Genomic DNA, 288,358 nt, shown 5'->3' with positions numbered 1-288,358 from the left:
TATAGGGGGTTATTACAACTTTGGAGGAGGTGTTAATCTGTCCCAAAAGTGACGGTAAAGTGACGGATATACCACCAGCCGTATTACGAGTCCATTATATCCTATGAAACTCGTAATACGGCTGGTGGTATATCCGTCACATTTGGGACGGATTAACACCTCCTCCAAAGTTGTAATAACCCCCATGTGCTTTCCTGCTCTCTCCCTATCACGCAATGCAGCGCACAAAAGGTGCGCTGACTCGTGACAGGTTTGTAAATATGTGTCTGTGAGTGCGCCCCAAATCTTGGTGCATAACCTCTCTAAGGTGCAAGTTTCATGCTTAGCTGTACAGCCTGTCTTATTGGGGGCAAGTCTCATCACATTCACAATCACTGGGTATTAGGCCCACTTCAAAGCACAACTTGTGGAGTCAAAGGAGTCAAGCAGCAGAAGGGCCAGGGGCTGTATTTTAAACAGACTCATCTATTTGGAGCTGCTGAGGAAATATGCATAGTAACAGCTTCTGGCAGTTCTGGTTTTGGATTCCTGATTATAGATGGAGATGGGCAGATCTCGCGGAGTTTAACTCTATGGAATTCCGTGAAGTCACATAAAAACTCCGCGAGATTCCACGGTGTTCCACAAATGGGTGGAAAATATGCAGTTCGAGCCGCTCACACTACAGTTTAGTGCCAGCAGCACAAGCAGCACTGAAAATTCATCTCGAACGGCACCATGCATTGCAGAAGAGATCCTGACCATTCAAGTTGATTTTGCTGTCACTCAATTAGAAAATCTACTCGAGTGGCAACAAATCTACTTGAGCTGAGCACTCCGACCGCGACTGTTCGAGACCACCTGCATTAGAAAATCATGTTAGGGGCTGTCGAATCTCACGTGTGCTCGACAGCTCGCCTTTCTGGAGCCTCGTAGGAGGCAAATTCCGCCATGCGGCTATTGGCTCAATTTGGCCAGAACTCCACGTTAAAGAGTAACTCAGAGTGGCCAAACTTCTACCAGTTTTGCCCACCCCTAATTACAGAGAGACAAGTGGAGAAACATGGAAAGAGACAGCCAGGGAACACCGGGGTGACAAACCGAGATATAAGGAGGTGAAAAGAGACAGTGGTGGAACACAGATGGGCAAAACTGAAATGTGAATGGGGAAATGAGGGAACAGAGGGGCGGATGAAAAAAAAAGACTGTGGGAGAACACAGGAGCAAGAATGAAATGAGACAGTTGGGAAAACTAAGGAGTACAAAGTGAAAGGAGATGAAATAGGAGCACAGAGTGGGCAAGAATCATCATTGTGTTACCTCATCCAGAGGGACACAGAAATGTAAAGCTACACAGAAGGCCACGCCCAGATGTCACTAGCCTGGGTCACAGTCCTGCGAGGCAACCATGGAACAATCTAGTGAAAGTGCACTACAGCATTGCAGCTGAGGGGAGCAAGAAGGGCATGGACAGCCCACATGGATGGTGCGTGCAGCTTGAGGACAGAAGATAAGAGAGGGGTAGACAGAGTTCAGGACAAAAGTAACCCCTGGCTTCTGCTACACTGCCATGGTGTGCAGTGAGGGCACGGACAGCCTATCCAAGTGTGCAGATTGGCAAGAGACAGTCAAATACGACAACAAATGTTATTGCTCTTTCATAGCATGAACAACTGAACACCCCTAATGCTACCACTGGGCACGAGGACACAGTATCCTGTCAAATAAACAGGAAGTGGTAAGAACCGATGGACCAGCTTTAGAAAGCACAAGTCTGGGCCTCCTCACAACAATATTCCCGTGCTCTATTGATCTCTCAGTTTTCACTCTTGTAACACTCATATATACACACACACACATACATTGTCTTATTGGACTTTGAGTGTGATGAGTGCATTAGGCACACCCTGTTGTATATTTATTAATGTGCATAAGATGGGGAGCTCTGCAAAATGTATGTGAAGACCTGGGAACTATAGACCCCGCCATACATTCATGTACATAATATGTACACGTTGTAAGGATGGGTACGACCTATTTCAATCCTAAATAATTGCAAACGAAAGACAAGCCTGTTTGGGGGGTACTTAAACCGATATAATTAATGCAATTGTGTTTACAAACAAACGGTTGTCATGGATACTTGTGCCCAGTTCCAGAGAGCACTCACAGCTGGAAACCAAGATTACTGACAAGACTTGAGTTTGCTTTGGGTTGGGCTGACAGCATGGACGGACTCGTGCTGCCCCCATGAGGGAGTGTAGCCTCAACAGTATGTAAGTATGTTGAGTGGACAGTAGTTTGACAGTAGGGTACCCACCTGAAGATGGGTGAGCAAATACACATTTAGATGGTTCTTCCTGCCCTGGATGGGTGTGCATGACCAAAACCGGTAGAAGGATGAGCAGATAGACTTGTGAAGGGTGCTCCCTCTCTGTGCTGAGATGTGCAGGGTCCTGTAGAGGGGTGATCAGAAAGACTTTTAGGGAGTGATTCCTGCCTGGGCTGGGGTGTGCAGGGTCCAGACCATTAGAAGTGTGAGCAGATAGACTTTTAAGGGGTGGTACCTCTCCATGCTGAGGTGTGCAGGGTCCCCAGCTGCAGAGGGGTGGCGTATAGGCTTTTAGGTGGTGCTTCATGCCTGTGCTAGAGAGTGCAGGGTCCCCACCTCTAGAGAAGTGAGCATATAGATGTTTAAGAGGCACTTCCTGTCCATGCTGGGGTGTGCAGGGTCCCTACCTGTAGAGGAACAGATAGACTTTTAGGTGGTGCTTTCTGCCCATGCAAAAGTGTGCAGGGTACCCACCTGTGGAGGTTTGACCAGATAGACATTTAGGTGGTGCGTTCTGAGAATGCTGGGGGCTTCAGGACTCCACCTTTTCAGGGGTGAGCAGTTAGACCCTTAAGGAGTGTTTCCTGCCCATGCTGAGGTGTGCCAGGAAGACATCATCTGTTCGAAGGAAGACAGGTGATCTGGAGTCTGACTGTTACATTTCCCAACCAAGGTGAGGCATTAGGGATTGGCTGCATTGTGTTTACGTCATAATTTTTACTCATGCAAGGGTGTGCAGGCAGGGGCATAAAAAGGGCCCCAGCAGCACCCGCTTCCGGGGGGACCCAGGCTTAACCATACTGAAGGCGTCCCCATCAGCCCCTACTGATGTCAGTGTGGAGGGCTCCTTCAGCATACCCTGTAATTGGGCCCCCCACTTTTTGTTACACCACTGAGTGCAGGTGAAGGAGAGGGTGGGTCTGTCAGAGTTCTTGTACTTGCTGATGAATAGGAGCTGAACAGCCGGATAGCTGTGGTTGGCAGGCGTTGGTAGGTGAACTGAATAAAAAGATCATGGTTAAGGTGTGAGTGTGACACATGTTTCAAGGGGCAGACGTCGGCTTGGTTGTCGCCTACCCCTGGCGTTCCATCAGGATAGAAGGGCTAATTCAATAGTAGAGACTAGTACACTTGAGCAGGAAATAGCCTGGAACTTTGGACTTTTGTTTTGCATAAGTGAATGATAGCATGTTCACTGAAGAAGCATAATTCAGTGATGCAGACATTAGTGTAGGCTTTTGAAGCACTCAAGTGGGTACTGGACAAAATTACAGATATGATGAATTTATTTTTCTAATTTAGTATTCTAGGAATTCTATTGAACACAACACAGTGCTGCCAGAGATTGCAGGGGACGCGCTGCGAGCATAGCTGCGAGCAGAGACAGGGGGCTGATTAATGTGTGAATCATTATTGTTCGGTTACCCTGCCTGTGAACTAAAGGAACTGTGGCCCCTGTCGGAGGGCCTGAGACCCTTAGGCCCTGTGAGGGGACCGGAAGTGGAGGCATGCATGCAATGCTCCCCCGACAATGCTTGGCAGTGCTGTGTGGGAACTCTGCCAGGTAGGGGGCTGGCCTTCAGCTGACTAAGAGACCACGAGGGCCCAGCTGCCTGGCCTGCTGGAGACCTGAGGTGTGCGACCTGTGAGGGGCCTGTTGAGGATGTGGTGAGCCCCAGTTGGGAGGCCTGAGGGCGTGGCGGCATGCCGGTGATGAAAGTGCCAGGTCTGGGTCCCCAGTGATGCTGTCCCTGCATTGCCATTAGCCGAGAAGGAACAGCGGACCCTAACTTTGGGGATTACCCGTGCACATCTGAAGAGACTGACTGATCCAGCCCATATAGATTGCGGGGACCCGCTTTGGTGATCTCAGTGGAGTGGGGCCTGACTACCTGGTGTGCCTGTGGCGTTTTGGAACCCTGAGTTTGAAAGATTGTACCAGTGGCGTGCCTGGTTCCCAGCTTTGAGATTGTGCTTGGACCTGTCACAGTATGCGAAAGGAATGGTCAGCTGAACAAAATTGTTAATTATACCCACACCATTCACCCCACCCCCGATAGCATGGCCAGGGAAGAGACAGCCAAGACCCAAGGGGACCAAGGTGGGGAACCGGTGGACGCTGTCCCAGTGTTAGCGGACCTGATAACAGTGATAAAGGGCACTCAGGAGGAACTAGCTACCAACAATAACATGGTTGATATCAAGGTCAACCTACTGCTTGGGCACCTGGTGAAGGTGGTGGACTGGGTCACTACTGTGGAGGAGAATGTGGGGGTCTTGCAACAGGAGATCCGTGCCCTACCAAACACAGTGTCAGACCTGTATGCATTGATGGTTCTGCTAGCTGAAACGATGGCAGAGTCTGAGGGGCAATCTCAAAGGAATAATCTGACATTCATAGGGTTCCCAGAAAAGGTGGAGGGGCAGTCAACAGAAAGATTGATCTTACTTATACAACCCCCAAGTGTACTGCCTATCCTGAACAGGGAAGGTAGAAAAATAATCTTCATGCTAGTATGGAAAGGCTTTTTTTTTCAAATGATTTTTAATTTCCATGGTGTCCTTGTCTGCTTTCTTCCTTAATTCAATGCTGTTATATTCCTCTATTGTCTTGCTCGAATTATCCAGTAACTGTTTAGCTTCTGTTAAAGCAGCTCCTCCCAAAAGTTCCTTTACTAGGGCTCCTATCTCTTCAAGTTCTTCCTTTAAGTGTTCTAAAGCTGTTTATACCCCCAGTACCATCCAGTGGCAGGAACATGTAACTGAAATATTACTGAAACCGTTCTTAAATGTTTTGTCATCCCTACAAATACCAAAGACATTCCCGATGATCAGTCCTTGTGGAATAATTCCTGCTTTTAAGTATTCAGTCAGCATACGAGCATATAATTGAATCCTAACACGTTTCTTTTTGTTTTTTTCAAGTTTCTCAATTAATATTTGTTTGGGGCTGGCCTGTCTACTTGATTGTGTGGTAAATAATGAAAGACCACAGGTATTTTTTTCCGATATATTCATCTGTATATAGCGGAGCCTCGCCATCTGCCAACCTGCTGCTGGCCGTAAGTAAGCCCAGTATGAATATAGGGAAGGACGAAAATACCTAAAGAAATGCATCGCCTTTGCGGCATAGCCGCCTCTCTAAAGCTTACACAATTGGACAAAGGCAGAACTGCCACGTAAGAACCTGGGCTACATCAACATATTTAAAAGGACGTCACAGCAACAGTCAGCGCTTTCAGCCTCGCTGGGACTGTGCGCCACTGTTGGTTCCTTTTTTTCACATCCAGATTGATGGTGGTCAATGTTTTCAGAATGGTGAGACTCATTCCTGCAGTGCACCTTATCCCGCGACCGAACGTCCCCCTGCCTTAGCGTAATTAGCGAAGCCACGCTGCACAGGTCATGCGTTTGTGCCTTATAAGCTACGCCTTACATATGTTGGCGTGCCAGTCCTTAATAAGTAAACTTACAAGGTGGCGCCCATAGGTCGATGAACCTTTTGATTCACATGGAGTATCCTAGTCATAAAGTGATCGATGTATCTTAATAATCAATACACAAATTCAACAACCATTATGCTAGTCATTAATCAGTAGTTAGTAAACACCACACCATGACCTTTCAGTCATGAATAACCACAACTCAGTAATACGTTTTAGCAATTTTATTTCCCTATTAGTTACAATACTGAGTCATGAGATTAGTTCAACTTTATTTAATGTAATCAATTTCCGCATTAGTTCATGAGAAGACGCCAAAAGCATAACCTAATCCAAACTTGCATCAGAATACATTCTAAAGCCATAGCCTAAGTCATCACTTGAACCAATATCAAATAAGTCAACATAAGAAACAGAGTTCAGCAATTCAGTCCGTCAATCATTTGTCTCTGTAATTCTGTCAGTGTCACAGAGTAGTGAACCTCACCTAACCCAGATTAGCATCAGCATGTGGGCGTTCATGCGAAAACAGTTTAGAACATAAATTTGGAAAACATGTAGCTAAGAGAAAAACTATTAAGGCAGCGCAGTTGGTACCAAGAAAGAAAAGGCACAAAAGATAATTCAGTCACATTGTCATATCTACCTATCCTCGGTATGGATCAGCAACAAAGTCAGTCTTCGTCTTCAGGTCATCAGTCGATCAGCATCACATCAAGCTCTCCTCATACAGAGTATGAGCCCAATGACACAATCTTGTCTCTTCGTCTTCAATTTCGCAATAAGGTCTGCTCTCCCAACATTTGTCTCCATCTATCTGTCTGTCTGTCTCTCTCTTTGTCACAACGTTATATCAAAGTCACCCAGACTATCCTCCAAATCCTAATTGGTCAATTAATCACACGATTTTTCCCTAACCAATAATTTTGTAAATCAAATCTATGAATTCTAATATTACACAGTTCACACATCGTTGATTGGTTCACTTTACGATGTCCTCATCATCCAGCTTGTCAGGTATGGAAAATGTTGTATCTTCTTCTCCAGTCAGTGTCTTCATTGTTCGAGTCCTGGGAAAGTACACTCAGCGCCTTACCAACTAGATGTTACAATTCTAACTCCCTCATCTCCTGTCCGTCGGTTCATGCAAAGGTTTCAGCTAAGCAATTTTTATTAAACAATAAGCAGTTCACAGTTAGTTCAACTTGTCAGCATTTTCCATTAACGCTAAGGAACACAGCTTCTGCATGAGGCCTGGGAAGACTAGGCTACAACTTTGGCTAAATTAGGCCCTATAATACAATGCAAAACATAGGTTATATCTCTCAATATGGCATATTGCTACATTAATCTAATACATTTTCAATATTTCACACACGTTAGTTGCTCTTTTAATAGAATTCATAAAATCTGGTGGACACTGCTCGAGGTCACAATTCGTAAACATGCACATTATTTTTCTACGTTAATCATTTTCTACATTTTTCATTATTCAGAATTCATACACATTTATCAATAATTTCTAATTAATATATTTGCGTTAACACATTCCCGCGTATTCTGGAGGGCACAATAGATTCCGATAACTCCGCCATACAGGTTCCTGCAATTTTTTGCTTTGACGGCTTAAACCTTTTTGTTAACATCACTTTCCTATTACATAGGCTTTCAGTTCATTGGGGTAATTACAGGCCGTCTGCCCCTGCTTTATATGCCACTGGTTCTGTTTCTGAACAGATTTATCCTACAAGGGGGCAAGCCGTGATTCTCTATTATGGCATGTTAGTTGTGTATTATGGGCTGGACTCTGCTTTACTACTTTTGGGTTCTCAAATATTTTACATTTCTCCTGGTCGCATACAATGCAGCGTTTCTCCTTGTAAGTAGAGATGATTTATATACACATTGCTGTGTGCACTGGGGGATGTTTTTCGGTTTTAATCAGAAGGTGATGGTTTTCGTTTTAATCTGGAGGTGGGTGCACCTTTTTGTAGGGATTCAGCTCCTATTTTTTCATTCTGAAAGATATTTATTCCGATTTTTAAAGGCTTTGTTCCCTTCCTAGGTGTCCCTTTACATACCTTACCCTGGTGAGACCCCATATTGACTACAGGGTCGAAACATCGTCGACTAGGCCTTTACAAACTCAAGGATATTGCCGGTGTGACGTAGGACATATATGAAATTTAAACTGACTTGAGTCGTGGATGGCTCTTGGTTGGAAAACTGTCTTGAAGTATATATTATATGTGTTCCTCTACATGTGGCAGGTTCCATCTGTTTGGAACATTATATAAATTGCGATGGATACCTTACACTAGTTGTGTTTTTGGGGCTCTGTATAATATGTTTCATATGCATTCAGCACAAATAGATTTATTTGAGAAATATTTCTATCAGTGTGGCTCCATTATTCTTTATATAAGTGTGGAAGCTGTCCTCCTGTTTGTTATATTTTGCTGCTGTGCTAATTGTTACCATTGTGTTATATTATATTACATATCCAAGTATATTATAGATAATAAAAGCTGTCCTTTTGAATATGCCTGACTGACAAGACGAACAGGGGGCCCCAGTGCTAGCAGTCCGAGATGGCAGGGGTATCCTGGTTGGCACGCAAACAGCTAATAATGGGGTGTTCCAGTCCCATCTTTGTCGGACACATGCAGCACAGCCCATCAGGTTCCACACCCGGAGTGCAGAAGAGCTTGCCGGGATTAAGGTCCTACACCTACATCTCACGGTGGGGGACAGAGCCTCTATGGACATGCTCATCATTGTGAAGAGGTCCTCCTGGCAATAAGGAGGTTGAGGACAGTGAAAGCCCGGGGAAGCGATGGGCTCCCCGCTGAGTTGAATCATAGATATGCGGACACAATGGTGGACAGATTACTCAAGGTTTATCTCGAGGCCCTCCAGAAGGAAAAGCTCACAGACACCATGTGTGAAGCGATGGTTGTGATAGTACAGAAGCCGGGGCAGTACCTGGCGGAAGCCTCCTCGTACAGACCCCTCTAGCTGTTACAGGGATGTTAAAATCCTTGGTGGTATATTAGCTGTGCATCTGCTACCCCATTTGAAGGCATTAATTCACGTTGATCAATGTGGACTGATTCCACAGAGGAGCGCCCTCTATAATCTACGACAAATGTTTATAATTCGCCACAGCTACGGGGAGACGCTTATACTCTAGGACTGGACCTACGTCTGGCCAGTACTGGAGATGGTGGGTCTGAGTGCTGAGTATATAAAGTGAGTCAAACTGCTTTACACTGACCGGACAGGTAGGGTGATCTCGAGCAGGGTGGTCTCGAGAAGATTTCTGCTGCACAGGGGCACACGACAGGGAGGCTTGCTGTTGCTGCTGTTGTTTGCGCTGGCTATGGAGCCAATGGTGGAGTTACTGCTGAGAGCGCTGGTCCCCAGGGGATTATGGTGTGGGACACCACACATGTGGTCTCCTTATATGCTGATGAGGTCCTAGCTCATCTGAGATTAGCCCAGTAGTCTATACCCATATCCTGAATGCTCTAGGTGAGTTTCAGGAGATATCAGGACTCAGCGTTAATCGAGAAAAATCTAAATAGTTTCCACTGGATGAACTAGCTGAGATTCCTACTGAGACCCTCCCACAGGTGGGACTTCCCTGGGGGCCAGACGGTGTACGGGATCTGGGGATCAGGATCACCCACTCAGAGCAGTCGTTCTTGGATCTCAATATCGGCAAGGTGGTGGATGGGTTGCGAGCCTTGGTTCAGTTCTGGAGAGGGCTTCCTTTGTCCCTAATGGGTAAAGTGGTTATAGTTAATATGGTTGTGCTCCCCGAATGTCTGTATGCACTACAGGGCACTCTTTAAGAGATTCCTCGATTAAATTTTGCGGAACTAGATAGCTTTATCGTGGATTTCCTGTGGGGCAGGTAAACAGACACGCACGGGGCTGACCATACTCTAACAGACTTGGGGAAAGGGAGACCTAGAGTTCCCCAACTTAGAGCTCTACTACATGGCAGCGCATCTGCAGCACACTATCCACTGGTTGGACCCCACTGACAACTTGGAAAAAGGGCTCTTACGTGGCTCCCATGGTGGATCGTCACTGCCAGGTTTGCTAGTGCGAGGAGCAAGGGTTACTACAGGCACACCCAATGTTATACACCAGGTGTGGAGGATATAGGAGATAGCTGTCAGAAGAGTGATACATCGGGCTGCATAGGCACCGGATATTACTTTGTGATGTCTGCAGCCATTCTACAAGAAAGCTGACACCATGTCTGTGGATAAATGGAAAGATTTGGGTTTGAAAATGCTCAATGACCTGTATCCCGGTGAACAGTTTGTCACACGTGAGGATGCTGTCACCTCTTTCACGTTGGGAATGGGTCAATATTTACAATACGCAAATATCTCTGACTGTGAGAGCTGTGACTGAGCTTTCAAGAGGAGGCGCTGCACTCCCATACACTAACTATGCACCTGGCCACGGCAGGAGGGTGCAGATTGATGTCCCATATGTACAGAGCATTGTGGGGGGACCTCCTGGGAACACCACTTTGCATGCATGCAAAATGGGAGGGATCCCTTGAGGAGCCCTTGGCTGCCAAGAGTGGGAGCAGGTACATGAGGGAGTGAAGACAGATAGCTCCAACACCAGTTTTAAACTGAAACAGTATAATTATGTACATCAAACATATCTCTCTCCCAAAACTGCATACTATATACAATACTCCACCAGATTGCTGCGTGTGTTGTGGGAGACCTGCTGCAAATTTCTTACACAGGGTTTGGTATTGCACGTCTCCGACAGACTTCTGGCAGACGGTAATGGAGAATCTTATTAGGGCCACTGGTTGGGCCCTACAACTCACAATATGACATGCTTTGTTGGGCTAATCCCTTCCCCTGATAACAAGAAATGTTGCAAGAAATTAATGTTGTTGGGTCTATTACTGGCAAAGGGCCACATAGCCATAAGGTGGCTGGGGATGGAACCCCCGAGGCATGAGGACTGGCTCAGGGACATGCCCGAGTAGGCGGTGGCCGAGGAGGTGCGCATGAATTATGTCAGACGAGATGAAAAATTTGAAGATGACCTGAAAGCATGGGGGGCCATGTTGACTGATCTAAGGAAACCTCCGGATGTAAGCCTAAGTGGAGAGAATGGAGCAGAAGTATCAGTAGCTTCTTAGTGTGGGAGGGATGACTGACTGTTGTGAGTAAAGGAAGGCCTGGCTGCTAGGTTACACCACACCCCTACAGTAAAAGACTGGCTGAGGGTTGCGGGGGGAGCTGTCACACCTATGGGTTCCCACTGTCATGCAGTGGTGTGCACTGGGGAGGGAACTAGCCAGGCCGAGGTGAAGATCTGGAGAGTAGTTGTTATGTCCTTTATGACTGCATATTTTAAATGATGGCAAACAAGAGCGGGGGGATGGGAAATTGTTATTGTTTGAAATGTTGAAAAGACATGATGGGGAGCTATATATCTGATGGTAAATGCCTTTGTATTTTGTACCTTGCAAACCTTAATAAAAAATATGGAAAAAAGCAACTGTAGCAAGGAAGGGCAAAAGCACAGTATATGAATGATGATTTCATTGCTTAGGCTGCGGAGACCACACTTTGCTCCTTGAGTTGAGGGGTTTTGCCATGCCTGGAGGTGACCATGCAGTCCCACTCCCCCATTCTCAGTGTCATGACTTTGACCCTCAGGAATCTGGGATCCAGTTTGATGCCAAGCAGAACCCCAACAGTGGAGACAGTGTTATGGGCCTAAATGATGGGTCTGCTGTGAAGAGAGTTGACAGGAGCCAGTTTGGAACTGGTGTCCTGTCTTTCCTCATTTTCACCAGTGTGAGTCCGGAGCATTCCTCTATTAGATCTATTGAAGGGGGTTATGAAGCTTCCTTTGCTGCAGGGGGTCCCTGGGCCAAGAATGAGGTGATAGTGATGCATCAGATTTGGAAGGAACCTGGAGATTAGTAATTGAGAAATTAGATTACAGAAATGAGATCCAGGCTGATTCAGAAATGTTTGCGTTGATGTCTGGTGAGTTTTTGGTTAATCAAGGAAGTGCGCCCAAAAGCTGTCATTCTATTTTGCAGTTCACATTGCTTTTCAGAACCTTCTGATTCCAGGTTAGTTAGAGTTTAGCAGTGGCTCAAATGTTTTTGTATGGCCATAATGCATGGAATTAAATTTCTTCAATATTTGTTCTGTGAGAAGGTCCCATTGCTCATTGGATGAGCTGGAAGGTAAAGCAATTATACTGTGTTGTGGTTGGATCCAGGTAGCTGCCTCAAAACTTAATCTTTTGTACCACTTTAGTCTTTTAAGATTTTCAGTGTGTATACTAATGCTGGTGGTGGATGCAGACTCTGGTTTCGATGTGCTTATTGACAAAAAGATTTGCTGTGGTCTATGGTCACTTTTAAGATGATCCCCAAGAGAGAAATTAATGATGTTCCTAAGTAGGGCAGCTGGAATAGTAAGGTCAATATATAGGTTGCTCGTGTCCAACCAGGGAACATGTCCCTGCTAAGTCGGCCATTTATGACCCTGAGGCCCAGGGCTTTGCAGACCGACAGGAAGGACTCAGCCAGTTTGCTCCAGTGGGTTTTCACTGGCACCCTTTGCATTGGGATATCACAGATTGTATCATATCATTGGTGTCCCAACCCCTAGAGGCACCAAACAAGTTTGTATTGAAGTCACCAGATAAAAGGGTGTTAACCAGCGGGTATTCTATTTTTAGCTCAGTTAAGATTTTTTCCAATCTTTTCATTTTGGCCTGCTTCTCAGTTCTGCTAAGATTTATATAAACATTTATGAGCAAGAGGGAGTGCTTCTCAGTACTATGGTGTGTGTTGAGTTCCAGTGCTTGCACCCATAGTTCTTTCTCCTCCGTCGAGCCTTGCAAGGATGATGAAATATAAATCGTTAGATTGCCCATTAGGCATCTATAGCTGCTAACTTTGTTAGATGGCTTCTGACATCCTATGTAGCCTGTCAGCAGGACAGTTGTTTGAGCTATGGTTATCTGAAAAAAAGGATCTCAAAGTTACTACAGAAAGACTTAGGGCCTCATTACGAGTGTTTCCGACTGCCACATAACAACCCTGGCAGTCCGACCGCCAGGGAACTGCCAGCTCCGCCAGGATCTTGGATCCTGGCGGTCTGGCAGTGGCGGAGATCCTAATCCATGAGGGCAGTGCTGCATGCGGCGCTGACCTGCGGATTACAGTGTTGTTCTTCGCCATCCTTTTCATGCCGGTGTTATCGACATGAAAAGGCTGGCGGGAAACAGTTGCAAGGGGGGCCCCTGCACTGCCCATGCACTAGGCATGGGCCTCGTGTTCAGCACCCTCAAAATGTTCACTCTCTGCTTTGCAGACAGTGAACATTGTGAGGGTGCTGGTGCAGCCTGCTGGCTACCGCATTGCCGCCATCTCCATTATGAGCCTAAGAAAAATCTGTAGCCTGTTTCTCGCTAGGCTGGCGGGAGATAACCTAGTTTTCCACCCGCCAGCCAATTGGGAAATTCTTAATGGGCCTGGCAGGGAGGTAGCCAGTGTGGTGGCAACCTCCCCGTCGGAAGTTCGGTAGATGGTGAAAACCGTCCGCCGAACTCCACATCAGGCCCATAATGTCCTGATCTTCAAGTTTCTGTGCAAGGCCATGAGTGTTCTATGAGCATATTTTTAGTTTTGCTCTGTGGGTAAGATGGCTATTGGGGCTCTCATCAGATGGTTAGGAACATTTTTCAACCAAAAAGGCAGTTGGGTTTGCTCTCCAAATCATTGAGACCTTGTGTTCCTTTAGCACTTTTTAAAACTGAATGCGTAAAGGTTTTGAACTGGCGATTAAGCACATCTCAGTCAACCAATCAATCAATCAGGATTTATAAAGCATGGCTAATCACCTGATATGGTATCCAGGTGCTTGCAGTTCCCGGAGGTTATTCAAACAGCCAGGTCTTGAGGCACATTCTGAACTCTGGAAGTGAGCAGTTGGTCCGGAGGTGGGTGGAGAGGCTGCTCCAGGTATTTGCTGTGATGTGGGAGAAGGAGAGTCCTCCACTTCTGCTTCGGTAGATACGCAGAGTACTGGCAAATGAAAGAGAGACAGAGCATAGTCTTCTTGATGGTTGGTGGAAGTTCAGACGGTGATTAATGTACTCGTGTCCTTGGTTGTGTAGAGCCTTGTGTGCATGGGTCAGGAGTTTGAATTGGCATCTCTTCTGCACGGGGAGCCAGTGGAGTTGCCTGAGGTGGGGTGTGATGTGAGTTCGTCAGGGAAGGCCTAGGATGAGTCTGGCTGCATCATTCTTTATGGTCTGAAGTCTTTGTAGGAGGTGTGTGGCGATTCCTACGTAAACGTTGTTGTCGTAGTCCAGTCAGCTGGTAATGTGTCACAGTGCCTTTGGCGTGTAGGGGTAGCCACTTGAAGAACTTATGTAGCATGCACAAAGTGAGGAAGCAGGAGGAGGAGATGGCGTTGATTTGTGATTTTACAGTCAGCTTGTTGTCAATGATGATTCAGAGGTTTCTGGTGTGGTCAGAAGGATTGGGTGTGGTTCCTAGGTCTGATGTCTACGAGGAGTCATTCCATGTGTCGCTGCTATTGCCAAAGATCAGTACTTCCGTCTTGTCTGTGTTCAGCTGTAGACTGTTGTTTGTTCTTCACTCAGTCAGAGACGCTTGTCATGCACCTATGGAAGTTGGTTCTGGTGGTGGAGGGGTCATCGGTGAGTGAGAGGATGAGTTGGGTTTCATCTGCATAGGAAATTATGTTGAGACCGTGGGATTTGACAATGTTGGCCAACAGGGTCAGACATGAGTTGAAGAGCATGGGGCTGAGGGATGAGCTCTGGTGGACATCGCATGTGCTCTCCTTGGGTTCAAAGTTGAAACGTGGGAGGTGGATCCTCAGGGTTCTTCCAGTGAGGAAAAAGGTGATCTATCTTAGTGCGTCCCCTTCGATGCCGATGTGGTGGAGTCTTTTGATCAGCATGTGGTGGAATATGGTGTAAAAGGCTGCTTAGAGGTGGAGGAGGATCAAAGCTGCTGTTTCTCCTTGGTCAAGGACAGTTCAGATGTAATCGGTGGCTGCGATCAGGGCAGTTTTAGTGCTGTGATTGCTGTGGAAGGTAGATTGAGAGGTGTTGAGCACCTTGTTTTGCTCCAGGTATGTCATGAGTTGCTTGTTGATGATCTTTTCCAGTACCTTTGCTGGGAATGGGAGCAAGAAGATGATATGGTAGTTCTTGAGGGGGAGGGTTTTTTGAGTAGTGGTATTTCAGCGTGTTTCCAGGCATCAGGAAATGTTGCAGTGGTAATACAGGTATTGAGCAGGTTGTTGAGTTTCTGGACGATCTTTGATTTTCAAGGTTGAGGATGTGTTGTGGGCATGGGTCTGTAGGAGCTCTCGGATGTCATGGTGGAGGTGATGTCCTGGGTGGAGAGGATGTTCCAGGTGGTCAGTGTGTGGTTCATATCAGTTACGGTGGTGGCGTATCTGTCAAGGAAGACTGTAGGTATGGGTTGAGGTTCTAAGTTTCTGTATATGGTTGCGATCTTGTCGTGGAAGAAGTTGGCGAGGTTGTCGCATAGCTCCTGTGAGCCTGTGATGTTGTTTTCGCTGGCAGCCGGGTTGAGAATTCCTTAACGATGTTGAAAAGTTACTTGGTGTTTTTGGTGCTGGTTTTGATGCGTGTGGCAAGGGCTGTCTTCTTTTTTTCCCTCAGCAGTCAGTGGTAGAGATTGAGGGAGTTGATGAAGGCTGCTCTGTCAGCAGCGTCCTTGCTGGTGCACCATCGCATCTTCAGCTGTTTGCTGTCTCGTTTCCCTTTCTGAGTTCTTGGTTTTACCAGTTGCTCTTGATGGGGATAATGCTGTCGGTGCAATTGGTGATCCAGACGTGGAAGTTTTTCACTCCCTGTTCGAGGTTGGTGTATGTAGCGGGGTTGGAGATGTTGAGGTCATCCGCCCAGCTGGTCTCTGAGATTTTGTTCCACCCCCGGTGGGGGGTGCTGGTCGTCTTTGGGGTGGAAGAGGAGAGGCTGGGGATGCTTAAGTGGACGATAGAGTAATCAGTCCACGTGAGTTCTGTGGCATGTCTGACGAGGTTGCTGGAGGTAAACATGAGGTCCAGCGTGGGTTCCACAGTGTGTGTGTAGGGTAAAGGACAATCTGGGTCAATCTGAGGCTGCTCATACTGTTGAGGAAATGTGCAGTGTTGTTGTCGGGGTAGTCGATGTGGAAATTTTAGGTCGCAGAGGCAGACGTAGTTCTTGGAGTCTAAGGCTAGGGGCAAAATGAAGTCGGTGTTGCAGAAGCTGGAGTGTGGCATGGGGGTTGGTATGCAAAGGTGCCTCTGATGGTTGTTTTGTCATCCGTGTGGAGCTTGAAGTTGAGATGTTCCATGGGGTGGTGGTGTTGTTGGTGGTACACTGTATGGTCTCTTTGTGGATGATGGCTGTTCCTCCTCCCAGCTTGTTGGTGTGGTCCTGGTGGGTGATTTTATATCTGTCGGGGATTGCTGTTGCAATGTCTGGGGCAGATATGGAGTTGAGTCAGGTCTCAGTGAGGAAGAAGATGTAGGGTGCTAGTGTGGCGATGAGGTCCCATAATTTGCTGGAATGCTTGCATAGTGAGCAAATGTTGAGAAGGGCGCATGCAAGTTGGTATTTTTGTTCAGGTGGTGTCTGTGGTGTGTTTGGGGTGGGGCTGGTCTGTGGACTGGTGTGTATGCTGGCAGGTGAACTGGCAGTGGGTGCAGGGGAAAGGAGCATGGGTCAATGGGGTGGAATTGTTTGTTGTGGCTTCCAGGGTCAAAAGGTTCGAAAGTGTAGAGCTTAGGGATGGTGTTTCTTTGGGGGAAAGGAGGCCCAACGGTCATGGTGCTGGGCGAGTCCCAGACAAGCATGGGCAAATAAAAGCTTGCCTTTGGAGCATCTTCAACACACCAGTGGTGCGGTCGCACTGCGGCCTGCATTAAGTAGGTCCTGGGGTGGGCGGGGCTTCTGTTGGCAGGAAGAACGACGAGAGTGAAGACCCAGTTGGGAAAACCCTGGCAGGAAAACCCAGGCAACTGCAGTGTCACTGGATTAGTCTGGAACAAGTAGGAACTGGAAGCCACAGGCAACTGGCAGGCTAGGTATTCAGGATATCCTTTCACCTTGATTTCTTTAACTATGATTCCCCAAACCTAGTGTAGATTTTGCCAGAATTGCTTCCACCAGTGAGTGGGAGGTGAAGGTGACCTGAGTGGGTTCCGTTCCCTGGTCCCCACAAGGTTGGAAGAATTTGATTGATAGAATGGCAGAGGAGTTGATGTACTTCAGGTCGGGGACTGATTGAAATAACAGGACAATATTCCCCCTGTTTAGTATACCATGAGGCTCCCTTTTTTGATAATCTGGTATCAGTATCAGCTTGATGAGCTCAGGAATTGAGATAGGCGAACTTCATAAATACTAGCGTCTGAGGTTGCAAATAAGGAATGATGCTGTGAGTATAATTTGGGGTTGTTTGGATCCTGAGGCCCTCTTGCAGATGACTTGACCAATCCTGGATGAGAGATGCAGGAATGCTTGTCATTAGCTGGTTCCCTGACAGATTTGACATGGATAGTACACTTGATTTCCAGGGGCCCTGGTTACATCGGCAAGACCTGACACCTATCAATAGACAATAGTGTGTCCTGTAGCAAGGCTTCCATCTTCTGTGGTAGAGTGGACAGTTTGTTTAAGACTGGGGAGCATGGGCAAGACCCCTGATGTCTTTGAGGGGCTTTGGCCAGGTCAGCTGTAGATTGAGCATGCTAAACCAAATTGTTTAGCGCTTCAGACTTCATGTTATTGTTAGTGATAAGGACGGCAAGAGAACTCAGAATGTCCACTTGAGCATCAAGTGTGACTGAGTGGTAGGTCATTGTATCTACCATTGATTGTATGGTGCCAAGCAGAGAGGACCACATGCCGGTATTTGGTGGAGTTAGGGGAGTGAGAGTTTTAATGGGTTGTGGGCAGGTTGCCGTTATCTCAGGGCAGTGAGTGATCCAAAGTTGGGCCTGTAATTTGAACCAGCATCTCTTGCTAAGATTCCTTGAGGTGTCTTGAGGAGGATAAAGGTACCTAGGCTGTGTGGTAGCATAAACAGCCAAGCCCTAGAGGTATCCATACTGTTGTTCTGGATTTAGTCCATCTGGTTCTTTCTATGTTAGGCTATACTGATCTGAATGGCGCTATTTCTGTGGGATGCCGTGCAGATATAAGGCTATGACTGAGCCCAGCGCCTAACAGCACTATGTCAGAGTCAGGGGAGCCAGAGAGTTCCATGTGTATCTCCAGGTTGGCCTGCATAATAGGGGAAGCCGAGTTTTGGCTGTATTGCAAGAGAGTTGACCTTTTTATTTTTTTATTTTGAGGGGTAGCAGAAGTTGAATTCACCCGGGCCTGAGTTGTGCAAGTAAATGCATGAGCCCTCAAAGATGTTGCTCTCACTTGAGATGGGCCCTCGATAGAGACAATGGGCTGAGTCTCCTTACTTACTAAAGTCAATTTCTTTCAGAAAAAAAGTTAATGATTTGGTTTGTAGATTCTGTCGGGGGACAGACCTTTGTGTTGGTCAGAGGGGCAGAGAGATTAGCGTCTGAGATTAATTCCAGATCAGAGTCACTTTGGATCTTTCACTGTTTGGGGTCAGTGGTTACCTCCCTGTGCCTTCCATATCTCATCCTTCCACCTCCTGCCATTTTGTTTCTTGGATCTGCACTTTAACAAAGGTTATTGCTTGGCTAGCTGTTTGCCAATTACTCTGCCAGTAGATTTATTTTCTTGTTACTTTGCTGCTTGGTAGGTGACAGCAGCCCAATGCTGGTGCAGAAGCAGGAGCTCCCAGATGAGGGCTGTGGGCAAAGGTGGTTTGTGTGCCAGGCTGTGAAGGCTGATCGCAAGGGTCGCTGGGAGCCAAAGCATGCATGGAGAGAATATAAAGGGTAGTCCACCACCCACGGCCATGTTACCTTGTCTGTGTATATCCTGGGGGTCCGCCTGCTGTGATGTTACTGCGATTTCAGACCGCGACCTCACTGGTGGCAAGTAGTAGTAGTGGTAAGTGACTCCTGTGGGTGTGAGGCTTTTTAGGTGGAGCAGCTCCAGGGAGGCATGGGGGACACAAGCTGTGGTGAGACCTAATTTGGCTGCCTCCACTGCACTCCCCACCCTAGTGTGGACCACCTGCAGGAGTCTGGTGCCACTAGAAGCCACACCACCAGAAATCACCAGGAAACCTTGTCTTACAATACTTCATTACTTTGTTTCCCTTTCATCCATCATGGAACTCCTTAGGTTGCTTTCTCTCAAATGTCTCTACGACAACTTAACCTTACCCTGATGATGGCCCTGGTCAAGTTTACTCTTGAGATGAAACATCGAATTTATTTAATATAATAGGGACTGTCTAAATTGTTTCATGTTGCGACTGCACATCTCCAATTGAAAATCTGTTGTTTCTAATTAATTACTGGACATAATTTGGTTTCAGTCTGCCCTTGCAGCCTATTACTTTGTACTGTACACTATTGTGTTTTTGTGTTTGCACCAGAATTCTTTGGTCTTTGGGATGTTGACTTGTTTAGTTTCACCCTGTTTCCTTGGTATATGATTTTGCACTATTATCTCCATGGCTACTTAAACATATATCTCTCATTTGAAATTCGCCTATGTGTGTAGTTTCCGCATATGAGAATTGTATTCTGTACATTTGTTTATACACTGTTGGGATTACTGTGGGTTGTTTTCTAGTTCTTTTCATTACTCCTTCCCGAGTGAACCTAAACTTTTGATATAGTGTTACAGATAGTGGACACCATAATTACACCGGCCAGTTATTCCTGTGGTTTACTGTAGCACCTTCAAACCTATGAGTGCATTTCACGGCACATGATTTTTGCCCACGGAACTGAATGGTATTAGTATTTAGGGATTTGTAAAATATGTGTTTCAATTTGTAGAATATAACTCAGAGAAATCGAGCTTTCACTCATTGAGGCCAAATTTCTTTTGCCATCCATCTTAGATGAAGCACCGTAATATACCACTTGATCATTGCTGTTATTTTGCTGTAATAAAATATTTTAGACTTTGCTATGAAGAGACTAATACTTATCCAGCTGCACTGAACAAAAATGTGCTTTCCCAAGGCCAACCTAGGTGGCTCAGACTGAACAACATACTATGTAACAAGTCATGTCACATGTACAGAGTTTAGGAGCACCTGAGCCTATTGTAGAATGGTAAGAAAATATCTGAATGTATTCTCTAGTAAATGTTTCTTTATGTTCGCTTCTTATTGGCGGAGAATCTGTGAACCATGTACTCATGTAGTGAATGTATGAAATCCTTTGCTTAAGGACCTATTAAAGTATGTGATTCCTCCATGCTCCGCCGTTCTTAGAAGACCAGTCTATGCGGAGTATTTAAAAGAACTTTACTGAGTTCTTTGCTGTGCTTTTAAGATTTTTAGGCTCGTTGGATTAATTGATAGCCCAGCTTATACATTACTGCAACTGATATTCTTTAAGCAAATCCTTAAAATGTTAGTCCTTGTTGTTAGAAATGGGGTCTTTGGTTGACAGCAAGGTTACCCCCTGTTCAAGCAAGGACCCTCCCTCTAGTCAGGGTAAAAGAGAATCACCCTCCGCTAACCCCTGCTTACCCCCTTGGTAGCTTGGCAGAGCAGTAGGCTTAACTTCAGAGTGCTAGGTGTAAAGTATTTGTACCAACACACAAAGTAATTTAATGAAAATACTACAAAATGACACTATACCAGTTTATAAAAATAGGAAATATTTATCTAAACAAAACAAGACCAAAACGACAAAAATCTGACATACACAAGTCAAGTTATGAATTTTCAAAGATTAAATTAAAAAATAGCGCTTAGAAACACTAAGGTGGTCATTACAGCCCTGGCGGACGGTGTTAAAGCGGGGGTAAGACCGCCAACAGGCCGACGGTAAAAAACTTGGAATTACGACCGTGGCAGAAACCACCAACAAAGACAGCCACTTTAACACTACGACCGCCACAGCGGTACAAACAAACAGGACAAGCGGTCACTGCCAACAGACAGGCGGAGGACAAAGTACCGCCCACAGTATCACAACCTACCAAATCGCCACCTTTTATGTGGCGGATTCACCGCGGACAAAAACACGGCGGAAACAGGACTTCGAAGGGAAAACGCTCACCTCTACACACCCCACGAGGAACCAGGACGCCATGGAACCAGAGCTGCAGATCCTGCCAGCCCTTATCTTCTTGCTCCTCTACCAGGAGCACGAACGCCGGCGGCGAAGACCACGGTGAGTACTGCACCTACAACACAGGGGAGGGAAAAAACAGGGACACACACACGCAATACGCAACACCCCACCCCCACCCTCACCCCCGAAAACACACACACTAATACATCATGATACATTATAGTTACACCCCGAACCCTCACCCCCCGGAAGAATACAAAGACCAAAGAAAATTAGTGTAACCATTGTAATATATGAAAATGCAGTACGATAAAATATACATATATACACTATAAACAAAATATACACCAAGAATAGTAGTCCAGGTAGTGCTCCATTGAAGTTCGTGGAACACTGGGCCCACACGGTATGGGCGAGGCCCACACAAGATCCCCGACCATGACGGAGAGAACACTGCAGGGGCATCAGATAGCAATAAAACAGGCACCTCAGGGGGAGGGAGAGGGAGAAGGGGGGGTGCACCGGTTGAGTGCACGACGCCAAATCCACGAGGGGGCCACATGCCCACTGTTCAGTCCTGGGGAGTGCAAAACCACAGTCTCTCAAGTCTCTACAGTGGGTGGTTTGCCCACTGTTCATTCCTGGGGAATGCAAAGCCACAGTCTCTCAAGTCTCTACAGTGGGTGGGTTGCCCACTGTTCAATCCTGGGGAGTGCAAAGCCACAGTCTCTCAAGTCTCTTCAGTGGGTGGTTTGCCCACTGCTTTATCCTGGGGAGTGCAAAGCCACAGTCTCTCAAGTCTCTACAGTGGGTGGTTTGCCCACTGCTTTATCCTGGGGAGTGCAAAGCCACAGTCTCTCAAGTGGATGACAGTCTCCACTGGTTCTGGAGGGGGCTTGGTGCCCAGAGTGCTTCACCCTGCCAAGGACTGAGGTAGTGGATGCATCTGTCCACTGGTTCTGGAGGGGGCTTGGTGCCCAGAGTGCTTCATCCTGCCAAGGACTGAGGTAGTGGATGGATCTCTCCACTGGTTCTGGAGGGGGCTTGGTGCCCAGAGTGCTTCATCCTGCCAAGGACTGAGGTAGTGGATGTATCTCTCCACTGGTTCTGGAGGGGGCTTGGTGCCCAGAGTGCTTCATCCTGCTCGTGACAGACTCAGTAGCGTCAGTGCCCTTGGCGCTCATGGGCCAGATGTGCATGTGGTGGCGGTGCCCTGTTCATCGGTGCTTGTTCCGGCAGTGCCCTGTTCAGCGGTGATTGTGGCGGCGGTGCCCTGTTCAGCTGCGCTTGTTGCAGCGGTGCCCTGTTCAGTGGTGCTTGTTGCGGTGGTGCCCTGTTCAGCGGTGCTTGTGGCGGCGGTGCCCTGTTCAGCAGGGCTTGTTGCGGCGGTGCCCTGTTCAGCGGTGCTTGTTGCGGCGGTGCCCTGTTCAGCGGTGCTTGTGGCGGCGGTGCCCTGTTCAGCGGTGCTTGTTGCCGGGGTGCCCTGTTCAGCAGTGCTTGTTGCGGCGGGGTCCTTTGCAGTGACTCAGCTGCTGGTGGTCCTTCATGGCCCAGCGGGGCTGGTGCTGGTGGTCGTGTCTGGCCCAGCGGGGCTGGTGCTGGCGGTCCTGTCTGGCCCAGCGGGGCTGGTGCTGGCGGTCCTCTCTGGCCCAGCGGGGCTGGTGCTGGCAGTTCTCTCTGGCCCAGCGGGGCTGGTGCTGGCGGTCCTCTCTGGTCCAGCGGGGCTGGTGCTGGCGGTCCTGTCTGGCCCAGCGGGGCTGGTGCTGGCGGTCCTCTCTGGCCCAGCGGGGCTGGTGCTGGCGGTCCTCTCTGGCCCAGCGGGGCTGGTGCTGGTGGTCCTGCCTGGCCCAGCGGGGCTGGTGCTGGCGGTCCTGCCTGGCCCAGCGGGGTTGGTGCTGGCGGTCCTGGCTGGCCCAGCGGGGCTGGTGCTGGCGGTCCTGTCTGGCCCAGCGGGGCTGGTGGCGGTGGCCTCTTGGGCAGCAGAGCAGGTGCTGGCGGTGGCCTCCTGGGCAGCGGGGATGATGGCAGTGGGCTCCTGGGCAGCAGGGCATGTGCTGGCAGTGGCCTCCTGGGCAGCGGGGATGAGGGCGATGGCCTCCTGGGCAGCAGGGCAGGTGCTGGCGGTGGCCTCCTGGGCAGCGAGGATGATGGCGGTGGCCTCCTGGGCAGCGGGGATGATGGCGGTGGCTTCCTTGGCAGCTGGGATGATGGCGGTGGCCTCCTGGGCAGCGGTCTTCTCCGCCGTGCTGCTCTTCCCAGACCTGCTGACTTTCTTGTGGCCCTTCCCCACCTTGGAAGGTGTCGCAGCTGACTCCACACTCCCACCTGTACCCCTGGGAGCGGCTTTGGTGGCTGGAGTCTTTCCCCTCTCCCGCTGGGCACTGGCCAACTTTTGATGCTTCACAGGTGGGGGACTGTCCGTGCTGTGGCTCCGTGCCACACTGGCTGCCCTGGTGGCCGGTGCACTCCAGATTCCGGTGACTACAGGCACCACTGGTCCCGGAGATGTTGTGGCTGAGGTGCTAGGTTGGGACCTGGAGAGTCGGGCCCAAGGAGACGGACGGGGTGGGGGAGATGTGGGAAAGAGGTGAAGGTTGGACAGGAAAAGTTTTTGGGAAACACTGGGACGGGTAGCTGGAGGGGGTTTGGGAGTGGAGGAAAAGGTTGTGGTTGTAGGAGGTGTTTGTTTGGTGACTTTGGGTGTAGGTGCATGCGCTGGAGGCTGTCGTGAGGTGGATGGCTGTTGGGTGGGTGTGTGCCTGCGTTTGTGTATCTTGGGAGGTGGCGTCACAGACACACTGGGAGAGGACACAGGGGACATGTGAATGGCAGTGGGGTGGTGACTGCACGTGAGCGGGGTGTGGTGGTGTGTGTGCTGGTGATGGCAGTAGTGGCTGTAGATGTAGTGCATGCAGGTGTGAGTGTAGACGAGACTGGGAGGGAGGAGGGAGACGAGGAGGAGGGGGACACAGTGATGGCAGTGGATGTTGGTGTGTCTGCATGTGTGTGATGCTTGCGTGAGTGCCTGTGGGATATGTGGTGCTTATGTTTGCCTGAGCTTCCCTTTTGTGTTGACGTGTGTGCATGCTGGTCTGAAGGTGTGCTTGGGACAGGCTGAGGTAGAGGGGATTGGGTCCGGGTGGAGGAAGTTGGAGGGGGGAGGCTAGACACAGGGACAATGGCTGCCATCAGTGCTGAGGCCAGAGTCTGAAAAGCAACTGCCTTTATACACCTTGGATAGCATTCAAAATGGTAGAATGCCCAACAGTGAGGGACCTGAGGAGGTCAATGGCCTCCTCACTGAGGGCAGCAGGGGTAACTGGGGCAGGGACTGAGGTGGCTGGGGCGAAGGTGATGCCCACCCTCCTGGGTGAGCGATCATGGGGGAAAGGCTGAGGGGCTGCTGGGAGGGCAGTGCTGGTAGGGTGGGTGGTGGCTGTACCTGTAGATGCGGGGCGCACAGATGTTGGCGCCACCACAAGGAAGCTCCCATCAGAGGACGAGTCTGTGTCACTGGTGTCAGCTCCTGTCCCCGCCGTGGAGCTCCCCTCGCCCTCCGTCCCACTGGTGAACTCCGAGTCCATTGTCTCGCCCTCCAGGGCCATGTGGGATGCAGCTCCCTCCTGCTCCGGTGCCACTGCTCTCCTGCCTGATGATGCTAATGCACACAAGAACAGGGAGACCACAAAAAGGGGGGGGCGACAGAAGAAAGACATGTTGAGTACATGCATTACCACTACCGTTGGCGGACACGACAGACACAGAAGCCCCCTGCACTACGCCACTCACTTGGCCTTCACTTTTCAATCCCTGGGACATAGCCTACAAGGCTATGGATGACATCTGCACACATGGATGACACAGGAGCCTGACTAGGTGTACTTGGCACTGTACACAGGTGGGGTGGGGTGCCACAGGGTCTGCCAGAACAAGGTACCTTGCCTACTAAACTCGCCCTGGCCTAGGGAAACCCACAGCCCACCTCACCCACCGAGACACCTCCGCTGCGCGCAAAATCAGCACAATGAGAGTGTACTCGCCCCATTGTGGCTGCTGTGATGCCCCCAAGAGCCCATCCAACTCCGGGTACGCCACAGCCAGGATCCTGAACATCAGGGGGGTCATGGTGCGACGGACACCCCTCCCACGTTGGGAGGCCATTCCCAGCTGGGCCTCCGCCGTCTTCTTGCTCCAGCGACGAATGTCCTCCCATCTCTTACCGCAGTGGGTGCTCCATCTGTGGTAGACCCTCAGGGTCCAGACGTCCTTGGCGATGGCACGCCAAATATCTTTTTTCTGGTGGGCGCTGACCTACATGAATTGTACAGGGGGAACAGAAAAGTTATTAACAAATACACCGTCACAGTCATTGGACCCCATCCCTACCCTTGCCATGATGCACATGCACTCACCGTCGTTTCATGCACGCCTCAATCTCCCCCCCCATCTTTCATCCACCCCACTCCACACAGGCATAGCCCATACAGCATGCTCCCAGTGTATTTACCTGTTTGTCTGGAGGACGGTAGAGTAGCGTGTACTGGGGGAGGACCCCATCCACGAGTTTCTCCAACTCCTCCGATGTGAAGGCAGGGGCCCTTTCCCCAGACGCACGAGCCATTGTCTCTTCCAGACCGAGGTCACAGCAGCACTTGCAGTGTAGGTCCTCTCCTGTCGAAGATCAAGTATCGAGTGATTGAACAGATAGAAAATGGCTGTCACGTCCGCGGCGGTGCGTACCGTCACCGCCGGCGTACATCTTCATTGGCTCCTGGGACCCATAGGGTCCAATGTTAACCAATGCAGCATTGCGCAGCGGTCTTCGACCGCCTACGGCGACGGTGTACAACGCCAGCGCAGTTACCTCACATCCCATTGTCCCACTTTACAGGTCAGGCAGCCGCCATTTCAGGGGCCCACATGGCTTAATTTTTAACTGTGTCACACATACCTAGGCCTAGCCTCAACACACATACAGGCCAATTTTCGGATTATGATTCGTATTCTGTGTAAGCTGTGGGTACGTTCCCGCTGAGTTGTTTGACTCTGTGCTCGCTGTTGTCCTTCATAGGCACCGTCCGCTGGGACATGTGAGGAGATGGCGGCATCCTCCAGTGTACAGACCGCTGCTGGACCTGTCGACAATGGAGGAAAGACATGTGATCATCACCTACAGGCTTGACCGTGCCCCAATCCAGGAACTGTGTGCCCAGCTGGAGCCAGACCTGATGTCAGCTATCCGCCATCCCACAGGAATCCCCCCTCAAGTGCAGGTGCTGCCAGTACTCCATTTCCTTGAAAGTGGGTCATTTCAAACAACAGTGGCCATAGCATCAGGGATGTCCCAGCCTATGTTTTCCAACGTGTTGTCCAGAGTGTTGTCTGCCCACACATGCGGAGCTACATCGTTTTCCCTCAGGTGGAGGATTTACCTACAGTGAAAGGAGACTTCTATGCCCTGGGACATATCCCCAACATCATAGGTGCCATTGATGGGACCCATGTGGCTTCGGTACCCCCCCGCAGGAGTGAACAGGTGTACAGAAACCGGAAGAGTTATCATTCCATAAATGTGCAGATGGTGTGTTTGGCAGACCAGTACATCTCCCATGTTAATGCCAAGTTCCCTGGCTCAGTGCATGACGCCTACATCCTGCGAAATAGCAGCATCCCTTATGTGATGGGTCAACTCCAGAGGCACCGTGTGTGGCTAATAGGTGAGCACCTGGAAGCAGGTCAGTGGGAATGATTGTCTGGGTCTGGAGATATCCCTATAGGTTAGTGTGTGTCTAACAGTTGTCCCTTGCCATTTGCAGGTGACTCTGGTTACCCCAACCTGTCATGGCTACTGACCCCAGTGAGGAATCCCAGGACAAGGGCAGAGGAACGCTACAATGAGGCACATGTGTGAACTCGGCGGATAATAGAGTGGACCTTCGACCTCCTGAAGGCCAGGTTCAGGTGCCTCCATATGACAGGTGGATCCCTATTCTACTCACCAAAGAAGGTGTGCCAGATCATCGTGGCCTGCTGTATGCTTCACAACTCAGCTTTGCAATGACAGGTGCCTTTTCTGCAGGAGGATGGTCCAGATAGCGGTGTTGTTGCAGCTGTGGAGCCTGTGGACAGTGAAGACGAGGAGGCAGAAGAAGAGAACATGGACAACAGGAACTCGGTGATCCTGCAATATTTCCAGTGAGAATACAAACCTGCCTACTACATGTACTTTAACACTACTACCTCTCTACTGTCTGTCGTTTTAACCCAGTGTATGGTCACTGAGTTGTCACTTTCCCTTACGATTTCACAGATGTGTGTCCCACAGTGTGACATCTGCTTTGTTTCCTCATGGACTAGAGCTGTGTGACATAGGTATGTTCACATTACAATTAAAAGAGCATTTCCCCACTGTAATTGCTAATACACTATTTCGAAATCACAGACGGACTCCAGATTGTTTTGTGCTTCAAGGGTGTTTATTTAAGTGCTCAATATTGGAGGGGGTTGTAAAATGGTGAGGGGTGATGGCGGAGGAATGTCCATGGCAGAGTCTCACAGGTGCATTGCCCAAATGGGCATAGGAAGTGGAGCTGGGCCAGATTGAGGATGGACAGGGTGACAAAGTGGGACAGTAAGCTGACATTCAGGGTGGTCTCATTTCTTGGCGGGGTCTTGGCATCGTTCTCTGTCTTTGTCCTGGATCTCAGGGACTGTTTGTGGGGTGGTTCTCCCTCTGCAGGGGGTGGGGTGCTGGTGTGGTGGTCCTGTGGCGGTGCCTCCTGTCCACTAGCGCCGGCAGAGGTGGTGGGCAGTTCATCGTCCATGCTAGTGTCAGGGGCCCCTTGTTGTGCCACAGTGTCCCTCCTGGTGTTGAGTACTTCCTTCAGCAACCCTACGATGGTGCCCAGGGTGGAATTGATGGCTCAGAGTTCCTCCCTGAAGCCCAATTACTATTCCTCCTGCAGGAGCTGGGTCTCCTGAAACTTGGCCAGTACCGTTGCCATTGTCTCCTGGGAGTGGTGGTAGGCTCCCATGATGGAGGAGAGGGCCTCATGGAGAGTGGGTTCCCTTGGCCTGTCCTCCCCCTGTCGCACAACAGCCCTCCCAGTTCCCCTGTTTTCCTGGGCCTCCGTCCCCTAGACCGTGTGCCCACTACCACTGCCCCCAGGTCCCTGTTGTTGTTGGGGTGGTGGGTTAGCCTGGGTTCCCTGTAGTGGTGGACACACTGCTGCTTGACGTGTCCTGGGGACAGAGGTATGGGCCCGCTGGGTGGGTGCTGTGCTGGTGTTTCCAGAGGGGGGAAGGTCTGTAGTGGCCTTTGACTGTGTGAGGGCAACTGACTGTCCCGAGGTCCCCGATGGGCCGGGCTGGTCATCTAGATCCAGTTGGACAAGCTGCTGTCATCACTGTGGGCCTCTTCTGTTGGTGGTGTGGACATGTGTGGACCCTCCTGTCCGGTGACGTTGGGTAGGGGTCCTGCAGGGGTATAAAAGGATGTTTATTACATCTGTGTGTGCCATGGTGTGCGATAGGTGGGTGACCGTGTACCCCAGTGCTTGCATTCCTGTGTGGGACCTTGTGTGATGGTGGTTTAGGGGGGTGTATTGGTATGTGCAGTGGCCATGCTTTGGTGATGGGTGTCCATGCTCTGGTGTTGCATGCAGGGCTTGGTGTTGGAATGGGTGGGTTGTGATAGTGGGACATTTGTGAGGAGTAGGAGTGATGGGGGTAAGGGTGAGGGTGGGGGTATGTGATGGCATGCAGGTAGGGTGGGGGATGTAATAGTAAAGCTTTGACTTACCATAGTCCATTCCTCCATCTACTCTTGCGAGGCCCTCAGGTTGCAGAATCGCCAAGACCTGCTCCTCCCATGTAGTGAGTTGTGGGGGAGGAGGTGGGGGTCCACCGCCAGTCCGCTGAACCGCAAGGTGGTGTCTTGAGACCACGGAACGCACCTTCCCCTGTAGGTCGTTCCATCTCTTCCTGATGTCATCCCTATTTCTTGGGTGCTGTCCCACTGCGTTAACCCTGTCCACTATTCTGCGCCATAGCTCCATCTTCCTAGCTATGGAGGTGTGCTGCACCTGTGATCCGAATAGCTGTGGCTCTACCCGGACAATATCCTCCACCATGACCCTGTGCTCCTCCTCAGAGAACCTGGGGTGTCTTTGCCGTGCCATGGGTTGGTGTGGGTGATGTGTGGGGTGGTGTGTATAGTGATAAGTGGGGTGATATTTAGTGGTGTGTTGTGTGAGGTGCGTGGAGCTTCTGTGGGTGATGGTATTGTGTGCCTGTGGATGCGTGGTAGTTGTTTGTGGTGTCTCTGTCTGGCCTTCTCTTGGTAATTGTGGTCGTAGGGGTTTGTGGGTGATGTGGGTGTGTGTTTTATATTGTAATGGGTGTGTGGGAGTGGCGAGTATATGTGTATCAGGTGTGTGTATTTGGAATTGTCCAATGTGGTAGTGTTTTGTAAGAGTGTGTGTACTTTGAGCGCAGCGGTGTGTACCGCCAATGGAATACCGTGGTTGAAAGACCGCCGCGTGGATTCGTGTGTCGTGATAGTGTGGGCATATTTCTGTTGGTGTGACGGTGGAGGATTTGTTTTCGCCAGTTTATCACTGACCTTTGGTGTGGCGGACTTGTGTGGGTGTCTGAGTTTTGGCGGAGCTGTGGGTCATAATAGCTGTGGCGGAATTCCACGGCCGCGGCGGTGTGTTGGTAGTCTTCTGCACGGCGGTAAGCGGCTTTTACCGCCAATGTTATAATGAGGGCCAAAATGCTTAAATGAGGTGTTAACACAGCGTCGTGACGAAGTCGTTCCCAACAATCCGACACCAGCGGCGCAAGCCACGGAGTCACGTAGCCCCCCAGGTACAGTACCTTGGTGAAGAATGAAAACAAGCTGATGCGCGAAGTCGGGGATCACGGCGTCTGTGCGAAACATTGAATCCGCGCACTTCGAGCGGTGGCAGTTACGACGTGGTGGGATGACTTCCACGGAGTCGCAGACTTTGGCGGGGCTGCAGCAATGTCGGGCCTGCGAAGGTCATCGCGTTCCAGTGAAGATCACTTAGTTGGGTGCAGGCGGCATTACCGGATTCAGCAGCGACGTCGGTCCAAAGTCATCCAAAGTCAATTTCCTTGGATTGTCACCAGCTTTCCTTTCAAGGGCCTGGGGACTGGATAGGGCACCACTTGTCAGAACAGGAGTCTCTTCAGAGACTCCAGGTGCCGGTAGAGAGAAGCCTTTGCTGTCCCTGAGACTTCAAACAACAGGAGGCAAGCTCTAAATCAAGCCCTTGGAGATTTCTTCACAAGTTGGAAGGCACACAAAGTCCAGTCTTTGCCCTCTTACTCTGGCAGAAGCAGCAACTGCAGGATAGCTCCACAAAGCACAGTCACAGGCAGGGCAGCTCTTCTTCCTCAGCTCTTCAGCTCTTCTCCAGGCAGAGGTTCCTCTTGTTTCCAGAAGTGTTCTAAAGTAAGTGGTTTTGGGTCCCCTTCTTATACCCAATTTCTCCTTTGAAGTAGGCCTACTTCAAAATAAAGTCTCTTTTGAATGTGGAATCCTGTCTTGCCCAGGAAATGCGGACTACACCCCAGCTCCCTTTGTGTCACTGTCTAGTGTGAGGTGCAACCAGCCCAACTGTCAAACTGAGCCTGACAGGGTAATCCACAAACAGGCAGAGTCACAGAAATGGTATAAACAAGAAAATGCTCACTTTCTAAAAGTGGCATTTTCAAACACACAATCTTAAAATCAACTTTACTAAAATATGTATTTTTAAATTATCAGCTCAGAGACCCCAAAGTCCACATGTCCATCTGCTCCCAAAGGGCGTCTACACTTTAATCAGATTTAAAGGTAGGCCCCATTTTAACCTATGAGAGGGACAGGCCTTGCAACAGTGAAAAACGAATTTAGCAATATTTCACTGTCAGGACATATAAAACACATTACTATGGGGGTCATTCTGACTTTGGCGGGCGGCGGACGCCACCCGCCAAAGTTACCCCGTCGAAAGACCGCTCCGCGGTCAAAAGACCGCGGGGGTCATTTCGACTTTCCCGCTGGGCCGGCGGGCGACCGCCAAAAGATCGCCCGCTGGCCCAGCGGGAAAGGCCCTGCAACAATGAAGCCGGCTCCGAATGGAGCCGGCGGAGTTGCAGGGGTGCGACGGGTGCAGTTGCACCCGTCGCGATTTTCACTGTCTGCAATACAGACAGTGAAAATCCTTGTGGGGCCCTGTTAGGGGGCCCCTGCACTGCCCATGCCAGTGGCATGGGCAGTGCAGGGGCCCCACGACACCCGTTCCCGGCATCCTGTTTCTGGCGGGAAGGGGGTCGGAATCCCCATGGCGGCGCTGCAAGCAGCGCCGCCATGGAGGATTCCCCCAGCCGGGGGAAATCCGGCGGAAAAACGCCGGACCCGGCTGGGCGACCGCGGCTTCACAGCCGCGGTCGGAATAGGAAATGAAGCACCGCCAGCCTGTTGGCGGTGCTTCAGCCGGCCGACCGCCAGGGTCAGAATGAGGCCCTATATGTCCTACCTTAACCATACACTGCACCCTGCCCTTGGGGCTACCTAGGGCCTACCTTAGGGGTGTCTTACATGTAAGAAAAGGGAAGATTTAGGCCTGGCAAGTGGGTACACTTACCAAGTCGAATTTACAGCTAAAACTGCACACACAGACACTGCAGTGGCAGGTCTGAGACATGATTACAGAGCTACTTATGTGGGTGGCACAACCAGTGCTGCAGGCCCACCAGTAGCATTTGATTTACAGACCGTGGCACCTCTAGTGCACTTTACTAGGGACTTACTAGTAAATCAAATATGGCAATCATGGATAACCAATTCCATACACATTTTGTAAAGGAGCACTTGCACTTTAGCACTAGTTAGCAGTAGTAAAGTGCCCCTAGTAACAAAAGCAGCAAAATCAAAATCAGCACACATCAACAACCAGGGGAACAGAGGCAAAAAGTTAAGGGAGACCACGCCAAGGATGAAAAGTCTAACACTTGTATTTGTTTTTGAAGCTGAAATGCTTTGTACTCAATATAACATGTCAAATATGATAAATAGACAGATGCAGCAGGGAGAAACAAAGTCTGATACGACTACTCCGCTCCCAGTCAAGTTGTTGGAGCTTAACAAGGAGCAACAAATCTGACAAATCTGGTAGCAAAGCTGATGGTTCCGAATGGACTGATTTGGCACTGATTGGACCTATCTGGATGAGGGTAATTGATCAAAGAACCGGCCTCTGTACCTTCTTGGTTCAGGTAGGTTTGCTCCACAATTGCATTGGCCCAGCCCCAGACTGATCCTGATTTCCAAAGATCGTGGGGAGCTGAGGCGGCTGACCTGTTAACCCAAAGAGAACAACATGAGCATCACTAGGGATCATAGTGCATATGTAAGGAAGTGGGTGAAGAGCGACCAAGGCATCGTATCTTAGGAGTCGTAGTCCGAAATGGTGTGGTGAGATGAAGTGGACAGATGCTGAATTTGACTACTACGTGGTATTTATTCTTAGGCTTGTGGGGACTGCAATTATTGTGTTCCTGACAATGCTTTTTGGCTTTTGAGGACATCAGTATATAAATTGTATTGGCTTAACATGCGCTTGTGGTATATATCTGCAGAGAGGTACCTCAGTCAGTTTCCTGAATTATCTAAATTGTCTGCGAAGGTGAGGTGTACTGTGAGGTGCTATCAGTTACATCTGGATACAAAAGTGACGTTTCTGTTGCGTACAAAATGAGGTCAGCAGTCATTCATCCCTTAGTGCACAGGAGTGAGAGCACCGATTAAAGCAAGCTTCCACAGATCGAGAGTCTGCTACTGCCCGAAAGTGAATAGTCATCTCTGTATTGTAGAAATGTTCAGATTTGAGGAAACAGGCAACATTAACAGTGAGTGGAGATTAGTGAACAAACTGTGAGCTCAGGAAAATAGAAGAAGGAGCATGTGAGTTCTGAACCAATAATAATTGTAGGCTTTTGGAGAAATGGGGAATCCCTTTTTTAAAACATGGAAATATTCAAATAATGAAGAGACATTTCCGCCTGAAGGCACACCAACTAGAAAATGGCCTGCAAAGAAAGGGTTACACAAGTGCAAAGGCACGAATACAATGCGAAAGATGGGGAACTATGTTTTCCATTGAGTGGCACATTCCACACCCTAGAATTGAAAACCTAAGGAGGAGGATGTATGACTGAAAGCCCCACCCTAGAGCCAGGCCTTAAATCTTTGGGAACAGGTTGCAAACAAAAAGAAAATAAATACATTTGTGCTGAAAGACTGAATTGTGGCTTACTCTTGGATAAGTCCACAGGACGATGAGAGACAGAGGAGATAACAGGAGGATATTATTGAGACAGTCAGAGTTTACCCATTGATATACAGTGAGGATGTGGAGAGGGAAAATACCATTACCAAAAATAATTCCAAGGATGGGACAGAGGCAGAGAGTGAGAAGTAGGACACCTTCATAGTTGTGCTGCTAAGAATAAGACCACCCCAATATCTTGCAACACCTGCATTCGGTGCCACAGTCTAGACACCAGTGGAGATGAAAGCTACTCCTGAGCCCTCTCCTAAGGCCAGTGCACTCGCACGTTACACTGAGATCACTGTCACAACCTTCTCCCTGACACATGCTACTTCAATTAAGCCCTTCTGACTAGCATAAGCACCCCTTCACTCCCAGTGATTACTAGCACACTCCACATTTATCACCCCTCAAGCATTCCCCTAAATATGGTAGATGCATTCAGTATATTAGATCCCAGAATCCACAGGTAGAGATCCCAGGAACTCCCGATACAAGAGGGACCACCACATCCATAACTCCCAGACCCATCACACAGCCCAATGGACAAACCCTACAGCAACTAAACATAGCTCAATTAACAATTCAGAGTGAGGAGATAATAAAGGGAAATGTAGGATTAGATTTCTTAGGACACTACAATGGGATTAAATTGGTTTACCTGAGCAAAGAGGATACAAGAGTGGCACAAGAAGCTAATGCGAAGATGGAAAAGGTGACTGATGAATGTGGTTTTGACTTGACACAAAGGAAGAAACTCTGGAAAAATGTCAGGATGATGATAAACGATAAGGATTTGATGTTGAGAATGCATGAAGAGAATTAATTGAGAGCATCAGGGAATGGAGTGCTGTGGAGAAATTCAGGGAACTGTGGTCCAAGACAGAAAGGTTGAAGGTGAAATAGAAAAAGCAATCCCCGGGGGATGGAGAGGGAGAAGTAGTAAAAGAGTACCCTTTGAGGGCAGTCCATGCAGGAGCATATGTACATGGCCCTTGGTCCTGAACAGATCTCTTTCATTTCACAAGTACTCTACCAAAGTTGAGATAAAACCCTGACGAATGGCACACTCAAATAAATCAGATAGTGACAGTCTCAAAGGTCTTGTGGGCAGGACAAAAGACTTGCTTGTCAAGGTATCAGTTCCATAGGATCTGTAGGTGGAATACAAGAGAGCTGTAGACTGGCAAACACAAGAACTACATAGAGTAGCAAACATAAATCCCCATCACCATTAGTGAAGAACAAGCATGATGCATTCAATGCAGTTTGTTGTCCCCAGATTTTCAGCCAGAAATAAGTATGAAGATAATACAGGTGTCCTTTGCTTGCAAAGCATGCCCATAGACAAGATACTGCAGTATGCAACGTATTGCAGCAACACATTAGATGCTATGTGGATAGAAATGAAGCAAAAATTCATGGTCACCCAAACTAAGTTCTAAGAAGTAACTAAGAAGGGAGGCATGAGAGGAATAAATATGCCAGGTCCAGGGCTAGACCTTAACATAAGTGTGGGATTGAAGACACAAGGAGTCTGTATGTCCATTGGAGGAAATTACCAAAGATAGGAAGAGGATGGGTGTGTGTATGTCTGGAACAAATATAAGCACTGTGGAGAAAGTTACCCCCTCTCACATTTGCATCAAGGTTGGATACTGTAATCAGGGGTGGTGATAAAACCCTGACCGACCCTGATTGACTTTCAAGTACTAATTGCAAGGAGAACTACCCCCTGTACTGAGACCTCTGATGATGAAGTCAAAAACCCTAAGACAAGAACTACCACAAAATCCTTGGTGCCCATACAGATGAAATCCTCCCTTCCAACCTAGAGTTAGAGATTAGCTGAATCCATTTGTGACCCAGGCTTTCCCAATACTCATTATCTTTGGAGTTCAGTGGAATCTGAACAGGCCAAAGATGGTGCCTAAGGGGAAGAAGGAGTGCATGTTTGGCACAGTCCTGAAAACGGATCAGAGTGCCCTTACGTAGAAGGAGAGGTCAATGGACATCCTGTATGTTTCCTGATAAATACTTGAGCCACTAGTTTGACCACTAGGACGGTTGAGACCCAAACCTACCCCTCTCTGGAAAGAAAGTCCAAGTGTTTGGCATCACAAATCATCAACATACTAATAAGGTTTCAGCCCCAGTAAAAATAGGGACCATCAAAGAGCGTCATCATTTTATAATATATGATTCAGGCCACGTGAACTTGCTGGGGAGAGAACTACTCTGTAATCTGAACTGCGTGTTACACTGCACACCAGACAGAGTAGAGTTTGAGACTCAGGCACCAGATGCCGAATTCAAATTGCAGGCATAAGAATCCGTAGTAAGATTGTAACCTGTTTTTCCAAAGAAAGATTTATTCCTGGATTCACCATCCAAGTGCATTTTGAAGGAGGTCATTGGGAATCCATGCAATTTCTGATTATGGCCTTGCGAAAAGGGAATAAAAATGGTGGATAGTACAGGCTCTCCGAACAATTAACCAACTAGTCGTCCTATACCAGCCCATGCTACCAAACCCTGCCATTATTCCTATCCATATTTCCCAGGAAACAGAATGATTCACTGTCATCACATTCCAAGAGAAAAACCTTGTGTGGTGTCATGCATCTAAGGGGTATAAGGGAAGCTGCTAATATTTCAATTAGATGCTAAAGAAGAACTTAGAGACCCTACACCTCAAAATAGGCACAAGGTTTCTCCCAAAATAACTGCAGTGCTGTCAGAGAGAAAGTAAGTATTTGAGACACCAAATTGAGAAAGGAGTCAGAATAGTGTGCCATGGGTGCATTGAGACAGTCCTCAAAATGAAATCCATCACCTTGCAGAGAGATGTGCAAATGTCATTGGCCATCGTTGGCTACTGAAGACAATGGATCCCAAATTTTTCACTTGTGGTGAAGCCTTTACTGAGCTCACACATATAGATGCCAGTGACCCTTTTCAGCAAGGGATGACAAGAGCATGAACACCTTTCAGGAGCTCAAAAATGTACTTTGTAGTACACCCAATCCTGGAATGCCAGACTACACTGAAGAGTTCATACTTTCCTGCCATGAGCATGATGGGTGTGCTTTGTCATTGGTGACAGAGACCGATGGGAAAGCCATATGCTTCAGCCTATTTTTCAGTCACTCTTGATTCAGTAGCCATAGCATTGCCTGGTCTCAAAGCGGTTGCAGCAGTTTGATCATGCAGCAGATGGAAGCAATCATGATGGGATACCAGCTCATTGTTATAGTGCCCCATTCAATTGAAATTCTCAGACTCACACCCACACACAGCATTTGGATCACAGCCACCTAATCCACTATGAGAGAACCATTTTCGAATATCTCTTTAAAGAGGTGTAATGCCCTTAACCCTGCCTCTCTACTGCCTACTCCATGAAAAGGAGAAGAAGATGAATTTTATCATAACTGAATTGACGCCACTGAGCTTTGCACAAAGGTGAGACCAAATATATTTAACGTACCACTTTTTGAGTGCGATCATATCATGTTTGACGATGGCTCTTGCCTGAAAGACAGACGTGGCATTTTAAGAGCTGTGGATGCTGTCTGTACCCTAGTTGTAGATGCATTCAGCCTTTGCCTTGTAACCTCTGCACAAGTAGCTGAATTGTTTGGCTTACTAGAGCTTGTTCTACTTCTGACGGCTCTCGAGTCACCATTTATACTGACAGCCAGTAAGGATTCTGCGCTGTGCATGACTTTAGGCATTTGTGGTCTAAGAGAGGGTGTTTGACTTCAGGTGATTCACCTATGAAGAATAGATTTTATGTTCTGAACCTATTGAATGCCCTTCAGCTGCCTAACGAGATAGCAGTCGTGAATGTGCCGCAAACAAGAGTGGTGAGAACTTTGTCACAAGAGGTAATCGTTATGCGGATGATATTGCTTGATACTGAGTGCAGCACATTCCACATTAACAAGTCCATGCACTGCTGAGAGACACTTTCCAACATGCTCTTGAACACTGTATGAACATTTAACGAGTTGAGGGAACCACAAAATGAAGGTCCAGAGAGTGAAACGGCAAAGTGGGAAAGGGCAGGATGTGTAAAGGATGCTAATGACATCTAGGTCTCTAGTGATGGAAAACCTGTTTTACCCAGCACCATGTTACCAACCATGTTAAGAACACATGCATGGTCCACCACATGTGATCCAACACATGTGGGATGTGTGATTACCTTTAGGCAGTATCGGTATAATCCTCACATCTGCGCAATAGCCGAAAACATATGCCAGAATTGCATGACATGCCAAAGGCAGAATGTAGGAAAGAAGATTGTGGTGGCTATGACTCACATAGGGGAATCAGATGGCTCCTTCAACTGTCTCCAGATTGATTTTGTGGAGATGGCCCGATGTAACCTATTGGAGTACATATTGGTCACTGTATGTTTATTTTTCAGTTGGGTTTAGGCAGACCCCACCAAGAAATGGGACTATATGCCAGTTGCCAAATTACTACAGCTGGAATTCATACCATGATTTGAAATGCCAGTTCAGCTCAAAATAGATCAAGGGAGTGATTTCAAAAGTAAAGTGGCACAGTAGTTGCATGACACTAGGGCTTGACCAAAGATTTCACTGCAGTTACAGACCAGAAGCATCAGGTGTAGGAGGGAGAGTAAATAGATAGATCACAATGTAATTGGCCTGTGCCTCGACATCCCTCAAATGATGCAATGCACTTTCCTTGGTACTGATGAGCATTCAAAGCACTCTGTGCAAGACAACAGGATTGTCTCCTAATGAGGTGCTGATGGGGAGAGCCATGAGAATATCCTGGCTGCTGCTCTTGTGAATCACAGATTACCTGGTTCTTGAGTACTGCAAAGGATTGGTTAATGTGGTATATTCTAAATCTCACCAGGTTGATGCTGCAGCTACATCTGTGTGAGAAGATCCATGCCATGGTTTGAGCCCTGGTGATTGGGTTCATGTGAAGAAACACATCCACAAGTCATACCTGGAGAAACGCTGAAGGAGCCCAAATCAAATAATCCTGCCATAAAGTGTAAGGATACATGTCTCCCATACCAAGAGGGTGAGACAAGCAGAGGAAGAAGCAGAGCCAATATCCATTAACTCCTTGAGTCCACCCAGGTTGGAGGTTTTCAAGGCATCCCAAAGGCAAAGAGGAGGTGCAGTCTGAGACTTCCCAGCTTTTCAAAGCAGCAACACCTGCAGCAGATTCCTCTGTTGTTGCTTACACTCAAGTATTTAGACTGAGGCAAGGCATCTGCAGAGAGAGCAAGAGCCTGTGGAAAGCAGAAACTAATCTGCCTGGAACCAGTGTCCCTGGATCAGAGATCGATATTGACAGAAACATTTGGGTCAGTATCGACTCAGCCAGAAATTACAAGTACCTCACGGGAACAAGTGCAACCGAATGAAGAATGGACAAAGACTAGAACTAGATGAAAGAAACTGTTGGCAAGAGTTAAAAGATGAGCGACAATTAGAGAAGTATGTGAGTTAGAGGAACAAAAACGACAAGAACAACAAGAACTTCAAGACTCCAGCGATGAGGACTTAAGCCTGATTTAGATTTCGGCGGACAGGTTACTCCATCACAATGGATAGCCCATTCACCGAAATATACCTCTCATTATGTCCAATGGGATTCTTATTTTGGTGGGCGGGCTATCCGTCACCGTTCTCATTGAGTAACCTTTTCTCCAAATTCTAATTAGGTCCTTAGACTTGACTACCACTAAAAGACCCAAAAGTGAGAGAAAGTAAAATTGCGAGTATTCAAGTTCCGACCAGGCATATTTTGGGAACATTGACATTGAATCAGATGATTGTCTGACGGACGTTGATGAACCTCCATCAGCCAAACACAGGCAAGAAGGTTTAACTTATGCAGACACTTGACAAAAGCTGAAAGGGCTGAAAGATATTTAGGGCAAGGTCAGAGGACTACACGGTCCCTAGGCTTCCAGTCAATGTAGAAAAAAAGTATCATAGATTTTAAGATAGGGTAGTGACTGCAGGGTATAATCTCTTCATTTGATTTGATGCAAGCTAACATGGCACAGCAACACTACAAAATTGTCCTACTTTTATTGGTAGTTTCCTTAGATTGGATGTTAGATGTCTATCTCCTGGATGGAAATGGTTCACACTTCAAATTAAGCAAACTGTGGAACTTCTAACAAATAAATGCATGTGGGAAGACTTGTGCACACCACTTCTTCTGATAGTGTTTACAGCTATGACAAAGGATATGACATGCTCACTGAATATGTTAAAATAATGCAGATTGAAAATTGTTTTGTCTATTCTGATCTTCCAGCTTCTGCAGCCGAAACAGTGGTAAAATAATTATCTCATATGCTTTCTCGTGCAGCGTTTTCCTTGATCTATTTATCAGCAGCATTCAATTAAACTGTTTTATTTGAATTATGCATGCTCATTAAAAAATGTACTAGTTCTAAAGGAATCAAACGTATCTATGGGCAACTAAGCAAGCCAATGATTTTCTAAAGCTTTCAAGCGAATAGATCAGCATGTGTATATGATGAAATTCTTTGCTTCCTTAGCTAACGCAAATTCCACTAACCAAGGCACGCATGACCTAACCTGCAAGATTAGTAAAGATGAGAGATTCTTTGTAGATTAATTCAATTAAAGAAAAAGACAAGGTGAAGAGGAGGGAAGTGAAGTGGTGAAATAAAAGGGAACCAGGGGAAACGAACGGGGGAATATAGCATATCCACCCACAAGTTTGAGTTTTGACCTTGCAAAGAAGGGAACCTTATGAATGATAAGGGAATGAGACCATAGAAGATGTAGGACGGAGTAAATGTAAACATACCTATTTAATGAAGGATAGTGTTTGTGCTGAATTTTAGGTAAGTATTAAAGTAGGGGTGGGTGAAAAATTCTGCTCCACTGGCGGGCTTTGAAGAAGCAGAATTCTTGCTAAATTCCACCATCAAGTGTGTGACTGAATATTTTTTCCATTCATGCGCTAGAGTTGTTTTGGCACGTGCTGGTGAGCGCAATGAGATTTGCCATCCACTAGCAACTGCACGCAAGATTTGCTGCCAGCTCGCGTGGCTTCTGGTCGTCACTAAGCTTTCTGCCGCCATTACCATGACACTGGCAAGCGTGATCGGCCACAGATGCTTTTCAGGCAGATTTTCTACTCAAGAAGCAGCTAAGTCTACTCAAAAAGGTGTTTTTGAGTGAATATTCTACTCCAACAGACAGTTCAGGTTGTTTTTTACAGAAAAAAACATTTTTTTATTTTACTTTTTTTTTCAACAGGAACGAAGTGGCCCAGAGACTCCAACTTCCTCTTTCTGTCCAGCAAGATTTTAAGGTGGAAAGATCACACTCTCTGTCTGCAATTCATGCTGCATAAATACTATTGTATTTTAAGGACTTTGGGCCTGATTTATATATTGGCGGACGGGCTACTCCATCACAACGGTGACGGATATTCCGTCCGTCCGTCGAAATGTAAATCCCAAAGAGGAAATAATGGGATTTAGGATTCGTTGGACTAGATATCCGTCACCTAGGTCCTCCAATATCTTACTCAGGCCCTTTTTTGTGATATCACAAGTAATTTGAAAAAAGTTTGTTTAAGGGTATCGTTTGTTTGATAGACAGCATGCACCAGTATTTATATGCACTTTTATTTGATTTTTAAATGTGATTGTGATTGGTGGCCTGGAGTTTCAGTAGGGGCCAAATTATGAATTACATTTTTTATTTTAAATCTTTATAAAAGCAAAAGGTTGCACAGTTCAGTACGCTTTCTCCATGTTTGCTAAATCTGCACTATTAATTTATTTTACTATGTGGATTGTGGACTAGTGTGGCCAGTGAATCATTCAGCCTGACTAGTCATGTGTGCTTGAAACAACTGTTTCTGTGGTATATGTTGTTTTAAAACATCACTTAGGCCAGGGATGGCATTGGAGTGAATTAAAATGTATGTTAGTTTTGTATTTCACATATTTGTCTGCAAAAAGTGTATTTTGGGAGAGCAATATTTGATGCTTTGGAAAGATGTGCATTGTTGTAAACGTGTTATAGCTCACTTAATTTTTGTTTTTTTGGGGATTGCTGAATTAATACTTGTCTTCTACATTGTTACCATGTCTCCTTTGTCTCACTAGTGTGTTAGTGTGTCTTGGTGCCTTAGGCCACCATTCGCATTGGTTTGCTCTCCAAGCCATGTGGCTGGGTGCTATTTTGTGTAGTCAGTGTCCATAGAGTTCTTTGTTATCCATGCCTCCTTGATTGCTGTTGTTTGACCATGTGGCTGGCAGCCATTTTGTATAGGCAGTCAGTGTGCTTTTGCCATAAACCTGCATGTATTCTTTGTTCTCCAGTGCCTCCTTGCCTGTTGTTTTTTTGTTGTTTGAACATATGGCCGGAGGCCATTTTGTGCAGACAATGTGCTTTTGCCATAGGTCTGCATGTGTTCTTTGTTCTCCAGTGCCTCCTTGCTTGCTGTTTATTGTTGTTGTTTGACCATGTGGGCAGTGGCCATTTTGTATAAGCAGTCAGTGTGTTTTTGCCATAAGCCTGCAGCTTCTTGCTTGCTATTGTTGGTGTTTGATATGTGGCTGGCGGCATTTTGTGCAGTCAGCAAGTTGGCTTTTGCTGTAGGCCTGCATGTGTTTTTTTACCCCACTGCCTTCTTGCTTGCTTTTGTTGAGGGTGTTTGACCATGTAGCTGGTGACCATTTTGTGCAGCCAGCCAGTGTGCTTTTGCCTTAGGCCTGCATGTTCTTGTTTGTTGTCCATGCCTCATAGCTTGTTGCTTCACCATGACCATTTTGTGCAGCTAGCCATTGTGTTTTTTGCCTTAGGCCTGCATGTGTTCTTTGTTGTCCATGTCTGAGTCCTTGCTTGTTGTTTGACCATGTGGATGGCGGGCACTTTTTTTAAGCAGTCAGTGTGCTTTTGCCATAGGACTGCATGTATTATTCTTTGTCATCCATGCTTCCTTACATGCTGTTTGAGCACGTGACTGGCGGACATTTTGTTTTGGCCAGCTAGTGTGCCTTTCCCATAGGCCTGCATGTCTTCTTTGCTGTCCATTCCTCTTAGCTTGTCAGTGTTTGACCATGTGGCTGGCGGCCATTTTGTGTAGGCAGTCATTGTGCTTTTGCCATAGGCCTGTCTGCATCTCTTCTGTTATATCAGTTTAATCAATAGGCTTGAGGATCATTGTAATATATGTATGAACAATGTTTAATATTATATGCATTTTTCCATTTTCACCTGCACCTCCTTGTCAAATCCCAATATGTTCCTCATAGTCCTCTAGCACACCAGCAATTATTTTATTTATTTATTTATTTATAGTTTTTTAATCTTTTTAATGATTTACTTTTATGGATTTTTTTAAATATTTCTATATTATATATATTTTTTTTTAATGTACACACCATCAACCACATGCACTGACACCAGCATTCATTTTTTAAGGATTATTCTAGTTTTCCCTGGACCTCCTACCTGCCATAGGCGCAAACCAGCTTTCATTTTTTAAAGATTAATCAATTTTCCCCTGGACCCTCCGGCCTGCCACAGGTGTCTCCCCTTAGATGGACATAAAGAAAAATGTAACATCTGTATGTTGTTATCCTGATTGAAAATGAAATATAATGGTATGGTGATGGGGTTTGACTTTGGAATATTGTCTGTACTATGAATAATTTAAAAAAAAACTTTAAAATTGCCACATTTTACTAAATCTTTTTCTTGCTTGTTTGCTTTTAGGTACATGAGAGACATCACCCACAGAGTACTGCCAAACAGAAGGCCGGCACAAAGTGATGTCATCACAACATGTGAGACCTCCAGTCTCTTCTGCTTGTGCAGCTAAGTGTCACTGCCAACTGACAGAGCTTGAAGATGGCCTCCAAGAAAGGTGCTGCCAATAAAGAGGACAGTGAGGAGGAGGAGGAGAAGAAGCAGATTTCTACCACTGGCATGCCGCCACAAATCTTTTTCAAGAGACTTGTGCCTTTCACACCGTCTTCCTGCCAGCAAGCTGGGAGCAGCAGTGCTGCATCAATGGCACCACCCCACCCTGAGCCCACAGCCATGGCTCTCAGTGAGACAGCCACTTCAATCATGGCGACAAGCAGTGAATCTGAATTGGAGTTGTCTCAGCTGAAAGTTAACACCAGATTGTCACAGAAAACTGAGCAAAGTGGACAAAAGGAGCTGCAGCCAGCAATAGAAGGTTTTCCTGAAGCCGGAGCAAAACAGGAGATTGTGCTTCCTGATCAGCAAGATGTCCCTCTTCTTAAACCATTGGCTTCCCGGTCTCTAGCAAGGAAAAGGAAAGGTACTCCAGCATCTTCTCCAAGCCCCCTGTCTGAGGCTCTGAACATGGATTTGACCCTGGCTCAGTCTAAGCCCTACCACGAGAGACCATAGAAAAGAAACATTTCTGAAAGCCTTACAATTATGCAAGGGGATGAAGAGGATGAGATAGACATTGGAAGATGGCTCAGAGGATACTGACGTTACCCCTCCTACTCAACCTTTTCTAATGGATGTGGCACTGGCACCATCACAAGCCTCGATATTTGTAATGCTCTGCTGAGGCCTGCATCCACCACTACCTCAGTTGAAGTACGCACTGCAATCGTCAACACACCCACCTACCTCCAGTTCTGTGGGCAGTGACAGTGGCACTGGTGGCCCTCTAAAAAATTTCTTCTCCCCAGTTTGGGACTTGTCTACGATTGACAAGCGTGAGGATAACATTGCAATATGTTATGTTATAGCATGGGAATTTAGAGAGCGCAGGGCTGCCCGATGGCCTCCCAGCACTGGATACAGACCTCTACAGATTAACTTAAGGGTTATGCTCTGAATAACCAAGTTTTAAGTAGTTGATGAAAGGGAAGCAGGTGGCTGGTCAGGTGAAGGCTGAGAGGCAGTGAGTTCCATAATTTGGCCCCTAGATAGGCTGTAGAACTGCCACCCCATCTGGCTTTTTTTTACTATAGGAAGTCTGGCTAATGCAGCCGACAAAGATCTAAGCTGCCTGGAGGGCGTATAAAAGGAAGCTAGTGACCTTAACAGAGAGGGGCCTCTGTTGTGTAAGGACCTGTGGACACAGCATAGTACTTTGAACTCTATACGCTGTTCCACAGGGAGCCTATGAAGAGAATAGATAGCCGCTTTGGCAGATAAGTGTCTACGTATGTTCAGGAGAAGCTGGGCAGATGAATTCTGAATCACCTGCAGTTTTCTAATCACGTACTTCGGGGAGCTAAGATACAGTGCATTACCATAGTCAAGCCGAGAGATAATAAGGGCCTGGACAATGAGTCTTTTGGCTGCAAATGGAAGAATTTTTAAGACTTTCCACAGGAGCCAAACAACTTGCAGAGATCTTTTTAACTTGGTAATCCATAGTGAGCCAAGTGTCCAGCCAGACTCCTAGGCTCTTAATATTTTCTTTAGGGGTAGGCAGATTCCTTAAGGAGTCCTGGATAGAAGGTTGTAGCCCCATACAGGGTGATATCCCAATATCATTTCTTCGGTTTTGTCTTCTTTTAGCCTGAGTTTGCATTCAGACATCCATCTAGTCACTGCCTGCAGGCAAGGGGTAAGTAACGAGCAATCAGTGCTGGAATTGGTGGAAAATGAGACTACCATCTGAGTGTCATCTGCGTATGACACCAGAGAGAGACCGTAAGGTTTTATGATCTCTGCCAGTGGGGACTTGTAAATATTGAACAACGTGTGGCTGATGGAGGAGCCCTGAGGTACCCCATCGACACACAGTTAGAAAGAAAAGACCAGTCCAAAACCTAAAAGGTTCTCCCTTCTACAAAGGAAGAGAGCCATTTTAGGGCACTGCCTGTAATTCCGACCCCCTCCATTCTCTGAAGCAGCATGCCATGGTCAACTTTGTCAAAGCTGCACTAAGGTCAAGAAGAATAATGGCCGTCACACCACCCGATCAAGGCGTCTTCTGGTCTCTTCCGTGACCGCAAGCAGTGCAGATTCTGTGCTGTGTAGCGGCCTGAAGCCCTTTTGAGTTGGGTGGAGGATATCATTCTCTTCAAGAAAGCCTGAAAGTTGGATATTGACATGCTTTTCAATTATTTTAGACACTGCTGGCAGCAAGGAGATAGGCCTATAATTATTTAGGAGGGCTGTATCGACATGTGGCTTTTTCAGCAAAGACTTAATTGTGGCATGCTTCCACTGATCTGGGACAAAAATCCCATTGAGAGAGGAGTTAAGAAGGTTGGTAAGAACCAGTACTATAGCGGAGGCGCCCAAGGCCAGAACATGGGGGGGGGGAGGCTGGGTCGAGTGCGGAGCCCAACTTCAGCGCGGCAAGTAAATTAGAAACCAGGTCCTCATTAAGAGGAACAAAATGTGGGATAGAGTTGCATTGTGAAGTGTGCTGACCTTTAGGATCAGGAGACTGATGAGATTTTCCAGAAAATGCCAACTATATGTCTGATATCTTTTGTTGGAAGAAAAGTGCTAAGCCGTTACTATGTGCTTGAGAAGCGTCCAAGAGCTCGCTATGTGAGTTAGACTGTGCAATCTCTTTCAGCATTTGAAAGATCTCCTTTGGTGAGTTTGAGGCCTGCTCGATTCTAGAGGCATAGTAAGAAGCCTGGGCTGATTTGATTTCCGAATGGAAATGTCTTATTGTTTTCCTATATCCCCACTTTAATGAGGCATCATATGATTTTCTTCATCTCCTTTCCAGGCGCTTGCATTCTATTTTTAGGATGTGGGGGGGAAACCAAGGGGCACCTTTATTACATGGCCCCCTGCTTTGATGGAGTAAGGAAGCACTGTATCTAGGGCTTTGGTGATCCACCCATTAAATGTCTCTGAGAAGAAAGCTGTATGATCTGTGGGGGTTGGTTTCAGACTTTCAAGGGTGTTGGTTCAATCGCTTGCCCTAAGCTTGTGCCAACAAAGGGGAGGTTGCCTTATAATGTGGGAGGATCTACAGGTAATAGAGGTAGGGAGGTCTAGCATAATTAGGAAATGGTTAGACCAGACCAGAGGAGGGGGAGGTATGGAAGTTAGACCAGCTGCATTACTAAAGACCAGATCAATAGTATGGCCCTTGGCATGTGTAAGACAGCTAACTAGTTAGGCCAGATCCAGAGTAGCCAGATCAAGGAGGAGGGATTTAGCAGCTAGATTGTCTGTGTCCAACGCATGAATATTAAAATCGCCAAGTAACGTGAGGTTTTGTTTATTACATATTAGATCTGTGATATGGTTAGGAAGAGATTGTATAAAAACGTCTTAAGGACCTGACAGGCGGTAAACCAGTGCCCCTGAAAATGAATACTAGGGATTCAGTGTGAAGGAAAAGGACATGCTTTCACATCCAGGCAGCAATAGGGGCTGAGAGGTGAATTTTACCAAATCCCTGTAGATAATAGCAATTCCTCCACCTCTTGCGGTGCCGCTATCCAGCCTACTTATCAAGTAGCCTTGGGGGAGCGCCAAGACCACGTCTGTAGACGAACCCTCGTGAAGCCATGTCTCTGTCAGGAACAGGGCTATCAGAGAGAGTTTGCTCAGGAGAAGACAGATGTCGAGTTTATGGGCTGCCAGGGACCGGTAGTTAGCCAGGAGAAATGCACTATTCGGCCCGTCCTGAACCAGTGCCACTGTCCCGGGGCCAGTCTGAAGAGACCAGCAACAGTTCCTACATGACCGTACTGGGTTCTTACGATCAGAATATTGTTGGCAGGCTTCCAAAGGATCGGGTCTAAGGGAACGCGGAGCAGGTTTAAGGAAATTATGCTCCATTTGTGATGCAAATGCTTGTCGAGGTAAGCTAGGTTCACACTTTCTACTGGAGGTCATATGATCCACATAAATAAAAAGCATGCAATCTGGTGGTAGGGCATCTTAAAGAAAATTGCTCAAGGTGGTGATGGCGATAAGAGATGGGAATCAGCTCCGATTTTAGTGGGAGTTGAAGACGATGATCAAGAAGAGGGTGACAGTATTACGCAAAGCAGCCCTGTCCGGAGCAGTGCAGCATTATCGCCCAACTCAACAACCTCAAACTGCCACGAGTCAAATGGAGACACCATATCATACAGTGACGGACCGACGACACACATTGAGTCTCCCACCTCCTAGTTCTCGGAAGTTGCCTGGGTCAGTGGTACCAGAAAAGAAAAAAAATCCAGGCTACAATTACAGGCATGTTTAGGCAGTAGGGGCCCTGCAACGTAACCACCCAACAGCACATTTGTACAATGGGAAGCTGGCTAAAATGTTACCGCCCAACCTCCTTCCTTTTTTTTTGTGGAAGGAGTGGGATTATTAGAATTTGTAGCAGCCATTTGCCTGAAAGGGAAGGTTCCCAGTCAGACCCATTTGGCCAGAGTTGCTATTCCAGTGCTCCATCATAATGTGCTGCAGTTGGTTAGACAATCTTTGCAGCAGAGTGCTGTTCAAACTATCCACCTGAAGGCAGAAATGTGGACCAATTGTCGAGCAACTGATTACATGTCTATCACCGCACATTGGCTCACTTTTGGAGAAGTGGGGAAGTGTGGCACAATGATTAGCGCAGCAGACCCCACTGCAGAGATCTGACCCGGGACCAGGGTTCAATTCCTGACTTGACACGTCTTGGATTCAATTTCCTTGGACCAGATCATTCTCACCTTGGTGCCAATCTAATTAATGGGTCCCACTCTGTAACTCTGGGCAATATCTTGCTTAATCTCCACCATAACCCTGATAGTGCTTGGATGCCTGACTTCACCATGGGGGTTGCCCAGGAGTGGGTGCCTCACAGGGAAAAGCCAGGAGGGGTTCCACAGTGGTATGTGTACAGCGCCTTGAGACATTTTTACTTTTGCAGGGGTTAGGCAGCAGCTATTTACAGACTCAGCACTGAAGAAACTTCTAAGGGCGCTCAGCGGCATGCACCAGTAGCTATGTTCGCCATGGAGAAATACTATACAGCTGCAAACATCTTGGAGGACTTTAACAGTAAGGTGTTTGAATGGCTGCAACACAGAGGTGTGACAGTTGGATTTGTTGCCATGGACAATGGCAGTGATGTAGTTAAAGACATTGTAGATGGTGGCTATTTCAGGGACCTTTTTTGGAGCATTTCATCAACCTGTTTGTGCAGGACTTTCTAAAAAAAGAGGACATAGGCCCTCATTACAACTTCGGCGGTCTTTTACAAAGACTGCCGAAGCTGCGGGTGCCAGCATACCGCCAGTGCTGGTGGTATATCTGGCTCCCTATTATGACTTTTTCCGCTGGGCCAGCGGATGGTAACAGTGTTTCCGTCCACTGGGCCAGCGGAAATGTCACATCAACATTGCAGCCGTCTCGTAATAGAGCCGGCAGCAATGTTGATGTTGATGTGCAGTAGCACCCATCGCGCATTTCACTGCCCGAAATCCGGGCAGTGAAATGCGAGGTGAGGCTGTGCCTGGGGGCCCCTGCACTGCCCATGCCAAGTGCATGGGCAGTGCAGGGGCCCTCAGGGGGCACCCTGAGTCCACCTTTCCGCTAGCCTTTCCATGGCGGTGTTTATCGCCGTGGACAGGCTGGCGCTTGGGGACTCATAATTCCCAGGGCAGTGGTGCTTGCACTGCTGACCTGGGGATTATGACTGCCAGGCGGAAGCCTGGCAGTATGTTGGCGGGGCCGGCAGTATGGCCGTGGCTAATGCACCACAGTCATAATAGCTGGCGGAACACCGCCAGCCTGTTGGCGGTGTTACCGCCAGCTTACCGCCGGACGCCAGGGTCGTAATGAGGCCCATAGTCAGCAACATACTGACCATCCGCAGAAGAATCGGCACTCATTTCAGCCATTATTTTAAAGCCAGAAAGCAGTTGAGGATTATTCAGCATGCGAATAGAGTACCAGTTAAAGGCCTCATACAGGAAATTCCGACACGTTAGAACTTGACCTATTACCAAGTTCGAACTTGGTCTGTTTGAGCAGCACAGACCAATTATGACTATGTATTAAAAAAAAGTGGGGATGCAATTGGGAAAAGCATAACCGAGGATGGATATATGGGGCCTAAGCAGCTCTACTTCAGCACACTAGAGACTGCCATTTTGGAAGATTAGCAGGAGTGTTGCTTTGATGAAGTAAGTGCTCTTACCTCTTTTTACAGTGCGCAACAGAAGCGCCCATCTGGTGAGTCTAACATCCAGCATATTATTTTCGGTGTGTGACTACAAGCACACACCCCTCCCGGAGGATCCATGATACAAAAGCGTAGACACTAAAATGTATGTCACGCATGCACCACATGTGCTTTTCAGAGGTGCCTCACGCATTGATGAGTTTACATATTTTTCTAAGTGTTGTATGTCCTCTATTAGTCTATTTTTTGTGATTCACAAGTGCCTTTTTCACACGAGTAGGGTGGAGGTTGAAGAGGCACCACACCCATATGTAATACGAATCGCATTCTTTATTCTTTCATTTTCCACAGGTATTCCAGAAGGATATCAGTACCATTGGGTACTATTTTACTTTAGTTAGGTATACCGCACCATACCACAGAGCATTTAATGTCCACCTTGGTCCTGACGAGGAGTCTGGGGTAGACTCCGAAACATGTAGACCGACCAGGAGTTAAGGAACATAATATACCCCACTTCCAATGCCCCTTTTTTAACCATACCGCCCCTGTGAGACATATTAAATTAGTAATACCACCCAGAGGCAGGTATTTTTACCTAAGACCCCACCACTGCTATCCCTCTCAAAATTCACATTGATGAAACTACAACAGTGATCCCACGTATTCCATTGGTCGTAGCACCCCCCGTTCTGCAGCAGACAGGGCGGAAACCTAATGATGAAGCATGCCACCAAGGGGTTTAACCCTGGTGAGTGAGGGTCTTTCACACTAAAAAATCCCTTTTTTTCCACCCTGTGGAAGCTCCTTTGGGCTGGGACTTTTTGTAATGTTTTATAGGCTATTAGGAAGACAGACTCAACCTCCTTCTCCCTCTTTGTTAGTTTATTTAGGCAGCGCAGAACTGCAGGAGTTTTCTATAAGCCTCCACAACACTCACACGTGAAGGACTATTAGCACATAAGGTGAAAATCACAGGATTCGCTTTCTTTACTGAGGAAATAGAAAGAATTTTGGCCTCAACATCCCCATTTGGTGAGACACCAACATAAGAGAATGTGGGAGGCAGTAATGATTGGGATGAACTCAACACGCTAAAAAGGAATCTCGTAAAAACCATGATCCATGGGATCATGATGATGGAGTACCTGAGAGTGAATGCAGCCCCACAGGGCCTAATAGTAAGAAATTAACCCTTCATTTTTCAGCATAAGATTTTCAAAAAATATTGGTCACTTATATGTGGCATTGCACCTGTGATTGGCTAAATTTGATTATAAAGACAGCTACATGACTTTCAGAGTAAATTAAGGGAGAGAGACTTAATCTAGAGGTCCATCTCAAAGCATACATGTCCACAGGGGCTCTCAAAAAGTGCTTAAAGGAATTAAACCAATCCGTCAATGAATATGAGAGTGATCGGGCCTCTGTTATGACTAACCTCGAGTGCCCGCACTGAACAGACGAGGATTCACCTACAATGTACCCCAGGGGCACTACGGGGGAGGGACTTTCTCAGAGAGGAGGAGTGGTTCCAGGGTCATACCCTGGAGGCGTGGAGAAAGAAGACGTGGGACCCGACCGGGAGGAGCCGCGCAACAGAGCGAGGGAGGAGATAGGAAGAGAAACGAAGATGGCCATTTGCACTGAGCTTTGTGGAGAGTGTACAACCACGGGACAGCCACGCCACGTTCCTGGAGGAATGTGGCTAGACAAGGTACAACTGTATTTTGTCAAGAAACTACCACTAGTCACCAAGAGCGGGGGGGAGAATAAAATGGGGCATCCGAAGAAGAGTGAGTATAAACTGTTGGGATTCATGGTGGCGGGAAATTATTATTGAGCACCTATGCATGATAATCACCCCTGATAGACAATTCACCACAAATGTATGTTACCCCTACCTACCTCAACAAACATCCCCCCGGTGGCCCATCCCACATCCTAAATATTAGAAACACTTACCTGAGACCAGCACATTGTTCTTTATTCCGAGGGGGACTAGTCGGAGTCTTGGCCAAGAGAAACCTATCTCACGCCATGGGAAATGAAGAGGAGATTGTAAGGACCCAGGAGAATACCTAAAGAAAAAAAAAGAGAAACACCACTTGTGAAGCATACCTGTTCCCATTTCAGACGAGTGAAATAAGCATACTTCCCTAGTAGACCTTTGTTATTATACTGTAACCCACAATGAGGTGTATCTAAAACAGACCAAGTATCAGAAAATTAAAAAAGATGTCAGCAAATTTTCACCTGAAAAGGTCTACCCCTACATTAGAGAAGACTATGGCCCTCATTATGACATTGGCAGTAAGTCTCACTTACCGCCATGCCGACTGCCGCCAATATACCGTGACTGCGGCGGTATACCCCTACCCATATTATGACACACACATAGCAATCCGTCACTTTACGGACATGAACACAAGTCCGCCATCCCAAAGGTCAGTGCTAAACTGGCGGTATCAAAACCCACACCGTTACGCCAACAGAACTACACCCAGAGCATTATGATCCACGAATCACTGCGGCGGACATTCAACCGCGCTAAACCATTGGTGGTACATACCGCCGTGCTCAAAATACACACAACCTAACAAAACAACACCACATTGGACTATTCAAACTACACACACCTGACACTCATACACACACCACACCCACACCAGTATAAAACACACACCCACACCACCCACATCCCTTTACGGCTCAAAGAAATTGACAACTGAGAGAGAGACACAACAAGAGTACCCACAGAACCAGAGCCACAGAACACCATCACTCATACACCATCCATGCACCTCACAGGTCACACCCCAACACATCACCAACACACCCTCACACACACCACTCACACTACACCCATGGCACCACAAAGACACCTCAGGTTCTCCGAGGAGGAGCTAAGAGTCATGGTGGAGGAAATCATCCGGGTAGAGCCACAGCTATTTGGCTGACAGGTGCAGCAGACATCCATTGCTAGGAAGATGGAGCTATGGCGGAGGATCGTGGACAGGGTCAACGCCGTGGGACAGCACCCCAGAACAAGGGATAAAATCAGGAGAGGTGGAACGACCTACAGTGGAAGGTGCGTTCCGTGGTTGCAAGACACCAGATAGCTGTACAGAGGACTGGGGGTGGAGCCCCCACCTCCTCCCCCCAACTAACAACATGGGAGGAGCAAGTCTTGGCAATACTGCATCCTGAGGGCCTGGCAGGAGTAGCAGGAGGACTGGACTCTGGTAAGTCAAATCTTTACTACTTTCACCCCCTCCCTGCATGACATCACATACCCCCACCCTCACCCTCACTCCCATCACGCCACCACCGCCCACACACCCCACCATCACAACCCACCCATCCCAGTACCCAGCACTACATGCACCACCAATGCATGGACACCACTCACAGACCTGCATGGACACCCATCACCACAGCATGCACACTAGAGAGAGTCACCTAGCCCACAAAATAACTACTCACACAAGGCAAAGCTCACAGGGCACTCACAACCATACAGGGCAACACACCCATGCACAAGATGCCACACGCAGAAACAATAACACTGCATTTACATCCTCACAGGTCCCACACCCAACGTCACTGGACAGGAGGTGCCAGCAACATCCAGTTCCCCCACAGAAGAGGTCCACAGTGATGACAGCAGCTCTGGACGCCTGGATCTGGATGACCAACCTGGCCCATCAGGGACCTCCGGATAGTCAGTTACCCAGTCACAGACCCATACCACCACAGATTCTCCCTCCTCAGGAAACACCAGCACAGCACCCACCCAGCGGGCCCATCCCTCTGTCGCCAGGACACATCAATCAGCAGTGTGTCCACCACTACAGGGACTAGAGGCAACCCCACAAACACAGGATGATCAGGAACCTGAGGTCAGTGTGCACACGGATCAGGGGACAGAGGCACAGGACAACAGTTAAGCTGGGAGGACTGCTGTGTGACAGGGGGAGGACAGGCCCAGGGAACCGACTCTCCACAAGGCACTCACCAACATCCTGGCAGCATACCACCATTCCCAGGAGACAATGGGCCTGATACTAGCCAAACTGCAGGAGACCAAGCAGCTGCAGGAGGGACAGTACCTGGGATCAGGGAGGACCTGAGGGACATCCACACCACCCTGGTCACCATTGCAGGGGTGCTGGCAGACATGGCCAACAACATGAGGGAGGCAGTGGCACACCAACGGGTGCCTGATACTAGCCACACCGATGAACAGTCCTCCACCTCCGCTGACGCTAGTGGACAGGAGGCCCTGCCACAGGAACAACAGGCCACCAGTGCCTCTCCCCTTGCAGAAGGAGAACCCCCCCCACAAACGGTCCCTGCAATCCAGGCAGAAGCCAGAGAACATTGCCAAGACCCTCTACAAAAAATAAAACTCTCCTGAATGTCACCCTTGTGTCCCACTCTGTCACCCTGTCCACCTTGAACTGCCATTGGTCCACTTCCTATGCCCCCTTGGACAATGCACCTGTGATCCACATATAATGGACTCTATCCTGGACATTCCTCCACCATCACCCCAGCCCATAGCACATCCCTATTATATTTTCAGCAAGTAAATAAACACCACTTTAAAAAATACAAGTATGTAGTATGTCAAATGATTTAAGTATGTATTGCTTTTACAATCTGTAGACATTGCAAGTAGACTGTACAGTAATGTATACATAGGTATGACCTATATTGTGCTGCAGTCAATACACCAGGAGCCAGAGTAGGGCACACATATCTGTGAATAGACTGTAGGAGGCTGGCCTGGCTTATAGTGGGTACCTTGTGGTACTTACACCTTGTGCCAGGTCTAGTTATCCCATATTAGTAGAATAGAGGTGTTTCTAGCAGCTTAGGCTGTTAGAGGTAGCTATGGCAAAGCAGCTTAGGCTGAACTAGGAGACATGCAAAGCTCCTACTACACCACTTATATCATATAGCACAATATCATAAGAAAACACAATACTCAGAGTTACTAAAAATAAAGGTACTTTATTTTAGTGACAATATGCCAAAAGTATCTCAGAAGATACCCTCACTTAGGAGGTAAGTAATATACACAAATTATATGTACACAAACCCAAAACAGGTAAGTAACAGTAAGAAAAGTAGTGCAAACAATGTAGAATCACAATAGGATGCAACAGGTAGACATAGGCCTAGGGGCAAAACAAACCATATACTCCAAAAGTGGAATGCGAATCACAAATCAACCCCAGGCCTATGGGAGGTTGTAAAGGGTCGCTGGGACTGTGAGAAAACAGTAAGGGTGTCCAAAATACCCTACCCCAAGACCCTGAAAAGTAGGAGTAAAGTTACCCTACTACCCCAGAAAGACACAATAGTCGTGATAGGGGATTCTGCAAGAACCACATGCACCAGCAAAACACTGAAGACAGATTCCTGGACCTGACGAAAGTGTCCAGGGGGGGGCAGGAGCCCACTAAACCCTGGATGAAGGTGCAAAAGGGCTGCCTCTGGATGGAAGAAGCCAAAGATTCTGCAACAACAAAAAGGGCTAGGAACTTCTCCTTTGGATGGAAGATGCCCCACAGCGTGCTGGAGGTTACAGAAATGTTTCCAGGCAGAAATACTGCAAACAAGCCATGCTAGCTGCAAGAGTTGCGGTTGAGGATTTTGGGTGCTGCTGGGGACCAGCAAGGACCAGGATGTCGCCCCTTGGAGGAGGAGACAGAGGGGGCACTCAGCAACTCAGAGAGCCCCACAGAAGCAGGCATCACCCGCAGAAGTACCGGAGCAGGCACTTAGAAGATCTCAGGACAGCGGTCGACTCAGAGTCACAAAGGAGGGCCCCAGACATCGGAGTCCACTCAGCAAGTTGGGCAATGCAGGACGGAGTGCTGGGGACCCAGGCTAGGCTGTGCACAAAAGAGGTCCTGGAAAAGTGCACAGAAGCCAGAGCAGCTGTAAATCACGCAGTACACAGGTTTGCTGTCTGGCGTGGAGAGGCACGGACTTACCTCCACCAAATTCGGACAGAAGGGCCACTGGACTGTGGGAGGCACTTGGACCCAGCTCGTGTGTTCCAGGGACCACGCTCGTCAGGATAAGAGGGGACCCAGAGGACCAGTGATGCAGAAGTTTGGTGCCTGCGTTGGCAGGGGGAAGATTCCGTCGACCCACGGGAGATTTCTTCTTGGCTTCCAGTGCAGGGTGAAGGCAGACAGCCCTCAGAGCATGCACCACCAGGAAACAGTCGGGAAAGCCGTCAGGATGAGGTGCTACAATGTTGCTGGTAGTCGTCTTGCTACTTTGTTGCGGTTTTGCAGGCGTCCTGGAGCAGTCAGCGGTCGATCCTTGGCAGAAGTCGAAGAGGGAAGTGCAAAAGAAGTCTGGTGAGCTCTTGCATTCGTTATCTGAGGAATAGCCCAGAGGAGAGACCCTAAATAGCCAGAAAAGGAGGTTTGGCTACTAAGAAAGGAGGCTTGGCTACTGAAAGAGGTAAGCACCTATCAGGAGGGGTCTCTGACTTCACCTGCTGGCACTGGCAACTCACAGCAGTCCATTGTGCCCCAACACCTCTGAATCCAAGATGGCAGAGGTCTGGGACACACTGGAGGAGCTCTGGGCACCTCCCCTGGGAGGTACTGGTCGGGGGAGTGGTCACTCCCCTTTCCTTTGTCCAGTTTCGCGCCAGAGCAGGGCTGGGGGATCCCTGAACCAGTGTAGACTGGCTTATGCAGAGATGGGCACCATCTGTGCCCATCAAAGCATTTCCGGAGGCTGGGGGAGGCTTCTCCTCTCCCGCCCTTCACACCTATTTCTAAAGGGAGAGGACGTAACACCCTCTCTCAGAGGAAATCCTTTGTTCTGCCTTCCTGGGACTGGGCTGCCCAGACCCCAGGGGGGCAGAAACCTGTCTGAGGGGTTGGCAGCAGCAACCCAGAAAGGCAGTTTGGCAGTACCCGGGTTCTATGCTAGAGACCCGGGGATGCATGGAATACCGGAGTGGTATTGGGGTGACAATTCCGAGATCCTAGACATGTTACATGGCCATGTTCGGAGTTACCATTGTGATGCTACACATAGGTAGTGACCTATGTGTTGTGCACGTGTGTAATGGTGTCCCCGCACTCACAAAGTCCGGGGAAGTTGCCCTCAACAATGTGGGGGCACCTTGGCTAGTGCCAGGGTGCCCACATACTAAGTAACTTGGCACCTAACCTTCCCCAAGTGAGGGTTAGACATATAGGTGACTTATAAGTTACTTATGTGCAGTAAAAATGGCTGTGAAATAACGTGGACGTTATTTCACTCAGGCTGCAGTGGCAGTCCTGTGTAAGAATTGTCTGAGCTCCCTATGGGTGGCAAAAGAAATGCTGCAACCCATAGGGATCTCCTGGAACCCCAATACCCTGGGTACCTAGGTACCATATACAAGGGAATTATAAGGGTGTTCCAGTGTGCCAATGAGAATTGGTGAAGATAGTCACTAGCCTGCAGTGACAATTGTGAAAAGCAGAGAGAGCATAAACACTGAGGTTCTGATTAGCAGAGCCTCAGTGATACAGTTAAGGCACCACACAGGGAACACATACAGGGCATACATTATGAGCACTGGAGTCCTGCCTGGCAGGATCCCAGTGACGCATGGGCAAAAACAAACATACATACAGTGAAAATGGGGGTAACATGCCAGGCAAGATGGTACTTTCCTACACAACCCCCCCCCCCCCAAACGAAGGACAATAAGGCTAACCTTGCCCAGACGAGTCTTCATTGTCTAAGTGGAAATATCTGGAGAGTCCATCTGCATTGGAGTCGGAACTCCCAGGTCTATGTTCCACTGTATAGTCCATTCCCTGTAGAGATATGGACCACCTCAACAATTTAGGGTTTTCACCTTTCATTTGTTTTAGCCAATGTAGAGGTTTGTGGTCTGTCTGAACAATAAAGTGAGTACCAAACAGGTATGGTCTCAACTTTTTCAGTGCCCAGACCATAGCAAAGGCCTCCCTCTCTATGGCAGACCAATGCTTTTCTCTAGGGGTCAACCCTCTGCTGATAAAAGCAACTGGTTGATCCTGGCCCTCAGAATTCAGTTGTGATAGTACTGCCCCAACCCCGAATTCAGATGCATCAGTTTGAACAATTAATTTCTTGGAGTAACAAGGGCTTTTTAGGAAAGGTGCAGAGCACATGGCCTGTTTTAGCTCCTCAAAAGCTTTTTGACAGCTAGCTGTCCACAATACCTTCTTAGGCATCTTCTTGCTAGTGAGATCATTAAAAGGGGCTGCAATGGAGCCATAATTCTTTATGAATCTCCTATAGTACCCTGTGAGGCCTAAAAAGGCTCTCACCTGGGTTTGAGTTGTAGGGGGAACCCAATCCATGATAGTTTGGATTTTCCCATGTAGTGGTGCAATCTGTTCTCCACCTACCAGGTGACCCAGATAAACCACTTTCCCCTGCCCTATCTGGCACTTTGAGGCCTTGATAGTGAGGCCTGCATTTTGCAGGGCTTCCAAAACTTTCCATAGGTGGACCAGGCGATCATCCCAGGTTGAGCTAAAGAAAGCAATATCTTCTAGATATGCTGCACTGAAAGCTTCCAACCCTTGCAGGACTGTGTTCACCAACCTCTGAAAAGTGTCAGGTGCATTTTTCAAACCAAAGGGCATTACTGTGAATTGGTAGTGCCCTCCAATGGTAGAAAATGCAGTCTTGGGTTTAGCATCTTGTGATAACCTTATCTGCCAATACCCTACAGTAAGATCAAAAGTGCTTAGATACTTGGCAGAAGCCAGTGTATCTACAAGCTCATCTGCCCTGAGTATATGGTGAGCATCTGTCTTGGTTACTTGATTGAGCCCTCTATAATCTACACAAAACCTAATCTCTCTCTTTCCATCTTTGGTGTGAGGTTTTGGTACAAGCACGACTGGGCTAGCCCAGGGGCTTTCAAAAGGTTCAATCACCCCTAACTCCAACATTTTCTGCACCTCTTGTTTAATGCAGTCCCTGACATGGTCAGGCTGCCTATAAATCTTACTATTGACAGGCAGGCTGTCTCCAGTATCAATTGTATGTTCACACCAGGAAGTTGTACCTGGTACAAGTGAAAAGAGGTCTGAAAACTGCCTTAAGAGATTGATACAGTTGTCTTTCTGTTCTGCAGTAAGACAATCTGCTAAGACTACTCCCTCCACTAAGCCATCAGCTTCAGTGGTGGAGAGGAGATCAGGGAGAGGGTCACTCTCTTCTTCCTGTCCCTCATTTGTTGCCATGAGCAGGGTGAGATCAGCCCTGTCATAGTAGGGTTTTAGGCGGTTGACATAAATCACCCTAAGGGGACTCCTGGCAGTGCCTAGGTCTACCAAATAGGTAACCTCACCCTTCTTTTCAACAATGAGATGGGGTCCATTCCATTTGTCCTGGAGTTCTCTTGGGGCCACAGGCTCCAATACCCATACCTTGTGTCCTGGGTAGTACTGAGTCAGGACAGCCTTCTGGTCATGCCATTGCTTTTGCAGCTCCTGGCTGGCCTGAAGGTTTTTACTGGCCTTTTTCATATACTCAGCCTTTCTGGATCTTATGCCAAGTACATAGTCCACTATGTCCTGTTTAGGAGCTTTTAAAGGTTGTCCCCAACCCTTCTTCACCAGAGCAAGTGGACCTCTTACAGGTTGCCCAAAGAGGAGTTCAAAGGGGCTGAAGCCCACTCCTTTTTGGGGTACCTCCCTGTAAGCAAAAAGGAGGCAAGGTAACAGGACATCCCATCTCCTTCTGAGTTTTTCAGGGAGTCCCGTTATCATACCTTTGAGAGTTTTATTAAACCTCTCAACCAGACCATTTGTTTGTGGATGGTAAGGGGTGGTGAACTTGTAGGTTACACCACACTCCTTTCACATTGCTTTTAGGTATGCAGACATGAAGTTGCAACCTCTGTCTGACACCACTTCCTTAGGAAAACTCACCCTGGAAAAGATTCCCAGGAGTGCCTTTGCCACTGCAGGAGCTGTAGTGGTCCTTAAGGGGATGGCTTCAGGGTATCTTGTGGCATGGTCTACTACCACCAAGATAACTCTATTGCTTGAAGCTGTTGGAGGGTCAAGGGGCCAACTATGTCAACCCCTACCCTTTCAAAGGGCACCCCAACCACTGGAAGTGGAATTAGAAGGGCCTTTGGAGTGACACCAGTCTTGCTACTGGCTTGGCAGGTCACACAAGAGCGACAAAACTCTTTAGTGTCCTCTGACTTATGAGGCCAGTGAAACAAGGGGACAAGTCTTTACCAAGTTTTCTTCTGGCCCAAATGCCCAGCCAAAGGAATGTCATGTGCCAGGGTGAGAAGTAACTCTCTGTACTGCAAGGGAATGACCAATCTCCTGGCAGCTCCAGGTTTAGGGTCCCTTGTCTCTGTGTACAAGAGGTTGTCTTCCCAGTACACCCTATGGCTATCACTGACATCCCCATTCTGCTGTTTGACAGCTTGCTGTCTTAAACCCTCTAATGTGGGACAGGTTTGCTGTGCCACACTCAGCTCTTCCCTGGCATCCAAAAGCTCAGCAGTGTCTGTTGCCAGCTCCTCTGGTGTAGGTTCTGCACAGGGAGAGGATTCCTCTTCCTCAAAAGGGGGATCATCTGTAGAGGGAGGGATAGTGGGCAGGGATTTACCCTTTCTACCCCTAGTTTTTGGGAGCACTTGGTCCATTGTTCCAGGATCCAAGTTTCCCTGTCCTTTTTGCTTCTTGGCCTGAGCCCTTGTCAAAGCAAAAATATGCCCATGAATGCCCAGCATTGCTGCATGAGCCTCCAACTCCACTTCTGCCCAAGCTGATGTTTTCAAATCATTGCCCAGTAAGCAATCTACAGGTAATTCAGTGTCTACCACAACTTTCTTTGGACCAGTAACCCCTCCCCCCCAAGTTGAGAATCACAACAGCCATGGGGTGGCTAAGAGTGTTGTTATGAGCTTCTGTCACTTGGTACTGCTGACCAAGTAGGTGTTCATCAGGGAGGACCAGTTTTTCTATCACCATAGTTACACTGGCTCCTGTGAGCCTCAACCTCAACACCATTGATTAGGGGTAATTGCTTGTACTTACCCATATTAAGGGGACAAGCAACCAAGGTGGCAAAGTCAATGCCACCATCAGACACTAAAACAGCCTCTGTGGTCTCCCTAACAAGACCAACCCCAACTACATAGCCAATAGTGAGCCCAGCTACACCCTTGGATTGGCTATTAGTAGTAGACTTCCCACCACCACTGCTATTACTAGGGGCACTAGAGATTGCAGTTGGGGTTGTGGTGGTGGGAGGTTTTGTGTTTTTCTTTGGACAAGTGGAATCACTTGCCCAATGGCCTTTTACTTTACATAAATAACACCAAGGCTTTTTCTGATTGTTTGAAGAGGATTTGGATCCACCGCCCCCAGAGGATTTTTGTGGGCCTGATGAAGACTCTGAATGTTTACTTTTGTCCCAACCCTTGTCAGAAGACTTACCATCCTTCTTCTTGCCATCCTTGTCACCCCCTGTATGAACTTTTCTGTTCAGCCTTGTTCTGACCCATTTGTCTGCCTTCTTTCCCAATTCTTGGGGAGAGGTCAGATCAGAGTCTACCAGATACTGGTGTAACAAATCAGACACACAATTGTTAAGAATATTATCTCTCAGGATCAGAGTATACAGGCTTTCATAGTCAGAAACTTTACTGCCATGTAACCAACCCTCCAAGGCCTTCACTGAACAGTCAACAAAATCTGTCCAGTCTTGAGAGGACTCTTTTCTGGTGTCTCTGAACTTAATCCTGTATTGTTCAGTGGTTAAGCCAAATCCATCAAAGAGTGCATCCTTCAAAACTTTGCAATTATTGGCATCACTTTCTCTGACAGCAAGGAGCCTATCCCTACCCTTCCCAGTGAAAGATAGCCACAAGATAGCAGCCCACTGCCTTTTAGCGACCAACTGTACCATACAGGCCCTCTCAAGTGCAACAAACCACTTGTTAATGTCATCCCCCTCCTTGTAAGGGGGGACTATCTTATGCAGGTTTCTGGAATCTTGCTCTCTAACAAGATTACTATCTGAAACAATGCTGCTGCCACCATGGGGAACTAACCCCATTCTCTGTCTTTCTCTATATATATCTGGGGATTCCCTGTCTAAGGCCAGCTGCTGCTGTTTAAGCTTCAGTCTGGTCTCTTCCAACCTCAGCTTTCTGAGTTCCCTTTCCATTAAGTTATCCCCAGGGTGGGAGGGTTGGGAATGTTTGGACACAGAGGAGATTTGGGAATTGGCAGAGAGAGACCTGTCCCTAACTGGCTGGACCCTAGTAACCTGGCCTCCAGGAGTGAAAGATGTCCTACTGATGTGTGACCCTCTAACACTACCAGTGTCACTAGGTGGCCTGCTGGGGGCAGGACTCTGTAAGAACCCTCCCAGCATCTTCAGGGAACTCCTCTGAGTCTGACTGGGAAGCCTCCCCTTTTTGTACCCTCTCCTGAGATGGGCCAGACTGGTTCTGGTCATCCTGTAAGAGCAGATTAAAGAGAAACTCTTTTGTTGGATTCTTACCTATGCTTAAACCTCTATCCAGGCAGAGACCCCTCAAACTCTTGTAGTTTAAACTTTCATAAGTTGCCTGAACAACTTTGGAAGTAGCCTGTACTGTAGACATGATAGAAAAAGGTTTAAGACAGAGAGAGAAAACGTTTCAGAGCTTTTGGAAGTACAGAGAAATTTTTTTTTCAAACTTTTAGAAAACTTTTAAAAGTTTTCAGAACTTTTCAGAAACTTAGTAGTATGTTTTAGAATACAAAAGTAAACTGTTTTGGTTAAATGTACATATACTGAACTATTTGGTATATGATTTTCTTATGAAAAGCACCAAATGACAAAGTGGTAAAGCAGTTACAAGTACTTATCTCACCGCTGCACCACCAATGTAGGAGGCTGGCCTGGCTTATAGTGGGTACCTTGTGGTACTTACACCTTGTGCCAGGTCCAGTGATCCCTTATTAGTAGAATAGTGGTGTTTCTAACAGCTTAGGCTGTTAGAGGTAGCTATGGCAAAGCAGCTTAGGCTGAACTAGGAGACATGCAAAGCTCCTACTACACCACTTATATCATATAGCACATTATCATAAGAAAACACAATACTCAGAGTTACTAAAAGTAAAGGTACTTTATTTTAGTGACAACATGCCAAAAGTATCTCAGAGGATACCCTCACTTAGGAGGTAAGTAACATACACAAATTATATGTACACAAACCCAAAACAGGTAAGTAACAGTAAGCAAAGTAGTGCAAACAATGTAGAATCACAATAGGATGCAATAGGTAGACTTAGGCCTAGAGGCAATACAAACCATATACTCCAAAAGTGGAATGCGAATCACGAATGGACCCCAGGCCTATGGGAGGTTGTAGAGGGTCGCTGGGACTGTGAGAAAACAGTAAGGGTCTCCAAAATACCCCACCCCAAGAGCCTGAAAAGTAGGAGTAAAGTTACCCTACTACCCCAGAAAGACACAATAGTCGTGATAGGGGATTCTGCAAGAACCACAAGCACCAGCAAAACACTGAAGATGGATTGCTGGACCTGAGGACCTGTAAAGGAAGGGGACCAAGTCCAAGAGTCACAAAAGTGTCCGGGGGCAGAAGCCCACTAAACCCCAGATGAAGGTGCAAAAGGGCTGCCTCTGGGTGGAAGAAGTCAAAGATTCTGCAACAACGAAAAGGGCTAGGAACTTCCTCTTTGGAGGGAAGATGTACCACAGCATGCTGGAGGTTGCAGAAGTATTTCCAGGCAGAATTACTGCAAACAAGCTGTGCTAGCTGCAAGAGTTGCGGTTGAGGATTATGGGTGCTGCTAGGTACCAGGAAGGACCAGGATGTCGCCCCTTGGAGGAGGAGACAGAGGGGGCGCTCAGCAACTCAGAGAGCCCCCACAGAAGCAGGCAGCACCCACAGGAGTGCCAAAGCAGGCACCTAGAAGATCTGAGGACAGCAGTCGACTCAGAGTCACAAAGGAGGGTTCCTCGACGTCGGAGTCCAGCTCAGCGAGTTGGGCAATGCAGGACGGAGTGCTGGGGATCCAGGCTAGGCTGTGCACAAAGGAAGTCCTGGAAAAGTGCACAGAAACCAGAGCAGCTGCAAATCATGCAGTACACAGGTTTGCTGTCTGGCATGGGGAGGCAAGGACTTACTTCCACCAAATTTGGACAGAAGGGCCACTGGACTGTGGGAAACATTTGCACCTAGCTCCTGGGTTCCAGGGACCAAACTTGTCAGGATGAGAGGGGACCCAGAGGACCAGTGATGCAGAAGTTTGGTGCCTGTGTTGGCAGGGGGAAGATTCCGTCGACCCACTGGACAGCCCTCAGAGCATGCACCACCAACAGTCGAGAAAGCCAGCAGGATGAGGCGCTACAATGTTGCTGGGAGTTGTCTTGCTACTTTGTTGCGGTTTTGCAGGCGTCCTGGAGCAGTCAGCAGTCGATCCTTGGCAGAAGTCGAAGAGGGAAGTGCAGAGGAACTCTGGTGAGCTCTTGCATTCATTATCTGAGGAATAGCCCAAAGGAGAGACCCTAAATAGCCAGAAAAGGATTTTTGGCTACTAAGAAAGGAGGCTTGGCTACTGAAAGAGGTAAGCACCTATCAGGAGGGGTCTCTGACTTCACCTGCTGGCACTGGCCACTCAGAGCAGTCCATTGTGCCCCAACACCTCTGAATCCAAGATGGCAGAGTTCTGGGACACACTGGAGGAGCTCTGGGCACCTCCCCTGGGAGGTACTGTTCAGGGGAGTGGTCACTCCCCTTTCCTTTGTCCAGTTTCACACCAGAGGAGGGCTGGGGGATCCCTGAACCGGTGTAGACTGGCTTATGCAGAGATGGGCACCATCTGTGCCCATCAAAGCATTTCCGGAGGCTGGGGGAGGCTACTCATCCCCCAGCCCTTCACCCCTATTTCCAAAGGGAGAGGGTGTAACACCCTCTCTCAGAGGAAATCCTTTGTTCTGCCTTCCTGGGACTGGGCTGCCCAGACCCCAGGGGGGCAGAAACCTGTCTGAGGGGTTGGCAGCAGCAGCAGCTGCAATGGAGACCCCGGAAAGGCAGTTTGGCAGTACCCGGGTTCTGTGTTCTTGAGACCCGGGATGCATGGAATTGTCCCCCCAATACCAGAATGGTGTTGGGGGGACAATTCCATGATCCTAGACATGTAACATGGCCATGTTCGGAGTTACCATTGTGACGCTACACATAGGTAGAGACCTATGTGTAGTGCACGCGTGTAATGGTGTCCCCGCACTTACAAAGTCTGGGGAATTTGCCCTGAACAATGTGGGGGCACCTTGGCTAGTGTCAGGGTGCCCACACACTAAGTAACTTGGCACCTAACCTTCACCAAGTGAGGGTTAGACATATAGGTGACTTATAAGTTACTTATGTGCAGTGAAAATGGCTGTGAAATAACGTGGACGTTATTTCACTCAGGCTGCAGTGGCAGTCCTGTGTAAGAAATGTCTGAGCTCCCTATGGGTGGCAAAAAAAATGCTGCAGCCCATAGGGATCTCCTGGAACCCCAATACCCTGGGCACCTAGGTACCATATACAAGGGAATTATAAGGGTGTTCCAGTGTGCCATTGAGAATTGGTGAAGATAGTCACTAGCCTGCAGTGACAATTGTGAAAAGCAGAGAGAGCATAAACACTGAGGTTCTGATTAGCAGAGCCTCAGTGATACAGTTAGGCACCACGCAGGGAACACATACAAGACATACATTATGAGCACTGGGGTCCTGCCTGGCAGGATCCCAGTGACACATGGGCAAAAACAAACATACATACAGTGAAAATGGGGGTAACATGCCAGGCAAGATGGCACTTTCCTACATAGACATGTCAAAGGGCACAGTAAGTGGCCATAGTAGTGTGAACAGCAGCCTGCCAGTGACAATTCATAACACATAACTGCAATGGAAGATGAAGTTACAGTGTGTCACTGGTAGTACTGTCGAATGATAGATGTTCTGTAGTCCACATCCTCATCCTCTGCCTCCTCTTCGTCACTGTCAACAGGCTCCACCGCTGCCAAACACCCATCTCCAGCCTCATCCTCCTGCAGAAAAGGCACCTGGCGTCTCGAGGAAAAGTTAAGCAACATGCAAAATGCAACGATGATCTGGCACACCTTCTTGAGTAGCACAGGGATCCCCCTGTTAGATGGAGGCACTGAAACCTGGCCTTCAGTAGGCCAAAGATTCGCTCTATAATTCGTCTTGTTCACCCCTGTGCCTCATTGCAATGTTCCTCTTCTCTTGTTCTGGGATTCTTCACTGGGGTTAGTAGCCATGAGATGTTTTGGTAACCAGGTTGTGATCGGGTAGACCCGAACACATCCTCGGCAATGGCAGACACTGACGTGTCGGGTAGTCCCGACACGTCACTTCCGCGTTCCCACGTTTCCGTGGGAACGCTTCCAGAACGAGGTCAGCGTTTCCCGGTTGCCGGGGTAACGCCAGAGGGCTTCCGGGCCGCGCTGCTAAAAGAGGAGGGTGGACGCGGAGAGAGGGAGAGAAAAGGAGCGAGTGGATAGACAACGAGAAAACCCAACCCGTGCAGAGGAGCTTGCCGCGGTAGAGGAGACCCTGACCAGAGACGAGTCTGAGGAGAAGGAGAGTGTTGACGGAGGAGCGCAGGAGACAGAACGCCCAGGAGCCAGCCACGGCCCAGGAGGGTCGTGGCTTGCAAAGGTACAGTCCTTGTGGGGCACCAAAGAAAGTACACAGCTTAAAAGGGCACTGGGGAAGGGATCTGGGGAGGAGTAAGGGCGGGCTGGGAAAGGCCATTGTAAAGGGCGTATCTAGGCACAGGGGGTCACATAACACGTGCACTTTAAGGATACTATTTACGCTGCCCCAACACGGTACCAGCACAACCCTACCCTTTCTCCCCTTCCCCTTTAGTTGTGAAAAACCCAAACCCAGATGTAATTCACCACTTACCTTAGCGTTCTCCTTCTTTTTTCCTGGTAAAATCTGCTGGAGCCATACGGGAGACATAGGAGCCACCCACCTAAGAGACAAAGAAGAAAGAAGAATAAGACCCTAATTAGAAGAGTAGAAGAAGCCATCCAGAGACCCTAAGAACCCTCTAACCAGAAGAAAAGACAAACCTCATAAATAAATCACTTACTTGATCACCATAACCACTCTCCGTTGCCTTTATACCGTTCCGCCTGCCACAGTGGTGTCAGAAGTGGGATCAGGCAAAAGGGCCCTAAGGCCACCGAACGGTATAGACAATGAGTGAAAGTCCCTCATTAGAGGACATGATTAAACAACTGGCGGAAGGCCAGCGCCACTTGCAGTTGGTATGGGAAGCCCACCAACGAGAGGCGAAAGAGGACAGGGAGGCCTTACAGTCCGCCTTGAAAGGTCAAGCCACTATACTAGCGAACAACCAACTAGTACATGAAACGGCGATGAAAAAGTTAACAGAGACAATAGCCGCCAGGAGAGTCCACCCCAATGTCCCCAGTTCAGTACTACAAAAATATCAGGAGGGAGAAGATCCGGACTCCTTCTTTACTAACTTTGAAAGAGTGGCTTCCTCCGCACAATGGCCTGAGGAAAGATGGGGACAATACATAGCGCCATTACTCACAGGACTCCTGCAAGCCGCATACCAAGCAGCGAATCCCGGGGGAACAACACCCTACAAAGACATAAAGAACAGTATTTCAGAAAGGGTGGGGCACGATACAGAGTACTATAGAGTAAAATTCCGTAAAGTAAAATGGGGACAGAATGAGGACCCCCGAACCTTTTATTTCCGTGTTAAAGATTTAGCCCTGAAATGGTTGGGACCTAAAGGGAACAGCCGGGAGGAGGTCATACAGACTATTGTCCTCGAGCAATACTTGGACTCGTTACCTACTCCTACAAAAAACTGGATAAGACAACATCCAAAGGTAGACACAGACATGGCCATTGACTTAGCCTGTGCATACCACCGATCCACCGATGTGAGAGGTATACAGCCCAGACCTAACATAAAAGCCGGTATACCACCCCCCCAAACCCTCACCGAGGTTCCCTCTAGAAGACCTGGTTCCCCGGAAACTCGGAGAAGGTCCTCCCCTACAGGGACCACAATGTTTCAACTGCGGAGAGTGGGGTCATATAGCCCGCATGTGCCCACGGAAAGTAGAAGGAGGAGAACCTATGGAGATAGGGGTGACCCGACGGAGAGTACTATGTACAGGAGGGGGAGACATTAAATTTAAACAAACCCTAAAAGTTAATGGACGATCCCTATGTGCTCTCATAGATTCGGGTTGCAGCCAATCCGTTGTTCGCGAAGACTTAATAGGCCCTATAGATAGGGAAACCAGTCAGTGGGTCAACATCTGCTGTATTCACGGCGATAAGGAGCAATACCCCGTGAAAGTAGTCGAATTAGAGTGGGGCAAATACAGGGACTTTCTTCCTATGGGAGTTATGACCCAACTCATTGAGGAATGTATCGTTGGTACCGACTATGAACATTTCCACGAACTCTTGGATCATATCCGATATCCAAAAGAGAACCTGGAGTGGTGGGTTGAGGCTCCTTTTGCTGGAAGTCCCATTGATTGTCCTCTAATCCGCAGAAAACTTTCCCGCCGAGAGAAATGGGATGAGAGGGTACACTTCCGGGCTCATAAAGAGCAGGAGCAACCCCTAAGACTTATAGCTGAGACACATGAAGCACCCATAAGTTTCCGTCACCAACAGAGAGAAGACCCTACCCTCACTCAGGCCTGGAGAACCGCAAAAATCGAAGAAACCGATGAGGTGGGTCCCTACTTCCTGGTTAAAAGAAACCTCCTCTACAGGGTTACCACTACCCAAGCAGGGGATCAAAAACATCAGTTAATAGTCCCAGAACCCTATAGGAACCAAGCCCTTAACCTAGCACACAACCAACCAGGGGGGGGACATTTTGGGAGAGAAAAAACTGAGGAGTATCTCCTCAGACGGTTCTATTGGCCGGGGGTTTTTGCACACATTAGGAGATATTGCTCTCAATGTCCCAGGTGTCAGCTTACAGAACCAGGTAGGCCCAAGAAAGCCCCTCTCCTACCACTTCCCATCATTGACATTCCATTTAGCAGGGTGGGGATGGATTTAATTGGACCCTTAGTACCCTCCTCTAAAGGCCATACATATATATTGGTGATAGTAGACTATGCTACCCGATACCCCGAAGCCGTCCCGCTGGCAAATATGACAACAAAAACAGTCGCACAGGCGATGATAACCGTGTTTGCCCGAATAGGGTTTCCCCGAGAGATACTCACTGACCAAGGGACCCCATTCATGTCGAATCTCATGAAACAAGTATGTAGGGTGTTAGGAATTTCCCAAATAAAAACCTAATTTTATCATCCACAGACGGATAGATTGGTGGAACGCTACAATCGGACCATCAAAACGCTATTAAAGAAAATAGTCGAGGACTCAGGGAGAGATTGGGATCAAAAATTACCCTTAGTTCTATACGCTATTAGAACCCATGAACAGGCCTCAACAGGCCATAGCCCATTCGAACTAGTGTTCGGACGGCAACCCCGTTCCCTTTTGGATATGGCTGTAGAAACCTGGGAGGAGGAAGCGGAGGAAGAAGGAAGGCCGTTAATGGAATATGTCCAAAACTTGAAATCCCATTTACAAGGACTGTGGGAAGAGGTACGGCAACATATGGAACAGGCCCAAGAGATACAAAAACATTATTATGACAAAGGAAGTAAACTGCGTACCTTTCACCCAGATGACCAAGTATTAATAATGCGTCCCACGTCTGAGCAAAAGCTTCTCGCGAGATGGCAGGGACCCTACCGGGTTATTAGAGCAATCTCCCCCGTCACTTATCTCATAGAACTAAGTGCCAATCCTAAAAAAAAACTAATTTATCATGTGAATCTTTTAAAGAAATGGGAAGTTGCAGATGAATTAGACAACTCAGTAGAGATGGGTCGGCTTCTATATCCCAGTAAGGAATTAGACATAGAGTTCTTCCCCAAGGACAAGCAAAATACTGCGAATATGCCCTCTGTCAATGCTTCTCTGACAAGGTCGGAAAAAGAGCAGTTATATTTCCTATTGAGTCAGTTTCAACATGTCTTTGCAGAGACGCCCGGAAGAACCTCTTTAATCAGTCATAAAATACGAACAACCCCAGGTAAAACAGTCAGACTGCGTCCCTATCGTATTACTGAGGCAAGGAAACATATCATAGAAGATGAGATACAGAAAATGTTAGCCTTGGGAGTGGTCGAGCCCTCTAATAGCCCCTGGTGTTCTCCAGTAGTCCTGGTTCCGAAACCTGACGGGTCCGTCAGATTTTGTATAGACTTCCGTAAACTTAATGAGATATCTATGTTTGACACGTATCCAATTCCCCGAGTAGACGATGTCCTTGAAAAACTAGGAAAAGCTAAATATATGTCCACATTGGACCTCACTAAGGGGTATTGGCAGATTCCTCTTTCTCCAGACGATAAAGAAAAAACAGCCTTCTCTACATAATCCGGCCTCTATCACTTTACAGTGTTACCCTTTGGTCTGCATGGAGCCCCGGCTACGTTTCAGAGACTAATGGATAGGTTATTAAAACCCTTTCACACATTCTCGGCAGCCTATTTGGATGACGTTGTCATTTTTAGTGAGACATGGGGGGATCATCTTTACCACCTTCGGCAAATATTCCATACCCTGGCGAAGGCTGGGTTAACAGCCAACCCCAAGAAATGCATATTAGGGAAAACAGACATATCTTATCTCGGATACAATATTAGCCATGGTACGCTACAACCCCAAACCACGAAGGTGGAAGCCATAAAACATGCCCCTACCCCTAAAACAAAGAAAGATTTGCGCTCTTTCCTTGGTTTGGTGGGCTATTACCGTAGGTTTATACTGTGATATTCCACCATTGCGGCCCCCCTTACAGACCTCCTCTCAAAATCCCACCCTAACCGGTTGCTCCCCTTTACAGACTGTCAAACAGAAAGTTTTGAGAGATTAAAATCCTCTCTTACGAGGGAACCTGTATTGAAATGTCCCGATTTCTCAAAACCGTTTCATCTGTATACAGATGCCTCTAATGTAGGGCTGGGGGCGGTTCTGGCTCAACCTGACGGGGACGGCAGGGATCACCCTATCGTGTTTATCAGCAGGAAACTTCTTCCCCGGGAATGTCATTATCCCATCATCGAGAGAGAGTGTTTGGCTATTAAATGGGCGGTGGACAACTTGCAGTATTATTTTTTGGGCAGACCTTTTATTCTATATACTGATCACGCTCCCCTTACCTGGCTGGCCGCTCATAAAGATTCCAACTCCAGGATTTTACGATGGTTCCTTGAACTACAGCCTTTTTCCTTCCAGGTCCGCCACATCCCTGGGTCGCAACAGGGTCCTGCGGATTATTTGTCCCGTTTCCCCTGCTCTTCTTCGGTCCTAGAACAGGACCGTTCTTGGGATGGGGTGTGTGATCGGGTAGACCCGAACACATCCTCGGCAATGGCAGACACCGACGTGTCGGGTAGTCCCGACACGTCACTTCCGCGTTCCCACGTTTCTGTGGGAACGCTTCCAGAACGAGGTCAGCGTTTCCCGGTTGCCGGGGTAACGCCAGAGGGCTTCCGGGCCGCGCTGCCAAAAGAGGAGGGTGGACGCGGAGAGAGGGAGAGAAAAGGAGCGAGTGGAGAGACGCCGGAAAACCCAACCCGTGCAGAGGAGCTTGCCGCGGTAGAGGAGACCCTGACCAGAGATGAGTCTGAGGAGAAGGAGAGTGTCGACGGAGAAGCGCAGGAGACAGAACGCCCAGGAGCCAGCCACGGCCCAGGAGGGTCGTGGCTTGCAAAGGTACAGTCCTTGTGGGGCACCAAAGAAAGTACACAGCTTAAAAGGGCACTGGGGAAGGGATCTGGGGAGGAGTAAGGGCGGGCTGGGAAAGGCCATTGTAAAGGGCGTATCTAGGCACAGGGGGTCACATAACACGTGCACTTTAAGGATACTATTTATGCTGCCCCAACACGCTACCAGCACAACCCTACCCTTTCTCCCCTTCCCCTTTAGTTGTGAAAAACCCAAACCCAGATGTAATTCACCACTTACCTTAGCGTTCTCCTTCTTTTTTCCCGGTAAAATCTGCTGGAGCCATACGGGAGACATAGGAGCCACCCACCTAAGAGACAAAGAAGAAAGAAGAATAAGACCCTAATTAGAAGAGTAGAAGAAGCCATCCAGAGACCCTAAGAACCCTCTAACCAGAAGAAAAGACAAACCTCATAAATAAATCACTTACTTGATCACCATAACCACTCTCCGTTGCCTTTATACCGTTCCGCCTGCCACACAGGGTTACCTGCAAATTTCGAGGGATATCTGTTAGTCAGACACTAACCCTTAGGGCCAACCCCATACACCAACACATACAGGGTGCGGACCATGGCTCACCTATTAGCCACACCCCGTGTCTCTGGAGTTGAGCCATCATATATGGGATGCTGCTATTCCTCAGGATATAGGCATCATGCACAGACCCAGGATACTTTGCATTCACATGGGAGATGTACTAGTCCGCCAGGCACACTATCTGCACATTCATAGAGCGAAAGCTCTTTCGATTTCGGAACACCTGTTCATTTCCCTGGGGGGGCAAAGGCAATATGTGTACCATCAATTGCCCCAATAATGTTGGGGATATGTCCCATTGCATAGAAATCAGCTTTCACTGTGGCCAAATCCTCCTCCTGTGAGAAAACAGTGTAGCTGTGCATGTGTTTCATCAGGGCAGACAACACCCTGGTCAGCAAGTTTGAGAACATTGGCTGGGACATTCCTGCTACCATGGCCACTGTCACTTGGAATGGAGCACAGATGGGACTTGCACAAGAGGGGGGATCCCAGTGGGCTGATGTATAGCTGAGATAAGGTCTGGCCCCAATTGGGCACACAGCTCTTGGATTGTGGCCCTATCAAGTCTGTAGGTGAGGATAATGTGCCTGTCTTCCATTGTTGCCAAGTCCACTAGGGGCCTGTACAAGGGGGGATTTCTCCATCTCCTATTCATCCTCAGTGGTTGTATTCTAGGGGGCAAAACGAGGAGCATCTGGTCAGTTCTAAACCTTTCCTCAATGTACAATGCATTGCATGTTGTGACAGAATCAGTATCTTTATGTTTATTCCCAAATGTGCTTATGTTGGCTGTAAAGCAGTTAGGTGCCATGGTTTGCCCACCCTGAAATGGCGGGCGCCTGTCCTGTGTGGAGGGACAGGTGGAAATGAGGTAATGCCACTGACGTTGTGCGCCGTTGCATGAGGCGTTGAGTACTGCCGTGCAACTCCTCATTGGTTAACATTCGGCCCTATGGGTTACAGTGGGCAATGGTGATGTATGCCGGCAGTGACGGTACGCACCGCCACGGACGTGACCGCCATTTTCTATCTGTTCACTCACTTGTTACCTGACCTTCAACACGAGAGGACCTACACTGCAAGTGCTGCTGTAATCTGTGTCTGGAACTGACCATGGCTCGTGTCACTGGGGAAATGGCCCCTACCTTCACTGCTGTGGAATTGGAGAAACTGGTGGATGGGGACATACCCCAGTACCGAGTGCTTTATGGGCCTCCAGACCAACAGGTGAGTACACTGTAGGCATGATGCATGGGGCATGAATGCATGGTCTGATGTGTGTGAAGGCCTTGTGTAAGGGGGGGTGAGGGAGGGGTTCAGGGCAGCGTGCAGCATGTATGGTGGTCAATGTAAGTGCGTAAGAGGATGGGAGGAATATGGTGGGCCATGGGTGTAACAGGCTGACGGTATGACTGATCCCTTTTCCCATTTTCATTTTTCTGCAGGTCAGCGCCCATCAAAAGAAAGGTATATGGCGTGCCATCACCAAGGACTTGCAGACCCTGGGGGTCTACAGCAGGTGGAGCATCCACTGTCGCAAACGGTGGGAGGACCTGAGACTCTGGGCAAGGAAGACAGCGGAGGCCCAGCTGGGGATGGCCTCCCAACGAGGAAGAGGTGCCCATCGAACCCTGAACCCCCTAATGTTCTGCATACTGGCGGTGGCCTATCCAGAGCTGGATGGGCGCTTGAGGGCATCACAGCAGCCACAAGGGGGTGAGTACAGTTTCAAAGTCTGTAAATTGCACGTGGTGGGGTGGGCTCTGGGTTAGGGATGTGGGCCTGTGGGTGCCCCTAGGCCAGGCCAGACATTGCAGGGTAGGTTCCATGTTGGGCAGGGGCTGATGCACTCCACCCCCAAACATGCTAGTGGGCATCTACTACTGGGTAGGGATCTGTGGGTCTCAGGTATGCTGCTATTGGCGTTAGGTATTACTGTCCATGGCCTGGTGACTAGCATTGTGAGTGTAGTGCATTGCCTAGTGCTTAGGCTGTCCCCTGTGTGTTGGGTACGCCAACAGTGTTGTTGTTGCTGGCATTGACCAAGTGTATCCTCTGTCTCTTCCCCCCCTTTTTGTTTTGTCACCCTGTCCTTCTGTGCACTAGCATCATCTGGCAGAGGAGCAGAGGCACTGGCGACGGAGGGAGCTGCAACCCACATGGCCCTGGAGGCCGAATCCACTGACCGTGAGGGCACCAGTGGGATGGAGAGCGAGGGGAGCACCACGGTGGACACAGGAGGGGACAGTTCTGACAGTCATACCTCCTCCAATAGAAGCTCCCAGCTGGTGGCGGACAGCTCTGTGGCCAGCCAAAGTACAGGTACAGCTGCCACCCCCCTTACCAGCACCGCCCTCCCAGCAGCCCCTCAGCGAGTTCTCGGACCCGCTCACCCAGGAGGGTGGGCATCTCCTTTGCCCCAGGCACCTCATGCCCTGCCCCAGTTAGCCCTGCTGCCTTGAGTGAGGAGGCTATTGACCTCCTGCGATCCATGTCTGCTAGGGCAGTCAACCATAGTGAATGCCATCCAGGGCCTGGCAGGGCATTTGCATTCCTGGAGGGCATTCACTCTGGTGTGGCGGCCCAGCATGGATCATTCCAGGCTCTGGCCTCCTCCCTGATGGCAGCCATTGTCCCTGTTTCTAGCCTGCCCCCTCCAACTTCCTCTACCCAGTCCCATTCCCATTCCCCTAAACCCCAACCTATCTCAAGCACACAATCAGACCAGCATGCACCCAAGACAACACACAGGAGTGGCTCAGGCAAACACAAGCACCACACATCATCCCAAAGGCACTCACACAAACACCATCCAGAAGCAGACACACCAACATCTACTGCCTCCACTGTGTTCCCTCCTCCTCCTCGTCCACCTCCCTCCCAGTAGCGTCTCCACTCACACCTCCATGAACCACATCCTTATCCACTACCCCCATCACGCCTATCACTACACACCCCTCACTGGCAGTCACCACCCCCTCATGCATGCACACATCCCCTGTGTCCTCTCCACTGTGTCTGTGGATCTCCTCCCAAAGTACACAAACGCAAGCACTCAGACACCCGACAGCCATCCACCTCACAACAGCAGCCAGCCCATGCACCTACACCCAAACACAGCAGACAGACACCTCCTACAACCACTTCCTCTTCCTCCACTCCCAAACCTTCACCCTCTTCCCACCCCAGTGTCCCTACGAAGCTTTTCCTCTCCACCTTTGACGTTTCCCTACCCCTCTCCCTGCATCCTTCACTTCGGGCCAGGGTGGTCAGAACCCAGGCCAGCACCTCAGCCACCCAGTCCACAGCCACTGTAGTTTCAGCAGCTACTGCAGGGGTGAGCAGCTCCAAGGAGACACCCATCAGCACTGGCAGTGTGCCTGCACCAGCTGTCATGGGCAAGGCCAAGGAACAACCACCGGCTGCCAAGGGCAAGAAGGGACCACCAGCTGCCAAGGATGCACCACCAGCTGCCAAGGGCAAGAAGGGACCACCAGCTGCCAAGGATGCACCACCAGCTGCCAAGGGCAAAGGCAAAGGGCCTGCCTCTGCAGGCAGGAGGGACAGGAGGCCTGGTGCTGTGACAGGGTCGGAGCGACCACCACCAACCATGCCTCTCCAGCCGTCCATGGCTGCAGGGAAAGTGCTGAAGCCTCCCTCCACCACTGGCAGCACCGACACCAGCACCGACACCAGCACCGCCACCGGCACTAGAAGGAGTCACGTGGGGCCTTGGCCTATGTGATATGGCCCTGTGGCCCACGGACATTATGGGCTGGGCAGTGTCCCTCCATTTGTATATATGTAAATACTGTTTTGATTTTGAAGCACTATTTTCTAGTATTTTACCTTATTACAATCACTTTAATCAATTCCTCTTGTCCTTGCATTATTCCTGTGGGGTACGGGGTAAATATATAATGTTGCATCTGGTTGTGTGTATGGTGTTGGGGGTGGGGGTGTTGCGTGTGTGTGTCACTCTCTTTTTCCTCCCCCCTCCCCTGTGTGCTAGGCGGCAGTACTCACCGTGGTTGTCGTCGATGGCGTTGGTATTCCTGGCGTAGGAGGAGGTAGACCAGCATGAGGAACATCTACAGTTTGGGCTCCATGGCGTCGTAGATCTTCCTTGAGTCTCCAGAGGTGAGTTGTTTCCCTTCTGTGTACTGTTTCTGCCGTGCTTTTGATGCCGTTGGTACCGCCCTGGAAAAGGTGGCGGATTGGTGTGTCATAATACAGTGGGTGGAACCTTGTCTTCCGTCTGGCTGTTGGCGGTTACCGTTGTGGGGCTTGTTGCTACCGCCGTGGCGGTCAGTGTGTTAAAGTGGCTGTCTGTGTTGGCGGTTTCCGCCATGGTCATAATTAAATTTTCTTGATCGCCGGCCTGTTGGCGGTATTACCGCTGCTTTATCACCGACCGCCAGGGTTGTAATGAGGGCCTATGCTTCTTAAGGGAGAAACCCAGGGTACAACACTGACTCCGACTCATCCGATTCAGGCTCTAGTAATTCTGACTCTAACATGAGAGCACAATATTCGGGCAGATGGAACAATAAAAGAAACAGGAGAGCGGACTCCCGATCAGGGAGAGGGTGGACTATGTATCCCATGTACCTATCCCTCTTTACACAAGGCCCCTTTACACGAGGCCCTCTACCACCCCAGATATATCCTCTGCCCTTTGATCATTGGGAATCCCAGGGGGATCAGTTTTCACAATACAGTCCTTTTTTAGGACCAGGCTAAGGATGACAAAGGGGCAAAACAAAGAGACAATCTCAGGTCCGATGGGCACCCGACCCAGAACAGGGGAGAATGTTGACACAAAGCATGACAATGGAGAGCACACAGGTTCAGGACAATCAAGCAGGCCCAAGCAGCTGCCCAGTCTAGTGGTGAATTAGAGCGAGTTAACACTTACTCATGCAAGGACATGTATCCTGGAGAAGGATCTGGGTTTTGTCCCAACTGCCCCTTAGACAAATTCAGACTATGGGCCTCATTATGACATTGACGGCAAATGCCCCCTACTGCCACGGCGATGGCCGCCAACACACCATCGCTGTGGCTACCTACCGTCCACCTAATTATGACCGTAGGCAGAATTCCGTCAGAAGGCTGGTGGAATTCCGTCTACGGTCATGCCGGCAGACGGCAGTAAGGTGACACTGCTGCCAGCAGCAGCACCACGCCAGAAAAACACTGCCTACCGTATAATGTTCCGTGATACAGCCTGGTGGTGTTTTGCTGGCGGACGCTGCTGCTGGCAGCAGCGCCGCTTACTGTCTTCTGCCGGAGGACCCCCCGCAAGCAGGTAAGTCGGGTTCTCTGACAAGAGAAGGGGGTGGGGGGGCTATGTGCATGTGTGGGGGGTGTGTGACTGTGTTTGAATGTGTGCATGTGTGTGTAATACGTGTGTGCATGAGTGGGTGTGTGTGCACATGCATGTTGTGTCGTGTGATTGCCTGTGTGTGGATGTATGTTTGTGAGTGTTGCTGTGAGTGTGTATGAATGTAGGCATGCGTGGGTGAATGTGTGTATGCATGTGTGTATGGGTGTGTATGTGTTTGCATGTATGTGTGTATATGTGGAGGGATCGGCAGTGAGAGGGGGAGGGTGGGGGAGGACTCTGGGGAGGGAGAGGGGGGACAGGGAAGATCCCTATCAGTGCCAGGGAAGGAATTCCCTGGCACTGATAGTGCCTACCTCCATGGTTTCTCTGGCAGTACAGAAACCACAGGAACCATGGCGGTGGGGGTCAAAATGCCATGGGCGGCCTAGTGACGGCACCCGGGCTGGAGACTGTAGCCTCCAGTCTGGCGGTCGTTACCGCCGTGGTGGTCGGTGTGTTGACTTGGCGGTTTGGCTTTGGCCAAACGGCCAATGTCATAATAGTGGATGTATGTACCTCCAGCCTGTTGGCGGTAATACCTCCACTATTGCACCAACTGCCGAGGTTGTAATGACCCCCTATGTATATAAGTTAATTAGTGAGTCAGAAAGATCTCGCTAAGATCCTATTTTGAGGGTCAGCCACCTACAGTTGGTCATACAATGGGTGACACCAGCCTACGTAACAAATCATATTTTACACTCCCGGTGCATCCATTACAGTAGAAATTCTTGCCTTTGAACAAGCAGTCCTGAAGGACATCAATGAGATTGATTGTGGCACTTTAAAGGTATTCCATAACACAAGAAGTGATGAAAGAAAGTGCTACAAGAACTAGCTAATAACACCAATATGGTCAGAAAACCAGCAGACAAGGCTGGGCGCCTTCGTCATCCAGACCACAGAAAACTATTGGAAAGAGTGTCTGAGACTATGGAGCAATACACAAAAATATGAGAAACTCCAGGAAGACCCCACTAAGTTCCTGAAGACTAGGATCACCAGTGTGGTGGAGCAAGCGCTAGCGCAAAACTGGAATTCCCAGAAAGCCGGTGATTTTCTAATCAACAAAAAGTGACTCCTTATTTCTATACCATTCCTAAAATTCATACAAACCTGGAAACACCTCCTAGTAGACCTATTGTATCTGGAATAAATTCATTCTTGGAACCTTTGTCCCGTTTTGCTGATGCCTTCCTTAGACCCGTAGTCCAAAATACAGACACATCCCTTAAAGACAAAAAGGATGTACTATGTCTTTTAAAAGATAGACTTTTCGATCCTGCAAATGAAACACTGCTAAGTCTTGATGTGGCAAGCCTGTACTCCAGTCTCCCTCACTCTGGCACTTTACATATAATCGAGGAGGTCATTTTTGATATAGATTGGGACTACCATACACCATGTAACATGGTTATGGAATGTTGTTTCTGGGCTTTTTGAGTTTGAAGGCAGTCTGTTCCTTCAAAAACACGGGACAAGCATGTAAAGCACCTTTGCCCCAAGTCTAGCCGGTCTCTACGTCTACCATCTTGAGAACCAGACAATTCTAAAATCCACTAACCCATATAGAGATAAAATTGTACTACGGAAGAGATACATTAATTACATATTGGTCATCTGGAAAGGGGAAGAGACAAAAGTGGGGCCTTCGTTAGAGTGGATCAATAGACAGGATTAGTTCCTGAGATTCACTCTTATGAAAAGCTAGGAACAATTGGTTTTTCTAGACCTCAACATCATAGCAACCAATGGGGCCCTAAACACAACCACCGATGAAAAACCGTTAGCTAAAAACTGTCTGTTACTTTTCGATATTGCCCACCCTGCCATTTGAGGGAGAACCTTCCATTCAGACAGTTCCTCAGACTAAGGAGAATTGTTCTGAGGTGTCTGACTACAAACAACAAGCCCAGAATCTAGCATCCAAATTGGAGGCGAGGAAATACCCCACCCCCCCAAAATCATTAATCAAGCAATGAAACGAGCAAGCAATCACAACAGAGAGACTCTCCTGGACACTCCTTCTCAAAAGGGGAAAGAAGGAAGACCTACATGTATCCCAACATTCAATGTAGCCTCTGATCAAGTGAGCAAGATTATAAACAAACATTGGCGCATTCTGAATAGCGGCCGTTTGAATTTTCCCAAACCCATCTTTTCCCACAAAGGTGGCAAAAGTATAAGAGACATGCTAGTACATACCCACCCACACCTGTCCAAGATAAACTGGACCGCACCAACCTTCTACCACCACCCAAAGGACATTACCCATGTACCAACCTCAGCGTGTGCCATCTAACAAATGCTGCCAAAAGGGTCTTTTCCAATGACAATACAACATGGAAAATCAAGGATTTCACCAACTGCAACACCCAGCAAGTAGCCTATATGATTACGTGGCCATGCAATTTGCATTAAATTGGAATGACCACCCACAAAGTAAAAACTCACATCTGTGAACATCGGAGCAATTTGAGATGTGGCCGACCAGCACAAAAATGTTCACTCATTACCTTGACAATGCACACACAGTGGAGGAGCACCAATGAGTTATCCTTGAACATCACAAAGAGATAAAGGGCGAATCCTTCCTGCTCAAAAGAGAACAACGTTGGGTTTTTAAGTTATGCACACACCAACGAGGTCTCAATGACAATATCCCCTGTACCCAGTTAATGCAGCACTAAGACCTCGTTACCCCGACTAGCATAACGCTATATAACCAGCAGGCCACCTTCCCTTGACAAGGCCATCAATATACACGACAATGACTTGTTATACCAATGACTACCCTTAAACCTGTAGTCATATAAACCCCACTCCCCTGAGAAAATAGAGTCCTTTTTCACCCTTTCTTTCCCGTTATTTTTTGATTTCCGCACCGAAGCAGGCACACTTGAGGGACACCTAAGCAAAGAGCTCTCGCAGCCCTACTTCGCACACTAGAGACGGTCATTTTGGAAGATTAGTGGTCTAGCGCGACACGCATCAACAAGTTGAGACGCATCCGCTGCCGTAAGCTTAAAAACCGGAGGATCTATGATACGAAAGCATAGACACTAAAAAGTAGGTCACACATGCACCACGTGTACTTTTTAGAGGTGCCTCATGCGTTGATGTGTGTTTACATGTTTTTCTAAGTGTAGTACGTCCTGTATTTGTTTATTTTATGTGATCCACAAGTGCCTTTTCCTACGAGTGGGGTGGAGGGTTCAGAGGCACCACACCCATAAGTAATATGAATAGCAATCTTTATTCCTTCGATTTCCATAGGTATACCAGAAGGACATTGATACCATTGGGTACTATTTTACTTTAGCTAGGTGTACCACACCATACCACAGAGCATTTAATGTTAGTGCTTTTACTAGTGGTAGTCAATCAAGGAGTGACACTGAGGTGTCCACCTTGGTCCTGAAGAGGAGTCTAGAGGTAGATTCCAAAACATGTGGACCGACCAGGAGCTAAGGTACATATTATACCCCACATCCAATGCCCCTTTTTTAACCATACCGCCCCTGTGAGACATTTTAAATTAGTGATACCACCAAGAGGCAGGTATTTTTAACTCACCTACGAACCCACCACTCCTATCCCTCTCAAAATTCACAATGATGAAACCATAACAGTGCTCACACGTATTCCGTTGGTCGTAGCACACCCCGTTCCGCAGCAGAACGGGAGGAAACCCAAGATGAAGCATGCCACCAAGAGGGTAACCCTGTTGGGTGAGAGTTTTTCACACAAAAAAAATCCCTTTTTTTCTCCACCCTGTGGAAACTCCTTTAGGCTGGGCCTTCTTGTAATGTCATATGGGGCCTAGTCAATTGCCTGCCACAGATGCTACTTCGTTTTGAGTTTTTCACACAGACAGTAAGCAAGGAGGACAGTACAAAGAGCCAAGCAATCCGGTTGTTGCATCTGCTATGGGAGCTGTTACAAAAGGTGTTGCAAAGGTTCTTCGGTGTGAACGAAAAAAAGAGAAGCGCATGAGTTAGTTGAGAGCTTAATTCTTTGTTTGGCTGGTAATCCAAGGCTGCAAAGAGATATTGTGTCATCCAGAGAATATAGCATTGCCACAATACTTAATCCACGGGTCAAAAAAATACTAGCCACTTTCATTCCTTATTGTTTCACTGTACAAGACGTGGATTGTTGAGCAAGTGAGAGACCTGGAAGAGGAACAGCAGGAAGTTAGAGGACCAGGCAGAAGTTCTGAGGTGCAGCCTTCAACCTACAGGGAGGGCAGTGCTGTTATCTCACAGTAGCCAACACCAGTAACAACAATACCGAAAATAACAACAACAGAAGAATCAGACCCATAGCTTGCTTTCAAGTGGTAGGACTTAAGTCGAGTGCAGCGGTGAAGGTAAAAGAAAGCAAGCAAGTGGCAGCACTAACGACCATTCAGAGGATGTTCAATGACTATATAAATGACCCAAAAGAGGTCCATGTGGATCAGAACCCATTGGTCTATTGGTATGGGAAGATGCACCAATGGCCAGAGCTCAGCAGGCTGGCAATAAAGTATCTGGCTTGTCCAGTAGCCAGTGTGTCTGCTGAGTGTGTTTTAAGTGCAGCTGGGGAAGTTGTCACTCTTAGAAGGACCAGCTTCTCGACTCAAAACGTGGAGAGATCAACCATGATCAAAATGAACCAACACTTCATATTACACAATTAAACTGTTCCTGAAACACCAAGGAGGAGGATGAAGACGAGGGCAATTGGTCAGACTCAAGTGCATTAGCTGATCAACGTCTGGGTGAACTACCTGGGTTTAGGACAAACCCTACTTCCCTGACTGAGTAGGCCACCATAGAACTTTTTAATTGTTTATCATCAAGCGGCTTTGTGCTTTGCGCTTTGACAGAAAAGGGATATAGCTAGAGGAATATTACATATTTTGTTTGTGTGACTTAAGGAGCTCCGCCATTTTTAGGGCATATGTATGGCCGAATTGGAGTTAGACCAGTGTGCAGTGAAGATTCCTTCCTTTTCCTTTCAAGGACATTGGTGATAATGCCTATCCTTCTTTTTTTTCATCCCCTAGCAGGCCTGCCCCCAGGAGAGATCTGATTTGATTTACAAGACTGCCAAATTCCAATGTGTTGTTCGCTTGCATCAAGGAGGAGATGCCACCGTGCTTGGATTGGAACAAGTTACTATTGTAAAAATGAGTGATATATTATTATTGAGTAATTGTGAATGATGATTGATACTTCATGTGGTAGCAAACAGTGAGAAAGGGTGTTCAACTAATTTGTAAACTTGATTTGGATGATTTGTAATGCTTGGAGCCTGATGGGTGATCATTTTTTCCTGAAGATGATTTGCCCTTTCACATGTAGTGAGATTTACATGCAGGGTCCACTCCTTTTTCCTGGTTCTTCAGAAACCAGACCAGTCAATTTAGTTTACAAATGTGAATCTACACAACATGCTCAGATTCTGTTTCTCTTCCTGTTCTTCAACAGCAGTGCACTACAGGTTGATCTCGTTCAGGTCGGGACTGCGTTTGGACTGATTCATTACTCAGAGGCAGGAGGAGCATGGAAGGACTCAGGTTGGGACTACCTCAAGAGCTAGAAGAAGTAAGTTATCAACTTCAAAGGGAAACCATTATGAGGCCTACTCAGCTCTCTGGACTGGAGAGTCCATGTGAGTCATAAAATGAATGATTGTGGCAGCCTATGCTCTTGCATTTGCTCTGTCTCTGAGTCTTGGTATACTCCCCATGAAGCTTACCTTCTGTCCTTCTCTTTGACTCTACAATATTGTTTCTGTATTACAATCTGCATGCCTATGCTCTTGCGTTTGCTCTGTCTCTGAGTCTTGGTATACTCCCCATGAAGCTTACCTTCTGTCCTTCTCTTTGACTCTACAATATTGTTTCTGTATTACAATCTGCATGCCTTCTCTTCTCCTGCTTACCTTACCGGACCAGTTCAGCCAGGCACTCAAGACGGACATTCCAAGAAGGATACAGATCTACCACCCAATTTGGCATTACCACTAACATTTTAATTTTAACAATCATAATCTTTAGAATTGTGTTTGATCACTCCTCCATAATTTGTATTTTTCAAACCTAGATGAAAGAACATTTAGATATAACTTGTGTCTCTGGGGCTGAAGGACTGTTTGCAATGCATTTAACTGAACTGTGTTAATTCTTCATTTCCTTCCACAACAGATTGATGATGATGATGTGCTGTTCATCACCCTGATGAATATTGTTGTTGTGTAGAGTTTATCTTTGTCACACCTTTCCCCAATTTCCCTTCCCCATCTGTTCATCAAACTCCCCTTCCCCTGGTCTGTGTGATTTATTGAGGTGTGACTTAATTTACACCATAAATGGATCACCCAATTGGTGGGCTGGATGTGGTGAAAGTGATACCAAGTTACTACAGGATCTTCTATTACTTGCGCAACAGTCCACACCGGGCCCACTCACCCACCCACGCATAAAAGTGACTCAAGGATTTTGTAAGTTTAGTTTTAATTAAATAGTAGATCCACATTACTCCGAAGACGTTATTATTGTTGCTAGTTTTTGATTTTAGAATATCAAGTCTTCTTTGGTGTGTCTTGATGATAGTCTGGTCTCAGTCTTTGTAAAGTTATGATATATATATATATATATATATATATATATATATATATATATATATATGCATATATATATATATATATATATATATAGCCCACTGACTGTTTTCTTTCCATCTTGATGCCTGTGATGGATATTCCTTTTGATTAATCTTACAGTTGGAGTTCACCATGGTGGGACTGCGTTTGGGACCTCTCTTGTGATGCTTTCCCTGTTAGCCCGTTAGCCTGCCACTTCTACCACCACTATTAAGAAAGCACATTGGGAAACCCTTCTGTTAGGTTTTGGAAGATTGAGAGGTAGCAGCCATTCCTTTATCTATTCAGGTAAGAGAACTATGGAGTGAAGTGAACTTGGTTTGTTAGAAAGTAACTAACTTCTACAGGTAGGTACATTCTTTTTTATCTAGTTTGCTGTAGGCGATATAGGCAATAGCAGCATACCCCCCAATGGTCAATATAGTTGCAGAGGGTAGTAGGACAAGTGTTTAACTAGCTATAACTAACTGGTGTACACTTTCATAAGTGAATTAAAAAACATGGTATGCAAAAAGGTAGCAGTGGAAAGTTAAAGTAAAACACAAAAAGCTATTCCAGGCATAAAGTATAGGACTAATGTTTCCCTTTACTTTTTAATTTCAAGTTCAACAGTATTAGGCCTGAGCGGAACTTGCAGAGTTTTGCACCGCAGAAGTCTGCGGAGTTCCAAATAAACTCAGTGAGATTCTGTAGGAGGCTGGACTGGCTTGTAGTGAGTACCTAGGGGTACTTGCACCTTGCACCAGGCCCCCAAAGTTCCCCAAAGAACATAGAAGTCGTGATAGGGGAATTCTGCAGGAAAGACACAAACCAGCAATGCAACAACAATGGATTTCCAGTCGAGGGTACCTGTGGAACAAGGGGACCAAGTCCAAAAGTCACAAGCAAGTCGGAGATGGGCAGATGCCCAGGAAATGCCAGCTGTGGGTGCAAAGAAGCTGCTACTGGACAGTAGAAGCTGAGGTTTCTGTAGGAACGACAAGGGCTAGGAACTTCCCCTTTGGAGGACGGATCCCTCACGCCATGGAGAGTCGTGCAGAAGTGTTTTCCTGAAGAAAGACCGCCAACAAGCCTTGCTAGCTGCAAGTCATGCGGTTCGCGTTTTTGGATGCTGCTGTGGCCCAGGAGGAACCAGGATGTCACCAATTGCGTCTGGGGACAGAGGGGGCATCGAGCAAGACAAGGAGCCCTCTCAGCAGCAGGCAGCACCCGCAGAAGGACAGAACAGAGATGGGTGTTCAAATTGGGCACCCACATACGAGGTCTTAATGATGACATCCCCTGGACCTCGTTATCCTGATCACGTCTCTCTAGACTGAACTCCCCAATAATGAAGTTATTGAACTTTAAACTTCAGTGGGTTTGAGTATCTATTGAAACCCCCCCTCACCCCCCCTCCGGGATACCTGTCATGAGGCTTTAAATTGGGATAGGTAATACTTTCCTAGGTTGTGATTTCATGCCGACTTTCACCATGACTATACTTTCCTGAGCGTTATTTCCTCTGCTCACAGTTGTGAGCAATTACCGATCTTTATTAACTTTTAATGAGAATTGTATTTCATTTTCTGAACGAACACTTCGGTTCTTAAAATAATAAATTTCTTTGTCCACTCGGTGTATCTATCGTTCTCTATCGAGGACATCCAAGACCTGAATCCTACCTCAGTTTCTATCTTTGTGACTCCAAGACTAACCGGAGTCCTTCTTTTATGTTTATTACCCGCTCCGAGTCACTCTCGGATGTGAGACGTTCGCCGACTTCCGGGTGCACGAGAGCTTATGTACTCCGGCGGCGTTCCACCGCGTTTGTCTGCGGTTGCACGCCCCGGAGGGTAGGTCTATTATTTTGGACTAGCGCGACACAAGTAAGTTTGTTTGCTGACTATAATTATCTAATGGTGACTCGCTTTACCATTACGTGCGGGTTTCTTTGAAACGTGATAATCCGAACATTGGTTCGGTTACCGATATAGTGGAACTCTTACATGAACAGTATGGACAATATTGATCCTAGCGAGACTGGTTTTAATAACTATTTCCGTACTGGCTGCAAGTTTCACCTATGTGCTCAACGTGTTAACCTGTAGTGTCACTGGTCTCTTGTCCATTCACTTGACTGTATCCATTTACATATATTTTGTTATGAGAATTCTCTGGGTAATTTCATTATTATATTTATTACTGAATGAGGAATCAAGCTGGCACTGCTTTCTTTCATGACTAACAAATTGTTATCTACTTTGATTGACTACTTGTGTTCACCATGTTTTAGCTGTTAGCCGAGTCCTTGGGACGTGCTTACCAAGGAGCCTGTTCCCGACTTGGGGGTGGTAAGCCCACTTTTTGTCAGTGTTCTTTTTCGTTTTTTGCGATCTATTGCACAATGTTTGCACCTTTACACCGATGACCACTTGTTGGGTATATTTTGGTGTTTGTTCTCACTGTTTGTTTTCTAGGGCGACCTGACTGTTGACCTGGCTTAGTGAACTTCAATGTAAGTGACCGGCCTATATTAACTATTGATGTAATTTCCATATCATTTATTTTGTGTATTTGGAGAGGAGTTTACATACTGATTGTTCTGGTCCTGATGAAGCGTCATTGGATCCGTGAGGACCGCACGACGCGAAACATGTTGACCTTGTCTTAGGAAGTTCTGTAAATAGTCAGACCTCCACTCTTACTGTTCTTTGAAAGTAATTGAGCATTGATACTCATTTTATTACTTTCCTGTGTTTTTAATCTTGGTTTCATCCCTGACTATTGATTAAAATGATGATATATGCAGCGATGTTTAACCAATTTTATACTTAATTTTCTTTGTTCTCTCCTTTTTTACGGGTGCTTGAGTGTAGGCATGTCCGCTTAGATGGTGCTACCTCTTTAGTTACCATCGGTCCAACATGGCTTAGTGCCCCCCCTATGCGGGGAGCCCGTCAGGCGTTGCACAGCCGGCCTGGCGAGGAGCATTACCCGATGATGATGCCAGTCATCCATTGTGATGCTTGAGGGCACTCGCTCCTGATGATTCAGGTCTCCCTGGTTCTCTTTTCTTCTCGTTGTATGGAACAGTGTACTTTTGGTTTTTAGCACCCGCAGAAGTGCCAAAACAGGCACTACGAAGATGCGTGAAACGGTGCTCACCCGAAGTCGCACAAAGGAGTCCCACGTCGCCGGTGGACAACTTAGGAAGTCGTGCAATGCAGGTTAGAGTGCCGTGGACCCAGGCTGGACTGTGCACAAAGGATTTCCGCCGGAAGTGCACGGAGGCCGGAGTAGCTGCAAAAGTCGCGGTTCCCAGCAATGCAGTCTGGCGTGGGGAGGCAAGGACTTACCTCCACCAAACTTGGACTGAAGAGTCACTGGACTGTGGGAGTCACTTGGACAGAGTTGCTGGATTCAAGGGACCTCGCTCGTCGTGCTGAGAGGAGACCCAGGGTACCGATGATGCAGTTCTTTGGTGGCTGCGGTTGCAGGGGGACGATTCCGTCGACCCACGGGAGATTTCTTCTGAGCTTCTAGTGCAGAGAGGAGGCAGACTACCCCCACAGCATGCACCACCAGGAAAGCAGTCGAGAAGGCGTCAGAATCAGCGTTACAGAGTTGCAGTAGTCGTCTTTGCTACTTTGTTGCAGTTTTGCAGGCTTCCAGCGCGGTCAGCAGTCGATTCCTTGGCAGAAGGTGAAGAGAGAGATGCAGAGGAACTTGCATTCGTTACCTAAGGAATCCCCAAAGACAGAGACCCTAAATAGCCAGAAAAGAGGGTTTGGCTACTTAGGAGAGAAGATAGGCTAGCAACACCTGAAGGAGCCTATCAGAAGGAGTCTCTGACGTCACCTGCTGGCACTGGCCACTCAGAGCAGTCCAGTGTGCCAGCAGCACCTCTGTTTTCAAGATGGCAGAGGTCTGGAGCACACTGGAGGAGCTCTGGGCACCTCCCAGGGGAGGTGCAGGTCAGGGGAGTGGTCACTCCCCTTTCCTTTGTCCAGTTTCGCGCCAGAGCAGGGCTGAGGGGTCCCTGAACCGGTGTAGACTGGCTTATGCAGAAATGGGCACCATGTGTGCCCATGAAAGCATTTCCAGAGGCTGGGGGAGGCTACTCCTCCCCTACCTTCACACCATTTTCCAAAGGGAGAGGGTGTAACACCCTCTCTCAGAGGAAGTCCTTTGTTCTGCCATCCTGGGCCAGGCCTGGCTGGACCCCAGGAGGGCAGAAGCCTGTCTGAGGGGTTGGCAGCAGCAGCAGCTGCAGTGAAACCCCGGGAAAGGCAGTTTGGCAGTACTAGGGTCTGTGCTACAGACCACTGGGATCATGGGATTGTGCCAACTATGCCAGGATGGTATAGAGGGGGCAATTCCATGATCATAGACATGTTACATGGCCATATTCGGAGTTACCATTGTGAAGCTACATATAGGTAGTGACCTATATGTAGTGCACGCGTGTAATGGTGTCCCCGCACTCACAAAGTCCGGGGAATTGGCCCTGAACAATGTGGGGGCACCTTGGCTAGTGCCAGGGTGCCCTCACACTAAGTAACGTAGCACCCAACCTTTACCAGGTAAAGGTTAGACATATAGGTGACTTATAAGTTACTTAAGTGCAGTGTAAAATGGCTGTGAAATAACGTGGACGTTATTTCACTCAGGCTGCAGTGGCAGGCCTGTGTAAGAATTGTCAAAGCTCCCTATGGGTGGCAAAAGAAATGCTGCAGCCCATAGGGATCTCCTGGGACCCCAATACCCTGGGTACCTCAGTACCATATACTAGGGAATTATAAGGGTGTTCCATTAAGCCAATGTAAATTGGTAAAATTGGTCACTAGCCTGTTAGTGACAATTTGAAAGAAATGAGAGAGCATAACCACTGAGGTTCTGATTAGCAGAGCCTCAGTGAGACAGTTAGTCATAACACAGGTAACACATTCAGGCACACTTATGAGCACTGGGGCCCTGACTAGCAGGGTCCCAGTGACACATACAACTAAAACAACATATATACAGTGAAAAATGGGGGTAACATGCCAGGCAAGATGGTACTTTCCTACAGATTACACGTAACTCCACAAATGAGCGAAAGAATGCTAGGGCACCCATTTGGGCTGATTGTTTTGTGACAGTAGCGTGTTATGCACTGAAAAATCATCGCAAACACCACCATGTAACCATCTTGCTTTTGTATGCTTCTGTTCCCCTTTTCTTGCTGTCTGTGAATCCATCTTAATCCAACCTCATCTTCTCTTTCCTAACCTGATTCTCAACTATTTTTTACTTATTTTGTTACTGGGCCTAATTAGGAGTCTGGCGGGCCGACTGCCAGACCTCCAATAGGGCAGTGGCAAGGCCACCGCCAAGCCAACGACCTTCTCACTGCCGTATTATGATGTTTCAGCCGGGCTGGCCAGCGGAAACAGTGTGACGGCATTGGCTTCAGCTTTCTGAGAGGGCCAATGTTGCTGCGCACAGCACACTCAGAGTGTGCATTTCGATTGTGCTGGCAGGGGGACCCCTGCACTGCCCATGACATGGTCCCCTGTGGCCCCAACTCTGCCTTACCATAAGCCTTTCCATGGCAGTGACACCGCCAGGAAAAGGCTAGCAGAAAGGAAAGTTGTACACTGCCAGGCTTGACCACACCCTTTTGCACAGCCAGCACCTCGGGATCTATGATCCTGGTGGGGTCGGCGGTGTTGTGGTGGTCTGACCACCAGCAACCTAATCTGGTGGTCAGCACGCCAAGGATGCGGCAGTCAGACTGCCACAGCTCGTACGGTGGTGTATACCGCTGTACTCGTAAGCAGGCCCACTGTCTAATTTTTCCTGTGTTTATTTTTGTGTTTATTTTACGTTTTGGTTACTTTTTTGTACTTTTTTTTATAATCCTTATTACTTTTTCCTGGGCTATCCTCTGTCTGTCTTCCTCCTGTTTCTCAACTTTCCCCTATTACTCATTCCCACTCTTTCCTCTTCCAGTCCTAATGGCAGAAGCAGGCAGTACGGGTACAACGTGCACCCTATGCTTGTGATGCAAAAGGGCAGGATGTGCGGCCCCTATCCATTTTTAGTGAGGCAGAGGTGGCAGCACTCATTTTTGGATACAGTGCCACCTCCCCCTCATGCTAGCAATAGGCAGCAGGCCTGCAAGGGCTATGCCCTGTGGGAGCATCATCTGCTATGAGGGTGAATGCGGCGGTGAGAGCAACGCAGCACCTGAATCACTTGTATCAGTTGTTGCACTGTTGGGCTGATGTCCTTGACCGGGAACAGGATTTGCTCCACCTGCTGCCTGTCAAGGTTGCAGGGCTCGGTGAGTAGATAATATTTTAGTTTTCTAAAAATTCAATTTTTTTTTCAGTTAGCATGATCACAGGTAAGGTAAGTTTAGTACAAGTAATGGTTTACCTGTACCACCATGGCCTCCCCTCCTCGGATCAGATCACACACTGCCTCCTCCTCCACGCCCTTGGATGGCTAACGCACCTGACGCATGAGATGGCACTGTTGCGGTAAGAGCAGCAGAAACTGGCCAGTGAAGTTGATGCCCTCAAGGTCCTTTTTTTATTGATTTTTTGTTGTGCTGGGAGGGCATGTTGTGGGTGGAGAGGGTAGGGGTCACAAAGTTGGGGAAAGGGTTTATTTATTTACATTGGATTTTTGGGCTTAGGACTTACTTTTTGGGACATTTTGGCTTAGGGAGAGAGAGGGTCTGTTGCGGGTGGAGAGGATGGGTTGGGTCCTTCTGAAATGTGATGAAAGGTTCTTACAATTTTTCGTCATCATTCATTATTTGTCTTTGTATTTTTAGTTGGCGTAGTATAATTTATTATAGCATTATTGAGTGTACTGTTGTTTACCCTAAACTTTCCCTAACTGAAGTCCCCTGCCATGTATTATTCTTGTTGGTTACTTACCTCTTTTTGCGGTCAACTTATACCCGCCACCAGAGTGACACACTCTGGCAATTTAAAACTGGTTAATTTAAATCTGTTTCATCTTGGTGATGTTTTGCAGTACCCAGCCACCAATCAATTTTAATGTATAGTACAAGAGCACTTTGGGGCATATTTACAATAAGGTAGGGCAGGACAGCGCAGCAAGTGACCTTGCTGTGCTGCCCTGTGCCACATGAAAAGGGCAGGAATGCACTGTAATTATAAATACGGTACATTTCTGCCCTCTCACCCTGTGCTGGTACCCTGTTGGCTGACAAGGGTCAATGCAGGCACCTTTGCACCATGGTGCAGGTGTGCCTGTGTTGCATGCAGGATTGTTTTTGTTCTGGAAGGGACACTTTCCTGCACAAAATAATCCATGGAGGCATTCTCCTCTTGCTATGTGTGCTGCAGAATGTGGCACACCTTGAAAGAGGAAAAAAATTAGGAGCAATGGAAATATTTCTCCTTGTTACGCATCCCCGTGGAGGCTTTTAAATCTGGGAATGCGCCATGACCCATGGCTGTTGCATGGTAAACCCCACCGCAATGCCCATGGAACATCCCCCCCAGCTGCATAGTACGGCAATTCAGCGACTTGTGCTGCGTTGCCTTTAACCATATCTACAAGGCCATGAAAAGCCATGCAAAGCAGCTTTGCATGCCTTCGTAGATATGGGTCTGCGCACTGCATCACTGGAGCTTCAAAAAAAGTGATACATCGGCAGCACATGCAGCTTGTAAATATGCCCCTCAGTTTAGTAACTAACTGCCCTTGTCCAACCATCTGTAGCAATTTACCCAGTACGGAGTCTGGCAGCATATTACAAAATAAATGTAATTTGCCTCTACTTCCGAAAAACCCCTTAAGTGCCAAGTTAACAAGTTCTTTCTTACCTGAATTGATTAGGCCATGGTACTGTGGAAGATCCCACAGTGAGCTCGTGTTGCTTTCACCACATCTCCCCCACCAAGTGTGTGATCCATTTATGTTGTAAATTAAGTCACACCTCTATTATTCACATAGTCTGGGGGAAGAGTGTTAGGGGTTTGAGGAATGTATAGGAAAGGGGAGTTGGGGAAAGGTGTGACAGAGAAAAACACCACACAGCAACAGTATTCATCAGGTCGAGGAGCAGCACATCATCAGCAATCTGTTGTGGAAGGAAATGAAGTAATGTGAGAATTCAGTTAAATAAATTGAAAACAGTCCTTCAGCCCTGCAGAGACCAATGTTATATCTAAAAGAAATGTTCTTTCACCTAGGTTTAAAAAATACAAATTATGGAGAAGTGAACCAACATTGTTCTAAAAATGATGATTGTTGAAAGAAAAATGATACTGTTAAATGCCAGCTTGAAGACCAAAAGGAAACCTGGCTAGCCGAACCTGCCTACAAACCTGGTTGCGCAACCCACCACATTCCTGCTATTTCTAGTAAGGTGGGTCGCCCATCGGGGGCCTCCTAATATTGGTGAAAATCGCACTACAGTGCGCAGTGAGACAGCTACCTACCAACAGCTCTGATATTCTTGTTATCAGTCTCAAGGGACCATAGACCACTACCTCTGACATATTTAACATCTACGCCAGGGGGACAAGGGGGCCCACCTACTCTACCACCTTGCAGTCTCTTGAGACCTTGCTGTGTGAGAGACCTTCCAATCATGCCCTTATTGCAGCTGGGGATTTCAATGCCACTTTCGAACCCCTCGGTCTGGACAACATGGGAGATTTCTCAGAAGAAGATAACCTATGGCACATGCCTAGGCTTGAGCTCCCCCATCAAGAAGTGGCATCAGGCTGCCCTACAATTAAATGCCTTGACCCTTAGCCTAGGCCTGAGGGTAGTCAATGGAAGAACTAAATCCGATAGGCATGCTGCCGATACGTTTATTGGCACACAGGGGAAGAGTCGCATTGACTACATCCTGATGTACCTCAGACATTGGCATTTGGTAGATGACATGGTAGTCCGGAACCAAATGGACAGTGACCGCAATCCTCTCTCACATATATACCCTCATAGAAGATCTTTCCCCTGACGCCTTGTTTCTTACCGAAACCTGGTTGGGCAATGACTCAGCAGTAGATATCTGCAATTCTCTACCCTCCACCTACTCTATGGCGCATGTAGATCGACTCCATGGAAGAGGTGGTGGTATAGCCATTATCTACAAAAATACCTTTCGGTGTACCACCTTCCCCTCTGATATCCCGGAGTGTGAAAGCTTAATTTTCTCTCTCTATCTCTCCCCCACTTTTACCTTTTCCGGTATGCTTCTCTACCGACCCCCAGGACCTTGCACTCGTTTTTTAGATTCCTTGCCGGAAGTCGCAGCTAGTCTTATCTGTAAATCCCCTAACTTTGCTATTCTTGGGGATTTTAACATTCACCTTGATAAGGAAAACTGTCCGCACGCCAGGTCCCTACTTGCGTCCCTCTCTGCGCTTGATTTAACTCAACACGTAATAGGACCTACCCATACCAAAGGCCATACGCTGGACCTCCTATTCAGTAATCTCCCTGTTCTTACCACCCTGCCGTCCCAGCCCCTAACCTGGACGGATCATTGCCTTTTATCTTTCTCTTTCCCTTATAAGGTTACTCCAGGTGCCGTCTACCTCCTTAACCTTTGGTCGCATTTGGTCAAAATTGGCTCTTGGGGAATGGCGCGCTGCTCTCCAGACCTCCTTTGGGGTCAGCAGCCCCTCCACCTCCGCAGATTTATTTAATGAGTGGATCTCCTCCTCTTTGGATAGTATTCTGCCCATCAAATTAAGATCTAACAAGCCCCCCCCATAAGGCTAAACCTTGGTTCTCACCTTGTCTGTTAGAATTAAGAAAAAAGTGCAAAAGGTTAGAAAGATCTTGGAGAAAGAATTACAGTCCCACCGAAAGAGAAATATATAGGCAATCTGTCAGACTCTACCACCAAAACATTAAAGCCGCCCAGTCCTCTTACTACGGAATAAGAATAGAAAACTCCTCCTGTTCACAAAAGGAAATTTTTCAGATTTTTAAGGAATTAACCATAACCCCTATGCCCTCTCCTCCCACAGAGCCCTCCACTGAATACAGTAATCTTCTGGCATCTCACTTCAATGACAAAGTCATCAAGATATACTCTGGGTTCCCTTCTTCTCCTCCCCCAGGTACAGTAGAGTTCCAAACGATGGATCCCTCCCTCTCCGGAAGCACATTAACCGCTTTTGTACCTCTCACTGACACCGCTACTACCAACCTTCTTCTTCAAATTAAATCGGGCTCCCCCTAGACCCCGCCCCTCCTTCCATCCTCTCGCGAGTTTCAGATATTATTGTACCTCCCCTTACAAAAATACTGAATCATTCCCTATCCTTAGGTTTCCTCCCCCCTCTTTTTAAGCATGCCATCATTAAGCCTCTTTTAAAAAAAACGAAATTGAACCCATCTCTGTTAGAGAATTATAGACCCATTGCTCTCCTTCCCATTTCAACAAAAATTCTGGAGAAACATGTTAACCACCAATTAACCAGCTACTTAGAGAGCCATGAACTCCTTCACCCCACTCAAATGGGTTTCAGAGCCCATCATAGCACGGAGTCAGCCCTCCTTACAGTGACGGAGTCAGCCCGGCAACTTCTGGACCAAGGGTCTCATGTAGCCGTGATTCTACTTGATCTCAGCGCAGCTTTTGATACGGTGGATCACAACCTTCTCTGCTGTAGGCTCTCTGAATTAGGGATAGGAGGCCTAGCACTGTCCTGGCTGTCCGCTTTCGTCAAAGGTAGATCTTTTCAAGTCCTGGACCGAGCCTACTTCTCTGATATCTTTCCATTGACTTGTGGAGTTCCTCAGGGCTCCTCCCTGAGTCCAACTCTTTTTAATGTTTATCTATCCCCGCTGGCTAAAGTGATCGCTCCCTACAATCTGTCTTTGGTCACCTATGCCGACGATACTCAACTTGTGGTGTCACTATCTAGTTCTGGGGATTCATCGGCAGCCAACCTTTCGTGTTGTATGAAAGACATTGGAGTTTGGATGATCCAGTCTAAGCTTAAATTTAATGATGGAAAGTCAGAAGTCATTGTACTAGGCAATGCCCCCCCAGCCCCTCCCCTTTCACTATACTCTGAGGCCTTCAACAATCTTCCTCCTCCCAAGGACCAGGTAAAAAGCCTTGGTTTTTGGGTGGATTCTCGCCTGACCATGGATTATCAAGCAAAAAGAGTTTCCTCTACATGCTTTAGCATTTTAAGAGTCCTTAGGAAAATATTTAATCTTCTTCCCCCTATGGCCAGAAGAATCCTTGTTCAAACTCTGATCCTTTCCCGTCTGGACTATGGGAACTCACTTTTTCTCAGCGCCCCGGCTTATGTCATAAAAAGGCTGCAAACAGTCCAGAACGCAGCTGCCAGGCTTCTTGTCAATCTTCCCAGACATTTATCCGCTAAGCCTGCTTTTTCCATACTTCACTGGCTCCCTATTAAGCAGCGTATTTATTTCAAGACCCTATGCATTGTTCACAGAGCCCTGCAAGATAAGGGTCCAATGTTCTTTAGAAAGCGGCTATATCTTTATGTCCCCTCTCGAAGTCTAAGGTCCTCCTCCTCTCGACTTGTGACCATCTTGCGGTCTAAGAGAGCCTGGGGGGCCAACTCCTTCTCCACCAAGGCCGCTCGTCTCTGGAATGATCTTCCCTCTGAACTCCGTCATGAACACTCAGAACTGCTTTTTAGAAAAAAACTTAAGACCATTCTTTTCTGTAGGTAGCTCTCTGAATTCTCCTATTGCTAGCACTGGTCAGGTTAGGTTTAGCGCTGGGATGCCTTCGGGTCACTACGCGCTTTATAAATCCTTAAAACTAAACTAAACTCTCTACCTTAGCCTAGAGCCCCCATGGGGAAGGGCACATATTGTGACAACCACCGCCAAAGCAACTAAGGTGGTCCAGACCAAGAGCAGGAGACGGCGTTTAAGATGGAGCAAGGTCGTCCTGCAAGATGATTCTCTCTACCATCACCCAAGATCTGACACACTGTGTAGACAATGGAAAAGGAAGTGGGAAACTGCTGCTCTCTATTAGATGTACATACTGGGTTCTTCAAAAGATTGGAACAGTTACTAACTATGCCAGCTGCCCAACAACACTTGTAGTGCTCTACCCAGTGAGGGAGATAACTGGTTTAATTGAGACTGGTGGTTGTCCCGAGCAAATCTACTTAGTACAATCAAGCGAAAAGATGTTGTGCAAGTTAGGATTCTGCGGAACCAGTATAAGCATACACAGAACAAGGCCAGGAAGGACTGGGAGGAGGAAAGATGGAGGCTTATGAAGGTTGCTTGTGAATGCAGAGACTCCAGATCCTTCTGGCTTATGGTCAGCAAAAGAAAACAAAGGGGAGTTCCCGCAATTGGCAATAACCTCCAGCCCTGAGACTGGTTTCAACATTTCAGGTCCCTCTATAATGCTGAAAGCCAATTTGCGACCACCTCTCTCCCTTTACTCCCTCCCCAGTTTAGTTCCAACCATGGGGATGATTTGTTCAACCTAGGAGACATTTGTGATGCAATAAATAACATAGTACTTTTGAAAGCTGCTTGCCCTGACGGTATCCCAGGTGACCTTTTTCTCCATAACATCGACAAATGGGCTGAGTACATTCTCCTTTTATCCAATGCAATTGCTAGGGAAGCCCCCATTCCAGAGTCATGGAGCCCATAAGCCTTATTGACACAATACAAAAGGTATTCTGTTGTGCCTTATTATTCAATTATTCATATTATTCAAAATCCACAACTGGATCACTGAGAATAACATCTTGTCACCATTTCAGGCTGGCTTCAGGTCCAAAACAAGCACCACAGATCAGGTGTTCTGGTTTCTGCTTTGGTATTGGAAGGTTGTGGCGACAGGGAAGGGGAGTCTCTATGTAGCCTTTATAGATCTTAAATCTGCCTTTGACCTGGTCCACAGAGGTAAACTCTGGGAGGTCCTCAACGAGATGGGAATGCCTCCATAATCATTTGACTACACAAAGCCAATTTTGCAAGAGTACGTTGGTGGAACCAGGGGACCTCACCGATCTGATCAGGGTAGCCAGGGCCATCCAGCAGGGTTGCGTACTAGCTCCAACTCTTTTTTCCCTTTATCTAAACCAGGTCGTTCAACACCTCACAGCCCTAAGATGCACCAGCCCTGGGCAATGAAGGGATCACAACACTTCTGTTCGCAGACGATACCCTGACAGTATCTAAAACCCTGATGGGTCTCCCATCTTTGCTAATTCGATTTGTTCCAAGAGTGGTTTAGAAATAAACACTTCCTTAACCAAGTTTATGGTTATTAACACAAATTGTACAGGGGGAGCCTTTCCATAGGCAGGTCTAAATTAGAACGAGTTAACATCTTCGAATATTTGTGGATCAAACTATCGAACTCAATGTCCTGGAAACCCCATATTAATTCTACATCATTAAAATGTAGCCAGCTGGTGGGCGTCCTTCTAAAGGAGCACCATGCATCCACTACACAACCAATAGCTGCCGCTCTCCAGATCTATAACATGAAGTTGGTCAGTGCAGCACTCTACGGGTGCTGAGCTCTGGGGCTTCGAGGATGTAAAGGAGGTTACCCTTTACATAGAAAACATGTTCATGAAAAAGCTTACCTCCCTGCCCCAGAGTACCCCTATCCTTTCTTTGCATTTGGATCTGGCTCATAAACCATTAGCTGCCATAGTTTGTCTTAGACCATTGCTGTTTTGGAGGAGAATCATGGCTACCCCCGAAATGCCCTCCAATACCACTGTGTTAAGGGAAGTCTATTTGTTGGATACCTCCAACAAGATCAAGTGGATCAACTCAGTTAAGTCATCATTGATTGCCATTGGAATGGGAGACACATGGAATTCCTCATTCACAGGGCCACCGCCCACTAAAGAAAGAGTGAAGTCTTGCTACTGGGAGTGGGTAACTCAGTCTATATCTTGCTCACTTTCTATAGGGCGATTAATCAGCGAGTTTCTGGATTTCAAGTCCACCTGGCTACTAGAGCCCTACCTGGATAGTATTCTAGACCCAACTGATAGAAGCTCTACATGCAATTTAGATTTGACTCCCTCCCGCTCAAAACTTTCACTAATAGATGACAGAATAGGGCCTCTACCTACACGTTATGTCACTGCTGCAACCTGTTTCAGGAGTCAATTGCCCATGTCTTCTTCGCATGTCCATCTCACACTTCTTTAGGCATGAAATGGCTTGCTTGAACCTGGGGACTCGAGATCATGCTGCAGCCACGAGGATTTTAAAATCAGACTCTAGCCTGCCCATTGACATCGTAGTTGACAAATTCCTTGGAGGAATGTGGCACATTAGAAGGAAACTGGTCAAGACTGCCTAGCTCCAATGTCCCTTGTAGTCCTACTTGGAGCTTTTAGCCCCCACACTGTAATTTGGAATTGTACCTTGACCGTATTGCTCTTTGTGCATTGCTTTTATTTATTTTAAAGCAAGATTTATTTTTACAAATTTATAATCTATTCTTGATTGTGATGTTACATGACTTTTATGGCACTGGATGCCGAAATAAAGTTTTATTGGATTGGATACTGTTAAATGCCAAATTGGGTGGTGCATCTGCATTCTTCTCGGAATGTCTGTCTCGGGTGCCTGGCTGAACTGGTCCAGGAAGGTAAGCAGGAGTGTTATGGAGCTTTCACCTTTTGCGCAGGAGAAGAGCAGGCCTGTTGATTGTAAAAAATAAATTATATTGTAGAGTCAAACAGAAGGACAAAAGGTAAGCTTCAGGAGGAGTGTACCAACTATCAAGACTCAGGGGCAGAGCAGGACCTGATCGATTAACTGAAAAGTAAGAGCAATTTACAACCAATCACAGACAAGTAGCTTCATGTACCAGGCTGATCAATCTCACAACTTTTATCATATCATTTAGCTGACTGCACACATCATGGGATGATGATTCCGTGGCATCACAAGTCTGTCTCCAGTTAAAAGCACCAGCCCCCTGGCACAACCACATAAGAGGAGTTTCACATTTGAGCCAGCAAACACTCTCAAGCATTTCCCAAAGCAACCCACCTCTCTCCAGTCCACAGAGCTGAGTAGGCCTCAGAGTCATCATCATGGTTTCTCCTTGAAGTCGATAACTTCCCTCTTTTGACTGTTGACATAATGCCACCCTGAGTCCTTCTATTCTCCTCTTGACTCCGATTAACAAATGAGTCCAACTCTGTCCCAATGGGAGCGAAATAGACCTGTAGTGTCCTACTAATGTCCTGCTAATGAAGAACAAGAATAGAAACAGAATTTGAGTATATTGTGTAGATTTCTGTTTGTTAACTAAAGTGACTGGTCTGGTCTCTGAAGAACCAGACAAAAGGAGTGGGCTATGCCTGTAAATCTCACTAAGTGTGAAAGGGCCACTCACCTTCAGGAGAAAAGATCACCCATTAGGCACCAAACGTTCCAACTCATCAAAATAAAATGTACAAATTAGTAGAACACCCTCTCTCACTGTCTCCCGCCACATGAATCATCAATCATCACTCATATTCACTCAATAACATATCATTAATTTGTGTAATAGTTACCTGTTTCAATCCATGCACAGTGGTAGGTACACAATTGTATCCCCTTTTTGATGCAAGCAACAAATTGGAATTTGGCAGTCTTGCAAATCAATTATCTTTACTGGGGTAGCCCTGCTATGGGATGAAAAAAAGAAGGATAGGCATTATCTCCAATGTCCTTGAAGGGAATGGGGAGGATTCATCACTACACACTGGTCCAACTCCAATTCGGCCACGCATGTGCATAAAAATGTGGGGCAGCATATGTCAGGCAGAAACAAAATAAGTAATGTTCCTCTAGTTATATAAAAAATGTTGCTATTGTTTTTGGCAAAGCACTAAGCAGTTCGGGGATAAATATTTAAAAGTTCTGTGGTGGCCTACTCAGTCAGGGAACTAGAATTTGTCTTCAAACTTAAGGGGTTCGCCCAGAAGTTGGTCAGCTAACTCACTCTCATCTTCTGCCTACTTCTGTGGTGTTTTAGGGACAGTGTGATTGTGTGGAATGAAGTGTTGGTTCATTTTGATCATGGCCAATCTCTCCACGTTTGAGATGAGAGACTGGTCCTTCTGACAGTGACAACAGACCCAGCTGCACTTAAAACGCACTCACCAGATACACTGGCTACCAGGACAAGCCAGATATTTTATTACCAACCTGCCGAGCTCTGGCCATTGGCGAATCTTTCAATACCAATAGGTCAAGGGGTTTTGATCCACTGAGACCTCTTTTGGGTCATCCAGATAATCCTCGAACATCCTCTAAATGGTCATTGGTGCTGCAATTTGCTTGTACTTTTTTGCCTTCACTCCTCTGCACTTGAATTACCTCCTGCCACTTGAAACCAAGCCATTACAGGGGTTGGGTATGATTCTTCTGGTGCTGTTGCTACCAGTGTTCTTGTTGCTTGTTTTGGCTGCTGTGAGACAAAAGCACTGCCCTCTCTGTAGGTTGAAGTCTATAAGCACCAGAACTTCTGCCCAGGCCTTTAACGTCCTGCCATTCATCTTCTCGCTTGCTCAACAATCCACATCTTGTATAGTGAAACATCCCCTTCTGAAAAAGCAATGAAAGTGACCATTATTTTTTGTATCTTGGATCAAGAATTGTGGCACAGATGTTCTTCTCTGGAGGATACTGTGTCTCTTTGCGGCCTTGCCTATTCAGCAAAGCAAAGGATAAAGCTCTCAGCCAACTCATGCGCTTCTCTGTTGCTGTTCACACCAGAGAACCTTTGTGTCACCTTTTTTAACTGGTCCTGTACCAGAAGTAACAATTGGATTTCTTGGCTCCTTATACTGTCCTCCTTGCTCACTTTTACAAGGGAATAGCACCTGTTTTAGGCATTTGATAAGGCCCTAATTCTCTGCATCCATGGTCATGCTTTTCCCAATGCATTCCCTCCTCTTTGAATGACATAGTCATTGATAGGTCTGTACTGCTCAAACAGATGTTGCAACATGTAATAAGTTGAGTTCCAACGTGTTGGCACATTCTGTATGAGAGCTTTGACTGGTACTCTATTAGCACTTTGAATGATCCTCAACTGCTTCCGGGCATTAAAAGAATGGCAGGAATGAGTGCAGATACTTCTGCAGATGGTTAGTATGTTGTTGGCTAAGGCCCTGATTAGGATCTTGGCAGATGAGATCTCACAAACGTGACAGATATCCTGTCTGCTGAATTACAAGTTCCATTATATCCTATGGAACTTGTAATAGAACGGGTGGGATATATGTTACATTGTGATGGAGTATCCCATCCGCCAAGATCGTAATCAGGCCCTATGTCTTTTTTGAGAGCCCATCACAACCAGGTTTATGCAATGCGCCGAACACAGAACCTTGAAATAGTCATCAGTTGCCATGGCCTTAAATATATCACTGCCATTGTCCTTGGCAACAAATTCAATTGTCAGACCTCTGGATTGCAGTCATTCAAACACCTTGCTGTTAAAGTCTTGAAAGATGTTTTCAGCTGTATGGAATTTCTCTATGGTGAACATAGCTACTGTTGCATGCCACCAAATGCCCTTCAAAGTTTCTTCAGCATTGACACTTGCAGGTTGCTGTTACGTAACCCCCACAAAAGACAACCAGTGTCCAGTGATTTGTATGTAAGCAGCTGCTTGACAACTGATCCACATGTCTCTCATCAGGTGGGTAGTGTGAACAGAATTCTGCTGCAAAATCTGTCCACTCAATTGCAGCACATTGTGATGGAGTGCCAGAACAGCAGGTCTGGCAAGATAGGTCCAACTTCCACTTCGGGCAGATGGCAGTCACAAATTCTAAAAATCCCACTTCTTCCACAAAAGAAAAAGGAAGGAGATCCAGTACTAATATTTTAGCCAGCTTCTCATTGTACAAACGTGCTGTTTGGTGGTTGCGTTCGTAGGGATCTTCCTGCCTAAATATGCCCATAATAGTAGCCTGAATTATTTTATTTTCTGGTGCTACTGACGCAGGCCACTTCCTAGAACTAACAGGTGGTACACTCAATGTGCTTCTTATTAAGGTCACTGTATGCTGTGGTGTCTCCATCAGCCTCTTTTGACATTTCGAGGTTGCTGAGGTGGGTGATACTGACGCACTCATGGGGACAGGTCTGCTATGTGTAAAGCTGTCACCTTGCTCTTCCCATCACCTTCCACCGTGATCAGAGCTGATTCCCCACTCTCATCACCACCTGCAGCAATTCTTTTAAGGTGCTACTCCTACTGGATTGTGTGATGTTTTTCAGATGGGTCATTTGGCCTCCTGTACAACAGTGTGAACCATGCTTAACTTGACAAACACTCATATGCAAATGGAACATTTTTCAATGTTATCCTTCTGCTTGCTAATCGTAAAGAAGTCCCAAACTGAGGAGGGGAACCTTTTAGTGGGCCACTGGTGCCACTCCCAATCCCAGAAGAACTGTAGGTAGGTGGGTGTTGACAACTGTCTGTATGCACTGTGGACTTTGACTGAGATAGTGGTAGATGCAGATCTCAGCCATAGCCTTACAAATATGGAGGCTGGCAGTGGTAGCAGTGGTGGTACCAGTGCCACATCCCTCAGAATAGACTGAATAGGAGGGCTACTGTCTTTGTCCTCTGAGCCAGCTTCCATGACAATGACTGGCTCATCCTCCTCATCCTCTTCCATAATTGCAAGGCTTTCAGGAACATTCCTCGTCCCTTGTCTCTCGTGGTGGGTTCCAGACTGAGCCAGGGTCCAATCCATGTCCAGATCATCAGAAGGGATGCTTGGAGAAGATGGTGGCGTACGCTTCCTTTTTCTTGCTGGAGATCGGGAAGCCAGTGGTTCAAGGAAGGTACACCTTGCTCAGCGGACAGCTCAACCTCCTGTTCTGCTCCTACTTCAGGAATGTCTACTATTGTTGTCTGTGTCTCCTGTTGTCCACTTTGCTTAGTTTCCTGTGACAACTGGGTGCTAGCTTGCGACTGAGACAGCTCCAATTCAGACTCACTGCGCTGCCATGATTGCAGTGGAAGCCTTGCTGAGAGGCATGGCTTTGAGCTTTGATTGGGGTGGTGCTGTTGATGCAAGAATGCTGCTTCCAGTTTGCTGGCTAGGGGACGGAGCAGCGGGCAGACTTTCCTGAAAAAGGTTTGTGGCAGCACACCAGTGATGGAAATCTACTTCTTCTCCTCCTCAAACTTTCTTGGCAGCAGATTTCTTTAGGGCCCTCTTCAAGCTCTGTTAGTTGGCAGTGGCACTTATCTGCACAAGCAGAAGGGACTGGAGACTCATGTGTTATGGTTATGTCACTTTGTCCTGGCCTTCTGTCTGGCAGCACTCTGTGGGTGATGACTCTTGTGCACCTAAAAGCAAACAAGCAAGAAAAACATTTAGTTAAACAGAGCACTTTTGCAGTTTTTTTAATTATTCATAGTGCAGATAATATAATTTAGTGTGGTTAGTGTATCCATTCCCAAGTCAAACAAAACCACCATAACACAATATTTCATTTTTTGTCAGGATAACAGTATACAGATAAAACATTTTTCTTAAGGTGCATTTAAGGGTAGACACCTGTGTCCAGCGGAAAATGAATTAGTCTTCAAAAAATTAATACTGCTGATGCAAAACAATAAATGCTGGTGTGCGACAACAGCTATGGTAGGCAGGGGGTGGGTGGAGGGAGTGTTTTAAAAAAAAAAAGTTACAAACATTTTTAGAAAACAATTTTTTTTAAAAAAATTACATTTTAAAGATTAAATAAATGCAAGATAAATAAATAATGCATACAATAAAACCATTAATTGCTGGTGTATTAAAGGACTAGGGGGAACCTATTGGCATTTGGGAGGCAAGAAGATGCAGGTGAAACATGGAAAGAATATGCAAACAATATTAAACATTGTTCATTCATATACTACAATGATCCTCCATCATATTAATTAAACTGATATACATGAACACATGCAGGCCCTTTGGCAAAAATACTGACTGCCTATACAAAATGGCCACCGGCTACATGGTCAAACAATGAGCAAGGACTCAGGCATGGACAACAAAGAACACATGCAGGCCCCTGGCAAAACCACACTGGCTGGCTGAACAAAAAGGCTGCTGGCGACTTGGTCAAACAACAGCAAGCAAGGAGGCATTCAAGGACAAAGAACACATGCAGGCAAATGGCCGAAGCACACTGGCTGCCTACACAAAATGTCATGGTCAAACAACAACAACAGCAACCAAAGAGGCATTGGAGACCAAAGAACACATGCAGGTCTATTGCAAAAGGACACTGACTGCCTGCAAAAAGTGGTCCCTGGCCACGTGGTCAAACAACAACAGCAAGCAAGGAGGCATTGGAGAACAAAGAATACATGTAGGCCCACGGCAAAAGCACACTGATTTCCTACACAAAACGGCTGCCAGTTACATGGCCAAACAACATCAAGCAGGAAGGCATAGATAACAAAGAACACATGAAGGCTTATGGACACTGACTACACAAAATGGCCCCCAGCCACATGGCATGGAGAACAAAGACAAATGCTGGTCTACGTGAAACACACACACCAGCCACACAAAGGAGGCATTGTAGCAATGAAGAACAAGCATTTGCAATGCAACGGGTCTCGCTTTTGCTTGTGTTAGAGCTGATAGCATTGTAAACTCCCAACCCGACTCTTCACTGGTAATGAAACCTATCGGCAAAAGTGCATTTATGTACTAACCAGAAAAAGTGCAATTAACTGTGTACCAGGGTCGATATTATGTAAAGCGTTCAACTTCTGCCAAGCGAGATCACACTGGGAAAATAGAGAAAAAATAGTCCACGAGCCGGACGGAAAACAGCGAGCCTCGCATTTTTTCTGTACTTGGTCGAAGCGCTCGAGGAGGGCTATCCACCGGAAAAGGCATGACGTATGCATGCCTTCCACTAATGAAATCAAGCAGATTCTAACAGCCAAGCCCACGAACCAATGACAGACACTGACGTGATGTGGACGAGTCCAGCCCTTTTTAACAACTAAAGCGTCTCACTTAACGAAACGCATGCGCAAGTGCAAGTGCATGCGACGCAGGCTCGACCCCTAAAAACAGACACTTAGAACAGAGACGTTTTATGGCTGAGCAAAGTTGGTAATAGCTCGGGGCTGCCACCTTCCAAGAGACCACCTGGGAAAGTATCTTTTCTCTCCATCTAGCTCATCTCTGTCTATTTCCAAATTTCTACCTTACTCCTCTCTGCTTACTTCTTCCTCTGTGTCTTTTTGTTTTCCCCGTGGCATCTTAAGGGTTTTGGGGGGCCCTGGAAAGACATATTTCAACTGTTTTGTGTAAAGACTGTTTCTGAAAGTCTGTTAGACGCCATACTGGCTTCAATTAGCAGAAAATGGGTAATGCATTTCAAAGCTCTTATTAACGGGGGCCTACAATGGGGGGGCCCGCAGAGAGAGAGACTCACTCTAGTCTCTCCGCGGGTCTTTTCGGGACTACAGGAAGTGGCGCGGGTGCGCCAGGATTGGAGGACAGGTAAGTAGGGGTGGGGTTTTAGGTTAGGTTAAAAGGGGGTGGAGGGGTGGGGTCGGCCTCTTTCCAGGCCGACTATAGAGGGAGAAGGGTTTCTTGAGCAGCGAGGCTAGGGATCCAGCGGTAGATTAGGCCCAGTCAGGTACGAGGTAGCGGCGAGACGGGGGGCTGGTTTCTTCTCTTTACTCGGTTGGGACATTACGGACGGGGGGAGGTGGACGCCTCCCAATACAGGCGCGCAGGGGCCGGGCAGGGAGAATAGTGGGCGGCGGCCCAGCAACACCTTTGCCGGCATACGCGGACTCGGCCGCGCGCCCCGGATGCGCCTTGTGTCTCTAGGGACACGGAGGCTTTTTCTAGCCCCAGCGCGGGGCACGAGCAGGCAGGCGCGCAGTGGCCTGCTTGATAGGCCGCGGTTCCCCCGGCACAGCGCGCCGGAGCTGCGTTAACACGCGGATGCGAGGCGGCAGAAAACTCGGGGGTTGTTAGTGCCCCCCCCCCCAGTTATACAATTACCGGCACAGGCGCCGGAGGAGCCACGCGAGTAAGGCACACAGGGGCAGGGCACAACCTAACTAGGCCCCAGGGCCCCACAGCCTGCAGCGCCTGGGCGGGCCCTGCTTGGATATTAAAGGGATCAAGAGGACATCAGGTAGGGGGTTGTTGACACACAGGGATAAGGGGAGCTTTTAGTCAGAAAACTCGGGGGTTGTTAGTGTCCCCCTCCCCACTACCCCCCCCCCCTGTTTTTACAATTACCGGCACAGGCGCCGGAGGAGCCACGCGAGTAAGGCACACAGGGGCAGGGCACAACCTAACTAGGCCCCAGGGCCCCACAGCCTGCAGCGCCTGGGCGGGCCCTGCTTGGCTATTAAAGGGATCAAGAGGACATCAGGTAGGGAGTTGTTGACACACAGGGATAAGGGGAGCTTTTAGGCACACGACAGCCGGAGCCCACAACAAAAAAAAAAAAAAAATCATCAGGGCCAAACCTGCACCGCGCCAGGCGAAGTTAACCAAGCAGCAGGCCAGGGATGTGGCCCCGGCGGGGGGGTTGCCCGGACACGTCACACAGGCAACATGGGATCAGACAGAATCATGGGACCTGGAAGCCAGAATTCGCGAGCAGCGCAGGGCCGTGGCGGAAACGGAGGCCAGGTGGGCGCAATTATGCAGGGACAGGGAGGAGCGGGGGAGGCATCACGAGGATAGCACGAAGGCCAGAGAAGTCATGGACATGAGGGGGGTGCAGACAGCAGGGGCCAGAGCAGGAAGCTGGGTCTGGATACCGCAGACAGGAGAGGGTAGGGGCCAGGAGGCTGGTGCGGCCGAAGGGCATTTTGGCTTGGGAAGCCCCAGTGGTTCAGTCGGCCACGTGGGGAGGAGCGGTACAATGCCAACGTCAGAGGTTGGCAAGAAAAAGGGGGCACCAACGGGGTGCAATACGGCCCAAGCGCGTTGGTACGAAGCAGTAGAGGGGTCTGCAGCGGCCTTCTCTACACCGCGGGACCGGGGACACCATCAAGATGGCGGACGCCATGTGGGGCAAAATACAACGGAACCACCGGCAACCAAAGCACAAGGGTATAAAGAAAACAAAGGAGGTTGGGTAGGCGAAGAGGAGTTGGAATTGGATTATGACGAGGATGAGGGAGATTGGGAAGATGGAGAAATACGTGGCGAAGAAGTGAGCGGGGTCAAAAAGGTGGGGGGGCGCAAGTGCGGCGCAACCCCTGCCTCTGCTTTTGTTTTTCAGGATGACGTTATGGCCGAAGGGCCGTCAGGTTTAAGGTTAGCAAGGCCACGCGGCGGAATGACAAGGCGAACACTGCGCTATGTGGAGGAACCAATTGGAGGTAAGGGGAGATGGTGGTCAGTCTGGGGTGATGGGGGAGTGGTTAACAAGGTGACAAGCACGAGCAAATCCATAGGCGTAGGAGATGGGTCAGTGTTAGATAGCCCGGGGGAGGTCATAGCACAGAAGGGCGACATGAACAAGGACAAGGAGTCGGCATCCACCAGTGTCACAACGGCGGTTAGCTCACCCGCAGGGGAGGGCAAGAACGCAGAGGATAAAGACGGGGGAGCCCACAAAAAGTGTCTCCCGTACATGGGTTTGGCCATGCCTTTAGGGTCCCATGTTGCGGAAAAAACCAAGGCGAGGATATGGAAGCACGAATACGTAGATGTTTTCAAACTACTACATAGGGACATACAGGCCAAGGAAGGCTCCAAAGAAGAGGAGTGGGAGTTAGCACGCAGGCCTAGGGTTCCCATTACCATGGACAATTGGACATCCGCATTTTTGATTTTCGCCAGTATGTACTGCGAAAAATACCCAGACAGGTCCATCGCGCTTTTCAAGTACACGGATATCATTAGAAAGGCGCAGATGCAGTTTGGCGGTTTTGCGTGGCTAAGTTATGACGAGGAGTTTAGGGCCCGGGTGAGCATCAATCCCGAAAAACCATGGGGGGACGTAGATCCGGAGTTATGGATGCAATGGACGGCATCAGCACAGGCAGCGGCATCCACCCATACGGCGAGCGGATTGCCAGTAACATATAAGCCCTTTCAGGCACGCCCCGCCTTGGGAGGGGCGGGAAATACTACAAAAACACAGGCAGGTAACACAGGGGCTTGTTGGAATTTCAACAAGGGTTTCTGTTCAAGGGCTCAGTGTAGGTTCAAACATGACTGCTCCAAGTGCGGGGGCCGTCATCCGGTCATACAATGTTTCTCCCTCAATAGCCCAGCGGAGCAATGGAGGGCAACAAGAGGAAGAGGCTCACAAGGAGCTCCTGCGCCAAAAGGGGCCTACACCAGTTAGATTAGAAGTTTTGTTGCCATGGCTGCACAGGTACCCGGACAAGGATAGGGCCAGACAATTGGAATGGGGTTTTCGAGAAGGTTTTAGGGTAGGGTATCAAGGTCCTCGGTAGAGGCGATGGGCAGACAATTTGCGGTCTGCAAAAGAACAGCCGCAAGTAATACGTGACAAGATAGACAATGAGGTAGCACTTGGGAGAATAGCGGGTCCATTCCTTGACTGGCCTACGGATCATTTGATGATATCCCCATTAGGGGTAGTACCCAAAAAAGCGCCAGGCGACTTTAGTCTTATACATTATCTGTCATGGCCAGAGGGGGCGTCGGTAAATGATTTTATCGCGCAAGAAGATACCAAGGTAATTTACGTGTCAGTGGATGATGCAGTGAAATTGGTATTGAGGTGCGGTTTAAAAGCGGAGATGGCAAAATGTGACATACAGTCGGCTTTTCGTCTGTTACCATTCATCCAGCAGATTTTGACCTTCTAGGCATGCAGTTAGATGGGGTCATATATGTGGACAGGGTTCTACATATGGGTTGCGCTGTATCATGCGCGCTATTCAAAACTTTCAGTACCTTTCTACAGTGGGTCTTTGTGAAAACAAGTGGCCATAAGGCGGTGACACACTATCTGGATGATTTTTTGTTTGTGGGGGAAGCCGCATCTGGGACGTGTGGGCAGGCCTTGGCAACCTTTCAGAGACTAATGCAGCACACAGGAGTGCCATTGGCAGCGGAAAAGACAGAAGGCCCGCTGTCAATCATGACCTTTTTGGGCATAGAACTAGATGCGGAGCTAATGGTGGCAAGATTGCCAGCGTCAAAAGTGAAGGAGATACTAGAATGCCTAGCATTTGTGCGAACTCTACCAAAATGGAGTTACGGACTGCACAAAAACTATTAGGCTATCTTAACTTTGCGTGTAGAGTAGTGAGGGGAGGACGTACTTTTTGTAGACGACTTGGACTGTCCATGTCAGGGGCGGTGTTACTTCACCATAGGATAAGAGTTTCTGTGGCCCTGAGGGAGGATATCAGGGTATGGGAAGTGTTCCTAAACAAATTTAATGGGGTACCAATGTCTTTTGGAGATGCGGACACAGTATGGCAAGTTCAAATATTTTCAGATGCGGCAGGTGCGTCTGGTTTTGGCATTTACTGGGACGGGAGGTGGTGCGCAGAGACATGGCCCCGGCAGTGGTTACAACAGGGGAGGAGCATTGCGTTCCTAGAGTTCTTTCCATTGTTGGTGGCACTGGCAGTCTGGGGACGGGAACTGGCCAACAGGATGGTGGTTTTCCAGGTGGACAATATGACGGTAGTAGATTTGGTAAACAGACAGAGAGCCAGAGAGCTAAGAGTTTTGCGTTTGTTACGTCAATTTATGCTTCAATGTTTATCTCTCAATGTTGTCTTTAAAACTGCACACATACCAGGGGTATACAACGAGATTGCAGACTCCCTATCTCGTTCAGAGTGGCAGCGTTTTCGCGACCTGGCGCCAGGAGCAGAGCAGGGCAAGACTACGGTCCCGGCAGACATTTGGGAGTGGGGAGCATGATGATCTCGGGGCTGGTGAAGATGTCTTTAGCAGTCTCTACGCGGCGAAGTTACAGGCTTGCATGGTTGGATTTTCAATCTTTTGAAGAGTTTAAGGGCAATTTCTGGGCCCAGGGGTCTGAGTCTTTGGAAGCACGGGCCTTACGCTTCGTGCTCTTTTTGATTAAGGAAGGGCTATCCCTGGCCACGATAGGCGGAAAACTAGCAGGTGTCTCATTTTATGGGAAGCTCTTTTTTGGTACGGACCCGGCGCGGAATGATTTATTAGGGAAAATGTTGAAAGGATGGGGCAGGGTCAGGGCTGGGGAGGGAAGTAAGGCATGAGAGCCCATTACTTTCGAGATACTAAAAGAACTGTTGCCTGTTTTACCGGTATGTTGCACGGATGAGCACGAATTAGGATTGTTTAGGTTGTGCATGGTCTGGATGTTTTTCGGGGCATTTAGGGTATCCGAATTGTTGGGCATAGACAGGGAGTGCGGTGTGAAGGAGATGGAAGTCTGCATGCAGCAAGGGAGATTGGGCATATTGCTCAGCAAGTCCAAGACGGACCAGTTAGGAAAAGGAAAGTGGGTATGGTTGGAGGAAGGAGGCGATGATCTAGCATGCCCAGTGAAAGAGTGGAGAATTTTCAAACAGAGGTGGGGAAAGGTTGGGGAAGCAGGGGTGTTTGTGCATGCCTCAGGCAAGAAACTCAATAGCTATCAGTTGTTACAGGTTTTGAGGATGGCTCTGGGCCGGACTGGTCGGCAGGCAGGGGATTTTGGAACGCATTCCTTTAGGATCGGGGCAGCAACAGCAGCAGCTCATTTAGGTTGGGATTGGGCTAAGATTAAAGCAATAGGAAGATGGAAATCCAGATGCTGCGAACGCTATGTTAGGCCCTAAGGAAACCCAGGTTAGAAGTTTATCACAGTTGTTATAGTGTTCTTTCTTTACAGGGTGCGTGGCCGGACCAAAGAACGATAAGACGGTGACTTGGCTGGTCGGCCATTCATTTGTACATTGGGCGGCAAAATTCGCTGAGAAACAGATCTACGGTAGATCAATGGGACTGCCCAGCAGACACCACGAAGTGCGTTGGTGGGGAAAGAGCGGAATGAGGTGGGGGAGTTTACTCCCATTTATCACAGGGAATTTGCCGCAGTGGGGATGCCCGGATTTGTTGCTGATACACTTGGGAGAAAACGATTTGGTGAGGCAATCAGGGCTCACATTGATACAATTTATGCAGAAAGATTTGGAGCTATTGAAGCGGAAACTGTGTGGGACATGTTTGGTATGGACAGAATTTATACCCAGGCGGGTATGGAGAGGGGCAATCAATCACGGAGCCATTGAACGGGCTCAGAAAAAGTTGAATAGGGCAATGAGGGTATTTTGCTGGGCCCAAGGTATTAAGGTGCTGAGGCACGAGGATATTAAGGAGCAAGAGGGGACATTGTTCAGAGATGATGGAGTACATTTATCGCAATTGGGAAATGCGTATTATTTGATGGGTTTGAGGCTGATGCTAGAGAATTTGTGGGGGGAGAATCTGTGGATCAGGGAATGAGAAAGAAGCAGTGCGGCAAACGGGGTTTTGCCGGGTGGGGCAGTAAAACGCCACATGGGTTTTCCTGGGTGGCAGGAAATGGGGGAGGGGGGAGAGCCAGATGCGGGCTTGTTCCCCCCTTCCAAGGGGAAAAATTAGGTGAAGGATCAGAATGGGGGGGTGGAGTGTTTACAAACCAGGAGGGCATGAAAGGGATAGGGGAGTGTCTAGGGGAGGGGATTTGAAGAGAGCTATTGGAAGAGAAGGAAGGGCATAAGGAAGCTTTTAAGTTAAAATTGGGCAAGAGGGATTTCATACAGTTCAAAGTTGTTGATGTTTGATGTTAAATCCTGTCCTAAATAAATGACCTTTTACACTAGACATGAGTGTCAATGTATGTTTGTCCCGAAATATGTCTTGACTGGGCCCCAAAATTCCTAGGACAACACTGGCTTTGAAGTAGTTTTCCCAATCCTTCCTACCCTCCATAAGAATGGCCTACTAATATTAGTAAACATTCTGAGAGCATTTTCATGATATACTTGTTATTCAGCCTCAATATGTATACTTTCGTTTGACTTTGGAAATATAATAGGGTGCAGGCAATTACCTTATGACAATGGCGTTTCAAACTTTCACCAGACACCGCAGAAGCAAATAATAAATGAACAGAGGGAAAGGGGCTATTCTGCGAACGAGAAGACCTACCAGATATATTAGTGTGACCTGTTGATTTCTCTCTTTTTAGCCATGTGAAGTAGCAGCTCTCATTCGAAAACACTGCGGTAAGTACTTACATCTTATGATTACATTAATGTTATTGCAGTGTGTACTTAAGATTGGCTCCAGCCGCTTGGGTAGCTTACTGTTTGGTAGTCGTGGATGAAAAATAAAGTTTGTTGAGGTGCAGGCCATGGGCCCACTTCCAACTCTTAAACAATGGTAGAAAAAATTGAAATCATTTAAAAACAACAAGAAAAACGCAGTCCTGTTTTCTGTAAAGAAAACGGACTGCATTTTTGTATTAATAATGCGAATTGTCTACTGTCCCTCCAAATGCGGGAACGAAAGTGTCCGAAAACACCCACGCCCCCGCAGGATCGCTTGGTACAGCATTTATGCGCAAAAGAGTTTCACTTTGCATGCCACAGGAAAATAAGGCACTCAGCGTTCAAATGCGGGCATGTGAATCTATGCAAGGCACTTTCAGAGATGAACGTTTTCGGTTCTCATCTCATGTAATCGCGCCCGAACATTTTTAGATCATCCGATTCAGTGCAAACTAACGGTGTAATGAGAGACGGCGATAAGGTTTCAGGGAGGGGAGAAGAGACACCCAGATGAGTCAGAGGAAACGTGTACACATTTTGAAATATTTGCTGTTTATTTATTACCAGCACGTAAAACGCACGATCTTCATAAATGGGGTGCCGGGGAGCTTACAGTAAACTTAGAAGTAATGAAATAACAGTAGAGCCTGTAAATAAAGAAATACCGCAGCTTGTAAACAGTGGGTTCGTACGAGGATTCCCAGGAGGTCTTGGGGAGTTGGGGAAAGAACGCAGAAGACGGGTTCGGGAAGGCAGAGGGTGGCAGGAGAATGGAGGAACGGAGGAACGGAGACTAAAGTTAATCGCGAAATCGCGCTAGTAAATTAGAGAAAAAGTAGTCCACGAGCCGGACAGAAAACAGCGAGCCTCGCATGTTTTCTGTACTTGGTCGATGCGCTCGAGGAGGGCTAGCCACCGGAAAAGGCATGACGTATGCATGCCTTCGACCAATAAAAGCAAGCAGATTTTATTAGGCAAGCCCACTAACCAATGAAAAACACTGATGTGACTTCGACAGGGCTCCGAGCCCTTTTCTAAACACTAAAGCGTCTTGCTGCGATACGCCTGCGTGAGCGCATGCAACGCAGGCTCGACCCTAAAAAACAACCATTAATTCAGCAATGCAAAAAAAAAAAATTAACAAAAGTATAAACAATACACATCCTCCAAAAGCATCAAATATCGCCCCACCAAAATACACTTTTTGCAGAAAACAAATGTGAAGTAGAAAAAAAAAACACATTTTAAATTCAATCCAATGCTGTCCCTGGCCTAAATGATGATTTAAAACAACATATACTACAGAAACAGCTGTTTCATGTACCCATGACTAGTACTGGCTGAATGGCCTCTGGGCAGACTAGTGTACAATCCACATAGTAAAGTAAATGAATAGTGCAAATTAAACAAGGAGAAAATTTACTGAACTGTGCAATTTGTTTCCCTTACAAAAGATAAAAAAAATGCAAAATGATAACTAGGCCCCTACTGAAACTCCAGGCCACCACAATCAAATTTAAACATTGAATAAAAGTACAAATAAATACTGGTGCATGCCCTCATTCAGACAAACAATATCCTGTACAAATGTTTTGTAACTTACTTGTGATATCACAAAAATAATGTCTTCAAAATCAAATGATATATATGTAACAGGAATTGCAGACAGAGAGAGTGATCCCTCCACCTCGAAATCCAAGTGAAAAGTGAGCAGTAGTTGGATAAAGCACTGAAAGGCGCCTGCTTGATAGAAGGAGGAAGTTGAAGTCTGTAGGGCACTTTCTTCTTGTTGAAAATAGAAAATAACATTTAAAAAAATGCTTTTTGCACTAATAAACATCTTGAACGGTTCATTGGAGTAGAAAACACCTATTCAAGTAGATTTCGCTGTTTTTTTAGTAGAAAATCTGCTTGAGAATGTGCTTGCTAGCAGCCATCAAATCTCGTCATGATCACCACTGCGTGTGAGAAGGTAGCCTCTTTCTAGCCTTGTTACCCCCACTTTTGGCCTGTTTGTGAGTGTATGTCAGGGTGTTTGTCACTGTTTTCACTGTCTCACTGGGATCCTGATAGCCAGGCCTCAGTGCTCATAGTGAAAACACTATGTTTTCAGTATGTTTGTTATGTGTCACTGGGATCCTGCTGGTCAGGACCCCAGTGCTCATAGGTTTGTGGCCTATATGTATGTGTCACTGGGACCTTGTCACACAGGGCCCCAGTGCTCATAGGTGTGCATGTATATGTTCCCTGTGTGGTGCCTAACTGTCTCACTGAGGCTCTGCTAACCAGAACCTCAGTGGTTATGCTCTCTCATTACTTTCAAATTGTCACTGACAGGCTAGTGACCATTTTTACCAATTCACATTGGCTTACTGGAACACCCTTATAATTCCCTAGTATATGGTACTGAGGTACCCAGGGTATTGGGGTTCCAGGAGATCCCTATGGGCTGCAGCAATTCTTTTGCCACCCATAGGGAGCTCTGACAATTCTTACACAGGCCTGCCACTGCAGCCTGAGTGAAATAACGTCCACGTTATTTCACAGCCATTTTACACTGCACTTAAGTAACTTATAAGTCACCTATATGTCTATCCTTTACCTGGTAAAGGTTAGGTGCAAAGTTACTTAGTGTGAGGGCACCCTGGCACTAGCCAAGGTGCCCCCACATTGTTCAGAGCCAATTCCCTGAACTTTGTGAGTGCGGGGACACCATTACACGCGTGCACTACATATAGGTCACTACCTATATGTAGCTTCACAATGGTAACTCCGAATATGGCCATGTAACATGTCTATGATCATGGAATTGCCCCCTCTATGCCATCCTGGCATAGTTGGCACAATCCCATGATCCCAGTGGTCTGTAGCACAGACCCTGGTACTGCCAAACTGCCCTTCCTGGGGTTTCACTGCAGCTGCTGCTGCTGCCAACCCCTCAGACAGGCATCTGCCCTCCTGGGGTCCAGCCAGGCCTGGCCCAGGATGGCAGAACAAAGAACTTCCTCTGAGAGAGGGTGTGACACCCTCTCCCTTTGGAAAATGGTTTGAAGGCAGGGGAGGAGTAGCCTCCCCCAGCCTCTGGAAATGCTTTCTTGGGCACAGATGTGCCCAATTCTGCATAAGCCAGTCTACACCGGTTCAGGGACCCCTTAGCCCCTGCTCTGGCGCGAAACTAGACAAAGGAAAGGGGAGTGACCACTCCCCTGACCTGCACCTCCCCTGGGAGGTGTCCAGAGCTCCTCCAGTGTGCTCCAGACCTCTGCCATCTTGGAAACAGAGGTGCTGCTGGCACACTGGACTGCTCTGAGTGGCCAGTGCCACCAGGTGACGTCAGAGACTCCTGCTGATAGGCTCCTTCAGGTGTTAGTAGCCTTTCCTCTCTCCTAGGTAGCCAAACCCTCTTTTCTGGCTATTTAGGGTCTCTGTCTCTGGGGAAACTTTAGATAACGAATGCATGAGCTCAGCCGAGTTCCTCTGCATCTCTCTCTTCACCTTCTGATAAGGAAACGACCGCTGACCGCGCTGGAAGCCTGCAAACCTGCAACATAGTAGCAAAGACGACTACTGCAACTCTGTAACGCTGATCCTGCCGCCTTCTCGACTGTTTTCCTGCTTGTGCATGCTGTGGGGGTAGCCTGCCTCCTCTCTGCACCAGAAGCTCCGAAGAAATCTCCCGTGGGTCGACGGAATCTTCCCCCTGCAACCGCAGGCACCAAAAAGCTGCATTACCGGTCCCTTGGGTCTCCTCTCAGCACGACGAGCGAGGTCCCTCGAATCCAGCGACGCTGTCCAAGTGACCCCCACAGTTCAGTGACTCTTCAGCCCAAGTTTGGTGGACGTAAGTCCTTGCCTCACCTCGCTGGGCTGCATTGCTGGGAACCGCGACTTTGCAGCTACTCCGGCCCCTGTGCACTTCCGGCGGAAATCCTTCGTGCACAGCCAAGCCTGGGTCCACGGCACTCTAACCTGCATTGCACGACTTTCTAAGTTGGTCTCCGGCGACGTGGGACACCTTTGTGCAACTTCGGCGAGCACCGTTTCACGCATCCTCGTAGTGCCTGTTTCTGGGACTTCTCCGGGTGCTACCTGCTTCAGTGAGGGCTCTTTGTCTTGCTCGACATCCCCTCTCTCTGCAGGTCCAATTTGCGACCTCCTGGTCCCTCCTGGGCCCCAGCAGCGTCCAAAAACGCCAAACGCACGATTTGCGTGTAGCAAGGCTTGTTGGCATCCTTCCGGTGGGAAAACACTTTTGCACGACTCTCCAAGGCGAGAGGGATCCGTCCACCAAAGGGGAAGTCTCTAGCCCTTTTCGTTCCTGCAGAAACCTCAGCTTCTTCTGTCCAGTCGAAGCTTCTTTGCACCCGCAGCTGGAATTTCCTGGGCATCTGCCCATCTCCGACTTGCTTGTGACTTTTGGACTTGGTCCCCTTGTTCCACAGGTACCCTAGATTGGAAATCCACAGTTGTTGCATTGCTGGTTTGTGTCTTTCCTGCATTATTCCTCTAACACGACTCTTTTGTCCTTAGGGGAACTTTAGTGCACTTTGCACTCACTTTTCAGGGTCTTGGGGAGGGTTATTTTGCTAACTCTCACTATTGTCTAATAGTCCCAGCGACCCTCTACAAGGTCACATAGGTTTGGGGTCCATTCGTGGTTCGCATTCCACTTTTGGAGTATATGGTTTGTGTTGCCCCTATCCCTATGTTTCCCCATTGCATCCTATTGTAACTATACATTGTTTGCACTGTTTTCTAAGACTATACTGCATATTTTTGCTATTGTGTATATATATCTTGTGTATATTTCCTATCCTCTCACTGAGGGTACACTCTAAGATACTTTGGCATATTGTCATAAAAATAAAGTACCTTTATTTTTAGTATAACTGTGTATTGTGTTTTCTTATGATATTGTGCATATGACACTAAGTGGTACTGTAGTAGCTTCACACGTCTCCTAGTTCAGCCTAAGCTGCTCTGCTAAGCTACCATTATCTATCAGCCTAAGCTGCTAGACACCCTATACACTAATAAGGGATAACTGGGCCTGGTGCAAGGTGCAAGTACCCCTTGGTACCCACTACAAGCCAGTCCAGCCTCCTACATTGGTTGTGCAGTGGTGGGATAAGTGCCTGAGACTGCTTACCACTCTTGTCATTGTACTTTTCATAAGAGAAAAATATACAAAACAAGGTCAGTGTATATACACATAGCCAAAAAGTTTTGCATTTCCTCTTTTCACTCTTTTCTAAGTGCTGAAAAGTACTTCTAAAAACTTTCAAAAAGTTCTTAAAAGTTGAAAAAGTTTTTTTCTGTCTTTCCAAAAAGTTCTGAAAACTTTTTTCTCTTTTTCTATCACTTTAACTCCCTCTAAAAAATGTCTGGCACAGGAAAAAAGGTTGAACTGTCCAAACTTGCATATGATCACCTTAGCTGGAAAGGAGCAAGGAGTCTCTGCATAGAGAAAGGTTTGAGTAGGGAAGAATCCTTCCTTAGAACTGTTAATTAACATGCTTAGAGTACAGGATAAGGCCATAAGTGCCCAATCTGTGGAAAAAGTAGCTAATGGTTCTCAATCTGATCCAGGGACTCCCCCAGGAAAAGATTCAGGAAAGAAACTTCTCAGCCTGCCCATTACTAGACAGTCTAGCATAGTTGGTACAGAGGTTGAATCACACCATACTGATGGTGTGCTCTCACATTATACTGGTAGCCAAGCTGTTAGGGTGCCCTCTGTAAGGGACAGGTCTCCTTCTGTTCATTCCCATCATACCTCTGTATCTAGAAATGTCCCTCCCACCCACCCTGATGACAGATTGTTAGAAAGGGAGCTCAATAGATTGAGAGTGGAACAAACCAGACTGAAGCTCAAGAAGCAACAGCTGGATTTGGATAGACAGTCTTTAGAATTAGAGAAGGAAAGACAGAAGTTGGGTTTAGATACCCATGGTGGCAGCAGCAGTATTCCCCATAGTCATCCTGCAAAAGAGCATGATTCCAGGAATCTGCACAAGATAGTTCCCCCTTATAAGGAGGGGGATGACATTAACAAGTGGTTTGCTGCACTTGAGAGGGCCTGTGCTGTACAGGATGTCCCTCAAAGGCAGTGGGCTGCTATCCTATGGCTATCATTTAGTGGAAAAGGTAGGGATAGGCTCCTTACTGTGAAAGAAAATGATGCCAATAATTTTACAGTTCTTAAGAATGCACTCCTGGATGGTTATGGCTTAACCACTGAACAGTACAGGATAAAGTTCAGAGAGACCAAAAAGGAGTCTTCACAAGACTGGGTTGATTTCATTGACCATTCAGTGAAGGCCTTGGAGGGGTGGTTACATGGCAGTAAAGTTACTGATTATCAAAGCCTGTATAACACAATCCTGAGAGAGCATATACTTAATAATTGTGTGTCTGATTTGTTGCACCAGTACCTGGTAGACTCTGATCTGACCTCTCCCCAAGAATTGGGAAAGAAGGCAGACAAATGGGTCAGAACAAGGGTGAACAGAAAAGTTCATACAGGGGGTGACAAAGATGGCAATAAGAAGAAAGATGGTGAAAAATCTCAAGATAAGCATGGGGATAAGGGTAAAACCAAAGATCCCACTTCAAATCTTAAACACTCTTCAGAGGGTGGGGATAAAACAAATTCTTCCTCTTCTTCCCAACCTGCACACATTAAAAAGCCTTGGTGCTTTGTGTGTAAAAACAGAGGCCATAGGCCAGGGGATAAGTCCTGTCCAGGTAAACCTCCTGAGCCTACCACCACTAATACATCAAGCTCTAGTGCCCCTAGCAGTAGTGGTACTAGTGGTGGGACTGCTAGCAACAGTCAAGCATAGGGTGTAGTTGGGTTCACTTATGGGTCCATAGTGGAAACTGATGTAATCAGTCCCAAGACAGTTTCTGTCACACCTAGTGGCATTGGCCTTGCCACACTGGCTGCTTGTCCCCTTACAATGGATAAGTACAGGCAGACAGTTTCAATAAATGGTGTTGAGGCCTTGGCCTACAGGGACACAGGTGCCAGTTTCACTTTGGTGACTGAAAACCTAGTGCACCCTGATCAACACATCATTGGACAACAGTATAAGATTATTGATGTCCATAACTCCACTAAGTTTCTTCCCTTAGCTATAATTCAGTTTAGTTGGGGTGGAGTTACTGGCCCTAAGCAGGTGGTGGTATCACCTAGCTTACCTGTAGACTGTCTCTTAGGTAATGACCTAGAGGCCTCAGGTTGGGCTGATGTAGAGTTTTATGCCCATGCAGCCATGCTGGGCATCCCTGAGGAATTGTTCCCTCTCATTTCAAGTGAAATGAAAAAGCAAAGGAGAGAAGGCCTGAAAACTCAGGAACCCTCTCCATCAACAGGTAAAAAGGGTATCACAGTATCCCCTAACCACCCTACCATTCAGGATACCATTCCTGTGGTGGGAGAAACCTCTCCTGGGGTGGCACCTGTTCCAAGGGAATCATCAGTTGGCAAAACTGTACTCCCTGAGGTGGAAGTACCTCTCTGTGGGATAACTAACATTGGTGAGAAAAAGAGCACCATTTTAGTTAACATGGAGCATCCCTCCAACCCTCCCAGAGAAACTTTAGTGCAGAAACTCTGCACTGCCTCACAACACTTAGGACAGCATCCCTGCCCTAGTGTGGAGCTGATAGGACAGCATCCCTGCCCTGCTCCAACCCAAGAGAAACAGCATCCCTGTTCTCTCTTCCAGCCATGTGGACAAAGTTTTTGCCCAGCTATGGCTTTTCTGAGACAGCATCCCTGTCTGGCATTTCCATCACTACAAATAGGTTCAGTGGACAATTCCCACTGCTCTAAACTAAAACTTACTGATAGAAACTCTGAAAATACATCTTCACATTGTTGCTTAGCTAAAAAACTTCAAACAGGGTGGTTTACATCCCCACAGGGAAGTAACCATATAGTGGATAATAAAGGGAGTAACCAGTCTATTGCAGAGCTACTCTCTACTTATCACCACTTAGACAATAAAGTCTCAACTGGCCAAGGTTAGCCTTATTGTCCTTCGTTTGGGGGGGGGTTGTGTGAGAAGGTAGCCTCTTTCTAGCCTTGTTACCCCCACTTTTGGCCTGTTTGTGAGTGTATGTCAGGGTGTTTGTCACTGTTTTCACTGTCTCACTGGGATCCTGATAGCCAGGCCTCAGTGCTCATAGTGAAAACACTATGTTTTCAGTATGTTTGTTATGTGTCACTGGGATCCTGCTGGTCAGGACCCCAGTGCTCATAGGTTTGTGGCCTATATGTATGTGTCACTGGGACCCTGTCACACAGGGCCCCAGTGCTCATAGGTGTGCATGTATATGTTCCCTGTGTGGTGCCTAACTGTCTCACTGAGGCTCTGCTAACCAGAACCTCAGTGGTTATGCTCTCTCATTACTTTCAAATTGTCACTGACAGGCTAGTGACCATTTTTACCAATTCACATTGGCTTACTGGAACACCCTTATAATTCCCTAGTATATGGTACTGAGGTACCCAGGGTATTGGGGTTCCAGGAGATCCCTATGGGCTGCAGCAATTCTTTTGCCACCCATAGGGAGCTCTGACAATTCTTACACAGGCCTGCCACTGCAGCCTGAGTGAAATAACGTCCACGTTATTTCACAGCCATTTTACACTGCACTTAAGTAACTTATAAGTCACCTATATGTCTATCCTTTACCTGGTAAAGGTTAGGTGCAAAGTTACTTAGTGTGAGGGCACCCTGGCACTAGCCAAGGTGCCCCCACATTGTTCAGAGCCAATTCCCTGAACTTTGTGAGTGCGGGGAAACCATTACACGCGTGCACTACATATAGGTCACTACCTATATGTAGCTTCACAATGGTAACTCCGAATATGGCCATGTAACATGTCTATGATCATGGAATTGCCCCCTCTATGCCATCCTGGCATAGTTGGCACAATCCCATGATCCCAGTGGTCTGTAGCACAGACCCTGGTACTGCCAAACTGCCCTTCCTGGGGTTTCACTGCAGCTGCTGCTGCTGCCAACCCCTCAGACAGGCATCTGCCCTCCTGGGGTCCAGCCAGGCCTGGCCCAGGATGGCAGAACAAAGAACTTCCTCTGAGAGAGGGTGTGACACCCTCTCCCTTTGGAAAATGGTGTGAAGGCAGGGGAGGAGTAGCCTCCCCCAGCCTCTGGAAATGCTTTCTTGGGCACAGATGTGCCCAATTCTGCATAAGCCAGTCTACACCGGTTCAGGGACCCCTTAGCCCCTGCTCTGGCGCGAAACTGGACAAAGGAAAGGGGAGTGACCACTCCCCTGACCTGCACCTCCCCTGGGAGGTGTCCAGAGCTCCTCCAGTGTGCTCCAGACCTCTGCCATCTTGGAAACAGAGGTGCTGCTGGCACACTGGACTGCTCTGAGTGGCCAGTGCCACCAGGTGACGTCAGAGACTCCTGCTGATAGGCTCCTTCAGGTGTTAGTAGCCTTTCCTCTCTCCTAGGTAGCCAAACCCTCTTTTCTGGCTATTTAGGGTCTCTGTCTCTGGGGAAACTTTAGATAACGAATGCATGAGCTCAGCCGAGTTCCTCTGCATCTCTCTCTTCACCTTCTGATAAGAAAACGACCGCTGACCGCGCTGGAAGCCTGCAAACCTGCAACATAGTAGCAAAGACGACTACTGCAACTCTGTAACGCTGATCCTGCCGCCTTCTCGACTGTTTTCCTGCTTGTGCATGCTGTGGGGGTAGCCTGCCTCCTCTCTGCACCAGAAGCTCCGAAGAAATCTCCCGTGGGTCGACGGAATCTTCCCCCTGCAACCGCAGGCACCAAAAAGCTGCATTACCGGTCCCTTGGGTCTCCTCTCAGCACGACGAGCGAGGTCCCTCGAATCCAGCGACGCTGTCCAAGTGACCCCCACAGTCCAGTGACTCTTCAGCCCAAGTTTGGTGGAGGTAAGTCCTTGCCTCACCTCGCTGGGCTGCATTGCTGGGAACCGCGACTTTGCAGCTACTCCGGCCCCTGTGCACTTCCGGCGGAAATCCTTCGTGCACAGCCAAGCCTGGGTCCACGGCACTCTAACCTGCATTGCACGACTTTCTAAGTTGGTCTCCGGCGACGTGGGACACCTTTGTGCAACTTCGGCGAGCACCGTTTCACGCATCCTCGTAGTGCCTGTTTCTGGCACTTCTCCGGGTGCTACCTGCTTTAGTGAGGGCTCTTTGTCTTGCTCGACGTCCCCTCTCTCTGCAGGTCCAATTTGCGACCTCCTGGTCCCTCCTGGGCCCCAGCAGCGTCCAAAAACGCAAAATGCATGATTTGCGTGTAGCAAGGCTTGTTGGCGTCCTTCCAGCGGGAAAACACTTCTGCACGACTCTCCAAGGCGAGAGGGATCCGTCCACCAAAGGGGAAGTCTCTAGCCCTTTTCGTTACTGCAGAAACCTCAGCTTCTTCTGTCCAGTCGAAGCTTCTTTGCACCCGCAGCTGGCATTTCCTGGGCATCTGCCCATCTCCGACTTGCTTGTGACTTTTGGACTTGGTCCCCTTGTTCCACAGGTACCCTAGATTGGAAATCCACAGTTGTTGCATTGCTGGTTTGTGTCTTTCCTGCATTATTCCTCTAACACAACTCTTTTGTCCTTAGGGGAACTTTAGTGCACTTTGCACTCACTTTTCAGGGTCTTGGGGAGGGTTATTTTGCTAACTCTCACTATTGTCTAATAGTCCCAGCGACCCTCTACAAGGTCACATAGGTTTGGGGTCCATTCGTGGTTCGCATTCCACTTTTGGAGTATATGGTTTGTGTTGCCCCTATCCCTATGTTTCCCCATTGCATCCTACTGTAACTTTACATTGTTTGCACTGTTTTCTAAGACTATACTGCATATTTTTGCTATTGTGTATATATATCTTGTGTATATTTCCTATCCTCTCACTGAGGGTACACTCTAAGTTACTTTGGCATATTGTCATAAACATAAAGTACCTTTATTTTTAGTATAACTGTGTATTGTGTTTTCTTATGATATTGTGCATATGACACTAAGTGGTACTGTAGTAGCTTCACACGTCTCCTAGTTCAGCCTAAGCTGCTCTGCTAAGCTACCATTATCTATCAGCCTAAGCTGCTAGACACCCTATACACTAATAAGGGATAACTGGGCCTGGTGCAAGGTGCAAGTACCCCTTGGTACCCACTACAAGCCAGTCCAGCCTCCTACACTGCGCACCAAAACAACTCTTGCGCGCACAAATGGGAAAAAAATCCGCCACGCACCAGATGGTGGAATTTAGCGAGAACTCCACATCACACGTGTAGCGAGGATTTCCCAAATTCCGTGAACTCCTGCCGTCAGAGCAGAATTTTTCACCCACCTGTAGTTTTTTACCCACACATGTCTCACATAGAAGCACTGACTGGCTGAAACGAATTAAGCCACAGTATAATACCACCAGATAAAAAAAAAGTGATTTCTTTAAAGGATTTCCTAATTAAAAACTAAACAGACATTTTGTGTGCAAAAAATAAAAATAAATTATCTCTCGTTAATGAGGAAGGCATTATACATTATGCAGTATGAATATACTTGTGCTACATTAATTGAGGCATACTGGCGCGTTGGGTACTTTGCTATCTCGGCAGTCTGCAACTGGGACAGCTGTAATGGACAAATATCTTACTTTAATTCCAACGGCCTTGCTCTTCTCCAAATGCCTTTCAATTCTATCCTGACTCCAAAGAGGCCGATGAATAATAATAATGATACAATGTCACACATGTCACATATAAAATGTGGATATCCTGTCTTCCGTAAGTAGACGTGGGAAGAACAATGTATTGTAGTACAGAGAAAGGAAAGGGACATAGATTTTATTTGGCACGCTCGTCACAGAGCATCCCAGTAAGAAAAGGAAAATTAACCAACTCTTCTGCAGAGTAAAGTAGAGATATTAAGCTGGGTAGGTAGAGGTTTTGCTATAGAATAGATGGGTGTCACTGATCATCAAGTGCTAAGCTTTGGCCTAGTCAGTCACTGTAGTTGATGAATGTCGAAACTCAAAAGGGAAAAACTGTAAAAAGGCATAAATCAGTTGTGGAAGCCATGAAATATAGGTACATAAATGACTTGACTTGGCAAGAAAACTGTGGCACATGCCAAGAATAGATTTTTCAACTTTTGTGGTAGGCTGGGACAGAACTTAGGGAAGAATAAAGGAGTGAAGTACTAGGATGTGACTGAGTGAGCAATGGGATGGAGACACAGCTTGTTTTTGGTTTGCAATGCATTAAAAATGTGTAAATGCTGCAATTACGGACACAGCTGCACCTTGCATAGCCAACACTGCAGTGCCAAGTTGAACTATGCTGCAGTTAGGTCTTGGGTGGTGAAATGCCATAGGCAGGAAGGTGATGAATGATAATGGGTGTAGGAAGCTGGCCTGGTGCGGGAGGCACCTGAGGTACTTATACCTTATACATCTTATACCAGGCCCAGGTATCCCCTATTAGTGTGGCATAGACAGTATCTAGAAACTAGGCTCTCTAGAGGTAGCTGTGGATGAGCAGCCAAGGCGTATCTAGGAGACATGCAAAGTTCATGCAATACCACTGTATTCACACAGCACTTACACACATGAAAGAAAACACTCAGAGCTACAAAAATAAAGGTACTTTATTTTAGTGACACAATTACCACAAATTACTAGAGAGGCAACCCACCAATAGGAGGTATGTAAACACACTGAATATGTACACTAGTTATCAGCAGTAGACATAGAAAGTGATAGAAAACAGTGCAAATGCAAATAGACAAGAGTAAACCTAGGGGGAGCCCAGACCATATACTAAAAAAATGGAATGCAAATACTGGACCCGTACCTAGGTAATTGGAATGTGTAGAGGGAAGCTGGGGGTGCTGGGAACCCCCAAAAGTAAGTACCACAGTACCCCATAGCGACCAGGAGGAAAGCAGTAAATTATTAGATTTTTCCCAAACCACCCAAAAGGAAGGAAAAGAAGAAAATGCAACACCCAGGCAAGACTGCAAGAATCCAGTGGTGGATTCCTGAAGAGGAAGACCTGTGGAAGAAGGGGACCAATTCCAGAAGTCACAGAAGAGTCCAGGAGGAGTAGGAGCTATTACCCACCCAGCTGTGGATGCAGGAGTTGGTCAACAGTAGGATTAAGAAAGTCAGAAATGCAGCCCTGAAGCAGGTGAAGAGTTCCTAGAGTATGCAGTCGAGGCCCCACATTGGTTGGATGATTGCAGACAGTCAGTGGTGTTGAAAAGCCACCAACAAGCCTTAGCAAAGGCAGAAGTCACTGTGAAGCAAAAGTGGAGTTTCCGGGACCAGAAAGGTCCAGGAGGACTCAACCCATGGGGGAGTCCTAGGGAGACCCTCAGCAAGGTAGAGAGTCCACAGAAGAAGAGGCAGCCCCCAAGGAAGACCCACTGGATGAGGAACCAAGAGTCACGGAGGAACCCATACAGCACAACTGGAGAAGGATCCCACACCACAGGGGAAGCACGCAGAGGGCTGTGCATCACAGGAAGGAGTGCTGGGGGCATCTGCTTCAAGTGAAGATCCCTTGAAGGAGATGCAAACAAGCCTTGGTAGCTGCAAGAGATATGGTGCACGGGGATACTGTCGTGCATGGAAAGGGAAGGGATTTACCTCCACCAAAGTTGGACAGCTGGCAGAAGGGACCAACCACCCATGATGCAGGATCCATTTAGCTCAGGATGAGATGAGATCCACGCAGCTGGTCATCATTGCAGTTGGTGCCTGCGTATGCAGGGCGTGACTCCTTCACTCCAAGGGAGATTCCTTCTTCCGTCTTGTATAGACTGAAGACTTGCTGCCCTCAGAGGATGCACAGCTGGGGAAATGTTGCAGAAGCTAGAAGGAGCCGTGGAAACAATGATGCAAGCAGAGTCTTTGTCGTGGATGCAGAGTGTCGGTTCCTGGAGGGTCCAGTCATGGTTCCAGTGGACAAAAGTCAAAGTAAAGGTTGCAGAGGAGACCTCTTGGAATCTTGCAAGCCAAACCCGAGGACCCACCCAAGAGAGAGACCCTAAATAGCCCTGAAAGGAGGGATTGGTCACTATGCCAGATGACCACCTATCAGGAGGGGGCTCGGACGTCTCCTGCCTGCCCTGGCCACTGAGATGCCTCCAGAGGTCCCTCCAACCTTGGAATCAAGATGGCAGAACCCAGGGACCCTCTGGAGGAACTCTGGGCATCACCCCTGGGGTGGTGATGGACAGGGGAGTGGTTACTCCCCTTTCCATTGTCCAGTTTTGCTGCAGAGCAGGACTGGAGGTCCCTGAGCCGGTGTAGACTGGTTTATGCATAGAGGGCACAAAATATGCCCTTCAAAGCATACCACTGGCTTAGGGAGGCTACCCCTCACAAGCCATGTAACATCTATTTCCAAAGGGAGAGGGTGTTACCCCCTCTCCCAAAGGAAATCCTTTGTTCTGCATTCCTGGGCTTGAGCTGTTCAAGCAGCAGGAGGGCAGAAACATGTCTGAGGGGTGACAGCAGCTTGGGCTGCCCGGAAAACCCCAGAAGGCTGGTAGGAGCAATGCTGGGGGTCCTCTGAGGAGCCGCCAGAGTGCAGGGAATCCTACTTCCAATACTGGCAACTGTATTGTAAGTATGATTCCAACATGTTTGATACCAAACATGCCTAGGTTCGAAGTTACCACTATGTAGCTGGACATAGGTAGTAACCTATGTTCAGTACACGCATAAAATAGCATCCGCGCACTTATGAAGTCCAGGAAAATGGAACTGGAGTTCTTGAGGGCACCTCTGCTAGTAAAAGGGTGCCCTCACACACAGGTACTTGCACCCTGCCCTCTGGGCAAGGAGGGTCTGCCATAGGGGTGACTTACAGTGACCTGGTGCAGTGACCTGTAGTGAAAAGGGTGCATGCACCCTTTCATGCAGACTGCAATGGCAGGTCTGCAGTTACACTCTGCATGGGCTTCCCATGGGTGTCATAATACATGCTGCATCCCATGGGGTTCCCCCGGTACCTCAATGCCCTGGGTCCCATGTACTAGGGACTTACAAGGGGGCACCAGTATGCCAAATGTGGGGTGAAAATGGTGGAAGTAACCAAGTTAGAAGGGAGAGAGCATTATCACTGGGGTCCTGGTTAGCAGGATCCCAGTGAACACAGTCAAACACACTGAAAACAGGTAGAAAATGGGGGTAACCATGCCAAGAAAGAGGGTACTTTCTTGCACAACCCCCCCAAAAGAAGGGCAATAAGGCTCACCTTGTCCAGTTGAGTCTTCATTGTCTAAGTGTAAATAACAGGAGAGCCCATTTGCATTGGGGTGGTTCCTCCCAGGTCTAAGTTCCACAGTATAGTCCATTCCCTGTAGATATGGACCACATTAACAGTTTGGGATTTTCACCTTTCACCTGTTTGAGCCAAGGAAGGGGCTTGAAGCCTGCCTGAACTAGGAAGTGAGTACCAAACAAGTTTGGCCTCAGCTTCTTCAAGGCCTAGACCACAGCAAAGGCCTCCCTTTCTATGGCTGTCCAACACTTTTCCCTGGGGGGTTACCCTTCTGCTTTTAAAAGCTACAGGTTGCTCCTGGACCAAAGTGCCAAGTTGAGATAACACTACCCAACCCCTACCTCAGAAGCATTTGTCTGAACTATGAACTGCTTGGAGTAGTCTGGACCTCTTAAAATAGGTACAGAGCACATGGCCTGTTGATGATCCTCAAAAGCTTTTTGACATCTAGCTGTCCATAAAACCTTCTTGGGCATTGTCTTGGAGGTGAGGTCATTAAGAGGGGTTACAATGGAGCCATAGTTCTTAACGAACCTCCTGTAATACCCAGTGAGGCCTAAAAAGGCTATCACCTGAGTTAGTGTAGTACAGGGTGTCCAATCCAAAATGGTTTGATTCTTCCCCTGCAGTGGTTGAATCTGGCCTCCACCTACCAGGTTGCCCAGATATACAAACTTCCCTGCCCTATCTGGCACTTAGAGGCTTTGATAGTATAGTGAGGCCTGCCTTCTGCAGAGCCTCCAAAATATTCCATAGGCGGACCAGGTGATCCTCTGGGGTGGAGCTGAAGACAGCTGTATCATCTTGATATGCTGCACTATAGGCTTCCAACCCTTGAAGGACTGTATTCACCAGCCTTTGAAATGTGGCAGGTACATTTTTCAAACCATAGGGCATCACTGTAAAGGGATAATGCCCTCCAATGGTTGAAAATGCTGCCTTTCATTTAGCATCATCTGATAATTTGATCTGCCAATAGCCTGCAGTCAAATCAAATATTCTTAGATACTTGGCAGATGCCAGTGTATCTATTATCTCATCTGCCCATCTGATAGGATGAGCATCTGTCTTTGTGACAGTGTTGAGCCCTCTATAATCAACACAAAACCTCATTTCTCTTTTCCCATTTTGAAAGTGAGGTTTTGAGACAAACACCACTGGACAAGCCCAGGGGTCATCAGGGTGCTCAATGACTCCTAGGTCCAACATCTTTTGTACGTCTGCCTTGATGCAGTTTCTAATATGGTCAGGTTGCCTATAGATTTTGCTTTTTATAGGCACACTGTCCCCTGTATCAATGGTGTGCTCACACCATGTTGTCTGACCAGGTGTTAGAGAGAACAGTTCTGATAACTGCCCCAGGGGATTCCTACAGTCTTTTGTTCTGAGATTCAGAAACACCATCCACCAGGATTACTCTATCAACTGAGCCATCAGCTGCAGTGTTGGAGAAGAGGTCAGGGAAAGGGTCACTCTCTTCTTCCTGTCCCTTATCAGTGGCCATGGGCAGGGTCATGTCAGTCCTGTCATAGCAGGGCTTCAGGTGGTTCACATGAAGCACCTGAGAGGGCTTCTGGGAGTTCCTAGGTCTACCAAGTAGGTGACCTCACCCTTCTTTTCCACTATTGTGTGTGATCCACTCCACTTATCGTGGAGTGTCCTGGGAGCCACAGGCCCTACTTTCTGCCCTCGCTGGTAAACAGTCAGAACAGCCTTCTGGTCATGCCACTGCTTCAGCAGTTCATGGCTGGCCTGAAGGTTTTAAGTGGCATTTCTCATGTACTCAGCCATTCTGGATCTGAGGCCAAGTATATAGTCCACTGTGTCCTGTTTAGGGGTCTTGAGGGGTTGCTCCCAGCTCCCCCTTACAAGAGCAAAAGGAACCCTAACAGGGTGCCCAAACAGAAGTCCAAAGGTGTTGTAGCTCACTCCCTTCTGAGGGACCTCCCTGTAGGCAAACAGGAGGCTTGGCAGCAGGACATCTCATCTTCTTCTGAGTTTTTCAGAGAGTCCCATGATCATGCCCTTGAGAGTTTTATTAAATCTCTCTACCAAACCATTGGTTTGAGGATTGCAAGGTGTGGTGAGTTTGTAAGTAAAACCACATTCCTTCCACATTGCCTTTAGGTATGCAAACATAAGGTTGGTACCTCTGTCTGATACCACCCCTTTAGGAAAGCCCACTCTAGAGAAAATTCCCAGGGGGGCTTTTGCACTGCAGGTGCTGTAGTGGTCCTTAGAGGAATAGCTTCTGGGTAGCTGGTGGTATGGTCCACAACCACCAGAATAAGTCTGTTCCCAGAGGCTTTGGGCGGGTCTAGGGGGCCAACAATATCCACCAACCCTCTCAAAGGGAACCTCAACCACTGGAAGTGGGATTAAGGGGGTCTTTGGCATGCCACCTGTTTTGCCACTGGCTTGACAGGTGACATAGGAGTGCCAAAATTCCACAGTATCTTCTGACATTGGAGCCAGTGAAAGTGAGGGGCAAGCCTGTTCCAAGTCTTGCTTTGCCCCAAGTGATCTGCCAGGGAAATGTCATGAACCAGGGTCAACAAAATGATCTATATTGCAGGGGTACTACCAATCTCCTGGTGGCACCTGGTTTGGGTTCCCTTGCTCTGAATATAAGAGGTTGCGTTCCCAGTACACCTTGTGGTTGCAACTGATATCCTCTGCTTCTTGAAGGACAGCTTGCTGCCTCAAGCCCTCCAGTGTGGGACAGGTTTTCTGTGCCATACTGAATTACTCCCTGGCAGGCCCCCCAGCACCTATGAGATCAGCTTTTGGCTCCTCGGGTGTAGGTTCCGCCAAGGGAGACGATTCCTACTCCTCAAAGGGGGAATCTTCACTGGAGGCTGGGGTAGGGGGTAACATTTTGCCATTTCTACCTTTGGGTTTAGGAAGTTCTTGGGCCATTGTTCCAGGTTCCAACTTTCCTTGATCGTTTTGGTTTGCCTCTTGGCCTGTGCTCTGGTCAGGGCACAGATATGCCCTAGGACGCCCTGCATTGCTGCATGGGCCTCTAACTCCACTTCAGGTCAAGCTAAAGTCCCCAAGTCATTCCCTAGTAAACGTTTTACAGTTATGTCTGTGGACACAACAACTTTCTTTGGACCAGTAACCCCCCTCGTCCCCCAGCTGAAATCAACATCTGCCATGGGGTGAGATACAGTGTTGTTATGAGCATCAGTCACCTGGTACCAATAACCAAGCTGGTGTTGCTCAGGGAACACCAGTTTTCCAATCACCCTAGTGACATTGGCACCTGTGTCCCTGTGGACTTCTGTCTGTACACCATTTATCAAGGGCTGCTGCCTGTACTTATCCATATTAAGGGGACAGGCAGCAAGAGTGGCAAGATCAATGCCCCCATCAGAGACTAAAACAGCTTATGTTGTCTCTCTGACTAAACCAGCCCCCACTAAACTTCCTAAAGTAGGCCCAGCTACACCCTTGGATTGGTTATTGCTACCAGAGCCACCCTACTGCTATTACTAAGGGGGCAAGAGCTAGAGGTGGGGGTTGTAGTGGTGGGTGGCTTGGTGTCTTTCTTAGGGCAGGAGCTGTCTCCTGTCCTATGGCCTTTCTTTTTACACATATAGCACAAAGGTTTTTTAACATGGGAGGAAGAGGAAGAGGTTTTAGACCCACTCCTAGAAGAGTGTTGTGGGCATGATGAAGACTTCTTGTTTTTATATTTGTCCCCACCCTTGTCCTGAGACTTACCTGCTTCCTTTTTCTTGTTGACACCCCCCTGTATGAGCTTTTCTTCTCACCCTAGTTCTGACCCATTTGTCTGCCTTCTTTCCCAATTCTTGGGGAGAGGTCAGATCTGAGTCAACCAAGTATTAGTGCAACAAGTCAGACACATAGTTGTTCAAAATATGGCTCTCAAAATCAGATTATACAAGCCCTCATCATCACTGACTTTGCTGCCATGTAACAAGCCTTTCAAAGCTTTAACAGAGCAGTCCACAAAATCAACCCAATCCTGGGAGGACTCTTTCCTGGTCTCCGTGAACTTGATTCTATATTGCTCAGTGGTGAGACCAAATCCATTGAAGAGTGCAGATTTCAGAACAGCACAGGCTACCCCTCCCAAGCCATGTAACATCTATTTCCAAAGGGAGAGGGTATTATCCCCCTCTCCCAAAGGAAATCCTTTGTTCTGCCTTCCTGGGCTTGAGCTGTTCAAGCAACAGGAGGGCAGTAACCTGTCTGAGGTGTGGAAGCAGCTTGGGCTGCCTAGAAAAACCCAGAAGGCTGGTAGGAGCAATGCTGGGGGTCCGCTAAGGAGCCCCCAGAGTGCATAGAATCATACTTCCAATACTGGCAACAGTATTGAGGTATGTTCCAACATGTTTGATACCAAACATGCCTAGGTTCGGAGTTACCATTATGTAGCTAGACATAGGTAGTGACCTATGTCCAATACACCATAAAAATAGCTTCCCCTCACTCACGAAGTCCTGGACAATGGATGTTGAGCTTGTGGGGGCACCTCTGCTAGTGCAGGGGTGCCCTCACACACAGGTACTTTCACCCTGCCCTCTGGGCTAGGAGGGCCTGCCGTAGGGGTGACTTACAGTGCCCTGGTGCAGTGACCTGTAGTGAAAAGGGTGCATGCAACCTTTCACACAGGCTGCAATGGCAGGTCTGCAGTTACACTTTGCATGGGCTCCCCATTGGTGGCATAATACATGCTGCAGCCCATGGGGATCCCCTGATACCCCAATGCCATGGGTACCATATATTAGGGACACTCATGGGGCACAAGTATGCCAAATGTGGGATGAAAATGGTACAAGTAACCATGCTAGAAGGGAAAGAGTATAATCACTGGGGTCCTGGTTAGCAGCACCCCAGTGAACACAGTCAAACACACTGACAACTGGCAGGAAATTGGGGTAACCATGCCAAGAAAGAGGGTACTTTCCTACAATAGGTGGGATATATATCAGCCTCGCTTAACAAATACAGTGAGAATATACTAATAATTATTGTCACTAAGCAAGCAATGTGACTGGTACTCATCTTTCAAACACCCCTGCTGCCGCTGTCCTTGGTGGTCTGTGCAGCTAGAAAAAACATTACACATTTTAGATGCCAGATACGCCTCTCCTTATTATTTTTTTAACAAAATACAACCGCAATACATCACTACAGTTCGGTTAGCAGTATCATCTATCAAAAATTTCTCTTTAGGGATTTTGTTGGTTGACTGTGCTAGAAAAGCTAGTTAGTCAAGCTAACCAAGAACCTTTTGTAATGGAGGGGCAGAGATGGTGACTCTGATTTATTGACGCACAATGAAGGTGTGTAATAAATTGGTCAATGAAGGCCATATGGTCTTGGTTGGCACATGCAATGGGACTCATACTACTTTCCTGCCACGCTGCACTGTCATGGAAACTACTGGTATAAAATGAATGATAACACAACACAACATTGGGAGGTCCACCATATTCATGGCCACTCTCTCATTTTATTGTTAGAGCATGAGCAAGAAAAAGAAAGCCTTCCCAACAAACATGCGTACAGAAAAATAGCTTACTTGGGCCTGCAATCTTCATATTAGAGTATCTAAAATCTGTTCTCTTAGTCTTACAGTGCTAATCCACAAGATGTATAAGGGGAGAGGGAAAGCTTAGTAACAAAGCAGATGAATGCTACTAGTACAGGAGGAAGTTGGCTAATGAAATATATAAAAAAGGGCAATGCAGGGATAACAATAATTTAACAAACATTAGACATAAGAGGAGTTAAGGAAAAATAAACTATGCTAAATTATTCTAAACGGGGAGAGGTAAACATTAGGGAAATAAAGAATAACAGGAGTTACTGGGGACAGTAGATCCATCAGCCGCTGCGCTGGTGGAAGTTCCACCGGATGCTGGACTAGTGGTGGTAGCCTCTTAACCCTGGCCCACCTTTGATGGTGCCCTCATTTTGCCCTTGTCTGCTAATGTAAGAAATAAAGAAGATGAAAAGTAATATTTTTACAGGCAAAGGTAAATGCAGTAACATTCTAAGTGGCTAAATCAGATAGCCTATAGTTCCAGTATCGAGTTGATTTATTCCCTAATTTCCTACACCTACACCTATTCCTAATTTCCTAAACCTAAACTACATTTGGAACTGCTAATGCATTGTAACAAATGATCTTTGCTTCTCACCCACTTAGATGGGCCAATTCTGTGTCCCTTTTCAAAGCATAGATGCATATTATACATCACTTGGAGATTGGGACTGTATAAACCACATAAAAAAAGGGCACAGAGAATGCCAATTCACTGATATTACTTACTACCAGATTTTGGTGACAGACGTACAGAGAAAACTGCAGGAATTCTTAAATATTCAACCCAAAGGAGCGCTGACGAGTATGATTAGGTATCGCCAAACACCTGGCTAGCTCACCTGGATCACATAATATTTGTGACATTATGCAAATGTAACTTACCTCTGAGTGTGAGCAGAATGGCATTTGAAAAACATTAGCATTTTAGAAAATGAACAATAAATATTTACTCACTGAGCTCCGCAACCTTGACGCCCAGCAGATCCTGTTACCCATTGAGTATAACGGGCCAGCGGTGCTTCAGCTGCTGCTGTTTGCGCTGGACTACAGTGTTCCAGCCCACGCACTGGTGCACTCTCCCCTACTGCAGCCAAAGCTGCCGCAGGGTGAACCCCTCTCAAGCCTGCTGTTTGCTGCCATCACAGAGGGGAGGTGGCACTGTACATAAAAAATAAGTGCAGTCACCTCTGCCTCAGAAAATATGGTATGGGGCTGCACCTCTTCGCGGTCACGTCGACCGCAAGGTGTGCGGCTAGCAGCACACTGGACCTGCCTGTCTGCTACTGCCCCACTGGCATGGTGCTGGGTAAGAAAGGAATAGGAGAAAAAATTAGTATGGAGATAAGAGAAGAGAGAGAAGCAGAAAAGAAAGAAAGGGAAAACAAAAAAGTACAAGAAGTCACAGAAAAACAAAAAACGTAAAATAAACAAACACAAAGACACACACTGAAAAAAAAAGCTAAATGATGGGTGGATGACTGGGACGGGGAGGATTGAAATGGAGCCAGTCAGGCCCAGCACCATGCATAGAACAGAAAGCAGGTAAAACAAAATAGCTGACCGCATTGTGTTATTTGCACTGATTTTGCAGCGTGGATTGCACGTTTTACTTGTATAAAAGCAGCACAAATTGGCAGGTGAGCTCTTCTGCCCATTCATAGAGTTCCCTGTAATCTCGCAGAGTTTTTTTGTCACTCCACTGCATTCCACAGAGCAAGACTCTCTGAGTTCTGACTGGGCCCATATTAAAGGCATATGGTACGTGTGGGGTAGGTCAACTTACTTTTAGCTCCTCCACGTTTGGGTAGGTAGTGGCTATGCAGCTTTAGCTTTCAATAAAATCCATCATATTAATAACAGAGATCAGAAACTTGACATAAGATGGAGTAAACGCAGTTTCTAGCAAATAATAAGTAATATCTTCAGAGCACTAATACCCTCAAAGGATGTGGCTGGAACAACAATGTTAAAATTAGAAAGCTGTCACCCCTAGTAGATAGACTTGCACTAACACTGCAGAACCCTTGACTGTCATTAATATAGAACTGCTTGCACGGAGAACTGCTTTGCCTTAGACATGATTCTCACAAAGGAAGGCGGAGTTTGCAAAGTAAATCATGCAGGGGAATGTTGTGCGTACATCCTTAAAATAGATACCAGATAAACAGGTATATTGCCAATACTACAATTATCAGCCATGAACTAACTGAACTGGAAGAGATGTCTGGGAAGGAAAAGGCTGTGTATTTGGGTCTATGGGACAGGAATTTGCCAAAATAGGCAAATGGTTAGGAAGTGTAGGAAGCGGAATATTAAAATTGCTTTTGAACCCTCCCTTAGTCCTACTAATTGGCGCTGCATGTCTGTTTTTTACTTTCTAAAACTTTGCAAGAGAATTTCATCACATGGTGGGTTGAACTGTGGGGAAAAGAAGCTGTCAGCAAATAAGTGAATTTAATAACTAGATAAAAGAGTTGGACGATTTCAAACAGAAGAATCCCAGACTGATGACAACTGTCTTGTAGTGAATAGCTCATAATGCAATGATTTAGAAATCATCACAGAGGGTTGTGGGATCTGTCTATCACTGGATGTGCATAACACATGAGAAATCAAGCTTTCACTAATTTAAGCCAATTTTGTTCTGATTCCATCTTGGATGCAATACCATAGTATAACACATGATCACTGCTGCTGCTAGTATTGTGCTGTAATCAGAAGATTTTAAGCTTTGCTCTAAAGAGACTAATACATTCCCAGTTGCACTGAACAAAATGTACTTTTGTAAGGCCAACCTAACTTTCTCAGACAGGACAACATACTACACAACAAGTCATGCCACATGTTCAGACAGCAAAATGGTGAGAAAAATCTCTGAATATATTCTGTAATAAGTGTTTCGTTTTGTGTGCCTCTCGTGTAGTGAATGTATGAAATCCTTAGATTTGATTCCTCCATGCTGAGGAGGACCCTTTCTCCATTCTTAGAAGGTGAATCTATGCTGGACTTTGAATAGAACTTTTCTTAGTTCTTTGCTGTACTGTTATTATTCATAGGCTTACTGTATTAATTGATTGACAGCCCAATTATACATGAATGTAACTGATATGTGTTAAGTAAATCTGTAAAACTTTAGTCAATGTCTGTTTTTCTATAAATAGCAATTCTATCTACCCAATATTACATGCGTAAAGTATAATAATTAGAGAGATGGATCCGGCGGGGAGCACATAAGTCTGATAGGAACTACACTGCTCCCAATCCAGTTGGTGGTGCGCAGCAAGGAGTAAATGAGACACTGGTTTGCATGCTGACAGAATATTTGTTTTTAAAAAATAGCATATAAAATATGAACGTGTCTATGTTTTTAAATACATTTCCACACTGAGCATTATCAACAACTGAGACTTTCATGTTAGAAACATTCAAAGATTTAGGCCCTCATTATGACATTGGCGGTAAGTCCTGCTTACCGCCATGCTGACTGCTGCCAACATACTGCGACCGCTGCGGTATACCACTACCCATGTTATGACCCACAAATAGAAATACGTCACTATAAAGACACACGTACAAGTGCGTCAGCCCAAAGGTCAATGATAAAATGGCGGTACCAAAACCCACACCAGTACGCCAATAGAACTACGACCACAGCATTATGACCCACGAATCAACACAGCGGACATTCAACCGCGGTAAATCATTGTCAGTACATACCGCTGCGCTCAAAGTACACACATGCATACAAAACAACACTACATTGGACAATTCAAACTACACACAGCTGACACACATACACACCCCACAAACCCTCACCAATATAAAACACGTGCACACACTAGCCACAACCCTTTACGACTCCAAAAAAATATAGAACTGAGAAAGAGAGACACAAAGATCACCCACAGAAACAGAGCATCAGAACACCATCACCCATACACCATCCACGCACCTCACAGCACACACCCCAAAACATCACTCACACTACACTCCTGGCACCACAACGACACCCCAGGTTCTCTGAGGAGGAGCTAAGGGTCATGGTGGAGGAAATCATCTGGGTAGAGCCACAGCTATTCGGATCACTCATGCAGCAGACATCCATTGCTAGGAAGATGGAGGTATGGGGGAGAATCGTGGACAGGGTCAATGCCATGGGACAGCACCCAAGAACAAGGGATGACATCAGGAAGAGGTGGAACGACGTACGGGGAAAGTGCGTTCCGTGGTTGACACCAGATAGCTGTACAGAGGACTGGCGGTGGACCCCCACTTTCTCACCCACAACTAACAACATGGGAGGAGCAAGTCTTGACAATACTGCATCCTGAGGGCCTGGCATGAGTAGCAGGAGGACTGGACTCTGGTAAGTCAAATCTTTACTACTTTCACCCCCCCTACCTGCATGCTATCACAAACCCACACCCCTACCCTCACCCCATAACTCCACTACCTCACATACACCCCACCATCACTATTCACTCATCCCAATGCCTAGCCCTGCATGCCCCACCAATGCATGGACACCCATCACAGACCTGCATGGACAACCATCACCACTGCATGGACACTAGAGACAATCACCTAGCCCACCAAATAACATCTCTCTCTAAGGCCAATCTGCCAAGGCAATAACAACCATAGAGAGAAACACCCTCTTGCACAAGATGACACACGCAGAAACCATAACACTGCATTTACATCCCCACAGGTCCCCCACACAACGTCACCGGAGAGAAGGTGCCAGCAACATCCAATCCTCCCCAGAAGAGCCCCACAGTCATGACAGCAGCTCTGCACGCCTGTATCAGGATGACCATCCTGGCCCATCAGGGACCTCCGGACAGTTGGTTACCCAGCCACAGTCCCATACCACCACAGAGTCTCCCTCTCAGGAAACACCAGCACAGCACCCACCCACCGGGCCCATACCTCTGTCCCCAGGACACGTAAATCAACAGTTTGTTCACCACTACAGGGACCCCAGGACACCCCACAAACTCAGGATGATCAGGGACCTGGGGTCAATGGCAGTGGGCACACAGTTCAGGGGACAGAGGCACAGGACAACAGGGAAGCTGGGAGGACTGCTGTGCGACAGGGGGAGGATAGGCCCAGGGAACCAACTCTCCAGGAGGCACTCACCAACATCCTGGGAGCATACCACCATTCCCAGGAGACACTGGGCCAGATATTGGCTAACTTGCAGGACACCCAGCGGCTGCAGGAGAGACAATACCTGGGGATCAGAGAGGACCTGAGGGACAACCACACCACCCTGGTCACCATTGCAGGGGTGCTGGCTGACATGGCCAACACCATGAGGGAGGCAGTGGCACACTAACGGGCCCCTGACACTAGCCACACCGGTCAACAGCCCTCCACCAACGCTAGTGGTAAGGAGGGCCCGCCACAGGAACAACAGGCCACCAGCACCCCCTGCAGAAGGAGAACCACCACGCAAACGGTCCATGCGATCCAGGCAGAAGCCAGAGAACATTGCCGCCAGGAAATAAGACTCTCCTGATTGTCACCCTTGTGTCCCACTCTGTCACCTTGTCCACCTTGAACTGCCATTGCTCCCCTTCCTATGCCCCATTGGACAATGGACATGTGATACAACTAGACTGAACTCTATCCTGGACTTTCCTCCATCATCACCCTAGCCCATTGCACATCCCCATTTACTTCTCAGCACTGAAATAAACACCCTCTTAAAAAATATGGAGTTTGTCAAATGATTTAAGGATGTATTAACAATCTGTAGACATTGCAATTAAACTGTACAGTTATGTATACATAGGTATGACCCGTAATGTGCTGCAGTCAATACGCCAGGAGCCAGAGTAGGGCAAAAAGATCTGTGAATAGACATGTCAAAGGGTACAGTAAGTGGCCATAGTAGTGGCAACAGCAGCCTGCCAGAGAAAAATCACTACACAAAACTGCAATGGAAGATGAAATTACAGTGTCTTACCTGTGTGTCACTGGAAGTACTGTTTTATGAAAGTTGTTCTGCTGTCCACATCCTCATCCTCTGCCTCTCTTCGTCACTGTCCACAGGCTCCACAGCTGCCACACGCCCATCTCTAGCCCTATCCTCCTGCAGAAAAGGCACCTGGCGTCTCAAGGCAAGGTTGTGCAACATGCAAGATGCCACGATGATCTGGCACAACATCTTTGGTGAGCAGCACAGGGATCCACCTGTCAGATGAAGGCACCTGAACCTGTCCTTCAGGAGGCCAAAGGTGTGCTCAATAATTCTTCTTGTACGCCCATGTGTCTTATTGTAACGTTCCTCTGGCCTTGTCCTAGCATTCTTCACTGGGGTCAGTAGCCATGAGAGGTTGGGGTAACCAGAGTCACCTGCAAATATTGAGGGATACTTGTTAGCCACAACTCACCCTTAGGGCCAACCCCACACCCATATACCAACATCCAATGGGTGGGGACCAAGACTCACCTATTAGCCACACCCTGTGCCTCTGGAGTTGAGCCATCACATATGGGATGCTTCTATTCCTCAGGATAAAGGCATCACACACAGACCCAGGATACTTTGCATTCACATGGGAGATGTACTGGTCCACAAGGCACACTATCTGCACATTCATGGAGTGAAAGCTCTTTTGATTTCTGAACACCTGTTCATTTCTCCAGTGGGGACAAAGGCAATATGTGTACCATCAATTGCTCCAAAGATGTTGGGGATATGTCCCATTGCATAGAAGTCAGCCTTCACTGTGGCCAAATCCTCCACCTGGGGGAAAACAATGTAGCTGCGCATGTGTTTCATCAGGGCAGACAACACTCTGGTCAGCACTATTGAGAACATTGGCTGTGACATCCCTGGTGCCATGGCCACTGTCACTTGGAAGGAGCCACTTGCCAGGAAATGTAGCACTGATAGGACTTGCACAAGAGGGGGTATCCCAGTGGTCTGACAGATAGCTGAGATCAGGTCTGGCTCCAATTGGGCACACAGCTCTTGGATTGTGGCCCTATCAAGTCTGTAGGTAAGGATAATGTGCCTGTCCTCCATTGTTGCCAAGTCCACCAGGGGCCTGTACACGGGGGGATGTCACCATCTCCTAATCATTCTCAGCGGCTGCGGGCAAAAAACGGTGAGCAGCTGGTCAGTTTCAAACATATCCTCAGAGTAAAATGCATTGCATGTTGTGACAGAAACAGTATGTTTACATGTAGTCCCTAAAGGTGCTTATGTATGCTGTGACGCAGTTATGTGCCATGGCCTGCCCCCCCTTGAAATGGCAGATGCCTGTCCTGTGTGGGGGACAGGTGGAAGTTAGTTAATTCAGCTGACGTGTGCCGTTACGGGAGGCGGTCGAGAACTGCCGTGCAACTCCTCATTGGTTATCATTGAGCACTATGGGGTACAGTAGCCAATGGTGATGTACGCCGGCGGTGAGGGTACACACCGCCGTGGACGTGACCACCATTTTCTATCTGTTCACTCACTTGCTGCCTGACCTTCTACAGGAGAGGACCTACACTGCACGTGCTGCTGTGACCTGTGTCTGGAAGCGACCATGGCTTGAGTATCTGGGGAAAAGGCCCCAGCCTTCACTTCGGAGGAGTTGGAGAGACTGGAAGATGGGGACCTACACCAGTACTGATTGCTTTATTGGCCTCCAGACCATCAGGTGAGTACACTGTGTGCACGATGCGTGGGGCATGAATGCATGGAGTGCTGTATGTGAAGGCCTCGTGGAAGGGGGGACTGGTTGAGGGGTACCGGGCAGAGTGCTGCCTGTATGGTGGTCAATGTATGTGCATAAGGGGATGGGAGGGATATAGTGGGCCATGGGTGTAACAGGACGGATGGTATGACTGATACCTTTTTTCCATGTTTATTTGTCTGCAGGTCAGTGCCCATCAGAAAAAGGGTATATGGCGTGCCCTGGGGGTCTACGACAGGCAGAGCACCCACTGTTGCAAACGGTGGGACGACCTGAGACGTTGGGCAAGGAAATCGGTGGAGGCCCAGCTGGGGATGGCCTCCCAACGAGGAAGGGGTGCCTGTCGAACCCTGACCCCCCTGATGTTCCGCATACTGGTGGTGGCCTATCCGGAGTTGGATGGGCACTTGAGGGCATCACAGCAGCCACAAGGGGGTGAGTACAGTTCCCAAATCTGCAAACTGCAAGTGGTGGGGTGTTATCTGGGTGGGGGATGTGGGCCTGTGGGTGCCCCTAGGCCAGGTCGAACATTGCAGGGTATGTTCCATGTTGGGCAGGGTCTGTTGCACTCCACCCCCAAACATGCTAGTGGGCATCTACTACTGGGCAGAGCTCTGTGGGTCTCAGGTATGCTGCTATTGGCATTAGGCATTATTCTCCATGGCCTTGTGACTAGCATTGTGACTGGTAGTGCATCGCCTAGTGCATAGGGTTGTTCCCTGTGTGTTGTGTACGCCAACGGTGGTGTTGTTGCTGGCATTGACCAAGTGTATCCTCTGTCTCTTCCCCCCCTTTTTGTTTTGTCACCCTGTCCTTATGTGCATTAGCATCCTCTAGCAGAGGAGCTGAGGCACAGGCGACGGAGGGAGCTGCATCCCACAGGGCCCATGAGGCCGAATCCACTGATGGTGAGGGCCCCAGTGGGACGGAGGGCGAGGGGAGCACCACGGCAGAGTCTGGAGGGGACAGTTCTGACAGTGATGGAAGCTTCGTGGTGGTGGCAGACACCTCTGTGCCTACCCGAACTACAGGTTCAGCTGCCACCCCCGTATGAGTACGCCCTCCCAGCAGCCCCTCAGTGTGTTTCCCGTGCCTGCTCACCCAGGAGGGTGGGCATCTCCTTCGCCCCAGGCACCTCAGGCCCTGCCCAGTCAGCCCTGCTGCCCTGAGTGAGGAGTCTATTGACCTCCTGTGATCCATCTCTGTTGGGCAGTCAACCATAGTGAATGCCACCCAGGGGCTGGCAGGGCATTTGCAGCAAACAAATGCATTCCTGGAGGGCATTCACTCTGGCATGGCAGCCCAACAGAGATCATTCCAGGCTCTAGCCTCCTCCCTGATGCAGCCATTGTCCCTGTCTCTAGCCTGCCCCTCCAACTTCCTCTACCCAGTCCCATTCCTCTCAACCCCGGCCTATCCCAAGCACACCATCAGACCAGCATGCACCCAAGACAACACACAGGAGTGGCCCGGCTTGTGCTTCCTGTCAGTACTTATTTGTGCTTGAACGGAAAATCCCACGAGAGCCTATAGAAAGACATCCGATGCTGACTAAATGCCCTGAGTATCTGAACTAAACCTAGGCTGTTTCTGCTCTCCCCCTGCCTATAAATCATTTAGGCTATTTCTGATCTCCCTCTGCCTGTAAACCATTTACTGTCTATTTATTTATTTCAGGGATGGGTTGGAAGGCACCATGGTCATGCACAGTTAAACCGCATTTGGGGCCATAGGGCAAATAGGGGCTGCTTGAACCCATACATTTGCCACTAGTGTCTGGGATTTGTTCTACTATAGCATTGTAAACAAGGACAAGTACATACCTTTCTGCACTCCACTCATTTTTTAGGGAGGAAGACAAGAGTTCAAGAGTACTTTCCTCTTTTGTAAACAAAAGTGATGTAGTCTTACATCAGAACTAAATACTACACAATTCAAAGAGGACGTAATATAGGGTCCTCATCTAAGTTGTGCTTAAAGGTAAGGAATCATCCCTTTCCAGTGTCCTCTATCTACTAAGGTCATGATACTATGGGCCACATTTACAAGAAAGTGGTGCAACACTAGTGATGCGCACTTTTCTTGGGGCCCCCTTCTATCCCCTAACAGCACCATGGCAGATGTTAGGGACAATAGCCTCTTCTTTACACTATTGTAATGCTATACTGGAAAAAAAATGATGCTAATCCAGCATAGTGTTAAGAGGCCCATTGAAATCAATGGAAGCTTCATTTTAACGTCTGCTACAAGATTCCATTGCGCCATTTTTAGCGACCCTCTAATGAGGGAACGCCCACTTTGCATACATCATGCATATCTTATGCATGATGTGGCACAAAGGGTTTGCAAGGTGGCACAAACCTTGTAAATATGGTGCTATGGTAGTGGCCTGTTAGCATCACATTTGTGGCAAAAATGTTACCGCAAATGTGGCTCTAAGGGGCACAAGGGTCTTGCAAATCTGACCATATGTTTATACATGCCAAATATACTATTGCTTCAGCATTGATCAGGCACAGGTGCAGATAGCAGCAAAAACACTCTCACTGGTCAAATTTGCAACTCATTTTAATGTCTTAAATCCCTCCATCAAAGCTCTCAGTCACACTCAGCAGGCCCATCTGTGTGTGCCAGCCTCTTGTGTAATGTACAGGTTAAGCCTCCAGAGTACCTTCTTGTTAAAGATTTACGGGGTCATTCTGACCCCGGCGGTCATGGACCGCCGCGGCCAGGGTTGGAGGGAGCACCGCCAACAGGCTGGCGGTGCTCCACAGGGTATTCTGACCGCGGCGGTTCAGCCGCGGCCAGAAAGGGAAAACCGGCGGTCTCCTGCCGGTTTTCCGCTGCCCTGGGAATCCCCCATGGCGGCGCAGCTTGCTGCGCCGCCATGGGGGATTCTGACACCCCATACCGCTATCCTGTTCCTGGCGGTTCGCCCGCCAGGAACAGGATGGCGGTATGGGGTGTCATGGGGCCCCTGGGGGCCCCTGCAGTGCCCATGCCAATGGCATGGGCACTGCAGGGGCCCCCGTAAGAGGGCCCCACTTTGTATTTCAGTGTCTGCCTTGCAGACACTGAAATACGCGACGGGTGCCACTGCACCCGTCGCACCTTCCCACTCCGCCGGCTCAATTCTGAGCCGGCGTCCACGTGGGAAGGATGATTTGCACTGGGCTGGCGGGCGGCCTTTTGGCGGTCGCCCGCCAGCCCAGTGCAAATCCCAAAATACCCTCAGCGGTCTTTCGACCGCGGAGCGGTATGTTGGAGGGGGGAACTCTGGTGGGCGGCCTCCGCCGCCCGCCAGGGTGAGAATCACCCCCTTAGTGTTAGCTCTGTGGTATAAATGGTTCGGGCTTCCGCCACACAGCGGCTCTTACAGTGTTTGGCCTTGAAAGTCTTGGAATAGCGTTCCTGGTAAGAGACGGGTGAGGCTGATCTGCACAGCAACCGCTCATTTTCGGCAGCAAGCATGTTCCCGACCCATCGAAGATAGGGATTCAGATCAGGCAGTTGTATCTGTGTCATCCACGGTTGTGGGTATTCGGCTTCTGTGGCCTTAGAGCTGGTCAGGGCTTCCTGCATTGGCTGTGACACAACTCCACTCTCCCATTCAAGTTGGCAATGGTATGTTGGGCAGTTGCAGCAAAAGTCGTTCAAACCCTAGAGTGACACAGTGATACTTGAACTTTAATAGTCTTAGGGCCTGATATAGATCTTGGTGGAGGGGAATACTTTGTCACAAATGTGACGGATATCCCAACTATCATATTTAGATCCCATTATATCCAATGGAGATCGTATTACGGCGGACAGGATATTGGTCACGTTTGGGATGGAGTATTCCATCCCCTGAGATCTAAATCAGGCCCTTGGTGTGGCTTACATGGGAATCATGAAGAATGACCAAGGCGGGGTCCCCTTATGATAAGGGCCTCCCCATGTTCACACTGTAGGATTCTCAGCTTTCTGTGAATGTTCAACACGCCTCGGAAATGCTGGGCCAGTCATGCTCCTTCCCTTTCTCTGTAGGCAGGGAGGTATCTAGGTACTTCAGGTAGGCCTTCAACTCCCCACGCATAAAGTGCAGACTTCAGGTGAAGCCCCATCACCTCTGGGAGATTGACTGTCAGGCAAACAAGCAGCTCTTTTAGTACTTTGTCGAGCACTCTCTTCCTTGGTCAAAAAGTGTTTGGAACTAAAAGAAAGTGGGGTAGTTCAGATCCCATCTTTATACACATTTTCCAGATAAGGGATGTGGATCCACACTCTAAGGCCTCAGAACAAGTTTGAGCCATTTCTCTGTTAACTGTCACTTTCAGGTTGCTCCTCAGACACAGCCTTTGTGCAAAGTGATGGATCTCACAGCAGGTAGAAAGGAATGTCCAAGCATGTGCACAATGAACTATGAGATCTCTGTGACAGCCTTTATGAAGCAGTAATCAGACGCAGACAAAAAGACAGACCTTCCCTAGAAACATCATCACCTTGAAAAACAGAAACTGTACTGCCATCCTTTACCCCTACCATCTACTAAATATCAGTGCACAGGAAAAAAAGCAAGGCACTCAATGAATTTTGTAAAGGTGGCCCTGTATCTATCCTCCCTCACTTCAGTGTCTAATTGTCCATTACTCCTCCACAGAAATAAGGGAAACAAACTTCCACTACCTGGAGAAGCAGTCCTCATCCTACATCTGGTGCTATGCTGAAGCAGGAACATTCACAATTCATCCTACAGGCCCCAGAAAGCATGCACACACAATACACAGGGTTCTGTTACCATACATGTGCTGCACACAACTCAGTGCACATATGCACATTTGGCACGTACACAGCAAGACAGTGGGATCTGGGCTTCACATAAAGGCAGAAATGTATGTGACAAGTGCTGTATGCTTGTTTCTATTTGACACACAGAAAAAGATCTGGTCACTTTATTGATTGACAAAACATGGTATGCTGCTCCCACTAGTTCATGCACATTAGACTTTAGTCCAATGTCCACCAGGACACCCCTCCAGGTCATTAAACAGGTCATATAACAGGTGCTGGACATCAACTCACATTACCATTGGCGTACATGCTTAATTACAATGCAAGGAATGTTTCTGTCCCAAAAGCATCTTTAAGCAAAGTCCAGGGACTATGCTTAATTATGTCATATGCAACACATTTTCTCTGGGCATATGTAAGTGTTCTGTCTCTATAACAGATAAGCAGACGAGGAATGCGGTGCACTAGGAGGGGAGGAGGAGTGAATGTTAGCTGTTCATAATTGGTGGGACTGAGCCACAACACTTTAAATTATGACCAAAAACTGCAAAGAGAGGGAAGCAATATCTTTATTTATCCTTGTTACTTCCTCCTTCTGCAGCAGGGTGGCGCACACATAGAAAGAGGAATAAGCCTTCAAGGGTTGTGTTGGTGCAGGAAGGTGTTCCTTCCTTTCATAAAAACAATCCTAACCGTAACTCAGGCACCCTTTTGCCATGGTGCAAGAGTGCCTGCATTGGTGCTAGGCAGCCTCAAATGCTCCAAGGTAAGGAGAGAGCCATAGTAGATATGGCATTTCTCTTCCCTCTCCCATTCACACAAAGAAGCGCAGCAACCTTGCTTGCTGCTCTGCATTTTGTGAAGTTTTAATAGTCTTGATGAGAAAAGCCCAGAGACAAATTTCACATCCAAGCTGTTGTCATGTCAGTTGGATACTTGTGACGCCTTTGCCTGGTCAAGATTTTTACCATGGGACTTAGGTGCTCATTCCGAGTTTGGTGGTAACAGAACCGCCATGCCGATGGCAGTCTTGTGACCACCAGCAGGATGGCAGTGCAGACCGTCAAATAACGAGTAAGGTGGTGAACCCAACACAATACAGACAACTCACCACCACCGCTGATGAGCAGCATCTGCCGGCGGAAGACAACTTCAGGCAGGAGGCATCCAAGGTCCCGCCCTCCATATTTTGAGTAACCACTCTGCCAGGACATCAGGTGGGGACTTACCACCATGAAAAACCTGCGGAAACAGAAAGTATAAATGGAAACACCCACCTCCAGGCACAGAGACACCTCTGTGGCCGCCATGGCAAATCAACTGCTAGTCTTCCCAGCGTTGTATCTCGCCATACACCTTCAGGACCACCGACGATGACAAAGACGACAACCGCAAGTATACCGAGCACAGAGGGGAGGGAAATGGCAGTGATACACTCCCACACAGAACACACATACCCCCCACACACAGTGAAGGCCACACACATGCACACCCAACATACGTCAATGCCAAATACCCAATACACACACCAAGCCATGCAGATAAATGCCAAACATACAGCACAACGCACAACAACACCACCAACACACCCCATAACCACACAACGACAACTACCCCACGAACACCTCACACACACCATGAACTCCATGTAGCAATAACACACAATCAATAGCTGTGAACACACATCCAAACAATCACACAGGTGACACAACACGTACAACCAACAATCAAGGAAATACACACATGCAGCACTAGACACACGGACACACACAACACCCAATACAAACACACAAGCAAGCAGACACACACATCACAACATCCCCATGGCCCAAACCATCTACCAATCGCATGCAACAACACAGACACAATCCACACACAGACCTCACACACCTTTGCACATAGATGTCACACAACCATCTAAAAGGAAACCAGAACAAGCATTTTATCTTGGGAACCACAGCAAAGTGGGCAGTTGTATTCAAACAATAAACTATATACAAAAAGTTCCAATGGCAAGTCCAATGTCCACTTCAGCAGGACACATTGTCCATTAATATGGGCTCAACTTGACTCCTGATTGAAGCTAGGCCTCCACTTTATGGGGGCAGCGATGGGACAGGCAGGCACCTCAGGGCTGTGGGGGGCTTGGATGCGGAAGGGGCATGTTTCGGCTTAGGCTTGGGAGGGGTGACCTTGGCACTGGGAGGGGTGGATTGTTTGCTGGGTGGCAGAGCAGGGGAAACACCAGAGGGGGGGACCCAAGGAATGGGAGGTGGAAGGGCCTACGAGGGGCAGGGGACATGTTGTTTACAGGGAAGATGGGGCGGGAGAGGCGTAGGGAAGAGGGCAAGGGCGGCAAAGAAAACTCTCTTAAGTACACAGTGCGGTCGCATAACTGAGGGTTGGGAGTGGAGGTAGAGGGAGTGCTCGTCTGACGTGTGCTGTATGTGGATGCTGGTGTGTGTAATGTCTGGATGTGTGTGGTGGCTGAATGTTGGGCGGGTGAGTGGGTACGAATGCATTTCTTGGGAGCGGGGCAGAGATGCAGGGAGAGGGAATGGGTGATATTTGAGTCAATGTTGTGATGGTGTGAACAAGTGAGGTGGATGTGCTGCAGGTGACAGAGACGGTAGTCGTGGTGAGTGTGAATGTGGTGTGTGGGGTGTTTGACTGCGAGTCTGCTGTTGTGGTGATTGAGGGGATGACAGGAATGACAGCAGGACCAGTGTGTGATGATGCTGTGCTGGCAGGTATGAGTGGAGATGTGAATGTACGGGAGGAGGTGGTGGAATAAGTGTCTGTTGTTGTGTCTGCAGATGTGTGTTGTGTGTGTGCATGCCTGTGTGATGTCCATGTCTGTCTCTGCGCACCTTGTCTGTTGTACTGGGTGTATGCATGTGTGTTGGTGTGCCATGGACGGGTATAGGGAGAGGGCTTGTGGATTGGGAAAAGGTAGCTGGAGGGGGGACGGAAGATGAAGGGACACTGGCTGCCGTCAACGAGGAGGCCAGAGCCTGAAATGATCTCTTGAGGCCAGACAAGGAACCGTGAATTCCTTCCAGGAACTCATTTGTCTGCCGCATCTGGGATGCTAGTCCCTGGATGGCATTCACGATCATTGTCTGCCCCACAGAGATGGACCTCATGAGGTCAATAGCCTCCTCGTTGAGGGCAGCAGGGCTGACTGGGGCAGGGGCAGAGGTGCCTGCGGCGAAGGAGACACCCACCCTCCTGGGTGAGTGGGCACAGGCAACTGGGTGGGGTGCTACAGGGAGGCTAGTTCTGGAAAGGGGATTGGCGGACAACAATGGTATTGGTGTGGTACCAGAAGGGTCCGCCACTGCAAGGGAGCTGCCATTGGAGGAGGAATCTGAGTCAGATTCTGTGGTAGCTCCAGTCTCCCCCGTGGTGCTCCCCTCTCCCTCTGTCCCACTGGTCCCCTCGGCTTCACTGCTGGCCGCCTCCTGGGTCCCGAATGAAACCTGTGCAGAATCCCCACTCACCGGTGCCCTTCCTCCCTCGCCAGATGAAGCTAATGCACACATAGACAGAGGAGGAGAGAGAAAAGGAGGGTGGCAGAAACAGAAAGGGAGGAAAATATTAGAACCCACACATCCACTTCACATTCACACAATGCAGATAACAGTCGCTGCCTACGAAACAATAGACCAATTAGTAGTCTTTCCCAAATAGAGTCATGCAAGCTATGTCCAAACCCATCCCAACCCTGCAGATCAAACTCCTGCATGAAGAAAACTACATGTCCATCAATGCCAAAATGACTACTCCTAGAACCAAGCCCATACCCAATCACAAGTCGTCCATTACAGGATGATACTAATCTAAGCAGAGAGGGACTCAGGACACTAACTAACTGATAGGAATGTGAGGAGTACATGTGGTACAGAGGATCCATTGATGTAGGAAGTGATGCAACTGCAACCTTCACGTAACATGACTGTCATTACCCATATACAGTGCCATCATGAGCACTTCAAACTACTACAGTACACGCAGAGATGGAGGATGCAGCCATTGACATGACAGCAGACTTGAGAGACTCATACCTACAGCTGAACATGTGTCACTGTACCACCACTACTCATCCTACATGGCTCAACATAGTGACCATCACACACTCCTACTTGATGGGTGTGGCAACCAGGACTGTACATTCCCTAAATGACATGTGACTACGTTCATTCCAAGTCCAAGGAGGGTGACAGTGCACAACCATGCAGTAGTGACCTGACAGTCAATGCCTACCCCCTTTTGGCTGATAGCTGCATTCAAGCACCCATCCAAATCAGGTTACGCCACCACCAGTATCCGGGCCATTAGGGTGGTCAGGGTCCGACATGCACCCCTCCCACGTTGGGAGGCCATCCCCAGCTGGGCCTCTGTGGTCTTCTGGGCCCAGCATCGCAGGTCCTCCAACGGCTTCCTGCATTGGGTGCTCCGCCGGCAATGGACCCACAGGGGCCACACTTTCTTGGTGATGGCTCGCCACAACCCTTTCTTCTGGTGGGCGCTGACCTGATTGGGAAACAGTGAGAAAAGGGGGGACAAGATTTAAATGATACCAATCCAGCAGTACGCTTTGGCAACACACAACGAACACTGCTCATGCACACTGGCAACATCCTACACATATCATGTGCATGCTACAGACCTGATCAGTCATGACATGTCAATGTGCACATGCATACATCGTCAAAAAACACCCAACTTGTGGGACCAAGGATGTTGTACTGACCTGTTTTCCTGGAGCTCCGTAGAACCGCCCATACAGAGGTAGGACCCCTTCCACCAGTTTTTCCAGCTCCTCTGTTGAGAAGGCTGGGGCCCTTAGCCCTGCAGTGTGTGCCATCGTTGTTCCAAGAGACAGGACACAGCAGCACCCAAAGTGGAGGTCTTTCTAGCCCGAATGCCCGGAGTCAAGTGAGCTGTCCCACACAAAATGGAGGTTACAACTGCAGTGATCATGACCGTCACTGCTGGCGGTGATCGTCATTGGTCCCAGTCTCCCATTGACATCAATGTTAACCAATGAGGAGTTGCACGGCGGTTCTGACTGCACTCCACCATGACAACTTCCGCCGGGTGAACGAGGTCACTTCCAGAAGTACAATGCATGTCGGACACGCGGATGCCAGTTTAGTTTGTGACATTACTGTTCTGAGTTTGCACAGCATAACTACCTGCCTGACATCACAAATACATACTTCAGGTCTGACATGGTGAATATAGACACATGTAGTGTGTGTCTAGTGAAATTTACAGACTTTTCACAACAATTGTCAGCATATTTGATCAGTATAGTAAAACACAGGCAAGTTGTAGGTGTACATGTCCTGTATATGTCCATTCACACAGGAATCGTGCCATAGTCTGGTTAGGTACGGAGGTTAGAGTAATGTGTACTCACACATTACAGGCAACTTGCATGACTATTACATAATGACTGTTGTGTGTCATACTGTATACCCTACATTGTGACAGATACCCTGATTGTTGTTTGTATCCCCACACAGATTTGGTCACAATGGAGTGATGAGGAATGCACCAATTTACTGGCCACTCGTAGATCTTGAAACCATGGAAGAGTGCCACATCATCCTGACCTATCAACTGAACCGTTTGTGCATCAAGGAACAATTAAAGGCAGACCTCTTGCCGGGTTTGAGGAATCCCCATGCCATCCCTCCAACAGTCCAGGTGTTGTCAGTCCTGCTTTTCCTGGCGAGAGGCTCTTTTCAGAGCACAGTGGGACTGGCTGCAGGCTTTTCACAGCCCAAGTTCTGTAAGGTGTTGAAGGATGTGCTGGATGCCCTACTCCAGCATGTGCACAGGTACATAAGGTTCCCACTACCTCCAGATTTTCTCACTGTGAAAGCAGCATTCTACAACATCTCAAATGTCCCACATGTAATTGGGGCTATTGATGGGACTCACATTGCCCTGGTACCTCCGAGGATCAATGAACAGGTCTACAGAAACAGGAAAAGCACATATTCACTCAATGTACAAGTGGCGTGTCTTACACATGTGAACGCTAAATTCCCTGGATCAGTACATGATTCCTACATCCTGAGGAACAGCAGTGTCCCTGCCGTGATGTCACAGCTGCAGGGAGAAAGGACCTGGCTCATGGGTATATGTACTGCTCTCCATGTCGGACACGGTCAGCACTCTGCCTAGCAATTTTACCCATGGCCATGTTTCCTTTTCCATACAGGTGACTCCGGATACCCCAACCTGCCCTGGCTCCTGTCACCTGTGAGACATCCAACTACATTAGGGGAGAACAGGCACAATGAAGCACATGGCCGGACAAGGCGTGTGATTGAACGTACTTTCGGTCTGTTGAAAGCCAAATTTCGTTGTCTTCATGTGGCTGGTGGTGCACTACAGGACAATCCAGGGAAAGTCTGCAAAATCATTGTTGCATGCTGCATGTTCCATAATCTGACCTTCAGAAGGCTCATCCAGCTTTTGGAGGAGGGGGACGTTAATGCTGGAGCTGTGTTTGTGGCCAATGACTCTGATGCTGAGGAGGAGGCTGATGGGGATGAGGCACATGACAATTCGACTGACATGATTCGTCACTACTTTCCTTGATGTACAGGTATGTCTGCATTACATATCATCAGCGCATGGGAGATGTATTGCTGAAGCCAATCTGTAGCCAGTATTTGCATGCATCAAGGTATGTGTGGGGACTGGAGCCTTAGATATTGGGTAACAACCTTGAAGGGTAGGTGACTCACCATGAGAGATAGTGGAAATGCACAGCTGCTAAGTTCATTTGTGGACTGCTGGTGCCATTGTGGTACCGCCTTCTGGTTGTACTAAAGGTTTAGGGTCCTCAGGCTCCCTATTTGGGGATATGTTAGGGGGACTTATCAGTCTTGTCCTGCTGCGTAGGCATATCATGCATTGTCATCTGCTGGGTGTCAAGTACCTGTTCATGACTACTCAGGGAGTTGTGCAATTGAGGATGTTACCTATGTTTCATCTTTCATGATCCACAAGTGTGTGACTGCCAATGCAATCCCTTACGTATGGTGTAACAAAGCTGCTGCAACACTCATCCTGTCATCCTGTGTTTGTGTTCAACTGCTATTGATATATGACTGTGGATTACATTCCTTACAACCTTGTACCTCATTCCATTTAATTATCCCTCTTCAGGTGACATCTCTGCTTGCAGTCTGCTTGCCGATTTGCCTGTTGGCATAGTTGACAGTGGATGTTAAAACAAAATGGATGTACTCACACACCTGCTGGAGTATCCCACTACATCTGTAACTTGGACATTTAGGTTGTGTAGACCTGTGTATTCTTATGTTGTTCTTCAACATATCTGGCAATACTTACAATAAAGAGACATTCACCATGACTTGTGATAATAGGTGTTTATTTAGTGTAGAATTTCACAGTCCAGAAGAGTGAGGTAGAGCTTGAAGTGATAAACAGAGTGGGTGGTCCAGCTGTTAGGTTCATAGGTCCTGTGTCCATTTGCCTCGGAATGATGTGACCTTGGTATTGGACAGCCAACAGGGTGTAACAGTGGCACACAAGGGTGACATTTCAGAAGAGGATCACTTCCTGGTGGGGGGATTGGTCTTGGCCTGAGTTCCTGCAGGATGTCTGGATGGGTGACCTCATCTATGGGGGGTTCCTCATCTGCAGGGGTAGGTGCGCTGTTGTCCTGTGGGTTCTCCTGCTGTGCCTCTATTCCAATAGCAGGTGCTGATGTTGAGGGCAGTGGTGTTGACTGACTACTGGATGGGGCCTGCTATTGGGTGGAGAATGTCCGCAGGATGCAGTTGAGTTCCTTGAACTCCCCTAATATGGAGGCCATGGTGGCATTGTGTGCCTGCCACTGCTGCCTGGCCTCCTGGTGGTATTCCTTCTGCAGCCTTTGTGTGTCTTGCAAGGTGGTGAGTATCTTGCCCAACTGGTCCTGGGTTTGCTGGTAGGCTCCCAGAACCCTAGAGACGGCCTCCTGGCCAGTCGTGTCCTGGACCTGCCTCGTACATTGTCCCATGATTGTCCTCCCACTGGCCCTTGCCCCCTGTACCTGTGCCCCTGGTGCAGTGTGCCCCCTCCGACTGACACCAGGACCATCATTGCCTTGGGTTTGCACCGTTGACTCCTGCCCCTGTCCTGTGGGGCACACTGATGATTGAAGTGACCTTGGGACACAGGTATGGGAAGGTGGGCTCTGCTGTGCACTGGCTGCCACACGGGAAGTGGTTTGAGTTGTGGGCAGGGTGAGGATGGTGGTGGTGGACTGACCACTCATGCCTGATGAGCCAGGTTCATTGTCCGAATCCAGAATTGCATTGAAATCCTCCTCTATTGGTGCTGCATCCAGGCCTGGGCTTCCTGTCACTGGGCTCCTCTTCTGTGTTTCAGTACTTGGGAGACCTGTGAGATGAGAGGTATTGTGTCAGATGATGTTATTTTTGCGGTGACACACACGGTTGTATTCCCTCATTCACTGTATTTACAGGGCAGTAATAGCATTGACAGTTTCCAGTCCCCTGCTTGTGTTCCCATCAGTAGAAGGTTGCATTGGCCCTAATTTGCAGTACAGTTTACATTTGTCTTGCTAGTGTCATTGCCATGTACTGATGTGCATTCCTACCACATATTGGTGATGGGGAGAGACATGGATAATATGCAATTGCAGAGATGTGATATGGACGTAGCAGTCAGGCAAGGGTTGCATTGTCGTAGTTGTGGTAATTTCTGCTGTGTGAGGCATACATGCACTAGGTTGGGCTGTGAGGGAATGGCGTCAGTGGGGAGATGTGGCTTGCAAGTGTGGGTATAGGGCCAATGATGGGATTGTGCACGTTCAGGTGGTTTGAGGGGGTGAGAAGGTGGTGGGGGTACATGCTGTCCACAGGGACATGGTGGCCAGTGAGTACAGTGGACTTACCAGTGTCCAGTTCGGCAGCAATTCCTGTCATCTCTTCCGGATGTCGTGTGGCCAGGATCATCTCCTCCCACGGTGCCATTTCTGGGGGAGGTGGTGGGGGTCCGCCACCAGGCCTCATGATGGCCACTTGGTGCCTGGAAGCCATGGCCCGTACCTTTCCCCTAAGGTCATTCCAGCTTTCCTAATGTCCTCCCTGTGCATGGGTGATTCCCCACTGCATTCACCCTGTTGACTATTCTCTGCCATAAGTCGTTCTTCCAGGCTATCGATGTCTGCTGGACCAGTCCTTCAAACAGTCGTGGTTCCACTTTTACTATTTCTTCGATCATTACCCTAAGCTCCCCATCTGTGAATCTGTTTTTCTTTTGTGGTGCCATGGTGGTTGTGTTGTCGGTGGGGGTGTATGGTGTACAGGGATCCTGTGTGTGCTGTTCGTAGTTGTGAATATGTGTAATTATATATGCATGTGCTATGTGGTGTATGTGTGCAGTGGTGTGTTGTGTGATGTGTGCTTAGTATGATGGTGCCTATGGTATCTAGGTGCAGTGCCTACTTTCAGAGTGTCCTTCTCTCGCTCTGTCAGGGTTTCTATTTGCAAAGGTTTCTGGGTATGTGTGAGGGTGTGTTTTGTAGTGCTGTGGACAGGTGTGTGTATGTGTTTCAGGTGTTGCAGTTGGTGTTATCCTATCTGGTGCAGAGTTGCTGCGGTGGTGGCTACTTTTTTCCCTGTGGCGGTTTTGGACCACCAATAGATTACCGCTGTGTTGGTTTCCGTGATGCTGATTTGTAAATCGGAATTTGGCAGGCAGCATTTTCTCGGTGTGGCAGTGGTGGTGGTGCAGATGCCTCCTTCATACTGTCGCTTGGGCCGACGGTGTTGTTTTTTCGGTCAAAATTTGGTGGTGTTGTGTTGATCACACGCAATGCGGCAGGCTTCACTCTGCCATTGCCGGCGGTGTATCGGCTGCCGTTTGCACGGCAGTCTTTGGAAATGACAGCCAAACTCAGAATGAGTGCCTTAGTCTCTGAAATGAGCTCAGAGTGCCACAGCGGGAAAATGCAGCAGGCTTCATTAGAAGAGGGCTTCACATGGTTGGATACCTTCTCGCTGACAGCCCCTGAAACAGATTTGCTACTGCAGAGAAGCTTCAAATGGGACAAAACTGTTTCTTCAGCCCAGCATTGTTGCTCTTTCGCCAGGTTGGGTCTGGTGAGTGGTCCCAGTTCTCCGGAAGCTGTCACTCCGAATTTTTCTATGTCTCAAAACTTTGCAGCGATAAACCCCATTTTCCTCAACTCTTCACCTAAGGCTTCCAGTCTTCGGTGGTGGGGGGGAGGGTTGGGGGAGAGGAACCTTTTCAGACAGCAGGGTTTGGTTCAGCAAAATCCTTATGCAGGGTTGTGTGCAGGTCTATATGTGACTGGTCATCCAGGAAAACTGATTCTTCTTTCAATTTGTTGTATCCCTCTAGCCACACAGTAGGGCAGCTCACTGACCCTTTTAGTCCTGGGTAGAGGAGGAACATGAGAAGCCCTCTCCTTTGCTGCCACTGAAAACAGGTTTAGGGAAAGCTCCCCTCCCACTGGGTTTGGAGGCAGGCTGGCTGGGAAAACAAAGGTTTGCACTCACCTGGCCTCTCCTTATATTTACTTGTTAAAGGTATGGCCATTTACAAGTTAATGAAGATCCTGTGTCCAGACTAACTTGTCCTCCTGCAAGGGGAAAACACCTCCAAACACCCATACCATTCTTTTTGTTCTGGGAGCAGTGTTTTATTATTAAGTCAAGTACTTGCAGACCAGATATCAGCAGGCCAATGCCCATTAGCCTACAGGGGGTTCAGGCACATAAAAGCACCATTCTAAACATTACTTTCTTAAATATTTATTAAAAAGTCAACTTTAACATTAAATTGGATTTTTTTAATAAATATTAAAAATTATATTTACATGACTCATGGCTGGTTCCTGTCAAGGTTATAGATTAAAGTTTCTAATCTGGATTTTCTGTGATCCAGCCATAGCCCTGCCAGTGAAAATAACTTTCGGAGATTAGTCACTAAGGGAACATGCAAATTTTTATTTGGCGTATGTTCCATTTTTAAATGTCAGACATCCTAGACACCTTATAGGCAACAAGATATACTAAGGCGTTACATTAACATTTAAAACCAGGGCCAGATTTAGATCTAGGAATCGCTTGTGGTAGCATTCCAGCCCATCATTCTTTTGCACAACATTCCAACTCAGTTTGACCCCAGACATATGTAAATTAGTCTTGACCTTGCTCCAATAGGAACAGTCCAGCCTCACTACCACCAGGTCATCACTGACCTGGAAAACAAGCAACTCAAGACCAGTTTCACCCTGATTGGGACTATCGGTCAAGTATAGCTTGGTTTCAGTGGCACAGTGAGCACGGGAACCCCATGGGGACATACCTTTGCCGCTAAGGGGTGAGAGGAATAATTGCAATTTGTCTAACAACTGGCAATCGTTCTGGTGGCATTCCTATCTTGCCACTTGAGTTTGGACCCAGCTAAAAGCAAATCAGTCTTGTCCCTCCATCAAAAGGAACAGTTCAACTTGAACTGCCAGGCCAAGTCCTCCCTGATTCCCAACACTAGCAACCCTAGACCAGTTTCTCCCATAATGGGGCTTGTCAGTCAGGTATAGCTTGCTTCTGGTGGCATAGTTAGAACGTGACACACTTTGGGCATATCCTTGACCACTTCAGGTGGTACATCAAGCACACAAAAGGTTTTCTCATCTTTAGAACAGGCTCAAGACTAACAATTGCGTCATTATCCTAGAATATTACTCAGGTGACATATAGTGCGGCTCAAGTATCACCCTTTTTTCCAATTCACTTCAGCACCTTCATAATTCTGCTTGTATTCGTTCTCAAAAGCTGCAATGTCATCTACCACATAGCCATCAATGACACCCAAATACATGTGATGGTTCCCCAGACATGTGCAGAAAATGGATGACAACAGTTTGGCTGTGCTTGAACAGCACATAACAGAGCTCCAACTCATTAGCCCTAAAAAACCTCAGACTATTTTCAAGAGAGAGGGAGAAAATGTGGTCTTGCTTAACGCACCTCTCCAGTTCTAATCCTTTCAGAAACAATGGAGTCATCGCTAACACTGAGGGCCTGACTTAGATCTTAGCGTATATCTGTACGCCATGTTAAGATCCCATTATATCTTATGGAGATTGTAATACGGCGAATGGGATATCCATCACGTTTATGATGGAGTATTTCATCCACCAAGATCTGAATCAGGGCCTGAGTTATCCTCTCCATTAAGCTTACTCTAAAGTCATGTATGTTTTCTTCTACGACTGCAGCCTCCATGGGATACACCCAGTGCTTAATATAAGCTGGTGGCTGCCGGAGGGGCCCACCAGCTCTCATTTTTGGGGACCAGCACTTATTTGTCCTCAGCAATCTGTGATCTAGAGCCAAGGAGACCAACACAAAAGGGAGAAAAAAGGAGGACTAGAAAGGTGGAAAACATTGATAAAGGGAGAAAGGAGGGATGAGAAAGAACCTGCAAGAGTGAAATAAAGAGTGTGTGATGGTGCATTTGATAGCGGTGCGGAACCTTGATAATTAAACTGACATGGAGACATGCCCAGGCTGATGAACCTTTTGACCACGTTTGGAGACTTCCTAGAACAAAATATCTTTTCAGCATCACGATCAATAGGTTAATACCCCATCAATATTCACAATAACTAATCAATCAAGCTAAACAATAACATTTAATATAGATCAATACAGCCAAAGCACCATGACCTTATCAGTCTCTTTTCTCAATTTTTCTCCTTAAACTAAATGTTCATGCTAATGCAGTCTCTTTGGTAGAACTCAAGTGCCAAAGTACTGACCTGGGACTTCTCGATCAAACAAAATGCCAAGAACTCGTGTTGCCATTCAGCTGATGTTGCGTATGCCCATTCAGGACCTGCGTACCTTCTGTTTGCTACTCTCTTTCTTAGCAATTTGCGATCACCTTGCAACTCTCCTTCACTTAGATCTTCTCTCCTTGTTGTATCAACCTCTTCCTCTATTGCATCCTCGACAACCACCTTTCCCTTTGTCACTTGCAATTCTGGCCACTTATCTCCTTTCAGCGGCTCTCTGGTCTTTGGACTTTCCTGGGGCAATCCTTTGCCCTCCTCTAACTCTAAGGTGTTCTCTCTTGATGGACCTGCAATTTGCTCAGGAGAAGTCTGGACACTCTGACTCTCTTCCACCTCAACTCCTTTGCCTTCTGGGTCTGTCAGGGTCTCTACCTCGATTCCACATTTGTCTGCTTCTGGGAGAACCTCCTTCTGACTTGGCCCTCCTGGTGCCTCAGTTGAGGTAGGCTCACCGTCACTCCTCTGGGTCTCTTCTCCTTTGTCTCTTACTGGAGTGACCAAGCCGTCCTCAACGAGCTCTCCTTCTGTCTCAGTTCCCCTTCGATCACTCTCCAGCCTTGAGACTTCCTTCTCTGTTGTTGGTACTTTCAACAACTCAACTTCCTCATCAGTTGGACACGTCACCTTTTTCATGTTACTGGCATGGATCCAGTTCGGAATTTCTGCACACTTTACAGCAGTAGTAATTGCTAGTATCACTTGATATGGCCCCTTCCAACGTGGCTCCAGACACGACTTCCTTACATATTTCTTGATGACAACCCTGTCACCTGCCTTCAGATTGTGCCCTGGATCATTTATCGGAGGCAGAGTGGTAGCTTCCACCTAGTGAGAGAAAGAGCGGACCACGTCAGCCAGACCCTTGCAGTAGTCCAAACCATATCATCTGTGATATTCACAAGAGCATTTGCAGGCACTGCGGGCAGTCTCATGGCTCGACCCATGAGTATTTCATGAGGAGACAGTCCTGTTTTCTTGTTGGGCGTATTTCTTATTGACATTAGCACCAAGGGCAATGCATCAGGCCATTTCAAATTCGTGGCTGCGAACATTTTTGCCATTCTCGACTTCAGGGTACCATTCATCTGCTCCACTAGTCCTGATGCTTCAGGGCGGTAACTACAATGCAACTTCTGTTCAATGTTCAATGCTGCACACAATAGCTTAACCACCTCGTTGTTGAAGTGACTTCCCCTATCTGATTCTAAAGAGATCGGAAACCCAAAACGTGGTATCAATTCCCTAAGCAGCAGCTTCGCTACTGTGAGACTGTCATTCCTACGTGTAGGGTATGCTTCAATCCAGTGACTAAAGATACACACAATCACTCACACATATTTCAGACCTCAACACCCAGGCATCTCAATAAAATCCAATTGCATTCTGCTAAATGGACCTCCTGCTCTCCCTATGTGGCTCAAATTCACCACTGTCCCATTCCCCGCGTTCATCTGTTGACAGACAATACACCCATGACAGATCACTTCTGCGGCTTGTCTGAACTTCGGGTTAAACCAGTCAGTTTTGAACAACCTAGTCATGGCATCTCTCCCAATATGTGCATGCCCATGGTAAAACCTTGCAAACTGTGACAGGAGACTGTTCGGCAAAACCATTTTCCCCTCATCTGAGATCCATAAGTCGTCTGGTCTTTGTACACATTGCATCCTAACCCAAGAACGCTTCTCATCTTTGCTATCGCCAAGAACATACCCAACTCGCTTCGGCAGGCTCCGAGATTCTGGGAAAGTCATTTGGGATTTAGGGGCACATCATTTCTCCAATTTGCATCATTGAAAAGAACAATTTTTCCCAAGACCCAATTTTCCGATACACCTTTCTTACTTTCAAACTACGCTCAGCAATTTTTACCAGACCTTCGGACCTTTGAACCGACGATCTTATCAAACAGTGGTCCCTCGTCCTGGGGCCCCAAAGGGCCAAACCATTACCTCTGCTACCAAAACTGATAGCGCATCGGAACCTTGATAAGTAAACTTACCAGGAGACACGCCAAGACCGATGAACCTTTTGACCACGTTTGGAGACTTCCCAAAACGAAATATCTTTTTAGCATCACAATCAATAGGTCAATAACCCCATCAATATTCACAATAACTAATCAATCAAGCTAAACAATAATATTTAATATAGATCAATACAACCAAAGCACCATGACCTTTCAGCCATGAATAACCACACAAATCTAGTAAGTGTTAGGATATTTATTCCCTATTAGTTACAATCTAATATCATATTTATTAGTTTCAATATCAATAAGCACATCAAAACCACTATGACTTGGCAATCAGAGCAAAACTTTATCAAAGCATAGATCATAAACATTTAGAATGTAGCACGCCATTAATATGAATCAACTTTAGCAGAGTATCATTTGTGCATTATTCAACGAAGCAGGAACCTTGTCAGTTGTCTATTTGCGTCAGATTTTGGTGAACTCCTTAACTAACTTCGAATTAGCTTCAGCATGTTGGGCTTCATGCAAAACAATTTAGCAACACAAATCTGGAAAGCATCTAACTATGGCCTCTAAGAAAAAGAGCAGTTGGTACCTGGAAAGAAAAGGCAAACAGACAATTTACAATTATCATCAGATAGTTACCCCTCCAACGATTCAGCAATCGGCGTCAGTCTTCGTCCGCAGGACATCAGTCGATTCTGCATTAGCAAAGATAGGACAGGGCAAAGTCTCAGTATGACATAGCTAAGAATAAGGCACTTCCCTCATAAGGAGGAGAAGTAAGTATCAGGTAAGGATTCAATATAGGATGATTAAGATCTCAGTAAAATCTCAAAGTATAATAATTTCTCGGTAGAGTGGCAAGGGGCAGTGGGGAATGGCGAGAAATGGCTGACTTCTCCTCGGGTCAATGGGTTATATCAAAACTATCGAACTAGTCCTTAATTCCCTATTGAATCAATTTTGGTGCATCATTATCTCTGTCCAATAATTCTCCACACGCCTTACTCGAATTTTCCATGAAACACAGTTCTCATGCATCCGATTGACTCCTGTAATTGACGTCTTCATCGGGTGGAATGTCAGGTAAGAAAAGTTACACTTTATGTTCCAGTCAGTAGTCCCATTGTCTTCTCCTAGTCTAGACAACCTTGTACCTGTTACGAATTACACTGTTGCATTCAGCAAGAATGTCTCCTTGAGCAAGTCGGGTCTCATGAGAAATAATTTACTACGGCTACACACATATCTCTACCTCCTGGAAAAGTACAGCTTCGTGTCCTTCAGAAAAGCAGCACATTGCACGTTAGGAAAAACACAGTTTAATATGAGACCCTCGCTAACTAAGGCCTAGTAATTTAAGTTGACAAACCCTAATACATGACTCAAATTAAGATACGCTAACACAAAACCATACATTCGTACATTATTAATTAATCATTAATTAGTCTCATTAGTCTTTGTATACATTTGGTGGCCACTCCCCGTGGGCACATTTCAAACGTGTGCATTATTTTCTACATTAACACATTTCTATGCAGCATCATTACAGAATATATTGCAAGCTTTTCATGTTAATACTATTTTTAAAGCCACACTCCAACACATTAAAGAGGCATGAAGTCGAATCAAGACTATGCAGACTTGGTATCCAGCACCCCGACCTCAGATAGCACCAGCCTCGGGCTTCTGATCACAACTTTGGCTTCTGGCACTTACTCTTCTACAAATTAAGCACTGTACGCTCCAGCCGTAAATCACCCTGCTGAGACGGCAACTAGTTTATGAAGTTCTGCACACGAACCCCGCATAGCAAACTTCAAAGGGCGGTAAACGTTACTGCCAGGCACTTTTTCAACTTGAAAGGCTTCAATCGTTTGCTGTTTTGAACCATTCGCTTGCCAGCTCGTGACCTTGTCATTAGGGAATATGTATTTTTTTCTAGGGCCATTTGCCCTCCCGTGGTGGCTCATCTGATGCTTTCATCACCCGAGTAAGTAGCAAACGTGACACGACTCAAAGCAGCCCGGTGCTTTCTCACACCACGTTTTAGCGACCACGCCGACACGCACGGACTTCTGGGAAACAAGCAATGCTTCTGTTGTTGTCACAGAAATTCATGTGGGGCATCCAGCACGTTGCAAAAGCAATGGTAAATGTGTTTATGTCAGTCCTGGCACCATGAGGGCGGCATGTGATGCTGGAGCTGCAACAAAGCTCTCTGGATACAAAGCTTTGCTGTCAGCAGTTCTTAAATCAAAACAATATTATAAAGGAGTCTGAAAACAGGATTCTCACCTCTTGAATATGACAGTTCTAAAAGGTACACAAAGCCTATGGACCTCTCGCATTTCCGCCAGTTTTACCCATAAACTCTGTTAAAGATCCAGATATTGCGATTCAGTGGCCTGAGGTGTGCATAGAGGGCGCAGGGAAGTGAAGGCAACAGTCTTCAACAAGTACAGTCAGGAACTTGCACCAATGCTGCCAGTGCCTCCATAGTTGTTTACTCGATGCAACCCATGGTGGATTCCTCGATACAACTATTGTCGCTTGCTAAATGCAATCATGGTCCATTGATCAATGCCACTGTGGTGGACTGCTCGATGTAACTCTAGTGGATTGCTTGATGCTACCAAGGTGGATTGCACAGATGCAACAATAGGGCATTGCTCAATGTAACCATGGTTGACTGCTCATGTAACCATGGTGATTTGTTCGATGCTACCAAGGTGCATTCCTCAATTAAACCATGGTGGACTGCTCGATGCAACCACGGGGGATTGTTCGATGCAACCATGGTGCATTGCTCAATGCAAACATGGTGGACTGCTCAATGCAACCATGGTAGATTGCTCAAGGCAGCCATGATGCATTGCTGGATGCAATTCATGGTGGTTTGTTTTATGCAACAAAGGTGGATTGCTCAATGCAACCTTGGTGCATTGCTCAATTAAACCCTTGGTGGATTGTTTCGATGCAACCACGGTGCATTGCTCGATGCAACCATGGTGGACTGCTCAATGACAACCATGGTGGATTGTTCAATGCAATCATGGTGTATTGCTCAATGAAACTATGATAGATTGCTCGCACCAGAAATCTGGTTTTGCTGCAAGTCATTGATTCTGATGTAGCAGTGTAATATTTGCATTCATTTTGCAAGGATGTAGACATAGGTACGACATTAGTGAGTGATTCAAATACAAAGTAGTGTAAAGAGTACAACTTCACTAGGCACAATTATGCATATTTGAGCACAGTTCACCCAAATCAATGTTTTGGAGTTTATTGAGGTGGGACCTACCAGTCAGCACTAGGAACCTTCCACCACCTATTTTGGCATGCTTCATCATGGGGTTCCTCATCTAGCACTGGGAGGCACCTGCGTCAGTCCTTTTGGACACTGGAATCCTTAATAATATTTAGATGGTAGGAGGGATGGTGATGATTTCTAAAACAAGAGTTATGAACAGCATGTGTACCCCAGTTTGCTAAAATTGTGAGGGGGCGGGGTTACCACTGGGTAATTTTCATAATGAATTTTTCACAGCAAGGACATTAGAGACCCCTTCACCTATATATCAAATTTAGGCTTAGATTTAAGAAAAGTGGCACTTCATTATATGGAGCACCACTTTTATTGCTCCCCATTGTGGCCCCCTAACGCCACCATGTCTGCGCAGTATTCAACATACAACGCACCATGACGCACACTAGGAACAATAGCGTCATCATTTCTGACACTATTGTGGTACTTTGCAGGATTAGCGCCAAAATGTGGGCACTAATCCTGCAAAATACATAGAGGCGCATAATAAATAATGGTGTGCCTCATGTTAACACCTGCTCTGAGCATGTGTTAAACATCACGCTATAAATGGCACAGTGGAATCGCATCGATTCCAGTGCCCAATTTTTCTGGGCCTCCTAACTGAGGAACACCCTCCCTTGCATACATTATAACTGATGTAGGTATAATGTGGCACAAGGGTTTACAAAGTGGCTCAATGCGTGCATTGGGCCACTTTGTAAATATGGCATGGCGTTTTTGCCAATCTAACGCTACATTAGCATAAAAAATGACTCTAATTGGCGCTAGGGCTTTTTTACATTCTGTAGTTAATTTCAAGAGAGGATTGGTATCAATATGCCTAAGCCAGGGTTGTATGACAGAATCACAAATGCCAGAAAAAAACATGCCTTAACAACGGGGTCAGAACCACCACTTTGTCTTTTCCATGCATGCCTTTACCATGCATGCCTTTACAATGAACTTCGTTGTAAAAGCATGATTAGTAAAGGCATACGTGGAAACGGCATGCATGGTTCTGTCATACAACACCCCCAGCTGTCCTGCGCCCCAAAACTACCCCACCCCTAAACAATAAACTACCCAGACACTTGAGCCCTAAAAAAAAACTACCCCAACCCCCTATCCCTGCCCCTAAAAACTAACCTACCCCGACACCCCACCTACCTTGAGCCCTAAAACCTTCCCCACTCCTAATAAGTAAGCTAGCCCTGAGTCCTAAAACCTTCCCCCAATAAGTAAACTACCCTGACCCCCCACCCACCCTAAGCCCTAAAGAACTAAACTACTTTTGTGAGCCTGAAAAATCTACCCTGACACCCCCACCTGCCCTGAGCCCTAAAACCTTACCCCAATAAGTAAACTACTCCAACCCCCCCACCGACCTTAAGCCCTAAATCCACCCTACCACTAAAAACTACCCACCAACCCTGCCCCAACCCCACTTACCTCACTGTATCCTCTCTCGATCCTTCCTCCTTGTCTCTCCTCCCTCCTCCCACCCTTCCTTAAGCCTTCTCCCACCCCTAATAAACTACCACGCCCCCTACCCTAAGCCCTAAACAAAAAAAAAATACCCAAACCCCTCCACCCCCCCTAAAATAGCCTGATAGCCCGTAAGCCACCCCTAAAAACTACCCCCCAACCCTGCCCCAGCCCAACTTACCTCATCATGCCCACTCCGACTCCTGATCCACTCTGCCTTTTTCTGTGCCTTAACCGCGCATATGCATAGTTTGGCACATGCGTGGTTAAGGCACAGAAAAAGGCAGTCATTGTTCTGGCAAACGTGGTTACGCTTGATTGGTAAATGTCTGCGATGTTCACAGTGCATTGGTTAGGATGTCTCCCCAAAGCCAGTAATGTGGGGAGGTTCCCCTGCTCTGCATTCTACCCTAATGCAATGCTTATGACCGCACAAAAAATCAATAGCAGCAACAGCCTAAAGGCACAACGTCAGTACACAACAATACATACCGACGCGTACTAAAAACACATTATATTTATGTTACGTGTATTAGTAAAAGCACACTAGCACATGAGGGTATCCTAGTGCTGAGTAGGCAAGAGGCTAGCTCCTTTGAGGGCCACAATAGATTACTCAAAGAGCAGGGTCTTCAGTTTTTTGTGAAATTCGAGAAATGAGGAGGAGGCTGGGATGTGTAAAGCCAGGTCATGCCACACTTTAGGAAAGCTGTAGGAGAAGGCACACCCTCCTTCTCTGGTTCTCTGTGTGCATGGGATGTGTGTGAGAAGGAGTCCAGCAAGGCAAGTTAGCTGGGGTGTTTGTGAAAGCACATGCGATTGCTGAGGTATGCTGGGCCTAAGTTATGTAGTGCCTTGAATGTGTCTGTGTGGAGTATGAACTGTGCTCTTTTGTACGAGCAACCAGTGTTAATCATTGAGGGGAGATGAGATGTGCCTACGGCGTGGAGGTTGAGTGGGAGTCTGGCTGCTGAGTTAGAATGGCCTGAAGCCTGCTGTTGAGTTGCTTGTTGATTCTGGGTTTAAGGATGCTTACATAGTACAGTTTGCTTGTGAGTAGGGAATTGGTGATGGATTTCCAAGTGTCAATTGGTAGCCGCTTGAAAATCTTCCTCAGTGTGTTCAATATTGAAAGCATGAGGGAGTGACAGCATTGACTTAGCCATTTATGTTGAGTTTTTTAGTGAATGATAATAACAAGGTTCTTGGATCAGTGGTGTAGGTGGGAGAAGGTCCTAGTTGTGTTGGCCACCAGCTGGAGTCCGACGGAGATCTGCCCTTGCCTAAGATAATGACCTTGGTCTTGTCTGAGTTTAGCTTCAGATAGTTGGTCTTCATCTAGTTAGCGATTTTGTTCATGAATGCCGTGAGGATATTCCGAATTGTTGGGTGTCTTGTCCATGAGGGAGTTGATCTCTTGGGCACTGATGATGCTGGTCAAGGAGGTCATGTAGGTGTTGAAAAATATTGGGCTCAGGGAAGCTCCTTGCAGGACTCTGCAAATGAGGTCTCGATGGTTGAAAATGGAAGGTGCCAGGCCAACAGATTTAACTATTTATTAGTCTAGTAGAGCACACAATTTCCCGAGGATGTACTTGCGCTAGCAAGCTAATACACTCTATCCAGCAGCTTGCATACTCAATGGCTCCAGGCTAAGCCTATATTAGCAAATGAGTTTATAGAACCCTTTGAAAATGTAAGATATTTAACTGTAGGCATAACTTGGGCTGCAGTCTGTTCCACACCTGAGCATGGGCCATGCCAATCAGGAAGGAACAGATCCATCATCGAATGGGTCCTTTGTTTCAGATGTCATGTAGGCATTGGATGAGGATCGGTGACAGACCATGAGAGGTTCAGGGGGATCACAGCCGCTGTGTCTCCTCTATCTAAAATCATCTGGATGTTGTCTGTCGTGGCAATGATGGCAGGTTCCATGCTGCGGGTAGTCCTGAAGCCAGACTGGGAGATGTTGGGGTGTTGATAGTTGTTGGGGTAGTCCATGACGCGTTTGTTGATTATCTTCTCCAGTTTCTTGGCCCGGTACGGAAGCAGGAAGTTTGCTCTGTAGTTATTGACTATTGAGGGATCCTCATGGGGTTTCTTCAACAGGGCGAGGATTGTTACATGTATACAAGTGTCTGGGAATATTGCTGCTGGGATAGAGGTGTTCAGGATGGATGTGAGCATGTTGCTATTTGTAGACTTACTGGTAGTGTTAATGCCAATGTGCTAAGTAATCTCACAGCTAATATAAGATTTATATATTTTGCACTTGCATTGTCATCTCAAGATTGAGGTCATGACCATTGCATTTGCTGGGCGAGTTAATGACTGTGGAGTTCACCATAACTTGCAAATTCCTTTGAGTTTTTGTTTTTAATCCGTAACCATAATTGTACTTTAAATGTGTTAGTAAAATTAATATAATTTTTGCAACTCCTCCAATAGAAATGATATTTTGAACTGTAAGGGGTAGCGACACGCCTCTATTAATTGAAGTGTTAACCGGACTCTTGAAGTTGTTGTGCTTTCAGAAGGTCTCAGGCCTGCAGATAAACCAGTAACACTGACGTGGCACTCTCAGATTGCATCTAGAGTTCAAAAGCGGATTTCCATTAAACCCTGGCCGCCTCTGAACTATGTCACCAAGGGTGAGTGGTTTTTAATTTCGCATTTCCTAAACACTTAACGGGCACCTGAACATTTGTACCCCATAAAACTTCACTGTGGGCAGCATGAACGCCATTAGCACATGCGGCGGCGCGCAAGTCATGCGGCACTAATGTCCCGACGGAGATTTCATTGAATTTCTCGCATTTGATTGTCTTTGAACCCGTTGAAAGAAGAAATGTTTAACCAGCTCTTGGGGAATGAAAGGCCCGCCACGGGGTGTTACGTGGTAAAGGTAAGGTTGTGTTTTTGTGACAGCTAAACAATTCCTGGAGCTCACAAAACTGTGACGGAGAGGCCTGCTGTGGGGAAGGGCCATTCTTTGTTTGAAGTTAAACTTTTCCAAGGCGCGAGTGACGTAAACGAGAGGGGTAACTTCTGCGGCTCAGTCCATCTCCAAACACACCAAGAGGACAGGGAAACAGAAGAGCAACAAAACCCCCAAACATGAAACAAAGCAACCAAAAACTGTATAGATACAGTTGTGATTGCTTCGACACCTCAGCAATCAACCCACACCTCATCCTTCTCCACAGGATAACCCTAGGATTCATTTAAAGATTTTGTGCTTCTGTTTCCCTTCAAAAACACAATAAAGCACCACAAAATGAAGAAACCATGAATGACCATAGTTCCTCTGAAGGCTTACTAAGTGTTATAGAGTCAGAATGACTCTGACCTGCCTGCCAAACCTTTGCGCTCAGAGGGTATTACAATCTTGAAATGTGTTCGGTCAACCTTCCCGTTGGCCCTGTGAGCCTTAGGGTGGTCTTCCACCAAACCTTTTGCCTTACTCCTCCATTTTTGCTGATCTCACTATTGTTGGCCACAGGACTCTGTGCACTTTACCGTGGTTAACTAGTACTAAAGTGCATGTGCTCACTCCTTAAAATATGGTTACATTGGCCTACAGCCCTTTGCTGAATGCTGGCACCTTGTGCTGTCTAGGCCTCTCTCAGGCCCAAAGAGGGTCACCATAAAAGACAAATGCACAGTTACTAGGGTTGACGCTAATGTAGCCTCGAGCGACTACCTCGCCTTTATACCCTTCAGCCGCGCCCGACTGTCGGGTTGCGTGCTGCATACAATGTTTAGTAGAGTCTGAGTGGCATTCTATTCCCAGGGCCTGTAAATTAAATGCTGCTAGGGAGCCTGCAGCACTAATTGTGCCACTCACTCAAATAGCTTTTTAAACATGTCTCAGGCTTGGCATTGCAGGCTGCGCATGCAGTTTTAGACTGCCATTTCAACATTTTTTCAGACCTAAACCATCATTTGTAATAAATATGTCACCCCTTTGGTATTCCCTAAAGAGCCCTTAGGGTAAGGTGCAGAGTATTTAAACAGTTGGGCATCTATTTGTAATGAAAAACTCTTAAATTCCCTTTTCCCCTACACAAGGCCTACCGCTCCCATAAGATAGCATTGGGTTACCATATTACATTTAATAAGTGTTAAATTTCACTTGGGAGCAGGTAGGAAAGTTGAGTTTGATGAAGGAGATGGTGTGGGGGTTTTAGTAATATATGACAATGAGGTAATGTATGATACTGAGGTAGGAGAAATAAAGGCAGGGTATTGCCCACCAAAATGGACTATGAAGATCAATGATACCAGTGTCAGTATGGGCAAATTGCTCCAACATGACATCGAGTCTGAAGGGTACTGTGGGGTTAAACTACCGTTAGTAGGCTATTTCAATTGTAAACTATCTTACAAAGACAGAAATGCAAATGGAAGAGTGTATGTGGTGAAAAAAGGGAGAGCTCCTCTGGGATGGAGGGAGTAGAAAGCATTAGGAATCATCCTGGATTCTAATCACCCTCAACAGGTATTGCTAACAGAAGAAGCTGGAAGGGTGAAAAGCAGTGTGAAATTTCCCAAACTATTTGCAAACAAACTGGGATGGTTAGAGAAGTTTGAGCACCCTATAATTTTGAGGACAGGAAGCATGCCAAAGGTACATACAGTGAGAAATGTACCATTTGCCCTGTGAGCATAACTCAAGGAGCAATTAAATAATTTGCATGAGTCAAAGGTTATTGAGCCAATAGAATCATCTGAATGGCTCAGTCCCATTGTTTTAGCACATAAGCCTTATTGTAAACTGTGCATGTGTATCGATTTAAAAGACCTTAATCATAATATTTGGGTAGACCGACATCCTCTACCACATATAAATGAATTGATATCCTGTGTTAATAAAGCTAAGTATTTCTCTTCTATAGATCTATATAATGCCTACCACCAAGTCCGACTGCATGCGGATTTAAGACATCTTTCATGTCATTTATTACACCTGAGGGTGCATTTCAATTTATGTGTATGCCATTCGGATTAGCGTCTGCATTAGCAGTTTTTTCAAAGGGTTATGAATAACATTTTGAGAGGAATATCAAATGTAGTAGTTTTCCAAGATGATATTTTAGTTTGAGGAGCAGAAATAGATGGGCACAACAGCATGCTGCATGAAGTGCAACAGAAACTGCATGAAGCGGGTTTGACTGTGAGTGTGGATAAATGCAAATTCAGAGTGAAACACATTGATTATTTGGGACATACATTGTCTGAGGAACGTGTAAAGCCAAAAAAAAAAGATTGGAAGCTATTGAATGTGCCCCACCACAATACGATAAGGAGCAATTGTGCTCTATTCTCGGTCTTGCCGAGTATTCCTCAACATTTGTACAACATTTTGCTGATAAAATACATGTTTTAAGAAAAAAGGGGTAACATTTGAATGGACACGTGAATGATAACAAGCAATCAGAAGAATAAAAATGGAAATTGTAAATGCTGTAGTTTTGAAACCAAGAGATCCACGTGATCGAGTTAATGTAATAGTGGATGCTAGTGCCTATGGTATGGGAACAGTATTAATGCAAAAGAAAGGTGGACAGGAATGTGTGGTAGCATTTGCCTCACGTACACTTAAGGAAGCAGAGCCCACATGCTCAATCATAGAAAGGGAAGCACTGTCATGCTGGTGGGGAGTCAATTATTTTAAAACATATGGATGGGAAACCAACTTTGAATTGAGAACCAATCATAGGCCATTAATTAATATGTTTACTACTAAAAGAGCAGGTAGAGCTCGCCAAGGAATGCAAAGTGGCTATACCATCTATAAGAGTATGCTTTTGTACTACAGTATGTCCCAGGGAATAAGAACATAAATGCAGATTGTAGGAAAGTACCATCTTGCCTGGCATGTTACCCCCATATTTCACTGTATGTATGTTGTTTTAGCCCATGTGTCACTGGGATCCTGCCAGGCAGGACCACAGTGCTCATAGTATGTGCCCTGTATGTGTTCCCTGTGTGGTGCCTAACTGTATCACTAAGGTTCTGCTAACCAGGACCTGAGTGTTTATGCTCTCCCTGCTTTCCAAATTTGTCATTGCAGGCTAGTGACTAAATTTACCAATTCTCATTGGCACACTGGTACACCCATATAATTCCCTTGTATATGGTACTTAGGTACCCAGGGTATTGGGGTTCTATGAGATCCCATTGGCTGCAGCATTTCTTTTGCCACCCATAGGGAGCTCAGGCAATTCTTACACAGGCCTGCCACTGCAGCCTGAGTGAAATAGCGTCCACGTTATTTCACAGCCATTTTACACTGCACATAAGTAACTTATAAGTCACCTACATGTCTAACCTTCACTGGGTGAAGGTTGGGTGGCAAGTTACTTAGTGTGTGGGCACCCTGGCACTAGCCAAGGTGCCCCCACATTGTTCAGGGCAAATTCCCCGGAGTTTGTGAGTGCGGGGACACCATTACACGCGTGCACTACACATAGGTCACCACCTATGTGTAGCGTCACAATGGTAACTCCGAACATGGCCATGTAACATGTCTTGGATCATGGAATTGTCCCCCCAATACCATTCTGGTATTGGGGGGACAATTCCATGATCCCCCGGGTCTCTAGCACAGAACCCGGGTGCTGCCAAACTGCCTTTCCGGGGTTTCCACTGCAGCTGCTGCTGCTGCCAACCCCTCAGACAGGTTTCTGCCCTCCTGGGGTCTGGGCAGCCCCAGCCCAGGAAGGCAGAACAAAGGATTTCCTCTCCCTTTGGAAATAGGTGAGACGGGCTGGGGAGGAGTAGCCTCCCCCAGCCTCTGGAAATGCTTTGATGGGCACAAATGGTGCCCATCTCTGCATAAGCCAGTCTACACCGGTTCAGGTATCCCCCAGCCCTGCTCTGGCGCGAAACTGGACAAAGGAAAGGAGAGTGACCATTCCCCTGACCTGCACCTCCCAGGGGAGGTGCCTAGAGCTCCTCCAGTGTGCCCCAGACCTCTGCCATCTTGGATTCAGAGGTGTTGCAGGCACACTGGACTGCTCTGAGTGGCCAGTGCCAGCAGGTGACATCAGAGACCCCCTCTGATAGCCTGTTACCTCTCTTGTTAGCCAATCCTCCTTTCTTGGTAGCCAAACCTCCTTTTCTGGCTATTTAGGGTCTCTCCTCTGGGGTATTCTTCAGATAACAAATGCAAGAGCTCACCAGAGTTCCTCTGCACGTCCCTCTTCGACTTCTGCCAAGGATCCATCGCTGACTGCTCCAGGATACCTGCAAAACAGCAACAAAGTAGCACAACAACTACCAGCAACCTTGTAGCGCCTAATCCTGCTGGCTTTCTCGACTGTTTCCTGGTGGTGCATGCTCTTAGGGCTGTATGCCTTCACCCTGCACTGGAAATCCCAAAGAAATCTCCCGTGGGTTGATGGAGTCTTCCCCCTGCTCAGGCAGGCACCAAACTTCTCCATCACCAGTCCTCTGGGTTCCCTCTCATTGTGGCGAGCATGGTCCCTGGCACACAGGAGCTGCATCCAAGAGACTCTCACAGTCCAGTGATTCTTCAGTCCCTCTACAAGCTCCCATAGGTCTGGGGTCCATTCGTGATTCGCATTCCACTTTTGGAGTATATGGTTTGTGTTGCCCCTAGACCTATGTTCACCTATTGCATCCTATTGTAATTCTACACTTTGCATTACTTTTCTTACTATTACTTACCTGTTTTGGGTTTGTGTACATATATCTTGTGTATGTTACTTACCTTCTAACTGAGGGTGCTCACTGAGATACTTGTGGCATATTGTCATAACAATAAAGTACCTTTATTTTTAGTAACTCTGTGTATTGTGTTTCCTTATGATATTGTGCTATATGATATGAGTGGTATAGTAGGAGCTTTGCATGTCTCCTGGTTCAGCCTAAGCTTTGCCATAGCTACCTTCTATCAGCCTAAGCTGCTAGAAACACCACTATTCTACTAATAAGGGATCACTGGACCTGGCACAAGGTGTAAGTACCACAAAGTACCCACTGTAAGCCAGGCCAGCTTCTCACACAGATCCCATTTACCCTTGCAAACATTAGATTAGGATGAAGATTTGGAGGATGGGGAAGAATGGTTGTAAGCTAACATCAATGAATCATGTGGTGGAGTCATAAATGAAGATCAGTGGAAGTGAGCAATTTTGAAGGATGAAGTCTTGAAACAAGTATCTGCATGTTTGTCCAACACCAGTGATCAGGCAGAGTGTGCAAAAAAGGAATACAGCAAATACAAAATGGTGTGGTCTCAGTTGTCGGTAGTAGATGGAATTTTGGGAAGAGGAGAAAGGTTGGTGGTACCTTTGGGTTTGAGAACCATATTGTTAGAACTACTACACGAAGTACACAGCAGCATGTCTGGCAGAGGAGAGCCTGCATTCACTTTTGGTGGCCTGGTATGGACAAAGAAATAGAGAGGTGTGTTCAGAATTGTGTGACATGCATATGCAGCGACAAATCTCACAGGTCAGAAGAATCCCCAGTTGTGTCCCAGAAAAACTATGACAGAAGGTAGCAATGGACATTTGTGGACCATTCAGTGCCAGAGGAATAGAAAATAAATATTCCATTGTGTTGGTGGATTATTTTTCAAAATGGCCTGAAGTAACTTTCATGAGAGATATAAAAGCTGGTAACATTATACATTTTTGTAAAGAAGTGTTCAGGTGGAAGGGATATCCTGAGTCTATAGTCACTGAAAATGGGGCTCAATTTACGGCGGATGAGTTCAGGACAGATCTAAAGGAAACAGGAACATCATATCACATCACACAGGCAGTATATCATTTCAGAGAAAATTGTCTTGTTGAGAGATTCAACTGTGTGTTGAAAAAGTGTGTGTAACTGGCGGAAGAGCATGGGAACGAGTGCAAAAGGCAGTCAAGGAAAGGCTGTGGAGTTATCGCAACACTCCTCACACAGCTACAAAAGAAACCACACTCACTTTGTTAAAAGGTAGATCTGCTAGCACCAAAGTGGCTTCTGTGTGGATGAACAAAGCAAACAAGAAATTTGTTAGAAAACAAGATATAGAACAAGGGTAAAGAAATACCAAGACAAGTATGTGAGTAGACACAATAACAAATTAAAAAACAAAACACACAAATTTTTAAGGGTAGAACTCTTCAAATGAGTAGTCAAAAGTCAGGATTATAAAGATGGTCCAAGCCAAAACAAATCAGGAAGGTAGTTGGTAACAATATATGATTGGATGACGATAGGAAATGGTCTACTTGGAAGGTAACCTTGCGTATTGACCTAGAACATAAAATTTGGTTAAAGGAAAATAGTGAGATTGTCTCTAAGCCGAATATTGAACAATAAAAAGTGAACAACAAAGTGAAACGTATCAAAGTTAAACTATTTTGGCAAAAAGACTATGGGGTCATTACAACCCTGGCAGTCGGTGTTAAAGCAGCGGTAACACCGCAAACAGGCCGGCGGTCAAAAAAATGGAATCATGACCATGGCGGAAACTGCCAACATAGACAGCCACTTTAACACTCCGACTGCCACAGCGGTACAAACAAACAGCGCGGCGGTCACCGCCAACAGACAGGCGGGAGACAATGTACCGCCCATACTATTACAACAGGCCAATACGCCACCTTTTCCGGGGCGGATTCACCGCGAATAAAAACACGGCGGAAACAGGACTTGGAAGAGAAAACGCTCACTTCTACACAACCCACGAGGAACCAGGACGTCATGGAACCCGAACTCCAGATCCTACCAGCCTTTATCTTCCTGCTCCTCTACCAGGAGCACGAACTCCTGCGGCAAAGGCAGCAGTGAGTACTGCACCTACGACACAGGGGAGGGGGGAGGGAAAAGAGAGTGACACACACACGCAACACGCAACAACCCCACCCCCACCCTCACCCACTACAACACCCACGCTAATTCACATTGATACATAACAGTCCCAGCCCCCAACCCCCCCTGGAAGAATGCAAGGACAAAAGGAAATGAGACCACTTATTGTGATATATTCAATTGCATACATCAAAAATATTTACAAATACATACATTTGTACTATATACAATTATATACACCAAGAACACAAGTGCAAGGGATTCCACCATCATAGTCCGTGGATCACTGGGCCCAAAAGGCATGGGCGAGGCCCACACTCAATACCCGATCAAAACGGAGAGAACACTGCAGGGGCATCAGATAGAAATAAAACAGGCATCTCAGGGTGAAGGGGGGGCACCTCAGCCGGTTGAGTGCACGATGCCAAATCCACGAGGGGGCTCCATGCCCATTGATGTATCCTGGGGAGTGCAAAGCCACAGTCTCTCAAGTCTTTACATTGGGTGGTTTGCCCACTGTTTAATCCTGGGGAGTGCAAAGCCACAGTCTCACAAGTCTATACAGTGGGTGGTTTGCCCACTGTTCAATCCTGGGGAGTGCAAAGCCACAGTCTCACAAGTCTATACAGTGGGTGGTTTGCCCACTGTTCAATCCTGGGGAGTGCAAAGCCACAGTCTCACAAGTCTATACAGTGGGTGGTTTGCCCACTTTTCAATCCTGGGGAGTGCAAAGGCACAGTCTCACAAGTGGATAACAGTCACCACTGGTTCTGGAGGGGGCTTTGTGCCCAGAGTGCTTCATCCTGCCAAGGACTGAGGTGGTGGATGTGATACTCGACTGGTTCTGGAGGGGGCTTTGTGCCCAGAGTGCTTCATCCTGCCCAGGACTGAGGTAGTGGATGCCTTACTCCACTGGTTCTGGGGGGGGGCTTTGTGCCCAGAGTGCTTCATCCTGCCAAGGACTGAGGTAGTGGATGTGATACTCCATTGGTTCTGGAGGGGGCTTTGTGCCCAGAGTGCTTCATCCTGCCAAGGACTGAGGTAGTGGATGTGATACTCCACTGGTTCTGGAGGGGACTGAGGTAGTGGATGCCTTACTCTACTGGTTCTGGCGGGGGCTTTGTGCCTAGAGTGCTTCATCCTGCCAAGGACTGAGGTAGTGGATGTGATACTCCACTGGTTCTGGAGGGGGCTGTGTGCCCAGAGTGCTTCATCCTGCCAAGGACTGAGGTAGTGGATGTGATACTCCACTGGTTCTGGAGGGGGCTGTGTGCCCAGAGTGCTTCATCCTGCCAAGGACTGAGGTAGTGGATGTAATACTCCACTGGTTCTGGAGGGGGCTTTGTGCCCAGAGTGCTTCATCCTGCCCGCGGCGGACTCAGTAGCGTCGGAATCATTTGTGCTGACTGGCCTGCGGGGCTGCTGGCGGCGGTGTCCTGGGCAGCGGTGCTTGTGGCAGTGTCCTGGGCAGCGGTGCTTGTGGCGGTGTCCTTGGCAGCGGTGCTTGTGGCGGCAGTGTCCTGGGCAGCAGTGCTTGTGGCGGAAGTGTCCTGGGCAGTGGTGCTTGTGGCGGTGTCCTGAGCAGCGGTGCTTGTGGCGGTGTCCTGGGCAGCGGTGCTTGTATCGGTGTCCTGGGCAGCGGTTCAGCTGCTGGCGGTCTTGTCCTGCCCTGCGGAGCTGCTGCTGGCAGTCGCTTCCTGGGCAGTGTGGCTGCTGGCGGTCGCTTCCTGGGCAGTGTGGCTGATGGCGGTCGCTTCCTGGGCAAAGTGGCTGCTGGCGGTCTTGTCCTGTCCTGCGGGGCTGCTGCTGGTGGTCGCTTCCTGGCCAGTGTGGCTGCTGGCGGTCGCTTCCTGGCCAGTGTAGCTGCTGGTGGTCGCTTCCTGCCCTGCGGGGCTGCTGATGGCGGTCGCTTCCTGGGCAGTGTGGCTGCTGGCAGTCTTGTCCTGCCCTGCGGAGCTGCTGCTGGCGGTCGCTTCCTGGCCAGTGTGGCTGCTGGAGGTCTTGTCCTGCCCTGTGGGGCTGCTGCTGGCGGTCGCTTCCTGGCCAGTGTGGCTGCTGGAGGTCTTGTCCTGCCCTGTGGGGCTGCTGCTGGCGGTCGCTTCCTGGCCAGTGTGGCTGCTGGCGGTCGCTTCCTGCCCTGCTGGGCTGCTGATGGCGGTCGCTTCCTGGGCAGTGTGGCTGCTGGCGGTCTTGTCCTGCCCTGCGGGGCTGCTGCTGGCGGTCGCTTCCTGGCCAGTGTGGCTGCTGGCGGTCTTGTCCTGGCTTGCGGGGCTGCTGCTGGCAGTCGCTTCCTCGCCAGTGCGGTTGCTGGCAGTCGCTTCCTGCCCTGCCGGGCTGCTGATGGCAGTCGCATCCTGGGCAGTGTCGCTGCTGGCGGTCTTGTTTTGCCCTGCGGGGCTGCTGCTGGTGGTCGCTTCCTGGGCAGTGTGGCTGCTGGCGGTTTTGTCCTGCCCTGCGGGGCTGCTGATGGCGGTCGCTTCCTGGGCAGTGTGGCTGCTGGCGGTCTTGTCCTGCCCTGCGGGCTGCTGATGGCAGTCACTTCCTGGGCAGCGGGGCTGGTGGCTGACTTGTCCGCCGTGCTGATCTTCCCAGACTTGCCGGTTTTACTGTGCCCCTTTCCCACCTTGGATGGTGTCGCAGCTGTCTCCACACTCCCAACTGTACCCCTGGGAGCGGCTTTGGTGGCTGGTTTCTTTCCCCTCTCTCACCGGGCACTGTCCAACGTTTTATGCTTGACAGGTGGGGGACTGTCCGTTCACTGGCTCCTTGCCACACTGCCTGCCCTGCTGCCTGGTGCACTCCATAATCCGGTGACTACTGGCACCACTGGTCCCGCCGATGTTGTGGCTGAGGTGCTAGGTTGGGACCTGGAGAGTCTGGCCCTAGGTGACTGACGGGGTGGGGGAGGTGAGGGAAAGAGGTCAAGGCTGGCCAGGAAAAGTTTCTTAGGTACACTGGGATGGGTAGCTGAAGGGGGTTTGGGAGTGGAGGAAGAGGTAGTGGTTGTAGGCGGTGTACGTTTGGTGACTTTGGGTGAAGGTGCATGGGCTGGAGGCTGTCGTGAGGTGGATGGCTGTTGGGTGGGTGTGTGGTTGCGTTTGTGTACCTTGGGAGGTGGCCTCACAGACACACTGAGAGAGGGGACAGGGGATGTTTAAATGGTAGTGGGGGTGGTGAGTGCACGTGAGCGGGGTGTGGTGGTGGGTGTGCTGGTGATGGACGTAGTGGCTGAGGATGTAGTGCATGCAGGTGTGAGTGGAGACGAGACAGGGAGGGAGGAGGGAGATGACAAGGAGGGGGACACAGTGGAGACAGTGGATGTTGGTGTGTCTGCATGTGTGTGATGCTTGTGTGAGTGCCTGTGGGATGTGTGGTGCTTATGTTTGCCAGAGCTTCCCTTGTGTGTTGAGGTGTGTGCATGCTGGTCTGAGGGTGTGCTTGGGATAGGCTGAGGTACAGGGGTGTTGGTTTGGGTTGAGGAAGTTGGAGGGGGGAGGCTAGAGACAGGGACAATGGTTGCCATCAGTGCAGAGGCCAGAGGCTGAAAAGCTCGCTGAAGAGCTGCCTGACCAGAGTGAATGCCCTCCAGGAATGCATTGGTTTGTTGCAACTGCCTCTCTACACCCTGGATGGCATTCAAAATGGTAGACTGCCCAACAGTGAGGGACCTGAGGAGGTCAATGGCCTCCTCACTGAGGGCAGCAGGGGTGACAGGGGCAGAGGCTGAGGTGCCTGGGGCAAAGGAGATGCCCACCCTCCTGGGTGAGCGGGCACGTGGCAAAGGCTGAGGGGCTGCTGGGAGGGCGGTGCTGGTATGGGGATGGCGGCTGTACCTGTAGATGCGGGGCCACAGATGGTGCCGCCACCGCAAGGGAGCTCCCATCAGAGGAGGAGTCCGTCTTGCTGGTGTCAGCTCCTGTCCCCGCTGTGGAGCTCCCCTCACCCTCCGTCCCACTGGTGAATTCGGAGTCCGTAGTGTCGCCCTCCAGGGCCATGTTGGATGCAGCTCCCTCCTGCTCCGGTGCCACTGCTCCTCCGCCTGATGATGCTAATGCACACAAGTACAGGAAGACTACAAAAAGGGGAGGGGGAAGACAGAAGAAAGACATGTTCAGTGCATGCAATACCGCTACCGTTGGCGGACACAACAGACATAGAAGTCCCCTGCACTACGCCACGCACTTGGGGTCCATTATTCAATCCCTGGGACATGGCTTACAAGGCTATGGCCGATTTCTGCACACATGGATGTCACAGGAGCATGACTAGGTGTAGTTGGCACTGTACACAGGTGGGGTGGGGTGCCACAAGGCCTGCCTGAAGAAAGGAACTTAACTAGCAAACTCGCCCTGGCCTAGAGGAACCCACAGCCCACCTCCCCCACCCAGACACCTCCAATGCGTGCAGAATCTGCAGAATGAGAGTGTACTAACCCCCTTTTGTCTGCTGTGATGCCCTCAAGCGCCCATCCAAGTCCGGATACGCCCCTGCAGGATCCCGAACATCAGGGGGGTCACGGTGCGACGGGCACCCCTCCCACGTTGGGAGGCCATCCCCAGCTGGGCTTCCGCCTTCTTCTTGCTGCAGCGGCGAATGTCCTCCCATCTTTTCCGGCAGTGTGTGCTCTGTCTGTGGTAGACCCCCAGGGTCCGGACTTCCTTGGCGATGGCACGCCAGATGTCCTTCTTCTGGTGGGCGCTGACCTACAGGAATTGTACAGGGGAAAAGAGAAGTAATTACCAACTGCACCGTCACAGTCATTGGCCCGCATCCCTACCCTTGCCATGGTGCACATGCACTCAACGTCGTTTCATGGACGCCTAATTCACCCCTCCCCCCTATCTTTCATCCACCCCACTCCACACAGGCATTGCCCATCCAGCATGCTCACAGTGTACTTACCTGTTTGTCTGGAGGACCGTAGAGTAGCGTGTACTCGGGGAGGACCCCATCCACGAATTTCTCCAACACCTCTGTGCTGAAGGCAGGGGCCCTTTCCCCAGACACAGGAGCCATTTTCTCTTCCACACTGAGGTCACAGCAGCACTTGCAGTGTAGGTCCTCTCCTGTCGAAGATCAGGTATTGAGTGATTGAACAGAGAGAAAATGGCGGTGACGTCCGCAGCGGTGCGTACCATCACCGCCGGCGTACATCGTCATTGGCTCCTGGGACCCATAGGGCCCAATGTTAACCAATGCAGAATTGCGCTGCTGTCTTCGACCGCGTACCGCGACGGTGTAGAACGCCAGCGCAGTTACCTCATATCCCCCTGTCCCACTTTACAGGTCAGGCAGCCGCCATTTCAGGGGCCCACATGGCATTTTTGAGTGCGTCACACATACCTAGGCCTTGCCTAACCACTCATACAGGCAACTTTCGATTTATGAATATTTCCAGAGTAAGCTGTGTTTACGTACCTCAGAGTTGGTTGACTCTCTGCTCGCTGTTCTCCTCCATAGGCACCGTCCGCTGGGGCATGTGAGGAGATGGTGGCATCCTCCGGTGTACAGACTGTTGGTGGACCTATCGACAATGGAGGAAAGACATGTGATCATCACCTACAGGCTTGATCGTGCCACAATCCAGGAACTGTGTGGCCAGTTGGAGCCAGACCTGATGTCAGCCATCCGCCATCCCACAGGAATCCCCCCTCAAGTGCAGGTGGTGTCAGTACTCCATATCCTAGCAAGTGGGTCCTTTCAAACAACAGTGGCCATTGCATCAGGGATGTCCCAGCCTATGTTTTCCAACGTGTTGTCCAGAGTGTTGTCTGCCCTGCTGAAACACATGCGGAGCTACATCGTTTTCCCTCAGGTGGAGGATTTGCCTTCAGTGAAAGGTGACTTCTATGCCCTGGGACATATCCCCAACATCATAGGTGCCATTGATGGTACACATGTGGCCTTGGTCCCCCCGCAGGAGTGAACAGGTGTACAGAAACCGGAAGAGTTACCATTCGATGAATGTGCAAATGGTGTGTTTGGCAGACAAGTACATCTCCCATGTTAATGCCAAATTCCCTGGCTCAGTGCATGACGCTTACATCCTGCGGAATAGCAGCATCCCTTATGTGATGGGGCAACTACAGAGGCATGGTGTGTGGCTATTAGGTGAGGACATGGACCCAAATCAGTGGGAATAGTTCTCTGGGTCTGTGGATGTTCCTATGAGTTAGTGTGTGTCTAACAGTTGTCCCTCGCCATTTGCAGGAGACTCTGGGTACCCCAACCTGTCATGGCTACTGACCCCAGTGAGGAATCCCTGGACAAGGGCAGAGGAACGCTACAATGAGGCACATGGGCGAACTAGGAGGATTATATAGCGCACCTTTGGCCTCCTGAAGGCCAGGTTCATGTGCCTCCATATGACAGGTGGATCCCTATTCTACTCACCAAAGAAGGTTTGCCACATTATCGCGGCCTGCTGTATGCTGCACAATCTTGCTTTGCAACGACAGGTGCCTTTTCTGCAGGAGGATGGTCCAGAAGGAGGTGTTGTTGCAGCTGTGGAGCCTGTGGACAATGAAGACGAGGAAGCAGAAGAAGAGGAACTCGACATCAGGAATACGGTGATTCTACAATACTTCCAGTGAGACACCGGTAAGAAGACAAAGCTAGCTGCTACATCTAATTTAATTGTACTACCTCTCTACTGTCTGTCATTTTCATCCAGTGTATCGTCACTGAGTTGACACTTTCCCTTTCTATTTCACAGATGTGGGTCCCACTTCGTGACATCTGCTTTGTTTCCTCATGGTCTAGAGCTGTGTGACATAGGTATGTTGACATTACATTTGAAAGAGCATTTTGTCACTGTAATTGCTAATACACTATTTCGAAATCACAGACAGACTCCAGATTGTTTTGTGCTTTAAGGGAGTTTATTTAAGTGCTCAATATTGGAGGGGGTTGTAAAATGGTGAGGGGTGATGGTGGAGGAATGTCCATGGCAGAGTCCAGTCTATTAGTATCATAGGTGCACTGTCCAAAGGGGCATAGGAAGTGGAGCTGGGGCAGTTTAAGTATGGACAGGGTGACAAGGTGGGACAGAAGGATGACAATCAGGGTGGTCTCATTTCTTGGTGGGGTCTTGGCATCATTCTCTGTCTTTGTCCTGGATCTCACGCTTGCAGGGTGGTTCTCCATCTGCAGGGGGTGGGGTGCTGGTGGCCTGTTGGTCCTGTGGCGGTGCCTCCTGTCCACCAGCACCGGCAGAGGTGGGGGGCAGTTCATCGTCCTGGCTAGTGTCAGGGGCCCCTTGTAGTGCCACAGTGTCCCTCCTGGTGTTGAGGAGTTCCTTCAGCACCCCTGCAAAGGTGCCCAGGGTGGAATTGATGGATTTGAGTTCCTCCCTGAACCCCAAATACTGTTCCTCCTGCAGCTGCTGGGTCTCCTGAAACTTGGCCAGTACCCTTGCCATTGTCTCTTGGGAATGGTGGTATGCTCCCATGATGTTGGAGAGGTCCTCATGGAGAGTGGGTTCCCTGGGCCTGTCCTCCCCCTGTCGCACAGCAGCCCTCCCAGTTCCCCGGTGTTCCTGGGCCTCTGTCCCCTGAACCGTGTGCCCACCGCCACTGCCCCCAGGTCACTGCTGTTGTTGGGTTGGTGGGTTAGCCTGGGTTCCCTGTAGTGTTGGACACACTGCTGCTTGACGTGTCCTGGGGACAGAGGTATGGGCCGGCTGGGTGGGTGCTGTGCTGGTGTTGGCAGAGGGGGAGGCTCTGTGGTGGCTTGTGCCAGTGTGAGGGGAACCGACTGTCCTGAGGTCCCAGATGGGCCGGGCTGGTCATCTAGATCCAGTTGGACAGAGCTGCTGTCATCACTGTGTGCCTCTTCTGTGGGTGGAGTGGACATGGCTGGAACCTCCTGTCCGGTGACGTTGGGTAGGGGTCCTGCAGGGGTGTAAGGACATGATTATAGCATCTGTGTGTGCCATGGTGTGCAATGGGTGGGTGTGCCTGTACCCCAGTGCTTCCATTCATGTGTTGGTGCTTGTGTGGTAATTGTTTCGGGGTCTGTGTGGGTATGTGCAGTTGCCATGCATTGATGATGGGTGTCCATGCTTTGGAGTTGCATGCAGGGCTTGGGGTTGGGATGTGTGGGTTGTGATGGTGGGACAGATGTGAGGGGTTGGAGTGATGGGGGTGAGGGGGTGGGTGGGGGTTTGTGATGGCATGCAGGTAGGGTGGGGGATGAAGTAGTTAAAGCTTTGACTTACCAGAGTCCATTCCTCCTTCTACTACTGCGAGGCCCTCAGGATGCAGTATAGCCAAGACCTGCTCCTCCCATGTTGTTAGTTGTGGGGGAGGAGGTGGGGGTCTGCCGCCGGTCCTCTGAACCGCCAGGTGGTGTCTTGAGACCATGGACCACACCTTCCCCCATAGGTCGTTCCACCTCTTCCTGGTGTCATCCCTGGTTCTTGGGTGCTGGCCCACTGCGTTGACCCTGTCCACGATTCGCCTCCATAGCTCCAACTTCCTAGCAATGGAGGTGTGCTGCACCTGTGATCCGAATAGCTGTGGCTCTTCCCGGATGATTTCCTCCACCATGACCCTGAGCTCCTCCTCAGAAAACCTGGGGTGTCTTTGTGGGGCCATGGGTGGTGTGGGTGATGTGTGAGGTGGTGTGTGTTGTGATGTGTGGGGTGATGTTTAGGGGTGTGTGGTGTTTTGTGCGTGGATGTTGTGTGTGTGATGGTGTTGTGTGCCTGTGGATGCTGGTGTAGTTTCTGGTGGTGTCTCTCTCTGGCCTTTGTTCGTTTTTTCGGTCGTAGGGGTTTGTGGGTGATGTGGATGTGTGTTTTACATTGTATTGGGTGTGTGGGAGTGGTGTGTGTATGTGTATCAGGTGTGTGTATTTGGAATTGTCAAATGTGGTGGTGTTTTGGAGATGTGTGTGTATTTTGAGCGCAGCGGTGTGTACCGCCAATGGAATAACGCGGTTGAAAGACCGCCGCGTGGATTGGTGGGTCGTGATAGTGTAGGCTATTCTTGTTGGCGTGACGGTGGTGGTTTTGAATTCGTCAGTTTATCACTGACCTTTGGTGTGGCGGACTTGTGTGGGTGTCTGGATTCCAGCTGTGGGTCGTAATAGCAGTGGCGGCATTCTGCGGCCGCGGCGGTGTGTTGGCGGCCTTCTGCACGGCGGTAAGCGGAATTTACCGCCAATGTTGCAATAAGGGCCTATGTATGCTCAAGAAGTTTTCTTTGTGATTTGTAAGTATTTATTTTCCAGCTAGTTTTTTTCCTGTTTGGATTCAAGTAAATGTATGTAAGGTATCAATAAAAGGGGAAGATGTGCTGTATCCCAGCAACAGTGTTTTTAGAAACTGGTGCTTCCCCACTGCAATCTAGATTGTCGACTCCAGAGTAGAGAGCAGACAGTTGCTGAGCAGCGAGGACGTGTAGAGGTTGTTGTGCTGTACTTGAATAAACAAGTTATACTCTTCCTTCGTGTCCTGGCATCTTAAAACTTTCTTTTCTTGTTCATGTTGGGTAACCTTTCCTTTCTGTATTTGCTCTTGTCTGAAGAGTCCATTTGCTGGTTTGATGATCTTCCTGGCACGATCTGGTAACTGCTGATTTCCTAACAAACACTGTTACCAAACTACCCAGACGTGACAACATTTGAAGTGAGATTTATCACATGATCAATTCAAATCATATTAAAACATTCCAACACTCACCATGTAGCTACGAAGGACATCCTCATACTTGGGATTAAAATATTCAAGTAAAAATATTTTCATGAGCCAATCAAAATATAGGCCCTCATTATGACATTGGTGGTAAATCCCACTTACCACCATGCTGACGGCCGCCAACTTACCGCGGCGGCGGCGGATATCCGTTCACCATATTATGACACACACACACCAATCCATCAGTATTCAGCCACAGACACAAATCCGCCAGCCCAAAGGACAGTGATAAACTGGCGGTCTCAAAGCCCACACCGTTACGCCAACAGAACAACGCCCATCACGAATCACCACAGCAGACATTCAAGGGCAGTAACCATTGGCGGTGCATACCGCTGCACTCAAAATGGACACCCACATACAAAACATCACTACATTGGCCTATACCAAATACAGACACCTGACACCCATACACATACCACATCCACACACCCACACCACTATAAAACACACACCCACATTACCCACAACTCTTTACGACTACAAAGCATTGCCAACATAGAGACACCAAGACCACAGACACAACTAGAGCCACAGACTATTCACACCTATACACACTCACGCCCCCCCACATCACACACCCCAACACATAAGCCTACACACCCTCACCTACACACCTCACACAATACCCATGGCATCACAAAGACACCCCCGTTTCACACAGGAGGAGCTAAGGGGCATGGTGGAGGAAATCATCAGGGTAGAGCCACAGTTATTTGGAGCACAGGTGCAGCAGATATTGATAGCTAGGAAGATGGAGCTATGGCGGGGAACCGTGGACAGGGTCAACGCCGTGGGGCAGCACCACAGAACTAGGGATGACATCAGGAAGAGGCGGAATGACCTACGGAGGAAGGTAGGTTTCATTGCAGCAAGACACCAACTCGTTGTACACAGGACTGGCGGTGGACCCCCAACTCCTCCCCCACAACTAACAGCATGGAAGGAGCAAGTCTTGGCAATCCTGCATCCTGAGGGCCTGGCCAGAGTAGGAGGAGGATTGGACTCTGGTAAGTCAACTCTCTACTACTACTACTACCCCCCTACCTGCATGCCATCACATACCCCCACCCTCACCCTCAATCCCATCACTCCACCACGTCCAACACACCCCACCATCACATCTCACGCATCCCAATGCCAAGCCCTGCATGCTCTAACAATGCATGGACACCGCTCACAGCCTTGCATGGAAACTTATCACTAAAGCATGCACCATACACCAACTTACACAAGTGAAAGCTGCCAGGGCACATCCAACCAAAGAGGTCAAGCCACGGATGCACAATATGTCAGACACAGAAACAATAACAAATCATTTACACCCCCACAGGTACCCCAGCCAATGTCAGCGGAGAGGAGGTGCCAGCACTATCCAGTCCCCTGAATGAAGAGGCCCACAGTGATGACAGCAACTCTGGTCTTCAGGATCTGGATGACCTGCCTGGCCCATCAGGGACCTCTGGACAGCCGGTTACCCAGGCCCAGTCACATACCAACACAGAGCCTCCCCCATCAGGAAACACCACCACAGCACCCACCCAGCGCACCCACACCTCTGTCCCCAGGACACGTCCATCAGCAGTGTGTCCACCTATACAGGGACCCCAGGCCACACCACAAGCCTGAGACAATCAGGGACCTGGGGTCAGTGGCAGTGGGCACACGGTTCAGGGGACAGAGGCACAGGCCAACAGGGAAACTGGGAAGACTGCTGTGCGCCAGGGGGAGGACAGGCCCAGGGAACCGACTCTCCAGAGGGTACTTGCAGAGATCCTGGGAGCCTATCAACATTCCCAGGACATGATGGGCCAGATTCTGCACAATGTGTAGGAGAACAGGCAGCTGCAGAAGGGACAGTACCAGGGGATCAGGGAGGACTTGAGGGAGTGCTGGCAGACATGGCCAACATTATGAGGGAGGCAGTCTCACACCAGTGGGCCCCTGCCGCTAGCCAGACATCTGAACAGCCTTCCACCTCTGCTGCCGCTAGAGGCAGGAGGCCCCGCCACAGGACTCACAGGCCACCAGCACCCCTCCCCCTGCAGAAGGTGAACCACCCCATAAATGTTCCCTGCGATCCAGACAGAAGCCAGAGACACTTGCCAAGACCACTGCCAGGAAATGAGATTCTCCTGTATGTCACCCTTGTGTCCCACTCAGTTACCTTGTCCACCTTGAACTGCCATTGCTCCCCTTCCTATGTCCTCTTAAACAATGCACTTGTGCTACAAACAGACTGGAACAATACCCTGGACTTTCCTCCATCATCACCCCATCCCATTGCACTTGCCCCTCCATATTTTTGCACCTCAATAAATACCATTTAAAAAAACATTTTGGAGTATGTCATGTATATCAAATATGTATTCATTGTAACAGGTACAAACATTGCAAATCAACTGTATGAGAATGAGCGTAGATAAATGCCCTGTAGCTGGCTGCAGTTCTCACACCAGGAGTATATGTGAGGTCACCAACATCTGCAAAATGAATTGCCAGAGGGAACAGTAAGTGGGCATAGAAGTGGGGAATATTAGCATGCCAGTGACACAGACAATCAAACAAATGTCAATGAAATGTTAAGTAACACTGTCCTACCTGTGTCATTGGAAGTATTGTCTGATGACAGATGTTCTGCTGTCCTCATCCTCATCCTCTGCCTCCTCATCCTCACTGTCCACAGGGTCCACTGCTGGCACACAGGCATCTCCAGCCTCCTCCTCCTGCAGGAATGGGGCATGGCATCTGAGGGCCAGGTCATGCAACATGCAGCATGCCACCACTATCTGGCAGACCTTCTTGTGTGAGTAGCACAGGGATCCACCTGTCAGATGGAAGCACGGGAACCTGGCCTTCAGGAGGCCAAAGGTCCTTTCTATTATCCTTCTGGTTCACCCATGGGCCTCATTATAACATTCTTCTGCCCTTTTCCTGGCATTCCTCACAGGGGTCAGCAGCCATGATAGGTTGGGGTAACTGTAGGAAAGTACCATCTTTCTTGGCAGGTTACCCCCAATTTTGCCTGTATGTCAGTATGTTTGTGCCTGTCTCACTGGGATGCTGCTGGTCAGGACCCCAGTGCTCATAAATTGTGGTCTAATGTGTGTGTTGTCAGTCGTGCTTGACTGTGTCACTAAGGCTCTGCTAACCAGAACCTCAGTGCTTATGCTCTCTCTGCTTTTAAATTGGTCACTATAGGCTAGTGACTTCATTTACCAATTTCAATTGGCTCACTGGACATCCTTGTAAGTCCCCAGTATATGGTACCTAGGTACCCAGGGCATTGGGGTTCCAGGAGATCCTTATAGGATGCAGCATTTCTTTTGCCACCCATAAGGAGCTCAGACAAACCCTTCCACAGGCCTGCCATTGCAGCCTGCGTGAAATAGTGCACACACTATTTCACAGCCATTTTTCACTGCACTTAAGTAACTTATAAGTCACCTATATGTCTAACCTTCACTTGCTTAAGGTTAGGTGAAAAGTTACTAAGTGTGAGGCACCCTTGCACTATCAAAGGTGCCCCCACATAGGTCAGGGCCATTTCCTGGGACTTTGTGAGTGCGGGGACGCCATTACACGCGTGCACTACATATAGGTCAATACCTATATGTAGCTTCATAATGGTAACTCCGAATATGGCCATGTAAGGTTTCTAAGATCATGGAATTGTTCCCCCATTACAAATATGGTGTTGGGGTGCCAATCCATGCATCCTGGGGGCTCCACTATGGACCCCCAGTACTGCCATACCAGCTCTCCGAGGCTTGCACTGCAAGTACAGCTGCTGCCACCTCACAGACAGGGTTCTGCCCTCCTGGGATCTGAGCAGCTCAGTCCTAGGTATGCAGAACAAAGCATTTCCTTTGGGAGGAGGGTGTTACACCCTCTCCCTTTGGAAATAGGTGTAACAGGCTGGGGAGGGGTAGCCTCCCCCAGCCTCTGGAAATGCTTTGAAGGGCACAGATGGTGCCTGCCTTGCATCAGCCAGTCTATACCGGTTCAGGGACCCCCAGTCCCTGCTCTGGTAGGAAACTGGACAAAAGAAAGGGGAGCGACCAATCCCCTGTCCATCACCACCCCAGGGGTGGTGCCCAGAGCTCCTCCAGTGTGTCCCAGACTTCAGCCATCTTGCTTTGCAAGGTGTGGGGGCACTCTGGAGGCCTCTGAGTGGCCAGTGCCAGGAGGTGACATCAGAGACCCCTCCTGATAGGTCCATACCTGATAAGGTAGCCAATCCCCCTCTCAGGGCTATTTAGGGTCTCTCCTGTGGGTTATTTTCAGATTCTGCTTGCAAGTTTCCATCAGGAATCCTCTGCAACCACTGCTTCATCCTCTGACCTCAGATCAACCGCAGACTGCTCCACGAACCGCTGTAACAGCAACAAAGTATCCAGAAGGGCTACTTTTCCTCTGCAACTTCAGCTCCAGCCAGCAACTGCAACAGTTTCCACAATGTACACGCTCTGAGGACTCCCTGTCTTCTCCCTGTACCAGAAGGACCGAAGAAGTCTCCCATGAAGTGACAGAGTCACTTCCCTGCTCATGCCGGCACCTTCTAAGTCGACGACTGGTACTCTTGGACTCCTCTCCTGGCGACGAGCATGCTCCTTGTAACACAGAGGGTGGACCCCATCGACACACACTGTCCTGAGGTCCTGCTGTCTCAATTTGGAGGAGGTAAGACCTTGCCTTCCCCAGGAGCGACAGTTCCCTTGTGCACCATGTCTTCTTCACCTCCTGAGGCCTCTGTGCACTATTTGCAAAATTCCTTCATGCACAGCCTGGCCCAGGCCCCCAGCACTCTATCCTGCGACGCTCAACTCTTTGAGTTGACCTCCAGTGGCGTGGGACCCTCCTTTTCAGTGCTGCACCAACTGCGTTTTGCACCTTCCTTGTCCCCATGTCCTGGGACTCCTGTGGGTGCTGTCTGGTGTCTTAAGGGCTCTCTAAAGTGCTGAGTGCCCCTTCTTCCTCCTCACACAGAGTTGAGGCCCCCAGGTCCCTCCTGGGTCCAGCCAGCCCCATTTTGACGCAAAACGCGACTTTGCCGGAACCAAGGCTTGTTGGAGGATTCCAACACAAAATCACATCTGCATCCATCTTTACGTCGTGGGACATCCATTGCATCATGCAGGAACCCGCTGGCATCTTCCTTGGGTGCATTTCTGCAGTCTTCGCCCAACTGGGTACTCTTCTTTTGCACCCTCTTCTGGGTTGGCAGGGGCTCCTGTCCTTCCGGGAACTTCTTTCGACTTCTGGACTTGGTCTCCTTCCTTTGCAGGTCTTCAGGTCCAGGAATCCAGCAGTTGTTGTTTGCAGACTTGGTTGGTTCTTGCAATAACTCTAATCACGAGGCGTAGTGTGTCCTAAGGAAACTTGCAGTACTTTACTTCTGCTTTTCTGGGCTCTGGGGTGTGGTAATTTACTTACCTTTACTGTATTCTTACTCTCCCTGTGATTCTGCACACACTACACTTGTCTAGGGGGGAATTTGTGATTTGCATTCCACTTTCTTAGTATATGGTTTGTGCTGCCCCTAGACCTACTTTCTCCCATTGCATTCTATAGCATTTCCTATTGTTTGCAGTATCCTATGTCTAATTACTTATCTTATTTTGGTGTCCAGAAGGAGTATTGTCTCTCAGATATTTTTGGCCTTGTGTCACCCAAATAAATACCTTTATTTTTGGTAACACTGAGTATTGTCTTTACTTGTGCATACGTACTGTGTAACTATAAGTGGTATTGCATGAACTTTGCATGTTTCCTAATTCACCCTAAGCTGCTCTGCTATACCTATCTCTATCAGCCTATGCTGCTAGAACACTGCTACTTCACTAATAAGGGATACCTGGACCTGGTATAAGGTGTAAGTACCCAAGGTACCCACTACAAACCAGGCCAGCCTCCTACAGTAATGAGAGTCACCTGCAATATTGAGGGACAACATTTAGCTACACACTATCCCATATGGCCCACACCATATGCAAACACCAACATATACTGGGTGGGAACCAGGGCTCACCTATTAGCCACACCATGTGCCTCTGTAGTTGGCCCATCACATTTGGGATGCTGCTATTCCTCAGGACAAAGGCATCATGCACCTACCCAGGATACTTAGCATTGATGTGGGAGATGTACTGATCCACCAGGCATACTATCTATACATTCATAGAGTGAAAACTCTTCCGATTTCTGAACACCTGTTCATTCTGCCATGGGGGGGACTAATGCTATATGTGTTCCATCAATCGCCACAATTATGTTGGGGATATGTCCCATTGCATAGAACTCTGACTTTACTGTGGCTAAATCTTCAACCTGGGGGAAAACAATGTAGCTGCACATGTGTTTTATCAGGGCAGACACCACTCTTGTCAGCTCTATTGAGAACATTGGCTGTGACATTCCTGCTGCCAAGCCCACTGTCACTTAGAAAGAACAAATTGCCAGGAAATGGAGTACTGATAGCCCTTGCACAAGAGAGGGGATCCCACTGGGGTGACGGATAGCAGATATCAGGTCAGGCTCCAATTGTGCACACGGCTCTGTGATTGTGGCTCTGTCCAGTCTATAGGTGAGAATAATGTGCCTGTCCTCCAGTGTTGCCAAGCACACCAGACGTCTGTACACCGGGGTATGTCTCCATCTCCTATTCATCCGCAACGGTAGCAATCTAAGGGACAAAAGAGTGAGGAGCCGGTCATAAACTGAACAATGGGGCTACAACAGAACTTTGCATCCTGTTAACTTGTAATGGGTCAGTGTTATATATCCAGTATGTCCTAATATCACCAGTGATGCAGTAATTTACAAGGGCCTGCCCCCACTGAAATGGCATCTGCCTGTTCTGTGTGGAGGGACAGGTGGAAGTGAGGTAATTCCACTGACGTTGTGCGCCGTTGCGGGAGACGGTCGGGAACCATCGTGCTACTCCTCATTGGTTACAGTGGCCAATGGTGATCTACGCCGACGGTGACGATATGCACTGCCGGGGACGTGACCGCCATTTTCTATCATATTACTCACTTGCTACCTGACCTTCCACAGGAGAGGATCTACACTGCATGTGCTGCTGTGACCTGTGTCTGGAACCTACCATGGCCCGTGTGACCGGGAAAGGGCCCCAGCCTTCACATCGGAGGAGTTGGAGAGACTAGTGGATAGGCTACTACCCCAGCACGGACTGCTGTATGGGCCTCCAGACCAACAGGTGAGTACACTGTGGGCACGATGCATGTGGCATGAATTCATGGGGTTGTGTGTGTGTGAAGGCCTCGCGTAAGGGGGGTGGGTGGATGTCCTCTTGGCGGCGTACAGGTTGTGTGCTGGGCTATGTGTGTGTAAATGTAGATGGAAAGGGGTATGGTGGACCATATGTGTAACACAGCAGGACTGTTTGTCTAATTCCATTTTCCTGTCTGTATTGCCTCTGCAGGTCGGCACCCATCAAAAGAAGGGTATATGGAGTGCCATCGCAAAGGAGGTGCGTACCCTGGGGGTCTATGGCAGGCGGAGCCAACGGTAGCGTTGGTGCACCCATTGACCAAGTGTATCCTTTGCCTCTTCCTCCCCCTTTTTGTTTTGTCAACCTGTCCTTATGTGCATTAGCATCATCTGGCGGAGGAGCAGAGGCACCAGTGGTGAAGTGAGCTGCATCCCACAGGACCCGAGAGGCAGAGTCCACCGACGGTGGGGGCACCAGTGGGACGAAGTGCAAGGGGAGCACCACGGCGGAGACTAGAGGGGTCAGTTCTGACACAGATACCTCCTCTGATGGAAGCTCCTTGGTGGTGGCGGACACTTCTGTGACCACCCCAGTTATAGGTACAGCTGCCACCCCCGTACCAGCACCGCCCTCCCAGCAGCCCCTCATTGAGTTGACCGTGCCCGCTCACCCAGGAGGATGGGCATCTCCTTCGCCCCAGCACCTCAGGCCCTGCCCCAGTTAGCCCTGCTGCCCTGAGTGAGGAGGCTATTGACCTCCTGAGATCCATCTCTGTAGGCCAGTCAACCATTGTGAATGACATCCAGGGGCTGGCAGCCCAGATGCAACAATCTAATACATTCCTGGAGGGCATTCACTCTGGCTTGGCGGCCCAACAGAGATCGATTCAGGCTCTGGCCTCCCCTCTGATGGCAGCCATTGTCCCTGTCCCTACCATCCCCCCTCCAACTTCCACTGCCCAGTCCCATTCCCCTCAACCCCAACCTATCCCAAGCACACATATAGACGAGCATGCACACATGACAACAGCCAAGAGTGGCACAGGCAAACACAAGCACCACACTTCATCACACAAACACCATCCAGTTGCAGACACACCAACATCCACTATTTCCACTGTGTCCCCCTCCTCCTCCACATCCCACCCAGTTCCGTCCACACTCACACCTGCATGCACTACATCATCATCCAGTACCAGCATCACCACACCAAGCAGAACACACACCTCACTGGCAGACACCTCCACAACAGCCATGCGCACATCCCCTGTGTCCTCTCCCACTGTGGCTGTCCCCCCCTCCTAAAGTACACAAATGCAAGCACTCAGACACCCAATAGCCATCCACCTCACAACAGCATACAGCCGATGCACCTGCACCCAAAAGCAGCAAACAGACAACTCCGACAACCACTCGCTCATCCTCCACTCGCATTCCTTTTCCCTCTTCCCGCCCCAATGTCCCCAAAAAACCTGTTCCTATCCACCATTGACCTCTTCCCTACCACTCCCCCCATCCTCACTCACACAGTCCACGGGTCCCAGTCGTCGCCACACCCACTCCTGGTGGAAAGGGATCCAGGTCACTTGTCCTGAAGGTGAAGGAGCCTGCACCAGGCAACCTCAAGGGAAAGGAGCCTGGCCCAGCTGCCAGGAAGACCAAGGAGCTTGCACCTGCAGGCAAGAAGGGTAAGGAAGCTGCCCCTGCTGCTAGGAAGATCAAGGAGACTGCCCCTGCTGCCAGGAAGACCAAGGAGACTGCCCCTGCTGCCAGGAAGACAAAGGAGCCTGGCCCTGCTGCCAGAAAGACCAAGGAGCCTGCACCAGCAGGCTGGAAGGGAAAGGAGCCTGCACCAGCAGACAGGAAGAACAAGGAGACTGGGGCAGGAACCTCCAAGTTTGCAGGGGATGGGCAGGAGCCTCCCCCCAGCATCAGCAACACCAGCACTGTGCAGTCGTCCGAGGTTTCAGGGGATGGGCAGGAGCCTCCCCTCAGCAGCATCACCACCACCACTGTGCAGCCATCCAAGGTTGCAGGGGATGTGCAGGAGCCTCTCCCCAGCAGCAGCACCACCACCACTGTGCAGCCATCCGAGGTTGCAGGGGATGGGCACGAGCCTCCCCTCAGCAGCAGCACCACCACCACTGTGCAACCGTCACCGCCGGCGGACGGTATGTAATCCTGCCTCCATGGGCTGCTGTGCGGCCTGTCCACTCCAGGACCAGTGGGTATGACACCCACCTGAGAGACTGTGACCTTGCACTCCACAGGACCAAGCACAGGGCAGGTTGCCCCCTCCAGAACCAGTGGGTAAGACACCCACTTGCTCATCACTCCCCAGGATCAAGCACAGGGCACAATGCCCCCTTCAGAACCAGTGGGTAAGACACACACATGCCCAACATTCCCTAGGATCAAGAACGGGGCACGATGGCCCCTCCAGAACCAGTGGGTAAGACACTCACGTGAGAGACTGTGACCTTGCACTCCACAGGAATAAGCACAGGGCATGTTGCCCCCTCCAGAACCAGTGGTCTTGTAACATCTCCCGGCTGAGGTGCCCCCCCGTCCCCCGTCCCCCTGAGGTGCCTGCGTATATACCAACTGATGCACCTGCAGTGTTCTCTCCATGTCTTGTTGAGGCAGATGACATATGTGGCCTTGGACTTTGGCCTGTGGCCATGTGGCCTACCGACATTGTGGACTGGGCTGTGTCCCTTTTTCTGCAAATATGTATATTTCTATTATCTTGCCTAACTTATTAGTTCTACTATGTTAATCTTATTACATACACTTTTGCGAAATCGTGTCCTTGCATTATTCAGCTGAGTTACGGGGTCAAATTGTTTTTGTAATGCATCTGGTTGTGTGTATGGTGTGTGTGTGTGTGGGGTGTGTGTTGTGCGTGTGTGTGTCACTGTCGTTTTCCTCCCCCCTCCCTTGTGTGCTAGGCGGCTGTACTCACCGTCATCGTCTTCGCCGGCGTTGGTGTTCGTGGTGGAGCAGAACGTAGATGAGCATGGGGAAGACATGCAATTCAGGTTCTATGGCGGCTTGGTTGTTCCTTGTGTCTCCAATGGTGAGTCCTTTTACTTCTGAGATCTGTTTCCGCCAGGCTTTTGATGTTGTTGGTACCGCACCAGAAAAGGTGGTGGTTTGCTGTGTCTTATTATGGTGGGCGGAACTTTGACTTCTGCCTGGCTGTAGGCAGCTACCGCCTGTTGTATCTGCCCTGGCGGTCAGTGTGGTACATTGGCTGTCTATCGGAGATCTTTCCGCCATGGTCATAATTTGGCAGTAGTTACCGCCAGCCTGTTAGCGGTATTACCGCCACTTTATCACCCTCCGCCAGGGTCGTAATGAGGGCCATAATGTTAGTACATTTTGTTGATTTTCTTGAAACATATTTGAATTGTATCTGTACTCTAATTTATAGCACTACAATAAAACTGATTCAATTCAGCACAGATTTCACTTTGCAAGTAGTATTTACTTCTCTCAGGCTGGCTTCACAGTAAAGGAGGTTGAATCTACATGTGACTCTTTGAAATAGAGGCTAGCAGGAAGAAATTAACCAGGTCCCACAAATTACCCAAAGCCAGTCGATGCACAGCTAAGAAACAGACACTTGTACAAGTTCTTTTAAAATGGTGTTTTAGTATTTTCTCTTTTCAGTCCCAGGACTTGCCCATAATTAAGGTGGTGGGAGTTACAGGGGCCAGAATTAAAAGTTCCACCCAGTATATGCACCCCTTAATCCAGGAATTAGAAATTAAAGTTTAAATTCTGGTCAATGGGGAATAACATGTGCACTCAGCAACATGTGGATTCCTGGTTCCAGGGACTTTCCCACAAACATATTTCTCCACTTACATTTTCCACCTACTACAAGTGAAAAATGTCAAAAGATTGAATGGTGATTTTACACCATGGGTCTCCAAAGAGTAGCTTAGAAGCTACTAGTAGCTCACCAACATCTTCAAAAAGATCTCTCTAAAGTGCAGCTCAGCCCAGTATATCATTTAGAGCAGCAGTTCTCAACCTTTTGACTTCTGTGGACTCTCACTGAGTCATTACTGGAAGTTGGGCGCCCTGGACTAAGCAGATCTAAAAAAGGAAATTTTAATTTAAATGGGAAGGTTGGAGCTTTTCTAAATTCAATAGAGCCCCCCTATTTTCCGTACTAAATTCTATTTGATGCTCTTGCATTCCTCCCCCAAATAAATCTGGGATATCAACTTAAGTTTTAGCTTCCAATTTCAAATTCCTTCACATTTACAGAATATTTTAAAAAATTCAGTTTTGCATCTTGCTTAATTTGCATACATTTAATTAAACTATTAATATTATTTAATTTTCTAAGACTTCACCTATCCCCTGAGCAGGCATCATGAACCCCCAGGGTTTCCTGGACACAGGTCACAAACCACTGAGTTAGAGGATTTATGTACATTAAAGAATACAGCATTGCTTATCTCAGATCTCTTTGAGTGGCAGATAGCCAAACCAATGAAAGAGTCTCTTGCTAAGACACAAGCACACACTGTGATGGCCTGGGGCATGCAATATGGCCATACATATCCACAATCAATCTAGCAAAATTACCACGGTGCAAGGGTGCCTGTGTTTTTGGCAGGATTGTTTTTGTGCAGAAAGGGGCACCTTCCTGCACAAAAACAATCTATGGAAGTTTTTTGTTCTTTCTATGCGTGCTGCAGAATGCAGCAAACATATAGGAAAAAACAAGGGAAAGCAAACATAATGCTCCTCGTTATGCCTCCTCTGGGGAGGCGTACGGTTTTGGCGCATCCCCTGGTTTACAAGTTATTGTATATCTGGGGATGCGTCAAAGTCCATAGGTGTTGTGTGGGAACACCCACCACAATGCCCTGGAATGCCTACCTTGTGCAGAGTAAGGCAACACCGCGATTTGGCTGACTTGCCTTACTCCATATGTATGAAGCCATTCAAAGCCACGCAAAGTGGCTTTGCATGTCCTCATAAAGATGATTTCAAAGTTTGCACTGCTGTTGCATCACAAAAAGTGACACAACGGCAGCACAAACTCCCCCGTCTTTATCACTTCACAAGTTAATGCTCAGTGAGTCTCTAATATGAATCAAATGTCCCCGAAAGGAATGGTTAGCTGACAAACCCACCTTCGTGCTTGGAGAGAAGCTACACACGAGTCATAAGCACTCCTGGAGTGTTCGAAGCCGATAGCACAATAATACATGAACTTTCTCACTTTACATTGGTCACCAGAGACGTTTTTCAAGATTAATGCTTAGCTGAGCAGAAAGTTTCCCAAAATGTGATATGTAAAATGTTAACTTTGAACTAACCTTGTCTGGAGAAGGTTTTGAAAATCTGTTAGTACTATTATGTATAAAATCTTGGACTTTGCAATTAAGAATAGCTAATCTTTAGTTATATTTTGTTTATCTAATGACTAAGCTTGCCAACTGTGAAAGGAACTTGATGTTCTACAAGACATAACTTGATAGGCATTAAATTTGGTGTTGTTGGATTAAACAAACACATTCTGTGGTTTCTGATTGACCTAATACACTGGTGTATTCGTATAACATACATACAAGTTCAAGGAAGAAAGCTACTCTGCTATTGAGGTCTCCATAAATTGACTGGTTACAGTAAAAATAAGGTCTATTGGTAATCCTGGGCCTGTATTACCTATAGGGTGCAATTTCCCTGTTTGTGCCATGGCGCACCTTAAGGCAGGTGAGCCGAGTTCAAACAGGAAAAGTGCACCCTATTAGGCAGCATGCACTGCCAACAGGTCAGCCGCGAACTTGTGCAGCCCCAAGGGCAGCGCATTCAAGTGAAATACGAAACAGCTGTGTAAAAGCTGCCCCATGTTTCTCTGTGCAGACAGCAACCCGCCTACACCCCACCTACACTCTTCACAGGGATTAGGGATCCACTTACAGGCGGTGCAGTGAGTCACTGCAACTGCCTGCAAGGTGATGTCTGGGGGCCCATTGGATCCCATTTCATCCCTCAGAGGGTTGCCTTTAGAAGGCGCACTGAAAGGGCACCACCATACAGTGTGGGCGCAGAGGCAAAGAGATTCCCAAATGTTCTCTCATGTTAGCGCTGATGCTATATGTGCGCAGGCACTATCTATATTACTGAAGGGGCCGCACAAGCATCGGCGACCCTTTTAGTAACACCAATGTGCCCTCTTTATTGTGTATTTCTCTTTATTTGGGATTTCCAGTGTATCTCTTTTCAATACTATGGTGTAATGCACACTTCTTACTTAGATTAAGTAGAATTGCCACACTTTAAAAACATATACAACAAATTAAAATGAAGGAATACTCAAGCAGTTCTTATGCTCTGCACCAGATTATGGCGGTCATTTGGACCGCGGTGGGCGGCGGTCGCCGCCCGCCATGCGGTCACCGCCAAATGGCCGACCGCGGATGCCATTCTGGCTTTCCCACTGGGCCGGCGGGCGACCACCAAAAGGGCGCCCGCCGGCCCAGCGGGAAAGCCCCTGCAACATAGAAGCCGGCTCCGAATGGAGCCGGCGGTGTTGCAGGGGTGCGACGGGTGCAGTAGCACCCATCGCGATTTTCACTGTCTGCTAAGCAGACAGTGAAAATCATGGTGGGGCCCTGTTAGGGGGCCCCTGCACTGCCCATGCCAGTGGCATGGGCAGTGCAGGGGCCCCCAGGGGCCCCAGGACACCCGTTCCCGCCATCCTGTTCCTGGCGGTAAAAACCGCCAGAAACAGGATGGCGGGAAGGGGGTCGGAATCTCCATGGCGGCGCTGCTTGCAGCGCCGCCATGGAGATTCAGCCCAGCAAGGGGAAAACCGGCGGGAAACCGCCGGATCCCGTTTTCTGACCGCGGCTTTACCGCCGCGGTCAGAATGGGCTGGGAAGCACCGCCAGCCTGTTGGCGGTGCTAATGACCCCCTATGCCCTGCCTTCTATGTATCTCAAGAGGAATTCACCTCCAAAGGTTTATATTGAGAGAAGGACATAGATGAGCTCTTGCTGTGTAACCATTCACCATGCAATTCAAGAACATCTCAATGGGAAAAGGAAATAACTGAAAAAGGCAATCATATAAACAAATCCCTACTGAAAGCAAACATGAACCTGGTAACGCATCTCCATATCTTGAATTTCAGTGTCACACTGTGTGAGACTGAGAAGGAAATGAGAAAATTACCAAATTTAATACATCTCTCAGCTCATTCAGGAACACAGGATCGGTCGGATGTAGAACAGAATGGATAGGCTGAAACAACTGCAGATGCAAAGCCACATCTTTGGTTCATGGATAAAAGAAAACAGACTTGTGTAATTTGTGATCAGTTAGTGCTGAGGCTCTTAACAGGTCTCTCCTTGCAATTGATAGGATTCAGATGAATAAAGAATAAGACCCTTGAGTCAATGTCCCCAAACCCTGCTACACCCATTCATGGTATGTTTTCTTCAACACAAATATATGTGACAGGCTTTCCCAGTAGCAAAACTCTATGCTATATCAATTATCAAAGAGCAAATGTTATTTATGTAAGTGCATTTCTTCAAGGAAACCGTTGGCAAAAAGAAAAACAAAATGGATCTCTGCCCAGAATTGTGAAACTGAGATTTAAAATGTCTTCTACTTGAACTTGCACCTATGATAGTTATGAAGGATCAGAAGTCCACAGCATTCCTTGAGACAGCAACATTCCAATGGCATTAAGAGCTGTATTCAACCCCACTTAAGATGGACAGGTCCAGGTCCAAGCTTGACATGTCACTCACACAGAAGATGGCAGATGGGTCAGCTTCTGCTAAAACAATGTAGGCTTCTCTGAGTTCCTTACAAGAGCACAATATGGGATATGTAGTAAAGAGTTCTAATCTCCAGTAACAATAGTGAAATGCAGGTGAGATATATTGATGGTGCAGGCCTACTCTTACAGTACCCATTTGTGACACTCAGATGTTCCATGACCTGCTCATAAATAAGTATGGTAAGTACCACTGTACCACTGTGTTGGAAGGATGTCAACAGGTATGTTAACACAGTACAGCTGTATTCTGGAGGTGCCATCAAGAAGGTCAAAATCGACATAACGATAAAACAAATGATTGCACTGCAGAGTATATTTTGAAGTTAAACACCAGGATAGTTTTCTTTTCACAAAGAGAGACTGAAATACAATTATGTATTGCAGAATATGGGTTCACAAATAAACCTTGGCATCTTTGTGATGTAAATACATAAAATTAATCATAACGTATCCAAGTCATACTCTGTCAAAGGCATGTCAAAGAGTATCCTGAGCGAAGGACTAGCTTGTCTGACTTATCCCTGTTTGTTCTCATTGTCACTTATTTTTGTCCTCTTTTCAATACAGATTTTATCACTTAATTCCCTTCCACAAAGCTGCATGTGCATCACTATGCCTGCTCTCTGCTCTGGATTGGATTCTGCTTTGAACTTATGCTACTAGACTATTGAACTTTTGCTTGACTTTCCTAGAGTAATAGATACCACATGTGTTTATAGCAACATAATGTTACATAGCTTCTGTCACAGATAATTCTGCCTTTCATCTTCTATTTGTTTCTGTTAATGAAGATGGAACATAGGTCAGCCTGTGATCATAGCTGCAACCACATTTGATGGCCCCTTCCTTGGGTGGTGGTCACTTGGGAAACGAGGTAAATTTATCTAGACGCCAACCCTCATTAAAGCATCTTTTTAATGTCTTCCACTTTTATAGGCAATCCCTGCTTCTCTTTTATGATGGTAGCCATTGGCCTCTGAAGCAATGATGTAGCAGTGTTTACATAACACTTCATTTATTGTGCAGGCTTTGTACTAAAACTAGTGGAAACCATACTTCCGCCAGCCCTAAGTGCATTAAGATGTGTTTCCTTTGGAGACACGTAAGTCCCCCTCTACTTCGGCTGGATTGCTTGGACTGAAAAATGTAACCAGAAATTCCTTCACTATTTCTCTAAAGGATGTTTCAATTGGCCATGACTCACAGAGGAACCAAGTGTAAGTAAATACCTATTTACATTGACAACGCAAGAAACTCCATCATTGATGAGCGACATTTTTATTTGCTTAAGAATTTATTTTGTTTGTCTCCTTCAGCATTTGTAACCTTTTAGTGAAGAAAATTGAGAAAATTCGATTATTGAGCCAGAGAAGGAGCATTACAATACATTACTAGAAAGGGATGTTCACAAGTTGCAGTTTTTAAGTAGTTTACACTTTTGCAGTGAGTCTCTACATCTGTTATTTTCTATGAGGGTGTTGCAGTACCAGTGGTATGAGTAGCGCTGGACTTATTACGTAAATGTAAGTTCCTTCTAAAGTATAGATATTTCATTGTGGAGCCTGTAGTGTCGCGTATCAGTGACGCAACTGATACTCGGACACTACTATTATTTGGTGTGGAAGGGGTTTCATGATTCCTCACCCCATGAGTTTTCCCCCCATGTTTGCGCCACTATTGTTGGTTTGCCCTGATGTCGTGAGGGCTAGTAAAAAAATAAAAGGCGTGTCCGAGGGAGGTGAGGCAGGTGATACGGAGCGGCACAGGAGGTCGTGTCCGTCTGAATTTTCGCTGCCAGACAGCCACCGGCCACGATACATTAATCCATGCGTTTCGCTTGTGAGACACTATAGGAGTTGGAAAAGGGCTCGGAGCCCTGTCCACGTCACTTCAGTGTCTTTCATTGGTTCGTGGGCTTGCCTATTAAAATCTGCTTACTTTCATTAGTGGAAGGCATGCATACGTCATGCCTTTTCTGGTGGTTAGCCCTCCTCGAGCGCAGCGACTAAGTACTGAAAACACGCGAGGCTCGCTGTTTCTCATCAGGTTTGTGGACTACTTTTTATCTTTTGTTCACAGCGCGATCTCGCTTGGCAGAAGTCGAGCGATTTGCATAACATCGACCCTGTTAAATAGTTAATTGCACTTTTGGTGGTTACGTAGATAATTGCACTTTTGCCGATAGGTTACACTACGAGTTAACTGTAGCAGCGCGATCGCGCTGTGTTTTTTCTTTCAATGTCGCAAGAAAAATCCGGTTGGGAGTTTACAACTGCTAATAGCTGTAACTCGGAGAAATGCGAGACTCTAGTGCATTGCAAATGCTTGTTTAAGAGATGCTTCCGGAACACATTATTAGAGACCGAAAGCAGACTTGTATTTTAGACACCATTTTCAAATGGGATGAACCTTTGTTACTATGGCTGGTTGACATAGTTACACTTTTTTTTTTAAAAAGCACAACGCCGGTTGGATTAACCTTTTTGCCTCGCATAATTATTGGCTAGTTTTTCTCATTGCCCTAATCTCCTTTGACTAAGTGCAAACTAAGAAATTTAAAATTATACTATTTAGTTTTGTTCTAAGATTTCTAATCAATTTCATTGTAAAAGGTAAAATTATACTGTTTACTTTTATTATAAGGTTTATATTTAATTTGATAGCATGGCTGAAAAGAATAGCTTATTCAGATGAAGCTTCGGAACAGATGTTTACAAAATATTTTGAAGAAGAGTTGAAAAGCTCCATTAAGGAAGTGGTTGAGGCTACAATAACCAAGAAGAAGAGGAGTGCCCCTTCAGAGCAGGAGTACCTCTCTCTCTCCAATGATGAAAGAACCACTAACCCCAGAAAAGGCGGTAAAGCTCTATGTAAAACAAGGCATCTAGACAGACCCAAAAACTCTGGGTTGAGGACAAAGCGGGATGACACCCTGTCCTCAATGCGTGGAAGCCTGAGCGCTACAAGAGACCAAGGTAGCCACAGCACTACAAAAGACGTTGGTGTCCTTCACTGCACAATAGACAGCCAGGACTCGTTTAGCCTGGATATGTTTGATGCCAATGACAATGAGAAGGGCTTCGATGAGTTTGTTTTTGACATGGAAAATTACCTGGTCTGGGCAGTTTAGATGACGATTTGCAGGGCACCTCTTCTACTAACACCAATTAAAGACCCTTTGGGGAATGAAATGCTTACTCCAGATTCCATTATACACCCTCGCAGTTTGGGAATACTGTAAAGTAGTAACCTGACTCAAAAGTGTACGTTACGTTTCTGAATAAGGCCCTACAAGAGGAACTTGCAAGCAAGTAATACATTTTATTGTGAATTGATTTGACGAATTAGAGAAGACTCAATGTGGTTGAGTTATTGACTTTAACACAACACATCAGCGGTTATCTCAGCATCCTCACTTCTTTTATTTTCTTATTACCTTATTGCAGTCTTTATTACATAGGGTAAGTTTCACAACCCTGCCACAGCTAAGGAGCCTCGAAGGCCATCTGGTCCTTTCCTGAAGCAAGTCCCACAGTTTTAGGAAGTTAAATCCAATGCCTTGGTTGTATTTTTTAATGTAGAGGGCCATGAAATCACCAATTCCATGTGACATTTTTTTCTTGTAGTACAAGACTCATGTCAACGTCGTTGTGGAGGTAAGTGAGGTTTGCCTCAGTGGTAATTCTCATTGAATTTGCATAATGAACAAGTTGGAGGGCAGAGCTCATGTGGTTATACCACATTTGGCATTTTTTAATATTTTAATTACTCTTTCCTGAGTTAAGAAGATTTTCTGTCTCCCTTATATTCGGTTTCAAGAAGAAATTATTTATGCAGTTTTCAATCTTCAGGGGAAGGAATTGACCCTTTATGAAACTGAGCAAAGACACAGCTAAGTAAACCAGTCTAATATTGTCATATTGGGTAATGGTGTTTTGCCTCCTCTTGGAAACAAGGTAGCATTCCCGTGTGTTGGTTAAGTATTTTGGGAAATAGGATAAATCCTTGATGTACCTCACATGAAAGGTAAAGATTAATCAGTCTTGGATAAGATGTGTGATCTAGATTACATTATTTTAGGTACATATTGCAATTAGTATTTGTATAGTGCAAACCTAGCTGAAACCAGTTTAAAGGTAGATGGACATTTCTGTTGTTTGTGTTGTATGCAAGTGAGTTTCAATGATAGTTTGTGCTTTGTGAGTAAAACTGTGCATCAGACAGTCAGTGACACACAGCATGAAAGTAAGCAAGTTATTCAGAGGCATTGTACTGCAGAGGTTGGCTGCACGTTTTGGTCTCCATTCAGACCCTCCATACAATGTACCAGGAGCAAACAATATTTAATGCCCACTGGGTGATTCACAGCTAGGCCCTCCACCACTCCCTGACAGCGTAGGCAACTCCCTCTGTGCACGACCCTTGGGCATGTGCAACAGATACGGGTTGCAAGGCCTGGCCTCCAGCCTGGCCATGCACGCCACCTCCTCAGCGTGTCCAGTTGCACAGGGCTTTTAGTTGCCCTAAATAACATGTGTTATTGGGCTACAAACCCCTATATGTGTTACCATCCTTGTGGGGACTATGGACCAGATGTAGCAAAGATTTTTACCCATTCTGTGTCTATGGGAAAAAGTGTTCGTACATATGGCCCTATGTGTGGATACCTTCCTTGTGGGGACTAACCTTTCCAATTAACTTTAAAATATAATAACAGTAAATAATTGTCATGAAAAAAATCATGATACAGGATCCAGGTTCAAATTTGCAAATATAGCTTTTTTTTTTAAAGCACACAGAGCCATCCTCACGAGGACTTGAACACGTGTTGCTAACTTTGTGAGGACTTGTCATTTGTGATTCATTCATGAACAAACAGCTAAATATTTATTTTTCAGCGCTGTACCTAAGTATACATGATAATTTATATATATATGAATATATGAATAGATCCTTGTGCTCTGTGGGCACAAAGAAAATGTATATGATGATAATGCATGTCTCACCAGAAAAAAATCAGCATATCAGACCTAGGTAAACAAACTCACAGGTATTTAGGTACTTAAGGTATTGCTAGCTTCTGGTAAATATTAAGTGATAAGGAAATGACACATAGTTACATTAATTTACTGGACAAGGATCATACAATGGTGTCAGGTGGAAAAGTCGTGTTGAGATTACCTGGTGGTTTGTCATCATCTTCAATAGGCATCCCTTTCGTCGCACAGACACACACACACTTACACAATTACCCACACACACACTTTTAGAGGGTCTCTCCTGTGGATTCCAGCCTGGTGCCAGTGTGCAGGATGTTGAATCTCTCTACTAGGAAACTTGAGCCCTCCCACAGGCAGGAGATGACTACTCTTCTGAGTTGACGCTAGCCTGCTTCATATTCAAACTCTCTAACCTGAGTTACTTTGGAACTTCTGAACTGTAAGACAGGGGATGGAATTCAAATGATACCAAATCTTGCTTATCCCCTTGAGTTGGAAGCTTTGGATTATTTGGCAGTAGTTCTTCTCCCTTCTCTCTCTTTTTACGTCAGGACTTGTTCAACAATAACCCTACTACAAAATATGCACACAAGATGTACATCAGTACGTAATCCCTGTCACTTCTATTTGATAGTCAGCTTCATTAAAGGACCATTGCACTTCTGAAACACAGAGAAATGACAATGAAGTTCTGAAGTGGGAGCACTGTGAGCCTCTGAAAAAGTAAAGCTCCACTTAACCATAGACCCTCAAGAAGGTACTACAGTCACTTTGAAACAGCATACTTTTCTCACACATCTATTGAAGGTCTGGGAGGCCCCAGGATGGAGGACCTAATGTAACAGCGGGAACACCATCTACTGCCAGACGTTGAAAGCAGCTTTCAAGTGTCCTTTATATATGATCTCATCTTCTGAAAAAGACTCTGAAATCTGTCATTCACTTCCAGGTGGGTGGCAAACATAGTGGCCGGAAGCTAGACGAGCTTCTGACTGGCCGCATATATTCTTTAAAACTCTTGCTCCTGTCACCTGCCATCAACCAGGCACCCCCCCAATGACGCCAAAGAGGGGAGTCACCCTCGCCTGCCCTGGTGTAGTCACCAGGGTAAAGAAAACAGGTGAAAAAGGCCAGTGGAAACAGGTGAGCTGCGCTCAGCTGTGAGACTCTGCTGCCTGTGGCCGGATCTGCATCAAGTTCCAGGGTTTGCAGGTGCACGAGTGGAGGTGAGATCAGCGGCAGGACCCAGCGAGGTCTATTTGGCACTGCATGAGCTGCGTAGATCTTCTCACCCACCCAATCTTCATGTAGTCAAGAGGACGAGGCTGAGATGGACCCAGGACATGCAACCGGCAGCTTAAGGCCAGCTCGACAAAGAAAAGCTGCAGTGCCTGAGAAGCCAAAGCAGAGCATCCGTGCCCCTCGATAAGGGATGTGCCAATCCGTCATTCTTCTGTGGTGGAAGCAGGAGCTGGCAGAGAGGTGCCCCTGATGCTGTGATCCTATCAGCCCAGGGAAATAAGGCTTTCTAATGGGACTCTGTGGTATTTTGGAACACTGGAGAGGCAACTCCTAAGTTCCTGCTCCTGGAGGTGAGAAATGATCTGCCTTACCCTGATAGAGGCCCATTGCTGGATCATGCTGTGACAGTGTAGCAGCAGCACCTTCAGGCTGAGTGGAGTTGAAAGTTGAGGAGTGGGGGGGTGAAGGGTGAGTTGGATGGAAAACCTCCACCTCCTCATTCTACACATTTTTTGCCATTGGCACCTTGGCCCCTGGTACACGGTGCCAGGAGTCCAATGTATGGGACTGGAACTTGCTCTGTCTTCTGATTTCACATCACTACTGGTTGCGGGGTCCTCCCTTGCTAGGGTGTGGGGAACTGCCAAGCCTTGTGGGTCCCAAGAAGAGCAGTCAATGTCCTACACTCAGGATGATGCAACCAAATATGGTGATTTTCCATTTATGTTTGTGTATTTTGAGATTTCTTGGACCTTGCATGAATGTTGCTTGATCACCTTTCCTGAAGGAGCTCAGTAGTAATGGCTGAGAGTCAAAAATGTAACAGACTTGCATAGACCCCCACGGTGCTTCATGGACACTGGTCTTGGCTGTATAATGTGGAAGGACAAGTCTGTGGAAGCTGGCCTCCAGGACCAGATCAATCAGTGTACCAAGCCATCCCAGTCAAATGTGAATGATCAAATCCAATTGTCAAGGGTCTCACAGGCCACTGCGCCAGAGACAGTGTTTCCTGACATTAAACTACAGGCCATCCATAAGACATAAAAGGCTCCTGAACATAAGATTGGAGGGGCTTGTCGAAGGTCTCTCTCCTGCACCATGATTTGGGAAATCAGACAACAGACAGGCAGGACAAAGGAGGCTGCAAATCGAATCTCAGAAATGGAAGATAAGGTTTGCACACTCATAACAGACTTTAGGGTCCCGAAGGATATGGCTCTGTAGTTAGGCCACATGGCAGAGGATACGGAGAAGTAATCTGCGCCTGGTGAAGATCCAGAGAGAAAGGAGGACTCCTAACCCACATAATTCCTCCTCAACTTGTTTAGATCATGGACCCAGCAACAGAAGCTTTCTCCATGGTTCATCAAAGAAAGAGCCCAACATGTGCGGACACGTAAACACCCACCTGTTCCCCTCACCCCATGCCTGATGATCATGAGGATCATGAGCTATGCTGACTGCAACACTACTCAGAATTGCATGGGAGCGAAAGGAGGTATACTGTGACTAATCCAAAGTTTTAATTTTCATAGACTACACAATAAGGGTAAAGAAGTAAAGAAGTAATGCCATTCCTTTACAGGAGTGAAACAAAAATTGAAGGTGATGCAGCTTCGATATTCAGTCCTGTTTCAGGAGAAATCATTCTTTTTTAAATCTCCAGATAGTGCATAAGAGTGGGTGGAAGAACGGCTGGACATGTGCAGAGGCTTTGGTGACTGGCGAACCCAGAGGGAGACTGCTGCCAAACCACATAGTATTACTTACTTGAAAGAGAAGCCTTTATGTAGTGGAGAGGACAGCGAGTGAGTGAGATCAAAATGTTGCGGAATGGAACAATGCGGGAGACGTTCCTCCTGGTGCAGAGGAGGGGGAGGAGCAATATTTGGAGAGAGGCCCCAGCGGGTTGTAGAGAATGAAGGCGAAGAGTGTGCACTCATCTAACATTGGAAGACTGGCAGGAGTGCGTAATCTGTGGCGGGATACATGGGGGGCAGGTTAAACTGAAATGGCTTAAAATGCCTTTTGTGACAGGAAAGGTTGCTAAACAAAGATGAAGTTAGTATGTTACTGAATTCGTATGGCAAATGCTTCATGTTGAGAAGTATTGGGTGGGGGGCTCCGGGTGGGGGTTAGTAGGTATTAGTTGGCAGCATGGACAGAGTCAGTTAATTAGATTAGGTCAATACACACAACAAGTAGAGACCACCAAAAATGAAAATCACACTCATCTACTGGGTACCCAGTGTGGCTTTTTGGGCCATAATGGACATTTCAGAGTGTTTCATACTGGACTCACTAGAAGTCTCAGAGGGCTCCTCATTCTTCTCCACAAAACCTTTTCTCTATCAGTGACCAAGGTATGGTATGACCCATGGGTCATCACATGTTAATCTCTGGTCTCCAAGACGGCACACCCTGGACATTCTCTAGTGAATATGTTATTCCATTCATGAGGCAGAGCACTCTACAGTATAGGCTTTAATCAAAGTTATAATAATAGGACCCTCTGTGGGTGAGCTTCTCCTGGAGGGGATTTCAATGATGGTAATGGACCCTAAATGGAGGTCTTGGGAAGACAGGGCAGAGAACCTCACTTCCTGAGTAAGGATCTACTTTAGGATTAAGAGATATCTGATGAACATGACACCCTTATAAACAAGACTTCACCTTCTATTCAAAGGCACAACTTTCATACTCACAACTGTAACACTTCTTCACTCTAACGGTGGCGTAAGCAGGTGTGTCTGCTGTCAAAAATCATCTTGTCAGATCTCTCGTCTCTGGAAATATTGATAGATGGGATACCAAACGTAGGGAGGGGCCATTGACCTGGAATGCTCGTTATTTATTGGATGGACGTTTTACAGATCTGATTAGAGAAGAAATAGAGGAATACTTTGAATCAAATAAAAACTTTGCAACATCAAGTGTTACCCTGTGGGAGGCCTAAAATGTTTCAGTTCAGGGTAGCATTTGGCTTTCTTCAATTGCCTGGGGTGGGACTATATCCCCCAGGTATCCGGCTCCCGATAAAAATAGACCTGCCCTCGCGAGGCGCGGGATGCGCCCGGGCATATGCCCGGTAGAGGCCGGGCAGGGCCTACTATCTTAGCCGGTTAAGCAAGCATTAAGCAAGAGTAAGAGGATTTTTATTTTATTATTTACATCATCCGGGATGTTACATTATTTTAATCATTATGGGGAAAAGGAAAGCCGTTGATTTTCCTGTGCCAGTGAATGGCACTAAAAAATTACAAAAACGCTCAAGTAAACAAGCGAACTTGGCCTCTGCTTGTGGATCGAACCCTCTTGATGAAATTGATCTACTGTTTGAGGAAGTAGAGGCTATTTTGAACACTCACTCAGCCGGGGGCATGCCTACCAAGAAGGATTCATCTCGAAATAGGAAAATCCCGCAGATTTTTACTAGAAAGAAGAGTAGGCAATTATTAGACTCTCCTATAGAGGTTGCTGGAAGGGAGGAATAGCATGTCCCAAGGAATACTGCCACATCTCCATCGCTGGCAATATCTTGTAGTGTCCCTAGTTCCCCACCCTGCCAGAGGGGCACTTTTTCTGAGGGATCAATGTCCCTACCTCTTCCGTTAAGTCCAGAGGTAAGGGTGGTGTCAAATGTACTGTGTACTAATCGATTTGATCCACTGGCAGTGGAAGGGGATTTACCTATGGGTACACTACAATCTCCGCCCAAAGCAGCCACTGACGACAACACCTTGACCAATCCTCTGTTTGATTCCAAAGGGTTGGAATCGTTAGACAATGGGATTAACATGGCTCTTCTTCTAGCGATAGTGGATGAAGTTAGGAGCTTGGTCCTAGTATTAACAGGATTAATGAAGGAACAAATGTCACACCAATGTGGTTGTAAATGTCAGCGGGGTAATGGGGAGGTAAAGGGGGACGAAAACCCTACTATGGCTAAATTAATCATACCAAATGACATCCCCCTAAGGGGGCCAGTAAGTCCCCCTGTTTGTGAAAAATTGTCTACATTTGGTACAGAGGGTCATCAGTTAGTTCCCACAAGTGATCTCATGAGCAATAGATGGGGGCCCAATAGAGCATCTAATTGTAGGGATTCTCTGGGAAATCAGATATGTAATATTGCTCCTCCTGATATTCCCAAAGATAGGCGAAGGATAAGGGGGTATGATACCTCTAAAACAGCTGGCAAGGTGGTCAGCCCTCCTTCCCCCACAATTAAGTAATTGGAACTTTCTACCAACACCAATATTCCTTCTAGTAAATACGCCCGTGGCTTAGCAATTATGGCCCAGGATCTGGCCCTAAAAAGTGGAGATGGTATAATCTACATGGTTGATGTCCCAAAGTTGACACCAGGTTCTGTCGAGAATCACGATTCCTTGATTAACAAGGTAATACACTGGCTACGTATCCGACAAAACTGTCTTTCAGTTATTCGTTCAGATATTCTTGCAGCAGATAGATGTAGTCTGCCGGGTTAAAATTTTGATTTCATTTCTGTTCATCTTGTTGATAAGGTATTGGTGAATCAACTTATGGCTTTTGATCTACGTACCCGCCAGTATAGGGAGTCGAGCAGGGGGGGATTAGTCTTGCATTGAAGCCACTTGGTGTTTGTTCGACTGCTATCCATGGAAGTTCAAATTATTCCCTAAGAAGTGATTAACCTATGGCAACTAAAATTCCTTGTTCGCTGCCAAACCCTGTATGACTAATTATTGATCACCTATGGGGATCTGCTCTGAGGTTTTGCACATGAACGAGAGCAACAGGGTGGTGTCACCTGGGATTTGTAATGAGGAGATGGACATGACGGAGTCTGGATGCCCGATCCATGAAATTAAGTTAGACAATTATGAATTAACAATAATGACCTGGAACTTCGCTGGCCTTGATAGGAAGTTGGCCGACCCAGAATGGACTACGTATATTAATAATCAGGACATTTGTTTGTTTCAGGAAACTTGGGCTGAGGACGAAATTAATATAGATGTTTTTTCTTTCATTTACTATTTCTGCCCAACCTCCAGAGAAGGGTTTAGGCCGTGCCGAAGGAGGCCTGCTAGTCATTTTAAATAAGAAACTGCAATGTGACCATATGATATTAGATATTGACTCTGTTGATTTAATGGATATGCAAATGTAATTTCAGCAGAATCTTAAAATTACTTTTGTTAATGTTTACGCCCGGTCTGTCCCACGAGGTTCTGAGTCTCAGACCTTAGTTTTATTGGGCCATATGTACGAACACTTTTTCCCATAGACACAGAATGGGTAAAAACCTTTGCTACATCTGGCCCATTGTCCTAATTTTTAGATACTCTACAACCTTCGACCTTTTTAATCATAGCAGGTGATTTGAATTGTATTTGTGAAACTTCTGCTCTGCTTAGTGGATTAATGGTTGAAGAGGACGAACTCTGGGGAATTCCACAGATAACTAACTCTCAGTATTGTACTCGCTCTTGCGTGTCTTCTCAGTTGGCCTCTTTATGTTTAAAGTATGGCCTCAGGGCTTGCAATGGCCGAACGCCCTCTGATTTAAACATCGCACCTACATTTAAACGAGGTATGTCCACAAGTGCCATTGATTATTTTTTGGTGGACGTCACATTGTGGCCTCTGTTGAGGGATATGAGGGTGGATTTGAGATGTGAGAGCGATCACTACCCCCTGCTTCTCACTCTTTCTGTGGATGTGTTCAGGAGTACACCTAATAACCAATACACAGTGGCTCCTTCTCCATGTTTGAACAATAATTCTACAAGGGTTAGTTGGCCAAAGGTGATGTCTAACCCCCACTTGATAGGAGGGATTTATCAATTGTTTATGGACAATTTGGCTGTTTATGAAGAACAGGATGTTAATAACATTCTTATACTTAGTACACATGATAATATGTCTATATAATTGCAGAGATTCTTTTATTAAAAGGTTGTTTTTAGGCCTGTAGTGGGAAACTAGTCAGTAATGGATGCTTTAATGAAGTCTGCTCCAGGGCAAAGCCTGGGTTAAAAACAGCAATTATGACTGGTCTCCTGGGGGAGATTCAACAAGCCAGACGTATATATGAGACTATATCACAAGCAAAAAGATCATGGGAAGACCCTATCTGGCGGGAATTATTGGATGCTTCAAAATCAAATAATAATATGCTGTTTTGGGAATTGTTGTCCAAAAGACAAAGAGGGGGTAGGAGTAATATCAGGAATCACATATAACCAGAAAGTTGGGTGGATCATTTCTCCCATCCTTATGCTATACCTGATAATGTCTGGGCATTCGATTCACAAAATGGAGATCATGTCCTCTCATTGAGGTCAAATGCAAATCCTAGTTTTGATTTACCTGGGGAAGGTGCCAACGCACCCAAATATTATATTTTTTTCTCTATGGAGGAAACCCTTGATGCAATTAATTCACTAAAACCAGGCAAAGCTCCTGGGCCGGACAAGCTTCCGGGAGATCTTTATAGATAAAAGCCAATTATATGGTCCTAGTATATCAATTTGATCTCAAATAAATCGCTGCAGGGGGTCCAATTCCGAGCCCGTGGAAAGGGGCCGAAATTATCCCCATTTATAAAAAGGGTAATGCAAATCTCCCAATCAACTATAGACCAATCAGCCTTATTGATAACTTACACATTTGTTTTGCTAAACAACTATTAGGGACGCTAACTAGTTGGGTCCATGACCATCTGATCCTCTCTCCACTCCAGGCGGGATTTCACCCGAAAACCAGCACAGGAGATCAGGTCTTTAGGCTGGCCATTCTATATTGGAAATATGTAGCCATTGCTAAGCAACATTTATATGCTGTTTTCGTAGGCCTACAATCCGCTTTTGATTTGGTCCCAAGAGAAAAACTGTGGGAAGTGTTGCACAGATTAAGAACCCCAGCTAACATAATTCAAATGCTAAAGTGGTTGCACGAAAATACATATGCACAAGGATTATGGGCTTGAGCTGAATATCAGTAAAACTAAACTGATGGTGTTTAATTCTGGACCTTGTAAGAGATGCATTATTAAACTGGATGGAGTCCCTTTAAGCAAGGTTAGCTCAATAGATTATCTGGGCGTGAGGTTGACAAGTAAATTACACTGGGAGGACCAGATTGCTAAAAGTGGGGGCTTTTACAGCATAGAGCAGCATCTATCCTGCACTTTTACAAAAGTTTGATAATAAAAGCTGTTTCTCCAGCTATTAAGAGTTATCTGGCTAAGGTGCAGGGAGCTGCTGTCTATGGTGCAGAGGTTTGGGGATCCTCCAATAGTAATAGGTTAACTGTGGGCGAAAACAATTTTGCGAGGGCTTTGATTGCATGAACTCACAGTACATCATTGATTACAATGTTTCTTGACTTGGGGTTAAATCAAGTAGCTGATTTAATTGCCTTAAGACCTTTATTATATTGGATAAGGATCTGGACTGTCCCTGAATTGGATATATATAAGATCTCATTGCTTGACTTATTAAAGAGACCAAATGCTGCTACAATTCCTTGGGTCAGACATGTGTCCAATTGGTTTCGTACCTTGGGTTGGGAGATTATCTGGAGAATCCTCATAAATTAGTGAAATCCCATAAAATGTTTCTGAAATCTGTATATTGGTCTCATGTAAGGAATGATTATATTTGTCATAAATCTCACGGTCGATTAACTAATCTTTTTATTGATTTTAAGTGTACCCAGTGTATGAACCTTATTTAGATACTATACCCGACTTATGGGGCAAAGGCTTTTATGCTAGATTTAGTTTTGGAACCTTACCGTTGATGTCCTTCACTAGCAGCTGGGGGTCAACTGCTACTTCTGACATATGCCCAGTATGTGGTGGTGCCCCGGAAACAGTAGAACATTTTATGTTCTTCTGTCCTGCTTATTTTTCCCTACGGTCAAAATGGATTTGTAAAACTTGTTGAGAAATGGGGCCCAAAAAAATGTAGCATAGCAATAAAGGTTTTAAAAAGCAACAGTTCTAATGAGTTAATTCTCGCAGTTAGTAAGTTTTTAATGGCAGCATGGCATATACGTAACTGGTTTGTATAAAGGACTCATGAAGACTGACTAGCCGGGATTTTAGATATGAGTAGCTTGATATTTATATGTATATATTTATTTATCTGTTTTTATTCAATGATTGTATAGGTTATAAAATGAGTTTTTTTTGTCTTTTTTAATGTATTGTGATGCTTTGATGGTTAATTGACCGAATAAAGCTTGTTTTTTTATTGAAATACAGCTGAAATACAAACATTGAAATTGAGGTAAAAAAACAGCCATTATTCCCAATGTTTTACTCTGTAACTTTGTCCTGCAAGGTCAGATTTTCAAAAGCAATATACCATTACATCTGCTGGACTCTTCTGGTTACAGGGATATATAAGGCTTGTAGGTTCATCAATAACCCTAGGTACTTAGAGCCAATAAGAGAGCTGCACCTTGTAATGGGTTTTCATTGTATACCGGGTATACAGCAATTCATTTGGTGAAATATAAAGAATGAAAAATAGGTAAAAAGGAAACCTTTGTATTTCCAAAATGAGCACAAGATAAGGTGTTGAGAAGCAGTGGTTATCTGCACATCTCTGAATTCCGGGGTCCCCATACTAGCAAGTGAATTACTGGGCATTTCTCAAATAGACGTCTTTTTTACACACTGGCTTACATTTGGAAGGAAAAAATGTAGATAAAGACAAGGGGCAATAACACTTGTTGTTCTATTCTTTGTTCCCCCAAGTCTCCTAATAAAAATTGTATTTCACTTGTGTGGGTAGGTGTTAGAAATGGGGTCTTTGGTTGGTAGTCAGGTTACCCCCTGGAGAAGCAAGGACCCTTACTCTAGTCAGGGGAAGTCACACACAATCCAAATTATCCTGTGCCCACCCTTTAATAGCTTGGCACTGAGCAGTCAGGCTTAACTTAGAAGGCAATGTGTAAAGTATTTGTGCAATAAATCATACAATAACACAATATAGCACCACCAAAATACACCACACGGTGTTTAGAACAATATATAATATTTATCTGGATATTTGCAGGTCAAAACGATCAAAGATGCAATAAGTAAATGTAGAGATATCACTGAAAAGTTATATAAAGTGTCTTAAGTGCTTTTAAAGCAAACAAAGTCTCTTTCAAGCACCAAGTACCTGGTTCGCGTGAAAAAATCTCCACAAAGGGCCGCAGAGGAGGAGAAGCGCAGAAACAAAGGGTTGTGCGTCGATTTCTTGGGCTGCACATGGCGATGCATCGTTTAGTTTCCATGTAGGAACGGCTGTGCATCGATTTCCGGTGCTCGGTCGTGGATCCTCTTCGGGTTGCAAGCTTTTCAGATGCCCCAGGGTCTGTGCGTGGAATCCTGGGCTTGCGGAGCGAAGTCACAAGCGCTGCGTAGATCCGGTGGGCGTTGCGTGGAATTTTCTCCCGCACGGCAGGTGCTGCGTCGATTCCCCCCTGGAAGTCAGACTGCGTCATCCAAGGTCGGCTGTGCGTCGATCCGGTGGGCTGTGCGTCGAAGTTCCGGTCGCAACGCAGGTGCCGCGTCGATCTTCTTCTTGCGAAGTCACGCTGCATTGCTTCGGTTCAGCGTGCGGTGAATTTCTCACCGCGGGGCTGGCTGTGCATCGGTTTTAGCAAGCTGTGCGTTGAATTTTTGCTGCACAAGGAGTCCAGTTGCAAGAGAGAAGACTTTTTGGTCCTGAGACTTCAGGGAACAGGAGGCACGCTCTATCCAAGCCCTTGGAGAGCACTTCTTCATCACAGCCAGAGAGCAGCAAGGCAGCAGGGCAACAACAAGGCAGCAGTCCTTCACAGGAAGCAGTCAGGTGAGTCCTTCGGGCAGCCAGGCAGTTCATCTTGGCAGGATGCAGGTTCTGGTTCCAGTTATCTTCTCCAGGAAGTGTCTGAGCTGGAAGGGGCAGAGGCTCTGTTTATATACCCAAAGAGTGGCTTAGAAGTGCATCAGGTCCCCTTTCAGTTCAATCCTGTCTGCCAGGGTCCCAGTAGGGGGTTTGGCAGTCCTTTGTGTGGGAGCAGGCCCTCCACCCTCCCAGCCCAGGAAAAACCATTCAAAATGCAGATGTATGCAAGTGAGGCTGAGTATCTTTGTTTAGGGTGTGTCTGAGTGAATGTGCAAGGAGATGTCAACTAAACCCAGCCAGATGTGGATTGTAAGGCACAAAAAGATTTAAGTGCAGAGAAATGTTCACTTTCTAATAGTGGCATTTCTAAAATAGTAATATTAAATCTAACTTCACCAGTCAGCAGGATTTTATATCAGTATTCTGGCCATACTAAATATGACCTTCCTACTCCTTTCAGATCAGCAGCTACCACTCAAACAATATATGAGGGCGGCCCCAATGTTAGACTATGAAGGGGGCAGCCCTCACTGCAGTGTAAAAACGAATTTAGGAGTTTTACACTACCAGGACATGTAAACTACATCGGTACGGGAAACATCCTGAACAACTAGGTCTAAACCACTACTTGCCTGAACCACTACTGCTAAACAACTAAAACGTCTCTACAACTAAGTACTGAACACCTACTGTCTAAAAAACAATTGTGCCTGAATAACAATTGCCTGAGGGCAGCCCCACTGTTAGTCTATGAAGGGAGAAGGCCTCACAGCAGTTTAAAAACGAATTTAGGAGTTTTACACTACCAGGACATGTAAACTACATAGGTACATGTCCTGCCTTTTTCCTACACAGCACCCTGCCCTATGGGTTACCTAGGGCATACCTTAGGGGTGTCTTATATGTAGAAAAAGGGGAGTTTTAGGCTTGGCAAGTACTTTTAAATGCCAAGTCGAATTGGCAGTGAAACTGCACACACAGGCCTTGCAATCGCAAGCCTAAGACAAGGTTAAGGGGCTACTTAAGTGGATGACACAATTAGTGCTGCACGCCCACTAGTAGCATTTAATCTGCAGGCCCTGGGAACATGTAGTGCACACTACTAGGGACTTATAAGTAAATTAAATAGTCCAATTGGGTATTATCCAATGTTACCATGTTTAAAGGGAGAGAGCATATGCACTTTAGCATTGGTTAGCAGTGGTAAAGTGCGCAGAGTCTATAAACCAGCAAAAACAGTGTCCAAAAAGTGGAGGGAGGCGGGCAAAAAGTTAGGGGTGACCACTCTAAGGCTGTCAGGCCTAACTGTAGGCCTAATGCCTGCAACAGGAAACGCAACATGGACACATCACATTTTTACATTGAAATCTGATGTGTTTTTTGGAAAGTGCCTAGCTGTGGAATTTGGCCTCTAGCTCAGCCGTCACTGAGGGAAACCTTCCAATCCTGTGCATTTTCTAAAACCAGACACATAGGGGAATCAAGGATGGGGTAACTTGTGGCGCTCTCACCAGGTTCTGTTACTCAGAATCCTTTGCAAACCTCAAAATTTGGCAAAAAAACACTTTTTACTTACATTTCGGTGATGGAAAGTTCTAGAATCTGAGGGGAGCCACAAACTTCCTTCCACCCAGCATTCCCCCAAGTCTCCCGATACAAATCGTACCTCCCCTATGTGGGTAGGCCTAGTGCCTGCGACAGGAAACACTACGTGGACACGTTGACACATCAAAATGATCAAATACAAAACTACCTGTTTTTGCATGGGGTGCATCTGCGTTTTTGGTCCAGGGCTCAGTAGTCATCTATGGAAACCTACCAAACCTAGACATTTCTGAAAACAAGACACCCGAGGGAGTCCAGGGAGGTGTGACTTGTGTGGATCCCCCAGTGTTTTCTTGCCCAGAATACTCAGGAAACCTCAAATGTAGCTAAAAAATCACATTTTTCCAACATTTCTGTGTGGGATCACTGCACCAGCACAGATTTCCCCCCCCCCCCACGTTCTCCTCAGTCTCCCAATAAAAATGATACCTCACTTGTGTAGGTGGGCCAAGTGACTGTGACTGGGAAGAGACAAAAACATGTTGAAATTGACGGGGAACCAAGGCAGGTCCAAAAGGGCAGTTTGGAAAATAAAGTTTTTAGGCCAACAAGTGGGGCATAATTTTTATCGGTATAGATGCAACAATGCTGGGTGGTAGGAATTTTGTTGATTCCAGCAGATTTCGGAAGGTTCCATCACAAAAATGTGGGGGAAATGTGTGATTTCAAGCAAAGCTGGAGGTTTGCAGGGCATTGTGGGTAGGAAAATGGTGCAGGGTGCATGTGAAGCACACCACCATGGACTCACACAGATGTTTAGTTTTCAGATGTGTCTAGGTTCAGTAGATTTTTCTACGTGGCAGCGTCACAAAAAGAACAGCCCTCACCATTCCAAGTGGGATGATTTTGAGAGTTAGATAAGCTCTCATGGCCCAAATGGAAAACCAAAACCCAAAATAATCAAATGTTCTCTTGCTTGCTATTGGGATAAGATCTTTTAGTGTGCAGGGGGAGATCTGAAAGACTATTACCCCCTTTAGTTGGGGTGAAGGCAGAACCATGCCCATTCTGGTTGGTAGCCACCACCCCACTATTTTTGTTTAAATTTCACTGGCATCAAATAGGGTTTCTGCTCCCCAGGGAGTGGATCGGGGGCAATTGCCCCATCTGTCCATCGGTGGGCAGGACAACTTTGTCCCCATTTATTTGGGGTGGACGTATGGCCATCTCCCCACCCTCTTTTAAAAAATAAAAAAAAACTTCCTTGTTCTTTGCTGGGTTTTCTGTCTCCTTTGGGGGCAGATGGGCTTAACAAAAATAGGCTCATCTGCTCGCAAGGGGGCAGAAATGGCTAACAGTAATGTGCCCCCATGGGGAGTGACCCTTGCCCAAAGGGCTGCCCCGCCAAACAACACACACCAATCCCTGGTGCCTAAGTGGTGTCTGCCCCCCCGGGAACAAATTGGCCTAATAGAAATAGGCTGATCTGCCTCTATGGAGGGCAGAAATGGCCTAAACTACATTTGCCCCACAGGGGAGCGACCCTTGCCTAAGCGTGAAAACAAAATCCCTGGTGTCTAGTGGTTTCTGCCCTCCTTGGGGGCAGATTGACCTAACAATAATAGGCCAATCTGTCCCCAAGAGGGGCTGAAATGACCTAAAATAAAATTGTCCCCAGGGGTGTGACCCTTGCCTAAGAGGTCACTCCCCATCTTTAAAAAATGTTTAAAAAAATTCCTGGTGCCTACTGGTTTCTGCCCACAAGGGGGGCAGAAATGGCCTAAAATAAATTTGCCCCCCAGGGGAGCGACCCTTGCCTAAAGGGTAGCTCACCTTGCGTGTAACTGACCTGAAAAACAAAATCCCTGGTGTCTAGTGGCCTAATAAAAATAGGCTGATCTACCCCCAAGAAATGGCCTAAAATAAATTCCCCCCAGGGAGTGACCCTTGCTCAAGGGGTCACTCCCCTTATATGTAAATATAAAAAATAAAAATAAAAAACTCCCTGGTGTCTAGTGGGCATTTCTGTAGCCCAATCGCTTCACCACGATGAGGCTGCAGAAATGTTCAAAGAGACATGAAAGGAAAGGAAAGTCCTTTTCTTTCCTTTCATGCCTCTGCCTGTCCCACCACCCACGATCGGAAGAGAAATGCAAAGCATTTCTCTTCCGATGCTGGAAGCTGAGCTTCAAGCGCGATGGGAGCGGCCTCGGATGATGTCAGCCGGCAATTGCACGTCACGGGGGGCTTTGGCGATTCTCCTTCCATCCCTGCCCAGAGGAGGGAGTGGGAAGCCCACGGGGAGCCCTAGCGCTCCACCGTGGGCCAGGTGCAGGACTAGCTGGTCTCGTCCTTGGCACACGACAACCGTGGCTGCAGAGGGTGAGACCAGCTCGTCCCAGGCACCTGAGGAGGAAGTAAACTCCATGGCTAAAATTCTGGCTAACGAGTTAGATATAAGGACTGTAATAGATTTTGACGAGAATTGTTTTATGCCGTCCCGTGGGACCAGACACTGCCTTAGACAAACACATAAAGGGGGGGGTCCATTGTAGCCTCTCCTCTTTGTCTTAGCCTCAATGCCTATCTGGACATACCAGGATGCTCACCTTAGTGGTTTTGATTGGGTAGAAGTATTAGAGGACCACACTGCGTCATAACATACTATATGTGGCTCTACCTACAGGACCACCAGATCTCATTTCTCAGTATAATACAAATCCTCAATATATATGGTTTAATTGGCATGAATCAATCTGATGGCACTAACACGATGTGACACAGTAGTCACATTTGCTGTCCCTGGGTTGCCGGTCACTAGAGACCCATTTAAATACATTTAATAATGCATATTTACATATCTCTTCTCCAAGAAGAGAGTTGTAAATGGAACATAGCCCCACTACTACATATAATGCAAACAGAGATGATGACTTTGGGTGAACTTCCCATTTCCATAATGAGTAGAGGGACATTGTTCACAATAATCTTCCTGCCACAGTTCTTTTGATTCCTGCTGATCAGGCATGCTGTGGAAAAGTAGAAAAATGAACTAAACCCCATACCTGATTTTAGCCTGCAGGAATCTACGCTGGCTTTGGAAAATATTGAGAACAAGGGAGGGTCCCGAATATATTGGACCCTATTGGTAAACACCAGACTCTCTCATGCAGTTGAGGGGGAGGTGTGCTGCAGACTGAAGCGAGCTAGATGTCAGTGACTGGAAAGAGGCCAAAATGACAACGAGAGAGTCAGCAATCTCATCCAGCTTACGTCTTATCCAATTTAAATATGTCCATGGAATTCATTATGCCTCTGTCAAGCTTCATAAAAAGGGGAAGATGCCTGATATAGGTTGTACAAGATGTTGGTTGAGAGTACATATGATTTGGGATTTTTCAGCGGTACTAGTCCCAGATTCAGGCGACCTTGATCTGGGATCCTTTTGTGTGGGATCCCAGAGCTATCTTGTGGGATATTACTCGAATGGGATGGTACAGGAAGTGATTGGATATTCCTGCATATCGGTGACTTGGTGGCAAAGTGAGACATTGATGAACACTGTTGAACAGCCACCAACCTACAAAGGCAGAATGGCTACAGGTAACGGCAGAGGAAACGGTGTACAAGATACAGGGGTACCCGATTAAACACAAAACAAATTGGGGGAAGTTGCAGAAAACTTTTCAAGAAGTATACCCAAGGTGCCGATATGTGGGCCTGCTACACTGTAATGAGATACCCAAGAGGGAAATATGGATCATTTTGATCTGATTTTTCTTTACGACGTTGGCTATACATGCATGGTCTGTCATATGCTCTTTGGAGTTCCTAAAACAAACAAACAAGAAGTTTTTTTTTAAAAAATCCACCATTTAACCATTGGAGGAACAGATGCCATCAGAGACAGATCATGTGTACACCTGGAATGCATGTGCTTATGAGTAGGACTGCAGATGGAGATTGCACTCCCATGAATTTGTCCATCTGATTAGAAATAAAGGACAGTAAGATAACTTCTTATAACAACTAAACTGTGTTCGATTGAAGTACCTGGCCTCCTTTAAAAGGCACCCCAAATGCATGCAGCCAGTTTGGTCCCAGTCATGGATCCCAGAGCTAGAAAAACATTTACAGACAGCTTACTATAAGAATATTGTGCCTGAGAGGAAGGAAAACTGAGTACAACTTAAATGTATGATATAGTATACACCAGACAATAAAGATGGTCACAACCATATGAAGGATACTCCCACAAACATCATGTAGTATCTTCTCTAACAAAGGACCTGAAGCAAGTGCTGTAAAATAATACTAATTTCATATCGCACAGTTATGTGTCACTGTTCCATTCCACTGGATATTGTAACTGAGCAGCATGATAGAAGCTGATAATGTCAAGGCTGCCAAGACCAACTCTGCTGATGTCACTATTTTACAGTTGAAATCAATCAGCAAGTGGCTGGTTGACACTGGGGAGCAATCGCTCATGAAATCATTTTAACACAGAATGCTATAGAAGAAAAACAGGATTACTATGTTCTGTTCCTTTGCTTTTTCAGATTTTTTTTCTGGGTTGCAGGACAATAGGTTTGACTATTGGACGGTGTTGGATTTTTTTGCTTTTGCAGGGTAATCCCCAATCTTTTTGCCTCCTGCCTCCTTTTTCTTCTGATCTGTTGCTGTTGGCTTTTGAACTCTGAGCACTTTACCACTGCTAACCAGTGCTAAAGTGCATATGCTCTCTGTGTAAATTGTAATGTTGATTGGTTTATTCATGATTGGCATATTTGATTTACTAGTAAGTCCCTAGTACAGTGCACTAGAGGTGCCCAGGGCCTGTAAATCAAATGCTACTAGTGGGCCTGCAGCACTGGTTGTGTCACCCACATAAGTAGCTCTGTAATCATGTCTCAGACCTGCCACTGCAGTGTCTGTGTGCAGTTTTAACTGTAAATTCGACTTGGCAAGTGTACCCACTTTCCAGGCCTAAACCTTCCCTTTTCTTACATGTAAGGCACCCCTAAGGTAAGCCCTAGGTAGTCCCATGGGCAGGGTGCAGTGTATGGTTAAGGTAGGACATATAGTAATGTGTTTTATATGTCCTGACAGTGAAATATTGCTAAATTTGTTTTTCACTGTTGCAAGGCCTGTCCCTCTCATAGGTTAACATGGGGGCTACCTTTAAATCTGATTAAAGTGTAGATTCCCTTTGGGAGCAGATAGACATGTGGAGTTTGGGGTCTCTGAGCTCACAATTTAAAAATACATCTTTTAATAAAGTTGATTTTAAGATTGTGTGTTTGAATATGCCACTTTTAGAAAGTGAGCATTTTCTTGCTTATACCATTACTGTGACTCTGCCTGTTTGTGGAGTCCCTGTCTGGGTCAGTTTGACAGTTGGGCTGGTTGCACCTCACACTAGACAGTGACACAAAAGGAGCTGGGGTGTAGTCTGCATTTCCTGATGAGCCATCTGTGCTAGGAGGGAGGGGAGGAGTGGTCACTTACACCTGAAAGGGATGTGCCTGTCCTCACACAATGCAGTCTCCCACCCCCTGGTGAGTGTCTGGGGCCTGGCCTGGGCAAGGCAGGATTGCACATTCAAAAGAGACTTTACTTTGAAGTAGGCCTACTTCAAAGGGGAAATTGGGTATAAGAAGGGCACCCAAAACCACAGACTTTAGATCACTTCTGGACATCAAGAGGAACCTCTGCCTGGAGAAGAGCTGAAGAGCTGAGGATAAGTGCTGCCCTGCCTGTGACTGTGCTTTGTGGAGCTATCCTGCAGTTGCTGCTTCTGCCAGAGTAAGAGGGCAAAGACTGGACTTTGTGTGCCTTCCATCTTGTGAGGAAATCTCCAAGGGCTTAATTTAGAGCTTACCTTCTGTTGTTTGAAGTCTCAGGGACAGCAAATACTTCTCTCTGCCAGCACCTGGAGTCTCTGGAGAGACTCCTGCTCTGACAAGTGGTGCCCTATCCAGTCCCTGGGCCCTTAAAAGGAAAGCTGGTGCAAATCCAAGCAAATCGACTTCGGACGACTTCGGATCGACACTGCTGCTGAATCCGGTGACGCCGCCTGCAACCGACTCCTTGATCTTCGCTGGAACACGACGACCTTCGCAGGCCCGACGACGCTGCAGCCCCACTGAAGTCCGTACTCCGTGGAAGTCCGTGGAGATCCCCGACCTCGCGCATCGGCTTGTTTTCACTCTTCATCAAAGGTACTGTACTTGGTGGTCTACGCGACTCCGTGTCAGGCGCCGCAGGTGTCGGCTTGTTGGGAACGACTCCGTCACGAACGCCGTGTTAGCACCTCATCGCAGCATTTTGTGTTTCTAAGCGCTATTTTTTTTGTTTAATCTTTAAAAATTCATAACTTGACTTGTGTATGTCGAAGTTTTGTCGTTTTGGTCTTGTTTTGTTTAGATAAATATTTCCTATTTTGCTAAACTGGTGTTGTGGCATTTTGTAGTGTTTTCATTAACTTACTTTGTGTGTTGGTACAAATACTTTACACCTAGCACTCTGAAGTTAAGCCTACTGCTCTGCCAAGCAACCCAGGGGGTACGCAGGGGTTACCTGAGGGTGATTCTCTTTTACCCTGACTAGAGTGAGGGTCCTTGCTTGAACAGGGGGTAACCTGACTGTCAACCAAAGACCCCATTTCTAACAAATGGTGTGCGTGTGCCCAATCACCATGTCATACAAATTAGGGATGGGCGCAATTTGCGTAATTCCATGTAGTGTAATCATGCTGAATTATCTACGAATTCCACAAGATTATGTTTGAATTATGCAAGAGTAATTCTGCATTTAGCTCTATTTCTTAGCTCAAAACTGCCGGCTTCCATCCAAATGGGGACAAGGAAACATTTGATGCCAAGAAAAAGTTCTAAATGCAACAGAACATGAGTAAAGAACACCAGCAGCCCACCACACTCACTAAATGTGCTCCTGCAGTAGGATTTTTCCCCAACTTACTACCATCATTTATCTCTTTTTTGTGCAAAAATGTAGCCTTGTGTCCAAAATAGATGTGAGGATGACATCTGTGCTAAGAAGCAGTGCTAAATGCAGCAGAAAACAAATAGCAAGTGAGAGCGGCCACATGCGCTCACAAAATGGGTTCTTGCAGCAGCGTTTCCCCCTCATATTACTCTTAATTACCCGCGCAGTGTAATCGCACAATTATTGGTAATTTCTTATCAAACAGTAACGCAGAATTTCATAACTAATCCGTTTTCTCCCCCATAATCGAAATTCCCTCCAGACCTAATCCAAATGTCAGACCTATTGGCTTTACTAATACTTGTTAGTGTTGTTTAGGGTGGAGTGAGGATTGCTTCCCATCTAAATGTTTTTTGTAATTCAGTGAGATTAGCATAGAAAGTTCTGTAAGCAATAAAAAAGTAGTCCAGCCCTGCCTGGATCCAATCTGCTTGTTTTTAAACACAATATTTTGCATTATATCCAGAAACATTCCCCATTTAGAAATGTGCAAAGAGGCATTCCAGTTATGTGTGCAGAGGGCCTGCTAATACATTTCAAGCCTAATATTTCAGCTTCATGTTTTAAACAACTGAGACCAAGGTGCCAGTTAATAATCTCTCTCTGCAAGTAGATTCTCCAAAGGAGAGTGCTTCCTTTCAGCCCTTAAGCACAAATGCTTTAAATGTCGTTTTAATAAACGTAATCAAATGCAAAGGCCTGAGTAAGTAAGAGGCTGCCTGCTAAAGGCGTTTTTTCTGCACATGACTGAAAGGAAGGACCAGGTGTGTGTACACTAGAGTGTCACAAGCGAAAAAGAAGCAGGATGGACGCTGTCTGACGTCCTCGTCTGACCATCACATGTGTTTGTTTAAAAATGCATTGCGTTTGTGACAGACGCAGTTTTGTTGTTTACCCTGAAATGAAAACAGTTAGCATCTGCCTGAAAATTGTGCTTCTTGTTTACTCCTCTCTAACCCCCCGGTCAAAGGATGGAGCCAGTAGGGGGTTGTCAGAGACTCTTATATAGGACTGACCTGACTCAGTGAGCGCCACAGTCAGTTCCTTGAACAGTAGACGCCAAGCACAGGTGACAAGCACAGGTGAGTGCAACAGAATTGCTTTTGCCACAGTCAGTTCCTTGAACAGTAGACGCCAAGCACAGGTGAGTGCAATAGATTTGCTTTTGCAGCATGAGATTTATGATAGTTCATGGTCACCACTGGGTGAAACTGACCCCCTTCAGTTCAAAATCATGCCTAACGGGGGACTCATTTAGGGGCATATTTAAGAGCCCCTAGCGCTACCATAGTGTCACTTTACGTGACGCTCCAGAGACGCTAACCTCTGCTCCATATTTACAAGTATGTGTAACCCCACTTTCTGTGGCATTCCACCTTCTTGTAAATATGGGCCCCTCTGACGCAGTTTTCTGCGTCAGTGGGGCGTGCAATGGGTGTAGCTGTGGGCATGCCACAGCATCACCCATTGCATTTTGACGCTGCCTCAGGTTTAAGAGATTTCGTAAACCTGAGGCAGTGCCAAAATCTGACGCCACCGCAGGAGTGGCGTTAGTAAGGTGCACCGAGGAGGAATACTTTTATTCCTCCTGTTTTTGCTTTTTCTATACGTGCTGCATTCTGCAGCACGCATAGAAAGTGCAAAATGCCAGAAATGATTGTATATGTGCAGAAAGGTGTCCATTCCTGCACATAAACAATCATTTGAAAATGACGCTTTGGCACTTCTGTGTGTGCTGCATTCTGCAGCACACACAGAAGTGCCAAAGCGCCATTAGTGATTATGTGCAGGAAGGTGCACATCCCTCAAAGCAGACATCCTTGCACGATGGTGCCAGGATGCCTGTGTTGGCGCAGGCAGCTAAATTTAGCACCGTGCAGGGAACAACTCATGGGGTGTGCCGTATTCAATTAAATACTGCGCATCCCTTCGCTGTGAAATTGATGGAGCGCAGCACAGCCAATTTTGATGCAGCATTGCGCTCTGTCATTTTCCCATAAATAAGGACCTTAGAGATGTGCGGAATGGGTGCTCTGACATAAATTTGCTTTGCTTCTGATATGTCAAACCTACAGTGTCACTGCCCCATTTAGTATGAATGTCAGATCACCAAAATGCCAGGGGTAGCAGAAGGGACATCACACGCAATGTGAGCTTCGATTTCATTCACACTCACCTACTTACATGTACACACATTTACGCTTACACATACATTCACACTTACACACACACTCTCTCTCATTTAAACATAACCATCAACCCACAAGTACGCACACACCATGCATTTAAATGCATCCTCTTATAACTTACCTCAGCTGCCAGGGAAGGTCCTATCCCAGCTAATTTTGCATCATTTATTGTACTAATAGTGAATAAGGTTTCATTATTCACTATTAGTGCAATAAAAGCATGAGAGTAAACAGCCCTAAGGACTAAGACCGAGCTGTCCCTGTGTTCCTGGCACTGATTTTGCCATCTCTGAGGCCAGGGGTCGCAAAATCAGTGCCAGGAGTCACAAGGGGCGACCCCTTAATGAAATCCATGCCATTTAGATGTGTGGGTATGATTCATTTTTTTATGCTGCTGAAATCTCCATGTGCTCCGTCGGCAAAAATCCGAGCAGGAAGCACATTTTTCACAGCCCCTCCTGGCCAAAGATGCAAAACCCAGCACTGCTTATACCTTGAAGGTAGCCAATTGCCATTTGATGCATGCGACCCAGTGATGGGAAAGTGACATCCAGGGAATTAATTCCCTATAGGTTATGGACATTGAGCTTTTGTCCTTTAGCAACACTTGGAACCTTTGTTTCAAAAGCAAAAGCAAAGTGGCCCGCACCGACAAGCTGGCCACTCAGCATCCATCAGTGATGATTCTGGGCACCAGCTCCACCACAGAGATCACTGCGGGAAAGGTGGGCTTTTCTCAGCAGGTCAAGTGTTACTATGCGAGTATTCCTTTGCAGAGGAGGTGGGAGTGAGGGTTTCCCCATTTTCTCTAACTAGAAATGATACCCCACGTACTTCACTCCCCAGAGACTGCAAAAGATATATGGTACACTATAGTCGGGCTGCCTTCGATGTGGAATCGAACCAGCGACTTTCCTCTACATGACGTTGGAATGTGTACCACTAACAGATTACTGGACTACAGCAGTGGACATACTGCATGATGTCACAGATGTTCAGATAGAACCCACCAATAATTAAACACTGGCCCAGACTTAAGGGGGCCTAGCGCCTCCGTTTGCCACATTAGCATAATGTTTTACACTAATGTGGCCCAACAAGGCCAAAATCGCCGTGCCAGATTTGCAAAGTGGCCACGCCAGATTTACAAACTGGTGCAATGTATGCATTGCACAACTTTGTGCTGGTTGTATGATGGAACCACCCATGCCTTAACAAAGTGGTCCGAACAACGACCATGTTGATTCCACGCATGCCTTTACCACGAATGCCTAAAAGCATGCCTAGTAAAGGCATGTGTGGAAACGGCATTCGAAACAGCATGCATGGTTCTATCATACCACCCCCCACCTACAGTGAGGCCCAAAACTACCCCCACCCCTAATACCTAAACTACCCGACCCCCCACCTGCCCTTAAAAAAAACACTATCCCAACATCCCCACACTCACCCCTATAAAATACCCTGCCACAAACCCTCCACCCACCCTAAACCTAAAAAAAAACTATCCCGACCCCCACCCCATAAAAGTAAACTACCCTATCCGCCCACCTGCTCTGAGTCCTAAAAAAATCTATCCAGACTCTCCCACCCCTAAAAATAAACTACCCCGACCCGCCCGAAGCCCTAAAAAAGACTACCCGGCCACCCACCCCTAAAAACTAAACTACCACGACATCCCTCACCTGCCCTGAGCCCTAAAATCTTACCCTTAATGGAAACTACCCCAAGCCCCCACCCACCCTAAGCCCTAAAAAAATTAACTGATAAACTATCCCGACCCCGTCACCCCAGCCCCTAAGAACTACATTACCCTGAAACCCCCCACCCACCCTGAGCCGTAAAAAAAAAATACCCGACCCCCACCCCTAAAATCTAAAGCTAAAGTACCCTGACACCCCCACCCACCCTAACCCCTAAATCCACCCCACCGCTAAAAACTACCCACCAACCCTGCCCCAACCCCATTTACCACACCGCGTCTTCTCCCGATCCTTCCTCCTCTTCTGTCCTCCCTCCTCCCTCCCTTCCTTAAACCTTCCCCCACCACTTTAAAAATAAACCACCCCACCCTAAATAAAAAAATACCCAAACCACCACCCTCATCCCTTAAATAAATAGCCCATCCCTTGCCCCCCACCCACTTCAATCCCTTAATCCACCCCACTCCTGCCCCAGCTACAGTCACCTCACAGTGTCACTCCCGCCTCTGGCCCAAACCCCACCCTAATTACTTTAAAAAAATACCCAAACCCCCTACCCCACCCCTTAAAAAAATTAAACCGCCCCCAGCCTCCCACCCACCCCAATCCGTTAACCCACCCCGCCCCAGCCTCACTCACTTCGCCGCCTCACTCCCTACCCTAGCCCAACCCCCACCCTAATTCCTTAAAAAAAATACCCAAACCTCCTACCCCAACCCTTAAAAAAATTAAACCGCCTTCCACCCACCCCAATCCGTTAACCCACCCCGCCCCAGCCTCACTCACCTCACCGCGTCACTCCCTCCCATAGCCCAACCCCCCACCCTAATTCCTTAAAAAAATACCCAAACACCCCACCCTGTCCCTTAAAAAAAAACATAGCCAGCCCCCCCACCCACCCCAATCCCTTAATCCACCCCTCCACCCGTCCACCCCTGCCCCACTCACCTCACTGCATCACTCCCACCACTAGCCCAACCCCTCCACCCTAATTCCTTAAAACAACTACCCAATCCCCCCACCTCCCCACTTAAAAAAAATAGCCAGCCCACCATCCACCCCAATCGCTTAATCCACCCTCTGCCCCTGCCCCACTTACCTCACTGCGTCCTCTCCCGAACAAAGCATTGCTGTTTCTGTGCCTTAACCATGCATATGAGTAGTTCAGCACATGCGTGGTTAAGACACAGAAACAGCCATGCATTATTATGCTTGCATGGGAATCATCCGAGTTGTTTACAACGCGTGGTTGAGGATGTTTACCTTTGTAACCCCTTGAGGCACATTATGCCTGCGCCAGGCATAATGTATGTAAGGGGGTGTTCCCCCATTAGGGGGACTGCAAAATGGTGCAATGGAATCTAAGAGATTCTACTGTGTCATTTTTTGCGGCTACTTTTAACGCCTGCTCAGAGCAGGCATTAAAAGTGGGCACACCATTGGTTACAATGGGCCCCTATGTACTGTTAAGGATTAGCGCCAACATTTTGGCACTAATCCTGAACAGCACATCAACAGCGTCAAAAATGTTGACGCTATTGCCACTTACCCTGTGTCATGGTGCGTTGTATTTTAAATATGACGCGCACATGGTGGCAGTAGCGGGGGCTAAAGGATGCAAGAAAAGTGGCGCTGCACTAGATGGAACCCCACTTTTCTTAAAACTGCCCCACTGTCTTTTGAGTGTGTTCCCTTTACCTCGCAAAGCCTCCAAAATGAGAAATAAATTTGCCTAGCTAGGACTGGTACTAGCAAGTTGCCGCACTGCTATCCACTTGACTCGCACACATCCTCCAGGGTTGGAAAAGTGTGATATGGGCTTGCAAGAGTGGGGGTCGCAGAAGAGAGGAGGGATTAAGTGCTCCGCTTGATAACAATGCTGAACATGACCTAGACATAGGGGATGATATGCTGACGAAATTAGAATCCAGGGTTCCAAAATCGATTGCACCCACTGTGTACCCACAAAATACTAACCCACGGGGTCTCACAGAAGTGGTTGAGGAAATATCCACCTCTACCCAAACACCCACCACCCCCCCCCCCCGGGACTTATTCTGACTGTATCTCTGATTCCTGTAAGGGACGGGGAAAATATGCTGGATTAGTGTAATGCCATGTCAGCACTGACTGCGAACCTATGCCCCACCGTGGTCTTCAACACATGGCACAGCCATTCCATCTCCTATTTACCATGGCTAACCCTGAGCTCACACCATCTACACTTGTAGACTGGTGGAGTCATGGACTGTTGAATTGAAGGCATTTCACCCCCTATTTTGGCAGTGTTATCTACATGATTATGGTCAGCGACACCTCCTTCCATCTCATTTTTCCACTCATACCATTGTCCCCATCCCCGTACAGCACATATGCACCACACACCTCCGCTGCCAAATCAATCTGTTATTTGTTGATTATTATTGCTTCCTGTAGGATTTGAAAATGTAGACTTCTCAGCACAGATGATTGATCCATATAGCATTAAGTTGCTATTTTTCAAACTATATATGTCTTGCACTGTAATCAGCTTAGTTGGACCTCAATAAAGACAAGTTTGAAATGCTACAGGGCTGCCCTCCTCCGTCTAAACTACCTCCCATTGTATCACATAGCAATATCTTTTGGTCACGACTGAAGACTGAAGACTTTTTGTCTAGCATGAAGAGGTATGTTCAGCATCACATCCTAAAGCAGAAGTCATATCTGTCATCTGCTATCAGAAATTCAGAAAACTGCTGAAAACCTGATTATTCATCCAAGCATACAACTAACCACTCGGGTACAGCTTTCCTACAGTACTGGCCCTTTTTTTCTAGAGCTACGAAACTGATTGGTGAACAAACTCTATAATTGTCAGTAACATAACATAAGTGTTTCTAAATATTGTTGTGACAAGCTTTGGCTCAAAGATGCCCAGTAACAGTCTCTCTAAAGACTAGTATTGCATATATCCCTGGTTCAACAAAGTGCATCAGCATGAAGGGAGGATTCACAGGGCCAGCACCGGAATCCAAACTGGTTCCCACTTTGTGCTATCATTAGTGACAAGCTGAAAGATTAGCTCTACTCTAAAATAACAGACATTTGCCTCTCCATGTGAAGGTCTCTACCAGGAGAGAACATTTATGAGGTGTCCTCTGTGGGCCACGAAGAACTTGCTACACTGCTTCCAGGTATCTCTGAGGAACAGAAGACAACATCACCCTGAATCAGGGCAGCTGCTGTCCTTGTGATGCGCATAGAGGGCTTTTTCTAATTCATCCAAGTAGTCACAATATAACTTAACATATGCCTGATCTCAGACCACCTTCCTTCAGTATTAAGAAAGCAATAATCTACCATCTCCTAAAAAGGCCATTTCAAAATCCTGCAGAGCTAGACAAATTCTATCCAATTTGCAATTTTGTTCTACCTGACTAAATTACCGGAGTATACTCCAGGGCATAGCTACAGTCCCTGTTGCAAGTGGCCACCCTCCTTATTTTTTTTTGTCAAAAAGGCTGCTACACATAGAGAATCTGTTTTCCTATCCCTGATTGACAAACTTAATCAAATCACATCTAAGGATATTGTCACTGCCTTAATCTCATCAATTCTGTCAGCAACTGTTAATTCGATGCAGCACATGATACTATGAAAGGCCAGTCAGTGCGGGATATGGTGGAAGAGTGTTAGAATGGATATCATCTTTTTTTGTGATGGTTCACAGCAGGGTACCTTGGTGTGCTTACCTTTGGAATTCTGTTCTGGTTTCAGGAAATTTCTACTGTGTTTTGCACTGATACCACTGTTGTTCAATGTTATGTAAGACCACTAGCTTCCCCAATTTCTGGCTTTGTGCTCTTCTTTTAAGATCTTGGCCAGACCTATTTTGTTCAATATACACAGAGCCAACATAGGGTCAATCTAAATTTTCATGATTGAATGTCTTGTTATCTATCTTAGTTGTCTCCTCTTGATTCATTGGCTTTCCTCCCTATTCTTGATTTTGTCCCACCCAGGAGCATTTCAGCCTTTCAGCCTCACAGTGTTCTGAATGGTTGACCTGTACCTTTCAACTGCTGACTTTGCTGCATTCAATGAATTGCTTTTTTTCTTTTCTCATAAGCACTCCATGGGAGTGCATATGTTTTCTTGCTTTCGTTCCTATGTGCTTCTTCCTCATTCAGTTTGCCCTCCCAACTTTCACTGTGTTGCTTCTGCTTCATCTCTTCTGATTTTGTCTAATGGGCCCCTTTCAGCTCGTTTTTAGGTGTCAGTTCTAGATGGCACGCATGCACTGTCTCGATCTGAGACATGCTGTAGCTACATCTGGGGCTTCAGCTCGCCAATAGGCTTGCCATTTACTGGCACCATTGTCGCTCCATTTTGTGTTCTCCCCACTTAGCAAGGGCATGCATGCCTCTTGCGGTGTTTAGCCCTCAAAGAGCGCACTGTACAATTACTGCTAAACATAAACAGTGTTCTTGCATTGTTTGGGGACTACTTTTTTGTTTTTAAATGGATGACAGCCCCACCACAGGTTAGGAGTGCAAGCAGCGCTCTACAACACCTTATATTAGCGGTTGCCTGGGCATTTCTTTTTGTGGCTGCCTAGGGCACCGCATATTGATTAATTATTGGCTACCTAGGGCACAACATCTGTTTTTTTGTCTAGGGTGCCATGTATTAATTGTTCAAACCGCTGCCCGGGCACAGTTTCGTTGTTCGATTTAGGCTTGGTCATACATCAGACATTAAAGACATGTCGACTGGTGTTTAAGAAATTTGGTTAGTAGCAAACACAAACATGCACTTGGCGCTTGCAGTGACCAGATACATCATTGTTCGGTAAGACACACTCCGCTGACTGCCTGTGTCAAACCGCAGGTGAGAAATATAAGGCTCTGAAATTTTCATGGGCTTCCACATTTCATATTTGCAGCTCATCCCACTAAACCATGCTAGCTCAAATGTAATTATGTGCAAAGGCTAACCTGGGAAATAGTTAGACGGAAGAGCTGTGGCTTTATAGCTGTAACATGAGAATTTACACTAAAGATTTTTCTGTGAGTCCCATTTGTCATTGTGCTGTGGTTTTTTGGTTACGCGATTTTCCGTGTGCCATTTTAGAAACTTATAAGCGCTTGCCTCTGCCTGCCCATCGAGGAGCAACAGAGAGAAATGTTCCCCTTGTGTTCATCTGTGTTGTGTAATTTGCTATGCAAATTATTTGTAAGAGATGGTTCTATGCAGTTAGACTTGTTTCTTGCCAGTATAAAGCTAATACAAACAAACATAAATGCACTTATCAGAAATAAAATGTAATAAAATGAATACAAATATAAATAAATAACAAGACAAACTACAGTCTCTGTGTCTTTCTTCTGCTTTTAGAGTTTTTTTCGCGGTGGGCTTTGCAGCTTTTTGTTAGATTTGGCAGCTCTTGTTTTTGCTAGTTTTGATACTCTGGGCACTTTACCGCTGCTAACCAGTGTTAAAGTGCAAGTGCTCTCTATCTAAAAAATATTGGCAATTGTTTTTCCATGATGGGCAAAGTTGATTTACTGGTAAGTCCCTAGCAAAGTGCACTATGGGTTCCCAGGAACTGTAAATCAAATGCTACTGGTGGGCCTATAACACTGATTGTGCCACCCACATGAGTAGCCCTGTAAACATGTCTCAGACCTGCCACTACAGTGTCTGTGTGTGCAGTTTTGCACTGCCAATTCCGACCTGGCAATTGTCCCACTTGCAAGGCCCAAATCTTCCTTTTACTACATGTACGTCACCCCTAAGGTAGGCGCTAGGTAGCTCCATAGGCAGGGTGCAGTGTATTTAAAACGCAGGACAGGTACTGGTGTGTTTTACATCTCCTGTTTCGGGTTTCACTATTGCAAGGCCTGTCTCTCCCATATGTTAACATGGAGACTGCCGTTAAATGTCTTTTAAGTGCAGTTTCCCATTGGAAGCAAATAGAGATTTCGAGTTTAGGGTCTCTGAACTTACAATTTAAAAATACATATTTTGGTAGCATTGGTTTTTAGATTGTCTGTTTGAAAATGCCACTTTTAGAAAGTGGGCATTTTCTCGTGTAACCATTCTGTGTTCTGCCTGCCTGTGGAAACTACATCTGGGTCAGACTGACAGTTGGGCTGTTTGTAAATTCCCTCTAGAGAGTGACACAAAGGAAGCTGAGGTGTGTGCTGCATAGCCTGATTGGTCTTCTTGACCTAGAGTGGGGAAGAAGGAGCTGACACCTGTTCCTGAAAGGGCTGTGCCAGTTCTCGCACAATGCAGGCTCAAACCCCCTAAAGTGTGCGTGCTCCTGCTGCTTTTGCCTTAAGAGCAAAAGGACTGGGCTTTGCTTTCTGAAGTCCTGCTTGTGATGTTTCTCCAAGGGCTTGGACCTAGCTTGTCTCCTGTTAAGAAGTCTCAGGGACACCAAAGACTTCACCTGCCAGCACCTGGGTACTCCTGCTAAGGACCCTGACTTGCCAAGTAGTGCCAATCCAGTTCCTGTGCCCTTGGAAGTGAGCTTTGGTGAGAAACAAGAATATCCAGGCACACCTCCTCCATACAAATCCAGAACCAACGCTGCTGCACAACTTTATGCCACTGCCTGCAGCACACAGCAGTGGCCCCTACTGCAGCACGATGACCTCGACCGATCCACAGGCCCAATGTCACTGCAGCCTCACTGAAGTCCTGCGAATGCGTGAGTCCTGAGTGCCGTGTCACCGACGTCCGTGACACCCGACTCCGCCGTGGCGTCTGTAGCTTCGTCTCGTGACCGCAACCCTGTGAGGTCGCCCAAAGCGTCTTTACTCCCCAGATACATCAACCCCGCCGAATCGTCAGGAACCGATGCCTGCCCCGACACCGCATCACCTCCCTTGCTCTGCAGTAAGGAACTAATGCCGCACCGGATTCAGCGACGACTCACCTCCCCGACTCTGTGCACCAGCTTGTTGTCTTCATTACCAAAGGTACTGTATCTGGGGGTCCATGCGACTATGTGGGATTGTTGGGAACGACTCCATCAATGAAGCCATTGGCATTGAAAACCCAAGTTGGAGGTATTGGGTTTCTATGCTCTATATTGAAGTTTAATCCCAGAAAAATTGTATCATTGCTTGTATATGTTGGATTTTTGTCGTTTTGGTCTTGTTTGATATAGATAAATATTAGCTGTGTTTCTAAACTGGTGTGGAGTACTTTTGTGGTGTTTCCACTGTGTTACTGTGTGTGTTTGTACAAATACTTTACAGATTGTCTCTGAGATAAGCCTGACTGCTTGTGCCAAGCTACCAAGGGGGTGAGCAGGGTTTATCTGAGCTGTGTATCTCCCTTACCCTGACTAGAGTGAAGGTCCCTGCTTGGACATAGTGCAAACTGACTGCCAACCAGAGACCCAATTTCTAATGCCAAATTATCATCAAATAGGTGCAACTTAAAGACAGCGCTGGCTGACCATTCCGCCTAACTCTCGGTAGGTTGTACATGAGGAGCTGCTTTCAGAAGTGAATGAGCTGTCGCGCCCCAAACATGAAATTTCCCAAATCCAGTGCTCAGTGCTCAAATTACCTTGTTCCATGCATGAGCAGCACACCCAAGCCATTCTTTTTCATTGCATGCTGGGATATGTAGTCCTGTTATATCCATTTCAAATTTAGGGCTGCAAGTCCCAGTAATTGGACAAAACTTAACATGCATAAGAAGCATTGGCAAAGCCAATAGGTCTCAGCAATCTGAGAGCTATAGGCATTGGCAATGTTAATTCATTTGTTTATATCAATAAGAACAGCCCTAGAGCCGTACACAAATACATTTACATTGCCAATCTTTCTATCTTTTGGATTGCTGAGACCTATTGGTTTTGCCAATGATTGTTTAATATACTACCCTCCACCCCTGCTCCTCAGTTCCTCCACCACTTGTCAGACACTCCCAATTCATTTTTTATTATTAAACTTAGTTGAGTTCACCATGCTAGCTCAGACGTGCATCTTAAAATGAGTTTTATTCTTTTCAAAGTGGACACCCATGAAGATCCATGCATACTCATGTGTGATGTTCATCCAGAAATGAGTTTGTGTTGTTTGAAATCCCATTCAAAGGAATCTACTGCAGATTTATACACAACCTCCGTGGCCATATTTGAATGGGTTTGTACAAATACTACAATTAAACTCAGAGATGGCCGCTGTGGATACACTTCCATCCATGGTAGCTATCGTTGAATATATTTGTAATGTGTGTTGTGCTACAATTTCATGTGCTAATACCTTTGGTGCTCTTTAATGAATGTACAGGCTGGTAGCATGTTAAACCCAGTATCGAAAATTTCAAGTTTCAAGCAGATTATACAACACAAGAGGGGCAAATTTAAATGGGGGAGTTATAAAACGGCTTTCACAGTGAGAGTGAAAAGACATCTTTGTTTTGCCTATCACTTTTGATCTCATTCACAGATCGGCACCAGAACTGCCAGTCACTGGGCGTAGTCAGCTAATGTCTGATATGCCAGTTTGTAGGAAGTTTATCCAGGGATCTGCACCCCATGCAGGGGAAAAAGCTAAAGAGAGTGCCAACCCTAGCACTACAACGCCATGCTCAGCAGTGCTTTGCAATGTGGCAGGTCGGGAGGAGGGTCTAGTTGTAGACTGGGGCATGTGCCCAACCCCGGGGCGTGCCCAACCCCAGTTGTGGGTGTCAGAAAGCCTTTCGTTGTAGTGATGGGTTTCTACAGTGGGTTGGGTACTGGGGCTGGCAGCAAACCTGGCTCTGCAGTCAACTTCGACAGGGCAAGGATTGGCTGCACATTGTGAGTTGGGTGCAGGGGCTGGTCACCTGTCAGGGACTGCTGCTAACCTCCACTGTGTACAGCTGAAGGCCATTTCCACTAGGGGTTGGCTGCCTGCTGCAGTTTGAGAACAGGATGGATGTATGCCGTAGGAAGGTTGGGAGCAGAGGAATGCTGAAAACAGATAATACTAAGCATTTAAAAAACATTTTCAGTCAAAAGCTGATGGTTATTTGAGGACAGAGCATTTTTGAAAGTGCGTAGTCACTGTTTGTTTCCAAACATTCTTCTACCTAAACTATCAATCAGAACCGCTTTAAGGTGTGGGCAACGTGACTAGTTTCCCCAAGGCAATTGCCCCATGACCTCCAACTTCCAAGGCACCCCTGGTAAAGTAAATGGGAAAGTCTAAGTTCCTGCCATAATAATATTTCTCATAAAAAACAGCATCTTCTTCTAACTTGACAGCTGAGCATGCTTAACAGAAAGAAAGTGCAGGGCAAAGCCACACATAGGGATGCACAGCGTAACAAACTCACACACTGGTATTTGGTTTACAGTGCAAAAAAGTGACCTTTTCTCAGCACACATTGTATTTTGTGCTGCTTTGCACCATTTTGCATCAAAGGGGTATTACATGGGTGTGGTCTCACCACTTTACCTCTCTCATTTCCCTCTCTACCTCACAGCTCCCTAACTACCTTTTAATATTATTTGATACAGGAGGGCTTGAATGAGCCTTAGGGAGAAATAAATGTAAAGTTCTTCCAAAAGAGGGGTACCAAAATATAAATTGTTCAGGCCCTAAAATCCTTAGGTTCACTGGTAGCGATAGGGTTCTGACAAAAGCATCTTTCAATGGCTGTTGTATGTCTAGAAAAACATACACATCTGCACCTTTCCATGACATTCCAATGTTAGAACCAATTAGTGATCTATGTGAGGATATACAGATTGACAACACAAAAGGACTTTCCAGGGTGCAAGGTCTCCACTCAGTGCTTTAATGAAGCAGGGACATAGAGATGCCAAGCGCATACCCTTCTTCTATGTGGAAGTGGGCATGCTTATACTTTTCAGCAGGGTGAGATTCTTCCACAGAAGCTGCCTACTCTGAGGTGTCAGTTGAAATTCTGCCTATTGGGAAGTGAGGAGAGCACCATTTACCTAGTAGGCAGCATGCATTCAGGCATAATGAATGTTGGACCTGGCCCTCACTGCGTGGTTACCCCCTAACGTTTTGCCTTTCTCCTCCTATTTTTTGTTGAATTCGTTTTTGTTGGCCTTAGGAGTGTGTGCACATTACCTCTGCTAACCAGTGCTAAAGTGCTTGTTCTCACTCCCCTAAAATGTGGATTGATTGGCATATACTTGATTGGCATGTTCAAATTACTCATAAGTCCCTTTTAGACCTGCGACCCATACCCAGGGCCTGTAAATTAAATTCTACTAGTAGGCCTGCAGCACAGTGTGCCACCCACTTAAGTAGTCGCCAAAACATGTCCCAGGCCTTCCAGTGCAGCTTGAACACGTGTCACACTGCCATGTCAACTCTGCATTTAAAGCCCCTTGCCAAGCCTTAAACTCCCTTTTTACATGTCAGCCAAAGCTAGGCCTTGGGTAGCCTATTGGGCAACATGCTGTGTAATTAAAAGGTTGGACATATACTTTTATGTTTTGCATGTCTGGGTAGTGAAAAACTCCACCATTTGTTTTTCACTACTGTGAGGCCTTCCCCTTCCATATTATAACATTGGGGATTCCTTATTACATTTAATAAGCTTTCATTCCTAAATGAGAGGAGGTAGAAATGTCATGTTTGGTACCTATGAAATTGTAATGATGAGCCCCCTATAATGGTAAAGTCAGATTTTTCATCAATGGTAAAGTCAGATTTTTCTTTGCAATTTTGAAAATGCCACTTTAAGAAAGTTGGCATTTTCCTATCCTTAGCAGTTTGTGCCTGCAGCCTGTCTTGGGTCACATGACTGAGTGTAGCTGGCAATTAGACTTTGTGAATTTCTCCCAGACTGTCACACAATAGATGGATTTGGTGTGCCTCAATGGACCACAAACTGGCAGGATGGACCAACTAACACCTGAATAGGCTGTGTCCACTCTTCCACACAAAAAGGCTTAACAACCCTGTATTTTCACTGCAGCCAGCTTGGAGCCAGGACAGAGAGGCAGTGAAGCCCATGCACTTCAAAGAACCTTTCCAGCAGCTTCTCCCACCTTCCAGGAGAAAGGCATCAGGTTATAAATATAGGACCTTCAGACCCACTGTTAAACTCACTACTGAACCTGCAGAAGGACAGTCAGAGGACTGCCTATTGCTGTAACCTGCTGTGCACTCTCCAGACTGCACAAGGACTGTTTTACTGCCTGCAGCTTCCCTTGAGCGCTCAGAGGCCAGCCTCTGTGTTTAGCCCTGCATCTTTACCTGCACCCAGGACTCCCAGAAGTGACTACAAGGGCTAGTTTCCTGGCCTCCTGTTCAGAGCCATAGAGACATAACAAGGTCCCACCATCTTGTACCCACACCTGGACCCACCCTGTGTGAGTCCTGAACCCCCAAGAGGTCTCCACCCACTTCTAGACTGAGGTGGGAGCACTTCGCCCCTGTCGCCCCATTTTAGATTGGTAGGTATCATCTCCAGCACAGTTGTCAGCAGTGTTTCAGGGTAGGCAGACCTCAGGGGGAGGAGTAATAGCATTGTCACTGATATCCATTGCCTGCGGAACTGCCTGTCCCCCGGCCTCCTCTCCTAGGCATTATGCAGAGGTGGCATGTGTAGTTCAGATCATCAAGGGTCTCTCCATTCGCTATCCCCAAATGGGGCCCTCTCCGGTGATAGAGGCGGTTGTTAGTAGACAGTGTCGTTGTTGTGGCAGAGTGATGTCCTTCACTTCTGGTGTCAGCGAAGGCAGTAGTTACAGCATCATGGGGGAGCGCGCTGGTCATAGTACAGCCCCAACCATAACTCCAGGCTGGAGTCGCCCTCCAGCTCCATCTTGTCCTCTCCACCAGGACCCGCCTCTTCCCTCGAGCATAGCTGCAGCTTGTCGAGGGGTGTATGAGCAGTTCAGGCCCTTCACTCACTCTGACACATACAGATATCTGAATTGGAGAGGGGAGGAAGGTAGGTTTGGGCCTTTATTGCTCGCCTTGCATCAATCCCCATCTGTGGGGAAAACCACTCAGATTCAGGCTGAAAGGTGCCCCCTCTACCCCTGGCAGTAGTCACTCAGCATCTTGGCGTTCACTTCGCAGGCGAGTTCCGGCCATGTTGTAGATTTATTAATGTTGTGGCCCCTTCAGGGTAAACAAATTAGGCTTCTGCCAATTTGATGGGTGTCCAGCAGGGGTAAAACATGAAGGCCAGCTCTGCCTGTAGGGGAGTTGCAGTAGTCAGGTGGCACAGCCCGCTGTCTCCTGCACCTTGGCCTTGCAGGGATTACTCACTGTGCCCCCTGGCCAGGTTCCAGGTCATGTGTCACTTGGGGCCAGGAGAGCAGTCAGGGTGTTGCGCTGGTCGTCACAGCTGTCCCCGCTGGCCGCTTAGGTCACTCAGGCCCTCGTTGCACTACTGAATGGCCTGTATGCAGGCCTACACTCGTGGGCTGGCTCACGGTGGTGCATCAGCTGTTCTGCAACTGTGCAGCCCTGGAAGAGGCTCAATGGATGACACTCGTCCCCCTCATTATGGGCCTCCTCTGCTGAGGCAGCTGTGTCACGGATCATGGCAGATGGTTACGGATCGTGGGTCGCTGGCCAGAGCGATTCTAGATCGTGGCCGCCATCTTACCGTGGCTAGCCACACCCCCATGTGCTGACTTCACTCACCCAAGCCATCTGTGAGTGGCATAACTGTGTTTTCAAAATTAAAATGATTGCCAGGCCCCAAACTGGGCATCCATACATGGAAGAGTGGGGTCAGATTCACAAAACAAAAGTGGGAAGGTTATGTTGGAAGAGTTCCTCTCCTGCTTGAATATAGATTTATGCTATTTTTAGAATGTACCAAACTGAACCACTGTACTTCTGGAAAGCTGTGCCAGTCACAACTTTGAAGGCATTTATCTGAGAAATGCATTTGATTTTTTTCAGTCTTAGTCCTTAATAATTATGACTTTGTCTTGAATGTGACATGGCTCATTTCATTCAATAAATATTAAAACCCTATGGTTCATTACTTATCAAATGTGTTAAATAATGGCAACCAGGGGTTTTGTCCCAAAGGTGGGGCATAGCATGTACATTTTAGGTGCCTACAGCACCTGAATCATCTGGATCCATTTTCCCAGGTGTTTTTCGAGTAGTACATTTAGGCAAACTTATTGGGTGAAAAATCCAGCACTCTGATTTTTCCAACATACTTCTGAAAACAGTGCAAAGGGTGGTTTGCACAGGTGCTGGGATTTCACAGGCTGTCCAATTTGAAATTGTATGACAAGCAGAATTCTACATCAGGAAAATGCAGGGTCAATGTGCAATAGCACAATAACATAGACAAACTCGTTTCTTTACACCCAAAATAAATTTGGAGGTAATCCCATCTCTCCCTGAAAAGGCACTAACTTGAGCCTTTGGAAAGGGAAAATCTCTGACCATTTTCAGGGCCAGAAAGCAGTTTCTGAATGCACACAAATGTTTGCAGATGTTCAAGGTTAACCATGCCCTGCAACTCCCATCTCTCACCACACCTGTAGGAGGTCCTTCATAAATTACTTACACTTAAGAAGGTGGAAAAAGATTTACACAGCTAAGTATCCTTTTGTGTATCTGTAGCAGACATAAATCCAACCACTTTTGTCCCTAAATATAAAGTTATGTGAGAAACTCCCTTTGTGAATGAGACTCTTGAATGTATATTTTGCCAGTTACAAGTGGGTGTGCCCCATCTCTTCTTGGGATACTATATAAATATTGTTTCTTTTAAAGGTTACAAGTAAATAGGGAAAAGGCTCATGTGTGCTCATTTTAAACGGTACGGTTAAAATGATTCCCTAACTAATATTATTACTTAACTTGAAAATTGCCAGTGTTACGGGTAAGAATTACATATTTGGGAGGTCAAATTCCTAATGAACTTAATGAAATTGTCATCTTCAATATTGTCTCGACTAAATCTCAATTAGATGGAACCCACAAACCAACTCCAGCCATATAACACCACCCTCCTCAAAGATGCACAGAAACAGAGTGAATACTCAGTCACCCTCAGTTACAAGTTTCAAGTCCTGCAAGAACTGGAGGATGACAGTGGAGTCAGTGGGAGAAGATCAAAGAAAGAGTGACATCAACTTGCCAGGCGGTACTGGATCCCACGAAACAGCATAAACAATGCACTTCCACTGAGACTCTCTGTAAAATCCAAGAGAGAAAGGAAAAGAAAGCTGCGTTCAACACCAGTCAAACGAGCTGAAAAACCAAAAGCTCAAGGGGAATAGACTAAAACCAACAAGGAAGCAAAGAGAAGCCTAGGAGCAGACAAGCGAAGATTCATCATAGAAGGCCAGGAAGTAGCAAGCCATGGAAACCTGAAAGAGCTCTACAGCATAACAAGGCAACTCTCTGGCAGATACAGCAAGCCTGAAAAATCTGCTAAAGACAAAGCTGGTAAGGAAATCATGGCTAATGATGGCCGACAACAAAGCTAAGTGGAGCACTTTGAAGAACTGCTGAACCAGCCTATGCCGCAGTCTCCACCAGACATACAGCCAGCTGGCAAGGACTTGCCAATCAACTGCATCAGACCAACTAAGGTAGAAATATGGCAAGCCATCAAAATATCTTAGAAATGGGAACACAGCAGGATCCGACAACATTCTGGCAGAGGAACTGAAGACAGACATTGAACCATCAGTAGACGTGCTCTACTCCACTTTTGGAAGGATCTGGGAAGAAAAAATGTGCTGTCAGACTAAAAGAAGGGATATCTTATCAAGATCCCCTAGAAAGGTGACCTGAGTAACTGCGCAAACTACAGAGGGATAAGTCTTCTATCAACCCCAGGCAAAGTGTTCAGCGGAATCATCCTGAACAGAATGAAGGAACAGGTTAGTGCTCATTTGCAAGATCTGCAGTATGGCTTTAGCAAAGATAAATCCTGTACAGACCAAATTGCAACACTGTGCATTTTCACTGAGCAGTTGATGGAATGGAAATCCCTCTCTATGTCCACTTCATCGACTATGAGAAGGCATTCTACAGCGCGGAGATAGAGGCCCTATGGAAACTATTCTGCCACTAAAATGTGCCAGATAAACTCATAAGAATCATCAGTAACTCTTATGAGGGAATGACCTGCAAGATAGTCCATAGAGGACAACTCACAGAAGCCGTAGACTGGATCATGAAGACATCGCCAGCAAGGAGTAGAAATGGGATCCAATGGAAACCTTGGATGCAGCTTGACAACGTGCACTTTGCAGACCACCTTGCCCTTCTTTCCAATACTCATCTGCAGATGCAAGAGAGGCTGACAAGTTGACAGCCACATCAGCACAATTTGGCCTCAACATTCACAGGGGAAAAACCAAGATCCTGAAGGCTGACACTGCCAGCACAACTGCAGTCACTCTTGAAGGTGATGCACTGGGAAAGGTTGAGGCCTTAACCTACCTGGCAGTGTCATAGACAAGCAGGGTGGCACAGATACTAACATCAAGACAAGAATCAGTAAAGCAAGGTCTGCCTTCATTCAGCTAATGAAGATCTGGAGCTCTAAGGACTTAACCCTGCCAACCATTGTCAGGCTTTTAAAAATAAACGTAAAATTGGTCCTTCTGTGTGGAGCAGAATCTTGGAATACAACAGTGACCACCACCAACAAAGTCCAGACTTTCTTTCAAACCTGCCTGAGGAAAATTCTCCATATTCACTCGCCAAACATCATCAGCAACAGCGACCTGTAGCAGCAGACGTTCCAATTCCCTGCTCATGAAGAAATCATGAAATGACGCTGGGGCTAGATATGCTACACCCTCTGCAAGCTTGAATCAAACATCACCATGTAAGCCTTAACTTGGAACCCTCAAGGGAAAAGGAAACAATGAGAGCGATGAAACACCTTGCACAAGGTCTCAAGGCTGACTGCAAAGAGGTGGGTTATACGTGGAGCCAGATTGAAAGTAAAGCCCAGGTGAGAAGTGGCTGGAGAGTCCTGGCTGATGGTCTATGCCCCGGGAGGGGAATAGGAATAACTAAATAAGTACATTTCAATTGAAATCTGAAAACATAAATGCAATGAAAGTGACAATCTTGATCAAACCTCCTTTTCTATGAAGCTACGTATATGAGATGTATAAATTATTTAATACAAGAGTTGAGAGCACCTTAGACATTTTCTCGGGCTCTCTAAGAATTGCATATTTCCTATGCAACAATACTTCTATTTAAAGTAATGTGGCTGGTTCTGCTTTCTCAGATATTAGACAACAGCAGAATTGCCAGTTGGAAATAGTAAGAGGGGTGGAAGCCCAACTAAAATAATAAGCACACAATTTCTCAAGTGAAGCACAAAAAGTTACTACCTTAACCTATGCTCAGCCCTCTGGGAGCTTGGCACAAAGAAGTCAGGCTTACCTTAAAGGCAAAGTGTAAAGTATTTAGGCAACACTCAAACTGCAATAAAGTAAAAACACAACACAAGAAAAATCCCAAACTAGTTTTAAGTAATAGGGTTAATTTTAATAACTAAAATGACACCAAACAACAAAAGACCAGTCATTAGAACTAGAGATATGAATATTTAAAGTTTCAGGTAAAAATAGAACCAAAAAACACAAAGCCCCACTTGCAACTATCTGGTCCCACCAGACCAGAGGAAAGTCACAAGTTCAGACCAACCGTGATAGATTGCAGGTCAGAAACAGGGACCAGGTTAGTCCTGCTGAAGAGTTTCTTCTCAAGTCTGGAGCGAAGAGTTCCATTCATGTTGGAGAGGGGTGCAGGGGGAATGCTTTCTATGTGAAGAGCAGGTCATGCATCTGGACAGTCGTTGATGTAGCGTGAAGATCTAGTCAGACATCGTGGGCCGTCGCACAGTGGCAGCCGGCAGCTTTAGGAGGGAGGGGTGCGGGCGGGGCACACACACACACACACACTCATTCTTTCACACACAGACACACACGCACGCACACACGCACATCCATTAACAACACTCATACCATTCAAACATGCACGCACGCACCAAACATTCATTTTAAAACATCACACACACTCATTCTTTCACACACGCACGCACATCCATTAACAAAATTCATACCATTCAAACATGCACACGCGCACCAAACATTCAATTTGAAACATCACACAGATACACACACACACACACTTACCTTCGGCCTCCAGGTCCCAGGAGGGTTGGGACTGCTGCCCTCCCTCATTGGCTGACCTTAGCAATCCCAGCCTCGTCACAGAGTGGGATGGGGTCAGTGAGACTGCTGACCCCACCCCACTCTGTGACGAAGTGTCACTGATTGAACTGAAGCACCCAGGGAGAGTGTCAATTGGTGACACTTTCCTCATCACCCAGGGGAGAGCCTCGAGGCACCTTTGCTGGGCAGAGGAGGTCACACCCATAGGAGCTGTGATCTCCTCAGCCCAGCAAAGTTCAGCTCAGGCAGCCAGGAGTCTGCGCAAATCACGCATGTCTGCTCCTGGCTGCCTGACCTGAACATGAAGAGTGTCTGTCAGGCTGACCTTTGTTCAGCCTGACAGACACTCTTTATGGGGGGCAAAAGGTGGGGGGGCGTGGTCCCTCCACCCTAAAGGACGGGCCGCCACTGCCGTCGCAGCTGCAGCACGAAGAGCCAGTTGACGCTGGAGCTTTGTGTGGGCCGTCTCTGTGGATCTCATAGCTGCAGCATGAAGTTCAGGTCACGCGTACTTGGTCGACATGGGCGTTTACAGTCTTGTTTGAGCTTCACATTGGCACTTGTTGCGGACTGTTAATGTTAATGTTCATTGCGAAGAGGTCAGGAAAATCCCAAACTTTAGGATTTTAAACGTTTCCTGAGGAGATCTCACTGATGACAGCCAAGGGTTGATGACCTATGGGGATGCTTCTTGGGGATTAGGACTCACACCAGCAGAGGCCAGTAGCAGGGCTCAGGCAAGTCCAGGCTGGTCCAGTTAGTTGGTGCTTTCAGCTGGCCCGTTGCAGGGAGGCATGTGGAAGCCTTATTGTGTCCCTGTTGCTCGCCAAGGAGGCCAGCCAATGGAGACTTGGAGTGACTCTGGATAGCCTAGGATTATTGCAAGCAGGTCCAGTCTTCCTTCTTCAAGCATCAAGGCTGCTATTTATGATGCAGACCAGTCCTTTTGGAAGCAGGGCAGTCTTTTTTCTGAATCTTTCAAAGGTGTAGGAGTGTTCTGATTTGAGATTGTCAGAGTTCCCTTCTTACCCCCAGTGCCATCCTCTGGATGGAGGATGCTCCTTTTGTCTAATCTTTCTCCTTTCCGTTGTTTGGCTCCAAACTGGCTAGGTTAACAAAAAACAGGCAGGCCTATATATGAGCTGCATTGGTAGAACAGGCACCCCATATAAGTCCAGTAGAGATGGACAAGTCCTGAGGCTGCACCATTGAAGTTCAGGAAGACTGAGTTCAACCTCCCGGGACATCCTGCTCAGGGAAGCAACACCTTGCCCCACACCCAAGGCCCTATTGTACCTATGTCTGGGAGGAATAAACAAAATACTCCAGGACAGCCATTCACAGTGTTGTAACTCTGGACACTCGCAGAAAGGGACATTTGGTTTAGGTACGAGAAAGCTAACTGTCTAAACTAGATTTGCTGCTGCAGAGAAGAACGTAGTGGGAGGTGCTTTGAAGTCAGGCTGACACACGATGTGCCTCGGGCAGATAGGCTTGCTAATAGGCCCCATTCTGCTTTCTGATCTCTAGCAGAATTCTTTGAAAATGTTTCTAAGTCCTAGCTTTTACAGTTAGGTAGGGAGAGTACCACCAATAACACTTCCAAGGATTCAGGACATGGTGGGCACCACTTGAGTTGAAGTATCCACTCCAACAGCAGGGTTCAAGGCAGATCAAGTTGGAACCGGTCAGCTGAGCAGGAAGGCCCCTGAAAGCTTTTTGTGTCCCTGTTACTCAAACAGGAGGTCAGCCAACTAATCCTTGGAGTTACCCAAGGTAGCCTGGGTTCATGAAAAGCAAAAACAGTATTTCAGACCACAAAGAAGTCTTTTAGACAGCAGGGCAGTCCTTCTGCTAGCAGGACAGGCCTTCTTCTGAGTCCAAGAGTGTGCTGAGGAAGGGTTCTGAGAGTGCTAGTTTTATCCCCCATGCCGGCTTGTTGGTGTGGTATGCCCCCTTTGCCTAATCTTTCCCCTTTCCTGTGTTTGGCTCTAAACTGGATAGGGTAGCAAAAGACAGGCTGATCTATGTGTGAGCTGTATTATCAGTGGCAAGGCAGGCAGCCCTTAGACGTTAGGAAGGGGGTGGGGTACCCATAAGACAGCCCCCTTTAAGGCTCAGGAAGGTTCAGTGCCACCCCAGGACATCCTTCTCAGGGAGGCAACTCCCTAATACACACCCAAGGCCCTTTTGTGCACATGTCTGGGAGCAATACACAAAAGACCACAGGAGAGCCATTCACACTCATGTGACTCTGGACACTGACAGAAAGGCACATTTCTAAAAGTGGCTTTTTCAGAAGAGTAACTTAAAATCCAACTATGCCATGAAAGAGGATTTTAAACTGTAACTCATTTGAGTGTAAACACTGTTTCTCTATCTGGGGTCCCAAACTGTAGTGGCACTTACTGAACATAATAAGGTAAACAAGTGTTAGTCTATGAGAAAGATAGGCCTTACAACAGTGAAAAACCACTTTAGGAGTTTTTCACTGCCAGAACATGTAGAACTTAAACCCACATGTTCAGCTGCTATGTAGACTGCCGTAGGGGCTGTTAGGGCCTTCCTTAGTGGTAACTTATATGTTTTAAAAAGGAAAGTTTGGGCCTGGCAAATGATTTATTTTGCCAGGTTGAAATGGCACAATAAAACTGCACTTTAGGCTGCAGTGGCACGCCTGGGACATGTACATCTTTTAAAAGGCTACTTAAGTGGATGGCACAAAGGGTGCTTCTGCCCATTAGTGGCATTTAAGTTACAGACCCTGGGTACATGTAATAATATATACTAGGGATTTAAAAGCAAATTAAATGTACCAATCAGGTGTAGGCCACTTTTACCATTTTAAGAGGGAGAACGCAAGTGTTTTAACCCTGGTTAGCAGGGGTAGTTCACAGAGTCCCAATACCAACAAAAATGAGTTAAGAAAAGGAGACTGAGGAAGGCAAGGGTCACCCTGAAAGAAGGAGCAGGTCTAACAACAATTAATAATGCTTTTTTCCTGCTGATGGGGGCAAGGCGGGGTAAGTGGGCCAGGCCATTTTGACCACTTTGATCAGTCCATGATAGTGCAGGAAGTGCCCAGGCCCCAGTGCAAATTTGTTGCAGGCTTGTTCAAAGGATATCCCCGGGATCTAAATCTTCCAGTATGGCACAACCTCACCCCCATCCATGCCTGAATGGACATGGTGTCCATTATTGGCCTAATTGGCTTTAGTGTCCTGATCAGGAGCTCCCAGAGGAATTACGCTTTCCGCAGGACTACCTTAATGATCAGTTGCCAAATGTGTGCTGTCTGACATACTATTTATGGCATGTCCCCGGACAACCCTCACCCTTCATCACTATTTCCAGTAGTCGGTCCAGTTTCACCAACCCTTTTAACAGATGTTTTTTCCAGTTGTCTTCCTCAGCCAGCCAAAGGGTTGTGTGCTATAAGTGCATGGCATAGTAGTACGGATCATGTTTTGGGACCTCCAGACTCCCTTTCTTGTACCATCTAGTTAGTGTTGTCAGGGCTACCCTGCCACATCATCTCGCCCTAGTTGTGAAATGCGAATGGTGTTCAACTGCTTGAATACCTTTGTGGGATAGGGCAGAATGACTTTTTTATTATGTATAGGCATCTTGGCAGTAACACCCTTTTAGCAATGGCCAGTCTGCCCATCAGGGAAAGAGTCAATGTATTCCAAAAGGCCACTGATTTCCTCAGCTCTTCCAGTACCCGATCCATATTGAGAGCTAGGTGTTGTGTTTTGATGTGCACCATCCTGATCCCTAGATATTTAAAGTGCGTGACTTTCCAGCGTAGTCCCATGCTCCGGAGATGGGCCTCAGGCAATCCAGCCATGGAAGCCAGGGGGAACAGCATTGATTTCTGCCAGTTAAGCCAGGGGCCAGATATGTCTCTGAACCTGTCCAGGAGTCCTAGTAATATCAGCAATCCCACACGTGGGAAGAAAAGATAGAAGAGAGAGGCATCTGCGTTTAGCGATATTATGTGATGGGTATCCCCCAATTGAATGCCCCAGTCCTGCCCTAGTTCTCGGCGTGCCCATCTCGCCATGGACTCCAGTGTCAGTGCGTACCTGAGCAGCAAGAGTGGGCAGCCTGACGCGTCCCCTGTTCTAGGGTCCACGTTTCTGATCTACTGTGTCCGACACAGACTTTTGCACTAGGTCCTGTGTATAGCAGCTGTACCCAGCTGCGGATGTAGGGGTCAAAGCCCAAGGCTTTTAGTACTTTGTGGGGCATATTTATACTCCATCTGCGGCGAAAGTGCGTCAAAACTTTTGACGCACATTGGGCGCTAAACTTGCCCCATATTTAAACTTTGACACCCGAGCCCGCGGACGTCAAAATCCCGCTGTGTGCGTCATTTTCTGGATGCAGGAAACAACCTTGCGTTAATCATATGCAAGGTAGGCGTTCCCGTCCAAAAAATGACTTAAACAGCTGTGCGTCGTATTTATGCTTCCGGGCAAAAATGCTGCACGGCCGGGAGGCGGAGTCGAAAAATGACACACAGCCCGATTCGCCAAAAAAATGAACGCCTGGGTCAGGGCAGGCGTTAAAACGGGGCAAACACACCTGTATTTATTCAGAACACAGAGAAGCAACAGCAGAGCAGCAAAAGGGAGACATGGAGGTGCTTCTCATCCAGCGTGAACGCAGACGCAGAGCCCAGCAACAACAACAGCAGCTACCACAACACCAGCAGGGACCCCAAAGGCAGCGCAGAAGGCAGGAGAGGATATTCCGCACCAGAACAACCCTTCATGGCCTCAGGGAACATGACATCATCCAGAGGTACAGGTTGAACTGGCAGGCCATTCAGCAGCTGCTGCGCAACACAGAGCCACAGTTGGCACCCACCTTGCTGACATACTTCACATGTTGGCAAGTGGCTCCTTTCAAAGCACTGGCACCCTGGTTGCTGGAATATCACAGCCATCATTCTCTGCCTTCTTGCCCAAAGTACTGGATGCCATCATTGGACTCCCACCCCACCACATCTGCTTCCCAAACACACTGCAGAAGCAGCAGGAGACAAAACAGGGGTTTTACCTCATTAATGGATTCCCACACGTCCTTGGTGCCATCGACTGCACACATGTACGCCTTGTGCCACCTGCTGCAACTGAACACCTCTACCGCAAAAGGAAACACACACACTCCATCAATGTGCAGGCCATTGTAGATCTCCAAGGATTGATCACCAACATTGTGGCAAAGTATCCTGGGAGTGTACATGACTCTTTCATCTTCCGTCACTCTACCATCAATCAACACTTCCAGGATGGACGATAAGGCAATGGACTACTTGTTGGTAAGTACAAAAACCTACTTTTATACACACTGCATAGCAACCCTCTTGGACACACAGCACATACACCATGACAGCAACATGTGGACAGGAACACACAGAGGTTGTGACATCGCTAGCCATGTATGATAGGTCTGTAGTGAACCTGTCACACATTTGAAATTAGTGTACAGTCAAATGTTAAGACGTCAATGATCACAACGTGTGGAGAGGTTTGGCTGATTGTCACCTTACAAAATGTAAGCGTCTCACTGATGTTTAAATTAATCCATTGCATAAGTCTAAAGGTATGGGATGTCCATGGTACATAGATGCTAACGTGTTACCACCACTGTCAAAATGAATCTTTGTATGGAACTATCATCTCACCCCCAGTGAAGACACAAGGACACCTGTATCACAAGTCACAGTGCTAGGGAGTGCACACTGTACTGCAAATACCCAAACATACTGCTGACAACCGATCAGCAGGCAAACACTTGTTCAGCCAAGGAAACAACACAATGCAGATGGTACATCCTACAAGCCTAGGAAGGAACACAATAACACAAAAGAGTCACAGACAACACAAGACAACTACTGCCATGCAAGGTGATATTAATGGGGCAAGCTACATCAACATGATCACATTCATTTTCTTTTTCAGCTGATCAGGGGTATGAAATCCAGCCATGGGTTATGACACCATTTGGCTACCCAAGCACTGCAGCAGAGCGTGCCTACAATGAGGCACATAGGAGGACACGCACCATAGTGGAGAGGACCTTTGGCATCCTCAAGTCAAGATTCAGGTGCCTCGACATCACTGGTGGCAGCCTCCTATATTCACCAGAAATGGTCTGTAAGATCATTTTAACATGTGCCATCCTGCACAACATTTGCATACAAAGGAATATTCCCCTCTTAGAACCAGAGCCACAAGTGCCTGAAGAGGAGGAAGAGGAGGATGCTGGCCTGCAACATGAGGGGGAACAACAAAACACAGCTGCTGGATTGCGTAGGCGCCAACATATTGTGAACAATATTTTTAAAACAACTCACCATCACCACAGTATTAACTAATGTAAATAAACACAGATAATAATCACCATATCAATGTATGGCTAATCATTTGTGCTCACCTTTATCTCTAACTATCAGAATAAGAGTGTAGCCTCATGGAGCATTGCTGATATACCGATCAGGACACAGAAATTTCCGAAGCAATTGTGATGCGTATTATACAACAGTCACATACACACACACACTGTAAATGACATATATCCTGTACATTTCACCTTTGAAGGGCAATAGCAGAGGACCACACCTATTTCACACATACATGTTGGCAACATGGTTCATTGCAGCATATGGCACACAACAAAGACACCATCAGTCTATAAGGGAAAAAAATGCCTCATACATGAGGCAGTGGATGTGCTATTGCATTGGTAACAGGAATGTATGTCTAGACCCTTGACAGCAGTAAGTCGTACAGCACCTATCTTTGCAAGGACAATCTGTGACTACAGTTCCCTAGAAGCAGAACAGAGACAGCACAAGTGCCACACCTATGACAAGCATTGCACACATGACATTCCATGTACATGTCAGCCCATTTCCTAACTCCTGACACACCCATGCTCCTGGTCTCAACCCACCTGTCTGAAGAAGTCCCTGGAATGGTAATATGTGTACCCCGATATTCCCTCCTCTACACACACAGGCTAACAATCATCCAGTGTGTTACACCCTTTCCTATGGTACGCCATTGTCATAGTACATCTGACTGCATGGACGTCAGGTCAATTAATACACTGGCTTGTAGTTTCTAAGCACTGTTATCACCTGTAGATTACTTCCCATGTGAAAGGTACTGTTAGCCATTTGAACTGGAATCTCACCTACAGGACTTGTGATAAACTGATGCAGCACAGACCTGTGATCACCTCCATGCACACCACCCATTTGAACATGCACTGCCCCTGCAGATGCTTGGAACAGCATAGAAGATGCCATTTTGTCAAATACACTGTTATGCATTGCTAGTAATTAAGCCGTGTAACACAGCCCTTGGGTTTATGTCTCACCTTCCAAAACACAGGACAAACACAGATTCCCATGTCAACTGTCTTGTTCTTCCTCCGACCAGTGTAAGTCAGACCACTGAATATGTACCTTGTGAAATTGCTGGATCCTGATTGACCCTGCTTCCTGTCAGCCTGACTGGCACCTGTCTGTGCGTTACCCTAAAGGTTCCTTGTGGCTACATATGTACCACACTTGTGTTACCAAACCTCACATTCCTCAGGGGGTATTTTGTCATGTGCTTCCTCAATGCATACCTAAATACATTGTATAGCATCATCTGCTTTTTAATTATACCATATTAGTAAAATTGTCTTTGAAAACCAAAATCATGGCCTATCCCTTGTCTGGGTCTCATGTATGCATGAACGCCAAAGTGTGACAGTGTACCATGGCCGTAGGCAGAGATTGGGTATGGTGCCTCCAGAAGAACCAGCTACCTCTGATAATGTGCATGAAAAGTCCACACATGTTAGGACCCTGACAGTTCACACGCTGAATCACATTGCTCACAACATATTGATGGGCTGTGCATGCTGAATAGCTGCTACATTAATCAACACAGAGGCTATGATGTTCCCAGATGCAGTGGGAACTTCACAGGCCAACCTGTGTACAAATGTTGTAATGACACATGCCGGAACATGACTCCTGAGATATGATCTCACTCAGCACACCAAGGTTGCCCTGTTGACTGTCTCATAACACGTCTGCAGTGAAAGGGTGGGACCATCCCCATGTAGGTTCTCATGTCCTCATCAACTTTACTTCCATTGATCTCCGAAAGATACTCAGTAGATACAGGAATAGCCGCCACTGACTCATGATGAGACATGGACGTAACTGTGACAACATAGACCCCTAAAAATATACAGGATCAACATTGGACCACACACATGAACCAGACACCTCTGTGCAATTGATCACTGGAAATATGTGTCCACGTGCTGCCACGTCTGCTGGTCCACCACTGCCACAGGAGAGTTGTGGCTCAGTCATATGACCACAACTGTGGGGTGATATAACAGTTGTGGGTCACCTTTGGCTGTCTGTGCCAATAACATGGTACCCACTTAGTCTGTACATGTACCTGACTCACAGTGGGTTAACCAACAAGTGCCTAGGAAGCAGTTACCAAATTTCCAGGACATGGGATGGGCAACTTTTGTACCATTGACATGAACAAGTGTCTGCCATCTATCCGGTGCATGCTTTGTCATTTGTGGTGTTTATGTTACCCCAAATCTTGGAAGTGCAAGCAACAGATGTTGCTACATGTATGACTAGCACATGTCCTCTCTCATTTCAACACTGACTTGCATCTAAGGTTTGGACACATTGACTTCACATTCATGCAAGCATATTTTAAATAATGCATCTTGTGATGCACACACACTGGGTCAACAACTACATTAGTAGCCAATGCACACACATTGAGCCATAGGCATTGAGGTATTGCACTTATGTGCGCTACCTTGCTATGCTCTCCTGATGCCAAACATGCCCAATTTGTGCAATACAGATATGTAGGCCACACATAAGGCCATCTAGTGCGTCAGCCAAGAGTGAAAATCCTGTTAAGTAGCGGACCATGGTCCGCAGCAGTATGATGTCTCACATGTGACCATACACCGTCAACACCAAAGTGGGTGCAATCAGCCTATCTCAGTTGTGTCACAAATGTAACATTACATTAAAATGGCAAAAATGACCCAAACCCAGTTAATGCCCTGAAATTTTGACGCATACGCATCAAAAAATTACGCACAAGCGTAAAAAATTGACGCTTATGCCCAAAAAACAACGCATTGTGCCCTTAAAATTGGTTAAGTGTTAGTCTATTTCCAAATATATGGATGCGGCCTAATTTTTACTCCTGTGCGTCGGAAAAAAGTACGCACATACTGTATGCGTCAATTTTTTTTACGCATAACGATAAAAACGGTGGCCATTTTATGCAGGAAGTTATGTAATAGGATATCCTGTTTACAGATTATGTACAGTGGGTGTACTTTCACTTTCACTTTGCAGTCTGTGATTCTTCTAGACTGTGTGGCTGTGTTCTGAGTTTTGTCCAGTGAATTTGTGCTTTGGTCTCCTGTGTGGTCCATTACTTGTTAGTTTGTGAATTAAATATTGTTGTTGTATACTGTCAGAGTGTTTATTGTGTACTATTGTCCAGTATTGTATTGTCTTTGTTGTTTGTGGGAGTCTGTTGTGGGTAGTGATAGTTTGGGGATAGTTGGGCTCTTTTAGTTGTTTACTCTTTTTCTATTTCTACTTCCCCCCTATTCTCCTTTGTTCTTCTTTATCTCCTATTCTCCTTTTTCTGTGCTAAGATGTTGGGTAGGCCACGTCTTGGCAAGATGGGTGAGGAGGAGCTTGGGAGGTTCATATGGCTCGTGTGCCATTTCCTCCCCCTTATGATTGAGGCAGATGGGTGGGTGATACAGGGGTATCACACCGAGGCACGTAGAAACCGGTGGGGAAAGGTCCTGCATCACTTGCAACGTGTGTATCGGAGCCAGAGGAATGACCACCAGCTGAAGCACCGCTGGGCTGACCTCATCTCCAGGGAGCAAGATCTGCTCGACCACCTGGGAATTGTGATTGGTGGCCCTGTTGGTGAGTACAAATCATGTAAATGTGCATGATTAAAATCTCTGTAGTGACATCAGATGATTTGTAGAATATCTGCCGGCTATGTTGTTGAGTGTGTGGAATGCTTTGGAAACATGCAGGGTCATTGATGGACTATGTTAAGGACCACAATTGCTAGCTGTCAGGAAGCAAGTGCTCTGCAAAATTACTGAATAATTTTGCTTAATGTAAGTTGGTGCCGCCTTTGTGTCAGACAGCAACACAAATTAGGAGCAATTATGTATACTGTATATAGGTCACATTTGCCAATGAGGTATACATTTTCCAAAACATTACCGACCTTTGTTGACGCAACAGCTAGACTGACTTTAGAAATACTACATGATGCAGAAAATGAGTGCAGGCTTCACGTCAATTGTTGATAGCAATGTGGCCCAGACATATGTCTCATGTGTGTCTGGTGAATGTGTAAGGACAGCGATCACGGAAGTTCTATGAATGTTAGGTATTATTGTGGTCCTTCATCATTTCGGATACATGTCAGATCTGGATTTGGAGACATAGGGAAAAAGTGCAAGGTGCCCTCACCTAACATCTTACACTGGTATTTGGTGATTGGTGTTCCACCTTTCGTTTAGGGATGGCAGGCCAAAGGTATGCACATGGGTTCATATATCTATGGTTGGTGCAACTCATCATAGTTGGGCCACATCAAATGAAGAAACTGTAACAACATGAGGGCTTACAAATGTCCCTGCCCCTCTGTACATTGTAACTATGTGTGATACATTTGTCGTGGCCACAATGGCTGTTTGACTGGTAATGCACTCCTCAAGGAAACTGGCTTTGGATGTCTCTCTTGGATGCAGATGATGAGACGAATACACTCCATTATTATGTCTGCTCACTAATGAAGGAGCATGATTGCCACCACATGATAGTTAGGACCACTGCATGTGTGCAGATATGTGTGTAAATTTCACAGGAGACCCATGGTATGTAAAAGTTAGCCGTGCTATATCGGATGCAGTATCATCATGTCTGGGTGGATTCACTTACTTATGTCATCCTACACATAGTTTTTGTCTTTGGAATTGTTGGTCAGTGCACAGATTTTGAGCACATTTCTTCTTTCCATGCCTTACAGGTGGACCCGCACCCTACACTGTGGGCGAGGTGACTTCATTCAAGGACCCTGACAACTCCAGTAAGTGTTGATATGTCTGTTATGTATTGTGTTTGCTGGTGATGTGTGATGGACTCCTGTGTGTTGAACAAATAGCAAGGTGTGATGCGCTGGCCCATCATTTGTCTTGTTCCATGAGTGGGATTTCATTTTCTCAGCATTTTGGAGTTGGCCAATGCTTATCCTATTGTCTTATTTAGGGATTCTAGGTCAATCCTGTAGGCCCCGCAATGTGAATTGGGATGAGTCATGTGGATAACACTTGTATCAGCCAGCAAGAGTCGCACTGGACCTAATCTCTGATTTAGTCAGCCTGTCAGACCCACATTCTCCCAGAATGGGGCTGCTAAATGCTTACCCACATACTTCTGCTTTCCTATTCACTAATGTACTTATGAAACTGTAGGTTGAACTTCCTAACAGCATGTAGCTGCACATATAGTGCTACGAGTATGTGGCACTTGAGTGCAATGGCCTAGGTGTGCATGCAAATCATGGCCAGGGGTGTTCTTGCAACTCTGTATTAGTTGTAAGTCATGGCTTACTGGAAGTATATGATGTGGAAAAAGGTCAGCATTGCCAGACATGTGTGGCGCTGGTATTGGTCAACGGTTTGCTGTCTCCTATTTGTAGGTACACCTTACCTGTGGTGTGTGTGTTGAGCCAAACACATGTCCAGCTTTCATAAGCTTCCTGGGTGTCCATGTTGTTTGAAATTGTTGGTTGTTTCTCCACCCCCCCACCCTCAAACACAGGCATGGGTTTGTGAATAGTGTACCTAGGACTGATGGTACAAGTATGTTACACAAACATGTAAATCAGTGAATCTTTGGTCTGAACCTAGTATACACACTCAGGTTTAGCACATGAGTACTATACTAGCAAGTCCATTTACAACTTGCAGATCATGTGGCCCTAGATTTCCATCCCGTACACTGACATTTGTAGCCCTGGCATTGGCGGAGGATGTACAGCATGATTGTTAGCTGACAACTGGCAGAACTCTGATGCCAAAATCATGCCAGTTGTTACCCATCTTGTAGGGTTTGGATTTGCTATGTGTGATACGACTTTTGTAGGCTAGCCTGCCATTGGCGGAGGATGTGCAGCATGATTGTTAGCTGACAACTGGCAGAACTCTGATGCCAAAATCATGCCAGTTGTTACCCATCTTGTAGTGTTTGGATGTGCTATGTGTGATACGACTTTTGTAGGCTAGCCTGCCATGTACTTCCTCAGGGACATTCAATGATCTGTATGATGATAGGAGTGGTTACAAGTACAGTAGATGTACTGTCTGATTTACTTCTTGTGCCATTTCACACAATGCAGTTCCTAATGTAATTCTTTTCATTTGTCTTCACAGCTGCTAATATGACACCCATCCAGGTGCATGAATTCCAGAGGCGGGCAAGGCGGTACCAGCATATACTGCAGGTAGAATCAGGGTACAGAAGGATGGCCCAAAGATACAGGACCAAATGGGCCTCCGGAGCCTGGAGGGCTTTCCCACAGGGTGGCCCTTCTTTGCCCACCACAGCCACCACCAGCACCACCACCACTACCACCCAGGTGGCACCACCCACAGCTGGGACCGTTGTGCCAACAACATCTGCAAGTGCTCCAGGCCCTAGCAGTGGACCACCTTCAGGGCAGCCCACAGGCATTGACCATACACGGCCACACACGTCCTCAGCTGGCACACAGACCACCCCAGCTGCAACAATTGACCCTGCTGCTTTTGTGGACATGCTTCGCAAAATGGACCGTGTCCTCAGGAAAATGAGTCACCTGCGGCGGTATGTTCGCCAGATCAACAGGCATGTGCGGTCCATTAAGCGACACCTCTAGACATTTTTGATGGACATGATTCCCTCCCCTCCCTCCTCTTTTCTTATTCTTTTACTTTGTGGGTTTAGGGGGCTTAGTAAAGGCTGTTAGGTTAGTTAGTGTTAGTGGGTGGGGGCCCTGATTATTTCATTTTTTTCTTTTTGAGTGTGTTTGGCTATGTTGGGGTTCTTGTGTGTTTTGAAAAAAAAATATATATATAAATATATATATATAAAAAATAAAATAAAAAATAAAAATATATTTCTTTAGTATAGGATAGTATGTGTTTAGGTTAGTATCTGTTGTCCTCCATGTGTCCCGTCTCATAAGGGGGAGGGGGTTTGATGTTTAGAATGTGTCATTACATGTGATAAGTAAGTTTAGCTTAGGTTAGTTAGGGACAGTTGTGGGTATTGAGTAGTTAGGGTAGATTAGGGTAGGTAAGACTTTTCCCCGAGTTTTCTCTTCTGTTATTACAGTTTAGTAAATATGTAGTGAACCCTTTACAGTATGTGTGAAATGCTTGTAGATCAGGGCCTTGGCCTAAGTGTACATGAATTCTGTTGTATTACATTTGTTTCCTATGCTACAAACAAATTCCAACTGAGCTGTAAGATTGGCAGCTACGCTAGAGCTACCTTGCAAAGATTACACCATTCATTGCAACCACCAATCACAGTGACTATGGATCCCAACGTGTTTTTTTCATTAAGTATGTTTTCAATGTCACATACAGTGCTTCCAGATTTATGATTGGGGACACTGTGTTATGTCTGACTGCAGTGTGATGTTCAAGAAACCCCTAATTAGCTGAGTGGTAGTAAGCACTCTTGTAGTATCATGTTCATGACTCACATAGATCATTTGTGACACTATTCAGCATGATAACTTATTTGGATGTAAACTCAGACACCTTCATTCATGCAGTTTGTTGACTGTTTGCTTAGATTTGTGGGCAATGTTATATGTGTTAGTATTGCATGGAGGCAACATTTTGCTGCCACTATTTAATGGCTTTGGTATCCCTTGAGGAAGCATTATTCTGTCCAACACTGCATTATTGTGTATGGTTTCTCTTTTCATCAGATATTACCCCCAGGAAGGGCAGAATATGGTGCAATCCAGCCACTGTGCATAGTTAGCAGACTACATAATTTCAGGACAGTTGTATTGACAAGCTATGTAATTTGACAGGAGGCAAATTTCAGTGATCTACTTCACGGTTGATGTGTCACATTACACAGAGACAAAGTGGTTGTGTAAGTGCTATTTATTGAAAAGTGCTGTAGTGCTATATATAGTGCTATATGTACATTGTCCATGATTGTGAGTTCATTAAAGTGACATCTTCCATTGTGATCCTACACAAGTGGTAAAGGAAAATGCATTTGACATGCTGGGGTGATGTGTCAGACAGTGCAGAGGGATAGGATTTGCCAATGAGTAAGTGAGAGACAAGCACTGGGCAGGCTGACAAGATATACAGTGGTTTGCAGAACAGTCATTGAGTACAGTTGTTGTAAGACTGGCATGTTACAAAGCACTGGACCTTGGTAATAGTTGGCCACGGGGCAGGGACTAGTGCTTCCAGGTACTTTTCCATGTCTTCTTCTTCTGATGTGTGTGTTGCCTCCTCTGTCCTTGGTGGTGGTGGTTGTGAAGGGGCAACACACACCTCAGTGTTAGAAGACGTGGAGTCAGACATCCCGGTCGCTGCTACCTGTGAAGATCTTAAGGGCAGTACTGCTGCAAGGAGAATCTGCTGGTTCTTGAGAATAGCAGCCACATCACGATGGTAGGCAGCCAGGTCGGCCCTGAGGGGTTCAATGTTGCATTCGTGCACGCGTTGACAGGATTGCTGTTGTAGGTGTTGGGTCAACTGTATTACAGCTGTGCTGATTTCCTTCAGCCTTTTTTCAAGTTCCTGCAAGATAGTTGTTCGCCCTTGCATAGCTGCTGCCTGTTCTTCAGTTGACCTCATGCACGAATGCACCCCCTCTAGGCTGGCTGCCATAGTTTGCATCCCCACCCGCACCTCCTTGGACAGCTGCTGCTGTACTCCGACTACAGTTCTCTCAAAGCTGGTGCCTGTGTTATCTGAGTCCTCAGCTGTATTGGAGCTGACTGGTCTTACAAATGGGGTGGTGGGTGGGTGCTCTGTGATGGCTTCTTGTTCTGAGCTCATCCTTGTGACAGAAGGTGGGGTCTGGAGGGTTCCAAGGACATCTTGGAGGGTCTGGTGGCTGATGTTTGTCAGCTCGTTATCCATGTCATCAGGGTAGTCCTGGACAGACATATCCGCAGGAGATTCATCGTCCTATGCAATGAAATCGGGTACAATTAGTGTGTCTGTGTTGTGGCATTGGTGATGTGACATGACTGCCTTGTGATAATTTCACACTGTGATCTTGTTTCCTGTTCATTGCTCCAGTCTTTCAGATGGGCATTCTCCCAGGCCTATGCCCCACCTGCATGTCACATGTATTGTGGTAAGTTATTTGAGTTGTCGGAATCATCTCCTCTAGTGTTGTTTTGGGCCAAATAGTGATTTGCCACCTTCTTGTCCTACTCAACCCTCCGTCTACATCCATTCTCATGGTGAGACCTTTCACTGGCTGTGGGTGCTCTGATGGCACTAGCAGCACACTTAAAAATATGGACCTGCCCCAGTCTTTGATCTTTCACATCCACTTATGTGTAGTTGAAATGTAGCGTATCCTATGCATTGCATTGTTATGGGACGATATGGATGTTAGCATTGGTAATGTGTACAGCTGATGTTGGGGAATGTGTGGAGATTGGATTGCCCTGCCTCTGACTGTGCAGGTGTATTTCAGTGACCAGTTACATGTGTCCAATGCCTCAATGCTGTTGTCTGAGCAGTATGACATTTGGCATGTTGCATTGTGACCCAGGCACAGGAAGGACCCTGGCATATGCAGCATGGGTGTGACCTTAGTGCTGTGTAGCTCCTAATGTTAATGACATTGGCTGCTGTTTGCGGCAACTATGGGCATTCACATTTGACAGGACTGGAACATTTGTCTTGTTTCAGGGGATTGTTCCAGTTGTCATCCTCAACCCACTAATTTAAGTGTGTATGATCCATGGTGTGCTACTGCCATTGGCTACTTGAGCTGCACACAGAGCGGAGGTGGTAGTGGCAACTGTTGTCACTGTTACATTCCAGTTGTCGGTATGGCTAGAGGTTGTTAATTGGGCCCTAGTTAATGTAGGGGATATAGTGGCTGACGTGTGACGGAATGTCAGTTTGATGTTGTGCCCTTCCCTCCTGGTGTGGCTTTACCTTTGCTACATCGTTGGCATGGCAGCATACCCCCATTGAACTGTTGTTGGTGTTGTGTTATGGTGTGCCCCAGCTTCTCTCTGTACAGGCCATGCCGCCATGCCATACCCCTTTACCCATGCCACTCCATGTATATCATGGCTTCCATGCATTTTGTGGTCGGTATCCCCCCACCCCTGCTTACAGTTAACATTTGTGCATTTTAATTCCCCATGCGACTTACCCTGCATGTGTGTTGTCTCCTGGTAGTCTGCGCTGTCCTGTCCTTGAATCCCTGTGATGATCTCCTCAGGGATGATGGCTGCGACCATCTCCTCCATGTGGTCCAGGGGCTCCTGGTGTGCTGGACTCCCACCTCCAGTCTGCAATGCTGCCTTCCTGTTCCTGGACATCTTTTTCTTCGTCCTGCGCTTGCAGTCATGCCAGTGTTTCTTGCACTCGATGACTGTTCTGCGTACTTCTGCCACACTGTTAATCTTGTCAACAATTCGTTGCCATATAGCCTCTCTCCTACTGATTGGCAGCTTTTTAGGTGATAAAAAGTTGGTGCTGGTGTTCCGTCACCTCTTTCACTAGAATTTCCTGTTCCTCTGCACTGAAGCGACACTTTCTTTTCTTCTTCAAACTGTCATGGTTCTTGTGTGGGTACTCCTGGCTGGTTCCTGGTCTGTTGTCATCTTCCTGGGGTCTGTACAGGCATCTGGGATCCATTTTGGCTCTCCTCTGCTGAAATGGCTGTGTTTGCGGGGAGTTTTGATGCTATCGCGTCAAAAAACACTGCATATCCGGTTTGCGGTGTCATAAATCGACCCACAGTAATTTCCACCGCGTTAACGTCATTTTGCTTTACGACTTGACGCTGCGGTGTGCATAAAAAAAAATGACTTACACCTGTGGTTTGCGCCACCGGGTGTCAAAGTATAAATTTGACGCCCGCGCGGCGCACCGAAATGGCATTAGCCGGCGGTAATATTTTTTACGCAAAACTGCGCCAGCGCAATTTTGCGTCAAAAAGTATAAATATGGCCCTAAGTTTGTAGCCCCAGTCCCCCATATCAAAGGCTTTCTATGGGTCTATAGAGACCAGTGCCAGCCCTTCGTCACGGTGTTCAACTCTATGGAGGATATTGCCTAAGCGCCTAAGGCTCATGCCGGTATTTCGGGCAGGGATGAACCCACACTGGTCCTCGTGTACCATATGAGATCTATGGGGCACCAGCCGAATGGGGAGTAATTTGCAAAGAACCTTCATGCTGCCGTTAATCATTGTGATCGGCTAGTAAGCAGCAGGGTCTGACTTATCGCCATGCTTAACCCCTTCGTTGCCAGGCCTTTTCCCCCTCCTGTGCCAGGCCTTTTTTTGCCTATTTGGGGCAGTTCGCACTTAGGCCCTCATAACTTTTTGTCCACATAAGCTAACCAAGCCAAATTTGCGTCCTTTTTTTCCAACATCCTAGGGATTCTAGAGGTACCCAGACTTTGTGGGTTCCCTTGAAGGAGGCCAAGAAATTGGCCAAAATACAGTGAAAATTTAGTTTTTTTTTAAAAAAATGGAAAAAGTGGCTGCAGAAGAAGGCTTGTGGATTTCCCCCTGAAAATGGCATCAACAAAGGGTTTGTAGTGCTAAACTCAGCAGCTTCCTAGCTTTCAGGAACAGGCAGACTTGAATCAGAAAACCCAATTTTTCAACACAATTTTGGCATTTTACTGGGGCATACCCCATTTTTGCAATTTTTTGTGCTTTCAGCCTCCTTCCAGTCAGTGACAGGAATGGGCATGAAACCAATGCTGGATCCCAGACACCTAACCATTTCTGAAAAGTAGACAAAATTCTGAATTCAGCAAGGGGTCATTTGTGTAGATCCTACAAGGGTTTCCTACAGAAAATAACAGCTGAAAAAGAAAAATAATGAAATTGAGGTGAAAAAAACACCAATTTTTCTCTACGTTTTACTCTGTAACTTTTCCCTGCAATGTCAGATTATGGAAAGCAATATACCGTTACGTCTGCTGGACTCCTCTGGTTGCGGGATATATAGGGCTTGTAGGTTCATCAAGAACCCGAGGAACCAAGAGCCAATAAATGAGCTGCACCCTGCAGTGCGTTTTCATTCTATACCGGGTATACAGCAATTCATTTGCTGAAATATAAAGAGTAAAAAATTGCTATCAAGAAAACCTTTGCATTTCCAAAAAGGGCACAAGATAAGGTGCTGAGGAGTAGTGGTTATTTGCACATCTCTGAATTCCGGGGTAACCATACAAGCATGTGAATTATAGGGAATTTCTCAAATAGATGTCTTTTTTACACACTCTCCTATATTTGGAAGGAAAAAATGTAGAGAAAGACAAGGGGCAATAGCACTTGTTTTGCTAATCTATGTTCCCCCAAGTCTCCCGATAAAAATGATACCTCACTTGTGTGGGTAGGCCTAGCGCCCGCGACAGGAAACGCCCCAAAGCGCAACGTGGACACATCCAAAATTTTGGGAGAAAACAGAGGTGTTTTTTTGCGAAGTGCCTACCTGTAGATTTTGGCCTCTAGCTCAGCCGGCACCTAGGGAAACCTACCAAACCAGTGCATTTCTGAAAACTAGAGACCTAGGGGAATCCAAGGAGGGCTAACTTGCGGGGCTCGGACCAGGTTCTGTTACCCAGAATCCTTTGCAAACCTCAAAATTTGGCTAAAAAAACACATGTCCCTCACATTTCTGTGGCAGAAAGTTCTGGAATCTGAGAGGAGCTACAAATTTCCTTCCACCCAGCGTTCCCCCAAGTCTCCCGATAAAAATGATACCTCACTTGCGTGGGTAGGCCTAGCGCCGGCGACAGGAAACACCCCAAAGCGCAACGTGGACACATCCTAAATTTTGGGAAAAAACAGAGGTGTTTTTTGCGAAGTGCCTACCTGTAGATTTTGGCCTCTAGCTCAGCCGGCACCTAGGGAAACCTACCAAACCTGTGCATTTCTGAAAACTAGAGACCTAGGGGAATCCAAGGAGGGCTGACTTGCGGGGCTCGGACCAGGTTCTGTTACCCAGAATCCTTTGCAAACCTCAAAATTTGGCTAAAAAAACACATGTCCCTCACATTTCTGTGGCAGAAAGTTCTGGAATCTGAGAGGAGCTACAAATTTCCTTCCACCCAGCGTTCCCCCAAGTCTCCCGATAAAAATGATACCTCACTTGCGTGGGTAGGCCTAGCGCCGGCGACAGGAAACACCCCAAAGCGCAACGTGGACACATCCTAAATTTTGGGAAAAAACAGAGGTGTTTTTTGCGAAGTGCCTACCTGTAGATTTTGGCCTCTAGCTCAGCCGGCACCTAGGGAAACCTACCAAACCTGTGCATTTCTGAAAACTAGAGACCTAGGGGAATCCAAGGAAGGCTGACTTGCGGGTCTCGGACCAGGTTCTGTTACCCAGAATCCTTTGCAAACCTCAAAATTTGGCTAAAATAACAAGTTTTCCTCACATTTCGGTGACAGAAAGTTCTGGAATCTGAGAGGAGCCACAAATTTCCTTCCACCCAGCGTTCCCCCAAGTCTCCAGATAAAAATGATACCTCACTTGCGTGGGTAGGCCTAGCGCCCGCGACAGGAAACGCCCCAAAACGCAACGTGGACACATCCCATTTTTTGAAAGAAAACAGTGCCTACCTGTGGATTTTGGCCTGTAGCTCACCTGGCACCTAGGGAAACCTACCAAACCTGTGCATTTCTGAAAACTAGAGACCTAGGGGAATCCAAGATGGGGTGACTTGCGGGGCTCGGACCAGGTTCTGTTACCCAGAATCCTTTTCAAACCTCAAAATGTGGCTAAAAAAAACACATGTTCCTCACATTTCTGTGGCAGAAAGTTCTGGAATCTGAGAGGAGCCACAAATTTCCTTCCACCCAGCGTTCCCCCAAGTCTCCCGATAAAAATGGTACCTCACTTGTGTGGGTGGGCCAGGTGCCTGGAGCAGAATAACGCCCAAAACCTGAAGGGATAGAAGGGATAGTTGGGGGAGCCACGCAAGCCACACCTCCCTGGACTCCTTGGGGTGCCTATTTTTTAAAAATTTCTGGGTTTTATAGGTTTCCCTACATGACAGCCGCACCCTGGACCAAAAACATAGGTGGGCCCTCCCCCCCCAAACACAGGCATTTTTGGAATATATCACTTTGATGTGTGCACATACGTCCGTGATGTGCCAAACACTAAAATTGTGAAAAGAAACACACTTAGGTTATGTGAAGAAGACCCCTCACCCACCAACCAAGTTGGTGGCATGCTTCATCATCGGGGTCCCACCCGAGGCACCTAGCGTGTCACAGGTGTGCTGCGACGCCTGATTACAGCGGAGCAGGTTTTGTCTTTTTTTACAACACATACTGGTTGGATTTGGCACGAGGGTGAGTGATGGTTCAGTGAATCAAATTTTATTAACAATAGATTTCACAAAAATGAAATGCACTGCTAATAACTGAAAGGCAAAAAAGTGAACCAATGACTCACAGCTCGTGAGCTGTAAAGCCGCGACAAGGCACCAACCGCTTTACAGGCCATTCACACACCTTTCATACATGACACGCACAAGACCATTCACACCGCCAGCCACGGGCCCAGCACATTACAACACTCACATCGACAGACCGCGCCACTCAAGGGCCCATCACTTACATACGCCCACATGCCTGATACAAGAATCACACCAGCTGATGGGAGTGTGGACTGCCGTTCGGCTGGCACCGCCAGCCAAGCGCCACCCCACGCACACCGCCAGCCAAGCGCCACCCCACGCACACCGCCAGCCAAGCGCCACCCCACGCACACCGCCAGCCAAGTGCCACCCCACGCACACCGCCAGCCAAGCGCCACCCCACGCACACCGCCAGCCAAGCGCCACCCCACGCACACCACCAGCCAAGCGCCACCTAACGCACACCGCAATCACTTTTTTTTATTTATAAACAACAAAGAAACTACTAATTATAAAATAAGCACAAAACTACAAACACAAAAGCTCTAACTAAATACACAACAGATGCCAACCGTGAAACATATGAAAATATAAAACAGACAGCTTACGCTCAAGGTATTTCCCAGAAATTCTTTTGGGTATGGTAACTTCTGTAACAGCCGGGAACACACAGCCCAGGCTTTGAAGGGCATTCGGGGCAGTACATCCGGCTCTCCCTCCGGATTAATCTCCGGGCACATACTCTACATTTCTTTGTGGGCATGTCTTTTTTGGGAGTGGGAGGAATGTGATCTGGAAAGTGCCGATCTTTCAATCTAGCCACATCCTCCACCACTTCTACTCTAGGAACTCTTGCCGGTTCCACCACAATAAGGCTTTCTATCACCGACTCCTGAAATTTAACAAATGTCATCCTTGACTCGGGTGAACAATCCTTGTATACAATAAAGGCATTAAAAGTTGCCAAATGAAATAAATGTAGGGCCAACTTTTTACACCACACATATGACTTACGAAGAGCAGTGTAAGGTTCTAACCTCTGATCTACTCTATCAACACCACCCATGTGCCTATTGTAGTCCAAAATGCACGCAGGTTTGCGCACTTCCGCAACCTGACCCCAAACAGCCACAGGGGAAGTACTCTCATCATGGATGGTCGATAGCATGTACATATCCCTCCTGTCTGAAAATTTCAGAGCTAGCAGCTCATTATTCCGCAAGGCACTGCACTGTCCCCTCTCAAGTTTTTTACAGACAAGCTCCCTTGGATAGCCTTTCCGGTTAGAACGGATTGTGCCACAAGCAACAGTGTCCACCCTAAACAACTCCTTGAACAACTGCACTCCAGTGTAGAAATTATCTACGTACAAATGGTGACCTTTGTTAAACAGCCGTCTAGCAAGTTCCCCCACAATTTTTTCGCTAACTCCAAAAGTGGCCGGACAACCAGGAGGGTCAATACTGGAATCCCTACCAGTGTAGACCCGGAAATTATACACATATCCTGTACTGCTTTCTGACAGCAGATACAATTTAATCCCATACCGTGCCCTCTTACTAGGAATGTACTGCTTAAAAACTAAACGCCCCTTGAAAAGGACCAAAGACTCGTCCACACTTATCTCTTTGCCTGGGACATAGACCTCTGAAAACCGATCCACAAAATGATCAAGGACAGGCCTAATCTTAAAAAGGCGGTCACAATCAGGGTGATCTCGTGGCAAGGCTAAAGCATTGTCTACAAAATGCAGCATACGAAGAAGAAGCAAATACCGATTACGTGTCATAGTTGCAGGAAATATAGCAGTTGCCATCAAGGGACTAGTAGACCAATAAGAAGCCAGTGACGGCTTCCTGATCAACCCCATCAAAAAATACAAACCTAAAAACCTTTTCATCTCTTCCAGATATGTGGGAACCCAATGAGTAGCTCTAGACTGAGGTTTAAGTCTGGCAGCGTTGTCCCGCAAATATTGCTCTGCATACACATTTGTCTGCTCCACAATCTCTTCCAAAAATACATCGTCCATAAACAAGTGAAAGAAATGGACAGGCAGAAAGTTTTCCGTATTAACTCTACACCCTGGGAGACCAGTAAATGCAGGTAACTGTGGCTGCTCCATGTTTGGGGCAATCCAGGTGTCAGGTCTTCCAATGGGAAACCCTGCAGCCCCAGGCTGCTGCACTCTTGGCACATCAATGTCCTCCTCTAACACAGGCCCTTCATCTGCACTGAGAGTAGCTTCCTCATCAGAAGAATACTCTCGGACAGAAAACTCACTTCCAGAATCTACTGCTTCCTCCTCTGCCTCAGATGCAGAGTCAGTGTCGTAATCATGGTCTGAAGACGACTCAAAGAGCATGCGAACAACCTGCTGAGCGGTCACTTTGCGGCTAGCCATGATCCTAACAACAAATGGATTGCCAACAACAACTAGCACTAAAATAAGTAATAAACAAAGTGTAGCTTTATCACAAAGAGTTATGTACTACAAAAAACAATACCACACAGTTGCCTGAAATAGCTACTCACCAAGCAACTACTCTGCAATCACCAATGATATCCCACTAAAAAGAAAAAAGAAAAAAGCAATTTAGACATATGACAACACAAACACCACTGTGCTCAAATCTAAGGACAATGTCAAACACACAATACTGCATTTAGTACACCACCTACAAACATGTCAACAATACTCCTTTGGAGTAAATTGCGTTCACTTACCTAAAACATGCAACTATGCAAACCGCAGGACAACTACTGCCAAAACCGCAAAGATCCACAGCAAAGGAAGCAAAAGCGTTGAACTAGAAGAAAAAGAAGAAATAAATTGTTATAATCACAAATACAAATACTTTGCCAGTTGACAAACACCCCACCACCAAGAACTTAGCAGTTGTCCCTGGTACCTAAGTGGATCCTGCCCCCCTCGGGGTAGATGGGCGTAAAAGATTTGGCCAATCTGACCCCAAGGGGGGCAGAAATGGGCAACACCTCTGTGCCCCCTTTCAGGTGGCGACCCTTCCCCAAGGGGGAACCCACAGCACAACACAAAACAAAAAAAATCCCTGCCCTCCTTGGGGGCAGATGGCCCTACAAAATTACGGGCAGAGATGGGCAATACAAATTTTCCCCACCTTAGGGGGGCGACCGTTGCCCAAGGGGTGCCCCCAAACACACACCAAACACAATCCCTGGCACCTAGTGTGCTTCCACCCCCCCCGGGCCAGATCGTCCAAAAAATGGCTGGTCTGCCATCGGGGGGGGCCGAAACAGAAAAAAAAAAGCTCCCCAGGGGAGCGACCCTTGCCACAGGAGTTGCCCCCAAAATAAACAATAAAAACAAAATCCCTGGTGTCTAGTGGTTTTCGCCCCCCCCCCCGGGGGCAGATCAGCCCAAAAATCGGCTGATCTGCCCCCGGGGGGGGCAAAATACAAATAGAAATTGCCCCCGGGGGGAGGGCGACCCTTGCCCAAGGGGTCGGCCCCAAAAACACACATAAACAAAGATATCCCTGGTGTCTAGTGGTTTTTGCCCCCCCCCGGGGGCAGATCCGCCAAAAAAACGGCGGATCTGCCCCCAGGGGGGGGCGAAATACAAATAAAAATTGCCCCCGGGGGGGGGCGACCCTTGCCCAAGGGGTTGCCCCCAAAAACAAACATAAAAAAAATATCCCTGGTGTCTAGTGGTTTTCGCCCCCCCCTGGGGGCAGATCCGCCGAAAAATCGGCGGATCTGCCCCCAGGGGGGGCGAAATACAAATAAAAATTGCCCCCGGGGGGGGCGACCCTTGCCCAAGGGGTCGCCCCCAAAAACACACATAAAAAAGGTTATCCCTGGTGTCTAGTGGTTTTCGCCCCCCCCCTGGGGGCAGATCCGCCGAAAAAACGGCCGATCTGCCCCCAGGGGGGGGCGAAATACAAATAAAAATTGCCCCCGGGGGGGGCGACCCTTGCCCAAGGGGTCGCCCCCAAATTTAGCCACAAAGAAAATCCCTGGTGGCTAGTGGAGATTCCTGCTCCACGATCGCGGGCCCTGCCCGCGATCGTGGAGCAGGAATCTTGAGAAAACAGACACAGGGGGAAAGGAAAGACCCTTTCCTTTCCCACCGTGTCTGTTTTCTCAACCCCCCGCCCCCCAAAAACGGAGAGGACTCACCTTTGAGCTCCTGCTCCGAAGACGCGCTGGAAGCAAATGGCTTCCAGCGCGCCGGCAACATTAGATGACGTCAGCGCGCTGCGCGCGCGCTGACGTCATCGGATTGCCGTGGGGGGGGGGCGGGGGTGGAAGGGGAAGGTCTTCCCCTTCCATCCCCGCCTGGGGGGGAAGGGGGGTGCACGGGGGGCGCGCTAGCGCGCCCCCAAGTTCCCCTGTGCCTAGGACGAGATGATCTCGTCCAAGGCACAGGGGAACTGTAGCCTTGGACGAGATGATCTCGTCCAAGGCACAGAAGGAGTTAAGGAACATGCATATCTCACCTTTCCTCATGGACAGCAGTAGCATCCCCTTTTTAACTGCCTCTAGGAAGACTTTGAGGAGTCCCTGTGAAATTGCAGCCGGGAACGTCTGATAAAACTCAGATGGGAAGCCATAGACCCCCGGTGCTTTAGCATGGGGTAACATACTCAGGGCAGATCTAAGTTGTTCTAGCTTTATTGGTGCGTCTAGGGCCTCGGTTACAAGTTAGTCATTGTGGGATATCTAGATACTCCAGAAACTGTAGGTTTTGGGATGGGGTTATGTCTGGTTCACTCTCTGTAGGTTGTTTAAAGGTATCTACTATCCCTGCCCTGGTGGTGACCCTGGCGCTGGCTGTTGAGAGCAAATGTGTGGTAAGTGGCGGTGGATGTTCCTTGTGCAGGATCCATGCGAGTAGCCTACCTGACTTGTCTCCTTCCCGATGGAGTCTTTGTCTATATTGTTTAAACTTGTATTTGTCTAGGCAGTACCAAATATCAGCTATGCGTCTAACCACCGCTTGCTCCTTACAATGTGTGTCTGGGTGCATCTGTTACCCAGTTTGTAGAGTGGCCAGCACTGATTGCTCCCCTTTAAGTTCCGTCTGGAGCTGTTGATGAACCCCACAGGCTACATTCATGCACATCTCCCTTAGAACCTCTTTGAGGGCCTCCCACTCTGTTGCTCTACTACTTGTTGAGGCCCAGTTGTGCACCATATAATCTGTCAATGCCTGTAAGAGAGCTTTCCTCCCCAGCTGATCCATTAGGGTGTAGAACGGCATCTTCCAGGATCTTGCAGTCTGCGTGGGATCACCACACTTAATTGCACAACTGACCAAGGAATGATCTGTTTGGAAGCGCGCCAGGTGTGTGACCTTAATGTCATCAATACTTGGTAATCCCGCTATTATTATTCTGTCCAGTTTACTATATGTGTTGTGTGTGGTAGAGTGGCATGTATATACCCATTGCATAAGGTTTCTTAACTACCATATATCCTCTATACCCATGCTTTGCATCAACCCATGGAGGACTGCTGTCATTAATGGTTTGGTACCTACTCTGGGGGGTGTCCTGTCCAGATTAGCACCCAGAATGCAGATGAAGTCACCTAGCCATATGAGGGGCAAGTCAACATCACATGTAATTAGGTCCTAGATATTGTGAAAAAGGAAGGGTTATCAGTGCTGGGAGCGTAGGTGATCAGTACTATTGCCCCCTGCAACAGGACAAACTGCCCTCCCACATCAGTCTCCATACATGTGAGTGAGAATGGTACTCCCATCCCTACCGAGATTAGGGTACCTCTGGCATATGTAATGTATGAGGAGTGAAAAACTTGTCCCTGCCATTTTTTGGCCAGATGTGCAGCCCCAGCATCATCTAAGTGTGTTTCTTGCAGGCATGTTATGGTGATATTATGTCGCTTTAGGAAAGTGAGCACCATGTGCCTCTTAGTGTATGTTCCCAGTCCCCTGACATTCTAGGTCAGGAATTTTCGGTCAATCCCCGTCATCATACATGTGCTTGAAGGGTGATCTTCTGTCTCCCTGGCCCATCTGGACCCCTGCCATCTGCTGTGTGAATAGAAACACTAAGATGTATGTTACAACACCCAACACCCACCCACAAACAAACATTGTTCAACAGTTCAACTATCAATGGCCACCCCATGCGTGTGCCAGGACTTGCAAACCATCCCCACCGAGATCGGCTAACTTGCATCTACAACCATTCTCATTCACCTGGGTCATGGTTATACCCATTCAACTCTGCGTACACTCATGTACACTCATGTCAGCATTCTTGTTGTAATAAGTAGTCTAGATATCACATGTTTGTGTTTCTTCTGCAAGCATGGTGAAGCTTGGTGACATACACGCACATGCAGTCGTCTATGCACAGTGCTTTACAGTCATTCTGAACAATAGTCTGACCTCAAGCGATACCCCCCTGTCTAGTTTCTATCATTCTACCCCTTCGAGGTAGGCATCACAAATCACATTCAAACGTCACCATTCTCCACCTCCGGGGCCACTAGGATATCAGGTACAAAGTCCAACATGGGGCTTGGGTCTCCAGTCCCAGATCCACTAAGTGTTGGTTCCTTTTTGATGGTTTGATCCATATTTTGAGATGGTGAGCTGCTGAACTGTAAGGTACTATCTTCAGTGACCGTGATCCTCTGGGAACCCAGCTGGTTAGTCTTGGGGTCACTTGTAGATGCTTTAGAGCTGTTCACCCACTCCCCCTCCCCCTGGAGGCGAGTGTAGGAGGCTGGACTGGCTTGTAGTAAGTACCAAGGGGTACTTGCACCTTGCACCAGGCCCAGTTATCCCTTATTAGTGTATAGGGTGTCTAGCAGCTTAGGCTGATAGATAATGGTAGCTTAGCAGAGCAGCTTAGGCTGAACTAGGAGACGTGTGAAGCTACTACAGTACCACTTAGTGTCATATGCACAATATCATAAGAAAACACAATACACAGTTATACTAAAAATAAAGGTACTTTATTTTTATGACAATATGCCAAAGTATCTTAGAGTGTACCCTCAGTGAGAGGATAGGAAATATACACAAGATATATATACACAATAGCAAAAATATGCAGTATAGTCTTAGAAAACAGTGCAAACAATGTATAGTTACAATAGGATGCAATGGGGAAACATAGGGATAGGGGCAACACAAACCATATACTCCAAAAGTGGAATGCGAACCACGAATGGACCCCAAACCTATGTGACCTTGTAGAGGGTCGCTGGGACTATTAGAAAATAGTGAGAGTTAGAAAAATAACCCTCCCCAAGACCCTGAAAAGTGAGTGCAAAGTGCACTAAAGTTCCCCTAAGGACAAAATAGTCGTGTTAGAGGAATAATGCAGGAAAGACACAAACCAGCAATGCAACAACTGTGGATTTCCAATCTAGGGTACCTGTGGAACAAGGGGACCAAGTCCAAAAGTCACAAGCAAGTCGGAGATGGGCAGATGCCCAGGAAATGCCAGCTGCGGGTGCAAAGAAGCTTCGACTGGACAGAAGAAGCTGAGGTTTCTGCAGGAACGAAAAGGGCTAGAGACTTCCCCTTTGGTGGACGGATCCCTCTCGCCGTGGAGAGTCGTGCAGAAGTGTTTTCCCGCCGAAAGAATGCCAACAAGCCTTGCTAGCTGCAAATCGTGCGTTTGGCGTTTTTGGACGCTGCTGGGGCCCAGGAGGGACCAGGAGGTCGCAAATTGGATCTGAAGAGAGAGGGGACGTCGACCAAGACAAAGAGCCCTCACTGAAGCAGGTAGCACCCGGAGAAGTGCCAGAAACAGGCACTACAAGGATGCGTGAAACAGTGCTCACCGAAGTTGCACAAAGGAGTCCCACGTCGCCGGAGACCAACTTAGAAAGTCGTGCAATGCAGGTTAGAGTGCCGTGGACCCAGGCTTGGCTGTGCACAAAGGATTTCCGCCGGAAGTGCACAGGGGCCGGAGTAGCTGCAAAGTCGCGGTTCCCACCAATGCAGCCCAGCGAGGTGAGGCAAGGACTTACCTCCACCAAACTTGGGCTGAAGAGTCACTGGACTGTGGGGGTCACTTGGACAGAGTCGCTGGATTCGAGGGACCTCGCTCGTTGTGCTGAGAGGAGACCCAAGGGACCGGTAATGCAGCTTTTTGGTGCCTGCGGTTGCAGGGGGAAGATTCCGTCGACCCACGGGAGATTTCTTCGGAGCTTCTGGTGCAGAGAGGAGGCAGACTACCCCCACAGCATGCACAAGCAGGAAAACAGTCGAGAAGGTGGCAGGAGCAGCGTTACAGAGTTGCAGTAGTCGTCTTTGCTACTATGTTGCAGGTTTGCAGGCTTCCAGCGCGGTCAGCAGTCGATTCCTTATCAGAAGGTGAAGAGAGAGATGCAGAGGAACTCGGCTGAGCTCATGCATTCGTTATCTAAAGTTTCCCCAGAGACAGAGACCCTAAATAGCCAGAAAAGAGGGTTTGGCTACCTAGGAGAGAGGATAGGCTGCTAACACCTGAAGGAGCCTATCAGCAGGAGTCTCTGACGTCACCTGGTGGCACTGGCCACTCAGAGCAGTCCAGTGTGCCAGCAGCACCTCTGTTTCCAAGATGGCAGAGGTCTGGAGCACACTGGAGGAGCTCTGGACACCTCCCAGGGGAGGTGCAGGTCAGGGGAGTGGTCACTCCCCTTTCCTTTGTCCAGTTTCGCGCCAGAGCAGGGCTAAGGGGTCCCCTGAACCGGTGTAGACTGGCTTATGCAGAATTGGGCACCTCTGTGCCCAACAAAGCATTTCCAGAGGCTGGGGGAGGCTACTCCTCCCCTGCCTTCACACCATTTTCCAAAGGGAGAGGGTGTCACACCCTCTCTCAGAGGAAGTTCTTTGTTCTGCCATCCTGGGCCAGGCCTGGCTGGACCCCAGGAGGGCAGCTGCCTGTCTGAGGGGTTGGCAGCAGCTGCAGTGAAACCCCAGGAAGGGCAGTTTGGCAGTACCAGGGTCTGTGCTACAGACCACTGGGATCATGGGATTGTGCCAACTATGCCAGGATGGTATAGAGGGGGCAATTCCATGATCATAGACATGTTACATGGCCATATTCGGAGTTACCATGGTGAAGCTACATATAGGTAGTGACCTATATGTAGTGCACGCGTGTAATGGTGTCCCCGCACTCACAAAGTTCAGGGAATTGGCTCTGAACAATGTGGGGGCACCTTGGCTAGTGCCAGGGTGCCCTCACACTAAGTAACTTTGCACCTAACCTTTACCAGGTAAAGGTTAGACATATAGGTGACTTATAAGTTACTTAAGTGCAGTGTAAAATGGCTGTGAAATAACGTGGACGTTATTTCACTCAGGCTGCAGTGGCAGGCCTGTGTAAGAATTGTCAGAGCTCCCTATGGGTGGCAAAAGAAATGCTGCAGCCCATAGGGATCTCCTGGAACCCCAATACCCTGGGTACCTCAGTACCATATACTAGGGAATTATAAGGGTGTTCCAGTAAGCCAATGTAAATTGGTAAAATTGGTCACTAGCCTGTTAGTGACAATTTGAAAGTAATGAGAGTGCATAACCACTGAGGTTCTGGTTAGCAGAGCCTCAGTGAGACAGTTAGGCACCACACAGGGAACATATACATGCACACCTATGAGCACTGGGGCCCTGTGTGACAGGGTCCCAGTGACACATACATATAGGCCACAAACCTATGAGCACTGGGGTCCTGACCAGCAGGATCCCAGTGACACATAACAAACATACTGAAAACATAGTGTTTTCACTATGAGCACTGAGGCCTGGCTATCAGGATCCCAGTGAGACAGTGAAAACAGTGACAAACACCCTGACATACACTCACAAACAGGCCAAAAGTGGGGGTAACAAGGCTAGAAAGAGGCTACCTTCTCACACAACCCCCCCCCAAACGAAGGACAATAAGGCTAACCTTGGCCAGTTGAGACTTTATTGTCTAAGTGGTGATAAGTAGAGAGTAGCTCTGCAATAGACTGGTTACTCCCTTTATCATCCACTATATGGTTACTTCCCTGTGGGGATGTAAACCACCCTGTTTGAAGTTTTTTAGCTAAGCAACAATGTGAAGATGTATTTTCAGAGTTTCTATCAGTAAGTTTTAGTTTAGAGCAGTGGGAATTGTCCACTGAACCTATTTGTAGTGATGGAAATGCCAGACAGGGATGCTGTCTCAATAAAGCCATAGCTGGGCAAAACCTTTGTCCATTTGGCTGGAAGAGAGAACAGGGATGCTGTTTCTCTTGAGTTGGAGCAGGGCAGGGATGCTGTCCTATGAGCTCCACACTAGGGCGGGGATGCTGTCCTAAGTGTTGTGAGGCAGTGCAGGGTTTCTGCACTAAAGTTTCTCTGGGAGGGTTGGAGGGATGCTCCATGTTAACTAAAATGGTGCTCTTTTTCTCACCAATGTTAGTTATCCCACAGAGAGGTACTTCTACCTCAGGGAGTCCAGCTTTGCCAGCTGATGATTCCCTTGGAACAGGTGCCACCCCAGGAGAGGTTTCTCCCACCACAGGAAAGGTATCCTGAATGGTAGGGTGGTTAGGGGATACTGTGATACCCTTTTTACCTGTTGATGGAGAGGGATCCTGAGTTTTCAGGCCTTCTCTCCTTTGCTTTTTCATTTCAGTAGAAATGAGAGGGAACAATTCCTCAGGGATGCCCAGCATGGCTGCATGGGCATAAAACTCTACATCAGCCCAACCTGAGGCCTCTAGGTCATTACCTAAGAGACAGTCTACAGGCAAGCTAGGTGATACCACCACCTGCTTAGGGCCAGTAACTCCACCCCAACTAAACTGAATTATAGCTAAGGGAAGAAACTTAGTGGAGTTATGGACATCAATAATCTTATACTGTTGTCCAATGATGTGTTGATCAGGGTGCACTAGGTTTTCAGTCACCAAAGTGAAACTGGCACCTGTGTCCCTGTAGGCCAAGGCCTCAACACCATTTATTGAAACTGTCTGCCTGTACTTATCCATTGTAAGGGGACAAGCAGCCAGTGTGGCAAGGCCAATGCCACTAGGTGTGACAGAAACTGTCTTGGGACTGACTACCCCAGTTTCTATGATGGACCCATAAGTGAACCCAACTACACCCTTTGCTTGACTGTTGCCAGCAGTCCCACCACTAGTACCACTACTGCTAGGGGCACTAGAGCTTGATGTATTAGTGGTGGTAGGCTCAGGGGGTTTACCTGGACAGGACTTATCCCCTGGCCTATGGCCTCTGTTTTTACACACAAAGCACCAAGGCTTTTTAATGTGTGCAGGTTGAGAAGAAGAGGAAGAATTTGTTTTATCCCCACCCTCTGAAGAGTGTTTAAGATTTGAAGTGGGATCTTTGGTTTTACCCTTATCCCCATGCTTATCTTGAGATTTTTCACCATCTTTCTTCTTATTGCCATCTTTGTCACCCCCTGTATGAACTTTTCTGTTCACCCTTGTTCTGACCCATTTGTCTGCCTTCTTTCCCAATTCTTGGGGAGAGGTCAGATCAGAGTCTACCAGGTACTGGTGCAACAAATCAGACACACAATTATTAAGTATATGCTCTCTCAGGATTGTGTTATACAGGCTTTCATAATCAGTAACTTTACTGCCATGTAACCACCCCTCCAAGGCCTTCACTGAATGGTCAATGAAATCAACCCAGTCTTGTGAAGACTCCTTTTTGGTCTCTCTGAACTTTATCCTGTATTGTTCAGTGGTTAAGCCATAACCATCCAGGAGTGCATTCTTAAGAACTGTAAAATTATTGGCATCACTTTCTTTCACAGTAAGGAGCCTATCCCTACCTTTTCCACTAAATGATAGCCATAGGATAGCAGCCCACTGCCTTTGAGGGACATCCTGTACAACACAGGCCCTCTCAAGTGCAGCAAACCACTTGTTAATGTCATCCCCCTCCTAATAAGGGGGAACTATCTTGTGCAGATTCCTGGAATCATGCTCTTTTGCAGGATGACTATGGGGAATACTGCTGCTGCCACCATGGGTATCTAAACCCAACTTCTGTCTTTCCTTCTCTAATTCAAAAGACTGTCTATCCAAATCCAGCTGTTGCTTTTTAAGCTTCAGTCTGGTTTGTTCCACCCTCAATTTATTGAGTTCCCTCTCTAACATTCTGTCATCAGGGTTGGTGGGAGGGACATTTCTAGAAACAGAGCTATGATGGGAATGAACAGAAGGAGACCTGTCCCTTACAGAAGGCACCCTAACAGCTTGGTTTACAGAAACATTACTACCAGTATGGTGAGAATAAATGCTTTTGCTATGATGTGAGACAACACTATTTATTTGGTGTGGCTCATCATCATTACCATCTATGCTAGATTTTCTAGTAATGGGCAGGCTAGGAAATTTCTTTCCTGAATCTTTTCCTGGGGGAGTCCCTGAATCAGATTGGGAACTATTAGGTACTTTTTCAACAGCTGGGGCACCTATGGCCTTATCCTGTTCTCTAAGCATATTAAGTAACAGTTCCAAGGAAGGATTCTTCCCTACACTCAAACCTCTCTCTATACAGAGACTCCTTGCTCTTTTCCAGCTAAGGTTGTCATATGCAAGTTTGGACAGATCAACACTTTGGCCTGTGCCAGACATTTTTTAGAGAGAGTTAAAGTGATAGATAAAGAGAAAAAAAGTTTTCAGAACTTTTTGGAAAGACAGAAAAAAACTTTTTAAACTTTTAAGAACTTTTTGAAAGTTTAGGAGTACTTTTCAGCACTTAGAAAAGAGTGAAAAGAGGAAATGCAAAACTTTTTGGCTATGTGTATATACACTGACCTTGTTTTGTATATTTTTCTCTTATGAAAAGTACAATGACAAGAGTGGTAAGTAGTCTCAAGCACTTATCCCACCACTGCACAACCAATGTAGGAGGCTGGACTGGCTTGTAGTGAGTATCAAGGGGTACTTGCACCTTGCACCAGGCCCAGTTATCCCTTATTAGTGTATAGGGTGTCTAGCAGCTTAGGCTGATAGATAATGGTAGCTTAGCAGAGCAGCTTAGGCTGAACTAGGAGACGTGTGAAGCTACTACAGTACCACTTAGTGTCGTATGCACAATATCATAAGAAAACACAATACACAGTTATACTAAAAATAAAGGTACTTTATTTTTATGACAATATGCCAAAGTATCTTAGAGTGTACCCTCAGTGAGAGGATAGGAAATATACACAAGATATATATACACAATAGCAAAAATATGCAGTATAGTCTTAGAAAACAGTGCAAACAATGTATAGTTACAATAGGATGCAATGGGGAAACATAGGGATAGGGGCAACACAAACCATATACTCCAAAAGTGGAATGCGAACCACGAATGGACCCCAAACCTATGTGACCTTGTAGAGGGTCGCTGGGACTATTAGAAAATAGTGAGAGTTAGAAAAATAACCCTCCCCAAGACCCTGAAAAGTGAGTGCAAAGTGCACTAAAGTTCCCCTAAGGACAAAATAGTCGTGTTAGAGGAATAGTGCAGGAAAGACACAAACCAGCAATGCAACAACTGTGGATTTCCAATCTAGGGTACCTGTGGAACAAGGGGACCAAGTCCAAAAGTCACAAGCAAGTCGGAGATGGGCAGATGCCCAGGAAATGCCAGCTGCGGGTGCAAAGAAGCTTCGACTGGACAGAAGAAGCTGAGGTTTCTGCAGGAACGAAAAGGGCTAGAGACTTCCCCTTTGGTGGACGGATCACGCTCGCCGTGGAGAGTCGTGCAGAAGTGTTTTCCTGCCAAAAGAACGCCAACAAGCCTTGCTAGCTGCAAATCATGCGTTTAACGTTTTTGGACGCTACTGGGGCCCAGGAGGGACCAGGAGGTCGCAAATTGGACCTGAAGAGAGAGGGGACGTCGAGCAAGACAAAGAGCCCTCACTGAAGCAGGTAGCATCCGGAGAAATGCCAGAAACAGGCACTACAAGGATGCGTGAAACGGTGCTCGCCGAAGTTGCACAAAGGAGTCCCACGTCGCCGGAGACCAACTTAGAAAGTCGTGCAATGCAGGTTAGAGTGCCGTGGACCCAGGCTTGGCTGTGCACAAAGGATTTCTGCCGGAAGTGCACAGGGGCCGGAGTAGCTGCAAAGTCGCGGTTCCCAGCAATGCAGCCCAGCGAGGTGAGGCAAGGACTTACCTCCACCAAACTTGGGCTGAAGAGTCACTGGACTGTGGGGGTCACTTGGACAGAGTCGCTGGATTCGAGGGACCTCGCTCGTCATGCTGAGAGGAGACCCAAGGGACCGGTAATGCAGCTTTTTGGTGCCTGCGGTTGCAGGGGGAAGATTCCGTCGACCCACGGGAGATTTCTTCGGAGCTTCTGGTGCAGAGAGGAGGCAGACCACCCCCACAGCATGCACAAGCAGGAAAACAGTCGAGAAGGCGGCAGGATCAGCGTTACAGAGTTGCAGTAGTCGTCTTTGCTACTATGTTGCAGGTTTGCAGGCTTCCAGCGCGGTCAGCAGTCGATTCCTTATCAGAAGGTGAAGAGAGAGATGCAGAGGAACTCGGCTGAGCTCATGCATTCGTTATCTAAAGTTTCCCCAGAGACAGAGACCCTAAATAGCCAGAAAAGAGGGTTTGGCTACCTAGGAGAGAGGATAGGCTACTAACACCTGAAGGAGCCTATCAGCAGGAGTCTCTGACGTCACCTGGTGGCACTGGCCACTCAGAGCAGTCCAGTGTGCCAGCAGCACCTCTGTTTCCAAGATGGCAGAGGTCTGGAGCACACTGGAGGAGCTCTGGACACCTCCCAGGGGAGGTGCAGGTCAGGGGAGTGGTCACTCCCCTTTCCTTTGTCCAGTTTCGCGCCAGAGCAGGGCTAAGGGGTCCCCTGAACCGGTGTAGACTGGCTTATGCAGAATTGGGCACCTCTGTGCCCAACAAAGCATTTCCAGAGGCTGGGGGAGGCTACTCCTCCCCTGCCTTCACACCATTTTCCAAAGGCAGAGGGTGTCACACCCTCTCTCAGAGGAAGTTCTTTGTTCTGCCATCCTGGGCCAGGCCTGGCTGGACCCCAGGAGGGCAGCTGCCTGTCTGAGGGGTTGGCAGCAGCAGCAGCTGCAGTGAAACCCCAGGAAGGGCAGTTTGGCAGTACCAGGGTCTGTGCTACAGACCACTGGGATCATGGGATTGTGCCAACTATGCCAGGATGGTATAGAGGGGGCAATTCCATGATCATAGACATGTTACATGGCCATATTCGGAGTTACCATGGTGAAGCTACATATAGGTAGTGACCTATATGTAGTGCACGCGTGTAATGGTGTCCCCGCACTCACAAAGTTCAGGGAATTGGCTCTGAACAATGTGGGGGCACCTTGGCTAGTGCCAGGGTGCCCTCACACTAAGTAACTTTGCACCTAACCTTTACCAGGTAAAGGTTAGACATATAGGTGACTTATAAGTTACTTAAGTGCAGTGTAAAATGGCTGTGAAATAACGTGGACGTTATTTCACTCAGGCTGCAGTGGCAGGCCTGTGTAAGAATTGTCAGAGCTCCCTATGGGTGGCAAAAGAAATGCTGCAGCCCATAGGGATCTCCTGGAACCCCAATACCCTGGGTACCTCAGTACCATATACTAGGGAATTATAAGGGTGTTCCAGTAAGCCAATGTAAATTGGTAAAATTGGTCACTAGCCTGTTAGTGACAATTTGAAAGTAATGAGAGTGCATAACCACTGAGGTTCTGGTTAGCAGAGCCTCAGTGAGACAGTTAGGCACCACACAGGGAACATATACATGCACACCTATGAGCACTGGGGCCCTGTGTGACAGGGTCCCAGTGACACATACATATAGGCCACAAACCTATGAGCACTGGGGTCCTGACCAGCAGGATCCCAGTGACACATAACAAACATACTGAAAACATAGGGGGTTATTCTAACTTTGGAGGAGTGTTAATCCGTCCCAAAAGTGACGGTAAAGTGACGGATATACCACCAGCCGTATTACGAGTTCCATAGGATATAATGGACTCGTAATACGGCTGGTGGTAATTCCGTCACTTTTCCGTCACTTTTGGGACGGATTAACACCTCCTCCAAAGTTAGAATAACCCCCATAGTGTTTTCACTATGAGCACTGAGGCCTGGCTATCAGGATCCCAGTGAGACAGTGAAAACAGTGACAAACACCCTGACATACACTCACAAACAGGCCAAAAGTGGGGGTAACAAGGCTAGAAAGAGGCTACCTTCTCACAGCGAGGACCACATTTCTGCTTCAGATTGCGGCCTGCTTGTGGTGGATCTACTGTGCCGCTGTTTCTAGTCATTCCCACACCTCTTCTGTATAGTCAAAGAAGTGTGCTTTTCTCTGCAAGAGGACTTCCGATTTTGCTTGGTCCAGAAGCATATACGAGAGCTGTAGTGCTCGTAGTTTTAGCTTGTCACCGAGGAAAGATTTAAGATGTTCCTGCACCAGCTTTGTATAATACGGGTAAATAGCTATCCTGCTGCTGCCAAAGATGGGGGGCGTCTGCTCACGACCCCTGCAAAGGATGCAGCCCCTTTCATGGTAATTGAGGAGTTTGGCTATGAGGGCTCTCAGCCGAGCTCCAGAGGGAGTTTCTGGTGGGGGGGGCACCAAGGCCCTGTGCGCTCTTTCCACTACGAAAAATTCAGACAGCCCTAGTGGCTTGAGCTCTGTCAGCACCCGGTTCTCCAGAAACTTCTCAGCCGAGCCCCCTCCACTCTCTCAGGGAATTCCAGGATGTGAATATTGCTGCGTCCCTCCACATGCTCCACTTGCCGCTCCAGCTCCCTAGTGACAGTGGTCGTCTGGGTCATTTGATGCTTGAGGGTGACCACTACCCCCTGCAGTTCTAAAACTTGCCCTCCAAGGTTGTGACCTTGTCTGCAAAGTTTCCCTGGTCAGCAAGAAAAGGTTACCATCAATTGACGCTGTCACCATTTTATCTTCTAGGAATGATCAGGGGCCTTCTATTGCCTCCATCAGTTCTGCCTGGGAGGGCTCAGCACTCCCCTCCATTGTGCCACATGTATCCTCCGCCCATGTTTGTCTTGTTAGTCTTTGAGTAGGTTGGCATAGGCTTGTGTATTGGGTTAAAGTATTCACTGAGTGCGAGTGTGGAGACTTGTCCTTACCTATGGGGGGACTGTGGCAGATGAATGTTCACTTCTTATCGCTATATTTGCAGGCTCAGTCAGCTGGCAGGTTTCTGGGGGCAACAGGTCGATGTCTCCCCTTCCACATTCAGATTGCTTAAGCGGCTCCGAACTGGGGCACCAGCGACCAAGCCGAGCAGGGAGGGGCAGCACCAACCAGGTGGAGACGAGGCTCCCGCAGCGCAGTCGTTGCCCGCACCCTTCTTGCCACTGTGCTTGTCTGTGATGGGTTCTCCCCTAAACCACTTCAGCTGGGGCAATAATTGAAGACAGTGCAGGGTGTGGGTGGTATAGAGCAGAGGGAGCGCTTTAAGTCTGTTTAGGGCCTCTGTTATAAGTTCCTGGGGAATACATATCACACGGCAAGTTGAGCCCAAATGGTGTGCACCGGTTCACTCCAGCCTCCCTCTTTGGATCTCTTGGAGGGGTTCCAGATCTGCACCTGATCTCCTGAGGGATCCAGAGCGGAGGGTAAACAATCTCTATGCCCTGGACCTATGGTGACTCAGCTCAGCTGCAAGCAGCAGTCGTGTTGAGGTTCTCGTATGGAGTAGGTAGTGAGTTTAAAGCTTTAGCATTCTCAGGTGTTCCCCCCAGAGCAAGGAGAGTTGACTGGGGTTTCAGGTGCCAGGCCCCAGACCGTCTCGATATTGCTGCAGGTCGTCTGTGGAGGGTGTGGGCACTCTCCTTCCACTCTAGCGCCTTGAGACCCGCACGGGTGAGTAGCGCGCTTTATAAATGTTAATGATTTGATTTGATTCCACTCCGCCTGGAGCCGCCGCTGGCACTCTACTCCTCTTGCCGATCACCAGCTGCCTGCTGATGCGTGCCGGCTGTAGCTGCCCCCGATGGAATGCAGCAAGCCGGGGAGGGGGTAGACATCTTGGTGTTTGTGACTTGTCCTGCTGCTGTGCCAGTCCGGCTGGATATCAAAGCTCCCCCAGGGGGTGCAACACAATGTATTCCCGTGGGTCACCACTCACCAGTTACACCGCCGGGCACTGAAATTCAGGAGCAGAGCAGCCTATATCGCCATCTCCAGATTTGAGGGCCAGAGTCAACTGGGGGCTGACTCCACTCCTCAAATTGGATGCCTGACAGTAAACCCGGGCCAGGTTAGCTGAGCCTCCTGCTCTCCGAGAACGCCAGCTGGGGTTACTCAATGATTTCCGACTCCCACAGTGAGCCACGTCGGGCCTTCATGCAGCACTTCACGGGCCTTGTTTTTAGACCTAATCTCCGCCGATGCTGTTCCATGCATTCAGAGACTGCTGACAGCCGTCTCTCTCCGGGTTCTCAGTGCTCCAGGTATCGGTTGTGTGGGGCAACGCCTAATCGGCCACTTCTTTTAGGTTTCAGGCAGGATTATACAGAATCGTATGCTCAGGCTGTCTGGGAGCTAAAGGGTTCACGTCCTGTCGGCCATGTTGCCAGGCCACGCACCCCACTCAATGTACTAATTACTTCACAATTTTCCACTCTCGTATGTCCTCTAAGTGCTAAGAGGGCCCTGGAAAGCAAATGTTGTATTTTATAAGTGTACATTACTATATGATAAATAAATTAGGATACCTCTTGCCTCAGCAACTAGCAGGGTATACTTCAATGCTTCAAATGAATTATAATGCTCTTTAAATGAATATTATGATTGATGATTGTAGTATGTCACCAATTATATTATGAGATACACAGATTGAATTATCTACACACTTGCTAACCAGTGTAATTCCCTACCTAAATCCTCCAGATCTTCAATAATGTTTGCAGTTCTCCCTGGTTGTAGCACAAAGTGGCCAGCAATATTCTTCCTATATCAAAACTGTCCAGATACCACAGGAAAGCTAGTTCTTCAACTTGATATCTAATTGGCTCAAGCATTGTTGAACAAAGATTGGTACCCGTCTGATTAATAACAAGACAAGATCACCTTCAGTGGCAGTCTGCATGTAACCATTACATTTGGCAGAAAATAGATTATATTCTTTGATGGGTTTCCTGTGAAAGGGGCCAAAAGAATTGACTTTAAATCTTTAAAGCTGACTGATTCATACAGAGGAATACACAAAACACCACAGGAAAGCCATTCATAGTCATGTGACAATTAATTGGCAGAAAGACACACTTGATTTAAGCCAACCTGGGGGAAGATGTATAGGAAATGGTGAACTCCTGGTTGAAAGCAATGCTGGGAAAAAGGTAAGAGGAAACAAGGGACTAATCATATGCTGCATACGGGTCAAAGTTCAGGTAACAAGTTGCGGAACCGCAAAAAGAGCAAAAGAGTGGTGAACGAACTGAAGAGACAGTATAGGAACTAATATAGTATGGAAAGCTATTAGGTGCCCCCACCAGGGGAATTGAAATGTTGTTTACGAAACACTGCTGCCGACTGTCTTGGAAGTCCCACCCCTTCATCTTCCAGCTGCCAGAGGCTGGACTGCACAGTCTCATAGACATTCTTGTGCAGATTCTGTTGCTTCTTCTTCCTAAAGCATGTCCCAGTTTTTGCATACCCTGCTTATTCCAGACCTTAACATCCTGCCGCCTTAGCTCATTCTCTTCTGGTGCTGGCTTGCTGGGGAACTTTAGATTAATTGAAGGCACTATCTAGGGGCATGATCAAATGTGGCAGGTTCCTAAGAACGCTCTACTAGTCTATAACATTTTAAGGATACCAGATGTTGCAGTTTCCCCTTCTGTCTACTGAAATATTCAAACACTATGGGCATATCTTTGATGACTGGAGGAGGCATGTGGCAGGTTTAATCCTAGCTATGTGAAAGACCGGATGTATCCTCCATGCTTTGGGAAGATCTAAAGCTATTGCATTTCATCCCACCAGACATAAAAATGGAAAGATGCCTCACAAATCTAGATGAAACTTTGGGATAAAAACTAGTAAAGTCAAGAAATGTGTAGACAACCGAACCAAACTGTGCAATCTCAGAAAGAGGTGAGGGTGAAAACCAAATGAAAAGAAGGAAGAATATACTAACAAACAATACCAAGAATTATTGTAAGCGAAGTCTGCTAATGGTAACCACAAAAACTATTGTTCTTGTTGGTTCATTGAGTAATATTAAAGAAACGTTCTGGAGATTGATTAATTCGCTCAGTCTGACCATCTGTCCGGGTTTGATGGCTACTAGACCCAAAACTGACAGTACATAACATATGAATCATTGTGTTTCAAAACTTTGAGATAACCTGACAACCTCTGCCAGTGATTATTTCAGTAGGCAAACCATGTCATCGTACCATGTGCTTTAAGAAGATCATACTTATTTGAGGAGCAGTAGATAACGTTCGAAATGGAATGAAAGTAGCATAATAGTGAAGACATCTACCACTACTAGCACTATTGTGTTTTCCTCAAAGGAGTAAGGCCAGGAATGAAATCCATGGAGACTTTCTACTAGATCATTCAGTGATGGTAAACTATGGGCCAGAATGCTTTTGATGGGAAAACTTCATCTAGGAGCAAAGAGAGCATTGTTTCACATATCTACTTACATCCCTTCTGGAAGTGGGCCACCAAAAATGTCTAATTGGGCCTGGCAAAAAGTTTATTTTGCCAGACTGAAATGACACTGTAAAACTGCACTTTAGGCTGCAGTGGCATGCCTGAGATGTATATCTTTTAAAGGGCTACTTCAATGGGTGGCACAATAAGTGTTTCTATCCACCAGTAGCATTTACGTTACAGACCCTGGGTACATGTAGCACCATATACTAGGGATTTACAAGTATATTAAATGTACCAATCAGCTGTAGGCCAGTTATACCATGTTTAAGAGTGAGAATGCAAGAGTTTTAAACCTGGTTAGCAGGGGTAAGGTGCACAGAGTCCTAATGTCAAAAAAACGAGTTACGAAAAGGAGGCAGAGGAAGGCAAGGGCCACCCTGCAAGAAGGGGCAGGTCTAACAATAGTTAATGACCATTCTACTACTTTCTAGTTTTTGTAGAGGCTGCAGGGACTAAAGGTATCATCCAATATACAAAACAGAAGGTAAACACTAAGCACATTCTAGCTGCATGCTGATAGGCATATTGCATTTTGCTCTCTTCTGGTCTATCAGGTTAATGGAAAGAACTGTGTTTCTGGTTCCAGGCCTTCAATGGACGACAGAATGGTCAGTCCGGATCTGCCAATAGTCAAGAACACATCTGAGGGCCTGAGGACCAGATCACAAGTGTTGCTTTTCTGAGGTTGCCTTCAGTGCAAGGGTCATGAGAACAGAACAGTACTTTCCCTGTAGTTCAGATAGAAGAATAATCAGATTGCCTTTATGAAAATACATTTCCATTACAGTGCAATAAGTAGGTTCTTCCTTAACTCATTGCTGTTTTGCACAAACCTCCCAAATCAGAAACACTAACATTCTTTAAAGCTACAATAAGAGATGTGTCCATTTGGAGTTTTTCTGATTACATTATGATGGAAAAAGCATCAGTTTTTAATACATTTTCCTTGGTCTACAAGTGATTAGCTACAGGAGCCTTCAGAAGAACCACAATCACCATGCATGCTGGGAGTTGATACATTTCATTGATTTCAAGAATCCCAGATTTGTATGGTCAGTCCATAGTGTCACTAAATGCAAGGCCTCTTTCAGATGTTGACACCAGGAAGAGAAGGTTTGTGTGATAGCTAACAGTTCTGTGTAATGTGTGGTGTAATTCTGCTCACTGTTGGTTAGAGTTTATGGGAAAAAGGCTACATGCTGCACAACTTCAATCTAAGGATCTCACTGAGACACTATAGCTCCCAAGCTAAAGGATGAT

Source organism: Pleurodeles waltl, chromosome 2_1 (genome assembly GCF_031143425.1).
Source record: "Pleurodeles waltl isolate 20211129_DDA chromosome 2_1, aPleWal1.hap1.20221129, whole genome shotgun sequence".
In the NCBI taxonomy this organism is placed as follows: domain Eukaryota; kingdom Metazoa; phylum Chordata; class Amphibia; order Caudata; family Salamandridae; genus Pleurodeles; species Pleurodeles waltl.
This window is presented reverse-complemented; position numbering follows the sequence as displayed.